This window comes from Nymphaea colorata, chromosome 3 (assembly GCF_008831285.2).
Source record: "Nymphaea colorata isolate Beijing-Zhang1983 chromosome 3, ASM883128v2, whole genome shotgun sequence".
Taxonomy (NCBI): domain Eukaryota; kingdom Viridiplantae; phylum Streptophyta; class Magnoliopsida; order Nymphaeales; family Nymphaeaceae; genus Nymphaea; species Nymphaea colorata.
This window is the reverse complement of record NC_045140.1, coordinates 23,999,723-24,261,774: the sequence shown is the minus strand read 5'-3', so window position 1 is coordinate 24,261,774 and position 262,052 is coordinate 23,999,723. Positions and strand designations below refer to the sequence as shown.

Sequence of the window (262,052 nt, the reverse complement as noted above, 5' to 3'; positions counted from 1 at the left end):
CACCATTCAGGCGTTTCGAAATTCATCTGCCCATCAGCTGTATTATTTGCAACTTGATTAAAATCAGAATGTGGCCGAGATCTTTGCTTTTTATCTCTTCCTTTTTTTCTTCCTTTTTGCTGGTTCTTTACATGAATTTGCTGAACAGAGAAATATTGGGATTATTTTCAGCGAATCGAATTTCTTATATCTTCGCTTTGAAGTTTTTTTTTTTTCAGTTCTTTCACTCAAAAGGAAAGTACTCAAATAGCCATGAACAATCTTTTAGTTAACCTTCAATGCCTTGAACCGTAGCCGATCATATGCACCCTAAAAAGCACATACAAGAGAGGTGGTTATGTATCTTCTTCTGATGCATGACATGTGCCCTTCCATGGTGTATAGGTACACCGGTCTATGCATATAACCAGTTTCTCACATACAAACTAGGGACAATAATTTACAACAACAGCAACAATAACAACAATAATAATAACCAGAATAGTTATGATTATTATTATTACTGTTGTTGTAATGAGAGGAGTACTAGTTCCCTTGGTTCTTCAAGTTTATCCTCTTTCCTAGACTCGCATGTGGGGAAAGTAGGGGTGAAATTTGCAACTTTTTTTTTTCCGATTATCAACTGTTTGGTTCATCTGTAATCTAGAAGAACAAAATTGCTTTATTTTTGACTTGACAACTCAACGCCTCTGTTTTTTTTCCCTAAAAAGCTTGGGCCTCGAATCGATTCTAAGCTCTATTTTCCTTCTGTTTTGGAGGTTTCCTGCATTCTGTAGAGAAGAACAATACTTTCCATTGAGGGTGATGTTTCATAAAAAAGACTTGCCATTAAAATTTTTATACCAAGTAAGACTGCAAATTACTCTGGTCTTTCACTTCTTTTCCTGAAAACAAGAGGAAAAGATTGGGAAAACCCATCGCTCTCCAAGACTTTATGAACTGAAAGGAAGATTTTTCTCACAGGGTTGAATTGAAAAAAATCCTCTGTATATGAATTTTGTAATCTAGTCTGTTTTTGTTTGCCTGTGTCACCTACATGATCTTAATGCCTTCGAATTACGGGTTCCTCTCCAACACTTTTCTGTGTTCTTTCCTCTCCAGCTAGAAAACATGTGGACGCGCCACCTTATATATAGAGTTTGCTATATTTGAAAACACATTACCCCACAAGGACACTTGGATTAATGAGGGTGAAATACCAAAAAAGAAAAAGGAGAGGCAACTTGAGATCAGTGACCATGAACCAGAAGCCAAAGCAAGATATGCTGCAATTAAGAGCCGACCTTCCCAGGACAAGAAGCCTTCTAGCAAATGAAAAGAGAGAGAGATTACTGTTTTTGTTTCAAGGCATGCATTGGCCTTTTCTTAACTTGCTTATTGACTTGTTCTGGTAAGGAAGAAAGTGGCTGCATCCCCGTCACCCAAAAAAATTGCTAAATCACCACCTTGGTAAAAGTAACTTTCCATCCAAACATGCTTATCTTATCTAATAATCATAAGTTCTAATACATCTAAACACCTTAGCTCTTGCTTAGTGCCGTCTCCCCTAAGGTCTAGGGTCATAATGTAACTTTGTATGGATTGCATTTCTTTTTTATTATTTAATTGAACAGCACCCACGAGAATCGAACCGAACGATGATATAAAATATTCGCACATATCAACTCAACCAGCTAACTATGTCCCTTAGACCACTGTCAGGCCTTATTGAAGCAGGAATCCAACTTTTTCAGCATTTTATCTATTGAGGAAAGAAACTGGAAAAATTGTCACATATTTTCTTTTATTTTTAATTTCTATTTTTCTCATAAAATCGGCGAAATCGATTGTCTGTGTTGATGGAGGAAGGAGCGTGAAATTCACGAACTTGTGGTGGTTCTTGTTGGGATTGAGGGAATCAAGATGGTATTTTTTGGGAAACCGAGGCTCCCGGGGCCACGGTGACTACGGAACTATCCGTTGCATAGGGAAATTTCTATCCTGGGCTTGTTATTTTGTCCCCAATTGCGAAATAGTACACATGACTTTTCAAAAATTTCTTAATAAGGGCTACGAGTATTTTTCACACAGCTGGTAGAGGTTATCGGGGTTAAAAATTCGTGGTCCTGCAAAAATTAGGAAAGTTGATCCAAGAAGGGGCCGGTATGGTTCTGCCAAAAACTTAGGCCCACCATAGAGCTGCTTCTTTTTGGAAAAAGTTTACACAATTTGATTGTCCGGAATTTAAGAGGACCAAAGTGGGTGGGCCTTATGCAAGACATTGATAGTTTAAATTTTCACAGCCTTTGTTCTTTGGGAGGCACTTAAAGAAGTTTTACTGCTGCCCACAAGAAGGGCTTATTCATATGTGTCATTTAATTTCTTTCTATATCTTCTATGGATGAATCAATGTGGAGAAGCATGGTTGGTAACTGTTTGGACTTGTTCTTGTGGAAGAAGCAAAGTATAATCAATTTGAATTAAGAACCTCATGCCTGCTTTTTTTTGGAAAAGGACTAACTGCAACAGTGAATGGTACACTCAAATTAACAATAAGGAGCTGTCATGACTATTGAATCGAATGATATTAAGCATGATTTTCATTTCTCTTAAGAAGCAAGTGAGATATGTATTTGCATTTAGCAATCCTACTGATTAAGAGAAAAGTCAACATAAATTAGGTTTTTCAGGAACATATAGAGCACCCGTTTGAACATCAGAAAAGAGTTGCCGTATTATATTAAAATATGAAAGATATTTGGTGAGTCTTATAGGAAGAAGAAGTATTCTCATCACTTATTTTAATGTAACTGGGATTTTCATAAGTTTAAGCATAATCAATTAATCATGGAGGCCGGTATTCACTTTGATTGATGACATCTAACTGAAAGCTCACTATCATTACTTAGGTTTCATAAAGATGCGACCAAAATCCTATCAATAGCATATAATTTGTTTCATCCTAGGGTTGTAAGAATGAGCTTTAATGGGTCAATTCTCAGTAGCAGATATGGGTGTTTCACAAACCACTTTTTATTTCTCTAAATATTTTCAAGTTTTTTTTCAATTAGTTATTCATATTACTTTTTGAAAAGTAAATACAACAATATTTTTTACGTGTTTAGATTTTTTATGTAGGCTCTGTCCGAAAAGTTAGAAACTCTGAAGCCCTGTTTCTGAAAAAATGAGCAATCCCGTGGTGCTTTCATGCAAGAGAAAGTCATTAATTGTGAGGCGATGAGTTGGGGGAGGAGACTGGAGGGGCGGTCGTCAGGCCAACCGGCAGCCGGCTTGAAGGAGACATTCAAAGATGCCGTACGGTGCTCCAATGCACACTCCCCTTTTCAACTGTACCCTCCCTCTTTTCTTTTCCACAAGCAGCACGTCTCTGATCTGCCTCACTGTGAGCCATGAAGCAATCAGAAGGCACAGCGACTCTTTCTTTCTCTCTCTCGATATATATATATCTACATATATGCTCTGCATTCTTTTGTCTCTTCTTCCCTCTCTTCCTTACTTCCAAAGATGCGCTTCTCACCGACACCTTTTCCAGAATTTGCTGCAGAGTTTTACCAAATCTTGCATCTATTCATTCAATACAGAGCAGTAGCCATTAATGGCGGGCGCGTCCGGTTAGGTCGCACGAGCGAGAGGTGTTGTGGAACAGTTTACAGTCTGGAGGACACGTGGTGGTGGGTTTTGGTAAACTGTGGATTGTCCTCGTTTGATGGGGCCTGTTACAATAAGACAGACTCAGGTTTCTTGTTTTGTCATACATAAGGGAGTGAATGCTTCGAGGTGCGTGGAATTCTGTCCGTGGCTGAAATTGGAAATGGCAGTGAACTTTTCCTTTTATTTTTCTTCTTTTTCTTTAGGTGGGGAGGATGAGGTCAGTATGGTAGAAGAGAATCGGATGTTTTTATCATTTGGTAGTGGAGAAATGGTGGCGAATTTGTTCTCAAGTTTTCTTTTCTTATTTTCTATGTCCACTGCTAACTCATTTGGACTTACCGACTTGAGAAAAGAAATGCAGAAAAAATGTAAATGGTGAGGAGATTTGCCTCTTCCTCTTGTTATTAGCATACGAGCTGATCGGCATATACTGTTATATTTTTATGATACAGCATGTAACAAGAAAGGCAAAATATGCTCTTGTTGTGGGTGGCTGTTCTTGGAGCCAAGAGGGGTTCTTGGCTTTCACGATTTTGGGGACATTGAGGCCATGCAGTAGAATTGGAATCATGGAATGGAGGGAAGCTGCCTGCTTTCTGACGATCATCTTCAACTTTTGTGTGGAATATGACTCCACTAAAAGCGCATAAAACAGATAAAAGTAATGGTCGCGCTTCATATAAGCGAAGTCAAAACCAGATCCTAATGGTTGAGAGGAAGAGGGGGATGCTATTTCCATGTCCCCAAGCTTATTCCTTCCTTTTTTCTTCCGTAGCTTGATAAAAAAGGGAAACAAAGAGAAACCTACAGAGCTCCTCATACCTGGTTAGGTTGGTCAACTTGTATCTTTAAAATTAAAGAAGGCCACCACCTAGAGGTATCATTCTCTTGCCCAATAAAAAAGTCTTTCATTATTTATTCGGCGCTCGACAATTTAAAGGCGGCCATCACATCTTGCGGCAAGGATGAACAAGCACTGAAGAGACTTCTCTAATAGACAAAAGAACGGCACTTGAAAGAGAAGAAAGCTTGGCAGCTTCTTCATTATAGGGGAAAGCATGGCTGACAGAAGCATGAGAAAGGCCTCACTAACCAGCTTCTTACACAAGCAATTAAACAAAATACATGCTCATCATCAAAATTATTAGTTTCTTCTACTTAAAGTTTTGCTCCTCTAATGGTCTGGAGTAGTAAACACAAGGGAAATGAAGGCAGTAGCACATTATAAGAAGACCGCAATTTAGCTACTTTTATAGTTGCAAAAGATGCCAACGGTCTGCCTTCACCCTAATCCCGTTTAAAAAATTTTCTTCATCTAGACTCCAGCACCTAATCACAATCCAAAATTTAGTCCCGGAATTTGAAACGCACTTAGTTTTAAGTGTTGGGTGCTTGGTCCCAACAAGTAAAATGCCGAACCAAAAGCCTTTTTGCTTACAGCTTTTCGTCTAAGCGATGAAGTAGAATTCATATCTGAGCCAAGGTATCACAATCACGAAACCGAACAAAAACCAGATGGTTCTGCTTCAAGCTCTCTCGCAAAACGTTAAAGAAATACAGTACAAAAAGAATAAGCACGCATATCTAGTATACATGCACGTGTCTCTCTCCCTCTCTGTGCGGCCTTGTTCATGGAGATCGTCTGCCGTGATCCAGGACGGCGCCACTTTCCTACATCGGGATCATAACCAAAGGTCAGAAAGCTCCAGGAACACGTCGGCTTCGAACTACCTCGAAGAACGGAAGCATCCTCGATTCACTCTGTACTGTACATTAAACAAAAATCGAGGGCAGTTTCGTCATTTAATCTAGCCTAACGATAACACGATGCAGTGCATATCCTTGTGAACAGACTGAAAACACCCCACATGGACATTATAAAGCATGATAACACCGGTTGGGATTCCATTCGGTGAATAACTTTCTGAAAGTGCCTGATGTGTTATAAGTTAAAAAACAAAAAACAAAAAAAAAAAAAAGGAAAGGGAAAAGGGTGGCAGGAATTGCGGCTTCATTATCACGAGTAAAAGAAAATCAGTAGCCTTTTTCTTTCTCCTCGGTTTGCTTTGTTCATACATTTGAGTTTGCTTTCCGTGATGTACACAGGCGCATAGTGAAGAGATAATATAAGTTATGGTTGGCCTCTGGATTTTTCTGCAAACTGCAGAAGAGACGGTCCAAAGTGGCCAAGAGCTGCAACAGCACCTACAACTAGAGCAGGAGAATAGACACCTCCAAGCAGCTGATACTATGACCCACCCAACAAGGACGCTATCAGCTGGTCGCAACAAGAAACCAGATCAGTTCAGCCCCCATTCACTAGACGACTGATGAGAATAAAAAATACAAATTTGCAATCCTTTTAGTAAACAATTCTGCAATATGATGCCCTTTTAGCTCAAGAATGGGGAAGGAACCAAAAAAGATGTACAACAAATACATGCACGCAACTGGCTTTCACTTCCTAAAAGCAATAATACGTGCCAGCGTTCTATCAAGTATTTAGATGATCTACGAAAGTTGTTTAGAAAAATTTCTGAATAAGAAATGTCTAAATCTCAGGCTAGCATTATTTAAGTAATTTGCCAAAACAAGCTAAGAGACAGGGCAGTACTCCACTTTAAACAGTCGATAACTGGAAACAATGTCCTAATTGGGCAAGACATAAGCATGCCAAATATGCCTCCTAACAACCACAATGAGTTTTTGCTTTATCGATCTTTAGTTTCCTCAACCAAAAACCATTAATGAGCCACATAAGAAAACAACAAAAATCAAATGACTTGGTCCTATATGGTGCTCAATTATGATTCCCGAAGAGCAACATATCTACAGAGGAACAGTGAAAAAGATTAGTACCTTACCTGAGGAATTACTGAGGTTAATTTCAATGACACCACAGGCTGGTCCTGTATACAAACAGATAGGAGCAATATCTTAGGTACACATATGGACCAGGGCAAGTGAATGGCAAAAAAATGTCAAAGGAGACACCATACCTTGGCGAATCAATAATGGTTCTCCACAAGTGGAGAATTATTGCATGACACAGTAAATTGCCTACCAAATATATCAACATGTCGACTAGGAAACAGACCATATATCTCAAATGTAGAGATGCAAATTAAATTACATGGTAAAAATGAAGAGTAACTCTAAAACCTGCAAGCAAGATAAACCCACAAAAAAAAAGTTGCCACAATTCCCTCGAAAAGTATTTCCAGTTTTGGATTATTGACTAAATCAAGGGTTTGTCAAATAGAAGGAAGACAGAAGGTTAAAGATTCCCGACCAACCACATCCCCATTTACAACACACCGTAAAGCCCAAGAATTAGTGTTAAGCAGACAACGACCCATTTATTCTCCAGCATAATGACAGCTGGGAATTTCATCCCCATCTGATGCAATATTTTTGTCAACTCCTCCTCCCATTCAGTGTCCTGAAGTAGGAGAAATAGATTGAACCACGTTAACAGTCACAAGCATATTTGACGACACTTACCATGATAGATGCTTAAAGAACAAAGCAAATTCAGCCTGCTGCTATGAGGGTGCAGCATCTACTAAAGGCTAGAAGCATAATTTCAAGAAAGCAGTTTTCATGTGGGTACGACTTTAGGCCATATGATGAAGTCAAAGTGAAGGACCCCTTTCAAACCATGCACTGAAAGAAGTAATGGCGAACCAAGAATGTTACCCACAGCCATGAACAAATGCATGAGCAACTGCCATTGATACCAAAAGCAAATGCAGGTTACTTTTACTATCAAAAGATGCAGGCTACTTCATCCAGTAGTGCAGTTGGTTCCATATTCCATTTTCACTACAGAAATCATGGACCTGACTACTGCTAGTCTCCATGTACTTTTAAGAAAAGCCTTGCACTCTACAGCTCCATTAGTTTATCCTACGCAGCACAACTTTTAGTCTTCTTAATTAGAGTTTACATGAAGCCCAATATCCTTTTTGAAGCAATATCACAGAAATGATCTTTTGACTGCACAGTGGAGAAACATAAACATGGAAAAAGAAGTGGCCTTAAAGGGATTGATCATCTGACGCAAGTTCAGCTCAGCTTTAGTCAAGAAAAAATTTAGTTTCCTGCCTTGGAATGAGTCAGCATCAACAATAAATGGTTCGGAAGTGACCCAATTATAGCAGCATGGAAGCACATTGAAAAACTTGGAAAACCCCTTCTTTTTCATCAGCTGTGGGCCATACAAGAAGCTGTTCACCAGCAGAAAGTCCTGATAAGGATGGACCATCCTGCCAAACTAAATATGGCTGACCTTTGGCCTGCTCTAGAAGTATGACTAGGCCTATCATTCTAAGCCACAACCAAGGAAGCATACAAAACTTTCTTTAGACAAAGGAAAGGTGAGGATGACGAGACTGATAGCAACTTCAACATCCCTTGGAAGGAAATAATTGCTTATTACTACTGCTATAGAATCTGCATCAATTTCTTCCATATGAGAACAGCCAACTACCTGACAAAGCATACAATCTGTCTGAGAGGGAAATCACAGCTTTCAAATTTCAAGCCACCAAATTGATCAAGTTGTTCAAGTAAAGCCAGGGTGTTCCTTGTGTGTTAGCAGCATTGGCTCCTGCGCTTTAAGAATGGATATAACAAAGTATGTAGGTTTCCCCTAGCAATAATTATGTTATAATGGAAAATAGATTTCAAGGAGCTGTTAGGAAGGCATGATGTTGACAGCCATGTGACACTTATAATCGCACAGCATGGTTTAGACGGAAGAAATTTCCAAATCCTTCTCATCCACAAACAAGTCTCTGCAAAGTTACATTGAAGAGTTGAAGGCCCTCTTTGATCAGGCTAGGTCAGGCAAATGACTCAAGGACCACATCCACCCCTAAGATATTTCACTTACATTCAAATCTTTAAAAAAATTATATAATTAAAGTAAAAGACCATGTCATGTTGCCCCATGAATCTACAGGAAAATTCAACAAAAAAGTGTCATTTCAGGAAAAAAAACTGTAGAGGAACTTTCATGAATTTTAACGTCTGAGCTTCAATAGTAATTATTAAGTTAACATGCCTGAACCTGTCAATAAGAAGCAAATGTCTCTGCAGTAAAAAAAGCACACACCACGAGGCCCACAATGAGCAATTTTAACAAGAAATGTGTAAAATGAGAATACATTAGTCTCATATCAGCAACAGGCATGACAAGCCAGCAATGATTGCAACACTCATGGGAAGCTTATTTGTTAAATCTCAGCAACTAAGTCTCCTTTAGAAAGTTACATTACGTTCTTGGTGAACTCATGTCGTATAAGAATTCCTGCAAGCATATGCAATTAGCTCCATGGAGAAAATACACGTGGATGCGTGTGTGTATGCCTGATAAGGCATAGGGATTTTGCCTTAAACCTCACACTATTATGATAGTCAGCTAATGAATGATTGATGAAGAAAATACACAGAACAGAAAAGGATAACCAAAGAAAAGAAGGGAAAAGCACTTCAATCAATGATTACCTGTTTCAAATGACAGACTAAACAAAATAAAAAGTCAAAAATACCTAAGGAACGAATAATAATGCATGAATGGATCTAAAATATAGATCTGAACTAAAAAGAATCTCAAGAGCCCATCTATGACAGGCTATATGCAAGCCTCTGTCCCTTGGTTGCTTGAGTGAGCCTAGAACCTGAGCCTGGCAGGGATCTGGATCTGCAACCGAGCTTCCACCTCCATCATATCACCTGCAAATTGGATCATGATGTAGGACCTGATTCTTTGGGCTCAAAACGGATATGGTACCAGTCTGGACCCACTCTAGACCCACTCTGCAGCAGTGCCTAAGTATTATATATACATTACACAGTTACTGTATAATGTATATGTATGCTGTACGTGTGAAAAAAAAATAGGAGCATTTTCAACATCTCATCACTTTCAGTTCATGCAGCTGGGCCATTGGTCTATTAAGCTTCTTCAAAGGGCAGATTCTTTCAGGTCCATTAACTTGTGCATTATCACATGGTAATTTCATGTTTAATACTTCACCAAGTGATTACTTAAGGACACCTAGCAGGCCGTTTTAACTGTTCTCATATATACATGTACCACAAGGCTCAGGCAGATATTGTTCCATTAAAGTCTTGCTACTCATTTTTGCTTCTGGACTGACTCAAACAATTGGCTCTCATTTGCATGGGCTTAATTAGAGAGAGAGAGAGAGAGAAGAAAGTGCACACAGACAGGAGAGCAGAGTTACAAGTTCAGAATTTCATAATAAATCTAAAATATAAATAAGTGTGCACATGGTATATTGCCATTAAGGATCAACCTCCGATTATGTCTTCCTAACACAGACATATCTTCGTTGATCAAGTTTTCGTGCATTGCTGTTGTTCAGTCTTAATGGCCTTGTATTCCTTTTTATTATTTTTTTCTTGTTCACCAATAATCAACGATCCTTCCGCAGAGCACAAACTGGTGACTTCACATCATTCACCTGCCAAGGAGCAGAAGTGTTCGAGTGTTTTTCAAAGCAGAAGATGGCTCACTCTCCTCCTCCAATACAATCCCTCCAGTGCAACCCACTGGCCTCTCCCCTCTTTGGGCCAACTCTTGTTCTTATTCTTATTCTACCAACAGCAAACACCAAAAAGCAGCATCTCTCTCTCTCTCTCTCTCTCTCTGCCTTTCAAGAGGAAAGCTTGAGACCTCTCTTTCACGAAGGTGGATTGATGTTAGTTTCATCAACGAAATTTGTAATATATTCTGTAACCAAATAGCCATTATAAATTAACTTAATACTTACAAAATATGGAAGATGGATCTCCATATTGAGGGAAATCTAAGCAAAACTGGAAATGATGATATGTAATATAAATTTTACTGTGCGTGTTAGAATGTGATATACATACATCTTTTCCATGTTGTCTGCATTGACTGAATTAAACATGAGATGCACGGATAAAACTGCACTTGTACTGCAAGTCAAACAACAGACGCATGAGTATCATGCCCAATCTTTAATAAACAATCCCAAGTCAGAAAGTCCATGAACAGAACTGCCTGTTACAGTTTATATCTCATAAATCAGACACCTCCTCAAGGAAAGACCCTTCAAGCTAGCCCATAGAAGAAAGAAAGAACACATGAAAAGAAAGCCAGTAGAGACCAAAGACAGAGCCAATAAGGATCACCAAAGAGAAGAAGGATAATACAACACATTAAGGAATGTATTATCTCAAGGACAGATGGTTAAATGATTAGACAGCAAAGAAGTTTCCATTACATGATACATCTGTTTTTCATTGCAAGAAAGAAGGAAGTAGCTTATGATAAGCACAATTAACATTTCCAACCACTCGCAAATAGCTATAGAGAACCAACTGTATAGCAAAGATGTTTTAGGACAGAAATATTTACCATAAGCAATGTCTAGATGAAAGATTTACGAGAATGACAGTGTGTTCAAGATTGACATTGACAATAACAGAGTCAACAATTCAACAATGAATTAGAAAATATCTTAACTTTTGAACAAACACAAAGTACGGCCTAGAGTCTAGACATTCTTTGATGAACCAAATGGTTGAAACAGAACGAGAACATAGCCAAAAAAACTGATCTAATGGGGGAAAAATTAGAATTGGTGTAGTTTCCGGAGAAATTCAAAGGCATGGTCCCTGTATCATAACACTGGCATTCAGTAGGCACTATGGTGCAACCAGTGGAGCTGATACCCATTTCATGTACAAATCAAGGGCATCCACTCATATCCACACAAAAAAAAAATCTCGAGTAGACAAAGCATACAACTAAAAACTAAAATAACTTTGCAGGTTGTTCTCCACAGTCTGCAGAACGTTGGAGGCAGATATTTTGGCAGCCCAAGAAGAACAATGCAGAATGAAGCAAAACCGACAACCTTAACACATCCCAATCCTTTTTCTATTCCTTTAAAACTTGAATTTTATATTTCAGTACGAACTAGTCTGATTAAAATTTTTGGACTACGACTGGGATTTAGTTCTACAGATGAATCTATTCACAACTAAGATTTTGTTTATTCTACAAGTACATATTGCAGAATGATGATTCGAAGAGACAGACTGATTACAGGAATTTTATCACAGGGGCTGGAAAACCAACCAAAGCACTTCAGAAGCGTATGTAAATTTGTCTTGCGTTGTGACACCGGGACTGCCACAAGTATTAAGATGTAGAACCATATTTCTCCAAAAAAGGTCGTGGTTCAACAAGATAGCATATCAACTTGAAGAATGACAGAATCCTTGTCTTTCCCATGTCAAAAATGTCAAGGATCAAGCTCTTGAGCTATGTCACACAAAGGGCACCACACCAATGTCGACCTGGTTGGACATGGTTGCAGGTATGGGACATGGAATGGACACAGCAGACTCATATTTTGTATTTCTTTTGCCATATTTTGGTATTTTTTATCGTAATCTACAGTTTATGAATATAAACAATAAACATGTGTTTGTTTGCTTAAAGTCTTATTCCACACCCACACGTGTCCAGATCCCTAGTGCACCCATGTGACATAGCTCTCGAGTCATTGGCCATAATCTGTTTGAAAGAAGGGTGAGAAAAGTTATTTCAAAATCAAAATAGCCACCTTACATGCATGATCATACCTTTTCATGCAAAAAACAGTTGTAAGCATATAAAACCATGTATAAACAATGTAGATGCAACAAATTTTGTTTGCAATCAATCAATAACCAATTCTAATTCTCTACAACTAACCATTAGAAAACAACAGAAACAAGTTTTCTAAATATAAAATGGATTAAAAAAATGGTATGAAGCGAATCTTGAAGTTTCATGAATTGGTTATAAAAACTTTAAATTAGTTTGGTAGCTTTTGAACCAACACAACATTGTATGAAATCAGTTCTTGTGTTGATGAACAAATTCAATACTGCCTAAACTAGCTTATAATTCCATATGGCCCAAAATGGTTCAAAACCGGCAAAGATATTAATAAACCAATAGAAAACTTTATGAACGAGCCTTAAATCCATGTAGTATCATCACAATTGACAACAAATCAGTTCAAATTTCAAAGCCTTATGAACTAACTTAAGTATGCCGTGTGTAAGTCATTTCTTTTGACTACTATAAGGGTTGATCGGTTTCAAGGTTGTATACCTGTATATATGCATTATTTCATATAATTATTGATTCATTATCATGGGATAGTGAATATTGCATTGTAAACATGGCATGATAATGCATGTATTTTGATTGTTTGATTATCAAGTATACATAAGGACAATATTAACATTAAGAGTGGTAAAAGAGTAGATAAATCTGCATTTGTGACCACGAAAGTGGCCAAGTGCATAGCTAATCTTGTGTTCTACATCGCTATATGTGTAGTTCAATATTGGATTGGCTTAAACTTATCGAAACAATGTGTGCTACCCAAAGATACTCTATCATATTCAAAGTTTAACTAGGGTAAAATAGGAGACATACACTCAGTATCTGGCATGTAGCACCCAAAGGTGCCATGTCCATTTGCCATGGTTTTGTATAGATCTCCTGGTTTTACCAGTTATAGATAAGGCAGAGAACCTTTGTGGGTTAGAGTTTATCACCAAAGTGGTGCCCTAATGACCCCTTGTACTTGCCTTGGAAATAGTAAATATAAAAGGCCTTGAAAATTTACCTTTTCAACAAAGTCTCATATGAAGGATGTTCTCTTGATTAATGGCTTAAATTTTATTGGAAAAGATTGTCTATGAGGTTTTGGAGTTTGCCTTGTCAAAAGATACATTAACTTCATTATAAATTAAAGCATAAATTCTGTTATAATACCCATGAAAAGTGGGAGTCATAATGTAACTTAGCAGTTAGCACATTGCATAGGCAACATAATGTAGTTAAGATACAAGACATTTTCTCCTTGGACAATCTGTAGGATTAAGTGTTATTTGAATAACTTGTTTCGGACATGAGCAGTTTGTCAAACTATAGTTGATAGCACATTGTGAGTGTATGTCTATAAAATTCTCCATAAGCATGAAAGGAAGAATGTGTCTCCCACTTCAATACTCATAAAAGCAAAAAAGAATATGCTTTCTTAGTGGTAGGGAGTATACTATACTAGACTTCTGCACAGGCCATGCAGTGTATACTTCATTTTGATCTGGTGAGGGTGAATTTTATAAGAAGTTCATGCAAGATCTTATTTGGATCATGAGAGATTGTTTTAGATCCTCTTATTAATCTTTTGGTGCCATATTTTTTTGGGGAACATTTGTGAGTTTCTATTAATTGGATACATTGAATTTTATGTGATCACAATTCAGTATCATGTATGATTCTCTAAATTGTTGTTGTGCATTTCACATCAAGTTTTTCAGTCATTTGAAACAGAGAATTTAGCAAAACAACAACTTAAAAGACCAATTTGTTCACAAAGTAATTTACATGGTATGTATGGCCAGCAAAATACATATTTTAGGCCAGGTGGAAAAACGTCGGAATTAGTGGTTTAAGTCAACCTTAAGGGGCCTCTAATGATATGATTGTGATGTTTGCATTCATGCTTATAATGGTCATTTACAGTCTCTCTTATGTACAAGTGTGTCCATTTTTTATGAGGGGATGGAGACGCTTAGGACTCAAGCGACACAACGCTTGAGAGATTTTTTTTTTTTTTTTTTGAGACTCAAAAAAGAGAGGAATTGGTCCGGCTCTCTCTTGCCCTGATGCCTGTTCTCATCGTCGGCAGCAATGGCAGAGGAGAAAGCGGCTGCACTCACACCAAACCCTGATTTTCAGCAATGCCTTAATGAAATGGGGAAGCTCCAACAATGAAAGAAAATCTTGTACACCCAATGCCATTTCTATTCACTTTTTTTTTTCTAAATGTCGTCTTCCATATTAGGAGAAAGGACTCCCTCAAGCATGTCAAAGTTGTTAAAAAATAGAATGTAGTAGAAGGAGAAAGAACTCTCTCAAGCATTTAGTTTTTGCTACCTTTCAACTTACAACCCCTCCAGTCTATCCATTCATCCATATTGTAATCAATTTTATGTACAAAAACTCACAAACTACCACAATCAAGCATCCAATCAAAAGCGATGTTTAACCATCCTGAAAAATAATTCCTTTATCAAGATGAGACAGCAGTACATGACAGATATGCTGCTAGTTCACTAAAAAGTAAAACCACGTAAGCCCATGCCTATAACTCCCATTAGGAAAAAAATGGAGCTGGACTTTTTCTTCTGTTCACTTGCACATATCTAGTACTAGTAAAATGGACAGATTAACCTGATTGGAAGGCAGGCTCAGATACCCACCCTTTGGACAAACAGCTCATATGAGCACTTGTGTCAAAGTTGCCCTCTAGAGCTACTCATTTACTCTTAACAATAGCTACAAGCATAAGCAGCTGTGAAAGTGACAGTTCATCATTTAAAGAAAAAAAAAAAAAAAAGAGGCGAAAGGTGTTAATTGATGAGCTAACTTATTGAAAAAGGTCGGCCTTCATCTTAAGCATCTGAAAATTGAGGCAGTTATATTTTCCATAGGGTAGACTCTAAAGGTAAGTTATTTGATGACACAGCATATAAATCCACCTTCTGAAGGAATTGGAGAAGGTCCTCTACATGTGATGTTGCATAAGATTCAGCCAAAGACTCAGCTTGCTAGTTCTTAAGATTAGATAAAACTACGTCAGTGACCTGGTTTTCACATCAAAACAAGTTCTTAAACTAGTTTGATGCTAGAACCAGGATCCTAACATGGTTTAAAGGCGTCAAGTGATCAAACGGCAACTGTTGATGCCATATGATAAAAAATGTACAGATGGAATACCATAATGAGAGAAAACCTATGCCTGCAGCATCACGTCCAAAGGATGAAGATAAAAATTTTCCTTTGCAATGTGCAGTCTTCATCCTCCAAATGGTCGGTCTTCTAGACAGCCACTACCAAAAGAAAGCTCATTATTGGAGTTAGTAAAAGATCTTCATAAAAACAGATGCTTAGAATTATGCAACTGATATTTGGAAGGAAACTACAATGACCCAGATCGGACTTGGAAAATTTAAATGGCAGTTCCTTTGAGAAAAAAAAAAAAATTGTGTCAAGGCCTGTGGCAAGTAATATAGATTCATTCGTTGGCGAGCGGCATATCCTAAACCTATCAACCAATGGTAGGCAACTCTAGACACACGTAAAGGGAAGTGTAAAGGAAAATGTTCGCAAACATGAACGGTATATTGAACAAGAAGTTGCCAAGCACGCTCTAGTACCAAAAATACTTATATCACAGGTGTACTCGTTCACCAATTCAACCAGGGTACAAATGCTCTATAATTTCGCAGCTGACAATGCACACCAAGGCATCATTGTGGAGCCACGCTTTATTTTACCAGTAAAGGACGTAAGCAACTGATGAGCAAACCGTCTTTGTCAACACTTGGCACAAAACAACTCCATTCAGCTCTGTTGGTCCTTTCTTCCCTTGATTGCACTGTTTCCTTTATAGAAAAACAGCGCATCGTCAAATTCAGGAATCACCTACCACAAGCGCCCAAACTCCACTCTCCGCAACCAAAGGATTTCGACCGCATAAACCCATAATCGCGAAAGCAATAATCTAAAAATCCGGGTTCCTTATATAAGCAAATACAATTTGCACACAATTTAAGACGAAACAGTAGAAAAGAGGAAAGGGAATAACTTCTCTGACTCGTGGAAAGAACTGCATTAGCCAGCCGGATCAACTTGGCCCTGTAATCTTCCACCGAAGACACAAACCCTAATGGACGTCCTCTCTCTCTCCCTCGCCGTGGAAACCGGTAACGGCAGCTTGATTTGCAGGTCAAAACTGAAAAGGACACGTAGCTTCTCATTTATATGACGGTCACAAGAAAGTGCCGCCAAACCCAAAAAGAAAAAGGGCGCGAGCGTCGGGCTACCGTGGCCTTTCAGCGCACGCCATGATCCGGACCCATGCTAAGGATGTCTATCGTCAGCTCCAGCTTGGCAGGCCCATCTCCTTGCTTCCGAATTGCCATCCCAGACTCCCCCACTCCTTATATTTTGAATTGTCGGTCACTTCAATTACATTGCTGGTTACTTATTGTGGCACAATAAGGCCATTTGTTAGGCATGTTTATGTGCATTTTTTAACCAAAATGCCAATGCGGTGGCTGTTTTTAATCGAGAGAAAAACAGAGAGACAAATATCCATTGTGGGTATTTTTGTAATTTTGTTTTAGTTCGCTTTTTTTTAAAATTTTATCTCAACTATTAATCTTTTTTAAATGAATGTCTACTCTGCGTGACTTTGGATAGTTAGAGTTACCGTTTACTCAATATATATGTATGTAGTGAACAAATGATGTTTCTAACTATCAAAAATCACTCAATCATTTAACTAACCAATGTTTTTAGATAAAATAGATGAATTGGATTTTTCTTATCATCTAGCCTCTCGTACATACACGAATGCGTGAGGTGTTGAATCATTCTCAATATTCCTATGAACTGTTCTATCAATATAACAAACCAAACATGAACTTGAAGCTCTATTAACAACTATGAAGCACGACGTAAATTTGATAAAGGAAAGTATATATGGTGTTTGACGATATCTCGCAACACACATAGATCATCGAAATTTTGAAAAGTCTTTAAAAAACAAGGTTTTAAAAAACTCATTAAGAAATATTGTTTTCACAAAACCAAGTTTTTCACCAACTTTGGGTTAGTCATTCAAACACCCCTTTGGAAATGATTGATAAAGCTAGAGGGCCCCTATCTTAAAGCAGCAGCCTTGGCTACTCTTCAAATTCTTTTGTTAAAGTGTACATATAAAATTTTTAAAAATGTCACTTAACCTATACAAAAAAACAAAAAAATAATATTCCAATTTTGAAACTTTAATTTGGCCCTCCTCACATAAAACTCCTATCTCTGTCCTTGATCTTGGATTGAAAGTGAAAGATGAAAAAAAAAAAAAAATTGGCCAGTTCAACTATATTACAAATTCTTGCGGCCATACTAGAAAATTGAGAATATGTGAGGAGGGTGTTGAATGGACTTGGAACTTATGAGAGAAGAGACACATACAGGGAGAGAGGACGAGGGTGAGAGGAACGGATCAAAGGGGGGTGGATCAAAAGGGGACAAACAGGACATCTCTGTGACCAATGCGGCAGTTTGAATATTTGAAAGAGGGATCCGGAACTGTGTGTTCTGGTAAAAAAGCACCGACTGCCCCCAATGTATCCCGACAACCCCTGACTCTCATAACTGTGAAATCCAAAATGAACGAACAACTTGATTTTTTCGGCAGATAAAGACTTATTTCGTTGCAACTTTGAAATCCAACCTTTCTGACATCTAGAAACTTATTATTCATTTACAAAATAGTTGTTATATTTTCTAAACTTTTCGAACATGAAATCGCTTTGCCAGGACTACATTATAATATATATATATATATATATATATATATATATAAAATGTATGTTATGGTGCTGTGAGTTTACGATTCTTTTGTCTATATAAAACGTTAATGTTGGTAGATTTTGTATTACGGGCGATTGTGAAACAACGATGGTGGAAAAGTTTTGAATGACATCCTAAAGTAAATGCCAAAAAGTTACTATCATCAACAATGCGAGTGGGGCCACTGACTAAAAATGGTTCAATGAAATGAGTATGGATCGCATTGGTACGGTGTTGTGTCTTTAAGGCTCAGAGTACTCGGGCCGAGCTTGGACAAGAAAAAAAAAAAAAAAAAAAAGTGTATCGAGCCAGCTCGGGTTGGCAGACGAGGTCTGATTCGGCTTGATATATATTATAAAATTTTAATTTTATTAATACATGTATATGTTATTTTACATTTAAAAATATATTTTTTATTTTAACCAAGTCATAATATTGGACCGCAATTATGAGATGTGGCCCGGCGATGCACTGGTTGAAGGTTATAATAAAAGGGACTCAGACTTAAAAAACAAGTAAAGAAAATGGACCACTCTCAACTCCCTTGCCTCATTGCTACTCTTTAGTTAGCCTCGGTGAGTTCTTATGCGTGTGCGTAAATTTTTCTTTTTTCTTTTTAAATCCAACCAAGAAACCCTTTTGAAAAATCTGTAACACTTGAGAGGGTGATTACGCTACGCAGCGCATGCAATTTTCCCTCTTAGAAAGAAGACCAACGTTTGCCTTAAAAAGGCAGCATGCATCTGAAACTGAAAGTAACGCTCAGTCTCTTCAATAATTAATTACAAGAAATGACGAGCAGTGGTACCGAAATATCTATAAGATAGTGCGATAATTGGGCATAAATGAAAAATAACCTTAAAATTACAATCCCGTACCTAACGTTTTATAATTAAAAGGGGGGGGGGTGTTTCGCACAGCAGCGGAATATAAAAAAAAAAAGAAAAAGAAGCCCCAACAAGCTTCACTCGAACACTATTATCTTAATGAGAGTTGGGTAGATGATTGATAAACGCAGACGGAACCGATGCCTAATAAATCCATTCATTTAAAATCATGCTTGACATTATTAGCATTGCTTCCATCTTCACGCGTTTTTGTTACTATAGCATTCGCAGCGTACTGTTGATAATTCGATACCACTTTGATTCCATCCAGTTCCTCTTCTCTTTTTTCAACTTGAAGCGGCAATTTCAAAATGTCTAAAGCACCGATCTGTCAATAGATACAGTAGGTCGGAAGTATTCGCGAGAAACTGTCAATTGAGAAATCGAAACGCCCAAAGCGTGCTTACTTACTCACTTCAACAACCAAACCCTTTTTTCTCTCTCGCCCTCCCACTCTCACTCCTAACTCTCTGCCTTCTTCCTCTCTCTGCTCTGCCTCATCCCTGAGTTTCACCAAGGAAACAAACGATTATGGTGAGGTCTTGCGTTTTTTCGATTTCTCTTTTGGTGGTTTTGACCTTTTTCTGCCCTTCGGTCGCCGTGGAATCGGTCGGTTTTTTGGAGGACCGCTGGCTTCTCTCCCTAAAGTCCGCCGTTTCCGACCCTGGAGGCTACCTTGCCTCTTGGAACTCTTCTTCTAGCTACTGCACATGGACTGCCGTCGGATGCGACTTCTTCGGCCGCGTCATCTCCCTCGACATCTCCAACATGAACCTCTCGGGAACTCTTCCGCCGGTGATCGGCCGTCTCCGCTTCCTCGCGAACCTCACGGTCGGTGCAAATAAGTTCTCCCAGAATATTCCCCAGGAGATATCGGAGATCGCCGGGCTTCGTGTCCTCAACCTCTCCAACAACGTCTTCAATGGCAGCTTTCCGGCGGAGCTCAGGCGCCTTCATCGCCTTGAGGTCCTGGACCTGTATAACAACAACCTCACGGGGCCGCTGCCGATGGAACTCGCAGCAATGCCGAATCTCCGGCACCTGCATCTTGGAGGGAACTTCTTCACCGGTAAGATACCGCCGGAGTACGGTGGGTGGGAGTTCCTCGAGTACCTGGCGATTTCCGGCAACGAGCTAAGCGGACCGATTCCGCCGGAGATAGGCAAACTGAGCAGGCTGCAGCAACTTTATCTTGGCTACTACAATGTCTACAATGGCGGCGTCCCGCCGGAAATGGGCAACCTGACGAGGCTCGTTCGGCTCGACTTGGCCAACTGTGGACTCTCGGGCCCCATTCCGCCGGAAATCGGCAACCTCCATCTCCTCGACAGTCTGTTTCTCCAGGTGAACGGTCTCACTGGGCCTATCCCGCCGGAGTTGGGAAAGCTCCAGACCTTGAAATCCATGGATTTATCGAATAACATGCTGTCAGGCGAGATACCGGCGGAGTTCGTCGACTTGCAGAATCTAACGCTGCTGAATCTGTTCAGGAACAGGCTGCACGGGTCCATTCCGAGCTTCATCGGCGATTTGCCGGAATTACAAGTGCTACAGTTATGGGAGAATAACTTCACTGGAAGTATCCCGCCGCAACTTGGTAAGACAGGGAACCTTATCGTTCTGGACCTCTCATCTAACAGACTCACCGGAAACATACCGCCGGAACTATGCTTCGGTGGAAAATTACAGACGCTCATCACGCTCAGCAATTTCCTCTTCGGCCCAATTCCGGCCTCGCTCGGGAAATGCGAGTCCCTAAGCCGAATTCGGATGGGGGACAACTACCTCAATGGGTCGCTTCCGGAGGGGCTGCTGGGTCTTCCGAATCTGGTCCAGGTCGAGCTCCAGGACAATTATCTCACCGGAGGTTTGCCGGAGATGTCGTCCATCTCTCCGAATCTCGGACAGCTCTCCCTCTCCAACAACCGCCTCTCTGGGCCTCTTCCCTCCTCCATTGGGAACTTCTCTGGTGTCCAGAAGCTCCTTTTCGACGGCAACTCCTTCACCGGCAGCATTCCTCCGACCATCGGCAGACTGCAGCAGCTATCCAAGTTGGATCTCAGCAGCAACAAGCTCTCCGGAGAGATAACGCCAGAAATCAGCCAGTGCAAACTCCTCACGTTTGTGGACCTCAGCCAGAACGAGTTAACCGGCCCAATTCCAGTCGAGATCACGGAAATGCGTATTCTCAACTACCTGAACCTGTCGAGGAACGATTTATCCGGCAGCATCCCCGACGCCATCGCATCGATGCAAAGCCTGACGTCTATTGATTTCTCCTACAACAACCTATCCGGCCTGGTTCCCGGCACCGGCCAGTTCAGCTACTTCAATTCGAGCTCCTTCGTGGGTAACGCGGGCCTCTGTGGCCCTTACTTGGCCCCCTGCAAATCCGGCGACTCGTCTGGATCTTCCCGCCACGTTAAAGGCCCCTTCTCCTCTTCAGTGAAGTTGCTTCTCGTCGTTGGCCTCCTCGCGTGTTCGGTGGCTTTCGCCCTCGCGGCTGTCATCAAGGCACGGTCCCTCCGGAAATCCTCCGCGGCCAAGTCATGGAAGCTGACCTCGTTCCAGCGGCTGGATTTCAGCTGCGACGACATCCTGAACGCCCTAAAAGAGGAGAACATAATCGGAAAGGGAGGGGCGGGGATTGTGTACAAGGGGGTGATGCCCAACGGAGACGAAGTCGCCGTGAAGCGACTGCCGGTGATGAGCCGGAACTCTTCCCACGACCACGGCTTCAATGCGGAGATTCAGACGCTTGGACGCATCCGCCATCGCCATATCGTTAGGCTGCTTGGGTTCTGCTCGAACCAGGAGACTAATCTTTTGGTGTACGAGTACATGCCCAACGGGAGCCTTGGGGAGATGCTGCACGGCAAGAAGGGCGGCCACCTCCGCTGGGAAACAAGGTTCAAGATCGCCATTGAAGCTGCCAAGGGGCTCTGCTACCTCCACCACGATTGCTCTCCCCTGATAATTCACCGTGACGTGAAGTCCAACAATATCCTCCTCGACTCCAATTTCGAAGCACACGTCGCCGACTTCGGCCTCGCGAAGTTCCTTCAAGGTTCCGGCACCTCAGAATGCATGTCCGCCATTGCCGGTTCCTATGGCTACATTGCCCCTGGTCAGTGGCTACCCTCCATTTCCGTCAACGTTCCTTTTCCATTTCCTTTTAAGATTTTGTGCTAATTCGCTTTTCCGGTTAATCAGAGTACGCGTACACATTGAAGGTAGACGAGAAGACCGACGTCTACAGCTTCGGGGTGGTGCTTCTGGAGTTGGTGAGCGGGAGGAAGCCGGTAGGCGAGTTCGGCGATGGGGTGGACATCGTTCAGTGGATGAGGAAGATGACGGACTCCAAGAAAGATGGGGTGCTGAAGATTTTAGATCCGCGGCTGCCTAGCGTGCCGCTGCATGAGGCCATGCACGTCTTCTACGTAGCAATGCTGTGCGTGGAGGAACAGAGCGTGGAGAGGCCGACGATGAGGGAAGTGGTTCAGATCCTGACGGACGTCCCTAGGGGAGCATCGGATCCGACGCAACACATTTGCAGCCAACCCACCTCGCCCGCCACCGAGTCGACGTCGGGGACCTCACCCGCAGACGCCCAGCCGTCTCGGTCCCTTCCACCCGATCTGCTGAGCATCTAGACTACTCTTGACACTTTCCCTCGTTTCCTCATCCACAGCAAATGGAGCTGGTTGGTTTTTTTTTTTTTGTTGTTGTTTTCCATGTCGTTATTTGTGTCCTTTTTTTCTTGTTAGGTTATAATTGTGCATAGAGTTCCCCTTCTCTATTGTAAGTTAATGCCGCCATTTTCCTGTTCGCAAGCTTTTTCTCTCAGAAAAAAGTGAGGCTCTATTAACGCTCGTCGTGGTTCTGGTTTGTTTCCTTTCTGAAATCTCCGGCGGAGTTCGTTCTTGTTCTCCCACATGGCCGACTGAGCCGTGCCTCCACACGGTTAGGCCTCTTTCTCTCTTCTCTATTTAACAGGGCGAACCATGAGCCTGCTGGGCACTGAAAGTCTGAAATCAGATGTCTTTCGCCGGCGAAATAGCTCGGGTACCAGGTCCCCCGAGGGAAGCAAAAGCGGGTAGACGTCGGTCGCGGTGGGCATCTTTGTCTTTCCACCACTGGCGAGAATGCCGGTCGTTAAAAGCAATAAAATATCAAAACTTGTCTCCATCTGCTCAGTTTCTCTTTTGACCTTCTTCCATTCGAGGCTTGGACACCAAACCTCCACCCACCACGCCCACCCACTCTCTCTCTGTCTCAACCATTTCCCGAAGACCAAGCAGGCAGCAGCAGAGAATCACAGAAAGAGAAAAAGAGGCACGGGTTGTGTCCTCAGACGGGAGGGATGGCCGGAGAAGACGGAAAGGGGCGGTTCAACATATATTTTCTCTTTCTGCGTGAGAAAAATGAGAAGGACGGAATGCGGAACATGATTGCCGGGCACTGCTTTTGATTACGTGACTCGGAAGGATCGGTCAGCAGCAGACAGGGTGCTTGCTCTCTAGGAGTTGCTGTTCCTTTTGGCAGAGCGGTCGCCGTGCCTTGCAGGGCGGAGGGCCCGGCCGGCTGACTCTCCTGCTACGGCCCTCCTCCGTTTTGTCAGATTCCCTCTCCCCTTTATTATTTCCCCTTTTTCTTCTGATTTCCAATGTGGAGGGCGTAGCAACGCAACCTTCACATGCGAATGCTACAGTGTTTAATTACCATCTGGGCCCCACCCTCTGGGGGCTGCTTGGAATCTTTGGATGATGTGGGGCCCACTTCGATGTTGACTTGAAATCAGAAAACGTACTCTGCCCATCTTTTGCTTGTCTTTTGTTTTTTTCACGCCTGGAGACGTGGAGGGTAAAAAAGTCTTACTTATTTTCGAGTGGCGCCTGGACTTTTCCAAAATTCCTGAAAAGAGAACTTCCGAAAAGGAGATATCAAAACGACTCCTCCTTTTTTTCATCTTAGCCGTGATTTTTAGTGTGGTCATTATGTTAATGATTTGTTTTATATGCACTCGATAACTTTCTTCTGATGACTCCATTTTTACCGTTGTTCCTTTACTGTAGTTCGGTAAGGAAAGAAGTTGGTATTGATATGAAAAGGCTGTTTTAGTTTAGGATGATATTAAAAAAATACGAGGAAAGCCTTCGGATGACGCTCTAAAGCAAGGTTTTTAAATTCCAAAATCAAGTTTTAGGTGCATCAACCGAATAAACAAACAAAGTTTTTAAAATTCATTAAAAAAACTTCATTTTCATAGACGCACTCCAAATCTTCGTGAATCCTTGAAGGGGAAAAACTCTTTTCAGGAGCTGTGTCAGAATGTCAGTGTCGCTATTTGATATTATAACCAAAACAGTGGTTCTTAAATGAAAAAGTTCCTTTTCCTTTTTCTCTTCGTTGAATGCGATTTTGTCGCCATTTTCTTCGAAAATCTGCGTTCCCTCTTTGGTTATGAGGTGGGATAACGAATCTTGCGAATTACCTTCCTCGCGATCTAAAATCTTCCTTGATATTTCTTTTCCCCAATTTTCCTAGATATTGATGACAAATGGAACAAACTTCAATGAAAGATAAAAGAACGAAAAGAAAAATTAGGGAACATTCAAACATCACCGTCAGACATTTTTAAATGCTGGACATCTTTCTTGGACTGTTAAACTCGGATTCTGGTCCGAGTTGCACAGTTTTTAGAATATAAAACTTTTTAGTTAACCAATTGTTTATGTTTTTTTTTTACAAAATTTGTACTCGAAGCTTGCCCTCAACGTAAGATGACAAAAAATTAACAACTTTAGACTTAAAAGTTGTAGTAGGGTCCAACTCCATATGGTGATTAATATACCAACAAGGACAAAATCAAACAGATGCTAGCAAACAATCCCGCAATGTCGTGGACCAATCATGCTGCGACACAAACGGCCTGATCGCTAGCTCCACATGGGATCGGAGCTTCGAAGCGAGATGATTGGTCATCTTAGGAATAAGATCCCGTCGAAGAAAGTCTAATGTTGGATCTTCTTCTCCGATTTTGTAGACTCAAATTGCTGCCAAGCGACAACATTGCTTCTAAAGGTCCAAATGAGCTGGCTTTTGTCATTTTCTGATTCACCAGATCCCCATCTCAGATCCAAAAGAAGTCCAGATCTATCGCTTTTCAATATATGAATTTGTCTTTTTTTTTTTAAGAAAAAGCAAGACTTAATAAGTATAAAAAGTTGTTTTTTTTTTTCTTTATTGCTTATTTCTACTTGGGCATAAAATCGCCAAGGCCATATATACTTGATGTTTTTAAGGTTCTGACTTGCTGCGTTCTTTAACTTGGTGTCGCGCTTGCTATTATTTGCAACCCACATAAATAAATAACGTACCGGAATGCGATAGTGACGATGAGATTCAAACCTCGAACCTCTTGAATGTGAGCAACCTTATTACTCGATTAAATGAACCTCATAGGTGCCAGATTGGTAAGGAGCCATCTCAACCTTCAATTTTTTCCAACTTAGCAGTTGAGAGAAAAAAGAAAGAAAAAAATTATTTAAATTTTCACAAGTTCTTTGGATTCCAAAAGTTCAAGTCTCAAATCTTCTGCTTGAAATCCATGCTGGTTTCTCGATTTGATTCATCCGGTTTTATCCATCTCGTTGAATTCAACACTAAAATCTCCAGACAAGGTTGGTCTTGAATCGCAGTCAGTGTGTCTTGAATTCGGAATTTGACTTGTGAATTATAACAAACGCAGAAGACCAACGAAAAAGCACGCAATGCTTGTGAAAGCAAAGATTAAGAATGAAACAATACCTTTCGAATTTTTGTTTATTATTCTCTTTTCTTTCGGTGCCGATCGATAAATCCGTTTTTACGCTAATTTAACGGCGTTAAATGAAAAAGTTCTAATGGTTGTTTGCGTTTTTTTCCCATTTACATCCAATTTCGCACGTCTTTTCGATTTCCCATCAAGAACACTTGGAGTTGAACTCTAGTCAAACACGTTAGGTTCACGGATAAGGACCTAGCTAGTGCCGCGGTCTAGGTCAGGGTCTTAGGTCTTATGAAGGTTAGGTTTAAAGTGGGCTTTAGGTTGCGAATCATTCAAGAAGGCTAATAAATAAACAAAGAAGCCTACCTTCATAGATCCTCTACATCAATCCACGGGTTTTGAAATACAAGCTAAGGGAGATAGGATCTTGGGCTCTTTAATATTGTTTTTTTTTTTTTTTTTCCTTTGGCTATCTGATATAACGCAATCTTTGGTTTTATTTGCTAGTACGATAAAGGAGGTTGGTAGATATAAATATATCCTCATTATTCATAGTTTGTACTTAAGAGTCGGAAGAAATAATGAGCGTTAATTCCGTGAAAATAATATAACAAGATGGGGGATCCTTCGGTAATAACAACAATTAAGGATACGAAAAAAACATTAGTTCTTCAATGATAAACCGTAATATCCCAATCATTTCCTCTCTCTCAATATATATATATATATATATATATATATGTAGCCAATAAACAGTTCAGTATTCAATATTTGTTGGGGAGACATATTGAAACAGTTGTTTGAATTATTTCTTCATACATGTCATGTATGATATATATATATATATAAATTCAATGTGAAAACAAATGCCATAAATCAGATTTAAAGTGCGATTTGTCTTATTTGGTGATTAGACGTATGTCCAGGAAAATTTGTTCTCATCTCTCACCGGCATTTATGTGGCGCAATTTTGTAGGGTTGGTAGAGCTGGCGGCAGCTTAGCAGGCTATTTAGACTTTCACCGGCCATTTCTTCCTTTGATCCATGATTGAGTCTATGTCGCATCTTTGGACACCAAATTCGTTTGTAAAATACAAAGTGAGGATCGTTTCTCAAGTACGAAGAAGTGGGCCAGAAGACTCCTTGACATTGCATACCGGAGATTTTGCTTCAGAAAGAATTAAAGCTTTGGCGATAATCGCGGTGAACTAGCAACCCTTTTGTGCCTTTAATGCAGTTTTTCTTCAAATTATTTCAAATTCATTGTTCATATCTTATACAAGCGGTAAAAAATTTCATTTGTGCGTGGTGAAATTAACTACCGCTGTAATATCGTCGGCCAAGATATAGTTATGATTTTTTTTTTTAAAAAAAAAAAAAACTTTCATCTACTTGAATCTTTGTTTTTCTCTCTTTTAAAGGTACTTATATCATCTCATTGAAAAAAATGGTTTTGTTGATTTACGTAACTTCAAAAACCAAGTGATTAAATGCTTGACAGGCATCAATTCGTTGGCAGGTAGAATATTTTAACGATGAATATCTACACAAGCAGGAACAAACATGAAACTATTTTTTTTTTTTCTTTTCCAACCTTTTGGACCTCAAAAGCCACATTTGAATTGATAATTTAAAGAAGAGCTGGTGATGCTTAAGGAGGTTGGTGCAAGGGATGTATTGGTAGATGGCCATTCTCCATTTAGAGCTCTTGAGACATTAATTCTTAAGAAAGGAGAAATTTATAAAACCCTGTTAGTATGTTTGATTTTCAGATTGTAAGTTGGGTTTACTTTTTAATGAGTTTTTAATGAGTGGCAATAGCGGAGCTACTTGTTGGCTTGGGTGGGCCACTGCCCACACCTGCTCATCAAAAAATGCTTTGTAATGTCTTAACACTATATTGCTATAATTTTAAAGTTGTATGGCTAGAAATTTTTGGTTCCGCCACTGATGAGTGGAAACATTTGCTTTTGGACAAGATGCGCAAGGAATCAAAGATATTCAAATTATTTAAATATTGGGTGGGCCAAGACGCCGAGACTAAGACAACAAAGCCCTTCTCAATCATTATCTCGCATTTATGTTTTTTTTGGTCGCCACATACATATTTAATCAAAGCGATGCAAACGTACTTCCTTCCCCCTTAAATGCGGTCTCGAAGGAGGAAAAAAGATGAAAAAGAATGGATGACGAATAAAAGAAATGAAAGGGAAAGGAACAAGGAGGGAAAAGGAACGAACCTTTATTCATTTCCTGCAGAATTAAAATTCCATTAAAGAGATCCTTTTTTCTTTCTCTCTCATTTTTTCTTTGCACTCAACACCCAAAAATAGTTTTTTAACTCTTAATCATCTAAATCCTTCAAGATTATATATATATATATATATACAGAGATTGAGAGTTACCGCATCAAATTTATGGAATTCAGCAGTACAAAGATCCTGAACATATCGGAGCAGGGAAATCTCATTTAGAAGGAAAATTCATCCTACTGTGAGTTGTTCAAGTGTGGAGATTTACTAGGGAATTGCTTTCTTTTGTTTGGGACCGAAGAGTATAAGCCGCTGCCAGACTTTGTTTTATTTTGATATAAGGTTAGGATTGCTTTGACTTGTAATGACCTGACCCACTCCCTAACTGGAGTCCCAAGTGGGGCGGATCATAATCCGCCCCCTAACAATTTCAGTTCGTCTCAAAAGATTAAGAACTGGGATGTCCAACAACTTACTAACTTTCTATGTAAGTTTTTGAAGATTCCTCATAATCTTCGATAGTAGACTAGACTTTTGGGGTGTTATAATTCACTTCTCCTTAAGACACACATATCCACACGTATGTGACTGTAGGTATGAGTGTTGAACCATGTTTTAATACCACTTTAATGACTCGACCCACTTTTAGGCTCTGGCCTCTGTTCCGATGGACCCCAACCCACCCCATAATAATTTCGGTTCTAGTCCCAAAAGGCTAGAAACCATAATGACCAACAACTTAATAACCTCAGTTACAAGTCTCTCAAGATCTCTCACAATTTTTAATATGAAACTAAACTTTTGGAGTGTTACAATTCACCCTCATTGCAACACACGTGTTTGTATGTGTGTGACCTCAAGTCCTAGTATTAAATGATATTCTGATACCACTGTAATAACCTGACCCACTTCAGGGCTCTAACTCCTGCTTTAGCAGATCCCAACCATCCCCTTAACAGTTTTTGTTTCGGTCTCAAAACACTATAAATTTAGAAGACCGACAACTTAACAACTTCCTTTATAAGTCCCTCAAAATCTCTTACAATCCTTGTTATGAGATTAAACTTTAAAGGTATTACATGGTAAGTGGTACTGAAACTTGACAGGGCTGTGGTGGCACTGACTGTTAGCACCGCTCTCTAGCCGCCAAAAGGTTGACTTAGGCCCTGCCAACCGAGCATGCGGCCTAGCCCTAAGTCTTGAAGGCCAGTTTTCCGCCAACCAAACAGTGTGAAGTGTACGAGACATTGAACTGAAATCGATAGTTGAATATTAGTGTACGATGGAGCAAAATTGCTATTCGTTGAATATTACAAGTGAAGATGTTCTCCCGATCAACTACCAAGCCCACAGTCGCATGCATGCGCATCAAGGCCTCGCTGGCTACATTGGCTCAGGCCTACCCTTCTTAAATGGACGATATCGACGTAACTCCAAACGCTCGCCCACCACTTTGAGCAACAACTTGACATGACATCAAAGCCGTTTATTTACTCGTTAGTTTGCTATCATCAGTTTGTTAACAAGAGCAACATGATCAAATGTGTTTTTGATAATACTACCTGAACAAATTAAACAAGGAGTGACTTGATCTCAGTTCATCTCACATAACCTTTTTCAGATCTTTGGTGATGATCGATGACGGCGATATTTGTAGCAATTAAGGGCTGTTTGGTAGCAGTAGCAATTTGTAGATCTTTGGTGACGATCGATGACGGTGATATTTGTAGCCATTAAGGGCCTGTTTGGTAGCAGTAACAATTTGTTTCCGTTCTATGAATGAAAGAACAACAACAAACTATTCTCATTGTCAAATGACTCTTAAAATTTCGAGTGCATTGGGGCCTTGCTAAAACCATGTGGCCTATAAGGCCTAATCAGACTTTGGTGCCTACTAATCACTAGTCTTTGGAACAAGATCTTGTCGGTTCTTAATTTTTACAACAAAATCCCGCCCATTTAGCATCCTAAAAGTTAACCAGGGGCAAATTAACTCTGTAAAACGCGTCTTTCTGTTGTTTATACTGTAAGATTATAGATCTTACTCAAATCTGGCCTTATTATTTTGGGGTTAAATCTAGGTCAGTGTGGACTCGATCCATATTGATTGAGCGAGGATGGCGTACATATAAGCAAACCAGGATGGTGCCAACTCTGGATCCGAATTTTATTTATAATCAGGTTCATGTTGCTAGTTGGACTGACATTTAATTATTCATCCTGACGTGGTTCGGGTAGATTCAACGTACAGACTCACGCCTAACTATTAAGCAAGGTCCTATTTAATTTCTTTCACCAAACTGGAACTGAATAAAAACCAAACAATTAGATTTTTCAAGCCTAAAACAATAATCAGGTCAAATCCAAACTGTCGACATCCTCAACGACTGCATCCCCAACTCTCTCTCTCTCTCTCTATATATATATATTATTGTTGACTCTAATTGAAAAAAAAATATTGAAAAAGGTGTGAACTAATATGAAACGATGATTACATGGCTGACTGAATAATACAAAATAGAGACACTATATATATATATATAAAAGTGTGCGATCGGTCTCGTAAGGATGGGGTTGGTGTTGGGAGGTCAGCCGATATGGGTGCATCAGTTATTGACCCACACAAGTTTTTTTTTTTTTTTTTTTTTTTTTTTTTTTTTTTTTTAATTCTGTCCTTGTTCCTGCCATCTCACCTACACATGCAATTGTTCTCATCACCAAAACCCTTCATCCCTCAGCTATGCCAACCTTTGACCAGACTTTTTTGCAGCTGGGTTGTAATTAAGCTATTTGGATTTAGTTTGGATCCATTTCTTATGGAATTCATCTTAATCAGATTATATATGTAACTGAATTTGGACTTGGAGCCATAATGAAATCTGTATTTATATTAACAGAAAGGGATTTTATCAGGATTCCCATCAGATGCCTAACTCGGGTTAAGACTTGGTTATGAAAGTACTGCATATCTAAGCCGGCTCGGTTCCCACCTTACATCATTCAATCTATGGCCTGTTTATTTAATGGTTTTGCAACTTGCAAGGAAGCGCAGAGAGATTGAGAGATGGAAGAAGCTTGCAATAGCTGGACTGAAAATTGGTTGGGATCAATCAAAACTTCAGTCTGTTTGAATGATGCTTGGCAATGTTATAAATATATATGTTTTGTATCATTTTCTCCAATTGATCTGGCATTTTGACCAATATGGGTATATGTGTTTCGATCGGCTACAGTCAATGTTGTGAGAGCAGAAGGAGTATTTCATTATATCGCCTAATAGAAAGCCGAAACCCCCACCTTTCCTCCCATCCTTCGAGGGTTCGTTTGGTGTCTCGAGGAAGATCGGCTCCGGTCAATGATTCCCTTTCTTTTTTTGAATGAAATGAAAAAAAAAATTGTAAGAAGATATTAGGAACTTTTCATTATATCCAGAACCTACGAAGATAAGCCTTCTCAATTTACGAGATAAGAAAGGAACAATTCATCCATGTATAGAATAGCAACAACACTCACGTACTCTTTTAACTTGGCCCAATAATATATATTTCTGAACCCAGCCCACTCGCAGATATAGCATTTATTAAGTGGTTGGTTGTTTTAATTCTAATGATTTTGGAACTGAAACCGAAACTGAGAAAAAGGGTTGATATCTGTTGGATCAAGAGTCTGAATCCAATATAAAAGTGGACCGAGTTGTTGCAACTTTTCTCACCCCACATTTATGATTCTGCATTCATATGCAAAAGGGTGGTGTATCTGTTTCACCGCTCTAATGTTATCAAGAATAATGCATATTGGCCACGAATTGAATTAATTTGACTCAAATTTGGACACGAAGAAGAGGATTCCGAGCAATTTTTACAACACCGAGTTGAAGTGAAGAGCGTTGATCATGAAGTAGCTGCGCTGCCACTATGCGCCCCAGATCCAGTTCTTGATGGTGCTGTGTCTGATGCTCAGAGAGGGCTTTTGTTCCCCTTTTCCGATCTATCTAACCAAAGCAGTAGTTGGGTTTATGGCATCTACTTTTCCTTTGCTTCGCCCTTTTCTTCATTTAGAGCACCTTGAAACTCAGGCGCTATGTCACGAGCAGAATGACCCATCCGATTTTCTCTTGAGAGTTCCAAGTTACTTAGAAAGAAAAGGTTATACCGTATTCTTCATGTCTTTGTTCGCCCAAAGATACTCAATATATGTAACGATCCAGCTCACTCCCGCACTCGGCTCCGACCCTTGGTTCGAAAGATTCTGACCCAACCCTTAATAGTTTCAGTTCTAGCTTAAAAAAAGTTAAAGAAAATACCAATCACTTAACAACCCCTCTCCTTTATGAGCCCTTGAAGCTCTAAACTAAACTTTTTAAATAGTTACAATATGTGTTTCTCATAATCACTCATGCGCTTACAGAGGTCTGCATCTAATGAAATCTGCATGGTTCGGGGACATTTTTATATCAGTTATATCATCTTAATTAATTCTACGAATGGTGTATCTGCGTACGTGTGGTTTTTTACTCAAGATCCGTGGACGTTTACAAGTGCTGACTTCTAAATGATATATCTACATAAAAACGGAAAAGAAAGCCTATTAAACATGTAGTTCATAATTTTTATAAGACTTGCTCGTACGATTGGAGGATGATGCAAATCCAAGACCGACCAATTCGAGAGAGAAGCGACCTCAACAACCACTATTCCCACTGTAGGGGCAGAGCAAAAAATGTTTCATTTGGAGGTCTGAATTAAAGTTTTTAAAATTTTACTAGGACCGAAACATTATTTTTCAAAATTTTTATATACAACAAGTGAATTTTTTTAAAATTTACATGTAATTTTTTTTTTTTTAATTTTTGAGGTGGGGCTAAGGACCATGTGAGCCTTACCCCAGCTCAGACCCTGACCAACTATCACTACCAATATCTACAAAATTTTTTCATGGTAAAAGTGGGAACATGATATGATTAAGCCTCCTCTATTTGCAGGTGAGATATGTGAACGAGAGAAAACATAAAAGAAGGGAACAAGGATAACATTTTAAATGTACGCACGATGACATTATGACATTTTTAATGTACGCGCGATAAGATTCCTTAGTTATGATATAAATCTTATGGTTCAACTCATTATCCATGTTGCCTTTTATGGTTGCTGATTAAGAGATATCCAAAAGAAAAATATTTGGATCCGAGCAGATCCAGTAGAGCTCCATGAAATCTGAGTTGCGCCGTGCATTAAACGGAGAGACCAGAAGAATCTAGCCAACTGGATAAATGTCTTTAGATACGAAAGAAAATTGCCTTTCCCTTTGGAAAGTTTTCATTTCTACTTTTATGTTTTCTTTTAAAAAAGCAAGCCTTTTCTCTTGCTGATTCCAAAATCAATCAATAAATAATTTCTTAAAAGTTTTTAGTAGGTAGACTGCTTATAACGTTATCATATTCGTATCAGCCAGAGTCACTTCGGTTCGTGCATGGCCAACCAACTCGGATCTGACACAAAGATCCGAGTCGACTATATATAAATGTAAAATCTTATGCTAGTCAAATACCATTTTTTTTTTAAATTAGTCTGAATCAGAATTCGTAACTTCGCTCTGGTTAATTATCCCATTTAGCTTCTATAGTAGTTGCAATAGAGATGGAAAACGGATAAATTACATCTCAGTTGCACGATTTATATGGACTTAAACCACCAGAAAATTTGCTAGATAGTAGTCAATTAATTTCATTACATAAACATTGTTCTCCGCAATTGCAAGCACATAAACATGTAATAGTCTAAAGATCTGAAATGCTACAAAATTTTATCTTGGCATCTGCCATTTTGACTATGTTTTGCATGTTTAGGACGTCAAAAATAACAAAAAAAAAAAATCTGATTTACAAAATGTGAAAGACAAAGAAGTGCAACTCTAATGTACCCGACACAACGCACTCCCTTTGAAGTGCAAAACCAGGGCAAGAGGAGAGGGCCATGAAGAAACCCTTGTAAGACTAGCACTCAATGTTTAATATGATCAACTTTCATATGCTCATATCTTCTTTTCTTTTTACTCTTCAGAAGATTTCATTGCACACAAAGATGATACTTTAACAGCTGTTCTTTCAGAAGATGAAAGATATATTGTAGGAGTGAGCCTGCACATGTATACCTGCAGAACTGCTAATCTCTCGATTTTCCAAAGCATGTTTGCTTGTTTGGCTCATGGATGTTGTTTTCCACTTCATGTTTCAGGAATATTTAATAGTTTTTGTTGCTTAAAAAACTTTCCTAAATGTGAGTTTTCCTTGCATGCTGCTTAACTATTGGTTGGTATCGTATGATCTTCCACCGCGATCTGTCTGCGATGCTTTGGGGAGAACGGATTCTGTCTGCTGGGGTTTTGGGGAGTCATTGTTTCTGTTGGGGAAGGAAAGAAGGCTATGAGAGTTCGTGGAGGTTACAATGATTTTGGAACCATTGAATTCTCTTGCTAATAGCTTCTTCTATTATTCTTGTATTTTTTTTTTTCATTTCTTATTGCATTTTAGATAACTTGAGCAATTACAATGGCCTTTGCTTTTGACTTGTATGTGGGAAGGCATGAAAGAGAAAGGAAGACAGAGATGGCGCTAGGCTTAGAAGATGAAGTCCTGCATTCTTTGTATATCGATTATTTTACATTGTAATGTTTTTTTTTTTAATTATGTGAACCAATTGCTAGTAATTTAAAAGATTTTGTGCATGATTTTGGTTTAACATGTGCGCGCATGTATATAGGCAGGTAGGTAGGTGTAGTAGATACTAAAACAAAATGGTAGCTAAAGGATAAAATCATAGCTAAAGGTTTTTAGCTGTAGAAGCGACCGGTATGAGTCTTGGTGGTCGCTAGGATGCTAATATCGTTGGCAGAGCTGGAGAAGTATTTTGTCCTACAGCCTATCAAAAGTACCAAAACCTCCACCCTCTTCTCTATCCTCCCACAGTATAGGTTTGCTCTCGGTGTTTCGGATAAAGCACCTCCGCTATGTTTGAACGTGTATATGGATCAATGGGTCTTTAAAGCAACATGGCTTTCAATAACGGAAGAAAGAAGCTGCAAATTTTGGGTTGCCCTACATATTTATCATGCCAAGATCATTGCTTGTCATTATTTGCAGCAAACAACAAGCTTAAGTACAAATAATTCAAAATATAAGAAATCCTTCTAACATCTTAGCAGCAGGCCTAGTATGGCCTAGTATGCTAAGGAAAACCCTCAAATATTGGATAGTTAGGTCCTCCCCACGGTGGGGACATTTTTCAAAGATTTCAAATCTCATGGGGTTGTCTCTATCTTATCTAATAAAACAAAAAACTTAGGTACATGTCCATTGCATCAACTATGAAATAAGAATCACAACTACCGTCCGGAGACTACTTAAAAAAAAAAAAAACTAAACTTTTCGGGGAAAAAAAATTAACGAGGGACAAGCACCAACGTTCATACAAAAATAAAAAATAAATTCATTTTTGAACTTGTGATAAGTATGTGTATTTGGGAAATTTTGGTCCTACAAAATCGGACTGAATCCAAATATCCATCTGGATCTAAATAGGGGTGATGAATAGCTTGACTCATTAAAGCTTGGCTCTCGAAATAGTTCGAGCTGAGTCATTCGCTTAACGAGTCGACTCGTTTAAATAATCGAGTCGATTTGAGTTCACTAAACTCGAAATGTTCAAGCTCGACTTGGCTCGAAAATGATGTGTAGCGATTTTTTAAATATTTGACTCGTTTTTTAAATTAAAAACCCGGTATGTTGACGTTAATTAATTATGTAAGTTTTTACAAAAGCACTTTCAAGTTTGTGGAGCCTTAATCGAGTCTAACTCGATTTATGACCAATAATAGTTCATACATTCAAATGAGTTTGTCTAGCCTTAATTGAGTTGAACTTGAGCTCAATATGTAACTACCGAGTCGATTTCGAGCTGTCGAGCTATTATTGAGCTCGAACTCGAGGCTTCATTAGTCGAGCTGATTTCGAGGTGACTGAACTCGAGCTCTACTTGGGTCGTCTTCACCCCTAGATCTAAACCATCAATTTAAACTATCATACTGGCCAGTGTTTGCTACGAAAAACCTCATATTATGGAGTCCATCTTGACCTGCACCTGTGGGGTGCCATTACAGGTTGTTGCTCAAGTGGGTGGAAAACCACCATAGAAAGCTACCACTTTAGAAAGAATATGCAGTCCACGGCCCCGTCCGTGACAGACAATGCTCTCTGACTGGTAAAAGATTGTGGACGATGAAAGCATCCTAAAAGCTCATATTCTCTCTTAAAGAATTGATACTCAGATCTACGAGACGAAACTCCATCGCGTTGAACATGCACATGATGTGTACTGTTTAGTTAGCAATTTGCTTTTTCCACAACACATTATTCGGATTCTATATATATAATCTTATTAAAAATGCGGGCATTATTAACTCCACGCCCACTTTGATGCTGGACCAGGTTGGAAGTCTTCTCATGTCCATTTCAAACTTAATCTAAGCCCAATTAGCCGTATACGTTTACGCTTTAGAATAAAATAGATGACTACAAAAAAAATGTACTTCACCAGAGATGCTTATTATTGACATATATTTTACTTCCTTAGATTTAAATAGTCGAGCTTTGGGGATTAATATATTGGGAGAGGGTGGAGCTTTAAGCTGCCGTTGGTCCTGAGTCAAATTTAGTGTGGAAGGCCATCCTTTGATCTTGTTTGTTTCTATAGTGGTAGGCCATCATATATATATATATATATATATATATATATATATATATAGTGGTGTGAGTTTTTATGAAACTATGTCGGACAGTGCCTACACCAATCTATCAAAAGTTTAATTTTAAAATTAGATTGTTATGAGCTAGAAAATTATATGGGGTGCTCACATTACACTTGAGCTGATGACTTGAGCGCCTGTCAGCCCAAAAAAATTCTGCCTCCATCACTTGGTGAAGCATGTTTTGTGGAGTTCGACTCGAGTTCAGGCCAGAGTTCGACTCGAGTTCAGGCCAAACTCAAGCTGAAGTTTTTATTAGTCGAGCTGGCTTTGGCTGGTGTTTAGGTCTAATGGGAGTAAGAGTAACACCTTGTTCCGATGGAAGAAAATGAAGAAAAGAAATGAAAGGTACAAATAATGAGAGACAGGGAAAGATGTGATTACAAAGCTTGCTTGAATAAAAAAAAAGAAAAGGAAATAAGCAACAATTTTTCTTTTCTACAAACACATGATTGACTATACCGTTCTTGGCGGCTAGAAAACTAGCGGCCACTTGAGTTTTGAAGAAAATACGGAGATGAGTGATTCCCTTTGTATAAATTACATTACATATACACACATGCGTGTGTCCGCTGTCCACATTGCCAACATAAAGTGGCGTGTCTCCAAGAAAACAAAACAAGGCATTTTCTCCCCGTGCCTTTCCTATACATCCATCCCCCTGCTTAGGAATCTGGCTACTTTCCCTAAAACGTAAAGGTAAACAGCCTCTGTCGTCTGCGTCTCGTGGTGATCACTAAGTAAACTGAAACTTTTTATTCAAATCCAAAAGCTCGAAACTACTTGCCAACATCACAAGATTATAACAAAGTGGTCAATTACATTCCCTAAAAACAGTACAGTAGTGGAGCTACGTGTGAGCTGCCTACACCAGTCCTTCAAAAAATTTCATTGAGTTGAACTGAGGTCCTACCATACGTCTGTGGACCACTAAGGGCACTCATTTAAAGAATTTTAGATTTTTAAGAGACACCAACAATATATGAATGAAAAAATTGTTTAGTTAGGACAATGACATATAGACTAAAAAACATTTAAAAAACTGATGTAGGCAACCTTAATCAGAAAAAAGAAAAAAAACCTGCTACTCTAATTCAAATAACTTCCCTGAAAATACTCGTCGCTAATTGCAACTATGTATTCCTGATCTAGGGAGTACGTGGAAAGGAGTATGAGAATTCGAAATTCTAGAAGCTATATCATGTGTTAGTTTATCATCATTTTTAGAGAGAGAGAGAGAGAGAGAGAGAGAAATAAAAAGAGGAGATGGGGCCGGAGCTGGCGTGAGAAGTCAAAAATACACACTCATTAGTGACCCACTTTGCCGCCCTCAATGAATTCATAGGATGACGGAGGAGAAGATCAAACTTATCTTTGTCAGTCATCATCGCCTTGCCCCCACGGAGATCGACCGTTGACTCGACCACCTTCCCTACCTCGACACCTGGGTCCCCCTTTCAGAAAGGCCATCTTCCTTATTCCCCTTACCCCCTTCTCCTTTCACCGTTATTACCCGAACAACCTCCGCCCTTAAGCCCTGTTTGGTTGGAGGGAAAGGGAGGGAAAGGGAAGGGAATGAAATGGAATGAAAAGAGGTGATTAAAAAAGCTTGTTTGGATAAAAGTGAATGAAATGAAAAGAAAACGATACAATTTATAATAATACCCTCAATAGTCAAAAGGTTGGAAGGAAAAACGTAGAGGGGTATTGTGGGCAGTCAACACTTTTTTACTTACTCTCTTTCCTTTTCCTCCCAATCCGTCCGATTTGGAAGGGATTGAATTTACACTATACAATCCTTTCCTTTTCTTTCCTTTTCCTCCCCTCCCATCCAAACAGACTTTCTCTCTTTTCTTTCCTTTTCCTCCTTTCTAATTAGCCAACCAAACACAGGAGTGATTGAGGATTCTCAATGAACGACGGAGGGCGAGTTGGTCAATTCATCGCTCTTCGAAGATGAAAACAAAACTAAAGGCGGGACCGACTGCCCTTTTGTTCTGCTCTTTCTCTCCTCTTCTTCTCTTCTCTTCTGCATCCGAGTAATTTCGTCCGTGATCTCCTTTTTTCTGCGAGAGGAGTCAATCTTGGCGGCCAAATGCTTCCAACTCTCTCTCTGTTGGGGCCGACGCGTCATCCACCACCACCACTGCTTCGTCTCCCTCTCAAATCAGAGAGATGAAAACGATTTCATTAAAAGGCGAAACATCCAGGAGAAAGAAGAGACGCTCAAGGATAAAGGTAAAGGCGGATTCAGGATCGTTCATTTTTCAGCCGCGATCGCTGGTGTTTCAATAATAATAATACTCAACAAAGATTTCTTCCTTTTCTTTCGGTCCAAACGCTCTCTCTACCGCATAACATGCACATATTTTCTCAAAGAAGCGATTATTTTTTGAAAGGCTTCGAGGAGATGGTTGGATTGCCGGTTTGAGTAAGCAGAAAGATGATCAAGTAAATTGAAGGAAGGAAAGAAAAAACTTTTAACGTTTCAGAGAGCGACCTGTCCCTGACACTGCGTAGGTTAAAATAAAAGAGGAAGGGAGACCTTGGGAGGCGCACCACGGCAGCAGCACCAGCAGCAGCGCGTCAGTGTAACCCTGACGAGCTCCCCTTCATCTTCTTTATTATTTCAGCCACCTAAAACACCCTATACCCGTTTCGCACTCGCCCACTAACACTTGTAATTCTTTTGGAACTCCCTTTTTACTTTTATCCAAATTCACTCCCATCTCATTTTTGTGTCTACATATGTGTATCTATATGAATTCAAAAATTATATACTATTTTGCTGCAGCAATTTCATCTTATTTTTCTAATTGCAATAATTTAAAATGGCTTTAATTAATTTAAAATAAAAAAGTATAAGCCCGTGTCTTCCCTCATGCATATCTGCAGGGCGGGTTGGAATATTAATAACACTAATTGGAACCCGATATATTTTTCTTAAAACTGCACATCTTCACGAGCCAAAAGGACATGAAATTTTAAGAAGATATTTGGCGTCAAACAATGGTCTTTTTAGCAACAAAAATTTCAACCATATTCTATTCTATACTGGCTTTTAATATATATATATATATATATATATATATATATATATAATTTCCCCTTTTAGGATAAGAGATGAATATGAAAAGAAAAATAAATGCCAAAAAATAGGAAAAAGTTTATATAGGGAGAGGGAGAGAGATAGGAGGGGATGTATACATTCCGGTTACTAGTTTAAAACAAAAAAAAAAATCGACATTTTTTGTGCAGTTTAATCGTATAGATATGATCTTAAAATAATTTAATGAAATAGGTCTATTAAGTCAACTTTCTTTTGTGTGAGTTGTTCTTTTATCATAAATTTTTTTTTTTGAGGGTCTTGTCTTCAAACACTGAATTTTGATCGTAAAAGATAATATTAACGTTAAAATCGAAACACGTTCTCTACTGAGTTAACAATAAATAAGTTCAAATAATTTTTTAATATAAATTTAGGTAGCTTATTTTTTGTTTATGTTTACGATGCAGATATATTGGGCGAGTGTCCGTGGTTGCCTACACCAACTCATAAAAAATTTCATTTGGAAGATTTAAAATTATGTTGAAATAACTTTAAAAAATACACTTTCTGTCTAGAGTAGACGTGTGTGACTCAAGTGTACACATACCTTTTAGTGACAGCATACCACTTAAATTCCGGTTACTGAAAATATCTTAAAGAGAATATAAACTTGCAACCACATTTCTAAATATCAATTTAGCATAAAATCTGCCTTAAATGAAACTACTGATGAAAAATTGATCTTTATTCTGTTGACATTGTAAGAATTATTAATTTTTAATTATTAAAAGACCAGCACACGTTTATACTAAAAAAATGAGTTGAATATATATTTCTGACCAAATCATTCTAAGAGAAAACAAAGGAGACTAAAAGAACAGTTTGAAAATTATATACACATATTTTTCATGCTTATCAAACCATTTAATTAGGACCATCTCATCCGTAATGATTAACGGTTTAAAAAAATTAAAAAGAAAAAAAAGACAGTGAATATTTTTGTCATTTAGAATTATTTACATTTTTTGTTTTATTATGAATCATCCATTTGTTTTACATGAAGACTTGGTTAGATGGTTTCATGACTTGACAAAGTTATAGTTGACTTGCTATATATATATATATATATAATACAAAATATGTCTTAATTCAAATGATTTTTCTTGAAAAATTTTAATTTTTCTTGCCAAAAATATTAATTCAAATAAATTTTAGTTTTAGAAGAGAGATTAATTTATCATAATTATAAACATACAAGTTCTAAAGCCCATTTTCTGTCGTTCCCTCTCCAATTTCTCGCTACTGCTGATTGCATCTGTCCTCTTTCTCTGCATGTCCCTCCCATCCGACGAAGGAGCACTGTAAAAGGACACAGAAAAGAAAGAAAGGCGGCCACAGGAAGGACCCCACCATGTCTGGTTGGTGTTAAAATGTTGACGACTCTTCTACTTCCCTCTTGGACTCCACAGACCCAAGCGAGACTCCCCCTCGACACGCAAAAGATGACGGCCGATGTCTTCCTTTGGCATCGTTTCTTCATACCTTTCCTCCTTCTTTCTTGCTTTTCCGGCGTCGGAAGTTCCCAAGAGACCAGGGCACTGCTGGACTTGAAGGCCGCTCTCCAGCCCTCCTCGCCCACCGACGTCTTCCATTCCTGGAAGGAGTCCGACGTCTCCCCCTGCAATTGGACTGGAATCACTTGCGACTCATCCCTTTCCGTCACCGCGATCTCCCTAAGCAGCCGGAACCTCACCGGTGTCTTTCCCTTGGACTCGCTGTGTAGGCTCCCCAAGCTCCAGAAGCTCGACCTCTCGAAGAACGCTCTGAAGGGAGGCCTCTCTCCTTGGATCAACAACTGCAGCGGCCTCCAATACCTCGACCTCTCCTTCAACTTCCTTACCGGTCAGGTGCCAGAACTATGGAACCTCGCCAACCTCAGGGCCCTTAATCTCTCGGACAACGTATTCACCGGGCCGTTCCCCGTGAGCTCCCTGCGAAACAAAACGTATCTCGCATGGCTGAGCCTTGGGGATAATCCCTTCGACCGGTGCCCGTTTCCCGAGGAGATCCTCCTACTCCGGCAGCTCAGGTGGATCTATCTCTCGGATACCAATCTCAATGGGAAGATTCCACCCGCGATCGGTGACCTGACGGAGCTCGTAAACTTGGAGCTTGCCGACAACTTCTTGTCAGGGGAGATTCCGGTGGAGATAACCAAGCTCACGAACCTCTGGCAGATCGAGTTGTATAACAATTCCTTTACCGGAAAAATTCCGGTGGGATTTGGCAAGCTTTCCAAATTGGAGTACTTTGATGCCTCCACGAACCATCTCGAGGGAGACCTCTCTGAGCTGAGGAACCTGACAAACCTCGTGTCTCTGCAGCTGTTCGACAACAACCTTTCCGGCACGATCCCTACGGAATTCGGTGATTTCAAGAGGCTTGTGAACCTCTCTCTGTACTCGAATTCGCTAGAAGGAACTCTGCCTTCGAAACTCGGCAGCTGGGCGGAATTCAACTTCATCGATGTCTCGGACAATTTCCTGACTGGGGAGATCCCGCCGGATATGTGTGCAAAGGGAACAATGACGAGATTGCTGCTCCTTAACAACAACTTCACCGGCTTGATTCCGGCAACCTATGCCAACTGTAAATCGATGGTACGCTTTAGAGTAACGAACAACTCGCTCTCCGGAGTCGTTCCCGCCGGAATTTGGGGCCTGCCGAACGTCGTCATCATCGATCTAACAAGCAATTCCTTCGAAGGACTCGTGACTTCAGACATCAAGAACGCGGGAACCTTGGCTCAGCTATTCATTTCCGACAACAAGTTTTCCGGCAGCCTTCCACTGGAAATCTGCCAGGCGTCCTCCTTAATGGAGATCGACGCAAGCAACAACCTACTCTCCGGTGAGATTCCGCCCACAATCGGCCAACTTCGAAAGCTCAACAGGCTGAAGCTGGATCAGAATGCATTCACCGGCAGCCTACCGGATTCATTGGGGTCATGCGCAGCCCTAAACGAACTAAATCTTGCCAGCAACAATCTCTCCGGAGAGATACCATCCTCCTTGGGTAACGTCCGGGTCCTCAACGCCCTCAACCTCTCGATGAACGAGCTCTCTGGTGAGATACCTGCGAGCTTCTCGTCATTGAAACTCAGTGTCCTGGACCTCTCCAACAACCGCCTCAGTGGTCCGATCCCTCCCACCCTCGCCAATGACGCGTACACCGGAAGCTTCGCCGGTAACCCTGGTCTCTGCAGTTTTAATGCCGGGAGATTCCGGCCATGTGCCACAGGCTCTGGTGCGTCATCCAATAGGGCCTTGATTATCTGTTCCGTCCTCGCCACAGCCCTGCTCCTTTTGTCGCTCGGCTTCTTCGTCCATCTCAAGCGGCAGAGGTCCAACGAAGGCCCGAGCCGGGACAACTCCTGGGACCTCAAATCATTCCGAGTCCTGACATTTACGGAGCACGAGATCACCAGCGCCATCAAGGAGGAGAACCGGATCGGAAAGGGCGGCTCGGGCGAGGTGTATCGTGTCGACCTGGACAACGGCAGCACGGTGGCCGTGAAGCACATCGCGAACCTAGAGCCGGAGGAGAATCACCGGAGGAGCAGCCGGGGCACGGCGGCAATGCTAGTGAAAGACAAAGCCGACGGGAAGTGGAAGGAGTTTGAGGCGGAGGTGGCGGTGCTGAGTTCTATCCGCCACCTGAACGTGGTGAAGCTCTTCTGCAGTATCACGAGCGACGACTCCAGCCTGCTGGTGTACGAGTACCTGCCCAACGGCAGCCTCTGGGAGCAACTGCACGGCGGCCGGAGCAAAAACGGCCTCGACTGGCCGACCCGTTACCGCGTGGCCGCCGGGGCGGCCAAGGGACTGGAGTACCTCCACCACGGCTGCGAGCGGCCCATCATCCACCGCGACGTCAAGTCCAGCAACATCCTCCTCGACGAGTTCTTCCAAGCGCGGATCGCCGACTTCGGCCTCGCGAAGGTGGCCAAGGCGTCCGGCGGCGGAGCCAAGGACCCCTCCTCCGCCCACACCGTCGCCGGAACACACGGCTACATCGCTCCAGGTACCAAATCCAGATCCATTAAACATGGGCCCACCCACCGATCAATCTTTAAGCACATGGCACTTAACAATGGTTTCCTTTTCCTTTTCAGAATACGCGTACACGTACAGGATAAACGAGAAGAGCGACGTGTACAGCTTCGGGGTGGTGCTCATGGAGCTGGTGACCGGAAAAAGGCCGATCGAGCCGGAGTTCGGCGACGGTAAAGATCTGGTTCATTGGGTCTCCAGTCGGATCACCACGAAGGAGAGCGTGATGGGGTTGGTGGACCCCAGGATACCGGAGGCGCTGAGGGAGGACGTGGTCAAGGTGCTGAGGGTGGCAGTGTTGTGCACGGCCCGGCTGCCCAACCTGAGGCCCACCATGAGGGTGGTCGTTCAGATGCTGGAGGAGATCGGCGACCCAGAACCACGGGTTTTTCTGTACCCCATAAAATCGAAGCGCAAGGACGATAACGAGGAGGAAGATGAGGAAAACCCCAAATCTCAGAAGCCAAAATCAAGCCCTTGAGGGCGACTCCGCAGTTGAGCCCCGGCGGGAGCCATGGCTCCTGATGCTGGGCCGCCTTGCCGTTCGGTCGACGTCAGGCTTGAACCGACCCGCTCTGCCTCCGGTTGAGTGGCAACCGGAAAAATGTAAATTAGATCCATAAGTGGTGTCATGTGCCTGAAAGCTGAATAAACATAGCAGCCAGCACTGTTACAGTCTCCGATTCGCAGCCTCCTAGGCATGGTGAAGCCTAGATGTCAACGACCTTTTGATAATTACGATCGTTTTGTATTAAGAGAACCTGATTTTTCAGGTATGAACACCGAACCCCGTATAGTTACTGCATTTTTAGTAAAAGATCATCTGACAGTTGGTATGATCTCATAAAGGAAGTCATGTGATCTCTCTAATAATTCTTAGCAAACGACGTTACGACGGCTTGTTTCGGAGAATTCATACCAACAGATTGGAAGTGACTGATCACGGAACTCAAGGCAATACGAGCATAAATTCAAGCAATGAGTCGTCTTGGAGTAATGTCTCTGCATGGACACATTCTCGTCTCTATTGGCTGTTCAGACGAATTTCTAGAAGAGAATTGATGAGGGCCATGTCTCCTAGTTGTTGATATATATAAAATATCAAACGTCATAAGGTTGTTAGTGGGCGTGGCCTGGTTGCTTCTGCTTTCAAGGACAGGTGGGTGGGGGAAGGTCGGAAGTGACGACGAAGCTTCGCTGGGCGATGGAAAGTGGGATAAATTTCTCGCTTGTGAACAAAATATGCAAAACTGCCAAACGTGGAGCGTCTTTTTGTCGTGCCGTGCAAATTGGTGAGACTAAGTTCATGGCCGCCCATGCATTCCGTATCAATAAAATATGCCTTGAATTAGGCTGGATTAATAAGGAGTGTCTTACAATTAGAATTTTTTTAATTAATATAAGGTAATTTGCATTTGTTTTGTTTAACTATACAAGGAGATCAATTTAATATTTAGTACCAACTTTATAACTAGATTAACTTGTTTTCCCGTTGCATTACCATTGCGAGAGGCGTTTATATTCGACTCTTTCGATAAGCTGTAGCTACGTTTGACCAATGTATAGAATATTTAAAAATTATTAAATTGTGCTACGTAAGTAAGCATGGCCATGTCATTTAGAAATTTGATATAAAAGAAAAGTGATGGACACTGTTGCCCCTGCTTCTAGGACAATGGGAAATGCTTCTTTGAATCAACTAGCCACTTTTTCATGTCCAATTCAACCTGGAAACGGTAATATATTCAAATTATTCATTCAACTGCGAGAAATGTATTTTTTATCGGAACCTGACACAAGATATATTTCTTACTTGACATGGATGACCCGTGGGCTAGCTGTACATGTATTTGTTAGTGTTAAAGTGTATACTAGTTTCATATACTTTTTCGTTTGAGATCCTGTTTTACTTATTTTAAAAATTCAACTAGTTGGTACTTGGGTAGGCACACGGGAAGTTGGGGAGTGAGGGCTGTTAATGAGTCTACTAACTCGAGCTCGATTCGTTTATTAAACGAAACGAGTCGAGTTTGAGTTAATAAATAAACGAGTCGAGTTCGAGTTAATAAATAAACTCAACAATCTAAACAAGTCGAGCTCGAGTTAGGTAGGTTTGGCTGGGTTAAACTCAGTTAAACTTGAGAAAGAAAATATATAAAATACATTTCATAAAATTATAAAAAAAATAGATTTTTAAATGGGTATGCTCATGACTGGTATGTGAGAGGTTCCCTGTTCAAATCTATTTAAGTGAGTCGTGTCGTTCGAGTTGGCTCAACTTGAACTCGCTCATGGACGGCCCGGCCCTAAAGGAAGTCCCTCATCTTATAACAACCCATTGTTATTCTTTACATTCGGCAGGTGGAAATTGCTATGTTATGCTCTTATAGATCTGAATCTTTATTTGCTAAGTAGGTTACATCTTCCAAGTTTTATGAAAACAATATTCGTGGAAACTGTGTATGGTCTTCACCTGATGAACAGCCTTTACGTGTCCTCTTTACTATTTCCTCTTCTGTTTTGTGGTTTCTAAAAATTTTCGGGCCTTCCATTACTTAAAATCGACCTTATATTCACAAAAATAGGCACCAATTATTTCTGCTTTGGCGATTAGAGGAAAGTGAAATGTCGTGCCTTTCACCTTCTTGGGGCTCATAAAGTAAAACCAGTGTTGCCGTCAAGTTATGTGGTTTACGTTGGGAGTAAAAAACATCATTCTAATGTAGGTCCTTTTCACACCCCCACAACCTCCTTTCCCTTGTTCTTAGGGTTTCTAGGGCTGCTTAGTGGTATGGATGAACTTATTCTAGGGCTGCTTAGTGGTATGGATGAACTTATTGTTAGATCTAGGCAGCGGAATGGTGGCCTGCAATCAGCTCCTTCTTCTTTGCACAGCATGTTCTCAGGCAGCGTCCAACAAGGGGCAGCACCTATATGAAAAGAAAGAAGAAGAAAAAGTAAACAGAAGCATGTTATCGGGTTTGCATTTAGGAGGCATAAGGTTGGCTAATCTCACCATTAATCCTAAGCAAAAGATAAGCTGACCTTTTATAGACCGCCTCCTACGTTTTTTCAATGCCCAACAACAAAAGGTTACAGCCAAAGAGATTAATTTTCTCAATTAATAGGCAGTTTTCTTATTTAATTATCTCTTGCAGTTACAAGATATAGAGATAAAGATCAGAGCCACTATCCAACACTTATGTCTACTATAGTTACAGTCTATAAAAATAGCACCCACGAAAATTAAACTAATAATCATGCTTTCATTGGTTCACCAACCCGAAAAACTAAGTTTCGCCCTTTGGGACTTAATTTTATGTATAAAACTGGTTCATCCCAGGCGGTTTTAAGTATAGTTTGGGTCTCAATGATAGGTAAGAGGTGTCATCAATGTTCATGCCGCAGAGGCCCTTAGTCATCCCACTGATCAATGGCGTTCACATGTCTTCAACTTTTTCCATCTCTTCTGAATGATAGGTGACCCACCAACCTGTCTTATGCACCCACTCCACACGAGAATCCGGCTGCACAAGAACCCCACCGGGTAATTTTGAAATGAGCAGGAAGAAAGCAGTGGTTTGGTAAAGAGGGCAGTCAAACGTGAAGACTGTCCCCTGTTCAACTCTGAACCTCAGTCAAAGAAGCCATTACTCACCTTAGGTGGCAGCCCATCAGAGCATGACCACTGCCGGTTTGAATAATGGAGATTCATATCCTGTCCAATCAATCGGTAATGCTTATGTCTTAGCTCCACCATCATTTGGATGAGCACATCACTCCTAGTGATCGAAGAGGAGATATGGCCCTGCATTTCTTTATCGAATCCACTTGCTTTCGTGTTGAAATTGAAATGATGCGCAGTTGTCTTTGTCAATGAAGGAAATTAAATATGGCGGAGTGCAGAACTTCTGTCTCTGCTTCTGTTTTGGTTCTAATTTCATAATCATTCGGATGCATAGCGCCACGGACTTACGTAGAAAAGAAACGACGGATTGCAGTTTTGACTGTTGAAGATTATTACTGTTGAAATTTGTATCTCAGATTGCGTCGTGGTTTCCTGAAATTGGCAAGGAAACTTCACACTTTTTTTCTTGTTACTCGATAGAATTGTTTTCTTCTTTCAAACAAGCAAAAGAAGTCGTGAATAAGAAAGGCGTCACTGTTGGCTGCGATTCCTGCTCACTGCGCCCCTGCCCATCTAGTGTAGACGACTCTTCAACTTTACCAACTTCACAGAAACCGGCATTGCATGTCAACATCCGTCGTCGCAGAGAGGGAGACGGATGTGGAAAAATATTTTCGTTGGTCTTCCTAAAACAAGAAGGTAAACCAAATGATCTGTCGGCTTCGCTCATGCTCATTGGCTTGATGCTTATCCGTGTGCATTTGATATGCGCCAATCAATATTTAGGTCACGTACAATACGCTCTGTATGAATTCGAAGCTTAATTTGAAAGTATAAATAGCCAATCTTTCTTATCAGATCTGACAGTTTGATATGAATCTTTCAATATAACGCATATAGGTAAGGAATTATAGGTTCCATATAATTGATTGAAAAAAGATAGATATATATGCGCATAGTTATGCAATGCCTAGGTCCAGTTAGAGTTTTAAGACTTACAACAAGCTGGAGGGAGGGAAAAGATGGGCATCCGCTCTGGGTCGACAGCTTAACACAGCCAAGATGAGGTGACCCGGACATGAAAAAGCAGCATATGGCTGTTCCTTATTGCATTTGACTGAGTGACAGCTTCGACTCTCTGCTGGACAGTAGATTTTTCCCGCTCAGTTAATCACAAATCTAATATTCCCTCGACGTGGCCGACCCGGCTTTACTAATTACTGCTAACCCAGTCTGGCCCTTAACCTAGCACAGTCCAAAGTCCACACAAATCTGAACGGCCCGCTCCAACATTAGCCCCAACTATATAATCGCCCCTTGATGTGAGAAGAAGCTCTGTGTCATTCTTGTCCCTACTGGAACTGATTCCAGCCCTAGTTATGACAAATGCAGCTGTATCAGTCCTTTAGCCGGACACGGCCAAACCACGCGTCGGCCACGATCATAAAAGTCGGATTGGTGGACCCTAACTTTGGTCGACCATGCCCATCAAGGTGCAGCCTAGCTGGGAGGCTGGGTCCTTGCAGAGAGAGACCCACATCTAAATGGATTATGGGCTTGAGGTTAGGAGCGGAACTAGAAATTGTTTTTGTCGTTCATAGTTAACACATTTTTAATTAGCCTTTGGGCAGTGACTCGGGTTTCATGAGGCTGTCCCATATAGTTGAACTCAGATCCGTAAATTCAAAATTTCAGGTTGAGTTTTGTGGAGCATGTCCCACGAAGACCCCACCTATCTCCGCCCTTAATTTAATTGAAGCCAGACTCAAAACCCAACTTCCACACTTCAGCATCGACCCAGCCATTTTACATTCGCATGGTGTTTGATCTAAGATTTAAGTGGGCAACTCTTACCTTATTAAGTCCTTGGATTTCAAAGGCCGATCAAGATGAGCTCTTAGAGTCGCAGTTTTGAGAGTCCAATAGCTGGACCCTAAAATCTGAGTTCGCATGGTCCCGCAGGTATCTTTTTTTTTTTTTTGTCGCAGATCACGACAAAGGCTTCAGATGCATAAGCCTATGAAACTATGGACATGACATTCTAGACCTCCAATTATCAACCACTATGTCTGTGTACGTGGTGTCTCCATGAATGGCCCTCCTACTCCCGGTTTCTAAGGAAACCATGTCCGGCCGTGTTCTTGTCATAGAGAAAATGAGATCTATTGTTAGTAGGCCACTGTAAGTGTAAAGGTGCGGTTTATTGATTGTCATGCTCCTCCATTCAGAAAGAGGAAATACGGATCATGACTGGGCCATGTGCTCACCTCTTCCAATCTCGAAAAAGCACTGTCTCGAATCTGATCAATCGTTATCCTTGTTTGTAGGTGGAAACCTCTTAGGAAGAACCTGATTTAGATTCTTCCAACAAGTGGTTAGACTGGATATCCCATGAATCTGATCCCTGTTATTTAAAAGAGCAGGTCACTATCTGGTTGGGGTTCTCAAAAAACATGAGTTTTATAGTTCAAGCTTCGAGATCAACGTACTTACAATGTCCTGCTTGCGAAATACCAATGAACTAAATCGATCTAGATTCGCTTATTAGCCTCTCGCCTTTAGTTACATGTGCTGAAACGAAGCAAACTAGAACAGTTTTTTGTCCGCTGGCTTTTCTCTGCTTTTTTTGAGATTAACAATCAATCATCGCCTGGAGAAGATCTGAAGTTCCATCCATTTCATCTACCTCTAAAGTCCTTGACGGTGTTGGAACTTGGTTAAGATATGGTACACCCGTCAGCTAAAACATGGAGATCTCGCTTGGAGAAGATCTGAAGTTCCATCCATTTCATCTACCTCTAAAGTCCTTGATCGTGTCGGAACTTAAGTAAGATTTAATACACCCGTCAGCTAAAGCATGGAGATCCCACCATTTACGATATAAAAAAACAACACCCATCAAAATCAAAACAAAATAACACCTGTCTGTCGACCAGCTATGTTACATTCCTTAGGTTTTTCTTCGCTTCTTCACCAGCTATTGCTATAATTATAACAAATTTGTGAAGGAGCACCATTATTTTGATTTTGACACGGCTTTACTCATCGATCTCTTCCGTTTGTCCTGTTGTCAGTTACTCTCGACGAACGACATGACAAGATTGGCACACGATGCACAGATAATAAAGAAACGGTGGATTCGGACTTGCGAGGCGAGTTGAAAGTTTGACTGGTAAGAATAATGAGAGAAGAAGATCTGATATTTCGATTGATTATGGCATCGCTCTCGACTGTGATCTTATTTCCATGGAGTCCAGCCGAACGTGAATCGATTTCATTATTGGAGGCGGTGTACTGGCCGGTGACTGTTTTCTTCTCGCTCTAATATGTTCAATTCTTTGACCTCCATTTGCGCAGCAGTCTCAGATAATTTTATGGCCATTGCCAACTTAAGTGACTGCTGCAAAGCTTTACAACTTAGCAAAATCTTAACAACGGCAAATTTACAAGTTTGATTTATCATGTGAACAAGTAATGAGTTCTGAAATTTCTGAATCTCCATATATTAATATCTTATGAAGTTTTATATGATTTAAGGATACAAGCACCTCCAACCGAAACTTTTTAGTTCCAGGGGTTCATGATCTTGTGCACGTATCCAAGCAAAAAGATCTGATTATTCTGCTTTTCAGATCATGATCAGATCCAAGACTCCCTAGCCTGCTTTCACAATGTTCGCGAGTGCAGAGTCGAAACCCCAGTTCGCCGATTCCCCAACTGCAGATTCTTCACCTGAACAAAGCATCAGATCAGAGGATTGTTATTCCATGAATTTGGTTGCTGATGTGATCTGCTTTTTTTATTGAATCCAATGAATTGGACTTTAATATTCGAATCAAATGTTAGATTTTGTCCGAACCATTGGCAGGCCACAGTAGTTAAACAAATTCAAGATCAATATCTCAGATCATGCGAGGGGAGGAGTTAGAAAATTCTGGCTGAAGGTCTCTAATAATAAAATTTTTGAACTTTTAAGGGTCACCAATACAAAACAAATTACCATGAAATGTCAGTATAAAAATAAACATTTGGTTAGAAATGACCCAAATATTTAATAGAAGACCCTGGAAAAAGTAGAACCGGGGAAAAAAATATTCCTTGCAAAGTTATCAAAATGCCCTTATGGTAAAATGTGATAATATGTTTCCCGTGTAAGCAACTGTAACGTAGAAAACCTCTTCATCTTTGTCGCCGTCTCCCTGGACAAAAGAAGAGTGGGCGATGGCTGTCGGTCCTCACTGTCGTTGAGCCTATGATAAAAAAAAAATTACGAATCTTTCATCAAGTCTACAGTTGTTCACCAAACCGACGAGATCTCCGTCTTTTATTAGCCTGCGATCCATACCCACTAGGATGGCTTTCTAGAATGTGCTTAATTTTTGCCACTTACATGTCCACTTTTTCGATATTATAGATTAATCTGAATTCATTCTAAGGAAGAATTTCATAAAATGATATTTCTACATATATCTGTAAATAGAATCCACATTGAGAGGTACTTTTCCCTTCAAGTTTCGTAAGATGAACCACATCGGCCGATATGTATGTCTATCTACATGAATCTTAGTTATCAAATGCTGAATTTCTGATCTGGCCAAAAAAATTAAAAAAAAAAAACTCCAATGATCCTTACTCTCGGATGAAAATCTATTGGCAGAGATGGTACCTTGATTCAGTGTAATAAAACCCGTGAAAAAGGTGTGTAACATAATTGGTTGGTTTGAGGGCTGTAACATAATTTACTTTTTTGAATGTTACTTTTTTAAACTATAAGTAGTGACATGCACAACACTCGAGTTGAACAATATACCACCTAAATCCCAAAATAATCCTAAACCCTTGAGACAGGAAGAATGAGGTCGGTTCACCTCTTGCATGCCACCAAATAGAACCCGTGATAGTTCTGGTGAACTAAGCTTGACCAATTGTTTCAACTGAGTATAAGCCCATGCCGTTAGGTCTTTGGTCTTATCAAACTCGCCCGTTGGTAGGGCTGCACACGAGCCGAGTCGAGCTCGACTCGATTAACTCGATTAGCTCGTCTAAATAAAATATGATCCTTCTTTTTAAAATATCTAGTAAATTTCATTAAGTGGAATGAAATTTGTGAATCACTCAACGGAGTCAACCCTGCCAACAGTTTAGAGCTGCAAATAGACACCATTTGGTATTAGACTGTTCTCATTATTAACTATTATAGAATCATAAGCTGATGACTGAACAACTGAACAAAATGGAAATAGGACAATGTATATAAACGAGTCGAGTCGAGTATAAACGAGTCGAGTTCTTAAAACTCGAACTCGACTCGTTTACTCATTCGAGTTTCATTGTAAGCTCGAACTCGACTCGTTTATAAACGAGTCGAGCTCGAGCCGAATTTAACCGGGCGAGTTCGAGTCGAGCCCGAGCTGGCTCGACTCGTTGTGCAGCCCTACCCATTGGTACAGTTTGTCATCCGCGTCCGTCTAGTTGCTCAATACTAGCGGCAATTAAAACTTACATATAAATATCAAATTTTAATTAGTTTAAACTATAAAAAATACTTGATATTAGCTATACAAGTTCAAATATACAAGTTCAAAAGTATGCAGATAGAAGATCATGGGAAAATTTTTCTCCACCAAATGTGCTCCAGCAGTAACGTGAACGTGAGTAGTTAGCAAGTGAATGCGCATTTCGTCTCCTTTTGCACCAGGAGATTCACTTTCCAGGATGACGTTGATGGGACTTTGTGTCCAGTGACGAGATTAAACTATAAAGATACATGTGTTGTTTGATAATTAATAAAGAGTGTAGTTTGAAGTTGTTTGATTGTCATAGATTCATAAAACACCATAAAAATTATTTTTACAATAGATTCATCACACATCTTGAAAATTGTTGCATGAATATTTTTGAAAAGACTTTTAAAAACATGAATCAATTACAAAATATTCCATTTGCCAAACAGCGCTCTAAAAGGCAACCACACAGTTTTATGTCCTACTACATACAGTTTATATGACTATATCATATCTGAATCCCCACGTAAACCTCCTTTGAGTCCGACCTTCAAATTCACCCAAAAATCCAAATCCATTTTTTTAATTCACATATGAAACCGATATTCAAAATGTATTGATTTTTTATAGGACGTGTATTTAAAACGGAACATGTATCCAAATCTGAATCCGATTAAAATTTATTTAAAACCAAATAAGACGAGATACCATTTCTTAAATCTATATCCATCAACCAAATGCTAATTTTTTTTTTTCTATATCTCATTTTTTTTTGAAGTAGTTCATTCACAATCCAATCTATTGACATCTCTCCATAGTTTCACGTGTCGTTAATGAACATACTTTTCAGGATCCTTATTGATGAACTGCGAAATCACTAATTAATCATAGTGAGCGTTTTAAGTTTGTCATTATCCATATTCCCTTTACTTATTTGCCTTTCATCGTGCAAGCCATCAATAATGCACTTGTAGGTAGCTTTTTATAGCTCTTTTAATTTGGAACCCACTTAACTTCTCATCAAGGTGGATTACCAAAAACATGGTTTAAATATAATTTTTTGATAAAAAGAAATTGCTTGTAACTGTTAAACTTGTGATATAGAACTAATTTTATATATAAAAAAAAACCATTTTGTTAAACTTTTTTTTTTTCATTTGCATTCATGGAGCATATACTTATAGGGATGTCAATATACCCAACTTGAATTGGATATCCGACAAAACAGATCCGAAAAAATCAGATATTGAAAAAAAATTAATATCGGATTAAGAAATCGGATTGGATCTGGATTTAATAAATGGCATTCTATCAGACTCAGATTCGGATATACATAAATATCCGATCAGATTCAGATACGGATTCGAATCGGATTCATTTTTGGACAAATATCTTGTATCTAATTCTATTACATATTGAAAATTGGCAAGGTCCAGTTCAAAATTCAAATTTTCGGATTGTAAAATCAGATTTTGGATTCGAATATGATTTTTTTTATTCAAATTCAAATCCGAATATATGAATATCCGAAGAAACGGATATGATTAAGGGTACATCGGATCCAAACTTGATCAGTTGACATCCCTATAGACTTAGCTATGATGGTGTAACTTTTTGTTATTTGGCTGCCTCTTTAATAAAAACGCAAGACCCTGAAGCAAAGGTGTGAACTGATTATTTGCATCCTCTCCTGTATTAAAAAAATCAAAAGGGGTATGTAATGACTAAAACACCTAGGCATAATAAATAAAGTTAAAAAAAAAACTTTTTGTAAGAACAAAAAGTGGTTACGAAAAAATTTAAAAAGTATATCTTTATAAAAAAATTCGAAAAAATACCTCAACCCCCCTTCTTTTTAATCCTTGATATAAACTTTGTGTGCATGCAACTCGATCTCGTGAAGGTGCCTTGAACACCATAAACCCCAGAAGCTTTTCTGAGATTTGAACTCATAACCTGCCGTTTGCCCAGTTAACTATTAAATTATAAGTAAGCTGATAATTATGGTTAAAAATTAAAATAACAAAATCCGTGAATCAGCATCATAAATGTGAATATCACCAATATGGTGTGCATCTTACTTCATGATTGGCATATGACTAGATCTGCTCTCTTTAGCGCAAGTACAAAGGCTTCATCTTTTTCTAGAAAGAACTTTAATGCATGGCTTCATCTTCAACTCGTAGCCTGCAATATTTAGCACTATACATCAGTAAGATTTCGAATCTCAGAACCCAATTCCCTTTATTTTTCTTTCTCTTATCTCTCCCAATCGTTCTGAATTTTGATGGGAGACGAATAATATTGAGGCTGAAGAATCCATGATGAAAGCAATTCCTTCTTTTGAGTGAAGATGCTTAGCGTGATTACCAAGCTGTGTTTCCATTATTCATCTCACTATTTACAAAAAGGAAGCCAGCATCATCCTTTTTGATCTCTCTCTTTTGCCAAGCTTTTACCCAAAAAAGAGAAGGTACAGAAAAGAGTATAAAGATGAAAGCAAAGCCACTAGAGAAAGGCAACCCACTCTGCTAATGCCTTGCCAGTAATCTGATTCTCTCCCGGAAGATCTTGTCTCTTCATGACAGATTCTTCACCTTGTTTAGTGACTTGCATGGAACTTGAGGGTCTGCTTCAATAAGCATGGTGACTACCTCATTCATGGCCGGCCGGAGCGCCGGCAGGCTGCAAGTGCACCGCATGGCGATCCGCAGTGCCTGGATCATGTCGTCCTTGTACGCAGCCGACAATCGTTTGTCGAGGACCTCCGCTGCGCCTTCCTTTGTTGATGCCTTGCATGAGATCCAGAACACTATGTTCTGGCTCTCACCAAATTCTGGATCTAGTGGTTTCCTCCCAGTGATCAATTCCATGAGCACTACTCCAAAGCTGTATACATCACACTTTCCAGTTGGCTTGGATGAATATGCATACTCTGCATTGATATGTTTTCCATCAATTGGAGGCATATTCACATATATCAACAATCTTTCAAGCAAAGAAGAACAATTAGGGAAACATTTGGCACATGCAAAACAGATGAGCACATCTTCAAATAATTGCAACGAATACCAGCTACTAAATTTGTCCGTGCCACTCCAGCATCAGTGAAAGCGTGTGATGTTTCCAAAACAGAAAACACTGAGATGTCATATTTTTTTTGACAATGTATAAGCCTTCAAAATATGGATTTCATTAAAAAAAAAATCCTAGTTTCCTTTCCAAATTATATCTAAACTTTTTTGTGAAAAAGATCTTTTTCATGAGGACGGGGTGATCCCTTGCAGTTAATCTTACAATAATAACACCATAGGAAAGCTTTGGCAACAGAATGGATGGAACAGTACAAGAAAAAATCCATTGACGTTCGGAACCGCTTGCACCATCTACCTAATCCAAATTCAACTTTTAATGTATTGACTCGTTCAGCGTCTAATCATTTTACAAATCTACTCTTAACCAGTTAGACAAGAGAGAGCCATGTACATAAAATGATCGTTCAGAACAAATTTGTATATTCATAGTGAATAAAATCCCACTTTTGAATCCACCATGGATTATATTCCTCATATGCATTTCCTGATTATCAGGCACCTGTCAAATATCATGCATGCATCTAAAGGGAAACTGATCATAAAACTGTCAACCAAGCGATTTGAATAAGAACTCAGCATATAAAGAAGAAAGATTTGGGGACTCTCAATTTCTTGTGCAAACTATGGTCTGAATGCAGAAACATCATTATCACTAATCAGAAATGACAGGAAGGAAGGGAAAGATTACCTGGTGCCAAGTACCCATAGGTCCCAGCTATGACACTTGTAGAGTCCCCCCCTCCTTGAGCTTGAAGAACCTTGGCTACCCCAAAGTCTGCAACTTTGGGTTGAAAATCTGCATCCAGCAGGATGTTTGTAGTCTTGATATCTCTGTGAATTATGGGTGGTGAAGAATCATGGTGAAGGTAGGATAAGCCATGAGCTACTCCGACTGCAATTCGGTGTCGTGCCGGCCAATCCAGCAAGCTCCTCCCTGCTTGATGAAGAGCATCCCAAAGATTGCCATTGGGCATGTACTCATACACAAGCAGATTGTAATCTGCATTTGAGAAGCAGCAGTAGAGTTTCACTATGTTTTTATGTCTAATGCTCCCCAACGTTTCCACCTCTGCTTTGAGCTCCATGTCCAGGTAGTACTGATCAGAAGCTGAGTTCTTTGTCTTTCTAGTCCAGAACTTCTTGACGGCAACTGACTCGCCGCAGCCCAGCTGAATCTTGTAGACCGTCCCAGACCCTCCATGGCCAATTATGTTCTTCTGGTCCAATTGTTCGAGGATTTCATATACATCAAACTTGAGCTTGTGGAAACACTTGATATCCCAAGATGTGGCAGAAAGTGCATAACCACTGTCTTCCATCCCTATATTTGCTTTAGCTAACAAACGTTTGAAAAATGAGAGGAGGCCTAAGAAGGCAGCCATCACTGAGACTCCAATTACCCAGACACTATTGAGCGTTCGTTTCTTCACAGGCCTTTCACAGAAAGGGAAAACAGGGTACCCGGTGTGCATATGCTCTCTTAGGCATAAATTTGGATTGCCTACCAAGTTTTGAGCTAACCCTCCTTTGATCAAGTTGACTGGCACCGGACCAGATAACTGATTATTCGAGAAATCGAGAGAATTGGGTAGCAGTTTGGAGAAACATTCAGGGATAGTTCCTGTAAGCTGATTGTTTGAAAGATTGAGGAGGTTAATGGACTTGAGCAAACAGAAAGATTCGGGGATCTGTCCAACGAAATTGTTTTGCTGAAGCAACAACAGATTAAGCAACTTTAGCTTTCCCAGTTCTGCAGGAAGCTCACCTGAGAACAGGTTTCTGCTGAGATCAAGTTTGATCAAAAGTGAAGCAGCTCCAATCTCTGGTGGTATTCGTCCAGAGAATCTGTTTCCCGCAACATATAATTCAGATAAATTCCTTGTGTTTCCTATATAAGGAGATATTGATCCCTCGAAATCGTTATAACCCAAATCAATTATAGAAGCGACAGGTAGTCCCCAGAGTTGTTCTGGAACCGTACCAGATAAGCTGTTCTTGCTTACTCGGAACCTTAGCAAAGTAAGGCACCTAGCATAGGACTCGGGCAACTCACCGGAGAATTGGTTTTCAAGCACTAGGAAGTACAACAACTTCCCGGATTTACATACTGATGGTGGCAGCGGACCTGTAAGTCTGTTTTCCGACACATCGAGGACTTCAAGGTTCGAGAATTCTCCAAGATCCTGAGGTAGCATACCTGTAAGGTAGTTCTCATAGATAGACAATATGATCAGTCGTGTAGAGTTTCCAATTTCTTGAGGAACTTTTCCGGTGAGGCTGTTATTATATAGTTGCAGTGTTGCGAGAGCCGGCAGCCGGCACAGAGTCTCCGGGATGCTTCCTGTGAGACCATTGACAGAGAGATCAATATCTACGAGCTGTGACAAGTTACCAAGCTCAGCAGGAATCTCCCCAGTAAGCTGGTTGTAGTACAACTCCAAGAGTTTCAGGCTCTCCATTCTTCCAATCTCTGGCGGAATGTGCCCGGTGATGCAGTTCCCGCCGAGTTCGAGGTCCACCAACCAGGTCATGTTCCCCAAGAATGCCGGAATCTGGCCGATTAGTGAGCACGTCATCAGAATCAGAGTCCTCAATTTCCGTAGCTGGACTATCGCTTCTGGTAACTCCCATGGATCAAAAGCCGGATTTTCGTTGAAATTCAGTAGCTCAATTGCACTCAGGTTCGTTACCGACATGGGAAACTTGCCGGAGAATCGATTGAAGGAGACATCTAAAACGCGTAGAGATCCCAACCGCGAGAGATCCGGTATGCCACCGGAGAATTGGTTCTTGGTCATGTTGAGAATCTCTAAGTAAGAGCAGTTTATAATGGCAACTGGAAAATTTCCTTGTAAAAAATTGTTACCAATGTTGAGAGCACGCAGATCCGGCAAGTACGTGCATATATGAGACGGGAACTGACCTGTTAGAGACCAACCACTCACATCAATGCTTATGACGGAGCCAGCGGTATCGCATTTGACGCCAAGAAATTGACAATGAAACGGAAAAGCCGCAGCAGTAGCAGAAGAAGAATTCTGTAAGCTAGCTTGGCCAGCATCATCAACACTCCACTTGTACATGAAGGGACCAGAAAGAGAATTCTGCGCACGAGAAAAGAACTCTGACTGGTTATAGGTCCTTTGGGAGGACAAACTGAGAAAAGAGATGAGAAGAAGGAAGAGAAGAATGCGGCGGGCGTCCATGAGAGAAGAGGCGAGGCGACTGAGAACAGAAGATCAGAGAATCACTTCATGTAATGGTCGTTGCTGAGTGGGCAGGAAAGGGTGGCGGAAATATAAATGGCGACCATCGATGGTGTGGAATCTTGAAAAGCATGCATTGAGATGAGGGGGCATCGTCGGTGGACTGCTTTTCGTTTTACATGTCGATGCCCACCACCACTAAAGACAGTAACAGGGTCGCGCAACGCCTGCAGCATCTCTTGTGCTCATCTTTTGCATGCGCAGCGCTGGTCGATATATATATATATATATATATATCTTGGAACTGTAGTTGAAGCGAGCTTTACCAATTTCAAGTCAACTGAGTATGACAGCCCTCTCCTTATCTCTGTGCCAAAAGAGTGATGAAGAGACTGTTGCTGGGAGTTTGATATGGGTAGTGGTAGTGGGAATGAACATATGTTGTGGTTCTCTTTTAGAAAAGCAAAATGCCTGATCCCTAAGAACATCAATAATAATAATATAATACAATGTGGGGGCATTCAGATAAGTTATTGATTTCCTTGGTTGAACTGAACACTATCGGAACAACACATCGACCGCAGCTTTTTGCGGGAAAATGACAACCACGTCTGCCACCATCAACCCATCGTTTGATTGCATTTCTGGCTTAACTTCTCCATCCCTTGAAAAAAGGAGTGGTGATCAAGAAGACGGATTAAAAGAAAAGGCATTAGTGGTTTCCCATTTTTAATTTTGTTCATCGAAGAAAGCGTTACAATGATTTTCACAGGCCACCTTTAACTACTGTTGCCCTTTAGCTTAGCTTGCTCGCAACCATCCCATAAATATATAACCAATTACTTTGAAGAAGAACATTTTGATTTTTTATGTTAAATCTTGATTTTGTATCTATATATATACATATAGTGACAGATCGATTGATGGTTAAAAAAAAATAAAAATTTTATATGTATATATATAGTGACTGATAGATTGATGGTTAAGAAAAAATAAAAATCATCATTTAGTATTAGTTTTTTTTTTTTTTTTTGTGTGTGTGTTTTTCTCTTAATCATTCTTCTAAACCGTCTTAACTAGATGGTTATGTAACTCTAAATAATCAGTCCTATACATATATAAGTTGAATGGAAACACTAATTTAGAGTCACCCAATTGTCTAGTTGTCTAATCTACACAATCAACATTATAGGCAATTAAGAGAAAAATAATAAAAAAAATTGATAAGCATTTTCATCTTTTAATATTAGTTTACATCGTTTTCTCTTTGTTTTTTTTTCGACCATCCATTTGTTTTAAATGAACGGTCTTTGTTAATCAGGATATATATATATATATATATATATATATATATATATATAGAGAGAGAGAGAGAGAGAGAGAGAGAGAGAAGAAGAAGAAAAAAAGAGATATAATATTTTGCTCATTAACATTAATTAACAACTTTTCTTCTTTGCTTAACTAACCATGGTTAGGAGCCCCGATCCTTTCTTTATTATACATTATTTATGAAAATCAACTTTTTATATGTAATGTAGGTGATTGCTGAAGCACCCTATCCTTGTTATCTCTTTCTTTCTCTCTTACATACAAACATTGTCCTCGTTATTTATTTTCAACCTTTCACCTTGAAACATTACCAAGATGAATTTTTATGGACCTAGCTCATAATTTCTACACACACACACATTAGACCAAACAAACATAATCAGTTCTTGACACACATTAGGCCAATCAAACACAATCAGTTCTTTTTCTAACGGCTGTATTTTCCTATGCTTGTTTACATCATGCGTTCAAGCTTGAGCTTCCAAATTGAAGTTTTCATTCAATATGAGCCGTTGATTTTTCATAACCGGTTTAATGCATGTTTTCTTCTGTAAAGAATATGTTAAGCACATTTAACAGATTTAATAAATAAAAATAAATATAAAGCGTGGAAAATTTTTGTTAGAATTTAACAAGAATGAGTCCGTACCAACATATCTATGTTCCATCTTTATGCATCTGATACGAAAACCGCACTCAAACTTGGGCTTTTATGGATCCAAAGGTTAATTTTTTTGCTGGAGCCTTTTAGGAGATGATCACGTTTAGTTGATGAACAGGCTTCTGGATTAGTTTACGAACAATGATCAGAGAGAGACGGACATAGTATATATGCACATTCTGTATGACAAGTTAGCAAAAAAAAAAATTTATAAGAATAAGAGCCGCGTGTAAAGCTAGATTAGATATATAACAAGGATGAAATGCTTCCATATCTCGTATAATATGTTCCTTTGTGCCAAATCGCCGTCTTATCATCTAAAGCCTCTTCACTTTCGCGAGTGGTCGTAGAATATCACGTCAGATCTTCCATGCTTAGACAAATGCCGTCAGAATTGGCTTAAATTAATTCGAATCGGCGGAAAACCGATTCAATCTTGGCGGATGATTGACAGCCATCACGTGCCAGCTTTTATTTATTGTTTAAAATAGTGTAAGATTTTATTTTTTTATACATTTTATCGCTTATGTTTTTAAAGAGACATTATTCATTTTGCTTTGGTTATTATTATAAATACTTTAACAACCTTGGTTGTATATAATGCGATCGTGTCATGATTATCAAATGAATTCACATTGCACGATTCTTTCGTTTTAACCATTGAATGCTTCATATGGTTTTTGTATGATCAACTTCTATTGAAATTCAATTGTTGTTCAGATCGTTTTTTCTTTTTTTTTTCTTTTTTGAATGCGGTACACATCTGTAACTTCTATTGAAATTCAAGTAGCGTAGGCAAATAAATTATTCATGGATTAAAACCCACAGGTTTATCATCTTTGTTGAGTGCCCAATGGAAATACTATTTGGCACGTTGTTTCTTCAATGAGAAATCTTGTTTCATAGAGCTTACAAAAATTTATTTGATGGATGAATTAGTGCATATCTAGATGCAGCGTATAGTGGGTTTTTTTTCAACTCATTTTCATTTCTTTTCTTTTTAAACAACAATAACAGCAACACTATTAATTTTCCTGTAGATAATGTTAATGAATGTCTCTTCTCATTTTCAAAAACATCATGTAAAACTCATTTTCTTGTCATCCAAACAAAAACCAGGTCTCAACACTCATTAAATACAAAAATTGGTTTTCGTAAAAGTAGGCTATCAGGGAAACCATTTTTTTGAATTATCATCCAAAACGCAACCGTTATTGTTATTTTTTTTTTTTTTTGCCTTAGCTAATGGATTGAAACTTAGTTAGGTAATGGAAAAAAAAAATGTATATGGGCAAATAATTATGGAGTAAGTTATATGTTAGGCCTGGTTGGGCATTGGGTCGGATACCGGTATCCGACCCAACCCGGTCTCGGGCTCAGCATCGAAAAAAAAGAATCTGACTGGCTCGGGGAGGAGGGGGTTGACTAAGCCAGGTGCGTTTTGATAAATTTAAATACATATTTTATTATTTTTTATATAATATTTTATTATGATTAATTATATTTGTATATTATTTTATATTAAAAATACATGTTTTTAAATTTAATCAATCCAAACCCGCCCAAGTTTGGCCTCGGGTTTTATGTGTGGTGTTAGGTGCAGGCCTAAGTTTCAAGGGCTCTTACTCCTTATCGGGTTGGGTCGGGCGGGCCGGATGCCAGACTTATTTTTAACAAGGAATCATGTTTCATGAATTTAAAATGACTAAAACACCTCTACTAATTAAAAAAGAAAACCCTGAAAAATTTAATCCTCATAAATTAGGAAAACAGCCCTTTTGATATGGAGTGGGAACAATTCTTCCCATGCTATAACACTTTGGCTGGAAAGTCGGGTTAATGGAAACCGGCAGCAAAGTATCGTGTGCGCACCGATAGACAGACTCATGGGACCAGCACGCACACATATGATGAGAAATTTAAAAATACTGCCACTTCTATTGTATTTAAAAGGAAGTGCCTGGGTTTCGAGAACTTTGAAAAGGCCACAAAAGTTCATAAAATACACAGTTCATAAGCACACTTTCACAAGGGAGGAAAACATTCAACTGAATCTCAAAGAGACCCGGAGACGCTTCACGAAAATGAACATGCCTTGTTCAAGTCGAGCCAATCAAGCGAGTTGATTCGCCGATTCAGCTGAGTTGTGTCATAAACTTTCCATTGAATTAATGAAAACATTTTGAAGCAAAGAAGAATTTATCTTATTTTTTTATTTAATCTATGCAAAAAAAAAAAAAAAGAAATTGAGGTAGATCATTTCATATGTTATTTCATTCTCAGTTTCATTTTCATGGACACTACTCCTATGCCTTATAGAGGTAGACCATGAGATTAAGTTGAATGTGGGTATCAACGCAGCCCTAGACCCATAAAACATGAACAAAATGAGGGGTCGCCTTTGGCCCTCATAATTACATCTTCATGCCTCAATCTCTCTTATAAAATTTTAATTTTACAATGGTAGCAAAAAACAACAAAGGTTTTGACTCATAAATCTCAAATTGGAATTAGTAATTTTCTTTTCAAACTTATTGTTGTGGACAACCTAACCACAGTTAGGTGGATGAATTTGTGAAAGAAATTAAAGTGAAATCCTTTTGAGAAGACCATATATATTGGATTGCTAGAATTCTTTATCTCTTGGTTTCCTGTTTCTGTTTATGTAAATTTCAATATATATTTCTCTTTCTCTCTCCCCTTCTCGTGATTAGGATAAGGATTTGCCTGAAGTGCCTTATTTTTTAAATGTAAATTGAATAATAATGAAAAGATTCTCTCTCTCTCTCTCTCTAAATTATTGAAGCCCGGCCATGTGCATGGGCCCTTCAAGATCTACTCTTTATTAAAATTAGATCTGGACGTCAATTCAATAGTTGAAACGATTAATTTGTAATATAAATTGCATATCAACATTTCCCAGGGCAATAATAGATCGTTTCGGTGAATCCCAACCACTTGCCACGTTTTTTTCAATTCTATAATTGTTAACATTTCAAGCATATAGATTTGCACAAGTAAATTAATCTCAGTCATCTAGGGATGATTGAGAAAAAAAAAAAGTGAAATAATACTAGTGAATTAAAATACCTATCGCAATTTTTTTCCTTGTTTTTTTCTTTTGTTGTTTGTCATTGGAGTTACCGGCTCACTAATCAGGGCCATCTAATCTATCATGATTAATATTTGAGAAATATATATATATAAATTAATATTAAGTGACGAAAATGTCTATCACTTTTTTTTTTTCTTGTTTTATCTTAACCCTCAGTCACGATGAATCAAATAACCTCTCATGAAAAAGGTGAGTGGCTTTGAATGGCCAAAGACACCATTCAATCCTCTTATATATACATTGTTAGATCCCAAAATAACGTATCATGGGTACAAACCAGATCCTACTGTTTAAGCTCTTATCTAAACAATCCAACCATACTGATATGATATGAATAATGCATTAATGAGAAACATTTGTTAAGTTAATCTTTTTTTTTTATCGAATAGCATTTTTATAATAACATAAATAAATAAATAACTCTCATAACATTGCAATTTTACTAGTAGAAAAAATCTCTTTTTTTTTTGGTAAAAATAACTTAAATTAGGACTTTTTTTTTATGTTAAATTAATGTTTACAGAATGACGTCCTGAAAATATGTTTTAGTAAAAATTTGGTCTAAGAACTGATCTTCAGATCATCCAAAGCTGCAGTCACATCACATATAGGACGAACCGACACAAACATTATGAAGCAAGGCATGCTGCTGGTGGATCTACTCATCGAGTTTTACCCGTACAAAAAAATAAGAAATGCTTAAATATGAACGATTAAATCATACTGCATGTTAAAAACAATAGATTTAACGTCAGATTGAGGTAAGAAAAGGGATCCACTCTTAAATTCATGAAGATCTCAGATCACCGAGGATCTGGTTTTGATGATCATAAAATAAGAAATTTAAATTTTTAACAAGTTTGACGATAAACCACGATCGACCTTGCTCGTCCCCTGATTCAAGTCACAGATATAGTAACAAAGGTTCTATATCACATTCATATAAGTTTGTGGCAATGTTGCCTTTCATTTACGATCATACTAAGTTCATTTATATTTATTCAGCAACCGAATCCAAATTTTAAAATGGGGAAACATTGGTATGACAAATAGGTTTATAATAACTCGAATGCTTACTTCAGTAAGAACAGATGCATGTGATGTGGAGTTGAAGCGGATCCACACCTACAGCTGTTCCCATTCCCATTTGCTGGGGTGGGTCCGATCCAAAGGTAAAGACAATAAAACCGCATCAACTCCGAGTTCAGATCAGGCCCGAGTTATCCGCTCCAAAATTTTCTAACAGACGCGGACCAGAACCATCTATCAGTCGGATCAGAGCCGATGCGTGTCCAAATCCTTAACAGGGTAAGGGTAATTTAGGTATTGTCTGAATAAAATTTTTCCTCTCCAACGTTCAAAATTTTCGAAATTCGAAAAGCTGAAAAGGCGGAGGAGGAACTGCGGTTACGATATTTAACCATGGTTTGTTAGGTTCGTCCACCAGGGAACAGCTGGCTAACCAAACGGCTCCCTTGGTTTACCTAAGGCCCTCGCCCTTCTCCTATAAAAGAGAACCAGAATCGGCGGATTCAGGCACCTACAGAGCGGGGGATCGGGAGGCGTCTTCGTAAACGCCTTCGTCGTCCCATCTTCTTGTTGCCTTTTCTTTTTCTCCGGTTTACTTTGCTTTTTCCGTTCATTTTCTCCGTCGAAGATGAGGGAGTGCATCTCGATCCACATCGGTCAGGCCGGGATCCAGGTCGGAAATGCGTGCTGGGAGCTTTATTGTCTCGAGCATGGCATCCAAGTGAGCCTCTCCCTCCTCAAATTTCTCTTCTTTGAATATCTTCTTATTCATGCTTTTTGATCTCTCGTCGATTCTAGTGAATGAGGGCTTCGTCGTGGCCATTTGTTTCGAATGTGTAGTACTTTCGTCTGCTCTTTGGACAATCTCGTTCTTCCTCCTTTAATTTTTCATTGGATATAGTGAAAGAGGGCTTTTGCGTGCTCATTTTGCGTCGGATACGGGATAGAATGATGCATTGTTATATTCTAAGATATAGATCTGGATTTAACTACGGTGATCCTGATCCTATTGTCAGATCTAGTAACTGTTGGCTTTGTCGTGGCCATTTTGTTTCAGATCTGTAGTTCTTTCGTCTGCTCTTTTGAAAATCTTGTTCTTTTCTAAGTTTTCATTGGATATAGTGCAAGAGGGCTCTTGCGTGTTCATTTCGCGTCGGATCCGGGGGAGAACGCTGCATTGTTATATTCTACGATCTAGATCTGGATTTAACTTCGGCGAACTTGATCTTCTTGTCCTTGCAAGTGGCGAGAAAATCGTTGTACATGATATATGTGAAAAAGGTCTCCGCAGTGGAATCACGATTACATGTTTTTCTGTCGTTTGTGGAGTAATGTAACTTTATTTAGGGCCTGATCTATATGACGGTTCGTATTATTTTTCTGCGGAACTATTCATATTTAAAAATGTCCTACGTTATTCTACAAATCGTGCTCTTTGATTTTTTTTTAAAACAAGATCTGTTTAAATATAAAGTTCCTTCGTTGTTCCACTTTCAAATTTTATGCAAGGACTGTGATTTTTGTTGCTTATTGCAATTATTTGTTACACTAAGTTATATTGTTTGAGCATTATGCAGGATTTTATATCGCATCGTGCTTGCTTGCCTTCCACATTTAATTTGTACATATTTCTTTACACTTTTTATCATTAGTTGCTGGTGTCTAGGATATCTATGTGCTATGCTGGACCTTAAAATTTGACGTGCGTACATGAAAACTTTCCGATCTATAAAAGAGCCTTACTTTCTCTGTTTTTCATCTTCTCTTTCTGTATCTGGGAAATCCTCCTCCTGCAGGCAAATTTCCTTTGGTGTTTCATGCTTGATACTGTTTCTAATTGTCCGGTTGTCCCTTTGCGCAGCCTGATGGTCAAATGCCTAGTGACAAGACTGTGGGCGGTGGCGATGATGCTTTCAACACCTTCTTTAGCGAGACCGGTGCTGGGAAGCACGTCCCCCGTGCTGTTTTTGTAGACTTGGAGCCCACTGTTATTGATGAAGTAAGAACCGGAACATACCGCCAGCTCTTTCACCCGGAGCAACTCATCAGTGGCAAAGAAGATGCTGCTAACAATTTCGCCCGTGGCCACTATACCAGTAAGCATTGTTCCGGTTGCCGAGTCGCCGACTGCTTTCTGCGTCAAACATTTCGCATGTTCTAATCTCTGCTTCATCTGTTTGTCTCATCAGTTGGCAAGGAGATTGTAGATCTCTGCTTGGATCGCATCCGTAAGCTCGCTGATAACTGCACTGGACTCCAAGGCTTCCTTGTGTTCAATGCTGTTGGCGGTGGCACTGGCTCGGGCCTCGGATCACTTCTTCTGGAGCGCCTGTCTGTGGATTACGGAAAGAAATCCAAGCTTGGCTTTACTGTTTATCCTTCCCCACAAGTCTCCACATCTGTTGTCGAGCCTTACAACAGTGTTCTCTCCACCCACTCCCTCCTGGAGCACACCGATGTGGCTGTCCTGCTTGACAATGAGGCCATCTACGACATCTGTAGGCGCTCGCTGGACATCGAGCGCCCTACCTACACCAACTTGAACCGTCTGGTATCTCAGGTCATCTCTTCGTTGACTGCATCCCTGCGCTTCGATGGTGCCCTCAATGTGGACGTCACAGAGTTCCAGACCAACTTAGTTCCTTACCCAAGGATCCATTTCATGCTCTCCTCCTATGCTCCCGTGATATCTGCAGAGAAGGCATACCACGAGCAGCTTTCGGTCGCAGAGATCACCAACAGCGCCTTCGAGCCTTCCTCCATGATGGCGAAGTGCGATCCTCGCCATGGGAAGTACATGGCCTGTTGCTTGATGTACAGAGGAGATGTTGTTCCCAAGGACGTGAATGCGGCTGTGGCAACGATCAAGACCAAGAGGACCATTCAGTTTGTTGATTGGTGCCCCACTGGTTTCAAATGTGGTATCAACTACCAGCCGCCCACCGTCGTCCCCGGCGGCGACCTTGCCAAGGTTCAGAGAGCCGTCTGCATGATCTCCAACTCGACTAGCGTTGCGGAGGTGTTCTCTCGCATCGACATTAAGTTCGATCTGATGTACGCTAAGCGTGCTTTCGTCCACTGGTATGTGGGTGAGGGGATGGAAGAGGGTGAGTTCTCGGAGGCTCGTGAAGATCTGGCTGCCTTGGAGAAGGACTATGAGGAAGTTGGAGCTGAGTCGGCCGAGGGTGAGGATTGCGAGGACGAGTACTAACTCGTCCTAAATCGGTCGTGCTTGGTCGGATGTTTCTGTCGCTCTTTGTTTGGTCTGTTTCCGTGGTGTTCTGTTCGGATTTGCGACTGTGTTGATGGTTGTTTTCTGAACCGTGTTATAATATGATAAGACTGGTGACTTTGTTTCGTCGCTTTTTACAAGGATTTTGCGTTTGCTTGAGAACAACACCACACCCTCACCGTGAATTTGTTTGATCAACATTGATGATTAAGTGGGAACAAACCACCTATTGCAAAAAATCAAACCGGGAAAGAACAGGTTGTGTACCAAGATGCGAAATTGAAAGTCGCGCGCTGTACATGAAATTTCAGGATGGTGACGGACAAGACTCCGTTTTGAAGTCAAAGTACTTGACAAGATATATGAACAGGATCTTGAGTGTTACAACGCTCACTACAACGGGTAGCATGATCGTTGAGGTCCACGCCTGCATACAACTTCTTATTGGTGGATTCTGATAGGAATGGTCACCTTCCTGGTAGATGATACCGTTGGCATGTCAACTGAATATCCGATATCATCAAATATTGTGGTTGAAATGTTTTGAAAACATAGAAAAATGAATTCATTCTTCATTAACAACACTTCTCTGGAAATACATGCCTTCATTTTCATTTTTCCTGTGTTACTTGGAAGTGGTTAGTATGGCTCTTATTCTTGTCGAGGGAACTCCTTAGTTCATCTTCCAATCTTACTGTATGGTCATCTTCACGCGCCCACAACTGCTCCTGATCTTTTCTTGATGTCACCTGCCAATTTACTGAGATATTGATCATGCCAAGTTAGATAGGACCATTTAAATTCAAATTCGGCACTCACAAAGAGTGTTCATGGATGTGAAAGAAAGTTATGGATTCGAATAACAACCAAGGAATGTGTTTTGACTTTTTATCTATAGGATTCATCAGCCTGACTTAATTCATATCTGAATGAGAAAGTTAGAAAATAACAAAGATGTTTTTACTGATCTCAGTGCACAATTTCATCCAGTTGAAGAACCTAAACACCACTGCACGTGCAACCTACACAAGAACAAATAAGATCGATAAATATTTATCCAAAAAGTTCATCATAATGCCAAGATTATAGAAAAATTTCATATGCTTACCGTGGCATTTGCATGACATCAAGGTGAAGAACCAAATGAAGATCAAAATGTTCTGCTTGCTTTTATTCTTAGAGGCCAGTCTATTATTAATCGAACAACCCAAACAAAGACAAAATATCACACACACACACTTGAAATGTACTTTTATAAATTACTCTCTCTCTTTCTCTCTTTACCAACCTTAGTCGGGCGTGTGAGTCCTCTTTATGTTCTTGGTAGTGGCGTCTGACAACTGAATTTTCTCTCATCTCCCTTTTCATTTGTTCCAAATATGACATGTCTTCCCCTAGTGATTGAAATATTTTCATCTCTCACACCTCTCCTTCACACTTTTGGAGCGATCTGCTTTCTGCCCTTCTTCTTTTCATTCGCCTTGCTGACCTCCCACCGCTCGCCCCCCCTTCCTGGCCTCCTTTGGTTCTTCGTTGCGTCGCTTCCACCCCGGCCTCTTTGATCCCCTGGTCCCTCTCTTCATGTCGTTGCTTTTGCCTGGCTTCTCCTTGCTGGTCACATCAATACTTTTGACCACCTACAGCGTCTTGGTATTAGTTTAGCTAACCCCTCTGTCTCGCCGCGGCTAAGTCTCGGGTTCACCTTTTTACCTCTTGTCATTTCTTTTATAGTGTCCTTACCTCTGCATGGCCTTCTTTCGTTAACAACCTCCCAGACCCACCATCCATTCGCCTTTTTTTTCTCTTTTGTCCTTCTTCTCACCTGTCTTTTACCTGGGGTCGTGTTTGGATGTTGTGGTTCATTTCTTCTTAGTGGCGCATTTGGGAAGAGCGCAACAACAGGATATTCAGAGACACCTTCTCATCGTCGGAGTCTGTGGCACGTCTTGTGCAAGGAGATGTTCACTTTGCTATTCGGCTACGGCGCCGTCCTTCGTCTACTGCTGGGTGACTCTGCTGTTCCGTCTGTCCACTCTCTTTCCACCTCTCTTATTACGTTTTATTGTGATACTAACTTGTATATTCTCTTCTTATATTTCGTTTTTGCGGTTTGTTATGACAAAATGACAAGTCTTACACCCTCATTTTGAATATGTAATTTTGTCATCATTAGTCGGAGAAACTTCAAACCCCTATGTATAAGTACAAATAAGCTTCCAAAGATAAGGAGGGAAAATTGAAAAAGATTTAATGAGGACTACCAGATTTTCTTAAAACAAACTCATATCGCTAAACAATCTTTAAACAAACGAGCAGCCCCACCAATTAAAGCCTTTCTCTCCAACTGTTCAGGGGTCTATGAAACAAAAGGAAAATTGTAGCGTAGCAGCTAAGGATTGGAAAGAACAAACCAGATCAAGAAGCGATAGGAGAGATGTTAAGCCTAGCGAGCCAATGGACAATGTACAGATGGTTAGGGGTTTACACCCTCTGGTTTGACGAACAGATATATGTATCTGCACACAATAAAAAAAATGGATGATGATGATAGGGCAAGTTTGAAAGGTAGCATGAAAAATGGACAGAAGATATGATGGTTGCTCCATGGCGTGCAGCCAACGTACAGAGGAGAAGGGAGAGACGCTGACATACATAGGGTCGATAAAATGAAAATATATAGCAAAATTTAAGGACAAAAAGTCCCATAAGTATATAAGCAAACCGCAGAAACGACGGCATAGAAAGAGAGGGAGAAAAAAAGAATAGAAATGACGTGAGAGAGGGATGGCGATCGCAGCAAATGGGGCCTAAAGAGGGGTTGTCTTTTCAATCCAAGAGTTTTCAGCATCGTCTAAACTTTCCTGACGACATCTTTTATTTAAGTAGCAATTAATGGAATCGGAAATACAATCCCTCATTCCAAAATTGATTCATATTTTTGAATAAATGGATTTTGGTTTGGTAGAAGCTTGTGTCTGATGGACGATGGATTAAAACTGGATTTAAAATATTGTTTCAAAATTTTGTCAAATATTCGCATAAAATCCGTACCCCTAAAATTTTTAAAAAGTAGATGGGCGTCGATATAATTTAAAAAAAATGCAGATACCATTTTCAAAATTTGCTATAAAATGGGGCGAACTTGAAATTCTTCATAAACCAGTGTTTTTTGTTTCCAGTTTCATGTTCTCTCAAACCCTCCTCTCTTTTCTCACCATCAGAGTTCCAGCAACCGGCAATGCATCTGAGCTAACGGATCGGTCGGCGATGTCACCAAAGGGTCAAAGCAGACCATCGCTAGAGAATGTGGTTCTCGTTTTCTTCTCTTTGTATTGTATGTCTTTCATATTTTTTTACGCGGAAAAAACACAGCCGGCCGTTATTGGCGTTTGTCGGCCGTCATATTTTTTCACAGTCAAAATTCGACCTGCCTTCCCCTAGCGTCTGGCATAGTTCTATCTCTCACACCTTCCCCTCTCACTTTTGGTCCGACATGCTTTCTGTCCTTCCTCTTTTCCTCCGCCTTGCTGACCTCTTATCGTCCACGTCCCCATCCTGGCCCCTTTCACCTACCCGTGAGTTCACTTTTTCTTCTTGCTACCTGGCCTCCTTTGGTCCTTCTGTCACGTCACTTCCCCCCGGTCTCTTTGGTCTCCTGGCTCATCTTCTCGTGCCATTGCTTTTGTCTGGTTTCTTCTGACTGGCCATATCAACACTTTTGATCACCTACAGTGCCTTGGCATCAGTTTGGCTAACCAGTGTCCCCTATGTATTGTTGCGACTGAGTCTCGGGTCTACCTTTTTACTTCTTGCCCTTTTTTCTCTAATGTCTTGCTTTTACTTGGCCTTCTCTTGTTAGTAATCTTCCAAGCTCACCATCCATTCGTCTTCTCTTCCTCTTTTGTCCTTCCCCCCACCTGACTGCTTCCTGAGGTCATGTCTGGAAGCCGTGGCTCATTTCAACTTGGTGGCGCATTTGGGTGGAGCGCAACAACAGGGTCTTCAGGGGCACCTTCTCTCCACCAGATTCTGTGACTCATCTTGTGCAAGGGGATATCCAGTTCGCCATTCGGTTAAAGCGTCGCCGCCTGACTGCGGTTGGGTGACTGTGCCGCTTCGTCTTTCCTCTTATCTCCTATTTTTCTGTGCATTGTATTGTATATTTGTTCTTCCTGCTTGTGTTTTTTACGATATGTTTTTTTTTTGCGGATTGTTTTTGTATTTAAGGGACCTCTTGTCTCCAAATTTTGTTATATATTCTCATTTTATCCTCTCTCTCTCTCTCTCTCTCTCTCTCTCTCTCTCTCTCTCTCTCTCTCTCTCTCTCTCTCTCTCTCTCTCTCTCTCTCTCTCTCTCTCTCTCTCTCTCTCTCTCTCTCTCTCAGTTTATTGTGCCTATCTAAGACTCTATGGGAACCATATGCGGTGGAGGTTTTCAGTGGACCAACTGAAACCTTCAACACACATTGGGTATTAGCTGTTCAAAACCATCTGCATGTCTAGGGTTTAAGAGTTCTCCCTCTGGCCTTTCTCTACCCGATCGTCGTCCCACCCAGAGGTGAGACGATATTTCTCTCTCTCTCTCTCAGTTTATTGTGCTCTCTCTCTCTCTCTCTCTCTCTCTCTCTCTCTCTCTCTCTCTCTCAGTTTATTGTGCCTATCTAAGACTCTATGGGAACCATATGCGGTGGAGGTTTTCAGTGGACCAACTGAAACCTTCAACACACATTGGGTATTAGCTGTTCAAAACCATCTGCATGTCGAGGGTTTAAGAGTTCTCCCTCTGGCCTTTCTCTACCCGATCGTCGTCCCACCCAGAGGTGAGACGATATTTCTCTCTCTCTCTCTCTCTCTCTCTCTCTCTCTCTCTCTCTCAGTTTATTGTGCCTATCTAAGACTCTATGGGAACCCTATGCGGTGGAGGTTTTCAGTGGACCAACTGAAACCTTCAACACACATTGGGTATTAGCTGTTCAAAACCATCTGCATGTCGAGGGTTTAAGAGTTCTCCCTCTGGCCTTTCTCTACCCGATCGTCGTCCCACCCAGAGGTGAGACGATATTTCCAGAATGAAAATCCCATATCGACACTGCAATGGTCAAGTTTTCTATCCTTAGTTTGCTAGAAATGCCATCGAACCTGAGATTTGACTTTTCATTCCAGGTGAACAGTGGATTTCCAGCCCTTCAAACACCCTACCCCTAAATAACAAAGCGGTTCCACAGTGGTTCGTGGAGAACAGAAACATACAAAGATCAGATCGTAAAGTTCCAAATGCCTTGCAACTCCGGGTTCTGCAAAGGGAAGCTTAAGACTTGAAAGCAGTTCTATAGCAACATAACTTTTAGAGCATAAATTGCAGGTTGCTTTCTATACAAATAATTTCTGACTTCTCGGTTGTTACCCGTCTTATGAACAAGGAGACCTGTAAAATAATAGAAATAAATTGAAGACAGTCCAAATTTTATTTTCAAGAATTGCATCTCCCGTGGCTAATACTTGTTTGCCTCTCTACCATCTCCCGAACTTCTGCACAAGTTTATCCTCAATTTCCACTCTCTTCTTCATCAACAAGCCATATTTGGCAATATGCTTTTTGTCATGGGCAGAAGCAGAAAGCTTGCAACTGAGAGATGTTTTGTCCAACTTGTCGTTGTACAAGAATGAGATGGGCACAAAGGACCGTCTCTTCTCACATATCCATCCATGAGCTGCCCTCAGGGCAGCCCCTAATGAAGCAGAATCTGTAGGCATTCAGAATAAAATGTGAGCACTGGTCAGAAATAAAGAAAAACAGCCGCAATTTACATGTTCCTCTATAAAAGATGCATGGTTTGATGTGCATTTCAATGTGTACACGTCCTTGTACTATCACCCTGTAATGTAACGATAAAATGATTCCATGAGCATGGGCAGAGCATTTGTTGCTCTCTCTCTCTCTCTCTCTCTCTCTCTCTCTATGACTTGGGCATAGATGCTTGAGGTCCATAGGTTTGTGAATGTTGGGAAAGATTAAAGGCACGGAAAATGACAAACTGTCCTTTTGATTCTGTCAATTGTCATGCTTTTAAGTATTTTTCATACTTGAACGGTATTATTTTGTTATTGATGAAAAGAAGAAAAGAAACTAATGGACCTGTGTTAATTCTCAGTGTTAATTCTCATAAGACTACGAATCTTAAGCCAAGCGTGAGAAAAATCCAGGACTACCAAAAACAATGAGATTCTCACTTCAACAAAACAAATTAAGCCCCAATAATTTTCAGGACTTGAAAGATGAAACAAAAAGACAGTGTGTAAAACAACATTTGATCCTGAAATATTTTACCTGGCCTTTGAACTGTATAGACATCACTACCGAAAATTGATGCTATGGAATTAAGAATGCATTGATTTGCCGATGCACCTCCAGTTGCTATTATTCTTTTAGGTGGTGTTGGCATTCCGAAACGCTCAGCATGGGCCCTCATCGAAAGAAACTGCCCTTCGATTATGGCACGGACCTTCAAAGGAAAACACAAATAAAACTTTGTTACAAACCAATTCATAAAAAAGAATTAACAAGGTAATTCAGAAAATGACCATAAATGAGCTTACAAACCTCAGAAGCAGCATCAAAATTCTCAACCTCATGTACCTTACATTCTTCTAAGGAGTTGCTTTCAAAGTTGTCAATAGCATAGCGGTGGGTACCAACTTCACAAACATAGGTCACATTAGTTATGCAGAGTACTATTTCAAACTACATTCCATTTAATGAAAAAGAATGGCCAGCAGAGATAAAGAACAAATGAAGATTAGAATCACTTAATCAGACACTGCCCAAGAGATACTTACTTGGGAGAGGGGGTAAGATTTCATGCTCCTTAAAGTAGAAGCCAAATTTTCCATCTAGTATCACAACAGGAAAACGAATGAAAGATGAAATTTGTATTTTAAAAAGACATGGCAAAAGAAGCAAAGGATTGTGATTCACAAAACAAAAAAGAAAATCCTCAACCATTCCTTTAATAGGAAATCAAGCTGCTGATCTACACTACTACCAAATCTAGAACCAATAGACATGAACATTGAAAAGGAATCTAGTAAGAGATGAACACATGGACATCCATAGGCATGCAATGGCACAAAGACAAGGAGGTGTCAATGAACATACTCATACTACTGCATGAATGGACAAATTAATATAAATAAAAACAGACCGGAAGAAGTTCCAAAATACAGATTACTGCATATATATATATATATATATATATATATATATATCCAATTTGGGACAGGTTTCTTTAATCCTCCTTTCTCTTCCCCCTTCTCTTTTCATCCTTTTTCCTCCTGACCCTGGGATTGGAGGATCTTACGGAAGGGAGAAGACTGGAAAAATAGAGTCCCAAAATGAGACTTGTCTAACTCATTTCCCATGTACATTACATATATAGGAAGATAAAGGAATGTTTCCTGAAGCAAAATTTAATACCATTTAGAGGTGAAGTTTGTCCCAAAAGCTTATTGAATAACTCCCACGAATGATTTGCACAACGATCACGCACATCTGCAGTTGCAATCACCGCCATTATAACACTAGGAGGTTTTACCATTTGTAAACAATTTTACAATTTCCACCGATCAAAGTATTACCTTCCCTTGTGAGAGATCCATTTTTGTAGCATAACATTATCATGTAGCAATTTGGATCAACTGGGTTGGCCAAGACATGCCCTTCCAGACGAGGAAGTGGGTCATTTGTTATTCCAAACACCTAAAAGAATAACTCAGTAAAAAAACTAAATAATATGCACACTACAAGGCCTAGCCAAATCGGCCAGTAGACAAGAGAGAACAAACAAAGTAATGGATTCTTGACTCACAGTATCGCTTGTGCCAAGACTGATGGCAAGTTCTCCAGGACAGCTGAGCGTCAAACCTGAATTTAGTCATAATATCATTTAGTTTACGAATAATGGAACACAAAAAAGAAAAACATTTTTTTAAGTACCGATACTAAAAGTTGTATTTACACTAATAAGAAGCCAAATAAACAGATCAATTGATAATTCTTCCTGTAAGCAGAACTGGTTTCTACTAAAAATATCTCAAAACAACAGAGGAACACATAAATTGTCAACAACGCAGAAATTCCAAAAGCTTAAAAGTGCCAGAGGAAGATCAGGTCATATACTTTTAACAAACAAAGTGCTTTGAAATAAATTCAAAAGGGAAGTTAATCTGCAGAGTCGCAGACAACACTTGCAAAGACAGGTTGATAGAAAATATCAAACATTTGAGGGCAGAGAACCTCTGGCTGTCACGAAAACCTGAAGAGGTTTGACTAGAAAATCTTCTTTGCAGATAAGTTTTGGTTGAAGCTGACAATGCAATAAATTTGCAACTTAACAATTTCCACAGAAGAACTATATCTAGATCTTTTTATACCTTTGCAACTGCATCTAAATTTTTTCACAGCTCCGCTGATACATGGTCCATAGAGAGTGAGAGAGAGAAAGAGGCTTATGGTTGCCAGTAAGACAAGTCACATATTCACATAAATTAACAACACAGCGAGTTGCATAAGACAGGCATCTCAGCAGAGTACTGCCATAAAACAAGCATAAAAGCTAAGTTCTCAAGGAACAAACCTGCCAAGCTATTGGGGTTGTCTCCTGACCAATGAATAACCAAGCAGCTCTTGCTGAATTTAAACCTGAATAGAAGTCGATGGAATGTTATATTATCTAACTCCAACTCAGTTCATAGCATTTAAAATAGCCACTAAATACATAAGAAGATGAAATAATCAAAAGGGCCAGATTTCTTAGATAGAAAGGACTGCACTGATGATCACCTAATCACCTAAGTCATGATATTTTGTCTTGGAGCTGTCTTTTCCCTCTTGAAAATGGAAAAGATGAAACAATTTTCCTTTATAAGATAAACTGCATAATTTATTATTTTTGTAAGGCTGCACCCAGAACATGAGAGTTGGTCACATTTCCAGTATTGTAGAAGCTTGGGGATAGCACCCACCCTTAGGGGCTAGGGCCTATGCCTGCTCAAGCTTATGCAGAGTGTTCAAGGGGTTTTGAGCTCTGAATGCTTTCCTAACAGCCATCGCCCTAACTCCCTTGAGGCTTGAACTGCACAATATAGAAGACTAGATCTAGAAATAAGTACTTCAAAAAGAAACACAATAATGAGTGCATAATAGTATACCTCTTGACAAAGTAAGAGCTTATAAGACCAGCAACAGAATGTGCAGGTGCCAGCTTTCCAAGCTTCTCTTCCAAACCTGGTGCAGTAGCCTAAACGGAACATCATTAATTAGCACTTAATTGAGCGTTATCCATAAAATTTATCACAACATTGCGTGAAGATTGAACTGTTACAGGATAAAAATTTTCACGTTACCAACCTCTAGAGCAACATTCAGCCATGCGCGCTCTTTGATGTCCATAAGATTCATTCCTGACCCATCAGCTTCATCAATGCTAGCATAGGCGCCAATTAGAAGAGATGCCATGAAAGAACTGACTAGAGATATTCTTTCTGTATTATGATAGACATCAGGTTGTGTCTGATATATCTTCCTTATTTGAGGCCCCGTGAACCTCTCATAAGCCCTAGACCCCGTTAACTGGGCCAGCGTCAAAGCACCACCTACTGCATTCTCAATCTCCCGACATTGTGCAGTGGTGCTACTGTCCATCCAGATGGGTGACTCTTTCGTTGAAAAAGCATCACTCAACTGGGTTGTTAGAGGCTTTTCCGGATCCAAAGATGCCAGCAGCTGTAAACTACCTTTCTTCCAGTAGACGCTCCCATGTTGCTGTCCACTACCAGAGACAGCTATAATTCTTCCCAAATCCAATCCAGATGCAGTCAGCTTCCCAAGCAATAGGTCTAGGGCTTCCACCCACATCAAAGTCGGAGAAACAATCCTACCGCTGTCGGATGGATCCCTATAGACCCCATCCTTGGTTTTGTAATGTGGCAACTCAGAATCAAAATGAACAGTCTCAGACGCAACAATAACCAGATCCGCATTCAGTACAGACGCCTTCAGAGACCTAAGATCACATTAGCGATTCCTGTAAGATACTCATGGGACCCAATATGTGCTGTTTCTGTTCCATCAGTAAGCAACTTCTCATAAATATCCACAATAATAGAAAAGAAGAAGAAAAACCTCCACCATATACTGATGCCTCAATGATGCATTAGCGTTCAAATTGTTCAAGTTCGAAGTGTAAATTTATAGCAATTGAAGAGTAACCCAATATCCCCAAAGGCTTCATGCTATCAACCACCATGACTATTGTACTCAAAACTTCGTTTGTGCCCAAAGAACAGCATGATGAAACTCGAACAACATTAAACCGTGGTGTGTGGGCATTGCACAACGAAGATACCAAAAGAGAAACTAATTTCTACTTTGCATTGAAAAGTAATATGGATGGGAGCAGAAGGAGAATGCTTACTGAGTGGAGCTATCGAACCCCAGAAAGAGAGCATCTTCCGGCAAAGAATAACCAGACTCCATGTGTCACTGGCTATCTCCAGATCGTCAATCTTCTTCTTGCTCCTCCTTTTGGATCTCCCACCTCGTTGTATTAAGGGAAGCACAAGATGGGGAAGATCAACGTCCGCAAAGAACGGAATGAATTAACATCACTGCGCTATTAATTACCCACCAAATCGAGAGGGAAAGGAATCCGACTCGTAGGTTCGTCTTGATGGTCATCACAGGCGTCGTCCCGCTGTTAGCCAAAATTTGGCAGGAGCTCTGAAAGTGGATCAGGTTGGATGAATTCGGGTCGGACTTAGATCAAATCCAAACTTGGGCCAATCCGAATATGGGATTATTCGGGAGAAACCACATGACATGAGTGGATGATCTTTACAATCTTAGATGCCCAACGATAATACTCCGTTTTTAATCTGTAAACACATAATTCAAAAAACACTACGTTTTTATTTCAATAAATATGGCGTGATTATAGACATTGTTCTTAGTTCCAAGTCCTAACAATGGAATGCTAAATATAATTATATCATGTTTCTTGGAAAAACTGATAGATACCAGACCTTAATATGCCAGACATAATGAGAATGGTACGAGCTATTGATTTTAGGAAGATCGTATGATGTAAATTAAATTAAAAAAAATGAAAAACTAGTTATATTTTCAAAAGACTGAAATACTTCAGGAAATTTCAATTAAGGAGACCATTGAAGGGTATTTTTTATTTTTTCAAAATGCAACTGTATTTTCATTTTTCTACTTATTCTCAATCATTAGATTTCCTCAAAATCAATAGCCTAGATCATTCTCATCAAATTTAGGATATGTGAGTCCGGTAGTTTTTTTAAATAAAAAATGTAATATTCATAAAATCAATGTTTAAAGAAGAGACGTTTCTAAAACAGAACGCTTTCCTGATTTATCCACTGGCCTTCTTGAATACAGTCGTAACTCCGAGCTCAACTCAAACTTCTTACCCAAGTTCTTAATTTGGCCCATGAAAAGTTGTAGGCTTCTTCTTTTCTATTTCGTTGACGGAAATTGGACTCAAACCCCAACGCATATTAATAAGCTGGGGCGCTCGATGCCACTGAATCACAATATTAAGATTTGAACTCACTATTTTCATTATGACAACAACTCGTCGTATTTTATAATGATGTTGTTTATATGCATTGATTTTTATTTTTTTTTATGGCATGTCTACTTTTTTGTTTGAAGGGAACATGAAGGGCCTCAAATGGAAGACTTCTCATACTAAGTATCTTTTAAAAGTCTTTTGCTTCCATTTTCTCAGGTTATCGTTCTTGCCAAACTGTTCAAGAGTCGAGCTAATCACCCTTATTATTTGGAAAAAAAATAATAATAGTAACAAAGTAGCTTTAGGAAAACCCTATATTATATACCTTGAGGTACTAGACTTTGAGATATATGAACAATGTCAATTTGTCAATGGCAAATAAAGTAAGATTTCTTTCTTTTGGTTTGTGGTTGGAGTAAACTGCTCTAGAGCTTATGGAGAAAGTTTTCACTAAAAGTAAACCACCAAAGTAACTAGCCTTTCACCAGCAGTTTGACCAACTATGCCGCACCCCTGAGGATCAAGTAAAGTTCCCTTTGTAAAGAACTCTCTCCTACATTTGTATATAAGTTGGCATGAGCCTACATTGGCCGATTCCGGCCGGTTTGTCCCATACAGGTTTGTATCGTCCGATATTTTGAGACACACCTCTCATCTTCAGGATCTTGAGCCACACATATGGCACTCAGTGCTACATTACTGAGCAGGATTCCTGCCAAACACACACAAACACACACACACATGCACGCAAGCACACCATATTCATTTGTTTTTGAGGCTGTAGTGGATAGGATAAAGTGTGGCAGAAAAGAGAAAGGGATGTAGAGGGTGGTTACAGCAAATTGAGGAGATCCTTGGTGGGGAAAGCAGTCCCTCTGAATCCCTTCCTTTCCGGATCCAAAATGAGGAGCTTTATCCACTTCCTACCATGAATTTCTCAGCTCATCTCATCTTCTCCTCTTTTAACTGACCACCACAACTTAATTAGATCTCATCGCCCTCTAGTTAATATTTTGAAAAAAACAAAAACAAAAAACAAAAATCTTCCGGTGCTGCCAACTTCTTCGCTCTAATCTTTGGAAGGAGGCAGACCAGATTCAGGTCCGGATCCTAACGATCGATTCAAATGAGTTTTCGACCTTTTAAAATTACGAAAAACATATTCCAAATGATTATAGGATTATTTTTCGCAAAATAAGTTATAAATCTTTAGAAAGTATTAATTTTGCCGCTATCTTAGGTTTTTCTTGATTACCAATGAGAAAGGAAATAATCCACGTTACTATTTCGCTTGTTGTCTACTGAAGTAAACAAATGAACATGAAATTGCCCTTATTGAAGGTATTTTAAACCTTTTTTACATTAATTGCAGCTTAAGTTATTTAAGAAGGAAAAAAAAAAGCTAGAGGAGGTGAATGGGAGAACGATCCAATGTCTGACCCACTTTATCTCGATCCAGCATAAACGGATCTCTGTTTTACACTGAGTTCCGGCAGCGTGTGCTCCGGATCTGTAAATGAACCTTCAGTCTGCAGTAGAAATTGTTCTTCTGGAGGTGGTGATCCGACAAATTCCGCGACGTTGCAGGAACTTTAGAAAATAGAGGCTTGTTTTTCGAAGAATTAACGGCAGACTTGCTCGGTCACTTGCTATATAAGTCTCTCATCGTTCTGAGTCCTCCCATCTCACGATTTGTCCTGACTTGACGATCTCTGCTGCCTCTCTGATCGACGACAATGTCTGACCAACAGGAAGTTGTGGTTGTCGCCGTTCCGGCAGTCGAGTTGCAGCCGGTGGCCGAGGGCGCCGGATTGGCCACGATCGAGGAAGGCAACACGGACGTCGACGACGACGGGTTGCCTAGGAGAACCGGTATATTCCATTGACCTTGGTTCATTTCGTCGTTGGTGTTAGATTGTTGTGGCGATGCTGATTATCAATGGTGGGTGGTGGGGACGATGGCTTTCGATGTTTCTGGCAGGAACTGTGTGGACGGCTTCGGCGCACATCATAACGGCGGTGATCGGTTCTGGGGTGCTGTCACTTGCATGGGCCATAGCTCAGCTGGGATGGGTGGCCGGAATTCTGGCGCTCACGTCGTTCTCGGTCATCACTCTCTACACTTCCACCCTCCTTGCTGACTGTTACCGATGTCCGGAAACTGGCAAGAGAAGCTACACTTACATGGACGCCGTGAGAAACAACTTGGGTAAATTTTGGACGACACGAATTTTCTGTCATTTTAGAAAGCGTTCACCCTCAAGGCCAAAGACATGCATCCTTGTTCAACCTTTATCTTTACATATGCATGCAAAAGAGTGTTAATAACATGTTAACGATTCTACCGGAGCAGGTTGTTTATCATGGCATTCTACCTTTGAATGGGTGAAATGTTATGAGGTGGAACGTTATGGCATTTTACCATCGCAAGTAGCAACGATAATACCCAATTCACACTCCTACGTTCTCTTTTTAGAAATAATAAGTATCTAATAGAAGTACATGTGAAAAAAATAAATCAGTTCCCTTTCGTGAATAGCAATCTCAAAAATCAAAAGCGAATTTCTTGTTTTTGAAGAGAATACCTCATCCATTGATTTGTTCCTGTAAATGAGGTAGAAAAATACAAGTTTTAGTAAGTAGATCAAAGATAGATCTACCATTGGCATTTTAGTTTGTGGTTATTCAAGATTGGATTCTCAGTTATTTTATGTCTTTTTTATTTTGTTTATCTTGGTTGCAGGAGGGATAAAAGTCATAATATGTGGGTGCACCCAATATGCCAACTTAATTGGGACGTCAATTGGTTACACCATTGCAACGGCGATAAGCATGAAGTGGGTTTCAGCCAGTTCACCTCATATGAATGTTTTTACGTTTTTATGTTCAGTAAATTATCCAACATATCAAGTCAGTAGCTTTCGTGGCATATTTCAAAAATTAGCATGATCTCGTCTCATAAAATTGGTGTATTTAGTATTTCAATTTTCACAAGGTCTTGTTGCAACTTTTTATATAGGATCCTTGTTTACCTATTTTCACAAAGTTTGCTTTGAAAGAATCCTGACTTTTACCCTTGTCCACCTTTTAGTTTTGAAAAGCAAGGTTTTAAGACGTAATTCTTATCATTTCTTTTTCTCTAAATGTCGAAGGTAACTATATTTTTTTTTGTGATTTAAACAATAAGATAATGAAACAGATAAATATCCCTAGCTAGGTTGTATATATATATATATATATATATATATATATATATATATATATATATATATATATATATATATATATATATATATATATAATACTAAGGTATAAAATTACATTTCCATTGTTCATGAAGTACTCAAAAGACCTTTGAACATATGTCAAACTTAAATTAGTTTCTGATATAAGGATACCAAATTAATGACGATAACTGTAACAGAACGAAGAAGACATCCAAAACGACATTTCCATTTTGCTTCTGCACTCACTTCCTTTTCTCTTATTGTGGACAACCAGAGCTGTGAAGAGGTCCCATTGCTTCCACAAAAATGGCCATGATGTTGATTGCCAGTCTTCTAGCAACCTCTTCATGATATATTTTGGTGTTATGGAAATCTTCATATCACAGATTCCCAACTTCCATAAGATATGGTGGCTCTCTTATGTAGCTGCGGGCATGTCCTTCTCATACTCTTTCATAGGCTTGGGTCTTTCTATTGCTAAAACTGTAGGTGAGCTGCAAAATATTTCTCAGCAAAGCTTGTGTTGTTTCTCACATCTTTCATCTCCCATATTTCACATATACATGTATTTGAGGAGGGGCATGACAAATTGCAGGAGGTGAACCTAGCAGGACAAGCCTGACTGGAGTGGAGGTTGGCATTGATGTCACAGCAGATGAAAAGATATGGGGATGTTTCCGAGCGCTTGGAAACATGGCATTTGCCTATTCTTACGCCATGGTCCTCATCGAGATTCAAGTGAGAGACCTGACTTGCTCTTTTCTATTTGAGAATCGATTAGCTTAAAGAGATCTGAATTTACTTGTTCAAAATTCTTCTGAAAACTAAGTTTACAGGCTCAAACACTAGTTTTGAATCTGAGTTTTTCATGGATATTTGCAAGTTAAAATGACCCATTAATGGATGCGGTTTGAGCTGGATAAATGATCATGACTACATTGATGAGTTTGCCATATGTTGCAGGATACATTGAGGTCGGATCCTCCAGAAAATAAAGTGATGAAGAAAGCTACCAAATTTGGTGTTGCGTCTACCTCAATTTTTTACCTGTCATGTGGTTGTGTTGGCTACAGAGCATTTGGAAATAGTGCACCGGGCAATTTTCTCACTGGTTTTGGCTTCTATGAGCCATTTTGGTTGATTGACATTGCAAATATATGCATTATTATCCATTTGGTTGGTGCTTACCAGGTAAGTTTCTCATTAAGTTTTTTCGGCCCTTTTTTCATTTTTCTTTTCAAATTAAAAATGCCAAATGAGTATAGGCTCGTATATGTTGATCCTCTTGGTATTGCAGATTCAATTTCAACAATAACAAAAAACAACGTGCTTGTTCTTATATGAAGTCTGCCATCAACCTCGATCCTATGTTTAACATCTCAGCTCACATTTCGATCAACAGCTCATAGAATGAAGATGGCACCATGTTTTTCAATGTTTTGAGATATTAATTTTGATTTTGTTAAGCTCATATAATTAAGTAGGACAGAAAAGTTCTGAACAAGCTAGCCACATCTATTTACTGCAGGTAGATATGGAAGATAACGCATGTTCAGTAATAATAGTATGTATGTCTTCATATGAAAATACATTCTATCTGCCTTTCAAGCTCAATGAAATTTGTTCTCCAGCGTTCCCAACTAGAAATGTGACCAAGAGTCTTTAAGTACATAAGCATGTTTTGATTCAATTATGAGGTCCCTCAAATAAACTGAAATCAGACATACATATGCTCCTTAAAACATAGAAAAATGAAGTATACATTGACTCCTCCTTAATTAATTTCAAAGCTAATTCTGTCCTTTTTTTGTCTTAAACAGGTATTTACGCAACCCGTGTTCTCCTTCGTCGAAAAATCAGCAGCTAAAAGGTGGCCATTGCACAGCTTCATCAATAAGGAAATCAGTGCTTATATTCCGGGATGTGGGCAATACTGCACCAACCGTTTTCGTCTTCTATTCAGGACCATTTACGTGATAATCACAACAGTGGTAGCCATGATCGTCCCTTTCTTCAACGACGTTTTGGCTCTTCTCGGTGCCATTGCCTTCTGGCCGCTGACGGTTTACTTCCCGACCGAGATGTACATGGCACGCAACAAAGTGCCGGCCTTCTCCCGCCGGTGGCTTTCGTTTCAAGTGCTCAGTGCCGGTTGTCTTGTTGTATCCGTAGCTGCTGCTGCTGGTTCCATTCAAGGAATTATCACCGACCTAAAGATATATAAACCATTCCATTCTTCTGGTTACGAATGAAGCACAAAGTGCGATATTTTTGTCATTTTAGCCATGTACAAGCTTGCAGAGTAATTGAATTTTTTGTTTCTTCTACGTCGATTTTAATCACGTTAGTATTCCAAAATGGCCTCTCGCTCTAATTAATGGATTTTGCGCACTCGCTCGATTAGTGGCTGGTAGATCACCATTTGTTAGTTCTATTAGTATTCCAAAATGGCCTCTCGTTCTAATTAATGGATTTTGCGCACTCGCTCGATTTGTGGCTGGTAGATCACCATTTGTTAGTTCTAGCAACATTTGCACTAATTTCAAACAGCTCTTAAAAGCACAACTCGCCTTGGTGGACCTTCTTGTTAAGATTAGAACTATATTAGATTATTTTATTGATTAATAAAGGTAGAGTCGCCCTCTCTCGTCAACTTTCCATTTGTAAGCCGCTTGTATTTAAGGTGAAAAACTCGAGCTCAATTCGTTAAACCTGATTTTCGAAAGAGTTTGAACCGAGTCATTTGCTTAAGTAGTCGAGCTCAAGTTCATGAGTTGACTCATTCAAATAATCGAGTTGAGTTCGAGCTCAATACGTAATTGTTGAGTTGAGCTCGAGCTTTAATCGAGTTTTTTGAATTTTAAACAAGTCAATATATTCAAACTATTTTACAACTTTGTCGAGTCTTAATTGAGTCGAGCTCGAGCTCAACACGTAATGATGAATATCAATTCTATTCAAATGAGATTGTTGAGTCTTAATCGAGTCAAGCTCGACCTCAACGAATTTGTCGAGCTTTAATTGAGTTGAGCTCAAGCTCAACACGTAACTGCCGAGTCGAGTTCTTTTATCGAATTATTTTGGAGCTCAAGCCAAGTTGAGCTCGAACTGACTGAACTCGGTTCGACTCGTGTTCACCCTATGTTCACCCTATTTGTATTCCATCTCTCGCATATGATATATATGAACATTGTCATTAGGATCGACATCAAGGTTCATTTTATCTCAACGTGCTATTCCGTTTTCTTATCAAATTACTTGAACCATATATTGGAATAAAATATTTTACCATGAAAATACGGTACCAGATACTAATGTAAATTCTTCAATTAAATCAGCTCGAGGATAGCGCGAAAATTGCCGTGCAAGATATCTTCATCCTTTTACGGAGACATCTTCTTAATTCACGAGATGGCAGTTTTCGTCTTCTCGAAGAAATCAAAAGATGCCTATAAATGTGGAAAACTTTGAGAAACAGGTAATCTTCCTGGCCAAGTCTATCAATAACTTCGTCGGTGTGTGATTGGTGGGCTTGAGGCGAGGGTTATCTTCTTGTGCAAGTATCTTTTTGCGAGTAACTAACCGCCTCACCTCACGTAAGAGTCGTGGGGCCACGCCAAGGGAGCGGAGAGAGTCGGTTTCGTGTTACAACTACGCCCCAACGGCTATTTAAATTCGAACGTTGCAAGTTCCGTAACTTTCTTGTCCTTCTCGTTCTCGAAGTTGGCCCGATCAAGAAGAGGCGGTGCGATGCGAATGCGCTCTCTCTCTGGGCAGTAGCGCCATCTCGGTGAGCCTTCTGTAGGCAGAAATAGAACCCGCCGATCTCTCTCTCTCTCTCTCTCTCTCTCTCTCTCACTCGCTCTCTCTCTGACTCTCTGTAATTGTGATTCTGGACATTGTGTTGCTGAACTTCTTGTTTTCTTGAAACTGGACTTCAGTTTCTTTCAGTTAGGGAAAGATGGCTTCCACAAGGAGAAACAGAGCAATGGCAATCGAGAAACGTATTCGTGCAGCGACCTCAAGTAGGAACCTGAATTTGGGAAGTTCGGGTCATGGAATCAGTCGATGTGAGGGTGAAGTTGGCGAATTTGGATGTTGTTATCGCCGAGCATTGATGAGGAATCATGAGAATTTTAGAAAGAGTAGGGCACCTTCTAGGTTTATGTTTTATAAAGATTGTCAATGGAATGACTACCCAGATGAGACTCTAAGTGTCTTGAAAGATGGATTTGTGAATGGGAGAGCTGCAGTGTACCTAGAGACGGACGGTGGCTGCTTCATTGTTGATTTCCTGCGGATGTTTGAGGTCGACCTGGGACAGGGGTCTCATAGATCGGTTGCTTGGATTGATGTAGAAGGACACTGTTTCTTCCCTGAACTATTTTCAGAAGAAGGTTCTGGGGAGAGTTGCGATTCGGATCCTAACATGGAAATCCAGTTGAGAGTTCGTCGTGAAGCTGATGCTCTTGATGCGGCTGAATCTGACGCTGTAATGCCTACTCCAAGAGAAGAATTGCAATCAGCACCATATGAGTCTCGCGTACAAGGTGGTGTCTCTCCTGATTTGGTTCCACAAAACGTTCCCTCCCTGAAAGGATTGCTGTTGAGATTGAAAGAAACTGACAGGGCGCATAACATAGTTAAGAATGTATTCCTTAGAGGAATGAGAAACTCGTCGTCGAAGGCCTATGTCACTGCTGTATATAGATGTTGTACGGGGGCTCGTCTTCAAGATTTTAAGAGGATGGCGGAAAGAACAGAGGCTGCTCGTGGGCATGCTAATGTAAGATACGCTTGGTATGTAACTACAGTGAAGGATGCAGGCAAAATTGTAATGCATGGTTTTGGGAAGTCCAATCTATGTTGGGGGCCTGGATCTTTTGGCATTGGCATCAATCTGTTTCCTGCAAGTTGTTCATATTTGAGGTAATTTATGTTCATATCTTGTATTTATATGTTTCAAATGGTTCCATTATGTTGTTGAAAATACTGTAGACGAGTGGTTTCTAGGGCCTTTATTATGAGGAAACTAGGGTTATTTAACAGTTGTCATAGAGCTTCTAGTTTGATCTTCTGTCCAAGACTTCGTCTAGCATTCCAAACTATTACCATCATCGGAATTGGAAGATAGTTAAGAGAAAATTAGATGGGAAAAACAACTAATCGCTTTCTAGAATTCCTTTTCAGTGCATCCGCAGCAGAAACTGATATTAATGGTGACCATCACATCATACTATGTCGCGTGATAATGGGTAATGTTGAGGAAGTTCAGTTTGGATCTGAACAAGCCTGTCCGAGCTGTGACGAGTTTGATAATGGTGTGGATGATGCCTTGAATACAAAGAGGTATATTTTGTGGAGTACTAATATGAATTCGCATATTCTTCCCGAGTGTGTTTTGACTTTCAGGGATTATCTTCACCCGAAAGGTACCTATTCCCCGAACTTCGTCTGATATTTAGTGCTGACATTTTAATTATTGCTTGCTTCTTACGATGCTTGCATGTTTTCAGGAGCTGGAAGCACCAGAAAATCAATGGAAGAGACATTTCACAATTGTGCAGCACCGTATGGTGATCCTAATGGAACAAATGCAGCTTTGGAACATGTATCTCTCTCTCTCTATCTTTCTCTTAGTTGAAAGTGTCAAATTGCAGAGACGAGCTTTTTACAGTTAGTTGATTGATCTTGGACATGAGGTTAAAGTTGAACCTTTTGGCGTTGCGCAGAATAATATACGATATTCAGCTCGGAGATCGAAGATGTCATTTCCGTTTCTGTTTGCCGAATTAGAGAAGTCAATTCCCTTCCCTAAGACCAAAGCTTTGGACTTCTTATATAATGGTTACAAGGTAATATGTAACAACTTTTATTCTTTTATTAACATAGAATAAGATAGATGCATGAAAAGGATCAGATGTGTCACTGATTTCTACTTTCTTTAGGCTGGGAAAATCCGCAAGAATATTTTCATTGCAAAAGTGAGGTCAATTGTTGGTGATCGGCTGCTGGTTTCAACAATCAAGAGCATCACGAGACAAAGCTGAATGGAAGTTTGTGGAATAGGTTGCTCTTCTTTCTTTCTGTGGCAGCTAGGGAATCACGGAGATGGAGACACTGAGCTGTAAGTTTGACCTTCTAAGTTTTTCCATTTTTATGGAATTGCTGTATTCGAATATCTTTTTTTCTATTTTTTAAATGCGACTGCGTCATTTATGGATGTTCAGATCTCACTCTAAGAATAAAATTTCAGATGTTCTTCTAAATCCATATGAAACTTTGATATTCTTCTAAATCCATATGTTTAAACCTTCTAGTGGCTGGACTCCATGTTTGCCCACATTCATTTGAAGCTTTAGAACGGGAGCTTGTTTAAATTGTTGATCCTTACCCACATTCGTTTCAAGGTGAACGCAATCTACACCCATCTAATTGAGATGGGAATGGAGATCAAGTGGCCTAGCTGTCTGTGTTCGCCCACACATTGGTCTCTAGTAGACCATCTGTTCTATAGGCATATGTTTGTGTTAGTGAATACACGTGTGTGTGTGTGCCTATGATTTCCATCTGACTACATGCATGTAAATCTAGCATATTTACTTTGCACATGATGCATGTTTTGTGTAGGTACTTGTCAATCCCTGGGTCCAATTTAAGAATTTGATTTTGATTTGCATTACAGTTAATTCCTGTTCATTTTGATGCAAAACTCATCAGGTATCTTAAACCAGTCCCTGAAGAAAGAATAGAATATATTACTAAGCTACGTTTCTCCAAGCATAATTCATTTTCAATTCTAATAATTCTTCTTTTCTACGGTGGATCTCATTGAATTTGATAACTTAGTTCGAGTCCATGGGTTATTAACACACCTGTTTTGTGTGTTTTGACAGTGGCTTCTTCGCCTTCAATCAAGTACATTCTTTTTGTTTTAGTCCATTGAGTTGATTCTAACGAGAATTAGTGGTCTCATTTTTGCAGGCTGGTCCTAAAGGAGAAATTTGAGATAAGAGGGTCTTTTGCCTTCTTTTTGTTTTCTTTCTTGTTTTCTTCCGTCTGGAACTTTGAGATCTCCAAATGCGTGAAGAATGAAGAAAAGCAGCTAATCGTCTTAGTGCATTTCTCATTGGATGTAATAGGGGAAGTACCATATCATCGCTGGTCCTTTTGAGGTGTGTGTAAACCAGTGTGTGTGTGAGCAACAAAATATAAAAATGAAGATTGAAGAAGAATAATTTTGATTACTGTAACACTTTTGCTTTAGTCCCAAAACAGTTATTTCTTCCTTCCCTTCATTGTCAACTTAGTGATCATCGGCCGGGCCAATGATGAGCTAAAGTTTTGGTACTTTGGATGCTTTGGTTAGCATTTTCTCAACATAGATCGGCAATTGAATTGCCAATCGTTCCCACCAGCTCTTTCATATCTAAGGAGAAGCTGCATGCTATGTTAGATAATTTGTTGCCCAAGAGAAATGTAGTTTTCTTTCTTCTTTTTTTTAATGTCTACTACGAGGAAACAAGGAAAAGAAATTTAGAATATTTAGCTAGCAAATTAAATCGACTTTACCTCAGAACAATAATATTGGACATAGGATGGATGTCTCCTGCTAAACCTGCAGCTTTTTCATAGTGTCGTCAATGGGTGTTGGTCTTTCTTTGGATGGGGGGCTGGACTTGAAGATGTTTGTATCATGGAACCTGGATGACCTTCTGAAAGATGTCCCACGTTACGACGGGACGTCTCCAGCATGATAAGATCTAGATGCAGATTTGCCTTAAGACACTCTACTATTTGCATTCGTTGCCCGCAGGCTCTCTCGTGCTGCGAACTATTTTTTATCGATCAAAAGTTCAACTATTCGTTTCAGAAAAGCACATTCGAAAGTTTGGTTTTGCTGTGACCAATTTTCTATCGGTGTCATGACCTGCTCCGTGCCCATTGTGGGGTCGAGCCGGGATTTTGGTTAAAGGAGATAAACAGATGGGTCTCGTCATCTGCGTTAGTAGAGGGATGGCAATTGTTGGGATTTGAAATGGTTCAAGGAGGATCCCTATTCACCATTGTACGAGCATAACTGCCTGCTGTTTCAAGGGAGAGAACTTATGCTTCTTAGGAAATTTCCAAACTAACAATTTCAGTTACACCTTTCAATTTCTTACTTAAGCATGTTCCATTGTGTGTACATATTCCTCTATCCGTAGAGCACATTCAATGAACAGAAACGACTCTAACAGAGTTATTCTTATAGTGGCAACTCTAATAAGAGAATGTTTCATGTGGTGCTAACGCTAACTATTTTTGTAGCAACAAAATGTTTCCTTATACTCTTATTGCTTACGTGGATATACCAAGAGAGCCATGAACTAGTACATATTTACCTCATGCGTGGAGTGGAAGCTCTTATTTTCCAGTTCCCGGTTCCTCTTAGCTTCATGGTTCATCAAAAAGAAGAGAGATCAAGTTTATGTGGGCATTTGGATGACACCCCAGAACTAGTTTTGAAGGCAAAATCCAAAAGTGTCGTCAAAACAAAACCTACTTTTATAAAAAGGAGTGAAAAACCTGACCCTCCATTAAGTTATTAAAAAACCAGGTTTTGAATGCACCACCCAGAAAAAAAAAGGAAAGGAGGGTGGGGGTGGGGGTGGTGTAAACTCATTAAAAATTTTGGTTTACAAAAAATCCTGGGTTAGATGAGGGTGCATGCATAAATAGTGAATGGTCTTATCAATATTTCCCAGGAATTTATCCACCACTCTAAAACTTTAGAGGAGAGAGAAATATATTAGGAGACTCTGATCAAGGTAAGAGCCAAGGGGGCCCTGCCCCCTCAAAAAAGAAAAATTACATATAAATTTAAAAAAAATCATGCGCCCTATATAAAAATTTTAAAAAATGATATTACGAGCTCTTGAAACAATAATTGGGCCTCTTCAAGAAAATTCTCACCCTACCCCCCAGACTGTGACTGTTATGGCACAAGAGGGACTCGCCTTCGCCTATCTTTTAACTTCTGAAGAAGTCAAATAACCTGGTGAAAATCGACAAGGTTCGCTTATTAAAAACTTAAATTATGGCGGATCAGAGACGTATGCAAAGACCGATTAACATGGTTTCCGAATGGTCTTGGTATCTTAACCAAAAACAAGCTCCATGTTTCAAGGCGTTATAAAAGTTTTCCACGCATTGCTCAAGCGGGTGGATCCTCCAGCAGTGCATATAGCATGCAGTCAGGAATGGCGGAAAGCCTTCTTTTCCTTGCACGACTTGTACGTGTAACATAATTTATTCATGCTATTGCAATTTGCATGTCAATTCTCGTATAAAACTAAGAATTATCTTACAACACAAGTTATTCTCAAGCAGTAATTCATTAGGTAACATAAAGGATCACGAGAAACAAAAATTTACAAAAAACGGAAAGATATAGAACCAAACAGCAACCGGATACGGCACTTCCACCAATTTTGAAATCAAGAACCGTGAAGTTAGCTGACTAGAAACGTGAATGAGAAGATTATAAATCTTGCATGAGTAGCAATCATTGAACGAACTAAGTTATCATGCGCACCTGTATTGATTGCTGGGAAGGGTTAGTTGCTCTACCGCACTCAATATCTGAGACAACCAGAACCATGTCACCTTCCTTCACCACACCCCTTGCCTTTGTAAGGTTAAAGGCTTTTTTTATATTCTCTTCCATGTAATCAGATAGTTCAACTCTAAGAGGAACAACTCCCCATAGTAAATTCAACCAATTTCTTGTACTGCTTTTGTTAGTGAAAGCAAATATCATGGAGTTGGGCCGGTTTCTTGACAGAAGTGAGGCCATAAGGCCACTAGTTGTATACACAAAAATGGCATCAACTTGCAGATTGTTGGCTGTAATCAGATGAAAACTGAATCAGCTACATAAGTGGAGATCATGAGAACTGCTGCATATACAGATACTCAGATAACATTGAATAAGATGAAAATAAATCAACTAAAGAAGCAGAAATCATGGGAGCCAGTAGATATGTTCAGAAGATGATGAACCCACATCTAATGAAGGGAACCAAATGCTTACACTAAGAAGATGATTAATCCCTCATCTAGTGAAGGATGACATGAAATCCATTGATAAAACTAAGATATATTTACAATCTAAAAAACAAGAAATCATTAACATGGACGTGCACATGACATTTTAACATTTTCTTGTGGAATGATGGTCAATGTGTCTCATTAACTAAATTGGTATAAGATCATTCTCCTTCTGCCACCAGAAACTAACCCCAGCTAGGACTTCATCATAAAGGACATGATCTGTGGGATTTGAATCCCATCAAGACTACCAAACTAATGAAGTTTTATCAGGAAACTGCAGAATGAACTACTAGAATCTTTCGATATCTATTATAATGTGACATATGATAGTCAAACTCTGCATTGATATAACTCAAGCAAATGTGCAGTAGACAAAGCTAATGATGTAAAGCACTCACCCATTTCTGCAGCAGAGTTGCATATTTGTTCAGCAATCCGATCAGACAATGACTGACCAAGTAGGCTTGGAGAGAGAGTTTTTTGAAGACGTTCACCTCTACACAACCGCTCCATGTGTTCGCTAACAACATGGAGAACTGATAGAGCCTTGTCTGCAAATAGACCAATTGCTGATTCCTCAGATAACATCATGGCATCAGCATACTGCCGAACAACCTCGGACACATCTGCAACCTAGTGGCATAAATGTAATCATGTAAGTGAGTCTAGTATGGCATGAGAATGAAACAGAAAAATTCCTGGAACAATTAATTCAAGAAGTACAATTTGTGAGTCATGCCAGATCTGTGAGAATAACCCTTGGTTTTATTTCTACTATTCTAATATACTCCATGGTTTCAAGATCCAATAAGTAATTAACTATGCATGATATTTGCACCATATTGCTAATTCTCAGATAGCTGGTTTGTAGTCAGATTAGATCTTGGGCAGATCACAACAATATTTCCCCTTTCAAAATGTACTTCCATTTATACCTCTGCACGAGTTGGTATTGGATATTCCACCATTGATTCAACAAGCTGAGATGCTACAATCACCGGCTTGTTCAGCTGCCTGCATAAGCATGTTATTTCTTCTTGAATAGAAGGGATATGCTCTACAGAAACTTCCATACCAAGGTCTCCACGACCCACCATGACCCCATCAGAAACCTGTACAATTTCTTCCAATTTCCACATGGACTCCAAATTCTCTATTTTTGCCAAAACTCTTGTAAACCTGGAACCTCAGATATATCAGCACAGGTCTACTAGTTTTGAATTCAAAAAATAGGAAACAACACTAAGTAGAACTACAATTTCCATTTTCTCTTTAGAGGGAGGAGGAAGAAATGAACTAATACAAACGAGTCAATCACACAGCCAAATAAAACTTTTTATGTCAACAAAAAACACATAAATATGAAGAAAGGAACTCTACTATTTGAGATCGAAGAGCATACAGTATGTTAATGAAGACAACTGATTAAGTTCAGAAATGTGCACAGTTCACTACATATTAAGGATAGCTGGTGCCAATCAGCTGGGGGCTATTGGAGATAACTGATGGAAGTCACAAAAATCTAAAAGCTTGTTGTTCCTAGTAATGGTCTAAATGCTCAGATTTAACTTTTTGTGCCACATGCAGAATTGTGTTGCCACATATCAAGTTCTAACAGGTGACAAAGATCTAGAAGCTGAAGTCATTACCAAAATTCTGTTGAGTAATTCATGATCCTGGAAACTCTCAAAGCCAGTGACCCATTTTTCTCACACAGCACTCTCTATTTCCAGACAGACACGTAAAAGGGTAGTGTTTTTTCACATCCTCTCAAGTATTTTTCTTTTTCCCTCCTCCTCCACCTCCTCCCTCTTCTTCCTTTTTGATTTATTTTATTTCACTTTTTTTATTTCTCCTCAAATCTTCTCCTTCTTTTCTGCCTTTTTTTTGTTTTCTTCCTCTTTTTCTTCTCGTCCATATAATATATACATATATATAGAGTCTAAGTGTGTGCACGCATCTATCCATGTTTTGCATGTTTTGACCTCCATACAAGTTTAATTTTGTCTAGATGTTGTGTACTTCAACTTTTTACCTCATCTTTTTTTTTTCTAACCTACCTAGTGATCTCTGAAGGTCCGCTGTTAGGCCTACCTAGCACTTTTTACTACATAAGAAACGCCCAGAGAATTGCAAAACATTAACCATCACTATGACTATAGTACTAATTAAGTTGCAATATTTTAGATGCTAAACATCATTTTTTCTCAGAAAAACTTACCAAACAGCCCACGAAGGTGATTTCCACTATCTAACAAATGGACTGTGTAACTTGAATAGTTGAATTTGGTTGCCAGCTCACAACAGACAGAGTAATGGTAACTCGCCTATGTCTACAAATGGCTGGGACATCAACAGCTCAAGTAAACGCACATGCAGGCATACCATACCAAATGGAAAACAATCAAAACAGCAAGTAAATCGTGATTATTCTTGTGGCCAATTGGCAATGTATGGCTCTGAAGACATCAACCAATGGTTATTTTTGGAAAGCAAATTAGGGGAAACATACTGCCCATAATGGAATTCATCATATCATAGTACAGCAGCTTGACTGAGACAGATTACTCCAATGCTGAAGTTAAATTACCTGAATTTGAATATTTTTAGTTCTACCAAATTCCAGGAAGGATCAACTTGCATGAAACTTCTTACAAGTTTAATGATATGCCTCAGTCAGCTCAATACACTCTTTTCTACATAAAATGCTGCACCACTTTGTATTAGATTGTTAATCCCTGACACCAAACCAGCTTCTTTTGTATGACATAAATAAGAGTTGACATTGCACTCCGGGAAAATGTGATTAGAATGTTAGAACTCAAATCATACTCATTAACGCACACCTTCAAAGGACTTGTTAGAAAAATGAAAAAGGAAAATGATGTATTTCAGAAAATTCATATAGCATAAATATTTGTTTAGATTTCAAACATAAAATATTGAATCAAGCAAACTACCAAGATAAAGGAGCAGCATAGTTCTGTAAGTACGAAAGTAATTTGTTGAAAGAACAAAATCCATGAGGCATATACATGAACTATGAAAGGGAACTAGAAAACCAAGTTATTCAAAAATATTAACAAACAAGATCCAAGGATGCAGCTCTCTGGAATACAAATGGGAGACGAGAGCACCCAGCATTGGAAAACTAAACTACTTGCAATGTAGTCTTTAGGCTTTACTTACTCAGATGATCTTCTAGATAGATATGATTTTAAACTCCTGATATCTTCAGCGTTCTTCACAAATGAAACAGCAATAAAATCAATGTGCTCCGATATTCCGAAATCAATATCACCCCAATCCTGATCATCATACACGCACCACATGAGTTGAAAATCATGGACAATGGTCTTCAGGTTTTGAAATGTACGAGCAAGGGTTCATTCGGAAAGCCGGAAGGCCCAGAACTAGGTAGCAACTAGCAAACCTTCGGTGATAAGGTTGGAAGTTGAGAATTGTTTGCAACAGGCTGTCCGTTCCTCCAAAAAGTCATTTTTTCCCGGGGAAGAATCAGACCAGGATCGATGCACTTACAACTCAGGTCATCCCCGACTTTTTCGATAACTTCAAAGCTTGCCATTCCAGCATCTAGGACAAGTACATCACCCACTAAAACACCTGTAGAGTAAAGGACGTGAAGCCATAAGAACCATATATAAAATGAACAGTGTTTCTGAAACTTTTACCGCAACAAGATTGCACACCTTCAGCAAAGCCCTCATAATTGACTTGAACGGTAGAAGGAAGAGTACCATTCAATCTTTCAGTCGTGAATAACCAAACGGATCCGTCCTGTCCCAAATGCCAACCATAAAGCGTGAAGCAGATGACAAATTATTTCAAAATAAAAGAAGACAATCATCAAAACAGATAAAATGAGCCACGGTAAAAAAGAAACCAACTTTCATCAGAACAATAGTTGTTCATCGGCGAAGTAAATTTTCGAAAAAAGGAAAGAAGACAAAATTTTGGACGAAATTTGTAACTGTGGTTCTGCAAATAATTATATAAATCACAGAAGGATAATTAGGCGAGCTTAAGTACATGCAATAAAACAAAATAAAAAAAGTAACTCTTTCGTCTCTTTTTAGGATTCAAACAAGCAACGACTACTAATTCACCTCAGCTTTGATAGACGATGCTCCTCCAAGATCCGCCGTGTGCATATGCCTCCCCTCCGTATCAATCATCAAGGAGATACAGTACCCTCTCTCCTCGTTCAACCTCTTCACCTTCCGAATCACATCGCGGTGCCAATCCCGCGTGTTATGGCTCATGTTCAACCTCGCAACGTTCATCCCCCTCAAGGCCAACTTCTCTAGCGCGTCAAATGAGCAAGAAGCCGGGCCGATCGTGCAGACAAGCTTCGTCCTCCTCACCCCGAGCACACCCTTCTCCTTCATCTCCCTCTCCACCACCACGTCCAATTCCAGGCCCGGACCCGCATCGGCAGACTTCACCTGCCTCTCCACCGCCACGCCCAATCCCCACCCCAGACCCGCATCGGCAGACTTCACCTCCCTCTCCACCACCACGTCCAATTCCAGGCCCAAACCCGCACCGGCGGACTTCACTACAGACTCTGCCCGAATCCTAATCCCTGTTCCAGCTTTCGCAACCAAATCCGATCGAGAAAAAGCACGAAAAACCCCGGAACTCCCGAGAAATCTCTTGGGGAAGAAGATGAATTCGCGGTATTCAGGCAGGTTTCTGGAGGAAGATTGTCGTTTGGGGATGATCTGAGGACATCGACGCAATGCAGCCATCTCTGCTACTGGTTTTCAGATCAGAGTTCCCTTGGTGGACGGACGTCGATAATGCAGCTACGTTGATCGGACAACGGGTGCCTCTGGTGGGAGATTCCGCCGCCAGAGGGCCTCGCTTGTTCTAGAAGGAGGAGAGTTCCCAAGCAAGGGAACACGAAGGAATGGAAAAGAAGGAGCGGAAAGCGAAGACTGGCAGATGGGCAGGGAGGAACCACGGGCGCCAGAATGCCAACGTACGGCGAAAGAGAGACGCTGACTTGCACAGATTTCAAATTCAGGCGGGGCCGCGCCGCGCCCAACGTCGCGCTTTGGCGCCAACCGGCTGTCTGGATTTGAATCTGGATCTGACCTGACCAAAGAAAAACCGGGAATGACTACACGCGTTGTTACCTTTAAATTTCTTTCTCAAATAATGAAAATTTAAAAAAAAAAACATTTTAACCTTCAATTATGCTAATTAAAAACTGACACTTTTTTTAATCATAACGTCTAATTATCATGAGTCAACTGTAATTTTACACGTGACATTTCCAAACTCTTAATTATATTGATTAAACAATTACCGATTCATAACTAGTTGTTATACATTGTACCAAAAAATAGTGAACGGATCGGCGGCAAGCTAAAGATCCAAATCTTGAAAGGAAGAGCGCAACCTTACGGAGGGAGGGAGGTCTGGACTCGGGGGTTGAAAGCCGGTCGTTGTGGTTATTTTGGCTCTAGATCCCCTGAATTGAAAGGAAATCTGTGGGTCCGATGGGATTTGGGCACACAGGCTGCTCAAAGCGCTCCGCGATTCTTACAGATCATGTGCAGCGCGCGGTTTCAACTCTCCTTTTCATTCCTTCCACGAAAGGCCGGGAATCCACGAAGTTGATTTATTTACGAATCACAGATCCATAGTGGGCCATGGCCGCTCCCGGCACCCTGCCTTTGCTCCGGGTGTTCAACGCACACCATTTTTTGCAGTCCAGAATGCCCCATTTCCGCCGCGCCCCATGGGCCCAACCCGCATAAAGTTTGAACGGATTAAATTCAACTGCTTGGGTTGATTACTTATTTTTCTAATCAGTGAGAATGTCATCTGCGTATACGGTACACCACTTCGCTTCTCGTTTCTGGTACGTTGCCCTGACCAATGGATAGCCGCTGCTTGTTCTTTCTGAATTGCCTTTGTCCTCTAACCAGATCCCTTCCGGTGGAGGCTCCACTAACATCGAGTGCTAGGGCGTTCCCTGTGATCAGCAATAATTCTTGCACGAATTTACAGCACAAAAACAGTTGGATCGTTCGCTTTTTGAAGGCATACATTGAAATCCCGATTCCTCCAGACTATTTTCGGTCTGCACACTGTCGAGCAGAATAGGCCATCCGAGCAACGCGAGGTAGAGCATGAATTCCAGATCAGATCGGGGAAACAAGTCGACCCTAACAAGTTAGGAAAACGTTAATCTTGGACGCCGATAGACGGTACTGAAGCCAGAAATGAAGATCTGTAGAGATCAAGTCCAGTAGAGAGATCTCTGATGTGTCCATCTCTCGGATGCGTTTATCTGCGTTTCACCAGATCGAAGGCAGAAAACCTCCCTCTCTCTTTCTCGATCTTCTTTTGTTGCAGAAGGATTTGGAATGAGCATCGCTAGGCTCTCTCATAACCACTGCACTTCCGTACAAACCCCGTTGATAGAAAAAGTTTCCTGCGCGCAATGGCGCAGGGTGACGGTACTCAGTAAAGGAGCATGGGATATTTTTGTAATTTTAAAAATAAATGTCTTTTATAATTTTTTATTGTTTTATTTTCATTTTTACCAATTACAAAGTTCTTTTTTTCAATATAAGCTGAAGGTATTTTAATCATTAATCATATTCAAGCGACGGTTGCTCATACTAAATCCACAAACTTTCTTTATATTTCATGTGGATGCTCCAACTAGTTGCTCATTTGAGAATACCCCGTGCTTTTAAAGGTGTGAAAAATTTTAAATGCGTGGGAGGTGGTATTCGTCAGGTGGCAGGGTTGCTCCGTTTACGAGCGACAAGTAATTGCGCCAGATTTTCCAAGCAGTGCCACCTCTCTACCAAAGAGAAAGACAAAAAAAAAACTATGCTATTAAATGAAGTGAAAATATAAATTGATCGAAAAGATATAAAAGTTTACTTTTCCTTATAAATCTATAATTGCTATACTTTTGCTGAATCCGATGCTTGAACAAATTGCATTCCAAACTTTAAAATTTTTGTGTTTCCTTTTCAACTTTTGGTAAAACTTAAATTTGTTAAGCTTTCTAAACATATGGTTCAGGTTTTATAAATTCTTGAAGTTTAAAAGACCTTCATTTGAAGGTTCTATATTAGTAGAAGGATGACTGTTGATGCAACCAAAATGTCCGCACTAATTGGTATGTCAAAAGAAATTAAAAAACACATACATTTTCTTAAAAACATGGATATGATTGAACGTCAGATAATTTTTGAATAGCTAAAATGCTAAAGAATGATCAATCGTTATTAAAACACGAACAGGCATTAATATTAATGTAATGATTATCTTTTTTTAGTAATTTAATATTTAGTCTTCCAACAACATTTGGGACAGGGCATGGATTAGTTTTCTTTCTACAATTTATGTGTATTTTCTTTGAATATTAATTTTTTAGGGAGCATTTGATACATCTAAAATCATGGAATTTAGAATCAAAATGCATATTTTTTTAAAAATTAGAATTATTAAACAAACAGGGTATTTTGTTTTTAGAGTTAATAAACTAAAACTTAAGATTTTAACTATTTTCCACTTTGAAGAGAAATTATGATTTTGAATTTTTATTTTTGAATCAAAATTTCAAACCATCAAACACCCCGTTATTTGTGAGAAATAATTTTTGTTAAAAAATCATCAGCCAAACATAAAGTCGACAATAGGGCATGAGGTAAGATGGAATATGAAAAAGGCCGGAAAATGGTGCCGAATCACTGGATGAGAATCGGATTCCATTTGTTTATATATTTTCATTTAAATTGTCTAAAAGATAATTTTTTTTGTTTATACATTTTACGTCAAATTGTCTACAAATAATTTAAACTTCGTTTTGATAAAAATAAAAAGTATGAATTTGGAATATCTGTAAAGGCAGGGCCTGCTGTATTTAATGACATCGTTTAATCGCATTGGCCGATACATACTGGCATGAAGATACGTATCGGTTATCAACGATACGCTACGACGCTAGTGAGATTGGTGCATGGACCCGCGCTGTATCTCCTCTCCCTCTGTTAGAAATGCGCGCCATCCGCCTAGCACTCTCTCTCTCTCTTTAAATTTGGGACTCTCGTCACGATCATTCCAACGCTCATCTGTTGGACGTGGTGGCTGAGATTCCAGTGATCGTTGTTTTTCACACGGAACAGCTTCTTCCTTCTAGGATTTGGGAGGTGGTGGTTCTTGTCTCTGCAATTGGAGGGGAGAGGGGAAGAGAAATAAGGCTGAACGGAGCCGCCAGTGGTGTCCCCCGAGGATCGCCGTTGCGCCTTAGTGCAGCGCCATGAAGAACGACAGCATCGCCGAGTCACCCAAGGTCGCCTGCCGGGACAATGCAGAGTCGAGGGAGACGGAGGAAAAGGGGGGCGGCTTGTGCTTCTTGTGCGGCAGCGCTGGTTCTTCTTTGCCTCCTAAGCAGAAGCTAGTCGTTGGATACGCGCTCAAACCAAATAAGATCAAGTCCTTCTTGCAACCAAGACTGGAGGCGTTAGCGAGGTTTTCTATGATCGAACTTGGCCAACTTTTTTGCTTATGGCTCCATTTATTTCATGTTCGATACCGAATTATGCCGTTTTATTTGACGGGACGGGGTATATTTTTTGTTGCATGAATGTATCTTCATTGATCTTTCACCTTTCCTTATTGTGATAATGAGAGAGAGAGGGGCGGGGGTGTTGACCAATGGTTTTCTCCCCGAATCCGAGAGAATTGTCAGTTAGGAACTTATTCGAGCTACAATTGATGTGTGCATGCTGCTGCGCTATCTGTTGTTTGTGCAATGATACTTACACAGTTACACTGTTTTCCTTATCGTGTTGAAATACGGTCAAGATCTTAGACCTTGCGAGCTTTTCCTTACAATATATCCAGACTCTGTATTGCCTTCTATTTATGGATTCGGTTGTTTATGTCCTATTAATTTGTCACGATTCTCGCGATGATGAAGGATAATGCTTTGGTCAAGATGCATGTTCCAATGCCGTTGAGAAAGGCTTGATGGATCATTATTCTGAATCTATTTTGTAGTAGTTGGCATAACTCAGAAGTTTATTTATGGTCTGCCCATGTAGATGCTGCAAACTTACAGTTCAGTTAGGACATGCTGTTTAATAAAAAGAAAGTTTGGGAAAATTTTTCTTGACTAGCTGTTATTTATGCTTAATGTTTTCATGCTTAACTTGCACATGTTGCATCCGGGTCTATATGGGTTGCTTACATGTGCAGTATAATTGTTGTGGGAAAAGTATCATCCCTTTTCTTCTTCATGCCCAAATTCATGCAAGAGCCTCACCGGATTGCAAAACTATCGACCATTAAAAGCTCTTCCTATTGTACTTCCAGACTCTGCTACTTATTGGCCGTGTCTTCATCAGAAAATGCTGCGTGGTGCAAATCTAGCCATGCCTGATGCTACTTGGCTTATCATGTAGAATTTTTAATTACCGAGTTTTTTTCCTTCGTTGCTTTATTTGATTAGGAGATCAAGTGGGACTAGTTATATATATGCCAGACAGATATTTACTTTTAATTGCATCATCTCATTGATTGGTTTAAAAGATTGCTTGGCTGTAAATCATGGCATGAATTTTCTGTTTACAGAATCACTGTGAGAGGTCACATCCTTTAACTGGTGCAGGGAAAAAGGAATAATGTTTGTTGCCATAGACCAAAACAAATCTCTTTTGGATCAAGGACCATTTGACATAGTCTTGCATAAGGTCTGCGCTGTAAACTGTTCCAAGTTCTTTATCTTTCCTTTCGAGACCCTCTGAGGTCTTAGCTTTCTCCCATTTGGTCCCTTTTTTCAAAGAGAATGTACTTTGATTACCTTTCTGTCCTTTCATCAGTATCATTCCTTCTCTCATAAGAATCTTGTATGTTGTGCAGTTTAAAGGAAAAGAGTGGTTTCAGACTCTTCAGGTTAGTAACACCTACTGCTGTTGTGGCGTCTGTTATTGTATACATCCCAAGTGTTTACATTCTTCAAGTAGCATATTGCATGTGTTCTATGCATTCCTCATGCATGGTGTTGCTCTCAAGCTGATCTGATATTGACATATTGGTAAATTCTAAAGACCTACAGCCCTTCTCTTTTCCATCTTATTGCACTTATCTCAATATGCAGATTAGGTGCTTTTTGGTCTTTGCTGCATCATGACTAGATGGCTGATGTCTTGTATAGGAAAGATGCTAACCAGTTTATACAAGTTCCTATAGGACATTGTTGGTGGCATTTCCAATATATTACCTTTCTAATATTTTATGGTGCCATACTAAGCTTCTCCATTCTTTGTCGCATGAAGGGCATCGTCAAGTTCAGTATAGTTAGACCACCTAGTGAAATAAAATGATTAATATCCTCTATATTTAAGAATAATATCATAGAACCTGCCTGTCTTTGCACATGAAGGAGTTTAACTCCTGTTCCCTGAATATGACTAGAAATAATCTCAATTTCAACATTTAGTTTGTGATTAAACAGTCCTGATCAGTATTGCAGTTAGAAATTGTGAATGTGAATTATTTAGTCTTTTTGAGTTAAAATGTTCTTAAATTATGTTTCACTCATCAAGAAATTTCTTGTGATTTGGTTTTTAAAGCTTAATTTATTTGATCTGCTTGCAGGAATACGTGCAGAAGCATCCTGAGATCACTGTTATTGATCCGCCTGGTGCCATTGAGTACTTGGACAATCGCCAATCAATGCTTAATGTTGTTGATGATTTGAATTTATCCTATTCAAATGGTAATTTTCTGCATATTTTCTACGTATCATTTGCATAGTTCGTCTTTGGAATTTTTGTCGTAGAAATTTTGAAGCTTGTACCAGCTATCTCTTATGGCACTTGAGAGAAAGAATGTTGCTGGCTCTATCCACCCAGAATGTGAATCTGAAATTCTTTCTTTGCTATATTAATTTTGTGGTATCTGGCAGGTAAAATTGCTATTCCTAAGCAATTAGTTGTACGTGGAGATCCCAATTCGGTTCCTGATGCAGTAAAGAGAGCTGGGTTGAAGCTTCCTCTTGGTTAGTTTGTTTGTCTGTTTTGGATTTGTAATGTTGTTGGCATGTTTGGGAGCTGTGTTGATGAGTTGTTGCATGTGGGGAATAGCTGATGCATATTTTTCCATGGTTAATTTCTTCATGAAATTTCTGGATATCCGGTATCCTGTTGAGGAAAATAGCAGTACCATGTTTGCTTGTAATTGCTTCTAGATATTTTGGACTTTCTCTCCTCACTGCATGTTATTACTGTATGACTGGAGCTGCATTTTCAGTATCTTGTCCTGAACTAGATGATGACAACTTGGTTCAAAGACCTCCTTTGCTGGGTATGCTGCAGTTAAAGACAATGTTGTAAGGCACACACTTCATGCAAAAAAATTGTGACTAGAGGCATTTTTTTCAAAAAGCCTTGAGGCACATGCCTCAGGGACGGAGCACTGATATAATTTTTTTATTTTAAAAAATGCAAAACTGGTCAGGCAGGGGAAGGCCCCACCCGATGGTGTCCATTATTCACCATTCATGTTGAATAGTGAATACACAAAGCCACCCTAATCCTTTTCAATCAATCCCTAATCCCCTTCTCTTGATCCTTAATCCCCATTGCATCCTTCATCGGCGAATTTGGAGTGGAGGCTGAAGCTGCTGCTAGCGGAGCCACCACCGGATTCATACCTCCCAGCCGCCCTCCTCTCTCTGTGTGGCCATGGCCGGTGCTGGCCATGGCAACCCTCTCTCGCTCTCACAGTGGCCATGGCCCATAAAGAATTTGACCCATAAACTATCTTTCCTCATGCTTCTCAGTATTTCAATTTGTCCTTTAAGCTGTAAGTTTTTCAGATATGTTGCCACCGACAAGCTTGGATGCATCTGCATAACAACATAAGGTTAATCTTTAATAATGACCTTAATCTGCCCTTCGTCAGCAATACAAATTGTAGGGTGGGTGGCTGTGACCCTTGTGTTCACACTAGAGAGGAACACAGATGACTACATCAAGTAAAAAGATAATAATAAGCCCATATTTACAGAAGAACAGTAATTATGAAACTAGGGAAACATATCCTAAGAATCTAACATGAATTGCATAGTTCACTCTTGTATGAAGATAAAACAATTTGTAGTAGCTTCCAAAATATTATTTGCATAGTGTGGAGAGAGAGAGAGAGAGAGAGTTAGATGTATACAAGCATTTAATGCCAAAGGAGTGCATTTTATATGGTTAAGTTTGCCCTTTGAGAAGATGAGAATAGTAATTCCTATCAGGATGAAACAAAACAGAAGTGAAACTGCTCCTTTCCTGAACTTCAGTTTTTTATCATCGTTTATTTTAACTCATGATAAAATTATGAGATGTCTGATTACAATCATATTTTCATGATACTATGCTGGATAAAATCAAGTTATGATGGAATAACAAAAAAATGCTCAAGTTCTTATTTCTTTCTTTCATTTAACTGCCTAAATTACATAGGAAATAGGCGGTTAAATGAAAGAAATTCAAACTTAAGCATTTGTTATGTTACCAATACTTGAGCATGCTTTTTGTAAAAAAAAAAAAAAAAAAAAAAGTTGGTGGAATTCTAAAATTAAAAATGTCAAATTTTGTGAGGACAAGAGAAATGAATCTGCAAGCTTTCTTTAAGAATTTGTTATTCAACTCAAGGAAGACAAACTTTTGCTCACAGGTGAAATTTAGAAAATTAGAACATGCACCTTCAGTCTCAATTATCCTACACTTTGAGCAGCATAGTATGAAATCTACAGAATGGTGAATCTGCCCATACCTGAATGTGTTCAGATCTTCAATTGCTTGCAACTTCGCTGAGCTTTTTGTACATATGCGTGTTTCAATATGCTTATATTATTGTTCACCAATACTTGTTCTCTTGGTTGATATTATTATCGTTAGAAGTTAGAACATTTTAATTTTTAAGTGTTTAGGACAGATGTTTGGATTTACAAACTGTTGTGGTTTGCACACGTTTTGTATTGTTCTTTATTGGTATGCTTAGTATTGTAGTTATTTTTTTCAATTTTATCATTATTTTTATAAATATTATATAATTCACAAATTTGTCCATGAAGCTTACGCTTCAATTAATGCCTCGCCTCACTGGAGGCTCAACACCTCAGCTCGTGTTATCGCCTTTTACGCCATTGGTTAAAGACTCTGATTCCCCAGTCTATCTTCTGCTTCTGCTGGCATATATATGAATCTTTCTAAATCTAGATAACAAATATATTGATTTCTTTTCTTTTGAGAAATTTGAATCTTGAAGATGTAAACAAAAGGGCCAGAAGTATCAGATAACAAACTTGAGTTTTTTGTTGTCATGTCGAGCTGGGTTTGCTCCTGATTTTGTCAAACGTGTGAACTTAGCTCTAAAGTGAAGTACTGGAACATGGGCTCCAACTCAAACACCTTCTGTAATTAGAGGATGTAACTATTTATATGATGCATGGTCAGCACTGGTGACTGTCAAATCGGTTTCGGTGCTTATGCATGGGATAATGTAGTAATATTGGTGATGTGGTTCTTTCTGAAACAAAAGCTGCTACGGGTCAATTGTTTGTGTTTGCACCATGATCACATAGGCAAGCATGATAAATTGATTAATACATAATGATTTTTATGCTGCAAATGCTATATTTTTTCAAGAAGTTTGATATACCTATTTTACATGTGTTGGATATCTTGAGATACTTACAATACATGGTTCCCCAGAGAGTTTGATGCTGGTGTAATCTCACTTCTACATGGTTTAGAGCCTATGGGATTCATTATGTGAATTAGATGGAAATTTTAGATCCCTTTTCATCATGTTGCTTGACCACTGATGGAGAGGAATTATAACAGTTCTGTGTAATTGTTGCAGTTGTGAAGCCATTAGTTTTGGATGGAACTGCCAAATCCCATGAACTGTTTCTTGCTTATGATCATATTTCACTGTCAAAGCTTGAACCACCATTGGTTCTGCAGGAGTTTGTGAACCATGGTGAGACCAACTTTGCATCTTACTTTTTCTGAAGGTAGCAATTATTGTTGACATTTACTGTTGGAATCACATTTGGATTTGCTGTTGAATGTGGATGAAGGTGGTGTACTTTTTAAAGTCTACGTTGTTGGGGAGACCTTAAAGGTTGTGAGACGCTTTTCCTTGCCAGATGTCGAGAACTATGAACAGTCACATAATGTTGGACTTGTTCCGCTTCCAAGGGTTTCTTTTACTGCAGCTTCAGCTGTTGGTGCTGATTTGGATCCACACGTTGCAGGTTAGAGCATTGCATCTGTTCTTAGAATCAATTATTTCCTTTTTGTCCTGCCCTTCTTGAGAAACATGTGCATAATTTAGATCCCATTTCTCAACTGTAGATCTTCCTCCATTTCCACTTATTGAGAAACTTGCAGGAGAACTCCGCCAGAGGTTGGTAAGTGTTATATGTGCTGTTATTAGTTGAAACCTGTACTCAAGTAAACTACTCCTGGTATGGTGACAACTTACCTTTGAAACAGGGTCTCCTACTGTTCAATATTGACATAATCCGAGAGCATGGTTCTGGAGACAACTTTTACGTCATTGACATTAACTACTTCCCTGGTATATCTCACTACCAAGGTTAATGTGATGTGCAAAATCTGCCTTTGACATGACTCAATAATCTAGTCAATATGCTTATTTTCCTTTCCATAAGGTCATCACCTGAATGTTCCATAGGCCTGTGTTGGGATTCCCAAGTTGCCTTTTTCTCCTATACCTGTATCCCCTTTTCTGTTTATATAAGTATCCCCTTTTCTGTTTATATAAGCAAGTACATCTGAACATTGAAGGTAATATGTACTATGTAGTATTAGTTACTCAACAGTACATTGAGCCACATGAAGTCATTAGTTCCAGAGATGGCCATAATGATGGCTTTGGCCAACTTTCATTACAGCTGTCCATGTCACAACCCAAGTTTTGACACCAATTTTTTTTTGTTTTTCCTAGATATGATAGAGATGAACAGTGAGTCTTAAAAAGTAAATCAAATCCTGAGTAATGACCAAACAAAAAAGACACAAAACAAAGAAGGACAACATCCCAAAGAACCAAGTAGAGCCCAAACAAAAGACTACATCAACTCAATTGACAATAACCACAAAAATGCCAGACTCGACTCAATGCTTAGATCGCTAATGCCCGTCCATCGCAAAACTGAAGGAGTCAAAAAGCCATCAGTCAATCAAGAGCTACTTGTAGAGGTAGAAGGGAAAGGGTCAGAAGGCTTTGGGTATGGAAATATCCAATCATAAGTGGAGAGTAGTTCGGCAAAATAGATATATAATTACATCAAAACAGAATTAGTATACAGCTCAGGACTACTACCCATAAGTTGTAGGTTTCATGCCATACCATGGGCTATAGCTTGCCAAACATAGTAACACCATCCATTATGGGTTACAAAGTTACACCGACAATCTATGTCACCTGAGTGCGGGGTGCGGGTGCCGGTGCCGGTGCGGGTGCCGGTGCGGCACATCTCAAAAAAATTAGGTGCGGCAGTGCGGTGAAGATATTTTATTAATATTAATATTAATATTATTATTATTATTAATTTTTCGTAGAAATTGAATAACACAATTAAAATTATACATTTTATGATAGTGGGAAAAAATCAAAAAAGAAATGTTTGAAAAAAAAGGTAAACAGATCGTTTTATGAAAGCCACCATTCTTTAGTCCTGTATCGTTTTTTTTGAAAGAGAAAAGAGAACATATAATATATCTATAGATGTCTTAAATTAGATTTAACGACGACGGGTGAGAATGGTGGATTTGATTTTGTGGATTTTGGATTTGGTTTCATTTTGAAATCAGATCCAGATCCAAACCATACACGCAGATGAACTTGGTTTGGATTTGGTTTCGACTCGGAACTAGATCCAACCCCCGGGTGCGGTTTGGGTGCGAGCTCATCATCGGGTGTTGATTGGGTGCGCACCTGGAGCGCACCCGCACCCGCAACGCGTCGGGTGCGGGTGCGAGCTCAAAGGAAACGCACCCAGGTGACATAGCCGACAATCCAACAAGCATCAGCAGAAAATCCCTGTGGGCACAATCACGGGCAAAACAGAACCAAACCAAGCGATTCACACAGACTGATGGTAACATGCAGTGAAGCCTCTTGAGATATCCTAGATTGCCGTTGTAGCAGTAGGGCCTAACCACTCAGCCTTAACCCAAGTGGTAAACCAGCCCCTCTAGGCACCCAGGTTGAAGGACCAGGAGATGCCTTCCTCTCCAAAAGTAACATATACAGAAGTTCAGGTCCTCGTGCTGCCCAATACCCTGTGGGTAGTCCACTGTAGACAGAGGAGTGGCCAGCCACAGTCAGCTCAAGCCACACCAACACCTCCTGGGACAAAACCATCCACTGGACCCTAGCTCATACTCCCATGTATAATTGTCATAATCGGTGTTCCTTTATGCATATAAGGTTTACACCACTGAGCTTATTCTGGTAATCTCATGGAGTCCAACCTTGTGTACGATTTCCAAAGGCTAAAACAATTGCCATGCCAACAATCCCGAGTAGGACTAGGATGCACCAACATAAAACACACATAAGAAGTCACTCGTGCACAATTCCTGTCAACCTTTCAATGTGCAAACCTTTATACATACCATGTGCACACTCAACCCATAAGGGTGTAGGCAAATATATGTACATATTTCCTTCAATCATAATGTAATGTATTTATCATTTTTCTACTTTCAAATTTTCAATATAAGCTTAGACTTATATAATGAATGTATAACAGCTACATACCATGACATGGTACCATGCTGGTCATGAAGCTCACCTGGATGACCAGATCTTATTTCTGCACTTGTTGTATAAGCGCTTGCATCAAAATATACATAAATATACCAATAGGGATGTAGTTATGTTGTGGGGGAAGAAATCTACATGCTTCCTCACTTTACTTAGAAGATGGCTAAGTTGTCCAATATTACACTTTCTTTATCACATTTATAGTTCTAGACTATATACACATATTTCTCTTAATCATGTAAGTTTTGTCATCATAAAGTACAATATGGTAGAGGTATTAATACAGATTTATTGCACTTTAGTGATACTCTTACTTGTAACAAAACTAAGGGTAGGATTGACATGAGCAAGTATTATCCTTTTCTTTCTAAACTCGTTTAGTCTGTCTCATGATCACCTTCCATCAGAGTTTACTGTTGATCATGAAAAATTATTTACACACTCAGTGTAAGCAATCCTCATGTCACACAACATGCAGCCTTCTAATTCATCTCTCATAATGTTGTTAAGCCACTCATACTTCACACGTGCTCTCCAATCGCATCACCATGCTCATGCAATAAAACTAAGAAACTTTATAATTTCATCTGTACCAGAATTTTAGTCCAGCCGCAACCTCTGTCACCAGGGTGCGGCAACCCTGGTGACGCACCCGCGTCGACGCGACGCGGGTGCTGGTGCGGGTGCGACCCAGATTCGCACCCAACCCGCACCCTATTGATTTCATTTTTTTTTAGTTTTTTTTATCAAATTTGATATTATTAATATATTATATTAATAAATTATTAATAATAATAAATATCTTTGCCGCACCGCCGCACCGTAATTTTTTTAGATGTATCGCACCGGCACCCGCATCCGCACCCGCACCCAGCATTCTGGTGACATAGGCCGCAACCATGCCTAACTTTATCAACTCATGATTTAATGCACTAGGCTACTTTCAGCATGGTAATTTCACAGACAACTATAAAATATACCTATAATCCCCCAGGTCATACCCATGGTCTCTACATGCCATGTTTTGTATCAATAAGATGGCTTTGTTGAGTAAGGTTATGGATTATGCAAGCTCTAGCATAAATGAATCCTAGAATTGATTTGTCTTGATCTGATATAGGTTTCTGAAATGTCATGATGATCATAACACAAAGATGTAATAAAATAAGCAGTACTTTTAGTTGGGTGCTGATCCTGTTTCATATGCACAGCTTTCCATAGAGTTTAGTGCTCAAAAAAAACAAATCACAAGGAGACAACATGCATTCCTAGTTCAATAGATTTGGTCCCTCAAGCACAGTCCTACCATCACAAAATCTTTTCACGTAAAGACACGTGAACATATGCTTCATGAAATATAAGAGTTCTTGTCTTTTTATAAAATCTGATCCCACTTTACATTTCGGTTGCATTGTAATCTCAGTTGGTTCCTTCCAACAACATTTTGATGCATCATGTCTCAATGACCACATATTGTATTCATTATCAGCATCAATCCTTATAGTAGCAATGCACATATGCTTATATCCATGTATATTAATAGACATGCACACCCATACGCATATATATATATATACCTACATACTGTACCTTGAAAATACATGAACCCTAGGCTTCACTAGTGGCTGAGCATGTTTAGAACAACAGTTCACAGACCCATTACTTTCATACAAGTTAATATGTCAATGTCATAGATTCAGTTTGTTGAACCTTAGTTATGCTTTTACAGTTTTACTCGTATAGATCCCTTGTTACTGTTGATTGTTGAATGCTTGAATACTTAGTGGTATATGTTCGAGCATAAGGAGATATGAGTTGCTGTAAATTTCGTTGCAGTTTTCTGCAACATGAGATTCTTTATATCTAAAATAAGTATTCAGGTAGAATTATATCAACGAAACAGTAGCCTATAATTCTGTTACATGATCATGTACTGCTGTCATGCGTACATACCATCAATTGTAACATACTTAAACCTTCGTGGAACTTGAAACGTATGTCACGAACAATGTCAACACAAGGGTGCCACAACATGCTTCATATAACTATATCTTGAACATACCATATTCCATCTGTTATCTCACAAACACAAACAGCTCATGCATTACCCTAAATATACGCATTTATATTTCTGAACACATGTAATTACACCTTAGACATTCCTATATATTTATTTCTAGGCAACCGGATAAAATATACAAAAACTACATACTGCACTTATTTCTGGATATCCCCATACCTGTAAGCTTGAAATGAATATGCTTCTGATTGCCTGTAGATCTGCTGACTCCAATTTAGTCTTCCAAGATCAATCAAACTGCTTCCTATCCTTGCAAGACAAATATGACAGGTCCTTCTCAAAAGTGCTCTAATACTTTATAGTTGTATCCATTCAACTAGGTAAAACTACTTACTAGAATTGGTTCTGAATAGGCAGTCCCTGCTCTATCAGCACTATCTTTTACTTCAGCAGCCTACAAATGTCATTCATGTTACAACCTTACTATCATGGCAGAATATATGTACCTATATATATATATATATATGTGCATGTGCACCAGGCCTCAACCAGCAACTCCTCCAACTCCTTGTTTTCTGACTGAGATAACAGAGGAGCAACCCAGTGGCTGCCAACCTTGCTCTCCACCAAGAATGTTGCAGAAAATGGGATATCTCTCTCTCTCTCTTCTTTCCAAAATTTTGATGCAGGAACTTTCATCACCACTACTGCAGCAACTGGGTGATTGAAAGGCTGCCAAAGCAAGTCAAATAAGCCCTCCACAAGGACATTAAAATTTCTATCCGAATTTGATTCTCCCCTTTCTCTATTAGAGGAGGTGACTCTTTGGTTTCCTCCATTCTCTTTAATGAGGCATTTGTCTTTCCTATGTCTCTTAACTATGTTCTTTTTCTCCAACCACCTTATTTATTTTTATAACTACTTCATTTTAATTTAATGCCTTCATTTATTCCTACGCTGCCCCATTAAGACATAATAACCAGTTTTGATTGGTTCTAAGGTTATAAGCAAGTAGATACACAAATAAGTATCTCTTAAACCATATATATTATATGTGTTTGAATGCATGTCTCTAATTGCACTTGCTTGAAATTATAGGGCCTTACAGTCCATGGCTGGATTTGACATTGCAGAGACTGATCCCATTTGTTTTCATTGGATGATGCCAGCCATATCTATGAAATATGAGTAAACTATGACTTCTCTAACTACCTTGAGTTTTGTTTTCCAATTTTGATACTTTATAGTAGATTTTGTTTCGCTTTAAGTGTCCAAAACCTGATGAAGCCATGCCACCTTTCTGAGCTTGGAGAAATTTTTTTACGTCTTTGTGCACTTTGAGATTTCTTGATAACTTTAGTCCCAACCAACTGCTTGCACTGTGAGATTTCTAGATAACTTTAGTCAGACGCCCAACCAACTGCTTGACCTGTTTTTCTACAAATAGCACGGGCTGGAAAAGGTCATCACAGGAGTTCAGAAGGATTTTATTCACGACTGCCATATAAGCTTCCGATCGTTTAGGAAAAAAGTTGAAACATGCGCAATTGTCTCTCAACTGTCACCTGCTTCCTTAACCATTCTCATCGTGGCACATCCCAATAATCAGTGTTCTGTTTTCACCTCTCCTATAGTGGCTGCATCCTCATTATCTCCCTTTGAACTCTTTCTACAGGATATGAAAAGATACCTGATTATGAGCACATATTCACCGACTTTCTCCTGAGCCTAGTGGAAGGCAAATCCAAGGAGCACCATGTTGGCAAGAACTGATGGTGGGTTAATGTGGGTATCCTACTCGCAGACTTTAGACCGGAGATTTGGCAGCAGCCGACATCCTTGAAATTGAAGTCCCGGAATTTTCAGCGCTGGTGCTTTAATCCAATGCTTTGCTTGCAAAAGTAGTTAGACATATGAGCAATCTTGTAGATTTCAATGTGTTTCCGTATAATTTCGGGCGAAAGCTCCATATGAGGGGTCAAGTTTTGCTCCTGATTGTCGCAAAGTGCACTCGAATTTCTTGTTACGGGTCAAAATGGGCAAACCAAAATGTAATTTTTGTGAACGTGGACGGGAGCACATGCAAAACAGCTGGATGTTATAAAAATAACACGGGAAGAAACTCGGTGAAAGAACGAAAATTGCCGGAAACATCTTTGTAAGTAGTCAAAGTGGATAAAAAGTTTGTTTCCTATTTAATTATACATACATTGGAAAGTTAAACTGCCAGCGAAATAGCAAAATCAGTGGCGGAGCCAGTATTTTTCATCACACAAATGTGTTGGGAGTCATAGCAATGTGATGTTAATACATTAGAATGAGATTTTTGATGGGGCGGGCGTGGGCTGTGGCTTACTCCAGCCAACAAGTAGCTCCGCTATTGATGAGCGACGTGATCGATTCAGTCAGCCGATTCATTGACTTGGTCGAATAGGTCACCAATGAATTATGATTTTCTTCTTATAAAAATGAAAAAAAAAATTGAGAGTAATTCAAGATATTTATAATCAGCTTTTCACAGTTATTCAGACTGACCGATTTTAGTAACACTTGGGAATAGAGATCACTGATTTTAGTAACATCTTGATATTTAAAACAAATTGCAAGTATTTGATAGACGGTGATATCAACAGCAGATACGATCATCTGCTAAAATCCATTTGCAAAGGGCACTTAGATCCTCTTCCTCAGTCTCACTCAACCATTTTCCATGAAATAGACTTGCCGAAAAGTATATAACTACTGTTCATGACGGTGACAATCATAAAACCATGGATGGTAGTGATTGTGTTCCGCTTTGAAAATGTGAAGTTGATAGGTTATAAGGTCTAGGTCAAAGCTGGAACGGTGGATGTATCCAATATGTATACCCTTTTTGCATGCAGGAAGGCTCATTTAATTTTCAGAAATTACTGACTGCCAAACTTTGATTTTGTTCTTTAAAGATATTTAGAACATTAGTCTTTTGAATCTTAGCATAGTTAAGCTCTAGCGAGTGATAATAAAACATAATTTTCCCTTTACATTCTTCCAACTCAAAAGAATTTCCAGTTTTTTTTTTTATTGCCGTCACTATCCATATTTCAGCCGCCAATTTTACTTTTCTACTTTTTTAATAATGAAGAACCTTCCAGGAAGGTTCAAGCTCCTGCCACATCTTAGAACAGTTTCTAAGAAATTGCATCAATGTCACAGTGCTACGTAGTCCAGTGTTTTAAAACTTGATGAGAGTCAACTTGTTGACTCTGCCAGGTCAACTTATCAGGGAGATTAGTTTTTGCCTAAAACTCGGCCATGACTATGCCTGACCCAGTTTGAATCAGCGAATCTTGGCTTGATTTCGCAAAACTCACTTGAATCTGATGATCTGAGTTTATATTTTACAATCAACAAGGTGATGGCTGCTAAGCGCTTAATTACTTGATTTTTTATGTGAATCTTCTATTGGTAATTTGTCATGTATTAAATTTGAATTTTGCAACTGAATATTAGCTAGACGTACTAGAAAAGGTCATTGGTCCCGTTGCCAGCAAATATTCAAATCAATATGTCGCAAATGAAAGCAAATCAGGTGATTGACTAAGAAGCTGCCTCTAAATTATGCTGGAAAAAGACATCAGCGTGCCGCCGGTATTAGACATACAAGCAGAAGCTGATGTTAGAAAAATAAAATACGTGTAGCAAGCAGAAAAGTCAGAAACAAAGAAAGAAAATTAAGGCAGCGTTTGGATGTAACCCATGAAAAAATGGTTTTCATCAAAAGCTGGTTTTGTGAAAACTATTCCTTTAGTCGTTTTGGCGTTTGAATAACATGACAAAAAAACTAGTTTTTGAATTTTAAACCTGTTTTTTTGTTTTGGATGACAAAAAATGTGTTTTAGAAACTTTAATTCAGCCCCCTCATAAAAAATTTCTGGCTCCGTCCCTGCCCCTGGTTACCACGGTTTTCATAAGGTTACATAGATTTGAGATCCCCAATTGAGAAATCTATTGTTTGCTTAAGTTGTTGATTTAACCTAACACGAATTTAAAGTCAGCTTCAAATCTCATATCCAAAGCTATCAAACTTAGCCTTTTCCGCTCGCCTGGCCAGCATAAAACTACAAGGTTAGTACCCTGTTTTAAGTTATTATGGACCCAATCTTAATAAACAACTAGACAAGATAAAAACTTTTTGGTCTTGATCTTGCTTTTGTTTGAATATGCGACTTTATTAGTTTTTAAACATATCTTTGTTGATCATCAACTTGTTCGTGTGTGACCAATTGCATTGTTATTTAAGTATAAGTGCGTTAGTACATGATAGCGATTATGGAAAACGGTTAGTACGTCCCTATTAGTTCTAAAGGCGTACTACTTATCCAAGAAAACAGCACAAACTAGTTATGGATACTTTATCATCAAGTAAAATGAAACGTCCATGCTTATCCAGTTTTATAATAAATTGATGCATCTCAACTCTGTGCTGTATATATTTTTTCTCGTTCGTCTAATTGGTGGTATTGGATTCGACTTGTTGATTGGCTGTTTATATTCTTTTGTTAATAAAGAAAGAAATTATTGGGAGCAATCTTATCTTTCAAAGATATGTGGAGCAACTAACAATTCTTTAACAACTTAGGTTCCATATGAACACAAATGCCTCAATATATAGTTTAAAATGTGTTGCACATGCTACGTTGTAGTACAATCTTATTGTAAAATTGTGACAGGTGTGGAGAATATTATTGAACTCAAATCACTCTTTAAGGTTTTCACATACTAACTATAAGATTGATAATAAGAGATTGATCATCATTTAAAAAGGTAAAAGAGTCATGCCTGCAATAAGCGTATAATTTCTAGCGTCACCGTATCTTGGGTGAGAAGAATATGCGGCAACTTTTTATTTTTTAAATATATAAAATAACAAACCATGAGCTCTCCCACTTTGGGGTTCAGATTTAAAACTAGTTCCGTCTGGGCCGTCGGTGCCACATGGTATTCGCTATTAATTTTTTAAAAATTTTATATTTTATAATCGTTTGCATTTTAAGTTTTCTCCCATGATTTTAGATCCGGATCCAATTAAGTAAGGTCACGGAAACCGGTAGGCGAGGAACCGAAACGAAGCCTTTTTCAAGTTGACTAGTTTACCCTTGGTCGCGGGCGATGTATTCGCGCCGCTGGCAGAGCCGGATACACTTTTCTTACGGTTCATGCGAAAAGGCAATCCTTGTAATTTTCCGATAGATGTTAAGACTTTTTGGACAAACCTGGATGGACTTGGCGCTTTCCCGTCACGAGGCCGAAAAGAGCGTAAAGAAAAGTACAAGAGAGATTGTTCAGGTTATTTTCCTGAAACGACGGTTTCCTGGACGAGGCAGCTGTGGGGCCCGCCCCCCTCATCCCCCACTCTCCCTTCCCTCCTCCTACTACAAATACGCGTCCCCTGCCTCGGCCTTGTCTTCCCTCTCTCGAGTCTCAACTCTCTCCCTTCTCCCCGTCCGCCGATCCTTCCGAGGACCCTCTGCCGAATGTGGCGAGTGGTTAGGGTTTTCTGCGATCGTCGTTTTGGCGGGAGGACCGCTTCTCGTTTCTTTAGGGTTCGGAGAGAGGGTGGTTCTCTCTGGGTTTGGCGGGAGGGGTCGGGGAAGGAATGAGGGTGAACGGCGAGTCGGTGATGGTGTCCCCGAGGGTCTCCGTTGGACGGGATTGGAGCGCCATGAAGATCGACAACGTCGCCGATTCCCTCAAGGTCGGTTGCCGGAACGACACGGAGTGGGGGGAGAAGGAGGAGAACAGCGGTGGGGCGTTGTACTCCTTGACCGTCAACTCTGTCCCTTCTTTGCCGCCTCAGCAGAAGCTGGTCGTCGGCTACGCGCTCACGTCCAAGAAGATCAAGAGCTTCTTGCGCCCCACGCTCGAAGGATTAGCCAGGTTTCTTTACGAACTGAATTGTCTTGTTTTTGTTCCTTTGCTTTCTTGTTTCGTTTCCTCCCTGTTCGATATGGATTACGGCGTTTTCTTTAATCCCGTTGCACGGATGTAGCTTCATTGTTCTTGATCTTTATTGTTATTGGGGTGTCAGGATGTCGTTACGATATTCGTGGGAGGAGGGGGGAGAGGACGTTGGTCAATGATTTTCGACCAGAACCCGGGAAGTTGACATTAAGGAACCTATGGGAGCTTTGATTTAATCAGTAATATGCTGCCGTTCGGTTCTTGGCGCCGACACTGACACTACAGCCCATAGATTTGCGTTGAGTTATGAAATAGGGAGATGAACGGGTCAGAATTTTTTCCGTAATAATATATTGGGATCTCGCTGTTACGTCTCTGATTTTCTTTTTCTACTTTTTATTTTCTGTCATCGTGACCTATGCGATGGACGAGGGACAAATCTTGGTCAACATGTATAGGTCGTTCTGACGCCGTTGGAGAGGCTTGGGGGAATATTCTTCTGAATCTTTTTTCTTGAACTTGGAATAAGAGATAAGGTTCTTGTGGTCTTTGCACATGGATGTTGCAAAATTTTTTGTGGAACATAGCGTGCCATTTTAATACACATATCTTCCGTGCAACTCACATATCTTGCAAAGTCGTGGATAACTATCTTTCCCTGCCTTTAGTTTTAAGTGGTTGTCTTATGCGCCACTGGACAATAATGAATCTACAGTTCGTACTCCATACTCCCGAGGGCCGTGAAAGATTTTTGCTGCATTATGATTTGATCGTGACTTCAAACCAGAACTTCTTACAACCTTTTGGAACTTCATAACTGCTGTGCCTTGTATGGTGTAGGTTCGGTCTTGGCTGGCTTGTGATGTGGATATTGACAATCCAGCGAGTCATGGTATGGGCTGGCTTTTTTTTGTCACTTTCTCGGAACTTATTACTTCTCATTAAGAAGGCCCCTATGTTTTTTTTTTTTCTTTTTGGGGAGGGGGGCCGGGGTGGGCATGGTCGGGGCTATAATATGATCCCGTTTACATATGATTCAATGGTTCATCGTTATTCAATTCTCAGCTTACATATATCGCCTTTATGTACACGAGTTGTATGTATTGATAAAATAAATAAGATAATAAAATAAGAAAGAAAAGAGAGGGAGGGGAGAATTATGGAGGTCGTGGACTGAATCCGGTTGCCTGTTATTATAGCTTTTGAATTGGGTAACCAGAATCCTGATGCAAAAGATGGAGGATAGATGGTGCTTGTTAGGTAGTTTTATCGGTTCAATATAGAGGCGGTTGATGTAATGATACATTGATATCACACTATTAACATCTCAGTTCGAATTTTGAGGTTCTCATGATTGCAAAATGTATTATTGTTGAAATTTGTGAGAAGGTATCTTCACCTTTCTTCATCTTCAGACTATACCAACTGTACAACTTAACATAGTAGAGTATCAGTTGTTAAAACTTAAAATCCTCTCTATTGCTGCAGCTTGTTGACCATGTGTTCATCGTGTATTGCAGAAGTCTATTTAGTAACGATACGCTATGCTATTTGACTTCTTTAACAAGGATGTAATTGCTGTAGGCTTCCTATTGCTATTTTGTGATCCGTGTGATATTTGAGTAGAGCTAGCCATATGCCAAACAGTTTTTAAACATTTTGACTTTGTTGGAGGCTTTTATTCTTTGACTATTTCATCCCATTGATTGCTTAAGAAGTTTGATTAAGGTTGCCATGTGATGTATGCATTTTGTATCGGAAACCGTCATTATAAAACGTGATATCCTTTAAGTGGTGCAGGAAGAAAGGAATAGTGTTTGTCGCCATCGATCAAAGTAGATCTCTTTTGGACCAAGGCCCATTTGACATTGTCCTGCATAAGGTCTGTGCATTCTACATTTCCTCACCTTTCCTTTTGACCCTTTGAAATGTTTTTTTTTTTTCTTTTCCCTTTTTGTTTTTTAATATGTGATGCAGAATTTTTTCCAATTTACGACGTTTGTATTAGTGGAGATGAATTTCGTTGCCCCATTTCAATCTATCTCAGTAGATTTTTTTTTTGTTAATTTCATTTTGTGCAGATTTCAGGGAAAGAGTGGTGTCAGGTTCTAGAGGTTAGTAATGCCTACATTATAGTACGACGTCTCTATGTTGTTATGAAGTCCCAAGTCTTATTACATTCTTTATGCAGCTTATTACTTGTGCTTGTATGTTTCTTCTTGCATGATGTTGCTCTTGGGCTAATTCAATGTGGGCAAGTGAAATCATGTATTGATGCTAAAGGCCTAAAATCTTTTCTTTTTCCTCTTTTCTCAGTCTACATTAATATGCAGAGCGGTTGCTGTCTGGTCTTTGCTGCATCTTGACTAATGGCTAAGCTTGTGCCCTACCGCTAATGTAGCTTCTAGTGTGGGCTGGCTTTGGTCAGGTCTAAATTGATTCTGCTTCATTTTCCTCTATTTTTGTTCAACAAATTTCTGTTCTCTTATGTTTTTTGCTTGTATCCTATGTGTTTTGAGCCCGTCCTTTTGTTCAAAACCCCCTGTTCCCCAGGTTTGTATTACATGACATGAGCCATATTGTACAACACAACTACCTATGGTACACCCTTCAAATTAGATTCATGGGTCTATCATGATTTATGCGGTAGTTGCCGAACATGACTTATCATATAATAGGACATGTTACAGCACTAGCTGTAGATGTCATCGAGTGCTTGTATTATGTTACAGACAGCACTGGCGGCAACTCCTATCAAATGCTTGTAATAGGGGAGCTTGTTCAGGTCTCATTCTTATGGTGCTATAAGATATCATTACATGTCCTTTTATGCCCCACTGTTTGATGAGACAAACTATATATCAAAAGTTTGTCCAGGTGCGCTGAGGTGCCTGGCTGGCCAGTCCAGGCATTGGGCAACGGCCTGAATGTGTAGGCTGACGTTCCTTGTCACCTCAAACAAGAAATGTATTTTTTTCATTTTTAACACTGAAGATCTAATTGCTTTTGTTTGTTCTTCTTTTAGTGTATTGCTTCAGGTGGAGGAATTTCAAAACCCATACTTCCCTTTTTTTTTCTTCCTTTCATCTATTTTTCCCCATATATTATGTCAAATAGGACGGGTTAATCCCTGTCTAGGCTTTTTCAGGGTTGGCCACCTAACACCAACTCACTTTGTAGCTAAATCTCACAACTTCAACAACTTAACAGTTCTCTGATATGATTCTCTGACTTGTGGGTGTGAGCATATCCTATGAAATATGATTTTGTGACTTATGGATGGTAGCTATTGATGTTTGGTTGTTAACCAGTGCATATTGAGATCTGAATGCATCATGCATGTTATTCTTACCAGCATCAATTGTCTGTTCTTTTGGTGGTTTTTTTGACGACCTTGAACCTTAATGTTATTGTTCTTGTTCTACTTATGACTGTTAGTTAGTAAGTACAAACTGGTAAAGCTGAAATTACTTTGACCTTCTTGCAGGAATACCAGCTGAAGCACCCAGAGGTCACTGTCCTTGATCCGCCTGATGCCATTAAGCAGTTGCACAACCGCCAATCAATGCTTAAGGACGTTGCTGATTTGAATTTATGTAGTTCAAGTGGTACTTTTCTGTGTACGAAGAATATGATATGATTTTAGGAAGTTCATCCTTTTTGTTAAGTTTTTGTTGTAAAGAATTGAAGCTTGTTGTGATTATGTTGTCAAATGGCAGAAAGTTGTGTACCTGAGACTGTCCTAAACAATATATTAATCTAAAGTCTGTTTCACAAATGCCGGCTTTGTTTGTATATGGCAGGTAAGATTGGTGTTCCTAAGCAACTAGTTGTAGAGGGAGATCCGAATTCCATTCCTGATGCAGTAAATAGAGCTGGGTTGAAGCTCCCTCTTGGTTAGTTTGCTGGTTTATTCTTGTAATTTTTCCATATTTTTTTATGCCACCTGTGGCTGAATTGTTCTCTCTGGAAATAGTCAAAACAAAAATTTTCTGGAATTGTGAATGTTTCTAGGTGATTGGATCCCCACTCTTCAATGCCTGAGGTTTCTATTCCTCCACAACTGTGGGTGCACAGTTGCAGTATCTTCTTCTCCCAAACTGTAACTTCTGGTTTTCTGTGGGTCCAGTCCTAAGAGCACCTTTCTTTTACCATCCTGAGTTGGTGACTTGGTTGTCCACATATCCATAAAATTGTTATGATTTGGTGGCTTGAAGCTGGTTATATATTTTGCACAAGCATGAATATTAGGACGATAATACTTCTGTGCGGCTGCAAATATTGTTATAATTGGTTATTTTACAACCAATTTTTGTGTGATGGATATTTTGATGTACCTGTGCTAAATAGCTGGCAACACAGTTCTGCTGATGAATGCCACTCTGGCACATGGATTAGAGCCTGTTGAGCCGTTTATTTCATGAAAGAATTTTCCATCTGTTTTGACATTTTGATGCCTTTTGAGATATCCTTTGGTAGGAATTTTAACCGTTTGATATTATTGTTTCAGTTGCAAAGCCATTACTTGTGGATGGAACTGCCAGATCCCATGAACTGTCTCTTGCTTATGACCAGTTTTCGCTGTCAAAGCTTCAACCGCCTTTGGTTTTGCAGGAGTTTGTGAACCATGGTGAGACTATGTTCAGCATCTTATTCTCATGAATCACATAGTGACGTTTGACACTGACCATGAAGATGACGCATGATCTTTCATTGGATGTGATTGAAGGTGGTGTACTTTTTAAAGTCTTCATTATTGGAGAAACCATTAAAGTTGTGAGGCGATTTTCCTTACCAGACGTCAAGAAGTCTGAGCGATTACATAATGTTGGAGTTATCCAGTTTCCAAGGGTCTCTTGTGCAGCTGCTTCTGCTCATGATGCTGATTTAGATCCTTATGTTGCTGGTTAGACCTTATTGTACCTGTTCTTGAAAGAAATGAATTTCCATCCCTGGAGCTCTTTAAACTTTTAGGGTGGATCTTCTTCAGAAAAAAAATGCAGATTTCATGTCTTTGTTTAACTATCTTCTTTTCATTGTAGAGTTTCCTCCATTGCCACTGCTTGAAAAGCTTGCACAAGAACTCCGTCTACGGTTGGTAAGTATTTCATGTAGTGTCATTACTGTAAACAGTTATTTTACTGGAATGCATAGCTTACCTTCCTTTTTACAGGGCCTTCAGCTATTCAATATTGACATAATCCGAGAGCATGGTTCCAGAAACAGCTTCTATGTTATTGATATTAACTACTTCCCCGGTATGCCTCAAAGTTTATTTTGACATGAAAACCTCAGATTTACATGAATAATGAGTATATAATGATGGTTCTTTTCCACCCATTCCCTTTATTAAAGGAATGAGTTACAAGATAATTAATCTTTTAATTGTCATCCCATATCCCAATCAAGTTGCAGAGTCATTAGTTTTTGAGATTGTTACCATGTTCGGGCAACAAAGAATAGTTTGGTGTAGGAAATCTTATATATTTACAGCATGGTACTTTGACTGAGCAACTTACTTGACATGCATGTTGGTGCAATTTTTAGTTTGTGCACTTTTTGTTCTTATGAAATGATGTTAAAAACTAATTTTTTTTGTCCTTTTGAGTTGTATTATGTACATATTTTCAAATTATAAATTTATTGTTTCCAAATTGAAGACGTTATAAAGATGGTTTAAAATTGTTCCTTATTTTTAAGCGCAAAAAGAGTGTGTGAGGTTCTATTTGACCATAGGAAATCATATCCGAAAATGGGCTTGTAAAGTATCAACCGGATAGCGTCTTACAACGATTCAACTGTTTGCTTTTATGTGGAAAGCAAAGAAGTGTTTCAAGTTTTGTGTGTGTATGTGTGTGTGTGTGTGTGTTATTTCAAGCAGCGAATCAACTGTATCCTATGACGGTTTTGGCCATCGGCCCCTGTGATGGTTCCATGTTTGTCCAGCTCTTGTTAGATTATTTGCCAATTTGAGGACCAATTTCCTGTATTTTGGGAGTATAGTGATGTAAGCATTGAATTGGTGGTTAGAAACCCCGATTGTTTTGATTTTGCTTTTTCTGTTAGGAGTGGGGAAGATCTTATGAAGTAGAGTGGGGAGTGAGGAACGGAAGATATGGGTAGTAGCATTAGGAAAGAAATCGGAGGTATTTAAATTGGTGAGACTCTTTATCACGCACTGGCTTATTTTTTAATTTTTCTGTGTTATGGTTAAAATAAACTCCATTTAGTATTTCACCCTGGATTGCTGACTGTTTTCCTTTTGGCTTGTAGTTTTGTGATCAGTGGTCTATTCTGATTTCATTTCTTCATTTGGGGTAAATGATTTGTCAACATTCATTGAGGGAATGGAGTGGGAAGAGAGCAGATGGAAAAATAATTTCTGGATCCTTATCCACTTTGTTAGTTCTTTTCAGGATTTGGCAAGATGCCCGACTATGAGCAGATATTCACCGAGTTCTTCTTGAGTCTACGACAGGGCAAGTCCAAAAAGAGCCTCCTTGGCTACGGATGATTGGTTAAAGGTCAATCATGTTACCTGCTTGCTCTAATCAGGGCATGGGGCTTTTCGCCGACTTTGAAGGTATGTTCATGATTGAAGTTCGAGGAAGGCTGCTTTCATTTTCGGAGGCAACAGTTTGATGCTAAGTATGCATGCGAAGGTCTGGTCGCCTAAGCTAACATCAATACATAAAGCTTACGTGGACATGTACATAGTAGGTGCTCGTAGTTCACATAAGGCCTTCTGTTTCACAAGTTGCAAATTGGTGATGTGCTGGCTTTTGATGTTTTGATCCATTTCGTCGATGGTTGCCCGATTGGCCGCTGTTCTGCTCTCGGGAATGCCCTTTTTTTGGCCGCTGTTCTGCTTTTGGGAATGCCCTTTTTTCCGGCCTTCATCTGCACAAACATCGGGCCGTAAACGTTCAAGTTTTCAATAAATACTTGTAAAGATAGTGTGATGATGAAAAAATGATGGTTTATGGCCGTAGTCTTGGCTCTCGAGCATGTTCAATCGGCAGTATTAGCGTGTGCATGTGAATGCTTGCCCTTTCGAATTTGGGAGCATGGTTGGCAACGTGACATTTTTTACTGTCATGGAGACGTTCTTCACTCTAATCAAGTCGTTTGTGTCCTGATCTCTTCATCCTTTAGATGCGAGGGATTTTTGGCTAACCTCCATCCTTGGCATCTTTTGTAAGATTATTGTCAAGCTTCTTGTCTCGTGCCATAGTCTCTTTATATCTTAACTAAACCATAAAAAGCTAGCCTCGCTCTTGGTCGTTGTCTGCATGGTGCAGTCTTCCCTTTTTTTTTCTTTCTTTTCATTTCCCCTTTTTCATCCTCAGGATGGATATTATTAAGGCTTTTGATTCTATCAATTGAGATTTTTTTTTTCCACATTCTTTGCAGTATGGGGTTTGACCTTTAACTTTCGTGGTTGGATTCAGGCTCTTGTTATCAAAGCTGCTTTGCTTACCATTTTTGTCAACGATTGACTTGGCGAATTCTTTTCATTTAGATGGTTTGTGTCAGGGTTGTCCTCTCTCTCCCTTTCCCTTTAACCTTGTTGCATCCTCTTTCTCCTTTTCTCTTTAACCTTGTAGCAGGGGCTTGCTTCTCATTTTGCTTGGTTATTCAGTTAGTCTTTCTCTAGGGTCTTCTTCTGCCTAATCATCTGCATTTTCCGTTTTCCAATTTGTTGACGACTTCGTTGTCTTTGGTATTGCTTTTCAACAACAGATTGTTAGGACCTGGCTTTTGTTTAAGGTTTTTGAGTTTGCTTTTGGTTTTTCCATCAACCCTATCAAGTGTCAGCCTTTTGTCCTTCATGTCAACCTGGTTACTGGCCTTTTTGCTGAGACTTGCTTTGGCTGCTAAGTCTTCTAGTTTTTCTTTTGATTATCATGGTATTCTCATCTCCCCTTTCCTCACATTGTTTTCTTTTGGGGACTCCATTGAGCAGCGCATGTTGGTCCGTCTTTAAGGTAGACAGAACAAGCTACTTTTTATTCAGGCATGATCACTTTGGCCAAATTCTACGTGGCTTCCATCTCCATGCATGCTCTTGCCCTATATAAGCCTACCGCTCCCATTCTTTGCACGGTAGATCTCATTCTTCGTCGGTTCTTTTGGAGCGGAGGCCACCCTTGGCGGTTCTTTGCCCTCCAAAAATGAAAGCACTCTTCCTCGAACTTCAATCATACCTTCAAAGTCAGCGAAAAGCCCCATGTCCTATTAGAGCAAAAGCAGGTAACATGGTTGACCTTTCAACAAATTATCCATAGCCAAGGCGGTTATTGGAGTTGTCCTGTTCTATAGTCAAGAAGAACTTGGTGAACATCTGTTCAAAGTTGGGCATCTTGCTGTATCCTGTAAAGAGTTTTAAGAAGTGGATAAGGATCCGAAACTTGAGGATTCCCTGAACTTTCTGTAGCATCCACTGTATATGAAAATTGAAGAAGCCAAAAATTTTGAGCCCATCAAGTTCAGCTTGCTCGGCCTGCTTTACCAATTGCTTGGTTTGCCTTGAAAACTACGGAATGAATGCTTCTTTTCGTATTTTAGTTCATGCTCGTCAGCGTCTCTACCATTATGCAAAGAGCAAAGTGGCCATGGGAGATAAACCAGTCGTTGAAGCATTGCAACTTGGGAGGGCGAAAGGAACAATGCGTGAAGGGATGAGAAAAACAGTGGTTGGACGTTAAACATAGCATGGCGAGAAACGACCGTGAGGAACTTAGACAACTGAAAACACATTCAAAATAATCCACAATGGAAATGTGATACTTACAATGGAAACACGACCTGTGAGAACACGATACAATTTCTTGGCGAGAAATTAGGATGTTAAGTCCATTCTTTATGTTACAAGGAGAGGTATTTTAATTACTGAAAGCAAACCTCTTTGGACCTAACTACGCACCCCTGTGAAGTTAAAAAACTCCTCGGAGAATCTGCCACGGGTATTTTCTAAAGAGTCAAATACCACTCTTGACTATTTTTACATCTTCCAGCTGTGGGTGTCTCGGGCGGCAATGCATTTCTACTGACACGATTGCCACCTTTTGAGTATTCACATCTTGAAAGAGGTTTCCAGAAGCCATCATGGGGTAAATACAAAGAAAAAGGGAGGAAGATGGACGCAGATATTGTGGTCAAGCGACCATGAAAGCTTGTTGACAAGGTAAATAAATGCTTTAAGCCAGCCACTGCTTATTATATTGCACCAAAGGAAGCCGCTACGGTGTCAGTATTAACTGCTAAGTTGCATTCGATTCTTTAATTGGATTCCGATGGTTCTCAAGTCATGAAGGCGACTTGCAGTAGCGCAATTTGTAGAGAAGGTTTCGAAAGATTCTATTGCACGAGCTCAATTTGCTTACCCGCAAAACTCGGAAGAAATAGCTCACATAGTTTAGTTTAGGGATATAACCTGTTTGGATCTGAGACATCTAAGAATACTGGAGGTCGGACGATCGAGTAAACACGGAATGCATCCGACTCTACTTTTTGTGCGGACAGAGAAACTTCAAAGGTTTTTACCAGAAGAATATTTGAGATCTTTGAATGTGGTAACTGAGACATTACAAGGCACTATCAGAAAACGTCATAACGAAGCTTCTTTCTTTCTCTCCTGCAAACATCTACCAACAACTGTGAAGATGCCTGCAGTGTTTAGATACCGACCTGTTTCAACTCGAGGCAAGCCAACAAGAGCTCCTGATGAAAGGCAACATATTGAAACAAAAACATTATAAAAAAGTGAGGGTTCAACAACCTGCTGCATCCCCGTTACAGGAGTCACCTGAATCACAGCTTACTCGTATAAAAGAAAATGCCCTACATTCCATCAGCGAATGCAGTTAATTTCGCACCATTTCTTATGAATGCATAGTTGAGAAACATAGCAGACTCTCTGTTCAATTGAACCAAATTTCTAGCGTTTGCCCACTGAGTAAACGGAAACATGCAACCAGTTGGAGGCTACCCACCACAATAGCAGACGATTCAGTCGAAGAGAAAAAGGACAACCATGTTTCTTAGAATAATATAACAGAAGAAAGAGGGGTAATAAGAAGGAAACACAAGCATATTCTCGGAGGCAAGCAAAGGTTGCAGATTACGGAATTGGAGCAGCAAAAGAAGCTGCTGCTTCCACCGGCGAAGCTCCGCCCTGGGCTTCAAGCGAGGAAGTGGATGGATCGAGGGACCAGTCCGGGAGGAGGGGAGGCAGCGGCGCGTAGACGGTGGGACCTCGTTTGATATCCCAAGGCTGAGTCTTCCTCGGCCTCGTCTTCATGTGATGCTTAGTTGCTTTCTTCTGCGGCCTGGAGGAACATTCCACCACCATCACCTTCTCTCCCACAGTTTGCCCTCCCTTCGAAGTAGAGATGCTAACGAGGTTCTTTGGGATGAAACTTGACGCCAACAATGAGGACGCCATGACTCTGTCTCTCTATCTCTCTCTCTCTCTGAGATGACGTTCGGGCAACTTGGGTCCTTTCATTGGTTCTTCTTTATGCGGATAGCGGGAGTGCGGGACACGGGATGCGGATTATGACGACGAGGGCAGACCCGGTGCAACGGTGTTTCAGGATGAAAGGAAATTCCCACTCAATTTTGGGCCTCTTCATTTTGAGTTAGAGCGGACGCGGTTTCGCAGAATTGCACTCGGGATCGATGGTGCCGAACCGAGGATCGTTCCGTCTCCGTCTTTTTTACTTTTAACAAAAATAAAATAAAACGTTTAAACTAATGGAATATTAAATCAAATTTAAGATTTATATCGGTAGAAAGTTGGAGCAATAAATTGTTTTCTGTCTTGGTTCGTTTAGTCGTTTCATTTTTTCTTTCACTTCAAAAATTCTCTTGGTTAACTAGATCCAAACTAGTAGCTCTCATGAGATTATAGTCGACCATGTTTTATCAGTTTTTGCTATGTTTAATCAGCTAATGATGCGCATTAGGTAGTGGATATGAAATTTCAGCTTACATCAAGTAAATTATACCAAAACGAGCTATAAAGAATATGCTTCAGAAGCAAATCACGAATGATTTCCCTCGCCAGGCATCAGTTGAAGCGAAACATGAGGGGGGTTCGATTACCTGAAATTTAAACTAATCTCGACATGAATCCCTTGAGATCTTAAATCAGACTTTTGACAATGTACAACAGCAAAAGGCGGTGGATCTCAGGCAATCGTCTTGCGATGAGTATTGTGGGGAGGTGTTTATCATATCAGCAAGGCGATGCCGCATTAATTTCATGGATTTAACATCCTTTGCTCCCAGCCACACCTTCAGTAGTATTTCAACAAAAAAAAAATCAACGAGAATTAGCCAAGCAAATGCACATAATTTTAAAATATGATAGGTCAAAATTCCAACCATGTAGAAATTTAGAAATGCTTTCCATTAAATAGTTCAACTATTTTTACGTTAGTATTATTTAATAAAAAGATATTATAGATTAAATCATACAAGAAAGAAAAAAGGTCTAGAGATTTTAGTTTAATTAACTATGACAGATGAACGATTGTAAGGACAGGTCTTCACGCACCAGTATCCAGAAAATGAAGCCTTATGAAGCATTCGGCAACGAGAGGCTAACCATCTACCCGGGCCAAAGAAAAGTTACTTTTCCATGAAAATAGTGATAACGGGAAGCTGGAGCCACGAATTCAAATATGCGTGACAATTGAACACTTTCTGTGTTTGATTGCATGGACTTCGTCTTCGTTCTTTCTTTGTTCCATCTTATTCTTAACTAAGAATTTGTTCCTCAGGTTCGTAATTAAAAATATATATGAGCCAAGAACCCCCACCGCCCCCTCCACCCTCTAAAATTATTAAAAGGTCTTGTATGCCTTGTTCTTTTCTTTTCTTGGAGTAATATAGCAACTATAGAAAACCATTAAAATTTTTATCCCTTTCTCATCCAGATATATTGCATTTTCGCTGCATAAAGGGTATACGCAAGCAACTTTTTGGGCATACACATCTCATCTCAAAATTTTCACAAGATTGAGGTAATCATGTTGGACCTCAGCATCAATAATTTCCCACGCAGACACTAAATGCCACGTTAAACTTAATGCCTCTTCATATAAGTAATCAGACGAAAAGATCAAAACTACAGGAATTTAATGATCAGATGATACAGAACTTCAACATTCTTCGATGATGCATTTATGCAAGATGGCCTTTGAAATGAACCTACATGTAGTAAATCAGATATGTAAAGCAAGCAAATATTATTTATTTACCATACTTCAGAGGAATAGTAATGACTTTACAGACCTCGGTCCAGAAGCTCTAGGCTCAAAGGTGGGCCTGACCCAATTCATATCTCTGCAGAGCTGGAAAAGGCTAGTTCTTGGTCCCCCCTTCTTCATATCTATGGACACCTTTACTTAATGCCTATTCATATAAGTAATCAGACGAAAAGATCTAAACTACAGGAATTTAATGATCAGATGATACAGAACTTCAACATTCTTCGATGATGCATTTAGCCAGTTCTTCTAGTTTGTATAATAGAATAAGTGCAGCAGAATCCATTGAGCTCTTCTTATCCGCTTTCTCTTCCCCCTCCACTTCAATATTATCAGAATCAGGCACATGCAAGATGGCCTTTGAAATGAACCTACATGTGGTAAATCAGATATGTAAAGCAAGCAAATATTATTTATTTACCATACTTCAGAGGAACAGTGATGACTTTACAGACCTCGGTCCAGAAGCTCTAGGCTCAAAGGTGGGCCTGACCCAATTCATATCTCTGCAGAGCTGGAAAAGGCTAGTTCTTGGTCCCCCCTTCTTCATATCTATAGACACTTTTGCTGAAATTGGCAAACAAAAACTTATCAGACAAATACATTCAGGCTTTCAGCAGCTATGCTATTTAACGATGTCTCGTTTCTAGGATTTTTTTTGGGCCCCAGCAAATGTATAGAAATCATCGTTAGCCAATAATATTATAAAGTAAAGCATATAAGAGCTGTTCCGTAGCGACAATGATAACAATGTTGCCCATACAAAACTAAGTTCAAACAATGAAGAATAAGAGAGAATTCAGAGTTTCAAGGTGGGGTGTCAAAGTTCAAAACTTCAAATAATCAAGAATAAAGGACAAGGGGTTAGTAGTACCGGGAGAGGTTTGAACAAATAATAAAGAACAAGGTGTTGGTGGCAATTGGAGAATGGTTATGGACAGTAATGGTACGAGAAGAGGAAAATCAGGTAGTTACAGAAGAACAAAAAAAATGAATACCGGCCACTGAACAAGGACATTGGTAGTAACAAGAGGAGGACAACAGGGTTATAGGACAGTAAGATATTCCACACCCTTTCTTTTGACCACTGCCCCTTGGCTCATCTTAATAGTCAATACACACCCCGGTTAGTTCTAAGATGGTTAAGGAAGCTTCCAAAATCATACTATCATGCCAACTGCATGAACCAAATGCAAGTTGAGAAAAATAAGAGGAAAATGTCCTCTAGACATTCTAAGGAAACATGACAATGACTATAAAGCTTTCAAGTATCAATAAGTGATCATTCAACCCTGGCAGAGAAACGAAAAGAGAATTCTGTGGCATTTCGTGTAAACACTAGCCACCACTGAGGATGGAGAAAGAATTGGGGAAGATGGAGCTTGCAGCAAAACAAACTGGGGAAGATGAATTCAGATCGCACCAATCATAAATAACTACGTTCAATGTTGTAAGAATAAAATGACAGAACATCTTACGTGCATGACATTACAATGAATAAAACACATAAAAGTACAGAATAAACAAAGTTACATGGTCAAGAAGTGGTTGGAAAGTGATGAAGCAGGTTCTGGTAGCAGCAAGAATTTGCTAAAATAACCATCATACCCCAGCTCTTTCAAAAAATGAGGAATGGATGACCTCCTAGGACCGCAAACATCAAGGGTGTACTTAACATACTCAATGAATCTTAACTTTTGCACCTGCTCATCCAAGACATAAGATACGGTATCACAAGGAGAGTCGTTCCCAAGTTTTTGTCAGTGGGATCTTTCTCAGGTATTAAAAGCTCGCTTCTTTGGGATAAAACTAGGAAATTCAAACATTTAAAAATAGAAAAATTGTGAAAAGTAAGTTTTCTACGAATGCTTTTGTTGACGGATCTTGATGTATGGGTCCGGGTCGACCCGATCCAGTGAGTCCTGGTTTGGGCATACTTATACCATTGTAAACCATAATCTTGCATGTTAATGAAGTTCTCTAAGAGAGAGAGAGTCTGGCGGCTAGTGGGCACCAGATCTCTTCACCCGTGGTTTTTTTCTCTCTAGTTGAGGGTTTTCCACGTTACATCTGCGTTCGATCTTCGTTTCTTGTGCGTCTCTATTATTTCTACAGCTTTTAAGAAAAAAAATTATAAAAATTCAAAATAGTTATTCAAATGCTAAAACAAACATTATATATATATTGGAAAACCTTTTCTAAATGCAGGAAAACAAGATAAAATGCAATAATTTCAGTTTGGTGTTCTTTTTCCAAAATGATATGATTTTTTTTTTCATTTCCCCTATTTTCCTGCCTTTAACTCGAAGTAAAAGAAAAAAAAAACACGATATTTGTGCTTATGGTTCAAATGGACCTAAAGAGGAAGAGACTAAAGGAAAGATTAGTGTCAGAAAATTGTGCTTATCATGGTTCACCTAATGATCTATCAAAAACGTGGGGCATACATTTTCCCCAATCACATGACAGCGCATCACTGCGAGCTTGGGAAATATATGAGGGTTGGAAATTCAAAAAAACTAATCACTTCATGGAACCACATATAATCTCTTCTTTCTATGTTGACACTTGAAAGCATAATAAAAAACTCCCTGCATGTCCAAAACGTTGTGAACGTTGGATGCTTCTTTAAGTACCTAAGCATAAAATAGATAGACATACCCATATGACATGGGTTTAAGGACATATCACCGGCAAAAGTCATGTGCATGGTTTCATCTCCAAAAATATTAACAACTGAACCAGACAGCTGCATAGAAAAGTACTCAATCGCTTACATATCAGAAGGAAGCCCTAAGCTATCCCAAAAAGAAGAATTTCCTAACTTTTAGTAGAAAGCTTGCCTCAAAACAACAGCAAAAGATTGTTTCCAGAATGCTTTGCAGTGGGATTCTTTCCCAAAAGAAAAAAGGTGCTTACAGACAGTTGGATCCAGTGATCTGGTAGAGCTGTGTTCACCGTGATGCCTTTCAACAGGAGATAGACCTGTTGTCTGTTCATGTGAACATGGTAAAATATTTTGAACCCTTTCTGATTTCCCTCTCCAAATGCTTCTTTTATGTGAAATGCCTTTTTTCTGACATCAAATTTCCATTATAAAGAATGTCAATGAAATGAAACATTGATAAGCTGTGAACCTATATAAAGAGAAAAAGACAAAAAGTTGCAACCTCCATTGCGTCTAACAAAAGGAGAGCAGCCTGTTCCAATGCAGTGTTTTTAGTTTTATCGCACCCCTCTGCAGTCAATTGACCATCCTTCAGTTGTACAGTAAGCTTTGCAATGGTCTGGTCTCCCTCCTTCCTACATTCCGTGCACAGAGGAGATCCTGCCTCACCACATATTTCTCCTAACTCCCGTAGAGGATGCAATTGCAGGTCCTCCGGTGTTGGAAAAGGGGAAAGAATAGGTTTGAAAACCCTCCAGACTTCCCCAAGATTAAGTTTGCTGTCAATTAAGATTGCACCAGCAATGCTTTCAACCAAATCTCCCAGCACCTAGATTAATGACAAGATTAATCCACAGCATGAGTTCTACAAGAAAACATTAGAAAATCAAAAGAAATGGAGAAATATAAATTACCAGACAAGAGCACGCAAATTTTGAAAAAGACCAATGAAACAAGACTAAAATAAAACGAAGAAAGAAAAACGAGAGCAGAAGAAGAAAATACTAAAAAAACAGGAAGAAATAGAAATTACCAGAAAATACCATGCAAATTTTGGAAAAGACTAATGAAGCAAGAACTACAATAAAACAAAGAAACAAAACAAGAGCAGAAAGACATGCTTACTTTTGGTCCTTTCGATTTACTGTAGGCAGGAAGGGGCTCATTCTCTGGGAAGCTCTTCATAAATTTCACATAGTCTTTTATCTGCATCAGGAGCAACTCAGAACCATGCAGTAAATGATGCTGAAGATTATGCTTGACTGAAGCTTGAGCAAATTTTTCATTGTTCACCGATGCTGAGCGTAAATCAGTCAATTCCCCTTGATCAATGTCTTTATGACTTTCAAAGAGATGCCATGTGATCAAAAGATCCAACACAGAATCACCGAGAAACTCAAGTCGCTGAAATTTTACAAGAAGTTTAAGTTGTTAAATTGAAGTCCTAAAGTAATATGCAGTGAGTAGGATATTAAATTTCATTTTCACAAAGGAAAGAAAGATAAGATGTGATGAGAACTCTGCCCTCGGACCCTCATGCTGGATGACAGCAAAGCTGCTTCATGTGCATAACAACCCTAATTATAGGATAGCAACATAATACAATGAGACAAAATTATACAGAAATCCCCTTCCAGTAACTCATAAGCAGCAATTTACAGAGAGAGAGAGAGAGAGAGAGAGAGATACATCACAAAAAAAACAAAAAATGACATGCACTGCTGCCCTGGGTGTCAACAGGTTGGATTTGGATAAGCTAAACCCTCAGGAGATTAAATTCACGATCATGTCAAATGCAGCCAGAAAAGCAAAAAGTCAGGACCATTCCCAGCCCATTAACACCCAGAGACATTATAAGTACTACATTTCCACGAAGGTTTACCTACCATACAACCGATATGGTGATAATCATCTTTAATACCTGATAGCAACAGCCCAAGCCTGCTTCCTGCTGAGATGCATGAGTGATGGCTTCCAATAAAAGACCTCTATTCAAAAATTTGTAACCAAGCTTCGACTCCAAGGAATCAATATCTTTATCTTCTATGGCATAAGTAAGTCTTGATGTCTTCCTAATGGCTTCATCAACCAAAGCTTGATCATGTTCACAATCAATACCAACCCATCTCATGAACAAGCATGCAGCTTCCAGACCACCGCTAATATAATATGCTCCTATCAGTGCCTCCAGACAGTCAGATATTGTTTTTGAGCACAACCACCTATGCCCAAGTTCACAAGTAACACCAATTTTAATGGCACCACTCTCAACATCAGCAGGATGTGTAAGTGGAACTTCACGAGAATTGACACCACATTTACAAGGAACAGGGCGTGAGATACGTTGACCAGGGGCAAGCCAACGAAGAGGATCAAATGGAGCATCTCGGATATAATTCTGCACACAAGCACACAAAAATAGGTAAACATGCAAAAATAACGGCTTAGAGGGAAGAGGAGAGGAGGTAATCTCCAGTCAGAAAATATGAAGACAGTCAAGTACTGAAAGTCTGAAACCACTATCCAGGAAATACTAAGATTCATCAGAATCTATCCAGGGTGCCATGGAAGCTACCTGCAAATTGCGACCAGTGGCCAGTCTATGAAGAGTTGCATTACATACAACCAATGATCTAAGAGCAGATAATTGCCCTTCATGTTTTTCTGGATATTTCAGAAAAAGGTTGCAGCTCACAACATATTTTAAGACAGAATCCCCGAGCAATTCCAAGCGCTCCAGGCAGAATGCTTCAGCACACCTTCTAGTTGTTACAGCCTCTAAAATCTGAACCCAATTAATATGAACTGACTGTTAAATCATCAAAAACCAGGATTCATGTTCTTAACATGTTAGGAATAGCTATAAAGAAACAAAATTAACCATGTTATAGAAAAGTACCAAATCTGTAGGAATATGATGACCATTGGGATGAAAACCAACTGCCCTTCGAAGCTGAGATGCCAATATCATTGACTCCATTCTGTGGACTAATGAAGGCAATAAGTAAAATGACCTTAATATGTCCCTTAACACATCGAGTCTAATTAAAAGTTCTGGAGGCATATAAACATAGCCCTGCTGCTGTTTAGCTGGCTGGATCGGATCTGATTTTCCATTACTATTGAGAGAACCACCTGCATATAAGCAATAAACAAACAAAACAACTTATTGAATAGAGCCAATAAACCAACATAATTCAAGCCATGGCAACTAAGGGGTGGAGGCAGTGCGACCAGATCCTCACCCCTAACTAGACTCCCCTCAGCTAGAAAGCCCAATTACATTGGAAGCATCATAATTCCTTCCTTCCCACATTTTGTGTGTATTTAACACATAATGTGCACATACTATGCTACACTACGTCAATGAGTGTGTGACTGGTTATGTATATGTGAGCTAACCCCTGCATAGAAAGTTTTTCTTGCTTCAACTATGAGCAAATGAGGGAGCTTTTCCAGTGCTTTATGTTTTTCACTATGGTACTTTTTATGCTCTGCAAAAGTCATAATAGCAGAAATAATAAACACATATCCTTCAATCAATTTATAAATGTACCTTCGTGGCCTTCCTTTGAAAAAAGAAGATTATGTGGATTATGGGATTGTTTTAGCCGCAACAGAGGCTGGGTATTGTAATGAAGGTTAATCCCATACCTAGAGCAAAAGTACTTAAAGTAAGTAAAAATAGTAAATTTGCACAAGCACCAAGATAAAGTGAAACATATCACTTACTTTTTCTTGAAATAATCTGTATAGGAACTATAACTTGGTCTCGCTGACTCACAGGATCCATCAAATGGACTATCAGCTGTTGCATCATTCACCAAATCAGCGACATAATAAAATCGTCCAGTATGGTTGGCTAAAACAACCATATCCTTAAGGTCATGAAAACCACAAGAAGTATTAGCCAAATGTATTTTTTCTGGTTTTTTGTCATCCTGTCTTTGCATGGCTTCCACGTGGAAATTGTTCATAGCCATTGGTAAATTGTTAGCCTTCAGAAATTCAGCTACTGCGAAACAACTATCAATAATTGTCCAATCAATACTTGGGCTGCCTTGGGATTGTGCAGATTGCTGAGACATGGGTAAGAGCATGTACATATTTGTAAAAGGCCATAATGCTGTGTCATCCATTGCCAGTATCTTTTGCCGAACTCCAGAAGATTTTGATATATGAAACAACTTCCCAAAGAGACCATTAAAGAACAGTTCATGAAAAACTTTTGACCTCATCAACTGACAAGACAAAGGAAATTCAGAAATTCAGTCAAATAATCAAATATACAATTTAACAGGAGGAAGAAGAAGAAGAAGAAGAGGAATGTGAACTAAACAGTAGACCACTAAAAACAACATTTTTTTCAGAAGACTTGACAAGCACCTGATCCGTGTCCAAGTTGACCTGCCCGCATGGAGAAGCACGTGCCTTGACCACTTTGTTATTATGTAAAAACAGATCTATCTCTGCATGTGCAACGTCCTCATCTAATTCCTCTTTGATTAAGAAAATGAATCCTGGATAGTTCTCCTCAATGGTGTTACAAGAGAAGAATAAGCTATAAGCCTGTAAAGTAATGGAACTAAGCACATTTGCCCAAGTTCCAGATAAAGCATCTGCAGTGGCTGACCCATGTAGTTCCTTCCTCCTTGTAGTGCCTTCAGTGACAACAGAAATAGAAAGGACAGCCTTATCATGCACAGGGTTAAACGCCTTGATATGCAACAAATGAAACCATGTTCACCAGACTATATTCAATCAGCATGTACATCGTGAACATTTGCAAATGTATTCATTGAACTACATCAGCATTTGGATGTGTAACAAAAAAAACTACTCAGCCAACTTATGCTAGCAGCTTCTCATTGAAAAAGAAAAATAATAACCTAAAAATTGACAATGTGAATATAGAAGTGCAAAAAAAAACCAAAGAAGCATTTGAATGAAGTTACCATTTGCATATTGTGCAACGTTACAAGGAGAAACACGCAGAAAGGGTCATATATGGGGACCCCATGCATTATTTAACAATCAAGGCCAACTCAAAATCCATTTTCATAAATTAATTTAAACAGAAGCTTAATCAAAGATGCTCAATAGGAATTTCATGAGATGCATAGAGCACATTAGTCAAATAAATGATTTGCCTATAAAAGCACATTATATACTTGCAAATGGGAAAGCAAATCTTAGGTCAATAAGTAAGCTTATTGCAAGTTCAGGCTTTATTTTCAAAACTGATAACCAGCCAAGCAGCATTCAGGTTTAAAAGTCACCTAATAGACAGACTGCAGAACAACTATGAGCATACCTACTAGAACCATAATGAATGTGCTAAATTGCTTTATAATACATGTCATGCCTTCAACTCCCTTCCCTGTAACTTGTTCTTTTCCTTCTTGGTGTTTTGTCAGAAGTAGCCATCTTAAGCCCCAGTTGGTAGCTCAATCAAGAATCCTCACAGAAAGATATAAGCTTGATACAATGTCTTTGTATAAGAAGACCACGCCAAGAAGTGATATTGACATTCCATTCAATAGAAACATATTTCTGCTAATAAGCAACCACGTGTTTCTAGTGCGTTGCAACTTCACACACCACCTAGAAATTATTTTCTCCATTGCTATATGTAGAAGAATGCATTTTATTGTCAATTTCACTTGTTCTAATGTCTAATAGACTGAAGGTTTCGACTTTGGACAGCAAATCATTTACATTAAAGTTTTAACCATATATGCATTTTATTTGATTAAACTGTTGTCTGATATCCCAGTACATTTTCATCCTATTTCACATTCTATTTTGTCATAAAATGAACACACGACAGGCAATCTCCCACAGCAGCAATCCTGGCTCAAAAGATCCTTCTGCTATCCTATTCATTGTAACATCTTCATGTTGAGTGCAGTTGTCAAAGTTGAAAGCATGATACATGTTGGTCAAAGCCCTAAAAGGCTAAAAGAACTAGTTGGGACTAGTCTGTTGAGTCAGTCAACTAAAATAAAATCAATAAAGAAGTATAAAGCATGTAATATTTGTGTGTCCCCAAAAATCATACCTATACTGTATATGATTAGTAAATTCTGTGTGTTTGCATATATACTAAGTGTATATATAAATATGTATATGTATATACAACATATAAATGTATATATACAGTTAAACATGATAAAAGAGAAAAACACAAAATATACACACAGTTCAAAAAGGACAAACATCTGACAAGAACTATATTTTTATAGTAAGTGCCAAAAACACTTAATCAGTAGTTAGTTCTCCTTAGTCAAAAAACTAATCACTGGTGAGTTGAATGCCAGAAACTGGCCTGACTGGTCCTGTATTCGAACCAACCTGTCACTGGTTTGACACCATAGAAGTTGAGATATTGGTGCTTCTAATAAGGCCAAGATTGGGATCATCATGGTGGCCATGGTGATGGCCTTCAACATAGTGCTGTGCACTAGTAAAGTGATCGTTACATGGCACCATCAGTGGTGAAAACAGTGATGAGGACATTCTAGTGCAGTGATTGAAAAGGCAATTGCTACCATTTGTCACAATCTCCCACCTGCCCCAGGTGCTGAATTTACTTCCTTTGCCAATGTATGATCTGGCAACTGTTCACTGAGAGGAAGCAAATGATCATCTAATGCTTTCATTTCATGCAACTTCTTGCATGCATCTAGGCACACAAGTTTCTTCGCATGATGGTTACTCTTGGCAGGAGGACCCTTCAGATGTCGAAATGCAGCATTGGGAGGCAAGGTCAATGTACATTCAGAAAAACCACCAGATAAATCATAATGAAACTTGGGCTTCGGATGGAAGTACCTGAAGTCAGCAGTAGTACGCACCACAGTCCCAGTTAACAAGCATTAAAAAATTAAGAGTAAATAAAAGATAAATTTTCATAAATAAAAGATAAATTTTCAGCTAAAAGGAACGTACTTGTCTCCAGGAAGCTTTTGGCAATAACTAAAAATGAGACTGACACTTGAATCAGCAGTTACTGTTGCACCTGTGGAAGAAACTGTATAAACAGGTTCATCATCTTTGGAGCATATTTTGGAGATAGGCGCTTTGTCTCTACTTGAGGTTGCATCCTGCATTGTCCTTTCGCTTCTAAAAATTTCATATAGCAAATCTTTGTGCTCTTCATTTCCCCTGAAAGCTTGTACGTGTCAATATTATGGCTTCTATCACCAAAAACAAATACTTGATGCATGAAGCATATCCACAAATCAATCACAGAAACTGGCAATCTAGGCTTACATAGGCCTCTAATATCTGTAATTACATAGGAATGCAGGGCCAGGGAATAGGGTGCTAGACACTCTGTCCCAGGACCTCAGAGAGAAGAAACTTATTACAATTAGAGAGAACCCCACTGGACATAATCCCCAGCGCAGGCCCTTTAATTGTACAAGAATCCCAATCCCTTAGGTATCCATACAAGAATCAAGATCCCCTTAACGAATTACATTAGGTGTGTGATACACCACTCTCCAATAAAAGATTCATTCAAGAGACCATTTGATCACACAAGGACACATCATACCATCACCTGGTGACGATTCTAGACAAACGAGCAGGCACATTGGGTTTCAGCCAACATGTTGAAAACTTGTAGTTACCAATTGATTGACCAATCACTCTCCTAAGGTTCTTTCACTGTCGAAAACCTAAGTACCTCAGACTCAGAGAACTGACCCTTTGAAGAAGCCAGCCCATCACCTTCTACCATATAGTCATCAAATGTAAAAGTTTACTTGCTTATTTTTTTCCTTTAATAGCTTTCATTAAACCTCACTTCAATCTAATTTTTAGTTAGCTTTCTTTTAATCTACATTCAGCCTCTATTTTATATTTTTCTCTCTCTCTATCTATCTCTAACTTGAAGCTCTCAGTATGTTTATAGTATATTTCTGTGTAAATTCTGTGTCTATGTATATACATATATATGTACTGCATCAAGCATGTATATTTTGTATTATTCTCTCTCTCACACAAACATGAAGCTCTCAGTATGGTATAATATATTTCTGTGTGTATTAAGCCCGGCCATCGGCCGGACCGGCCCGATAAGGAGCCGGGCTCGGGCCGGCCCGACACCCGAAACCCGGGCCCAGGCCAACCATTCAAGCCCGAGCCCAGCCCAGGCCCACACAATTAAATTAAAAAATATATTTTAAATATAAAATAAAATATAAATGTAATTAATCGTAATAAAATATTTTATATATATATATATTAATAAAATAAATATATTTTAAAAATATCGGGCCCACCCGGGCTTATCGGGCCCAACCGGGTACCCACCGACGGCCGGCCCATTGCCCAGCCTTAGTGTCTATATTATCTAGATGTGTGTGTGTTTCTTTGTTGTCTGTTCTGTGTTTATGTAGTCTGCGTCTGTATTTCTATATTCTGATTTCTCTCTCTGTGTGTCTCGTATATAACTATATATACACAAAAAATACATGTATATATGGCATAAACATATTATGCGTACTGGATATTTCGTGTATAGAACAAATATGTGTACTGGATATTCCGTGTATAGAACAAAAACATCTATATGTACATGTACTTTTATATTCTCTATGTGTGAGTGTATAGGTGTTCACTTTAAATAGTGTCTGTGTGGTTTTATTAATATTCTCAGTAAACTGACTTAGACCGACTCAAGGCAACTAGCCCTGACTAATCTTTTTAGGGTTTGACAGGCCTTAGTCCAACTTCTGATGTTGGCAACCAAGCATCTGTTCCAAGAGGAACAGATGGACCTGATGGACCTGGTTCCAAGAACACTAGAACAGGATGTTTCTGTTCCTGCTGCACCTGGAACAGGAACCAGATGCACCCTTAAGAACAATTAATTTGTTTCCTGAAGAAATATTTCTTATTCTGGCACAATTATAGTCAAGGGTATCACCAAATTTGATACCCTTATGGTCAGTATGAATTAAACTGTCAGAACTAAAGTCTTACTAAACTTATATGCATACCATATATGACATCCCAGAACACAAAAAACAGATTCCTTTAGGTCCAAAGCCTTCTCTCATGCTATAAGCACAAGTGGAAGGTTTATGCTTTAGCAAGCAGCATAAGCCAAAGAGTTAGCTACTTTACCAATCCTTATTTACTCAACTAACAGGAAACATAAAAAGAAAATGAAAAGTGAAACCTTTCAAGCATGAGGACATATAAAGAATCAGCATATCGTGCCCGACCACGTGACTGTATGTAGCTTCGAATAGTTTTTGGCAGGTCAAACCGTATCACACAGGAGCAATTATGCACATCAATGCCTTCTTCAGCCACATCAGTAGTTAGCAACAGGTTCACCTGTATAAAGGTCAGCACTTTATCTTGTTGAAAGTAAAAAAGGTAAATAGTTGTAAAATGATGAAAAGTGATATCTTACTTTTCCTTCACGAAAAGAATCCATAATCATTCTCTGTCTCTTAACTGTCAGTCCATTAACAGCAGAGTTATTTCCAGTCAAGTAGTCACAAGATAGATGGGACAAGAACTTGAGCTTTTTTATCAACCAACATATCACTTTTGCCGTAATAATTCTCTCAACAAATATCATGCAGAGGACCTGCTTTTGATTCCTATATCACATAAGAGTATAAGGGGAGCAAATTATAAAATCATAAAATAGGCAATGAGTGTATCCTCCAACGAACTGCTCCTCACCTAAGTGCATTGATTGTGTTCACAAGTTCACATAACTTAGGAGAAATGAAATTCATATATACAGGGTCCAAAGTGGCTTCAGTTTCCAGTAGATCACAGGCTTCTGAGACAGATCAAATAAATTTTCATCAATAACCAACTCTCCATATAGCAACAGCACTAAAACCATTTTATAAGACAGTACCAATTACAGGCTTATCATATAATTCACTTCAAATATTTTTCACACAGTTCTGAACAGAATCAGATATGAGGTGAAAATTCTACAAGTGAAATCGATCGTGCAATCTTTCATAGGGAAGCTACAAAAGGAACCACTTTTGCCACTTTTCTATTAAATTTCTAAATTTGAGGAAGAAAAAACATGCCCAGACCATGGCCATTTTCTTCGAAACCTGCACATATGCAACCCAGTTCCTAGTCTGAGGAGTTAAAACTTGAGTTTTCTCACATATTCATGTGAATTTTCATATCATACCTGAGTATCATAGCCACAAATATCGTTCTCAGGTTTCTATCGGCAAGGTTTTTCTCGGGTATTTATCGGCAAAGTTGTTTTTTTGGAAAAATTTCAGTCTTTTAAAAAAATAAAAAATCAAAATGTTAGGTTAAAATACAAGAAATGAAAAACTAATAAGCACTGTATTGCATTTAGGAGGTTATGTTAAATACCTAAAACAAGAGGAAATAAAACAATGAAACAAAAGTTGAAAAAAATAAAAACAGAAAATGAAAAAATCGCAATAAAATCGTATTAAAATAATTTTTAACGATTTTTCAATATATAGTGATATTTTCCTGTTTTTATCATTTTCCTTCTTTATTTCGTTAATATCACGATATTTTCGAAAATATTGCAATGTTTGTGGCTATGCTGAGTATTTGCAAAGTTTAGCACATGCCTTTACTAAGTAGTAAGTAATCAATGATAAACACAGTCGATGGATTAGATCAGTGATATTTTTTGACTTCCTAACCAGGGATTTAACTATGGTGCAACCTAAGGAACTTATTGCTCTATACATACATGCATGTACATCTTTCATAGGGAAGTTGGTTGGCGGGCACTAAGAGTTTAACACAAGGATCAAATGCTAGGTGAATCCACATGCAGCCTGAGGAAGTCAGCATTTTAGATACTGAGTTTCTGGTTTGATCTAAATTTTATGTGTATAATCTATAATATTTAGCATAAATCATGGTATCAACTGTGACATTTACAACCTTAAAAATATAGACGCTCAAACTAAATCATAACCTTAATATACATATACACACACACACACACACACAGAACTGAAATCAGCCAGCTGCCAGATGTTGCCGGGTGCCAAAATATTTAAAAAAGGTCACTGATAATACCATGTAATGGAGCAATGAACAGTTTATGGTATGTTTAACAACAATTTATGATGCATTTAGACACAGCTTTTAAATATTTTGTCATCTGACAGTGTATATATATATATATATATATATATATATATATATAATTGAAATCGGCCAGTTACCACTGTGTCCAGATTTTGTATTGCTAAAAACTATTGCAAAGGGTGCATTCTATCGCTAAAAACCATGGCCAAGCAACTGACAATCATAAATGCACCTTTTACAATGGTTCTTAGTGACACAAAATAAAAAATAATCATCCATCAACAGAAGTAGCCGGCTGTTTTCAATTCCCATATATATATATATATATAGATATATAGATAGAGAGAGATATTGAAATCAGCCAGCCACTGAATGTGGCAGGATGGTTTTTTTATTTTTTGTCCCTAACAGCCATCACGAAAGGTAATATTTCATTGCTATAAGTCGTGGCCAAGCAATTGTCATCGCCAATGTACCTTTTGCAACAGTTTTTAGCAATACAAAACTAAACAAATAAAAACCATCTGGCCACATTTGGTGGCTGGCTGAATTCAATTCTTCGACGTGTGTGTGTGCAAACACACACACATATATATATAAATATGCACATACATACCCACATATATGTAAAAAAGTTATATATGCACCAAAAAACATACCAGCTGATAAATACCCTTTAAAAATGTGTAATGCCTCCTTCAAATAATTTCGCAAAAGAATGTGTGGACAAGCATTTTCTTCGATGTTCGGTGCAACTCCATCCCTTTGCATACACACCATAACAGCCTTCATACATTTCCGCACGGCATGAGCATATGGAAAAAATTAAATACAAACAATTATGCAATAAAAAGCAATTGACAGATTAGCTTCCACCAAATCACAAACAATATAGACTATTAGAGATGATGACATAACTAAGAATCAGAGACAAAATAAGTCAGAAAGTGCACAAATTCATCAGAGAAAAGCCTAAGGTGTACCAGCTTATGAAATCCTCCACAGAAACGCCATCAAAATAAACGTGCATAAAGCTGGATTTTTGGCATACGGCATCCCATTGTATGTTATGATTAATTGCTTCTCCAAGCAAGACCAACATGATACACCTTTCAACCTATGGTATGCATCACACAGGACAAACTCGTATGGAATGCATCAGTGATCAGGCAATACAAATGCACCCATAGCACAACTTTTCTCAATTGTATGTCTTGTGGATACTAAGAGTCCAGCAAGCAATGAATAGATCTTCTCACTAATTTGTATCCCAAGACAACCATGCTTAATCTTGTAATGCAAATAAACCACTCACCAGTTGCTAGCGAGATGGGCCACTCCACTAATTTGTGTGACCTCTATTCCAGAATATCAGATATAATGATTTTAGATATCACAGAAGATTGAAGATGATCAGATTTGACCCCCCAATTCTGACAGAAACATGTAAATGAAGAAGGCAGTTCCATGGTCCTAGGATCAGTATCTGTCATTTATAATTCATGAATCAACTTTCAGATCCACCAATAAAAAGCATGCAAGTTGATAAATATTGGTCATTGGCTGGCTAAGTCCACTTTTTTGAACTCCGGAGCAATCATGTTTTTCCCATGATGGAAGACAGTGATCACCTTGGACAGATAGTCTAAGGCCTCGATCACCTCGATCTTGAACTTGTCCAAGAGGCCATGGAATCGCCTAAAGCCCACTCATCAAGTGCACCCAACATCCACTTTGGCGGTCACCAAGTCCTACTTGGTGTGAAAGGGAGGACACATTCTCTAGTTGTCATGTGGCTCCTGAGTTTCTGCAGCGGCCATTGAAATGTTAATGATTCCAACTGTCGCCAGCCAAATTTTTCTGTCGGTTGCATGCAGCCTAAGCATGTGTCTTTCTTCAACACTTGTCAGCTTGCTTCCAAAGGGACTGAATGCTTAAGGCATCTCAAAGAAATCACAGAGACATCCACTCAGCCATCCAGGCAAGGGATGACTCAAAACTGGTTTATTGAATTTGACTAACAGACTAAGAGTTAGTCTTTTTCCATAAACCATTAAAATACTAGAAGGGAAATCAAAACAAAATCAAATAAGATACAACTCAAAAAGCAGATAAAAGTCAGCTGTTTGCAAGATTCTTATACACTTTAGAAACAATTAGCAATACCAGCTTTAGCTGTCTTTGACTAGTTGGTTCCCTGCAAAGGTGTGGTCACCTTACTTAGGCTGTTGGCCGCAGCTGCCAACACCCAGCAAGTGGTGCCCTTTGCAGGTGATCACTCAGATCAACCACGCAAAGTACATGCTTCTGCATGGGACAGAGTGTCTTCATTTCTTTAGAGGCATGGCACCACTGGTTCAACAGATCGATCCCCTGCATTTTCGGCCACAGTGCTTGCTCAACCTTCCACTTGAGTCCTTTTTTGTAACCACCCTACCCTTGGTAGCATTCCATGCAAGGAAGTCAAGGAGTTAAAAATGCTGACTACTGGCTTCTATGGTTGGAAGCAAATTAGGTAGGTTAGAATCATTTGTCTTCTTGCTGTTCAAACAAAGGTTCAAACAGGCTTCCTTACAACTGTGGCGCTCAAAAAGTGTACTTTAATTCTTCATTTACTGTGCGTCTTTTCAGCTACATTAGTAATTTACTTTTCAAAGAAAAAAGTCTTAAAGAAGTTGTAACCTCGTGATGGAGTAGGAAGATAAAAATCACCATGCACTATGCAATTCCGACACAATAACATGTCTCCCATAGAAGCAACACAAAAGTATTACATAAACTGCTAATTAAACAAGAGTATCAAACCATGGCTCGTGGAGCATGTGAAGCTTTTCACCAACGTCCTTAATTTTTCATTAATCATGGAAATTAAGTGGCAAACAAAGAGACACTGAATCATATAAAAATGACGCTATTATAGCCAATGCGGAAGGTTTGGACAAGTCTAAGAACGCTGAAATAGACTGTAAATCCATAAATAGAAGATAGCATTTTCTGCTACCGTGCTACGTGCTTCATCCTCCATCTTGACCCACAAAGCACATTCTAGACACAACCCTGGATGGAAAATCTTGCAGTTGCACAATCTCTAAAGCAACATATACGCACAAGTGCACATGCAGAACTCAAAAATTGAATACTTTTACATTTTTAACCAAAATTTACTATATTTCATACCTCGTAAGCACATAATATCCCAAGATGTTCCAGGCAGTACAAAATTTTCCAGTGAAAACTAGTGAGTTTAGCTCTTAAAGATTTCTCCATAAACTGCATTTGTGTTGGACTCTCCATTACTGCTGCAGTTGTGTCGAACTGTTTGAGAAAAAAATCAATAAAGAAGGAAACAAATCAAGAATGTGGAGCCTTCTGAAAACTAGGTTCACCTTTGTCCACAAACAATCCAGCTCTCCTTTGAGGTCCTCATTGACAAACCATGAACCATAATACCTTTTAATTTCTTTAGCCATAGGGACATGCACTTCTAGCTCAGTTCGATCTTCCAAAATAAAAACCTAGTCAATGAAATGATACAAGTAAAGGGAAAGTTCTAGACAACTTAAAAAAATCGAGATATTAAAACAAACAATAAAACAAAGAAAAATATAAACGCTTCAACTAACCTTAGAATCCAGAATTTCTTCCAACTGAGTAATTTGATATTCACAATCCTCTGCTGATGAGACACCTAAATAACAACAGGGTATGGAGTATAACTTCAGTTAAGATCATCATAACATAAAAGACGTTGACAGAACAAAGCAAAACACTTTGCTACTAAAAAACCAAGTCAATCCAACCTATTGTCCTGAAACTTCTCCAGTCTGGAAAATGAAAGGAACGTAGTCCATATAAATGAAAGGTAGATAGAGAAGAGCAAACATACAAAGTGCCAAGAAAGACACAAATTCTTGATATTCTAGAAAACAATTCAGATTCTAGTGACTAACAGCCTAGAAAGGAATCCCTTTTATTCTCCATAACAAGCACCACAGTTTAATATGTCCAAGACTTGAACCAGGTAGTAAGCTTCTGACAGATCTAGCTAAGTTTCTTTATGTTTTCAAAAGATTATAGACTGCCAAGTGCCACTATTTTATAACAAAGAAACCTGATATGAAAACTATATGGGTATTTTGCTGTCACATGATTACTCCTCTTAAGGAGGAGTACCCGCACGGTACGGGTATGGCCCTGGGTACAGCAAAGGTGCGGTCAACGCAGCACCGGGTACGGTTAACGTACCTGGGATCATTTTTATCCATTTTCAGACTCGGTCAACTTTGACCGAGTCCAAAGTTGTCCAGTTTTTGAGTTGAAAATTAAAAATCCCCCTCTTTTCCTGTTTCCTTTTTCACTCTAAACCTTTCTTGTACATAGTTCCTCACAACTTTTCATTTAAAATCTTCCATACAATGTTTCGAAAATCCATCCCTTCTCTATAACTTGACTCTTCGATAATAGTGTGAGCCATAACCATAGTGATGTCAATATATCTTAAAAGCGTGACCTGTTGCTCCTTCCAATCTTGATGATGAGACGGATAATCAAGAAAGCTGATGTATTTGTATGTTAATTACTTCCATATTGTGTTTTGGATAATGATTTATGAATATGTTATTCATTTTGAAATTTTTTGACATATATATATATATATATATATATATATATATATATATATATATATATATATGTCCGCGTGTGTGTATGGCCGTACCCCCGCACCCAAATTTTTTGAAAATGGTCCACACTGGTACCCGTACCCGTACCTATGTGACATAGGTATTTTGTGAACAACAGAGAAATTTGCTCAAGTATATAAACAATACAGTGGCCTATGGCCCTATGCAAAAAATTGTCTGTATAAGTGAAAAATCTCCATATATTTGACACTGTGTAGTATGTGGTCAATATGATTTTATAAGATAAAGCTATTGCCAATCATATAGTAAGAGAACTACTGAATTTAAAAATATTTTAAACTTCATAAATATTTAATATTATCATCATCTGTGTCTGAAACAATAGCAAAACGAAGAAGCGGTTTCAATAGATAAATCAATCCTAGTTCATAATTCCAGCAGCACAGGGAAAGCTACGAACTTCACTCGGTGTGATCAAATGAGATCAGTTAATTGTTCATCACGGGGGTAGGCCACATCAGTCAAGGATGACCTATCCACGAGAAGAAAAGAAAAACTGATATCATCTGCTGAGTATGAACATGGAGAATCATGATAAACCACCGATATAGTAAATCACAGAAATTGCCAGCAGCTTTACATGTAACACGATGATGCAATGAACTACAATAGTATTGCAACATCCAACCATTTTGACAGATCAACATGAGAAAAATTGATGCCTATTTTTCTCGAACAGTATAGTTTGACAGCTGCAAAAGGTATTAATTACAAAACTGTGGATGCCTTCAAAATAACTTCTGTCTACCAGAACAGCACATGATGAAGAATCAAGATTATTCAGTCAATCAAGCATGTTAATTTTCACATCCAGCAGGTCAAGTAAGGTAACCTTGGAGAATGGAGATACTATTGGAGTTTAATACTTACATGAGAAGTCAATAAAACAAAAGATGAGAACATACCAACATTGGTCCATGGAAAACCTTTAACAAAAAAAATCAGAAATACAGCAAAAGCAAGTAAACAAATCGATCATTACTTTTGAAACATATATAAATTTGATGGAAAGCAATGATCTTATTGCTATTGACACACAAGATTAAACCACTACCACGAAATCGGTAATCTCTTGAGAAATGCACGAAACAACAGAAAGTATAGAGGAAAAAAAAGGAAAATGGGAAAAAGAGATACTTTAAAGAAACAAAAACAAAAATGTGGCTTTTTGTGTTTTCCTCCTTTTCAGATTAAAAAAAAGTTTTAACATATTTTAATTTTTCTGAAGCTACATAACATATTCGTAAATATTTTGAATTTTGATCAATGTTTTTGCAAGAAAATATGATGAGTAGAAAACTGAAATGCTTAATTTTTCTTTTTTCTTTTTCTCGAATTCTTGAGACTTCGAGAGAAAAAGCAAATTTTGCCAATTCATACCTGACATAAACCTTGACACTAAAAGTATGAGAAGAATGGTTGTATGGATTAAACATGAAAACCTCATTTTGAATTCAACAAGGCCCCCATACCAATTCATTATATAGGAAACATTAGGATTGCTTTCTTATTGCTACATGGCCGAGATGCTCGTGCAAGGTTGGGCAAGGAGGCATATAAGAAAAATGGGGGCACCTATCAACAAGTCCATACCTTCAGAACCAATTTTAAATACATGGAAGGAAGGAAACTATAACAACAAAAGAAGGGAAGAAACACCTACAACAGAAAAAAGAAGAGAAAGAACCAGGCACTTTTAGATTGCATTTAACCTCATTTACAATTTCAAATGCAAGTTTTATAACATAAAATAAGCTCAGGATCAGTTTTTCTGATCAAAGGTATTAGATGAACTGACCTATGTCAATTCTCCTTCAATAAAACAAGAAAAAACAATATTTTTTTCTGTGTATGCACATGCATGTTAGCATTCCTCTATGTTGCTTGCTCGGTTGCTCCAAGTCCAAAAAATATTATATATGGAAAGCTGTTTGGTATGAAAATTTCATCTATATATACTGATCTCAAAAGGTAACAACAACAAAGAGAAAGCACCTTTCCTAATGACAGGGGAGGCAGTCATTCCAAATACTTTTGGCTTGTGATCTGTCTTGTGATAATATTCCTATTGAAATAAGCAGTTTAAAGTAAATGTTAGCCAACTATATTATATGCATACATAATAAAGAAAGAGAGTGACTGATCACAACAACCAAAATTTGTGGGACTTCTGAAACCTTTTAAGTTTTAACAAGTCTAACACTGTTGGATGTGTTCGTCATTGCCAATTTGCTAAGAAAAGGGACTGGAACCATGTATTATGATAAGGAAAATATGATTTTTCGAGGCTGATTTTCAAACCTTTATCAAACACATATCAGTAATGAAATCAATCACATAGTCGCATCCATATGGTTGCTGTTGCAAAATATAAGAATATGACATCTGTCTATATATATATATATATATATATATATATATATATATATATATATATATATATATATATATATATATATATATATATATATATATTTTATATTTATATGTTTATATATATATATATATACATATAAATATATATATATATATATATATATATATATATATAGAGAGAGAGAGAGAGAGGAGCCGAAATCCTCCAGCCACCTGGATGGTCTGGCCTCTCATGCACACAGCCCCATGCAATGCATCGGGCTCCATGTGTGAGAGGCCAGATCATCCGGATGGCCAGAGAAATCCATGTCCTGTAAAACATATGTATGTACGTATGTATGTATATATATATATATATATATATATATATAGGGAGAGGAAGAGAGACAGACAGATAGACATCGATCAACTTACCAACATTATTTTTGCATACGGATGGTTTCCAGTAGCTCGGTGGCACTCATCAAATATTAACAATCTCACCATGTCAACTGTGATAAAAGCATTTCTCAAGGCATCCAACAAGATCTGTGGAGTCATGACCATTACCTGATCCATTGGTTCCAGAAGATATAGGCCATGGAGTAATAACCATTAGACAATCAAATTGTTTCATAATGAAAACAATAGAACCCAAGAGCATTTTTTTGGAGTCATAAATGTTACAAGAAATTTAATTTGCAAGATATCAAACCATGTAATCATAACCATTAGCTGATACATACAACTTACAGTCGACTCATAAATCATGAAAAAGAACAATTAACATGGCAATATAGATGAACGGCAATTTCTAGATAAACAAGACCAAGCTATTATACATCTTGCAAACAAGAACAAATCACTATACATCACACAGAAGTTGGAAAATTTTCCAGTCTGCGCAACTGTTAAATAGTGGATCAAATTAAGGATAAGTGTTTCGCAAACAGTTTAGTGAGCTTAATCGGGATAGATTCTCTGGAAATTTTTCCTGTAATTTGGTCTTCCCTTCTTTATTTGCAATTTGCTTTTCAGAGTTATGCACGATTGTTGCTTACCTTTTCTTCAACAGCATCTAATGACGGTTTCATTTAGTTCAGAAAATTAGTTGTGGAACTGAACATGTACTGCATGCCTAATTGTCGTCCCTCCATTTTATTCTCGTGGCAGACCAAGAACCAGACAGAATATCTTCCATGCAATATCAATTTAACTCCTGCTCTCTTTGACCTTGGTGCTTTCAGTATTTGTTGAAAGAGGCCTTGCTACAGAAATGAGACATCTCTGAAAGAACATGCAATCATTTATGTTGATCTCAGCAAGATGGTGAAAGCATGTGATTTTGCTTTGGTTCGTTTGGAAGGATCCAAGGAAAGGCAGAGATTGCACAGTTGGCAACAATACCTTGGCCAGCATGTTCTCATTTCGTGGCTTGTTTTGCTTTTACTACCTTTATACATAAAATATAGAGGGTTAATGGCGTGCTTTTTTTTTTGTTTTTTGAATTTTTGTGAACAAAAATATCTAATTATTTACAGGTGCCTGTTGATGACATTTGAGTTTTATGCATTATAGGCAGTGAGAAATCATAAAAATAACAATTTCATTCATGAGTTTTCGTCCATGGGACACTAAAGACAGATGCAACGTATAGAATATACCTATGAATGCCATTACCACGGTTATGCTTGCATACGCATGTCTATACTCCAACACCAGTTCCCAGCATCAATGTTTTGAGATTGAATCGATTGACATTATTGCAACAGAGTGAATTAAGAAACAGTACGCCACTATACATAAAGCAACAGCCTCCAGACAAGGATGATATGAATGCCATGGATAACATGCAATGGTGAGAACACCGTCGGAATCAAGCATAAGACGAGCATCAATTGAATAGACTTTCAAGACAAAAAACATCTTAAAACGTTTACCTCCTTCTCGCATGTTTCCTTCTGCCAGCAACGAAGATCCCAATCATCTATGCCTTTGGCACCATAATACTCGGCGACGTGCAAATCCGTGTGGGTTTTAATCACCGAGTATTGCTGCATTCCAATGCAAAAGCAGTGTCAAACTTGTTTCCAAATGACCCCTCGGGCCCCAAAGCGATCGCCAAAAGCGCATAACTCAACACCTTCACCTGGTTAACAAGATGTACAGTCGGCGCCAGGAAAATTATGAGACGTTTGTCGCCTCCATCTCTAAGCTGCCGAGCTATTTCCTTCATGAGCATGATAGCTATCATCGTCTTACCAGACCCGGTCTCCAGCCAACCAATAGTATTCCTCTGTAATGCGGCTTCGTACGCCTCCAACTGGTAACTGAACCAAACAATGATAGCAGAAGAATAACAAAATAATCCCGAAAGCACTACCAATGAGATGCGAACAACAGAACAGATTTCGTGTTAGGCGATGAAAATAAAACCAATAAATAAAAAACATAAAAGCACAGAAACTTGCCAGAAATATTTCAAAATACAAGCACGCATGAAACAATATATCAGAGAGGAACTATACCTTCGCATATCAGAATCCTTCAGCCTACTCCCCAAGCCGAAGCCCTCCTTTTTAGCCATTTTTGGCTCCGGCTCCTCTTTCTCGTCCAAACACCTTTTGAGATGGTTCATTTCCTCCATGGCTTCAAATACCTGAAAGAATTTGTTCTTCACGCGAACCAAGATTCAAGGGCGAGAAAAGGATTCAACCCATATAACTGCTTCCCCTCGGGGCTTTCGGAGTAATCGGATGCGACGTAAACGACAGCTGAGATACTTACATCCTTCAGGACCTCCCTTCCAGCAACGTCCGTTTCCTTCTCTTCTATCTCGTCCAAGTTCTCCTCACGATAGTTCATCTCCTCCGTGCTTCAAGTCCCACGAGCCCCGGAACCCCAAAAGCATCCGTTGCTTCGTTGAACACGAACCGAAGTCCTGTAGTTGAAACAGACGGATCTCGAGGGGATTGCTTCCACTTAGCGCCTCGGATATACAGAGAAAACGATAACGAAGATCCTTGGTGATAATGGAGGATTGGCCGAATAAGACGAGCAGTCTCCGACTAGGCCGAGGGGAGCGAAGAGAAACGCGGGAAAGCGTTTGCCTCTCGATAAAAGCGCGCCATGCTGTTGTCTCGGGACTGTCTTTTTGTTCAGGCTTTCAGTGCAGCACGAAGACGGCGCCGGGTGAGGCCGCCCCAACTTTTTATAGACGTGGTCAGTGGAACGTTACGGGCGGTTATTTATTCATTGATCCTTTTCTATTAAAGGGCAAATTGGTCGGCGGGAGTTGCCAGGATAAGATAATGTTAGGTCTAGTAATAACGAAAAGGTATCGTGTAACGATAACGGTATGTTTTGAAATGCATTATTTAAATTTATATTATCATTCAACAAAGTATTATGTGATTATAAATTTTGTTCATATATCTAACTAGCAAATGTTATGCATAACTAGTAATACCTTTAGAATATGTGTTTTATGATAATGTGTTTCAAAATCATATGTGTATACTCGTGCTCACATGGTCGCTTTTTTTTTCATTCGATTTTAATCCAAAAGCAAACGTTGAACCTTTTCCTCTTCACAACTAGCTGTTAACAACATTTTGATGTCATTTTTTTTCTTGGGTTGCTTGATAAGAGGAGAAGTTTGTTATCGTGTGGTGCAAAAACTAAATAGGAAACTGGCAAGGCCTTTGCCCTACCCTTCAAAAATTTTAAAATAAATACATGTAATGTTTTAAAAAAATCGCTTAGTATATACAAATTTTGAAAAATTATATTTCTGCTTCTATTAAAATTTAAAAATTATAGATTTGTTCATCTAATGAAAAAATCCTACACCACCCCTAGTCTCTTAAATCTGCATCAAATACTCACACAAATTCCTGCAACATTATTAATGTTAATTATCATGTTCTATAAATCTGCCAAATATTACGAGTAAATTAAGATAACAGTGAAACTGTTACTGTAAGTTTTCATCCAAACGACAGCTATGGGTGGCAGTGGATGAGAAATTTAGCAGTGTTCAAGCACCCGCAGCCTGTTTACGTCAGTTTATTTTTCCTAAGGTTTACGATATCTAGCGTTGTTTTGTTTGAGTGTTTTGTTTGAGTTTCTTCCCTCTCCCTCGGACACCCATCCAAATGTATGTTTTTAATACAAAATTACATATAAACAAAATTAAGCGTAATAAATATTATATATATTGATCAAATAAATATTAAAAAAATTATCGAGTCCACTCAAGCTTATCAAATGATAAATTATCGAGCCAGCCCAGTGTCTTCTTTTTTTTTTTTGGCCCGGGAGTACTCGGTACCCGTCGGCAGCTCGGCCCAATGCCTAACCTTACCTATCAGTTCACTGCTTTCCTTTTACTGATAGTGGTCTATACCATGTGCAGCATAGCCCCTAGAACCTCCTACTATTTCTCACGATCTACAACAAGTAGAACCAACTTGGGCTGGACTCATATTAGCCTGTGTAAGCTTGATTCGAGCTCCGGTTGTTTAATAAACGAGTAAGCTTGAGTTTGAGTTATAAACAAGTCAAGTTAGAGTTGCATAAACTCCAATAAACTTATAGCTTCATTGTTTCTTATATTTGAAGGCACGGCGGTAATTTTTTACGCATTTCAACACGGTTATTGTTGTTTACATTATAATTTAAACAAAATAAATACGAATCGAGTAACATAATATTAAGCAAGACAAGCTTGGGCTGGCCTTCTAAAGCTCAAGTCGAGCTCAAGCCAAGCAATATGTGACTCAATCCAGCTCGAACTCGGTTTGCTCGTTGTATGTTCTTATTCCCTACTATAAATTAAACCAGTTTTTGGCTAGGTCCCTAGTATTTTCTTGCAACATTACTGCTTGGAAGCAAGCAATACCCTCCCTCAATGGCATGCAGTTCCACGCCCTAATAAGGCTTGTTTTTCTATGAGTCTACCTTAGACGCGCGATCTTCCAAACAACTTTATGAATGCACGGTTCTCCACATTTTTGAAGTCGTTTCACCTACATTGTGACCCTACCCCCAAGCGATCTTCCAAACAACTTTATGAACGTACGGTTCTCCACATTTTTTAAGTCATTTCATCTACATTGTAACCCTGCCCCCAAGCAATCAACTCTTCCTTAACCCCCAAACAAGGAATCCCCTGTCTGCCGAACTTTTTTACGACGCCACCCCAAACTCCTGCCGCTACTTTGAACTTGAACGACACGGCTGTTGTTTTCTCTCAATTCACACACAATATGCGTGTCCTCGCAAGGCTGAAGCCAAGTCATCAGCCTGGATATTGTGTAGACATTCCATATAATTTTTAAGTCATCATACTGTAATTTTAAATTATTATAATTTAACTCTTGATTGGCTGGTAAGGGCACTCATGTATCTCCACCATCGCTCTAAATGGTTACGTCGCTAGACGATATTCCACTACAAAATGGATGGTTTGAAAAACATTTGTTTATAAGCATTTAACATCATGAGATATTCTAAAATAAGCGCTTTAATTAATTTGTCAGCACGTAAACAATGGTTAAACACATGTAACTTGATGGTTAATTAAGAAAAGGAACCCGTCCACTATAAGCTATCTTCATAAATAAGCTTTTTTATCCAACTATACGAAACATTAGAGTCTTTGCATGTTGGCGGCAAAGTTGTTTGCTGCACAAGGCTCGTGCGAGCATTGAGGGGCGTTTGGTAACCTTCAAACGAGGCACACTCTGGGTGTGACAAATCAGTGAAGTTGATCTATAGCTCCTATATATTGAAATCAAATTGAAATAGTCCTCGAAGAGAGCCCAACCCGCCTTCCTTTTTATACATGCATAACTCAAAGCCCAACCTTTGGGCATTCAACAAAGCACCGCCCAACTTATCGCTTACCACTAACCACCGGTCAACATTTTACAATAACTCTCGAAGGGCCCCTTCACCTACAGAAATCAACGTAAAATGTTAATGTGAACAAGTGGCTGTTTGAGAGTTTTAGTGATAAATTGGGTGGTGATTTGTGAAAAGGAAATGTTAGGAGGTGATTTGTCGTTTGCCCGAAACGTTGAGTGGTTATTTGTAATTTATTAAAAAAAAATCTTATTGCATGCAGTATTCTTTTGTTGTTTGCGTTTGGCTGTATTAAAAATACGTGCTTCATAAGTTCAAACCAAGGACTTCTGTAATGTGGATCGTAAATCCACCTCATATATTCAAAACCATAGATTTAATCGGATGGCAGGAGGGGTCTACCTTAAATCCATAAATCACCGTGGATCTCAAATCCACAGTGAAACAAACACATCAGTTTATTATCATCAATGTCGCTGTTCATATAGACAAGGTATACGTGCAGACAGTTTGTACACATATATACATAATTGCACTACCAAGTGCAAAGAGGCTGGCCATGAGATACAAAAGGGGTCATCAAACCGGGTGTCTATTCTGGTGATTCTAGTGATCTTGGGAAGAAGTTAGGAACTCTCCTATAACGCTTGTATTGTACATCCAACACCTGAGTGTCTGGGAGCTTCAGTGTACATCAAACACAAGCCGTTGGTTCATTCATATGTTGAGGTCCCACTCCATTTTGATGAAGAATAAATGTCGGCCCATTTACATTGAATGCATTTACGTGACACACCAAACCCAAGTTTTGGAGAGAAACCCAAAATAAAGTGAAAACCCGACCCCCTCATCCTATTGATTAAAAAGACAGGTTTTTTAGGTATGTTACCCAAATAAATACACCAATTTTTTAAAAATCATTAAAATACTTGTTCTTCATTAAACCAATGGCGTGTTTGGGTCACATCCTCATAAAAGCATTTTTTGAAAACATTGGTTTCATAAAAAAATGATCCTCTAATAATTTGTTAAGTGCTTGGATAACAGACTTAAAACAAGGGGCTAGGCCGTGGCCTCACCAAGTTAACTAAAAAAAAGCCTACATTAAAAAATTTGAAAATCTTTAGTTGTCTAATGTATTTTTTGTATTTTAATTTAGTTTGGCCCAGTCGAACGACCGTTTGGTCCACCCTTGAAAAAAATATTGGCTTTGCCCGTGCCTAACTAAGTTTTTTGAAGTAACTGGAGAGGAGGGAGCTAGTTATTCATCCCCCTCGAGCATATTCATTTTTTAAAGTATTTCATGTTGAAATACATCCAAACGCTCCCAAAAAATGGGTTTTGTTTTGCCTAAAAATGTTGATTTGAAGTGTATGTGGCGTTTGAATGACACCCCAAAACAATTTTAGATATAAAAGTTTGTTTTCTTTCCAAATATCTATAGGTTGTTTTATTTCCAAAAATCTATTTCAAACGCATTTGGATGACACAAAAAAATAGTTGTCACAAATTGCTTCTAAAAAAGGGGTACGAATAACCTTGCACCCCTAGGCTATTCACAACAAAATACGTTTTGGTCCTATTAACCAAATACACAAACTAATTTTTCAAAACTGATTAAAAACCTTGTTTCTAAAACTAGTTTTCAGAAAACCAAATTTTCGAGTGCGTCGTCCAAACTACTAAACTAGGTGAGACAAGGGTCTCACCCAAACACCTCCAAACTTAACTGGTATTAGGGCCCGTTTGATGCCTTGGAAATCTGGAATTGGAAATATATTTCTGGAAATATATTTCTGGAAATATATTTCCTGGAACAAAGGAATGAGAAAAATCTTTCCGATTCTCATTTTGATGTGTGTGTGATAACTGAGAAATATATTTTCAGAAATATATTTCTGTGTTTGATGATAAAGAAAAATATTTATAGATATCTAAAAAATTATAACAGCAAAAACATTCTGGATGCCAAAATGCACCCATGCAATCCAAAACAGGTCCACAGCAGAAACAGAGAATACATATATATCTACAGGAAGCTAACTACGAACATAGATACCACACTGATAATGTATAAAGGCCCAAGGTACAAGATTCCATTCCACGCCAAATAGCTCGTGCTAGCAGCATCAGCAGCAGCAGTGCAATTCACCGACTCCCATCTCTTTTCATCTTCAACATGCTGATATTGGGGGGGAAATTCAAATGCAAGCACAGACAAAGTAATTTCTAGACGAAAATGCTTCCAAGAATGAAGAGACTAATGAATTAATGAGGAAAAATGGCTTAGAACATTAGAAATAACCCAAACTAATCTATGCCTTAAGTTGTATGTTTATGCATTACTCCATCGCCTCAATTAACAACACCTAACAAGTACAGGTAAATTTTACTATACATCACCTGTCTGCAGCTGCTGTTATTTTGCAGTGATCGTAGAAACGTTTGAAATGGTGGGCAAGCTGGGAGGATATGCAGATGAATACAAAATAATACAAAGGTTAAGGTTGTGCTTATAAGTAAATGAACATATAAAGATGTTATCCACCACCACCCAATAAAACAAGCAGCACCAAAAAGGAAAAGGAAAAGCCCCACTTGTTTTGGTAAGCCAAACGAGAGACTGACTTCACAAAACCTTGTGATCAACGATGGCAAGGGTAAGTTTTAACCCTTGATTCCAACAAAAAACAGAATAACAGTTCAGTCCACGAACAACAAAGAGAATCAACCAAGATCGTAATTGTAACTCAAGAAACACAAAACAAACAAACACCAGCTAATTCAACTGCCATTGAACAAGAGAATATGTCAAAAAGAACATCTAACACAAATGAAAGAAGTCAACTAAAAATTCCCAAAATCTCATTAACACATTCAAAAGCAAATAGTGTCACCACAAACCCTAAACCCACTCCAAGAAAACCAGTGAATTCCATCAAATTTCCACATTTAACACCACGATTCAAAGCCATAAAAAAAGACCCACCAAATCAGCGAAGCAGGAATTCCGAATCGTCAAACAGTCTGGAGGCAGATTCACCAAAGACAATGGGAACAACAGACTCCAAGAGAATATACAACTCTGTAGAGGATTTCTGTCCCTTGAACAGAAAAATTGGGTTTTATGCCAAGAAACGTGTGGGTTCAGATTTTTAAGGAGACCAATCAGCTGTTACCTTACTGGACAGAAGGAACAAAGGATAGGATTACCGCGTGTAGAGGGGATGAAATCTTCTCACAAAGATGACATAGTGGAAAATGAAAGAAGTCGGCAAAGAAGTTTCTCTGGGGAATCAATGATGAGGACTCAGAGAGAGACGGAGCGAGAGAAGTTGGGAATTTAATAAAAATACGAAATAAACTTATCGTCGTCTCTGGAAGATCGACGGGCTGATTTGTGCCTCCTCTTCTTGCTGTCCTTCTCGTTCCGCTTGGTCAGACTGCATAAGAGAACTAGAAAATAAGAGATGGAGGATTTTCAGAGAGGAACGAAGACCTTCGTCAGACGGAAGAGAACGCCGCTTCAATTTCTTCCTCCTGTGAGGCAGCAGCGGAGGATGAAGCGTCGGAGAGGAAGACAAGCGGAGCCCTACGCGCGATGAGTTTCTGTCCTAACGGGCAAAAAATTTTTTCCGGAAACATTTCTCCACCCCTCACGGTGGAAAGATGTTTCCGAAAATTTTTTTTCGGAAATGCTTTCAACGGTCAAAAATATATTTTTGTGTTTGGTAAAATGGAAATATTTCAAAAATTTGAAATATATTTCCTGAACTACAGGAAATTTCCGGCCCGTCAAACGGGCCCTTAAAGAAAAGTAAACACAAATGAAGAAAGTATATATTAATGACAAGACACGAAGATATAAAATGTGTTAACAGGGAGGGGCGTCGTGCCACCAAACTGTGTACGATACATGTTGTTATACATGGACAAAATATTAATGTGAATGATATTTAGGTGACGTTTGATGTTTTCGTTCAAAAGGATTGGGTCGACTGCTATATTTATTTTCTCAATTTTAAGCATCGGCATCTTCATCTTCATCAAACCCAGTACTCGTTTTATACACTCTAACAGCTGCTTCAAGTGGAGTGCAATCAATGCTGTCGCGCACTAAGAGGGCTCGTCCAGATAACACTGCAAACGAGTCCTGTTCGCCATATCGGAGGAACAGGAAGAACACACGTTGCTTTGAAATTTTGAATAGACGTGTTTGCATCAAACAAGAAATTGGACGCCCTTGCTATTGGAACGACAGAAGGGGCACTTAAACGTCCCATCATACTGAGAATGGGGAATCGGACACGGAACATGGTCCTCTAAAACTTGTCTGGTTAATGTTTTTATGATAATGGGAGGTGTCCGAATAAAACCAATAGTGAGAGCTGGACGGAGTCGCAAGAAAACGGTAGAACGAGAACGTGGTGGACAAGCAGTCCGGGCAATGGTGGAGCCACACGCCGGCTTGTGCGGGCAGTTGCCCACAGAGCACAGCGAAAGGTATTTATCTATATATCGGTTGCTTTCGACTATTTGCATATCCAGAGAGAAAGTTCCAGTTCATCTTTCAATTCGGACTCGGGAGTAGTATCGAATCACTTTTTCCAATCCGACGACTCGTGTTCCAGTTTCTTTCGTCTCACCTCTACCGCTCGTTCCTCGCCATCTTCACTGTGCTTTTCCTGTTTTCCTTTCCATAAACCTAAACCCTACTCCTTCTCCCCGTCGATGGTTGGCCTTCCTGTTATCGGAAGCTGTTGCATGTGAATGAGGGGGCCTACGCGAGATCCGTAGGAGGAGGGGAAGGGGGACATGGCCACTACCGGAGCTTCCGGTCGTGGCGGCGCCGGCGCTGGAAGCAGTGTTGGCGTTGATGCCCTTCAGCGTCTTCTTGCTGATCTATGCCACAAAGGAACCAACAAGGTTTTTGACTTCCCACTTAACTCGTGTGAGCATCGAATTTAGGTTTGTTGGAGGCGTCTGCGCTGATAATCTATGTGTTTATTGTCTGCAGGATGCTGCTAGAGCAGCTCTCAAGAAGCATGCCGAGGAAGAGTATCGCGATCTTAGTGGAGAGGCATTCTCGCGTTTCATGGATCAACTTTACGATCGAATATCGGGGCTGATAGACAGCAACGAAGTATCGGACAATTTGGGCGCGTTGCACGCGATTATGGTGCTAATTGAGGTCAAGCTGGGGGAGAGCGCCTCCAAGGTCTCTAAGATATCCGCTTACATAAGGAATGTGTTTGAGTCGAAGAGGGATCCCGAGATCTTGATGCTTGCTAGCAGAGCGCTTGGATGTCTCGCGCAGACAGGAGGCGCCATGACTGCCGATGAGGTGGAGCGGCAGGTTTGCTCCTTCGACTGTTGCTCTTTTGGTTCGCGAGTTCTCAAAGGATCGATGATCGTAACTCCTCAATGGCTTTGCCCGATGTTCAGGTCAAGACTGCATTGGAGTGGCTGGGTGGGGAAAGGGTGGAATATCGACGTTTTGCGGCTGTACTGATATTGAAGGTCAGAATTATTTACGTTTAGACCCGCTAAAGGTTCATTTATCACAATGTGAATTCACCAAATTCACTGGGATGACAAGTTGAAAACCTAGAGTGGAGTTCTCCTGCTGCAATCTGTTTCAATGGAAAAGGTGTCTCAAGGATTTTACCGTCCGGATGCATTCAATGACAGTCAGTTGTTGGGCTCCTCCTTTGGCCGTGGCCACCTCCTCCAACATTCCCTCACCCATCCAGAGAAGGGCAAAAAGCTCTTGTCATCCTTCATCCGTTGATTAATTAATAGTTCTTTATATTTTGTAGATGGTGTTTTAACCTATGTCTCTCAAGTCTCAACCAGCAAACACTTCCCCTAGAAACAGTTAGACGCATGGCCTGCTTTTATTTGGGGGCATCTGAATCACAATTCTGAGCTGTTGAGCACGTGGCACTGTCACCCAAAAGCATTCGAACATTCATTCATTTTGCGGTTCTAACGGGTTGCACAGGTTTATGATAACTCTATTTGAATGTTCAAAAAGGGAGTTTCTTAGAACAACTGCTTTATGGTATAAAATGATAGTGTTTTTCTAAATAGTTGTAACTGTTGATTTATTTCGATTTTCTTAAATTCTTCATAGTTCTCATGTAGGTTGCATTCAATGCATTGATTACAGGTATGTGATCCCCTTTTTGGTAAAAATAACAAAGAGAATTTGAACAACACAGTGTCTGTTCTCTAGTGTCTGAGTTTGTATAGTCCTCCTGTATATAGTGTCCATTTGTGTAAGCCTGTTCACTTGTAAAGGAATACCCTCCCAACAGTCTAAGTGTCATGTTTTGGGATCCCTTGCTTTGGGTGTTCAGCCAGTGGAATCTTGTATGCGTCCTTGGGCACCCTATGTAAATAAAGTTGAGTTTGTCTCCTTGCTTACTTCCCTTGTAATGTACTATATTTTTTAAGTGAATGAAATAACTCATTGCAAAGTTCCTGCCCCTTTCTTTGTGATTTTTTCTTCCTTTATGCACTTTGAGCTCTTCAAGTGATTTGTGCACACACACACACTCGCCCTTTACACTTGCGGCAAAAGGAAGGATTGTCGTGCCGCACGGAGAAAAGAAAGGTCGGCCCCATGACAGTGTTTATGTTATAAAATGTATTTCTGTATGAGATTTTAATATAAATGCCTGTATATTTACCATCTGTCTTGGATATTATGGGAGACACATTATATTATGTACTATTTATATTTATGCATGTAAAAATTTTCATACAAGATAACGTTTATTTGCATATTATGCACATATATAAAAACTTAATCCATATATTTGTGTGCATGTATACCACACGTGTATGCATGCACATGTACTCTAACCAGCTATAACAATGCCTTAACATTCGAAAAAGTTAATTTCAATGGCTAACCCCAACAAATACAGTGAACAATGGCAAATTTCACTTGCTCAAGTTTCACAAGAATGGGTAAGGCATCATCAAACTTCGCGACTGTTGCAAGAAACAGATCTTGAGCTGAACCAGGTACTTATTCATAGGGAAGAAAAAAATCCATCTCACAGACGGATGCTTAATATTTGCTCTTTCTACAATGGTTTTTGCCATGTCTTCAGGTTCAGAACATGGAATGTACCTGACTGCACTTTAGGCTTTAGAGTCATGCTAACTTTTGGTCAGTGTATGTTTATCTTGTAGTATCTGGAGAATGTTTTGCTGTTCTTCGCTTTTTCTTAATAGCTTAGATCCCTTGAGTGTTATGCAGATTCTTAATTTTTTGTGAATGCTGTATCATCATGGTCATCCAGAAAACTTTGGTTGCTTGGTGAGCATTCTACTATGCAATCTATTTTACTGCTCAGTATGCCCTTGATGTGCATGCATCTTAAATTACTATGGATCCATGTTTTACCCTGGAGAGCTGTATGAGTTGCATCATTTTGGTGCCCTCCGTGCAGGAGATGGCGGAAAATGCATCTACTGTTTTCAATGTCCATGTACCTGAGTTTGTGGATGCAATTTGGGTTGCATTGAGAGATCCAACATTAGCAGTTCGTGAGAAGGCCGTGGAAGCTTTGCGTGCTTGTCTCTGTGTAATTGAAAAACGTGAGACTCGCTGGCGCGTGCAATGGTATGATACAAATTATTTTATTCTATGATACAGTTATTTTCTTTGTTTTTTATTTAAATTTAAATTTTTGAATGTATTAGCAAGTTAAGAAAAATGGCCTTCTCACATTTCCGTTTTCATCACTGTTGGTGTAACTACTAAGATAGTGTCATGTATGTTAGTTTGCTACTGCTCCTTCTCAATTACTAGCAGACTGTTGAGTAGTAAGTTATTAATACAAATCTTTCGATGATCTCATGATGTATAGAAGGTGCACAAATGCCTCAGTCTTTTGTAATATTTCATTGGATAATTCTATCAATTTCATTTTTTTAAATGTTTTAGAATTTATGAAAATTTGTCTGCATTGTTTACGAGAATATAAAGTGAGGACATTGACTTTATTTGGTTTATGATTTAATTACTTGAGGTATCTTATTTGTAAAGTTATAAAACAAAATGAGCCTGTAGGTTAATATACCGTTGTTATATTGGTGAATAAGGGGACCAGTAAGAGATTGGGTAAAATCAGTCGACATCCAAACAACTATAGGCATGTAACGATGTTATGTTCCATCAGAACCCATAATGTGTTGATCTGTGCTGACTGTTGCCATCAGAAGGTGCAGCTGCATCATGGAAGTCCTGTTGGAATATACAAGGAAATGTTTTTGCATATTAAGTACTTTTGCATGAAAAGAGCATCCTCCTTTCTAGGTTTAAACCAACATGAATATTAAGTATTAACCATTAAAAACTGTCCTTCACAACTGACATACACTTGAAACTTGAAGTTAGTTTCTGTGGGGCCTGTGGGCTTTATCTTGGACAGGCATTTCAGATGGATTCTTTTCATTGCCAAGACAAAAAGTTGCTGCTTCAAGCACTATAAGAATGGGAAATTTACCAACATGGGCATAGTAGTATGAAAGGGTCAAATGTAAAAAGCTTTGTTATTGCAGTTTATAAAACTCTGGACTCTGATTGGTGATTTTAGCTAAATTTATGAATCGTAGTAAGTAAACATTGTCAGATGTATTCCACTCTTGCAACTGAACAAGTAAATGAACCGACAAACCCGTGTGGTATATTGTTAAAAGAAGTCTTCTATGTGGTGTTGGATAACTGGTGTCACAAAAATTGATGAAAATTTTTACAAAGAACCAGGCAGGTTGTTCTGGAACTATGGTTTTCTCTAGTCCATTTGACATTAGTGGGCCTAAAATGATGCTGATTCAGGTAATTTTCTAAAATCAGGTATTACCGCATGTTTGAGGCTACACAAGATGGACTTGGGAGAAATGCTTCTGTCCACAGCATCCATGGTTCGTTACTTGCAGTTGGAGAGCTTCTCAGGTGCATCATGGTGCTTTTACATGGATTACTTTTACATGCAATATGTTGGAATGCATAATTATGCTTATCATATCCATATTCTTTTCTTGGGTAGTCCTGTGATTTTAGGGGCATTGTATATTTGGTTCTTTTGAAGGACCGTGAGTTCACATAACTAAATATGTCTATGAGACCTATGTTGTCAATTACTCACCTGGGCTTGCGTGTAGGCTTGCCTAGGCCCCTAGATTTGGCTGGTTGTCTAGGCTAGCTGCTTCTAGCCCTAGGTGACCTGTCACTTGAAAATGCCTGGAAGATTGCTTAGCATGCCTATGCTGAGTAAGCATTTAATAGTCTACATTTTTTTTTGATAACTGAATTTTTTGTTCTTTTCCTTCTTATTCCTCTTTTCTGGCTGCCTGTGCTAGCTGTTTGTAATATATTTGTACTTGAAAGTTGAAAATGCCTAGTTGCTATGGATGCTTGGTAAGTGTTCAATAGCATAAGCTCTTTTTTCCTTCTGACAACTTAAATTTTTGTTGTTTCCCCCTTTCTTATTCTTCTTTTAGAAATTTTTTTATCTTTTTCTTCTGTTTTGTGCATTTCTTTTCCACTTGTTTTTTATTGTTTGTGTTTTCTATTAAAAGTTTGCATCTGTATCTGCATGCATGTGTGTATATGCAAACTTGTAGTTACAATCACAATTCATATACTATTGTACTTTGAATATTTGTATGTTATTTTAGGTTTTTAACTTGCTTTTTGCCTACATATGTATTATGATATTGTCTTCTTATTTTTCTTATTAGAATCATTCTAAAAGATAGTTTTACGACAACCAATGCGATAGGATTCGTGATTATAGAGGATTTATGTCCCCCTATTTTATTAGGGTAGTAACATTATGTTTTGTTTTACGAGTTTTAGTTTTAGAAATTGGGATTAGAAAATTTAGCAGTTGGCATCTAGGAGATGTTAAGATTTTGCATGCTATATAGCATTGGAAAGCATTGATATTTACTTGCAAGCTTTTTCTTTGTGCGATCCAACTTGTAAATTTGAGCTGTTCAACTTCATTAAATTTTTATCTTTCAAACTTCTAATTATGTGTATTATCATGTTACAAAATGTTATCATGCATTTTAATTGTTTTATGATTTTAAGTTGATAGTCATTGGTTTTCCATTGAGAATTCAGTTTTGTTGTTAAGTACGACAATTGTCATTGCATTTGCATTTTACTGGGTTCGTTCTAAGGAGGGCCCTTTTAATGTGTCTAGTCATACCGAAGCTCTAGACTAAATATGTATTGATATATGTCACTATATAAGAATATCTACTGTTGCATTTTTATTAGTTTTTATATTTTTCCTTTTTCGCATGCTTAAAGTGCTTAGTCCAGTGACCCAGTCTAGCGGCACCTAGGCTCTAGGCTCCACTATCACTTGGCTTTGACTAATGCTTTTAATATCATAGTCCGAGAGATTTATATCTTCCATTTCTTGGTCTTGCTTTCATGAGAGTATATTTTCGTGCCATGTTGGAAATTGTATTATTGTTCATTGGAAGCACATCAATTACACTTTGCTGAGATGACAATATCTATAGATATTAACCTTGTTTAGTTCCATAACCAGAAATACTGGGGAGTTCATGATGTCAAGATACAAGGAAGTAACAGATATTGTGTTCAAATATCGGGAACATCGAGATCGACATGTTCGTCTGAGTATAACTTCATTGCTACCCCGCATAGCACACTTCCTGCGTGATCGTTTTGTGACATCTTATCTGAAGGTTTTTTTTTTCCTTGACATGATTATGGTGCATCTTGCAAATTATTGTCCAGAGTTGTAGAATGCTTCACTTTATGTTGCCATTGTTTACGTGATGGAAGCAGTTTTACTTCGTTCATTGTTACGTAGAGCTATGCATGTTCATTTATTGTTATGTAGCAGATATGCATGGATCATATACTGTCAGTGCTACGCATACCAACAGAAAGAGCAAGTGGTTTTATTGCTCTTGGAGAAATGGCTGGTGCTTTGGATGGGGAACTGATTGAATATTTGCCAACCATCACTTCACATCTTCGTGAAGCGGTATGTATTTCTTATACGTTATATATATATATATGATGATTGTTGTACCGTAATCTAAAGATTTTTCTGCTTTGTAGATTGCTCCACGCAGAGGAAAACCTTCTCCTGAGGCATTGGCTTGTGTAGGTAGTTTTGCTAGTGCAATGGGACCTGAAATGGAACCTTATGTGCGCAGTTTACTGGATTCCATGTTCTCTTCTGGTCTGTCTCCTACTCTTGTGGAAGCACTTGAGCGGATAACTTCTAGGTATTTCCAGAATGTTCTTTTGTCCTTCTTGCTGTGACTTTCCCTTGAGACTTTTCCAGGGTTTGTAAATTACTTGAACATTTTATTTTGATTCAAAATTCAGTATTCCGCCTTTGTTGCCAATAATACAAGTACGCTTGCTCGAGTGCATCTCTACAGTTCTCTCAAAGCCCCTTCAGCAGCCAAGACCAGGTGGCGCTGCTGTTCGGACTAATGTGGTCAACAATGTGCCACATGTTTTGGATATCAGTGGCTCGGTTCTTGTTCAACTTGCCTTAAGGACGCTGGCACAATTTGATTTCAAGGTTATGTAGATTATGTTGCTCTTTCTTCAGTTGTCTCCTAGGACCTAGGTTACTATTTATTTATTTATTTATTTATTTATTTCAGGGTCATGACCTTCTTGAGTTCGCAAAACAATCAGTGCTTGCATATTTGGAAGATGAGGATGGCGCCACACGCAAGGATGCAGCTATTTGCTGCTGCCGATTGGTGGAGAACTCTTTGTATAATATGATGGTTGGATCACAATTTTCTTCAGGTCGTGCCACTCGGGCAGGCAGTGTGAAGCGACGTCGTCTTATTGAAGAGGTTTGTCCTATCTATGCTGTATCTTTTTGGTTGTAGTATTTATGGGTGGGCTCTTTATGGTCCATTTTATTAAGGTGACAGTGTGTCGTATGTCTAGCTTTTTAGAAAAAAATTCTTGATGTTGCTGTAAGTGTAGACTGTTTTCTTCCACTGAAGTTCAAGATTGATAATTTCTGAGCTTTATGTGCTCAAATTTCAAAAATTTCAACATTTTTATGTATGCTCGACATGGCATGTCAGATGTTGTGTTGGCTATGTGAACACTTCAAACGAAAGAAGCTTCATAAAAAAAGATTTTTTTTTTCACGGATGCACCAGATGAAGCCTTCCTTGGGATTTTTTCTTCAATATCAGCTTTTTCTTGTGAAGTCCTTGACCAATATTAGAAAATGTAAAAATGGAAAACTAAAAAAATATGAAAATGATGAGAGCTAATAGGGTTTTATAAATAGGAAACGGTAAGGTCCGAAGAGCCAATTGTTATTGTTTCTCATCAAATGTGGAGTAAAAGCAGCTTCCTGTTTTTTAGAGTGCTTATGGAGCTATAATTTAAATAATTAGGTTCTTTTGATTTTCTAACTCATGCTTGTTAACTTCTGGTAGATATGTGGTGTGTTGTTAAAAGTGTTAGGTGGAGCCTAGGCGCTGAATAGTGCCTAGAGACCAGGAGTCTAGGCGGGACTAGGTGTCTTAGGTGGTACCAAACAGACAAAAAAAAAACAAAAAAGAGAAGAAGCTAATAAGTTGCAACACTAAATGTTAGATTCAACAAATAAAGTTGAACCTTTTTACTATAAAAATAAGCGACCAGTCAATTTGTAATGAAATAACAAAATCATATTCAATACGAATAATATCAATTGTTAAAAAATGACGGAATGTATTATGCACAAATTATTGTGCATGCATTTGTAATATATATGCTCCTATATATAATATATAACAGAACAGCAGTAGATGACTCACAATATATGATATATGGGGTGTATGTGTGTGTATATATATATATATATATATATATATATATATATATATATACACACAGTCGCAACACTCTCTGCGTAAATGACCCATACATGTATACACCATAAGAAGAAGAAAAACAAAAAAGGCAAAAAACCAGGAAGTTGGTAGCTATGTTGTCAATGCGCCAAGGCACTCCAAGGCAAAAAAGGCAACCAGATTTTTTTTTTAATTTTTTTTAGTTACGTTAATATGTCAAGTTATTTTGATTAACTATTACTAATATTTGAAATGTGTTGTAGTAATATAACAAGCATAATCAATTGAACAACAAAACATTAATTGAAAATAATTGTTGACTTCATTGAATATGCAAAATAAATATAGCAGTATTTATATTACTAAAGCAGTATATAACAATATGATACAACTTACATACTACACTATGTAACCGAATCATAAGCAGAATACATATAACAGTCTAAACTACATATTACAGTATACATATTACTAGAAAACTAGAAATCGGAAACAGTCATATATACTACTGGTATATAACAGGAATCACTTCAGAGACAGTCATATAACAGAGAGAAACATAACAAATTAACAATTCAAACTGAAATCAGAAATCGGAAATAGAAACATATATAAAACAGATAGACTATTTACATGATATATTTATACATATGTTATATAATATCACAGGTATAGCAATCTGTACTTAAAGAAGATGTAATATAACAAAAAAAGACTAACAGTACATAATAGTATACATATAAGTACATAGCAGTAACAATACATATAAGTACATAACCATACTAACGTATACATATAACTGGTATAATAATGCTACATATTATATAAAAGGCTAATAGTATATGCATATAACAGTATACCTATGTCGCATAGGTACGGATACGGGTGATGGTGCAGTACCTCAAAAAACTTGGGTGCAGGGGTACGTATCAAAATAAAAAATATATATCAACATAAACAGCATAGAAAATATATATCAATGGCTTCTGCCATTGTGTTTAAGAAACCTATGAAAAACTTTAAAGGCCCCATAGCCACAAAAACGCGTTTTTTTTTTAAAAAAAAACAACACGAAACAAAACATGATAAATTAAATTGCCATTCAAAACTAAAAAAAAGTTTTTTTGAAAAAAATGTTAAAAACGAAAAAATGTATTTTAACACGTTTTTAACGCGTTTTTTTTACTTTTTTCATTTTTTTAATGCGAAGCAGTTTTTTTTTTCATTTTCTATTTTTTATTTGTTTCATGTCTACTAGCTTTTGATGTTTTTGTCATTAGTTTCTCCCTTATTTTATTGTCCCCCCATTTTTAGTTTTTTAAAATTTTTAAAATTTTTCCGTACTTTTCTCATTTTTTCAAGCTCTTCGTATTATACCCAAGAAAAACCTCACCGTTTAAAACTCCAAAACATTATTTGTGACTATGAGTTTAAACATAAGGACAACTGGACAATCCACTAGACAGTCAAATATGAACATCAATCGAATTTTCACATCAAAAACATCTCTCAACCTATGTTACATGGGTGCAGGTACGGAGGTAAGGGTTCAGACACGGCAATTTTGAAAATTGTGGGTACGCGGTACGTGGGCACGACAAATTTTATATTTTCAAAAATAATAAAATAAAAAAACAAATTAATAGTTCATTTCGCTTCATTCTCAAAAAACTTTTTGTGGGTACGCGGGTACGAATCACCTACCATTTCCATCCCCTAAACATGGTGGTGGAAAAAGGAGGGAAATTCTTCCCTCACTGCCGGACAAAAGTGCCTTTGCCTTTAGCTGGTGACCATCTAGCAGTGCTGACAAAAGGCTCGTTGCCATTGTCCAGCAGCAGAGGAGAATCTCCGTTCTCCTTCCACCACCATTTCAAAAAAAAAAAAAGTACATGACAGTCGCTGCTCAGGCTCCCTGCCCACACAGTGACGCATTCGAGGTAAGGGCTTAAACTTATTTCAGATTTCTTAACTTGTCTTTGTTTCATCCTTTGTAGCAGCGCCTTCCTACACAGCGCCTTCGTGATGCTGGTGAGGAGAAACCCCCAAATATAGAAAACAAACGCCATTGTCATGAAGTCGAACATGTAATCCCCAATAAAACATCTCCAAATCATCTCCAAATCAAGAAAATCCGACGGTTTTACCATTCAATCTTCAAACAAAATATAATAATATAATATTGAAACCCTAAGTTGTAATATCGAAAAGAAAAAAAAAAAACACCTGGCTGTCGCCGGACAACATTGGACTTCGTCGTGGGTCGTCGGATCTCATTGTTGCCGCCAGTCATGGTTGCACATAGGAGTAGCGGCAAAAAGCACAGGTTAGTCGAGCTCTGCTGCAGAGCTCGACGCTGGATTATTGTATAAAATCTAAGATAAATTTGGGTTCGGATCGGGTCTAACCCAGACCAAATCCAACCCGTACCTGAACCTTCCGCCGTACCCGCTTACGTGTACCCGATTGCCGGAGCGGGTACGTGAGGCAAACTCACATACCCGTGTCACATTGGGCTCAACATTGTGGAACTAGAATCTTATTGCTAAATGCTGAATTGGAATAGCTCAATTACAGTAAATGTGGGATTTACGTACCAAATACCAATGTTATCTGTACCGTATAGGTTTAGAAAACCTATACGATACGCTTACGATACATGATACACTCGTGTATCGTAAGCGTATCGCCCGTATTGTACGATACAAGCACCGTGTCATACGATACAGGCGATACACCCCCGTATCGTACAATACGGGGAAAAACACAAAAAAGGGGTCCGATGGCGCTTTTTTTGTTACGTTTTAAAGTTTAAACGCTCCTCCCTCTCTCTCTTCTTGTGTCTATAGAGACTCCAAGAGACACGGGAGGGAGAGATTTTGCCCATTTTCATAAAGAATCACTGATGATTCATCGATTTTGAGAGATATTATCATTGAATCATGAAAGATGATAACTATATGTTTTGAACTAATGAAATTGTGATGTAATCTAAGTCTAAGTCCTAAGACTCCAAGTCCTAATACTCTAAGTCCTAAGATTTTGTAAATTTTCAAGTTTAAAATTGTGATGGATGCTTATTATGTTATTAGAATCTCTTATTTCTTATTTTTGAATGTGTTGTTGATACACATAAATGTTCCTTATGTATGATGATCTTTTTTATATTGAATACATTTTTCTTGATTTCTGATTTTTTGTTTATTTTTGTGGATTTTTATGATTTTTTTTGTTTTTTTAATATTTTTTAAATTTAAAAATTAATTTTACGATACGCTACACTACGTTACGATTGCGATACGTTACGATACGGTGTATAGGTCAGCCCGAAGTGTTACGCTATACCTTTTACAACATTGCCAAATACAAAAAATACTAGAACGACTCAGCATTGTGAGTATGGTTGCATATAAATGTAAAAGAGAAAGGGCATGCAATATGATTTTTGAAGAAGAAAAAGAAGATTAAAAATGATAGACTTGTAGAAGAACAAAATGAAAATACTACCATGGACCAATGTTGTAAAACGCGTATCGTAAGCCGTATCGGTCGGGCTTTAAAATACGCCGTACCGTAAAATATCGTAACGTATCGTAATTTTTTTTAAAAAAATTATTAATAAATCAGAAAAAATTAAAAAAATCGGAAAATTCATAAAAAAATCAGAAAAAATTAAAATAATAAATTCTTCATAGAAAACATGTTTGAGATAATGATAGAGTTATTATTGCTATAAACTTACGCGTTCATCATTCATAGACATCAAAATTCATAACAATATCATTCAACAAAGCATAGGCCATAAAGTGATAAAACATTCAAGTGTTCAACAGCCATAGATTCATAACTCTTAAGTCGTTCGATACAGATAAAATGAAAGCACTCTTGACTTGACTCTCATTCATGATTCATGATTCATAATCTTCATCGTCAAGAATTGGAAGATCCTCGCCAACATATTCAACACCAGCAGTAGCAGACTCTCCTTCATCAACAAAGCCTTTTGTTGCTTCAGCTTCAAGGTTGAAGCATTCAAGATCTTCATCATCAAATATTGTAGCTGGTTCTTCCTCAATCCATGACTCTAGATCGTCAAAATTTTCCAAGCTGATAGGATCGAACTGAGATGTGTGCTTCCTTGCTAATTGTTTTTCTAATTCTCTACGTTAAATAAGGGAAAACTTGTTAATATATAATTTCATATAAATATATTGTACAAAAAATGTAAACATTAAGCTATATGCCTATATTACCTTTGTTTCAACCTCATATTATATCGAACAAAGACAAGGTCATTCAACCTTTTAGTTCGAGCCTATTCCTTTTTTTGCTATGGATATGTTGGAACACACTCCAGTTCCTTTCGTATCCACTAGCACTGCATGTCTGGTTGAGGACTTTGATTGCAAAACGTGCTAGGTTTGGACAATCAAGCCCATACCTATTCCACCACAAATCTAAACAAAAATATAACAAATCAATGTGAAAGTTTTAAAAGAATCAAATGTAACAAATGCAAAGTAAATTAAAAATTTCTATGTATTTACCTGGACTCATGGTTGTCCTGGCTCGAACGGCGGCAAGTTGTCCCATGTTTCGAAAACAACTATCATATAGATCCAACTTATTGTGCACAACATCTTGTTCTCTAGAATCTGCCACTAACACGTTAATACAATCTAACAAAACCATGCATGACTTCTCTGTCCTTCTTAAATGTAGGAGAAAATCTAATTGCAGAATTTAGATAGTAAGCTGCTGCATGAAGAGGTTGATGAAGCTGTCCAGTCCACCTTTTATCTATAATCTTCCATATGGGCATATATAACTTTTTCTTTCCTTTCAAGTTGTCTCGAATTGCCTCTTTTGCTTTATCCATAGCCTCATATAAGTACCCTATGGAAGGTCTATCCTCGCTGTCAGCTAACCTGAGAACTTTAACTAATGGAACACAACCTTCAATAGCTTCACATATGATTCACAAAATTCGTTATTGAATACAATATCCACAACTAAAGAAACATTTCTTTTATGAGCATGTGGATATGCAGCCCATTCTTCACTAGCGAACATCTGTCTCAAAGGAGTTATTTGTTTCACCACACTCTGCACAGTCAATACATTTGTGACAAATCTAGTTTGTGTAGGTCGTATTAATTCAACTCCTTTTGTAAACTTTTTCATCAAACTTAATACATATGCATGATTATAGATAAATTTTGTTACCTCATGACATTGGTCAATGACTGATTTCATATCATGCATCTCATTAAGATCTTGAAGCATTAAATTAACACAATGAGTGACACATAGACTCCAATAAAATGTTCTATACTTTTGAAATAACAAATCTCCTGCAGCTCTATAATTTGCAGCATTATCTAGTAATAAACTGTACAATGTTTGCAGGTCCAACATCTTGTACGACATTATCAAAAACATTGAACAAAATCTCAGCAGTCTTAAGAACATCAAACAAGTCAAGAGATTTCAAGAACATTGTACCTTTAGGGCAATAAACAAGAAAATTTACAAGTGTTCTTGACCTTGTATCAGTCCATCCATCTGAGATAATGGAGCAACCTGTTTCCTTCCAACATAATTTCAACTCATCGCAATGTTTAGACATTTCTTTGACCGTATCCTGAAGAATTTTGCCCCTCAACTGATGATATGATGACATTTTGAATCCGGGGCCTATAGAAGCAATTGCATCTGCCATGACTTGGAATTGAAAATAATTAGCTGCATTAAATGAAATACATGCATCATAAAACCGTTTCCCTACCATCTTTTGTGCATGATATAGCATATCTTTAGATGTCATAGCAGCACGAATCTGCGGCTGACCACCTGGCCTAGTATATGTAGGGAAAAAACTCTTAATAGAACCAACACTAGACCTACCAGTAGGAACTCTACCACTAGGTGGTCGCATACCACGCTTGCCCCTAATATTTGCTGTGCCTCTTCTCTTCCTTCATGTTATGCCAGATCGACCTCCTTCATACATGATCCCTTTTCCTCTACGATCTCTACCTCTTGAGGTCTCCAAATCTGTTCTTAGACTGCTATCATCTTCATCATCACATTCATAAGCTTCTTCCTCTTCTACTTCATCTTCCAAAGGCTCATTATAGCTTACATCTGCCTCTTCAATTTCTTTTTGTATCCTCTTTTGACGTAAAGCATGAAGCATATCTAAACATTGTTGACGCACAAATGGAGACGAAGGTTTGTTTGGTCCTCCAACACAAGGAGACGCATCTTTGGAGGTCCCTGCCAAATGGTGTTTCATTTTACTAATCCCTCTTGAAAATGTATTCCCACAAAAGCTACATTTGAGTTTCAAGCGGTTATTCTCCTTCACTTTTTCGCACCATTGCCATGTAGGATCCATATCTTAAAAAAAAAAAACGAAATCCTATGGTAAACTTAATGAAGAACATTCAAAATCTTTCAATCTATGATTGTACGGTAAAAAATTATGAATATATGGTAAAAACATGAGATCTCATACCTTACGAAGAAGAAATGAAGAAAACCCCTTTCCTCCCAACGAAAATTAACCACCCACGCACAAATCGACCCTTTAATCTTCGATGTCACTGTGAAAATCAACTTTTTGATGGTGAAAATGGACGATCGCCTTCCTTGACGGCAGTATCCGTGCGTGAGAAATGAAGAACGAAGGGTATTTTTCAAAAAGAAGTCGAATAAGTAGGTCTCAGGCGGGTTTCTGCGAAATCAGCCCATATCGTACGATACGGGGTGTATCGCCCCTTATCGTACGATATGGGCCCTGTATCGCACGATACGTGCGATATAGGAATGATACACCCTCTATTTACGATACGGGGGATGTATTGTACCGTATTTTCAAAACGGTACGGTATGTATCGTACGATACGGGCTCGTATCGTACGATACGTACAACATTGCCATCGACAACACTAAAAAGAAAAGATAGCTGACGTAGGAAGGTTGCCGGAGGTCACCAGAAGAAATATTGCCCAGATCAGCCAAAGTTTGCGCAAATGGGAGGTCGCTAGAGTTCTTCCTTAGCAAACAACAGAGAAGTAGAACTAACAGAGCCCTCGACTCTGTTGAGAGTCGTGGGCTCTGTGTTTTCGAAAGGAAATACGAAAACCCAAAAACCCTAAATTTTGGATGAAAATGGACTCAATCAATGTTGATTGAGTCCATTTTTGGATGAACACGAACCCGTGTACGTTGACCATACCCTGCATGTGCTGACCTGTACCCTTATCCATACCCGTGTCGGTGTTGCACCCGAATGGTATGGGTACTCCAAAATTGACGTATCTGTGTTACATAGCAATATACATATAACAACATAATCAACATACCAATTGGCACTATTACAGTAGAATTGACATGCAATACATAATGCATGAAAAGACATAATCAATATAAATAAAATACATAACAATGTATACTCAATGGACAATACAATATATAAAGAAATAACTCTTTAACAGTTTTCAAAATATCAAGAAATAAATCTTTAACAGTTTTCAAAATTCGAGTTCATAACCAATTAAGAAACTTGAATTGAAAGGGAAGAAGACTTTTCACTTTCCCATGGACTAGGCATGCTGGCGCATATCCCATCGCCTAAGTGGTGGACTTAGGCGATGGGTGTGAACTCACGCTTAGTCCACGCCTACATGTCGCTTAGGCTTCACCTTGACAACATAGTTTGGTAGAAGAAAATAAGAAGAAAAAGCTTATAAACAGGTTGCTAACGTGGAAAAAGTTTAAGCATGAAGTTGTCCAGGCGTACAAAGGTGATAGCTTAGTCGTTGAATCGCTGATCACCTAGGCCATTTCTGCCTAGGCGATGATGATCATCAGCAGCCTAGGCATGCCTGTAACAACATAGGATAGGTGAAATATTTACTCCTGATTGTGATATAGTGGTATTACTGTATCCAAGGCTCCAAACCTACCAAGTACCATTGTTATAGTTTCGTTTCTATTATAACATTCACCTTCATGAACAAAAGGTTTCTGAAATACTATTTCATGATGATTGTCATCAAAATTTATAAGTTTTTTTTTTAATTTTTTTTAATAAAAAAATTGTGCAAGGTCTCCTTGTTGCTTGAAGATTGCAGTCTGCCCCACCCCTTGGTACTGTATCGTGGCTGACAGGCTGCTGTATGTAATTGGTCTAAGTTCAATCTACCAGTCAAAGACACAACAGCTATTGTCTTTTCTGATATGTTCAATGGGCTGTCATCTAAATCCGTGGGCTTCCATAATTTGTATAATTTGTCTTTACTCGTCCAAACACATCACTTAGTTTAGGCATTCTTTATTCGTGTTATTGCCATTGATTGTACTATATTTGCCATAAAACATGTGTAATCCTTCCTTGTAACTTGTAAGTTGAAGCTGCTCTTGGCCTCCTATCTTATGCTTCAGGCACACAGTTCTTTGGAGATTACATGGCTTTTTGCTGTACCAATTCCAAATTGACAATCAGTTCCTTGCTCGGTTACTCAGTGTTTTCTGTTTATTTATGTGATGTTTTTTCTGCTGTGAAATAGACACTGGAAGAGAACCTGACCGGTTTCTTTTGCTGCAGATAGTAGACAAACTTCTGATTGCTGCAGTAGCAGATACTGATGTCGTTGTTCGGCAGTCTGTTTTCACTTCATTGAAAGAGAATGGAATTACTGATGATTATTTAGCACAAGCTGACTGCTTAAGTGCAATTTCTGTTGCATTGAATGATGAGGTTAGAGTCTCTGGCTGCAGCATTTATTCTAGTAGGTTAGAGTAGCACGACATTGTTTTTTCTTTACTTGACAGTTTAGATGTGAAAGCCATAAGAAGGGCATGGTCAGAGTCACTTTTAGATGGTTTAAAACTTTAAATACTGCTGTATTGAATTGATGTTTGCAACTATCAGTTCCAGGCCTTGAAAATAATACTTGGGCTAGTATCCTTGTTCTATTATGTAGTTCATGTATTTGAGTTGCTGCTTTTCTAAAAGCTAAATGAAATACTATTATCCACTAATGTAACTGGTGGTGTACAGCTATATTCAGTCCTACAAGGGATGTCTTTGCATTTCATCCTTGTAGTCCAGAATTAACTTTGTTGCTTCATCGAATTAACTTTGTTCCTTTTTTGCACCTTATGTTGTGTAAATGGAACTTGTTGAATTGGTGCGTGCCAATTGAGTTGAGTCAAGATGGATGTGGTGGCTCGATCAAGCGCATGGCTTCAATTAGTTTCGTTCCAATCAATGAAAAAAAGTACCAAGTTCTCCATGAAAGTTAATGTCATGCTTTTATAAGGAAAAGATGGTGTATAATTGCCTTGTTGGAGAAGGAACCTTCACATTAGCAAGCTTATCATTATCATGTTGATGAACAACTGCACAATGAAGCACGCTCGTAACAAAGGGAAAGGGATGGTGCATCAGTGCCTTGTTGGAGGAGAACCTTTACATAGCAAGCCTATTATTGTCATTGTGATGAAAATCTGCACAATGTAGCATTATTTTCAAGAATCTGAGAAAGTAAACTAAGTCAAAGAATTTGAGAAAAAAGGCTGAGCAAGCACTTGTACTTTGAATGCAACCAAGTGATGTTTTAAGGACATAAGTTTATTCTTCATATAGAATCCATGTAGCTTATTTTTTTTATCCATTTCATGCCCAACTAGTAGGAGTTTAAAGTTCTCTATTGTCATCTAATTTTAATATATTGATTAAAATGGTCATCACACACGTCTTGTTTTCTTTCTTTCTCAAAACATACATCTATTGGGGCCATGCTTCTTCTGTTGATTGGTGTTTGTATTGCACCTTATTTTTCTTGTCAATAGGTTATTTATTTTTTCAGGTTTATGGTCTTTTTCCCTTTTCAGGATTTTAAAGTTCGGGATTTGGCCATAGCAATTGCTGGGAGGTTATCTGAGAAAAATCCAGCTTATGTTTTGCCTGCTCTTCGTCGATATCTTATACAGCTTTTGACATATCTAGAGCAAAGGTGGGCTAGTTTATTAATTTTCTTCTTTAGGTTAAACCGTTAAAGTAAAATTGTATAACAATTTTCTAATCTGAACATTATGGTGCAATCAGTGCTGACAGCAAGTGCAGAGAAGAGAGTGCCATACTCTTGGGACATTTGATTCATTCATGTGAGCGGCTGATACATCCATATATCGATCCAATACATAAGGTTTATTCATCTTCTTTTTTCTTCTATATATATTGCCCGCGGCTTTTAAAGTGCATTGAGTTGATTATGTTGAGTTCCAGGCACTTGTGGCAAAGCTTCGTGATGGCACTGGACTTAATGCTAACAATGGGGTTGTCACAGGTGTTCTTGCTACAGTTGGAGAACTTTCTAGAGTGGTAGGTTTCACATAACTTGCTTAATGTATCTATTAGTTGCTGTTTTCATGGTCATGCAACTAAGTTCACGTGCTTGATTGCTCACCATGGGTATGCAAACCTGTAAAAATTGATTTCATGCTAACTTTCCTTCTTTGGGGTGATGGTGGTTGTTCTTGTAACCTTTACGTGTTTCATGTATTCACATGTGTACCTGTGTGCTTTGTAATGGATTTATTTGGGGCTTGCTTACACAATGGAATGACTTCTCTTTTGTTGCTGTTCTCTCTCTTTCTGAATTAACTGCATTCAGCTGCCTGAATGCTGTTATTGTCATCAGTCAGTTATTTATGTACATTGATGTAAATGGAAATGCAGTGCTTATGAGAGTTTGTGTGTGATGAGAAATGAATCTCTGTCTAGCGGTTCATGAGTTCTTGGTTGCAAGTAACAACTGATTCTTGGTTCAGATTGATAAGGGATAAAGCAGCATGGCTTTCTAATTCGAACTTTTCTGCAAATTCTGAAAAGATTAGACTAGAACCGTCACGGGCACAACACAAGCAGTTCAACCTAGTCAAAAGTCTCATTTGGAAAATAAAATATGTATCTCATGCAATTCTGTGACATTTATGTTCAAGGATCAGAATCTGACCTGGGTAATGACACTAGCTGGTGTTTAACTGACCTGTGCACTTCAATGCTCTCTGTTGCTGTATAGGGTGGTTTTGCAATGAGGCGTTACCTTGGTGAACTGATGCAATTAATTGTTGATGCTCTTCTGGATGGAGCTGCTGTAGTTAAACGGCGAGTTGCTGTTGCCACCCTTGGTCAAGTTGTCCAAAGTACAGGGTGAGCTGCTAACGATTATGTTATTAAGTTTGTTATTGCTTTCCATGGTACACCAATCTTGGTTTTGTGTTTTATTCTAATGCAATATTATTGCAACCTAATTCTATAAGCTTTGGCTGTCATAAGGCTTGTTCAATTGTAATACATCTGAGGTCTCTTCCTTTGTGGTTTCCAGTCTATAATTGTCTTGGATGTATGTAATAAATATGGATGCAGATCAGCCAGGCCAATCTCAAAGCTTGTCTGTTCAACCTGGTGTTATGTAGCTAGGCTTGAGCTCACCTGGAGCTTGAGGCAAACTGTAACCATATTCTTCAAGCACAGGCATGTGAATCAGACTATTCTTAACTCGAGACAAGTTCCAAATTCATCCAAAAATTCTATAAATATTTAATTGGGAGTAAAAGTGAAAACTATATATTAACATGAATGCAAGAACAAGGGTTCCATACCCTTAATTAAATTGATGCTTTGGGTTAAAGTTGGTGACTATCTCTTGATCACACACATGTCTTTAACAGCCTCTAATTCTCTGGAATTTGTTTATCTACCTGTGTTATGAGCACTGCTAAGTCTTGAGTGCTACTAAGCTATGTCACATGGGCGCGGGTACGGACCATTTTCAAAAAACTTGTGTGTGGGGGTACGGCCGTACACACACACACACACACACACACATATATATATATAAATTTCAAACAGAATAACACAATGTTGTAAAAAGCATATCGTAAGCCGTATCGGTCTGGCTTTAAGATACGTCGTATCGTAAAATATCGTAATGTATCATAACCGTATCGTATTTTTTTAAATTAAACAAAAAAAATAGAAAAAAAATTCAAAAAAAAATTAATAAAAATCAAGAATAATATGTTCTTCATAAAAAACATGTTTTACAGACTGATAGACTTATTATTGCTATAAAGTTTCATGATTTGATTCTCATATAAAATTTCTAGTTACCCATATGCTTTATATTTCTAAATAATATATCTTTGACGTTATTAGCTTGTAAAAAATGAGTAGTATTTTAAAAAAGAAAAAAATCTTTTACCGCGATATTAGCATGTGTCTCATTGCCAGTCTATTCATTTGGCACTACGTGCCTACAATATCGTGGACAGAGGACTCGAGGCGGTCGGAACGGATGAAGGCCTCAGTGAAGGGGAAGTACGAGTCCCACGGGCGGCCGGCATCCGCCACGCTCGCCGTCACGGACGCCACATTAATCAGCAGTCTCAGCTTCAATGACTTCTCTCTCTCCGTTGAGAAGCCCAACGTCTTCATTATCGACTACGATATCTCCAGGAAGGTTAACCCGTTCCCTCCGATCTCTTGCCTCTACTGTTTCCTCCTCCGTCCCTTGTTATTTTGATTGTTGAATCGAGTTTTCTCCTAATTTCGGGGGGTTCCTTTCGTCTTTCTTGTTTCCGGCGATTGAGGGGAGTCAAACGCAGTGGAAGGCAGAGTCGAATGCAGCGGAAGGGGGCTTTTTAAGCGTTAAAAACTTAAAACATCTCGTATCGTACGATACGGTACTTGTATTGCACGATACGTGCGATACAGGCACGATACACCCCCTTTTTACGATACAGGAGGTGTATCGTATGGTATTTTACAAACGATACGATACGTATCGTACGCAACACTGGAATAACATATTCTCACACACACACACACACACACACACACACACACACACACACACACACACATATATATATATATATATATATATAAATTACAAACAGAATAACATATTCATAAATCATGATCCAAAATTTTTAGATATTATCATACTACTAAACAAAGTATGGAAGTAATTAACATACAAACTTTATCAGCTTTCTTGATTCTCCTTAGTCGCATCATGAAGATTAGAAGGAACAACAGGTTCTGTAAGGTCCATATTAAGAGCATGCAAATCATGATCTCCTTCAAGTTCCACGTCAATGTCTTTTGGATTAACATCTCAATACTTGGATGATCCTGAACTGCAAGTTGCAACAAAATCAAAATATGATTTAAGTTAATATGAACTTTAAACAACCAACATAATATACATATGTATACATATCAAAGATAAAAAAAGAAAGAAATACCTGTAATCATCTGAAGTACGTGAAAGTAAGCGTAGGTTGGAGTGGGCATAAACTAAATCTTCTGCTTGCTTACTAGTTAGCTTATTTCTCTTGATGTTGTGAATTTGAGAATAAGTGCTCCAATTTCTTTCACAACATGAAGAGGTTGCAGGTTGAGATAAGATAATAACTTCAATGCAAGTTGTTGGAATTTTGGTGTCGATGCTCCAAAACATTACCATCAATTAACAGGATGTTCTTCATCTCTTGCCATTGCAGCTTCTATTGAATCACTTCTTCCACCAGAGAAGCTCGCAAACTCATTATTTATTATCTTCAATTGATGAGAATCAGAAAATAGTCTTCCCAAACATATCTCCCTATTGTTTGATATTTTTGGTTATCGATTAGGAGGAACACAACCAATACCTCCTGCCAACCATGTTTGTTCATAATATTTGGGATTTAAGGACTGTTCTATCCAATGCAAAAGGTTATTGCTTGTATTCCATCTTCTTACTAAAATTTTATGCACATGATCGAAAAACTCAAAATCATCAAGTGCAACATTCTTCATCTTGTCTCATCTTCATCTTGTTCTTTTTTGAATACCTTCATGGATTCTTTGCTAACTTTTTCACATGATCTAATTCCATTGCCTTTGATATGCAATAAATGTGCCTTGCAACGTGTATAAGAGTCAGTGAACGTATTATGACAGAAATTGCGAGAAAAAACTATATTCCCACTGCCACCTGGTGCTTTTCCTAGTTTTTTCACATAGCGCCAAAGAGGCTGAGATGGATTATCCATTTCTAGTGCAGCGGTATTAACACTAATACTTCTGCTTGCCATATTTCCATTTCCACTTGTAGGCATCATTTATTGTCCTTTATCAACCATTACAACTTATATCTGAAAGGCAAAAACTATAACCGATAAGGCGATAACTGAAAAGCCTGACAGTTAAAGATACAAATGAATCCAAAACATCATAAGAACCACAAAAACAAGAATACAAAAGAACATCATAGTAGAAGAAAAGTATAGAGATGCAGACAAAATTGTAGGGTGACAATTGCATATCATAAGAATCACAAATTTATTAAAAATAAAATCATTGGGGCGATTTGGACTGAACAAAACAACCAAAATCACTCTTTTCTCTAGCTTATTTTGTTCCAACTTATTCAGAACAAATAACAATTAGAACACCGAACTCGAAAAAGAAAATAAAATGAGGAAAGGAAAAGGAAAAGGAAAAGATAAAACTGAAAACCAGCTGGATCAAAACACTAAAAGGAATCCAAGGTATCGTCTGAACCACAAATTAAACCCAAAATATATCCTAAAAGGGAACAACGAGAGAGAGAGAGAGAGTAGTTACTTGCAGACTCATCAATATCAAAGAAAACCCAAAGACAAAAAATGAAGAATCAAGGAGAAAAACCATAAGGGTAACAAAGACAGATTACCAACGCATGCAACAATATCTCATGAGAAAGCCAGGATGAGGAAAGAAAGGACAGTGGCATGCAAAAAAAGCTAATACTCCGTTTCTAGTTTTTCATGTCACCAAAATGAGAAAACGAGAACAAAATGAAGCTCCACATCACTCATCAATCGAAAAAGCGACAATAACAAGAACGCCAGCAGAGAAATGCCTCCGATCGACCCCACAAAATCCAAAACTCAGTACAACCCAAAACTTCTTACCCAAAACTTCTTCTTCTTCCTTCTCTAACACTCTACAAGAACGGAGCTCGATCAAAAATGAAGAAAACAACATTCGCTGCTTGTCGTCTCCACCTGTCGTCGCAGCTTGCCGTCGCCGCCGTTTGCCGCCTGCCGTCGTCTCGTTGCTCGCCGTTCGCTTGTTTTAGTGAGTGTCTGTCGGTGAAGGGTGAAGACGAAGAACCATCGTCATTTAAGGTTTCGATAATTTTAATGTGAAAATTGTTAAAGAAAACGTTAAAATTCAAAACCGGACAATTTTGGACTCGGTCAAAGTTGACCGAGTATGAAAATGGTCAAAAATGACCCTGGGTACGTTGACCGTATCCGATGCGGCCAACGCCGCACCCGCACCGATACCGGTGTCGTACCGGTACCGTGCAGGTACTCCTCCTTAAGTGGAGTACCCGTGTTGCATAGCTATTCAGCAATTTTTTATGAATAATAAGAAAAGAAAACATCATAATTTTGGATTCATTAGAACTCAAACTCTCAAAGTTTCAGATAAATTGGCGGCGTTAACCAGCACATTAGAAAATCCTTTCTCCTAAAAGGTTCAAATGCGGACATATAACAAAGTGTGTCAATCGGTCGACCATCAAACTGCAAAGGATAAGGTATGTATATTAATTTAAGATGGATTAAGATAATTAGTCTTAACCCATCCACACTCACAACTAAGCTAAAACTAACTAAAACTCAAGCAAATGACTAAATGAACAAGAAGAACAAAAGAAAGCTAACAAAACTTGAATTTCATTTCCTTTCAACTTTCAACTGTTTTACCAAATGCATCCACGTCCCTTTGTATTAGGGATGGATTACAGATCTGGATCCAATTACACAAATATGTATCTATCAGGACTAAGGTCCAAATAAAACTAAATAACCAAACAAAATCCAAAACATGACTTAGAATTTTAAACGAAGTATTAAACCTCATTATAATCCAAAATAAGTTGGATTTGGATCTATCTACTTTTGGCTCTACAGCAGTCTCCTTGGGTTGGAGAAGAGTCGTCCTCGATGAATTTTAAATCCTTCATATTACCAAAATAATTCTCCATCTCAAAAGATTTAGATCTGTTGAAGAAAAGGGGCCCACCATGCTTTCATTGCATACGCTAGGATGGTGGACTGCCTTCCATCTTCCTGCTGGCGGTCAAGGTGGCGGCTTCGAAGGAGGTTTTGGATGAGGAATGTGCGCTTAGATCAGGTCTAGGGGATCCCCAAACGATGTCCAACCTTAATGAAGGGAAAAATCTGGTTTGGACCTGGATTCAAATTCTTAAACCTAAAAATCAGGCTGTACGGGCCCCAATCGGGTCCAAAACCCTACCTGGTTTGAGCCAATCCTGTAAGGGACTGTCTCGATCCGTCGGGCCTGACAAAAACCGGTAGGAGAGGAGGGGGCACCCACGGTCGCTACCCACGATTTCGGTGGAGGAGTCGTCCCTCTCCCGGTGCTCGCCAGTGGGCAATAAACCCACAAGCGGGAGCTGGTCGAGCGGTGAAACCCGCAGCCTGAGTTTTCTTCCCATGGGTGGAACACCGATTGATTTGTTTTTGTAGGTGGCGTTTCCAACTCTTTCTTCGGGCGGTGACAGGGCTTTTGTCGTCTGCGGTATCTCTAGTTGCTACACACAGCAACGGGAAAGCCCAATGCCGACGATGCCTCCCATCGCTGTCAACCCCCAATGGGCGCAACACAGAGCGAGGGGCAGGCTCCACTGGTTCCAGTTGCTAGTCTGGCTCCTCCTTCGGTCGGAGACGGGGTTGGCAATGTCCCCTATTCCTCCCAGCGACTACCTACAGCGACGACGGGTCTCAGTGCAGGCGACACATGGGATGAAGACAACAACAAGATGGCATGTCTCTATTCAGCGGCTTCCCTGGTTCCATCTTCCCCAACGGTGGTCGGCCTCCATTGATCCTCCGATCGAACACCTTTGACACCACTCCCTTGCTATTCACGGGCAGAAGCAACGGTCTATTCATGTTCCCATCCAGACGACAACAAAAGAACTCCGACAACAATTTCTTTCGACGCGACATCAACTTCACGGCTCCACGATCCCCCAGCCATCTGTGCTTCTCGCGAGGGAACTCGATTGATGCTCGCCCCTCCAACTTCAGTGTTTGATGCGCCGATGGTTGGATGACCACAGGCCACAACAACAAGCGCCCAAAAAATCTGAGCATTCTACAGAATTGAGCAGATGAAGTCATCCATCCTCTATGCGATAGAAGTTTCTATTTCATTCAACCTTTTTGCTGTAGTAGCAAATCCTTGTGTGATATGAGATAAATCAGATTCATGTCTTGCTAAGGTCTGCAAGGTTTGCTGCACTTGGTTTTTGATTAATGGTGGAACTTCGATGTCCGAAAACCCCGCTCTTTGCCAATTAATGCAAGAGAGATTAAGATTAACGAGTCTTATCCTGTCCGCACTTACAACTAAGCTAGAACTAAGCTTAAAACTAACTAAAACTCAAGCAACTGACTAAACGAACAAGAAGAACAAAATAAAACTAACAAAGCTTGAATTTCGTTTCAACTTTCAACTGTTTTACATAATGAACCAACGTCCCTTTATATAGAGTATGTGATGGATTATGGATCTGGATCCAATTACACAGATAGGGATCTACCAAGATTAAGGTCCAAATAAAATGAAATAACCATACAAATCCGAAACATAACTTAGAATTCTAAATGAACTATTAAATCTCATTATAATCCAAAATAAGTTGGATTTGGATCTATCTGCTTCTGGCTCTACATCATATATATCATGACAAGAATCACTAAGATGTGATACTAAATTGATAAAGGAATCTATATTCAGAGAAAAATAACATATAGTGGAGTACAAGAGAATAAGCTATCAAGTGCATCTATTTAGTTTCAGAATTTTTTATTTAATAATTAGATAATGTTATGACACACCCTTGGGATGATGTCATCAAGAGTTCTTGATACTTTAGTAAAGATAGTCATATTTCTCTTTGTTGCTTGCACAAAATAAATCCATTTGATTACCTTCTGGGGTTTATCCTTGTATCTTCTTGTTAGGTGAGAGGCACTTGGTCAATTTTACTTATGACTTTTTTATGATGGACTTTCTATTTCCCATTTTTTTTATGTTTGAAATCATTTTGGACCAAATCTATTTCAACTTTCAATTGTTTGTTGGGAACTAATGTTCTATACAATTGTGCCCATAGGTGTGTCATCACTCCATATAATGAATACCCTCTACTATTAGGGTTGCTTTTGAAGCTGTTAAATGGTGAGTTGGATTGGCCAACTAGAAAAGAAGTGTTGAAGGTGTGTATGCTTTATACATGTGAAGGTATTGCACTTGCATGGATAGATAACTGTTGTTTGCATATGCTAGGTATTGGGTATTATGGGTGCATTGGATCCTCATGCACATAAGCGCAATCAACTGTCACTGCCTGGGTCACATGGAGAAGTTACACACACATCTATTGATAGTGGTCAACACATGCAATCTATGGAGAACCTGCCCATGGATCTGTGGCCATCATTTGCTACTTCTGAGGATTATTACTCAACGGTATAATTGGAAAATCTTCTTTGTATTAGCTTCTTTTCTGGGACTCATGAAAAGAGTTGTGAACTCGTACTGGACAGGTTGCTATTGTTTCCCTGATGAAGATACTTCGAGATCCTTCACTGTCAAGTTATCACCAGAAGGTGGTGGGCTCTCTTATGTTCATATTTAAGGTACCATTCTTATAGTGTGATCATCCAGTTTTGCAAGTTGAGTTTTTCTCTATCAATTTTTTTTTATCACTTATCTTGCCCCTTGTTGCTTTTTTTTTTTTTTTTTTTCATCTTGATAGTCAATGGGACTTGGATGTGTTCCATACTTACCTAAGGTATGTAATTTGTTCCTCGTCTCTCCCCTTCCTCTCCTTTTTTTCTCTTTAATTCGCTGCAGATTCAAAAGGGATGGATTTCAAAATGAGCTATTGTTTTTTCATTTCTCTTTACGCAGATTGTTTCCTTTGTATCCATGACCTGTTTTCTAGATTTATATAGATCATAATCCTGGATAGTCATATAATTCTTGTATGTTTTCTTTAAACTCGGTGATTTACTTCCTAGTTTAACAAAGAGATATTCCGCAGCTCACTTTGGATAGGCACATGTCCCTTAAGGGTCATGACAATTCTGCCGCGTGCTCGTAAGTCATTTATTCACTTGTGTGTTACACTTGAAGGGCATGATGTCATGAAATAACACTTAAAGGCAACATTAGACATCAGTGCATCTATGAAGTTTATGAAAATAAGTTCTAATATGACTTTAATAGTTTTAAGATTTCAATTGACAGGTCCATGTGGAAAATATGCAAATTTTAATTACATTGTAGTATTATTTCATGCATGTTTATATGCACATTAGTGAGTACAACAAGATTTCAATAGAATTTTTATATAAAGATCTCTCACATGCATATCAAATTTACAAATATTTAATTACGAAACTGGTTGATCCTGATTGGTCAACTTGAAAGTCAGGCCTTGTCTTCTAAATAGGCAAAATGATAGAATTGCACTTGGAAATCTAATATATTATAGTGGCTGTGACAACATTCTGTTGGTGTTTGCTTGTTCTTTCCTTGTGATAAACAATAAAAATATACACCATTTCATAACGTTTATTTGTTGCTGGGCTCTTTTCTTTGGGAGGGAGATTAAGGGAGGGGATGTTAGATAATTCAAGTATCATGTTGCTAGAGTAATTGAAAGTACAAACTGTAAGTTGTTGGTGTTGTTAAAATGAATTATCATTTGCCATATTAGTGCATCCTTCAAGGGCAGGGAAATTGTAATTTTGTAGCTATCTGCATTCAACAACCACTTGGTCAGTCAGTATAGTTGGTTTAAGTTGGTAGACTTGAAGCATGATTCAATAATAGATAAACACCTTTGGTACAAAGATGGATAATTTGCATATAGGACCACAATCAACAATTTCCTTTCGCATTTCCATGTGTTTCTGAACAATTATGTTATCTTTTCTCTTTGTAATTCATATCTTTTATGTTTCACCTGGTCAATGCATCCATAAGCAATGGGTGAGCTTTTCTTACTTTCTTTCTATGTTTCTCGTCAATTGCTTCCTTGGTACGGTGCTATTAGAGCTCTTGGTTTCACTTGTATCTCAACTTCTGTAGCCATATTGATATCTTCCTTGTTTCATTGTCATCAACGACAACTAGAATGAATGTCCTAGATCTGGCATGTAATTTCAATGGACATGATAGATCTACAGGTTCATTACCATGTTTTCCTTATAAACACAGTGCTTGAGTACATACTAGAATGATAATGTGTTCTACATACTTTGCTTGGCTGTTTGTGAACATAATTTTAGAAATTTTTCTCTTTCTTGAGATCCTCTATAAACACCTGAAAATTTTTCTTTTTCTTGTTTTTGCTGCATACGGAAGAGTAAAAATGTGTGGGGAGTAAATTAGTATCTCTCTGACATCCAATTTATATTTTGTTTGTATCCTTGAAACTTGAAAGTGATGACTTGTGTGACAAGCATACATCACTATTCTGAAAAGAGGCTTGTCTACCTCACTTGCGTGACAAAAGTTTTTGATTGTTAAAGTTATCATCTATTTACTATACAATTCAGGTTGATCTCAAAGTGGCTGAAGATCAACTCTATGTTATCCTATATTAGTCTCAATTTATGGAAAGCACCATTGTAAGATAAGAAGGAAAACCACCTATTCAATTTCTGCATAAAAATGTCTATTCAGTTCACATGAACCACTTTTGTCCACTTATCAGTTTTTTGCTGATGAGAAATATCATGTTCTTTCATCATAAATATCTTGGTTTTGTTTGTTGGATTGAAGTCATGAAGTATGTTCAACATATCTTTTAATTCCTGACTTTTTGCTTTTGTCTTTCTCTTTGACCATATTATTGGGCTTCTAATGTTGTGCAGGTATTACCTGAACTTTTTAACACAGTCCGTAATTGTGAAGATGGGCTTAAAGAGTACATTACATGGAAGCTTGGAACTTTGGTGTCCATTGTTCGACAGGTGAGAGCTGCACCTGTTTTTCTTTCCTGGACTTAGTTTTCTGTACTCTCAGCTGTTAATTAAGAATTTAAGATATTAATGATTTTATTACTTGTTTTTTTGCAGCACATCCGTAAATATTTACCTAGGTTGCTTGTACTTATTTCTGAATTATGGTCTTCTTTCACATTGCCGGCCACTAACCGTCCTGTGCATGGCTCTGCTGTAAGGCCTCTATTTTCATCCATTGTGCTTCTGTTTTTTTTGTTATTTCAATTTAATATTTTTTTTGCCTCTTTATTTCTCCTCTATGCTTCCTGACTGGATGCTGCACAATGTTATTTGGCCAGATACTACATTTGGTAGAGCAGCTTTGCCTTGCCCTGAATGATGAGTTTAGAACTTATCTGCCTGATATTCTTCCTTCTTGTATTCAAGTACTTGGTGATGCTGAACGGTGCAATGATTTCAGTTATGTTCCTAACATTCTTCATACATTGGAAGTTTTTGGAGGTTGGTACTGCCTTATGTATTTTTGGATATATATTTCAAATTTATTGTTTCTTTCCATGCCATCCTTCTCCATGCTGCTTCTCAAAGGTGTGTTTTTTAGGAACTTTGGATGGGCACATGCACCTCCTTCTTCCTGCTATTCTTCGGCTTCTCAAAGTTGATGCTTCAGTTGAAATTAGGCGTGCTGCCATTAAGACAATAACTAAGCTTATCCCTTGTGTTCAGGTGAGTACTACGGTGATTGTCTGACCTGGCATCCCTGTTTTTGTGCATAATGTCTCTAGTCATTGTCTGACCTGGTGTCCCTATTTTTGTGCATAATGTCCTACTGTATACCGTTTTTATTCATTTTTGTTTTCTCTATTTAGGTCACTGGCCATGTTTCGGCTTTGGTACATCACTTCACACTTGTCTTGGATGGGTATGCATGACCATTCCTTTCTCTAGTTTTGTTTGTTACATCTGTTAAAATATTGAAGATGCAGGATATTATTTTATTCATTATTCTTCTTTCTCTTGTATCAATTTTTGAGTTACAATGATTCTGTTTTAAGAAAATACCGTCATTGTGTCTTTTCATGTAGCCAAATTGGCAATATTCTACTGGTTGCTGTTGTTATTGTATGGTACCTTTTGATTGTTTTTCTGACCTATATTGTAATAGTAAACTGCCAAACATGGGAGATATCATCTGAAAATGTCAATATATTTCACTTGTGAGAAGATGGTTTGGTGCTTTTGAGATGCTATATGTTGCTGATAAGAAATAATTTGATTCACTGCATGACTTTTTGTTTACACTACCAGAAGATAAGGTTCATCTGATTGAGACACCTGATATGGGAACTTTTGACTTGTACCACGAGCTTGTATTCAATATATTTTGGTCCGTTAATTAGTGGTGTGCATTCTGAGTCAATCCTATAATTGTTTGCATGGTGTTAAGAATTTATGGTGTGTAATTTTGCTTAAATTTGTGGGACAAATTTATAAGTTGCTTGAGAGACAGTTCATATTTCTTCTTTTTAGTCGTGCTATGGTCTCCAATTTCTTGCATCTCGGCAAGCAATATGGGTTAGGAATTTCTTGCGTGTCCTCTGCTTGGAGTTTCTATACAACTACTAAAGTGGTTTACATGTATGTCATGGTGTAATTTCCAGGAACAATGATGAGCTACGTAAGGATGCGATGGATGCTCTTTGCTGTTTGGCATATGCCATTGGAAAAGATTTTGCAATTTTTATCCCATCAATCCACAAACTTATGCTTAAGCACCGAGTTCAGGTTTGTGGTTCTTATTGCAATAGTTGTTCCTGCCTAAGTAGTGACAGCACTAGTTAGTTGCATTGCATTCAAGTGCTCTAGTTAGGATTAATGGCTGAATCACAAAAAAACTTAGAAAACGAGCTAATTATTAAATTTGAAGTGAAACATTAAAAAAACATTATTATGAGCAACTGAAGCCTACATGATTGAATGCATACCCACCTTCCTTGTGTGGGCTAGAGTTGCCAATAAGTACAGCTTTTGTTAGTGATATTGTTTCCATTAGTATATTGTTGTTACTATCTTCTTTCTATCAAATGCCTGCTCTGCACAGTGCTTCTTTTGTTTTTAATTTTGAGAAGGTTCCCTGGATTCCAGCACGTGGATTTTAAACAAATTGAAGGGCAGTTACAAAAGTGTCAACCTTTGGGTATTGAGAGTACGTCTGGTCAAAAGTTATCTCGTCGGCTTCCTGTTGAGGTCATTAGTGATCCACTTAATGACATGGAAAATGATCCTTATGATGAAGGGAACGACACATACAGGAATATTCGAACTTATAAGGTAATTCAACCTTTTTTGCTTTGTGGTCTTTGTTCAATGTTGGATTTTTTCCATTTGGTAGTGATCATGTTTCTGTAACAGTACTGTTTGCTGCCCAACGAAGAGTGGCATTGTTGTAGTTTCATGTTTCTTTTGGGATAAGCAAGCACATGCTTTTGTTAGACACCTATGTGATTAGGCCAGCACTGACATATCATGCTATTGAACTCTGGCTTTCTTCAACATGGTGGATTTAGTTCCGTCATCCTAGGCACCTGGATGGAACCTTTGTTAGCATAGACGTTTCATGCTTGTAACTACATTGACTTGGGTTTGGATGCATATGCTTTATTTTAGGCAATAATTGGTAAGGTGTCACCATCTTCCATGTGCAGCACACCTATAGAACTTAGGTTTGGCCTTCTTTGTTGACAAATTTTCTCTGTTTTTGTGGAGATGCAATAAAATTATCCTTCTTTTTTGGGTAAAGCTATAATTTGAGCAGATCTTCTTCTGCTGCTAGCAGATTTTGTTTATGATGACCATAATATTAGGAGAAAAAATGTTCTAGTTATCTGGCACTGATAGCACTGGCACAACCCAATTAGAAATTTAGAATAAAAGCAAAAAAGATTGCAGGTGCAAGCTATTGAACCTGCTAATAGAAGTACTAAAGGTGCTGGATGTAATATAAGACACTTAGTAGATCTAATTACACTATTTATACAAGTATATGATTTCTATTTGCTCTAATTTTTTGGAGGAATGAGTGCTGGTCATAAAGGTGGATGGACCATCCAAAAGATAGAGAAGCATGCGTGTTATTGTTGAGCTGCACAAGATGCTTTATTGGAAAAAATAAGGTATGCAGTAGTTTCTAGTGAGAACGTTCTGACTTGTGATGGTTGATGCCAATGTGAGGTCCATTGAACATATGCTCATGTAGTGGGGCATATATGCGTTGCTTCAAGACCTGGTTCAGAGGTGAGGCAAGCAGCTTTTGAGCTACTTTGAATTATATTTATATGTTAAATGAGCCACTCAAACTAAAAGCATAAAAGTAAGAAATGAAAAGGATTGCATAGGAAGTGCTTGCAAGCCTTTGATAAAGGAACCTCGGTGTTTTGCAAACTGTTTGAGGAATCAAATAGAGGATGTGGGTCTCGGTGCGTTCCTAGATCCCATGGAGTGTGATTCAGTGTTCTGAGGGGGATGTTGGAATTCCACGTATCCATTCTGTGTAAACCAGTGGTAAACAAGTGCAGCTCATTTTGTGGCCAGGTTTGTTTCGTGTTCCCTGGATGTGAGGTGCTGGTCTGGTTCCTCGCATTCCATAGAACTGTTTGATAGGGAACCAATGAACCGCAACCCCTTTTTTTCTCTTTGTGTATTTATATAATTATATGTACACCTAGGATGTCAATGAGAGAGAGGCAGAGAGAGAGAGTCGAATCCAATGCGGAATGAGGGTGTCAGATTGACTACAATTATTGGGGCAGTCTGATCTGTTTTGATCAGACAGGCATGAATCTTCTGATAAAAATACTTGTTTTTAAAAAGAAACTCTCCATGAGAGGCAGGGAGGGGCCCTCTCCCTAGTGGCGGAGCCAAGAATTTTTGGCTGAGGGGCACTAATTATAAAACGTTCACACCTTAAGTATATATGAATGAGCATATTTTTTAAAATATCAATATGGAAATAATGGCAACTGCCCACACCCGCTTATATGTATCTCCGCCACTGCCTCTATGCCTTTTGTTGGTTGTCTCATCATTTGTGACCGACGACATGGCTGATGAGCATAAAGCATCTGTCATTGGCAGCTCATCTCTACCTCTTGTCCACCATGACCGACAAGTGATGGCTGAAGTGCAAAACCCCTCTCTCTTGTGGGTTAGAGTGGGACAACAGACAACCAAGGAGAACACTAAATCTCTTTCCCTATTTTGACAGAGCTTTCTCTTGCCTGAAGTTGCCTCTAGGTCCTGCAGTAAGGGCACCACTCAGACAGATTGGGAAGGTATCAAGCCCTAGAGCAATGAGACCTAGCGGTGAGGATGGGACCTTGTGCTTCAGCTGGGAGAGAAGGCACTTCATGGGAAGGAGAGAGGAGTCAACGACAGCGGCAATGATGGGGCATTCCTCAACATTCTGGCTGCCAGCCAACATAAAGAGGGAGATAAATCTATGACTGGCAAGAGCAAAGGCAAGAGAGAGTGAATGCTGGAGGGAAAGGGGCTCTCATGTGTTAAAATCAGGAGGGAGGAAAAGGTCTCTCTTTCACATGTCAAAATCGAGACTGTCCATTCCTGTTTGTTTCGATTGGACCCCGATCATTGGAAGTCGATCAGGCGTGACAAAATCATGGCTCGATAAACTCCCTGTGTGTGTGTGTGTGTGTACATACATACATACGTATGTACGTATTTTCATACATACATACATATATATATATATATGTATGTATGTATGTATGTATGTATGTATATATGTATGTATTCAATCTTGCTAGATGCCAGATGTTGCTGGACGGCTAAAACTTAGAGTAGTTCTTTCAGTCTTCCTCTATCTGCATGTTTCCTCTCATTTCTCTTTCCCCCTCTCCACCCACTTACTCCCTCTTTTTCTTTTAGAGAGAGAAAATCTGGTCCCAGAATGAGACCATGTTTTCCCATTTCTTCCATATATTTATCTATTTATCAAAGGACACAGTATTCCTTCTTTCAAGTGGTGAATAGTGAGTGACTCACCACTGTTGAAATCTCATGCATGTTCTCTCTCTCCACTTGTTGGCTGATCACTTGCAATCAACGCTCAGCATGTACTTCTCCAAATTTTCACATGTGGTCAAGCACTATAGTGGAACTGGTGAGCGGCAATAAGAGCATGGCGGTGCCAGTTTTTAGGCTCCATGATATGCCTATAAGGAAGCTGAAAATCAACGTTTTATCCTATTAGAGTGGAGTAATAAGTTTGGTGCCTGAAGCCTCCCTCTGTTGGAAAACCTTTTCCCTACCAGGGTATATTTCCTGAGACCATTCGCTAGAGCTGTGGAGATGCTTGAGAATTTGTTTGTTGTTTGGTTATCTGTTCTTTCTATTTTTTTTGGTCAAACTGATGTTTTTTTTATTGTATATAGCACACAAATGATAATGTGCGACTTTGAAAATATGACAAACAAAAAAATGAGTCAACTTCTTTCGTTAGGAAAAAAGTAAAAAGATTGGTCATCATGGATTTATGGTGAACACAATTAGTTCATTGTGAACCATTGCCGTTACTAATCTAATGCAAGCTATTTTGTTTCTGAAGAATTTCTGTTTTGTTTTTTACTTGATAATGTTGATAGATTGTGGGTTTCGGGTCCGGATCCATACCCGACCCGCCTTGTAGCCCGTTTTGGGCTCTACTTAAGTCATGTAACCCTAATCCTTAAGAGTTAATGATAATCTTAAGAGAGAGAGAGTCTGGCTGCTAGTGGGCACCAACTCCTCCTCATTCGTGGTTTTTTCTCCCTCGTGTCGAGGGTTTTCCACGTTACATCGTGATCATTGCTTCTCTTCCTCTTCTTCTTGTTCGTATCTCTACATGGTATCAGAGCCGTGAAGTTCCGGCGTTTCTGGTTGTCTTTTGCCCGTGTTAGAGGAGAATCGCCCAGCACTGTTCATCGTCTCGCCCGTGCCCGACGCTCGTGCCCGAGCGTCGTCTGTCGTCCCGCCGCCGTCTCCGCCCAGCGCCGCCCTGATCAGCGCCGCTCAGGATTCCGCCGTCTCCGCCTAGCGACAATCGGCCCAGCGACGCCCTGATTAGCGCCGCTCAGGAATCCCAGCGGCGTTCCCGTTCAGCCGCTTCCGCCCAGCGTCGGCCTGCCCAACGGCGTTCCCGTTCAGCCGCTTCCGCCCAGCGTCGGCCTGCCCAAACGACGACCTGTCCAGCGGCGGTCTTTTTCCGCCCAACGCCGTGTCCTTTTCCGGCGCCGTGCCGCTCTGCCTGGTCTGTTTCCGCCCAGCGCCGCGCCGACTGCCTGGTCTGTTCCCGCCCAGCGCCGCGCCGCTTTGCCTGGTTCCGTTTCCTGCTCTCTGTCCGTTTTTTGGTGTTGTATCGTGTGATTGCTTCCTGCTGCCCTTGCTGCCTACTGGTCTGTGATTATGGCAGCCTCTTCCTCGTCAACCGTCAACACCAATCCCACTGAAATAGGGGCTTTTAGAACTGAGAATGTTCCCATGCAGGTCATCACTCTTCGCCTCACCAAGGATAATTATTTCTCGTGGTCGCCTGCTATGACCATGGGGATTGCTGGCCGTGGTCGCATGGCCTATATTGATGGGAGCAACCCCGAACCAGCAAGAACAAGTGATGTGTGGCATACTTGGTTTCTTGAGGATAATCAAGTGAAAACTTGGATTGTCAATTCCGTTTCCGCCGATATTCAGCCCCTTATCCTTCGGAAGAAGACTGCTAGAGACATGTGGGTGGTCCTCGAGCAAATGTATGGCCAAAAGAAGACCGCAATTCGTACTTACCAAGTAATGAAGACAGTCTATGGCATTCGACAAGGGACCTCGTCTGTTGCAGAGTACTATGGGGCTTTGAAAGCCAAGTGGGAAGAGCTTGACTATCATTCTGATATTCCTTGGCATTGTCCCCATGATCAGGCGCTCTATGTTGCTCATGAATGGGAAAACAGGGTGTTCCTATTTTTAGCAGGTTTAAATGATGAGTTTGAAGGTGTTCGAAGTCAAATTTTGAATTCAGGGGAGGTGTCCAGTATTGAAGATGTGTACTCCTGTGTTGAAGCGGAAGAACAGAGAAGGCTTGTTACAAAAGAAGGGAAGAGGGAACTTGTGCCCTATAACGAGAGATCTGCTCTCGTGAGTCGTGGTCCTGGCGGCCCATCTAGGTCTCTTCGCCGGTGCACTCACTGCAAGAAGACAGGTCACACTGTGGATTATTGCTGGGATCTTCATCCAGAAAAGAAGGGGAACAGAGGGAGATCTTTGACTGGGAGAACGCCCGTGTCTGAGGTGCAAGCCTCTAGTGGAGAAAAAGTCTCCATTTCTGCTGACCAGCTTCGTGAACTAAGGGCTTATTTGGGCAGGCTCGATGTCAACAAGACTGAGACCTCAGAGGGAACTACAGCTAATCATGCTCTTGCAGCTATTGGCAATCAAGGTAACAATTCTGTGGGGGAATGGATTGTAGATAGTGGTGCTACTCATCACATGACAGGTAATCCAAAATTGTTTCATGAGTATAAGTTGTCCTCGGGAAGGGAACGTGTTTCTCTTGCAGATGGTTCCTCTACCTGTGTGGCAGGCGAAGGCACTCTGTCCTTGTTGGACAAATTTCATGTGCAGGGCGCTTTACATGTTCCCCAGTTTCCTTTAAATCTCTTATCAGTCAGTAGACTTACTAAAGAATTGAATTGTGAACTTATATTCTCTGCCGATCGTTGTGTTTTGCAGGACTTGGTGACAGGGAAGAGGATTGGGATTGGTTTAGCTTCTGATGGATTATATCGTCTTCCCATACGTGTGGCTACTGCTCTGTTGACAGCGATCCGCAAGACAGATAAGAGAAGAGAAGATTGTCTTCAGTCTTTTATGTACTGGCATGAACGTTTTGGACATTTACCTTTTGGGATTTTGAAACATTTGTTTCCAGACTTGTGTTCCTCCTTTGATGTGTCTTCCATTTCTTGTGATGTTTGTCAGTTTGCCAAACATGTGAGGGCTTCGTACCCTCTTTCTTCTAGTTGTGCTAATGAAGCTTTTTCTCTGATTCACTCTGATGTATGGGGACCTTCGGGCATTCATACCCGTCAAGGTTTCCAGTATTTTATCACTTTCATTGATGATTTCTCTCGTGCTACATTTATATACTTGTTAAAAGACCGCAGCGAGGTTCCTCGAATCATCGAGACATTTATTCTTCTTGTGCATACCCAGTATGGTGCGAATGTTAAAACTTTCAGGTCCGATAATGCCCGTGAGTACATGTGTCGGCCTGTTGAGGAGTTTCTTAGACAACGGGGGATTGTTCACGAGACATCCTGTAGTTACACCCCCCTCAAAATGGGGTAGCTGAAAGGAAAAATCGTCAACTTCTTAATGTCACCAGGACTCTTTTGTTTCAGAGAAATCTTCCTAAACACTATTGGGGTGATGCAGTTTTTACTAGTGCCTATCTTATTAACCGCATGCCCAGTCGTGTTTTGAATGGTAGGACTCCCCACTCGTTGCTTCCTGGCAGTCGTCCACCATTTCCTCTTCCTCCTTGTGTTTTTGGTTGTGTATGTTTTATCCATGATCACAGTCCAAATGTCAAGAAACTTGATCCTAGGTCTATCAAAGGTGTCTTTGTTGGATACTCCCCTACGCAAAAAGGATACAAATGTATTGATCCTATTACTGGTCGAGCTTATGTTACGAGGGATGTTACCTTCTTGGAACATGCCTCTTACTTTGGTGCGAATCCTCTTCAGGGGGAGCAGTCTGTGGGCAGGGAAGAATATTCTCAGAGACAGGAACTTCAGTTTATAGATTTTTTGGACTACAAGAAAACAGAATCACTTAATACTGTTGATGTGCCTGAGAAGGAGGAAAGGGGTGACAATAGCATTGAGAAGGAAGGCCCTCAGTTGTTTGGACAGTTCTACTCTAGACGAGGTACTCGGACAGAGGTGATGACTTGTGATGCTAGATCTACTTCCAATCCCAATGCCACTCCTTCCCTGGATGAACCAAGTCCTACCGAGGAGACCGTGGAGACCCATGATGAGGTTGAAAAGAAGAATGACGATCTTCCCATTGCCCTGAGAAAGGGTGTCAGGTCATGTACTCAACACCCCATTGGTAATTTTGTTTCTTATTCCAGACTTGGGAAAGATTACAAGTGCTTTGTTTCTACTCTTTCTTTGGCTGTGATTCCCAGGACTGTCGCTGAAGCTCAAAGTGACTCCAAGTGGGCCGATGCAATGAAAGAAGAAATAGATGCCCTAAGAAGAAACTTGACATGGGAAGTGGTGAAGATTCCTGAAGCCGCTCACCTAGTTGGATCCAAATGGGTGTATACCATCAAGTACAAACCAGATGGGAGTGTTGAAAGATATAAAGCTCGACTTGTGGCCAAGGGGTTTAGCCAGAAATATGGAATTGATTACTTGGAAACCTTTGCTCCTGTTGCGAAAATGAAGACTGTGAGGGTGGTTATATCCCTAGCTGTGATGAAAGAGTGGAAGATGTATCAACTGGATGTTAAGAATGCATTCCTCAATGGTGACCTCGAAGAAGAAGTATATATGCATATGCCTCCAGGATATGAAAAACCAGAAATGTGTTGTAAGCTGAAAAAGGCATTGTATGGCCTTAAGCAATCGCCCAGAGCGTGGTTTGAACGACTGAGAAGAGTGATGATACGTCATGGATACAAACAAGGAAATGGAGATCACACTCTGTTTGTGAAGAAGAAGGAGAGCAAGGTTACTCTCCTGCTCGTCTACGTAGATGACATGATTGTTACTGGAGATGATGAGGAGGAGATTATCAAGCTAAAAGGGTTACTGGCTACAGAATTCGACCTCAAAGATCTTGGAAAACTAAGGTATTTTCTTGGTATGGAGGTTGCTAGGTCTAGTACTGGTCTTGTACTAAACCAAAGGAAATATACATTAGACCTGCTGGAAGAAACTGGTAAATTGGGATGTAGACCTACTCCTACCCCTTTTGACACTGGGCACAAGTTGAGTCTTAGAGATGGAGAGCCTCTCTGTGAAGAAGACAAGGGAAGATATCAACGTTTGGTTGGGAAGCTAATTTATCTTACCCTCACGAGACCTGATATCACCTTTGCGGTGAATGTTTTGAGCCAATTCATGCATGCGCCAACCGATGCACATCTGAAGGCTGTGGACAGAGTGCTATGCTACCTGAAGAAAAATCCTGGTAAGGGACTCCTGTATGTGAAACAAGAGACTGTGGAAATCGAGGGCTATTCTGATGCGGATTGGGCAGGTTGTGGTGATACCAGACGATCCACTACAGGGTACTGTGTCTACTTGGGAGGAAACCTTGTTGTATGGAGGAGCAAGAGACAGGATGTTTGCTCTAGATCCAGTGCAGAGGCAGAATATAGGGCAGTTGCTATGGGAGTGTCAGAGTTATTATGGTTGAAGATATTGTTGACTGACATTGGAATAGAGATTGAAGGACCTATGAAGATGTATTGTGATAACAAGTCTGCAATCAACTTAGCCAACAATCCTGTACTTCACGACAGAACAAAACATGTTGAAATTGATCGTCACTTCATTCGGGAAAGGATTGATGCGAAAGAGTTGATCTTACCTTACATGAAGTCTGAAGACCAAACTGCTGATGTTCTGACGAAAGCTCTTCCTTCAGCTTCATTTGAGAGGAATGTATCCAAGTTGGGCATGTTTGATATGTACGCCCAACTTGAGGGGGAGTGTTGATAGATTGTGGGTTTCGGGTCCGGATCCATACCCGACCCGCCTTGTAGCCCGTTTTGGGCTCTACTTAAGTCATGTAACCCTAATCCTTAAGAGTTAATGATAATCTTAAGAGAGAGAGAGTCTGGCTGCTAGTGGGCACCAACTCCTCCTCATTCGTGGTTTTTTCTCCCTCGTGTCGAGGGTTTTCCACGTTACATCGTGATCATTGCTTCTCTTCCTCTTCTTCTTGTTCGTATCTCTACAGATAACATAGCCTGCATATAAAAGTGTATGATGCCCATATTGTGCATATACAGATCTAGAGCACATACTGTTTTACCTTTATGGTTTTCGGTACCTTTCACATAATTATTTAATGCGTTGAAAATAGGACGTTATCATTATTTAAAAGATCATGTGATTTACTTTGAGGAATGCTGCTAGAGTGGGTTGTTGGTTGCTGCTGTGTATGTACTGCTTGATTTTCTATTCAAATAGATCGACTTTTGTTGGATATAGCAATAGGATTTTAAGGTGTTTGTGGTCGTTTGGCAACCATGATGCAAGGCAGGTAGTTTTGTCCCCTCTATCTTGTAGAGAAGGGAATGGTGGACCATGCTATGGAAGCATTTGTTTGTGTTTGTATTTGAGGGTAATCTTCAATTGCCTTGGATATTTGACCATGGGTTATTTGTTATTTTTTTTTCCTGTATTGCAGTCACTTGAAGATGATGTTTAGGCTTCAATATATTGAATACTACTTCTTGCCTCATGTATTTTCAAGACCTCACCTTGCCTCTATTTCCTTGAGAACGTTGGGATTTGCTTTGGTGTTGTAATCAGGTCCTGAATTTTGTAACGTCCTTCTGGCAGGTAAATGATGGCCGACTACGTACTGCTTGGGAGGCATCTCAGCGTAGCACAAAAGAAGATTGGGCAGAGTGGATGCGACACTTCAGCATTGAACTCTTAAAGGAATCCCCTTCTCCAGCTTTGCGTACTTGTGCAAGGCTTGCTCAATTGCAGGTTGGATCTAGTTCACTTATTTATTCCATATCATTGTTTGACTTTGATCCATATTATTATTTGTGAAATATTATGCCATCTGAAAATTCTTTTCAGCCTTTTGTTGGGAGGGAGTTATTTGCTGCTGGTTTCGTTAGCTGTTGGTCACAGCTAAATGAAGTTAATCAGCAACAGTTGGTGCGCAGTCTTGAAATGGCTTTCTCATCTCCAAATATTCCTCCTGAAATTCTGGCTACCCTCCTTAATTTGGTAAAATGAACTATTAACAAGCTTTGAATTGTAACCGTGGGAAAAAAAAAGCTTGTCTTGGTTTCAAATAACATGATCCATCCTCTAAATTACAGGCTGAGTTTATGGAGCATGATGAGAAGCATCTCCCGATAGACATCAGACTCCTTGGCGCTCTTGCTGAGAAGGTTTTTCTGTTTTACTTTGCCTGTTTAAAAAAGCATTTTGTTTTCCTGCTAAAATGGCATTGCGGCCCTTGTGACTGACTTCGTTCAAACCCAATTTGATTTCCTTATATAGTGTCGAGCTTTTGCCAAGGCTCTGCATTATAAAGAAATGGAGTTTGATGGTGCACTTACTAAGAAAATGGATGCAAATCCTGTTGCTGTCGTCGAAGCGCTGATCCACATAAACAACCAGTTACACCAGCATGAAGTATGTAATTTATGTTGTGTTAAATCCATAATTGGGTTCTCATGTCATTCTTTTTGTGTCACATCATTAGGTGTATTTATGGTGAGTAATTATGTTTTTCAGGCTGCTGTTGGGATATTAACCTATGCGCAGCTAAACCTTGATGTTCAACTGAAGGAATCTTGGTACAAGTTTAAATCACTTGTTCTCTTTTCTTTTTGTTCATGTCTGGGTCTCTTTTCTTTTTTCACTGAGCATATCTTGGAGAGTGGAAATATTGTGTGGTATGTGATCCTGCATAAAAAAATGCTAGTCCTAACATGAGGCTCATTGTCTTTGTTCCTTTCAATTTGGGGCTTTTGATTAATTGTTTTTGTTTTTTATGTGCATTGTCTTCATCATTTAGTATGTTCGTAAAATGTATCCTCCTTGGAAAATATGCAGGTATGAAAAATTGCAACGCTGGGATGATGCTTTGAAGGCATATACTTTAAAGGCATCTCAAGCGACTAACACGACTGCTGTCTTGGATGCTACATTAGGTTAGAATACATGGATTAATTTTTGTTTACCTCGTCTTTTGTGGTTCTTAATTGGCATTTTAACTTTTGTGCCCAAAATATGGTTCTATGACTTCTATCTGTATTGAAACTCTTCATGAGATTCAATGTCGGGATTTTCTTCTGCCGTTACCTCTAGTTTTGAATATTTATTTTTCCTCCGTTGATCATGCAATCTTTAGCCTTTTTTTTTGGAGCTTTCAGTTCAATATCTTTCCATGTTTTTATGTACTTTCCGGATAAGAGCATGTGCCATGATAAGTGATTGTCTTGTGTACCTTTGCTAGGACGAATGAGATGCCTTGCTGCATTGGCTCGGTGGGAAGAACTGAACAATCTATGCAAGGAGTACTGGACTCCAGCTGAACCGGCAGCCAGGCTTGAAATGGCTCCCATGGTACGTGGTATCTGTATACAGGATTTGTTCACCAGTACTATTAAATCATTGTGTAATCCATATCTCTTTTCCTGTTGAACTTTCCATTTAGGCTGCTAGTGCTGCGTGGAACATGGGAGAATGGGATCTAATGCATGAGTATGTTTCTCGATTGGATGATGGTGACGAAAGTAAGCTCCGCTTATTGGGAAACACTGCGGCTAGTGGTGATGGAAGCAGTAATGGCGCATTCTTCAGAGCTGTGCTGTTTGTGCGACGTGGAAAAGTAACTTTAAAGTTGAAAGTTTTGTTCCTTTTATTACATTTTTTGCCATTTCCATGGCTTCTGATTTCCTTGGGACACAATCTCTCATGTTTTTTTTCCCTGGGTTAGTATGCTGAGGCACGGGAATTTGTAGAGAAGGCAAGGAAGTGCTTAGCAACTGAACTAGCTGCACTGGTTAGTATAGTGAATCCTGATATTGTTGACGACCTATATATGTCTGTATGACTATCTCATATATTGTTTCTTATGCCATAAGAGCTGGGTTACACTCTCATTCCTGTACTCACGCTGTCAACACAAATTATCTGCATATTTGCCCAAAAATCTACTAAGCATTTCTCAAAAAATTTTTATCTTTCGGTGTTGTTTACTGCAAATAACTATTGTTTTTATTTTTGTCTTTCGTTATCAGGTCCTCGAAAGTTATGATCGTGCTTATAATAATATGGTCCGGGTTCAGCAGTTGTCTGAGTTGGAAGAGGTATTATCTCCTTGAAGTGCTACCTATACGTGGTATAACTACTAATGAAGTAATAAACTTCTTCTCAATTATCAAATGTGTGCATCTGTTTGTTGTCCCTGTCATTTGCACTTGATGGTATTATTTAATTCTGAACCCGATGATTACGTGAAGATGCAAATGGACTGTTTTATCCTATGTTACATGCATACTGTGACGCTGTGGGAATGCATCCACTCTTATTGTATTTTGTACATGACCTAGTTATAAATGGTCAGAATACAGGAATCTGCGTTACTGAGTTCATGTGTTACAACTGCTAATTTTGGGAGACCTATGCGCTACATTCTCACGCTTTGGAAGATTGCACTTGTTTGAATTCTTTTCCTCATTTGTTCTACATTGAACCTTATTTCCAGTATTTTATTTCAAAAGAAAAATGTTTAGACTCAACATCTGATGTGGAGATCTGTTGCTTCTTCGACTTTGGCATGTCTGTTAATATGTTATTTTTAATCTATTAGGTTATTGATTACATTACCCTACCGGGGGGAACCGCTGTTGCTGAAGGGCGTAAAGAACTAATCCGTAATATGTGGAGAGAGCGTATACAAGGAGCAAAGCGGAATGTTGAGGTGGGATATTGCCATTATTTTTGTCATGTATTACTAGAGATCGTTCGACCAAAATTTACGGGCTTAGAATGTTCTTTCTATTTGTTTATCAGTTGCCTTTGCTTATGATTCTTTTATGTGAAGCAGATGGATCCTCTTAATCTTCCTTATGGAGTAAAAATTGGTATTCAGGCAAATTTTAAAATTTGAATATTAGAAATATGCCTCCTGGACTATGTCACACGGACGCGGCTAAAGAGGCCGCGTACCCGTGTTGACTCGCCGACACGGCGATTCCGACACGGGACTCGGCTAGGACACGGCAAAATATAAAAATTAAACATTTAATGTTTTTTTTTCATTTTATCAATTTTTTGTGATGCATCCAATTATTTCCATGAACAATCCTTTCAGATATTCAGTACTTTTGTGATAAAACACATTTTCTTTCAAGATTGTAAGAGTGAACTATTAATTTAATGTTTCTTTTTAATCTTATCATTTTTTAGAATATTTAATGTAGCCGTGTCCGCGTATCTGAAAATTTTGAAAATTGCCGTATCTGCACCCGTATCCCCGTATCCACACCCGTATCGCATCCACACCCGTGTGACATAGCTCCTGGAAGGATGTCTTGCTCTTGTCCATTGTTCATTTCAGATAGTCACTCAAGCAGACTCGTTAATTTTATGTCATCTGCAATGTTGATGATATTTACATAATTTTGTGACAATCTCATCATTTTAAAGTCTTTCAACAATACTGGCCAAATACTGCATTTTTAATGTAAACTGAGAAAAAATATGTTACCGAGTTTATCAATTTTTGATGCTTTAGTCTTGTATTTTCTTTATATTATTTGCAGGAAAAAGTACTGCAAAAATTATGGTCTCATAACTTTAATACTATTCTTTATGGTTTTCAAATTTCCAAACTCGGAGATCTTGATATTTTCTGAGGAAAAGTCACTTCTTCTGGGAAGAGAAAGGTCTTTGGTAATAAGGTGGATAACAGCATCAATGGCTTTTCTAAAATAAAATGTACATTATCATCAAATCAAATGACGCTGATCTTAAATTGCCATTTTTATTCAAAATGTTTGAAATGTTAGGTATGGCAAGCAATACTTGCAGTACGAGCTCTCGTGCTTCCTCCTACAGAAGATATAGAAACTTGGCTGAAATTTGCTTCTCTTTGCCGTAAAAGTGGCCGCATAAGTCAAGCGAGATCGACCTTAGTGAAACTCCTACAGGTTGTATGTTTTTTTGATGGCTTTGAGTGTATTGCTGCTAATACTTGTCATCACTAGGTGAAGCACCTAATACGTTTTTCAAAATGATGTAGTATGACCCAGAATCTCCTTCTGAAGTTGTTCCTCACTCTTTCTCTCCTCAAGTGATGTTTGCATATTTGAAGTATCAGTGGTCTCTAGGAGAAGAACACAAGAGAAGGGAAGCATTGGCCAAGCTGCAGGCATGCTAAATTACTCCTTCTCTTTTTGCTTAATGTATATGTTTTTGATTCTATAACTATATGCTGCTATCCTATGCTAGGATTTGTCCATGGATGTTACAGAGGCATCATGTTTCTCAACATCAATTGGCCCACCTAATTCTGTTCCTCTCCTATCACGTGTCTATTTGAAACTGGGGACATGGCAATGGGCACTCTTGCCTGGATGGGATGATGATTGCATTCAAGGTCCTCTAGTTTCTTGTCTTTTGCTTTTCTTTTGACACTACTGTACATGATTTGAGATTTTCGGACGCACTGATTACTAATAACTTTGTTATGATCTAGATATCCTAACGGCATTCAGAAGTGCCACACAGTGTGCTCCATGTTGGGCGAAAGCATGGCATACATGGGCTTTGTTCAATACGGCTGTCATGTCTCATTACACCTTGAGAGGTTCTCCTGCAAAAGCTGGCCATTATGTTGTAGCTGCTGTTACAGGTTATTTCCATTCGATAGCATGTGCAGCTGCTTCAAAGGGAGTCGATGATAGTCTGCAGGTCTATATCATTCCAAGATTGTATACCTATTTCAATTTTTCAGTCATTTTTTTTCTAGTTTTCAGTTTTCTTTATTTTTTGGCTTAACCTTCTCAGGATTTATTTACACATTATATAAAAAATAATGTATGAATCTAAGCCATCGTTTCAGCTCCTAGTTGTTCTGTCTAGATTAGTGTGTTCTGCCCTATAGATGCTTGTGGTTGTCTATTTTTCTGATTTGACACTCAAATGACTTGGATCATTGATGATTGGGCAGCTGGATGTCTTGATGATACACCCTGCTTTCATATTGTACACTAATAAAAGTGCATTTAAATTTTTAATATCACAGTCTGCTCAATTTACAGGATATCCTTCGCCTTCTTACATTATGGTTCAATCATGGGGCTACTTCTGAGGTTCAAATGGCACTTCAAAAGGGTTTTGGACTTGTCAGTATAGACACATGGCTTGTTGTTTTGCCTCAAATAATTGCGCGTATTCATTCCAATAATCATGCTGTGAGGGAATTGATACAATCACTCTTGGTTCGCATAGGGCAACAACATCCACAGGTTAGATGCGTTGAATCACTTTGTTTTTAAATTGATAAATACATATCATAAATTGTTTTCTGTTCATTTAAAATGGTGACTTTCATGTTTTGCATGTTTTGAGCTGGTTGTAACTGCTAATAATTGTTGCACTTGAATCCTTTATGGTTTTGCTTATTTATTTTTTATTGTTGTTTCGCTGTCTGGGAATTTTTGTTGTACTTTTGGGTTTTATATGTTTTTTGCAAATGAATTCTGGAATCATACTTTATGCAGCTTCAATTTGGTTTTCTCTAGATGGATGGATGTTTTAATTCTTCTGCTTGCCTTTTAACATAATATGATAATCTCCATCTTAATGACAGAACTTGGTGATGCTTTCTTTGTCTTTTTGGCTTTCCTTCAATGTTTGCTCGGATACTTTTTTTTGCCTGTGATCCTTCCTTTTTTCTCATTTTAATACTCCACACATATCCAAAGCATCTTAAGAGAGAGAAATATAGTCTGTCCGATACTACATAGACACTGTCGAGAGTCTTTGTCCACTTAGACATCATCTTTCTTCCAACATAGGACTTGCTAAAAAAACTTGGGGAAGTTCCTTTGTGCCCCACAATTTTCCTTGGTCATGTCATGTGGTTAGATGGCTCTTCTTGAGCTTCTTAAAGATAATGATAATGGGCTTTATTGTTCTGTTCTTCTGTTATAGTAGCCCCTATTATTAAGAAGTAAGGGTGTATTTTGATGCGTGCACCTTTCATAATCTTTAGTAGTTGCATCAGTGAGAATGCATGTTACCTCATTAGATGAAATAATGCTTTTCTAGGATTGTCATGATGGTTTTCCATAAAAAACCATGAATTCAGTCGTGAATTGTTATCAGCTGGATTGCAAATAGCATTTTCAAAAAGCTACTTGCAGGTCGTGTTTATTGACACTCTTAATGCACCGTTCGTCTTTGGAGGTTGGTTGACAGTCTAAACTGGGTTAGTGCAAACCCAATTTGGAGAAAATGCCAAGTTTATTTATAGAAAACTTCAATTTTGTCTTGTCACCTGAACACGCAAACCAGACTTAAGAACTGGTTATTAAACCAGGTTGTCACAAAACCTGGTTTTCACAAAATGACATTTTTCGAATGTGTGATCTTAATGCAACCTCTGATTTTTGCAGTTTTGAGACTGATATTGCTGTTGGATAAATGTTGAGTACTGGTTATGGACGTGATTTTTTTTTGGGTAGATAATAAATTTCACATACATTTGGATGTGCATAATCCGAAATCGTGCAATGGTTGTCTTCCTTCGTGACATTCTTTGTCATGATCGATTGCTGCTGGACAAAGTATTGGAGTGGAGTGTGAACCTGCTTTTTCTTATTAGAGTGAATCTATTTTTTTTTTCTTTCTGTTTTTTTTGCAAGTGCATGCACATTAAAACTTGTGCACTTCTGTAATTTCTTTGGTTACATATAAATGTTAAACTCTTGTAATAAAATTTCCGACAATACTTGGTTGGTCTGATTTCCATGCAAATCTGTAAGTTTATTCTAGGCCATTCTGATACATTACATCAGACAATATATCAGCATGGAAAACTCACTTTTCTTGCATAATCATTTCTGCTTTCTAGTTGGTCAGAGCACCGCCCTGTCAAGGCGGAAGCTGCGGGTTTGAGCCCTGAGTCTGATGCTGAGCTTCTTCATACAAATTGCGTATTGGATTCCTATAGATGTTATATTGCACAAACATGTTCCAAATATAATCTTGCTGTAATTCATCAATTCTTATGGCACGGCAGTCTCCGTTCATTCCTGGAGAAAAATAAAAATATGCCCTTGATGTTGAATAGAGGTTTGTTATTTGACTGCTCTGAGTAATAAGAGCTTGGATTCTCTTTGAAGTTGGTATGCTCTGAAAAACTTGATTCATCATTTAGTTGGGTGGTAGACAATTTGTAGAAGCTGTAGAATAACTATCTATATATCATATATGTATTCATGCATTTGGATGTTGTTTTTGCTCAAGTAGTTGCATAAGTAATAATTTCATACCTCCTGGGCAGGCTCTTATGTATCCTCTGTTAGTCGCTTGCAAATCCATAAGCACATTGCGTAGAGCAGCAGCCCAAGAAGTTGTTGATAGGGTTCGTCAGCATAGTGGTGTGCTTGTGGAGGAGGTTTGTTGTGATGTTCTCTAAACTCTCTCTCTGTCTCTCGTAAAGTGTAACTGTGTAATATGCTTTCATCTTTTGATTTATAATATTTTGTTTGTTCCCCATGTCTCTTTCAGGCACAACTTGTGTCGAAGGAACTCATCAGGGTTGCGATCCTATGGCATGAGATGTGGCATGAGGCATTGGAAGAAGCTAGCCGTTTATACTTTGGCGAGCATAATATTGAGGGGATGCTAGCTGTTTTGGAGCCTTTACATGCAATGCTAGATGAGGGCCCTAGTACAATTAAGGAGAAATCATTCCTTCAGGTGCTTATTTGTTTTATGTGTCAATTAAGATATCAGTTATTTTGGGATATGCCATCTTGATTGCTTGAATCACAGATATTTTTGGTTCTGAGTTTTTGTTTTACCGCACAGAAAGAGAGAGTATTAGTTATATGATTCAGCTAATTATCCTAATAGTGTGATGGTTTCTCTTTCCAATTTCTGGTGATTTCTTCCTCTAAATGCTGGAACTGTTCTCTAAATCCCTGAAATGTAGTTTGACATGCACTTAATGTGTGAAAGAGAAAATGGTGGAGGAAATACTTTTTTAATCTTTCTATAGCAGTTTGCTGTCAAAGAGTGTTGGTTAACATTTCTGCTTTCCCTGCAATGCATTAGTAGACATGGAACATTTAAGTGGGATTTAATGGCATTTGAGTAAAAGGTTCTTTTTGAAATTGTTTGCTGGTACCTATCATGTCTCCTGGTGTATTTCTCCTACTTGCATGCTGGGTTGTAGTCTATTACTTGCATTCAACCAATCCTTATCCTCATTTTTCTCAAGCATCGACCTCCCACATGCATTATTGTGATTCATTGTTTTGCATTGTGTGTGGTGTATGCAGGCAGTTTGATCAACAAGGACTCTCTCTCTCTCTCTCTCTCTCTCTCTCACACACACACACACACACACACACACACTCACACATTTACATATTTATGTGTATATATGCCAGAACTCTTTCTCCTATGATTTTGTTGGGGTGTCATGATGCGTGCCATTTGATATAAATGTTTACTGTATTTCTTATATGATTCTTGAGTTGCTACTCTTTACAAGATATTTACTATATTTCTTGTACGGTTCTTGAGTTGCTTACTTGATTGCTGCTCTATTACTAGAATTATGGAGGTGAACTCCAAGAAGCACATGAATGCTGTTTGAAATATAGGAGCACTGGAAGGACAGGAGAACTGACCCGGGTATGTAAATTGTGTGCTGTTTCGATGTGGATGCGTAATTGCCTATTTGTTTTGTTGCATCTTGCTTTTGATAGTAAGGATATACTTTCTCCAACTGTATGATGAAAAGCTTCATTCTTTCCCAGGCGTGGGATCTATATTATCATGTTTTCAGGCGCATTGATAAGCAGCTTCCTAGTCTGACGACACTAGACCTGCAGGTAACTGCCATACTCTGATTATTTCTTGTGAGCCATTTTGCTCACAATGAGGTAGACTTACAATACTGTGAAATGCAGTCTGTTTCACCAGCCTTGGTGGAAAGGCGCAACCTGGAACTTGCTGTACCAGGGACATATCGTGCAGGTAATGGAAATTGTATTTCCTGTTATCTCTTTGACCGAGTTTTGTAGAGCCTCTTGGCTGAGGGTTTCTTTTCTTTCAGATTCTCCAGTTGTGACTATAAAGGAATTTGCACCTCAGCTGGTAGTCATCACATCAAAGCAGCGTCCACGGAAATTAACGATTCATGGAAGTGATGGGGAGGACTATGCATTTTTGCTCAAGGGCCATGAAGACTTGAGGCAAGATGAGCGTGTTATGCAGGTATTTCTTCATGTCTGAATACATCTTCTTATTCTTATTCAGTTTATTTATTAGGTTAAGTTAGAATTAGCAACTCTCTCATAATTTTTCTCTGTTGTACTAATTTGCTTGTTCTTCTCCCATTTTATTGGTCAGCTCTTTGGGTTGGTTAACACATTGCTTGAAAACTCAAGAAAAACTTCAGAGAAGGATCTCTCTATTCAGCGCTATGCTGTTATTCCTTTGTCACCAAATAGTGGATTGATAGGATGGGTTCCTAATTGTGACACTTTGCATCATTTGATTCGTGAATACCGAGATGCAAGAAAGGTACCATAATTATACCTAATGTTTGTATCTTGCTTAATTTCCGAACCTTATTGCTGCTGTATTGATATATTCTTCCCGTTTTAGATATTCCTGAATCAGGAGCACAGGTTGATGTTAGCATTTGCTCCAGATTATGATCATTTACCTCTTATAGCTAAAGTTGAAGTGTTTGAGCATGCCTTACATAACACTGAAGGAAATGATTTAGCAAAGGTAGAGGATTCATACTGTTTCTGGTTTTATGGATTGATTTGAGTGATGTGATGCTTGAATGATGGATTGTAGCTCTAATTGTTCCATTAGTTTATTTTTCTTCCATGTTCTCACAAATTAGACAAATTATAGGTACTTTGGTTGAAAAGCCGATCTTCTGAGGTTTGGCTTGATAGACGTACGAACTATACTAGAAGTTTAGCTGTCATGAGCATGGTAACTCTGCCATCTTCCTTGAAATCATTTCATTAATTTTGCTTTTATGTTTCAGTTGAGCTTTATACTTACATAATTTACATGATCAGGTTGGATATCTGCTGGGGTTGGGTGATCGACATCCTAGCAATCTTATGTTGCATCGTTACAGGTTATTCTTTCCAACTCCTTTTGCGTGGTGATGGAAGTTCTGATGGTTATCTGAATGTTGCAACTGCATGTATGAGAATCATGTTTCTAGATGGTTTGGCACATGGAGATGAATAGTTTTGCACAACACATGGTTCAAGATGACTGTTTTTAAAAAATGGTTTGTGAAAATTTGATATGCATTTGCATATCAAATCCCAATGTCATTGATGAACATCCATGAAATAAATTCTCGTGCAATATATGATTATTATGTTCTATAATCTGTGATTAAGTAGAAATATGTCCACTTAATTTTCGGTGCTTGTTGTTTGGTAAGAACCTTGAAAAAGGGGTTTTAGCTGCTTGTGGGTGATCTCTTTTACATTGCCCATGATGAATCTTTTTGTGATGTCATGCAATGATTGTATATTACTTAACATGACTTTGAAATTCAAATCTTTGTAAGTCAACTTTTGGTTACATGATGAAGACATGTATGACTAGAAGTACACCTCAACATTGAGCATTGCTAACATTTCCTTTAAGTGCATACTCACTTGTAATCAGGTTCCATCAAACTACAGACGTGATAGTTGAAGTTAATGGGATGAGAATTCCAACAGCAAGTACAAAATGTTACTTGATTTTCAATCATATGTGGTGTTGATGTTTTGGCATAGAAGAGATCAAAATATGAATTTCGCAATCTTGCTCTAACTGACTAGTATAGATATCAATCGATGAGGATCAGCTCCATGTGGCTTATCCTCTTACCACAATTTTCAGAAGAGAACTTTTATATGGCTGAAACAACTTTGTGCGGCCGTGTTCCGACATGATTCCAATTATAGGAGATCTCCCTAACTGCTACATGCAATAGCTCCCAAACTTGCCTTATGCACTTGTGGTGGATCATGAATATGATTCATGTCTGATAACACTCACGAAAAAGATTCAAGTGTCTTATAGATGCTTGATCATTGTATTTCATTGTAAAGATCTGCGCTTTGGTTTTGCAGAGGAATTCATTTTGGTAAATTCAAACCCTTTCTGTTAGCTTTTGGATTTATCTGCAGGAACAAATGCTCATATCTTTTTCATATGGTCATAATTTTATATGAAAAAGTATTCATACATGCATGTGCATGAATGCAATGACACATACTCTACTCTCCCACTTTTCCTTGTAAGGGAACGACTAAAGAGTTGGGGTTTTGTGGGGTTAGAGGAGATGCTATGAGGTCATTTTTGGTATGCAAAACATAAAAAAAAGGAAAAAAAGATTGACCACATCAAGCCCCTCGTTCCAATATCCATGTTTCATTATGCACTTCCATTAGTGGAATCCGTTAGAAAATAGAGGCTTCTGATTCTTAATTTCTTATCAAGTGGCAATAGAGGACTACTGATTTGCAATCGTGCTTCCCTTGGCGTTTTAGTTTAGATTGGCCTTGAGAACATTTCCCAAGTGTGTTCTTTGCTTTTCAGAATCTTTATCTTTACTAATAATTCATGAGTATTTCATGTCATTTTGCACCTCTTCCCCAAATGTATATCTACGTTACTTCCTACTTACATCTATGCTTCAGTAAAATACTGCTTTCTGCTTTCATTTTTGACTCCGACTGCTATCGCTTGTCTCCTGTATATATGTCCTCATCTTTCCTCTGACCCGAATAAGGTTGACTTTTCCTTGTCTTTGAGTTTTTTTGTCTTGTATTTGTCGCGCTTTTTACTCTGTCTTAGCTTTTCTTGTACATCCTGATTTTTATCATGGTTATGGGTATCGCCTATATTTTTAGAAGTACTGGACATCGAACCTGTAAATGAACTATGACATAAGGAAAAAGCATCAGAGGTTTTTGTTTAGCCCACCCATGAGGGAAATGTCAGGACTTATTAGATTATATATATATATATATATATATATTTATTTATTTATATATATGTATGTTCTTATACACACACTCTTTTGAATCTAAATCTGTTTGACAAGTTAGCTTAGAACCATAGCTACAGAAAATCCATTTTTTTTCAAAAAAAGACCCAATAAAAGGGTTAAAGACAATGAAAGCAAAAAACCCCACCTTTTTCCAGTTTTTCTAAAAGAACTCCCTAAATGAACTTTTTTGCGTTTTTATCGTGTTTTTTCTCATTTATCTCATTTCTATCATTACTAAACCATCAATTTCATCATTTTATGTAGTTAGTTTTTTATGTTTTCTTATTAGTTTTTTTCATTTATTTTACTATTTCCTCATTTTTAAGGTTTTTTTCTTATCTAAAAAAATTGTCGATTTTTTTCGAGATTTTCAGCTTTGGTAAAAAATTATCTGAGAAGAACCTCTCCATTTAAAAGCCGTTAATGATATTTGTGGCTAACTGGCTATACTTAGAACTATACCTATTGCTCACGTACATAATTTTTCCCATCTCAAATTTTGGCTTTCAAAATCTGCATATTTACTGGTGTGTGAATTGTTAATGGAAGTCGTTGAATTTTGATTTGAAAAGCCTCTCTTGAAAGGAGTTCTCTTCTAAGTCAATTCGTTTAATTTCAGTGGAAAAATCTTGCATATTGATTTTGGGGATTGCTTCGAGGCTTCAATGAATCGAGAGAAGTTTCCTGAAAAGGTATGTAGGAGTGGGTCCCTGCAGGGAGCACGTTTCATGTCACCTTTTAATAGTCAAAAATTGCATATCTACGGGGCTTCACTATCAGCAATCTTGACTTGCGAACATTTTTTTCCAGGTTCCATTTCGCCTGACAAGAATGCTTCGGAAAGCAATGGAAGTTAGTGGGATTGAAGGGAACTTCAGATCAACCTGTGAAAATGTTATGCAAGTTCTGCGGACAAATAAGGATAGTGTAATGGCGATGATGGAGGTAGCTATTGCTCGTATTTGGTTTCAACTACTTGGTCTAATTTATTTTGTAGATGATTGGATCAATCTGATGCTGCTGCTTGTTTTTCAGGCCTTTGTTCATGACCCACTCATAAACTGGCGTTTATTCAATTTCAATACAGTTCCTCATGTGTCAAATCTTGCAACTTCACATGTTCAGCCTGTTGTAAATAGTGATGATTCTGCACCTACTAGTGAACTTCCTCCTCAACCTCAGCGAGGTGCTCGAGAAAGGGAGATTCTTCAGGTAACAGCCTTATAGAAATTCAGTAACTGGTCTGGAGGTTTTACCCATAACCCTCATTCTTTTGATTTGGCGGTGATGTATCTGTAAAGGCTGTCAATCAACTTGGTGATGCAAATGAGGTGCTGAATGAACGTGCTGTGCATGTAATGAGTCGAATGAGCAATAAATTAACTGGCAAGGATTTCTCCTCTGGTTCTTCTTTGGCCAGCACATCGAGCTCATATTCATATGCGGTTGACCATAGTGCCCTGATTGCTGGAGATGCACGTGAGGTTGACCATGGTTTAAGTGTAAAACTCCAAGTCAATAAATTAATCATTCAAGCAACATCTCACGAAAACTTGTGTCAAAACTATGTTGGGTATGTCGTTCACACTTCCTTGCTGTATTCTTAGTCTATTGTCAAAGTTGGCTTTCTTCCTTCTACATGAACATTCAGCAAAAGGTTTAGTGCAGTGGATGTATTATGTGTGTCTGATCATTTTCCTTTAATATGTTTCGAACAGGTGGTGTCCGTTTTGGTGATCTGCTGCTACCTTTCAGATATTGTACATAGCTGTATGTATCATGTACATAATACTCATAGGTACCTTCTACTACTACCTCTGTCTTTTCATTGCTGGTGGATTATTGATGAGAGGAGGCCTGTGCCCTTAATAAGGTTGGTTTTACATGACAGATCATTCAACAACTTAGCATTTGGAGACAGTTGTCATGAAATTGCAAGTTATGTAGATTTGCTCGGGTAATGTGGGCTCTATAGTCACAAAGGTCGTGGTTTTGTAGCTATATGGAGAACGTCAATGGAACGTCTTCCCTTTGTTGTAATTGCCACTGTGATTCTTATGTAACCTGTTAATGTATGTAATGTGTACAGTTTTGCAACAGCGCTGTGGTTCCTTTTCATTATATTTTCTCCGATCAATATGTTTAATGGACGCCATGTACATTCTTTGACAGCAGCATCGGTAGTTAACATGACGTCGTTGTATAAGATTGGGCTGATTGCTAACATGAGCTCTGTCCGCTTGTCTGAGGGTTGAAGTTTGCAAGGTTGGGGGATGGATACCTGGTTGTGCCAAATATATTTATTGCGCAACTTTGTAATCTGAGAAAAGGAGACAAAAGATTGATCTTGAATCCATGATCCTGGCTCATTGCCTCTGCTTTATGGAGCGTCGCATGCCTTCCTACAGCAAGATCAACTCGTAGCTCAACTCGTACGCTGGTATTTTCATCTCCATAGCTGTTCATCTCTGGAGATTTCCTTGACTTTGAAAACTCAACATCACTTCATGTAGAAGTTATTCATACTCCCCAGGTGGACACACAGAGAGAGGGATTAGCCTATATTTATGGAAATATCATTTCACCATATACCCAAATCTCAGCATGGTGATTAAGGCTCATGCAGTTTCTTATTTCTCTGCTTGGTTGCTTTGCTAATTGCTACTGCCATGTTCCGCTCAAACTTGCAAAGTCCCACAATTTCACTAACAGTTGATTCTACGATTCCTGCGTTGATCTTCCTTGCCTGAATGACTTCCTGCATTGGAACTACGTTCGTGTCAACAGCTCCATTCACATGGCTTTCAGAGCTGTGCCAGCTGCCGCAGGAGGAAATTGAACTGATCTCGATTTAGAGACTTGGTGAATATGTCTGCAATTTGGTTTTTAGTTTATATGTAAGCTGTTTTGATGAAACCAGAAGTAACGCAGTCACGCACAACATGACAGTCTATTTCAATGTGTTTTGTGCGCTCATGAAACACCAGATTGCTTGAAATATGTAAGGTAGCCTGATTGTCGCAAAATAAGATAGCTGGCTCATGAACATTAACATGAAGATCAACAAGTAGTGATTTCAGCCATTTTAACTCACATACGGTATTTGCCATGGACCGATATTCGGCCTCTGCTGAAGATAACATGTTTTTTAGTTTTCCATGAGTTTAGACTGTCTCCAATGTAGATGCAATACCCAGATGTGGAACGCCTTGTGTCCTTGCAGGCTGCCTAGTCTGCATCACAAAAAGCTTTAAGTTGAAATTGATTTTCTCTCCTCAAAAGTATAAGTATACCATGACCTGGATTTTTCTTAAGATAATGCATCACACGGAGGGCTGCTTTCATGTGTCTTGTTGTGGGTTGCTGCATCTGCCTGCTCAAAACATGTACTGCAAATAGGATGTCCGGCCTTGTGGTTAAATAAATTAACCTTCTAATCAATCTACGGTACATAGATGGATTTTTTAATACCTCTCCATCTGAAGTGGTTAGGTTGTGATGCTGCTCCATTGGGTTACAAGTGGCTTGACATTTAAACAACAATCTCTTCCAAAATGTCCATAGTGTATTTTCTTTCAGAAAGGAAAATACCATGTTTTGATCTTGCAAGTTCAATGCCCAAGAAGTACTTCAAAGTTCCTAAATCTTTCATGTCAAATTTTTCATTGAGATAATTTTTGAACTCTATAATTTCTTTGTCGTTGTTCCCTGCAATTATAAGATCATCCAGGTATACTAAAACAGCCATGAATGTGGAATTTTTGAGGAGAACAAATAATGAATAATCTGACTTAGATTGTTCAAATCCATAATCTTTGAGTGCTGTTGAAAATTTTGAGAACCAACATCTAGGAGCTTGCTTTAGCCCATATAGAAATTTTCTAAGCCGACATACTCTAGTCTCTCCCTTTCCTCCATATCCGGGTGGGAGGCTCATGTAAATTTCTTCTTGCAAATCCCCATGGAGAAATGCGTTTTGAACATCCATTTGAAGCAACTGCCAATTAAATTTCATGGCCAATGTAAGGAGGCATCTAACAGTAACAAGTTTTATTACCGGAGCAAAAGTTTCATCATAGTCAAGTCCTTCAATTTGTGCATATCCCTTTGCGACTAGTTGAGCTTTGTGTCTCTCTATAGTTCCATCAGGTTTGTATTTTGTTCTAAACACCCACTTGCAACCTATTGGTTGCTGTCCGTGAGAAAGCGATACCAACTCCCATGTTCCATTGTTTTCAAGAGCCCTTAATTATGCTGCCATAGCATCACGCCAATGATTAAACTGTACCGTCTCACTATAGGTGAGAGGTTCGGTTTGTTTGGAAACAGCTAGAAGAAAGGATTGGTGAGAATGAGAAAAACGACTAAATGAAACATAATTGGTTAGAGGATACCGGCTGCCTCTTTTGTGATCATGCTGTGATGGAACATTGATTCCAGGCATGGCAACACCACAATAAAAATCCCTTAGCAGCATTGAGGGCTTGGGTTTACGAAGTGATCTTCTCAATTCCACAGTTTGATCATTGGTTCTTGGTGCACCAAATGGTGGAGGTAGAGATAAATTTTCAGCGAGAAGTGGTTTGTATATCAACAGTTGGTGAACTGTCACTTGTGAACTCATTTATGAATGTAAGGTGTTCTTCTTGAGAAGGTGGATCATTAGGTACTTGTCTAGAAACTTCGTTGCTATCTACTGCGTCATCTGTAATTGGCAAAGGCAGGACTATGCTGGATGGTACACTTTCTTTATTTTTAAAAGGAAATACATTTTCACAAAACTTGACATCACGACTGGTAAATAATCTTTGTGTCTCAAGATCATATACTTCATATGCCTTTTGGCCATATGGGTAACCTAGAAATATACATCTACATGCTCTTTGATCAAATTTATGTTTAACATTCAAATTTGTAACATAGCACAAGCACCCAAATATTTTGAGATGTGAAAAATTAGGTTTTTTATTATATAATTTTTCATATGGTGATTTACCAAGTAATGGAGAGGGTGTCCTATTTACTAAATAGGCAGTTGTTAAAACACATTCGCCCCAAAATTTTAGAGAAAGATCAGCTTGAAAACGCAATGTTCGTGCTACACACAAAAGGTGTCGATGCTTTCTTTCAACAACACCATTTTGTTGTGGTGTTTTGACACAACTATGCTCATGAACTACACCACGCATTTGAAAAAAATCAGTCATATCTTGCGAAAAAAATTCAGCACCATTATCAGTTCTTATTCTTTTGATTTTGACATTAAATTGATTTTCAATCAGTGAAAAAAAAATTTGCAACAATTTTTTTGTTTGATCCTTGTGCCTCACAAGAAAAATCCATGTTGTTCCAGTAAAGTCATCTACAATGCTCAAAAAATAATATGCACCCGTTAGAGATACTTGAGAGTAAGGACCCCATATGTCGCAATGTATCAACTCAAAAGACTTTGATGAACTATTTTCAGATATTTCAAATGGCAAGCGTGATTGTTTTGAGAGAAAACAAACATCACAACTACAATCCTTTAACTTAATCACAGAGTCATAAGTTTCAAGCAACTTATTCCTAGAAATGAAAGGATGACCTAATCTCCAATGCTAAACATCTATCTGTGGGTTAGAAGAAAACATTACTGAAGATTGTATGAGTGTTATGCTGCTAGAGATTCTTAAGTAGTATAACCCGTTTCTGAGATCAGCTGCTCCAATCACAGTCTTGTAGTTCTGGTCCTGTATGAGGCAACCGATATGAGAAAAGACAACAACAACGTTAGAAAATTTCAGTAGCTTGCTGATTGAGAGCAAGTTAAACTTAAATGCAAGGACAAAGAAAACATGATGCAAGATTAAGGAAGGCGAGATTTTAACGGTTCCAACATGAGTGGCAAAGACTAATCTATTGTTGGGTAAATGAATAGGAAACTGATTTTCAAGTCTAGAAAAATCAGAAAACAGAGAAAGAGAGGATGCCATATGGTCACTAGCACCACTATCTAATAGCCAGTCATTGGTTTGAGATGAGGACATACCGGCAAAGTGAACATGTGAAGAAGATGATTTTTCATTCAACATTTGAATCAACTTACGATACTCCTCCATAGTAAGTGCAGGGACAGTTTCTTTCTCGGCTTTAATGCTATGTTCAGCAGCTTTGAAGGCATCTAAAAAATTTTCAGCAAACTTGTACGTTGCAGCAACTGTGGACTCTTCTTTCTGCCTAACATTTTTGTGATTGGAAGGATATCCATGTAATTTGAAGCATTTTTCTCTCGTGTGTTCAATTCCTTGACAGTAGGTACAAAAAATTTGTGCACGCCTGTTGTTTCTGGTTTTATTGAATAGAGTGTTTATAGTGGCTAGACAAGTGTTTTCAGTTGATGGTAGAAGGCGTGCCTCCCTTTGTTTTTCTTCCTGAATGACCAGCGAGTATACCTTCCCTAAGGGTGGTAGGGGATCTATCAGCAAAATCTGCCCTCGAATGATACTATAGGTGTCGTTTAGCCCCATTAGAAATTGTATAACTTTTTCTTCCTGTTGTTTTTCAACAAGAACCTTCATCGCTCCACAGTTGCAGCTCGGTAAAGTATCATAAGAAGAGAACTCGTCCCAATAAGACTTTAACTTTGTGAAATATGTTGCAACCGATTGAGATTCATGTGTGTGCCTGATCATAGCATATTTTATCTGAAACCTTCGCGGTGCAGTGCTTTGTGTGAATCTGTCCTTCAAATCCATCCAAACTTCACAAGCATTGGTTGCATAAATGAGACTCGCGGCTAACTCTTTGGACAATGAGTTGATTAACCAAGATAACACCATGTTGTTGCAACGCAACCAGTAAATATATTCAGGAGAACTCATTTCAGGTTGAGAAATTGATCCATCAACGAATCCTAACTTATTTTTCGCTGCTAAGGCCATTGACATCGACCGACTCCAGGTTGAATAGTTGTCTCCATTAAGATGTTGGGCAGAGCCCCTGGGTTGTCCGAATGATGCAAGAAATAGGGATTTGCAAAATCAGCAACAAAGTCAGAGACATTAGGAGGAGCATTGGTATCTGTTGATGTTGTATTTGATGAACCATTATTGTGATGTGCAGGTGAAGCCATTTATGCTCTCTATTTGCTCTGATACCATGAAGATTTCAAACAGCAGTAACAGAGAGGATGGGCAGAGAAAAACAGAGAAAGGAAGATCAGACGCATACCAGAAAATGCGTTCCTCATTGGGCTAAAAACAGTACGCCCTTTTATAAGGCTCTCTTTACAAAATAATTACAAAAAGAAAAAAAAAATAATGATTTTCTTCTGTACAATGTAACCGTTTTGATTCTCCATCTCTTGAGATATTTTGTGATGAAGCTTCTAGAAGGTATCCACTCATTTTCACAGCCGCAGGCCCACTAGAGTTGCAGAGGGTGGATACAGCAACGAGGCAACTGCACTTGCTACTGCATTTGCTGCGAAGGATGGGCATGATCAGCTAAAACCGTCCGAGCTTTTTAGGACGTGCCGGAAACATCACTAGCTTTTGGCCCACCAGGAAACACCTCCCCGTCGCTTTCGCATTCGCAGAGCTCAACCATCTGCTCTGGCATTGAAACTGCCAGAAAATGGAGAACCTGTTAGTATGATATATGAAAATTTGTATTAGTTTCTTTCTTTTTCATAATTGGGCGTGGGTTTGGAAGTGGGTTTTCTTTACTGCGGAATTGGTTTGCTTAGTAATAAAATTCACAAGTGGGGAAGGTGGTGCTACCTTTTTTAGTTTTTTTTTTCTTTTGGCATTTGTGCATCATTGGAAGCTCCCGATTCATATCAATAAAAAGATTCAAGGTGTGCATTGTTAGATCCCTTCGTGAAGTATCTTGCTATGCAGATGGATGATCGAACATACTCTTCATTGTCTTCAGCTCTATTTGCATGAACAATTTACTTTTTTGAGTTTGGGAACGCTGTTCAATAGATTGTCTGGCCTAAGCTTGGCCTGATCTGCTTGGATGAGCTTTTTTAAGCTCTTATGAGCCGGACAAACCTTTATGGATGGACAAAATGATGAGCCGGCCTAACCCAGTCCAATGCCCAGAATTTGTAAGATAATATTTATTTATTTCATAATATCCAAATTTTGTTTTGCTCTAATGGATCCAAATTTTGTTTCATTAATCAAATAATTTCATTCATCATCATAACATTACAATCTTAGCATTTAGAATCGTACCTTGAGCAATCTCTAAGGGATGATCATTATTCTCTAGTGCACTATAGAATACTTTTCCAGCGGTTGTGTTTCCCTCCAAACCCATTAACATGTAGTGGAACAACATATCTAAACCCACAACAGTGGAGACATTTTTCCACAAGCACCCCTTTCGATTTTGCAAATGATTTTCGTCCATCCTAACACCTTTGGGTCTTGGCAGGACCCATTCTTCGTTCTCAATAATTCACGCTTTTAGTGAAAACTTCCTAGAATAACTGGACAAGTTTCTCCACAATTAGTGGATGACGAGTTCCAGAATTTGCATCCTTTTAGGCGTTCATGGACGCAAGATTGCCACTCAAACTAAACGAACAAAGAGACCCCAAATGTAACATAAATGCAAAAGAGAAAAAGGACCACGAATATTACATTTAAAAAGGATACAGATGCGATCCCTACGATTTGATAGACTAGAAATCTACATTTATACATCGGTCTACTTAGTTGTGTTCTTCATTCTTGTATTGATTTTTAAGGTTGCAACTTATCTAACCCGGAAAAGCCCCTCATAAATTTATATATGTTAATATGCATTTTTTGTGTTATTCTCACACTTAGTTTCTATCTAAATTAAGGACCCAAATAAGTGCTTTCCTTTGTTGCTCTTCATTTCATGTATGTTTGATTTTTTTTCATACTCAACGGTGTAAAAAATATATTCTCTTGTAGCCAATAAACTAATAATGCTTTTCAAAGGTAACCACAAAAGAACCCTGATCCATGAATATGAAATCCCGGTGCTAGATCTTTGACCCATGGATTTGAGTAACAAACACACCCTTAATTTTTGCTTAAAAATAAATGAAATATTTTGCATCTAAGAAGCTGCTAACTCTGACTTTGTTCACAATTCATCCAACTACATTTCTGAATTAGCCAACCCTTTTTATTTTCTCAATTTTATAACAGTACTGTAATTCTTTATCTGCGCCATGGGAAAAAATGGTATTGATATTAAGATAATACCTCAAATTAAGGGTGTTGAACTGACCCATCATGCAGATTTCGAAGCATCAGATTTGGACTGAACCAAAATTGTTTCATTTTCTTGAGATTTTATTGGGATTTGATTTCGTCTATATGGGAGGTCCAACCAAGGAACTGCAGTTGATTATGAACTTTTTGTTTCAGAACTAGATCTGACTCGAATTGTTATTAGGATAAACAAACCTTTGATGCAAAAGAGAGAAAATACAACTCCAGATATGAAGCATGTTTATAACACGATCTGAATCCAAATTCTGGATTTTCTACCATTACCTCAAGTTGGACATGGATACAATTAGATCTGGGAAAGAATTTTGGATTTGGTATCAACATGTCTGGGCCTAAATCAGCTGGCAAAATTACAAGATTTTATCATCTTTTTTAGATAAATGATTTTTTTCACCACATTCAAGTAGGACTGGGAATAGGCCCAACCCTATCTGGACCGGCCCGGCCCGATAAAAAGTCAGGAAGCCCAACCCAAGAATTGGCCCGACCAATTAAAATAAAAATATATTTTGTAGTATGGTTTAATATATAAATATAATTAATTACAATAATATATATAATTACATTTATATTTAATTAAAAAATTAAAAAATTAATTATTAGACTGAGTCTCGCCGACCTGGTCCAGCCCAGCCCGACTAATAACTTATTTAGCTCTCTCGGTGCCCAATTTTAAGCCCGCTCTTGGGTTGGGCCAAGTACTCAATGCTTATGGAATACCCAACCCAATGCTCATCATGAATTACGATGACTATATGAAGTGAATGGCTAAGAAACCACAAAAAATTTGATCTACTATCTTTGTTCTTTCACAATTTTCACAAAAAAAAAAATCCCTCCAAGACAAAATCAAAAACTCAAAAAATTATATTTTGGAAAAAAAAAACAAACCTTTGCACAAAACACAAAGGGTCCTCCTTTGTTATATTGCACTATCTGCCTTGGGGTGCGCAATAACCAGAATGTCCTTAATTTGTCAAATAGAAAAGCCAGGCGGACGAAAAATGAAAAATATCAATTTTCAAAAGTATCCATTTCTTTTCCAAAAATGCTTTAGATGACCTAAGATTCTACCCTTCACTGTTCTAAAATCCGGAGGATTATGTTTAATTCAACTTATCAAATTACCAGTGAATTGGGGGTTAAAACTTGAAATTGACTAGTCTATCTTTTAAACCACTGTTTTTTAACCATAACTCCTAAATACGAGGATTAATTTGCTTATTATTTTCTTTTTATGCTTTTTTTTTGTTTTTTTGGGAGAATGTTTCTCCAAAAATCGGGAAGATCTTACCGGTTGCTTTCAGCATCAAGTTATACCAATATGATAGTGATATCGCATTTAAAAAAAAAAAAAAAAAAGCAATCTTTTTAACTTAGGAAGACAGTTAAAATTTTATGAGTATCTAAACATTGATTAAGGCCTTTGGGTTTTTAGTGATCGGCAGCAGAGTGATATGAGCAGGCTGACGGAAAAGTTCATCTATAAAGATCCTGTATCGAGGCACTTGTTGCCAAAATTTAAAAGTTGGTTAAAAGTTGGCAGGTGATGTCATTTTGCTTATATGTTATGGCGCCAAGAATTATTGATTAAAATTATCAAAATCTCTCTATTAAATAAATGGAAGACACTTCCTCTTATAAGGGTTTTAAAAAAAAGGTGGAATTTATAAAATTTTTAATATATAAAATACTAAAATGCCCCTCTGATTAGATGTGTGGGGTGCATGGGCTCGCATAATCACTTTTCATAAAAATCAGATGTTTATCATTGCCAACATTATAGTATTAAAGATAAGGTTGAAAGACAACCGTTTTAGAGAAATTCAATAAAGAAAAAAAAAATCTTTCCACGAAAATCAGATTTAATTTCTCATGTTTATTGTTGTCAATATTATAAAAACTTCAACTATTTAAACTAGTTCTATGCATTGTGTAACCAAGGCTCATGGTGGCTTTTCATGGTAAAAAACCATGCACGTTTAATGAAAAAAAAATTCATTGCTGGTTTTTATTTGTTTTGCTTCTTCTTTATTTTTTAACTTAGTATTAGAGCAGAATGCTTAACGAGAAAAAATGAAGCCCATAGGTGGCCTGCAGACGACCAAATACGTCACTGTTTTTTTCGCCAATGCGAAGACTCAATGAAGAAAATCTTGAGAAATCAAACAAGGTTTTTTGAATCGCTGTCAAAATATGATCTACCTTCACAAAAAACTTCATGAAGCAAACTTGGACTCACCAAATCATTGTCAAAGATATGGCATGATTACCTTGTACAAAGTTCTGCAGCAAACTTGGACTTTTAGATTCATCGTCTAGTTTGAGAGAGGATGTTAATGATAAGGTTGAAAGGCAACCATTCTAGAGAAATTCAAGGAAAAAATCCCAGCAAGATCAATCAAAATTAATGATAAAGAAAAAAAAAATCTTTCTTTCCACAAAAATAAGATTTAGTTTCTCACGTTTATCGTTGCTAAGATTATAGAAACTTCAACCATTTAAGCATGTTTTATGCATTGTGTAACCAAGGCTCATGGTGGCTTTTCATGGTGAAAAACCATGCACGTTTAATGAAAAGACATTAAACCCACATATACAACCCACCATTTGAAACCGCTGTTCGGAAATTGCATGCATTGAATGTCACAGACTTGCTATTCACAAGCTCTCATATATGACCATGTGTCCTACTGATCCATAATCCTGGACGATGAGTAGATCAATGATTATGGAAGAGTTAAGAAAGAAAAACTATAGTTTGGAAACCAAATGTCTCTTTATACAAAAACTTAACAAGTACACTGCTGATCTCCTACAAACCTCAACTATCCAAAGTCATGGAAGACTGTTTTCTAGGAAATAAGAAAGAGAAATAAATAGCTACCTTGTAAAAGATTAATCCTAAAAGATTAATCCACTGGATCTATGAGTTTAACCTGAAAACAAATGGAAAGTCTATCAACTTATCAAGTCAACAATGTAAGAATTTTCATGCATGCCAAGAATAAAAAAAGGTAGAAGCAAGTCTAGCTACGGCTGCACACGAGCTGAGTCGAGCTCCAGCTTGCCCAGCTCGAGCTCAACTCGTCTCACAGAGCTCGAGCTCGAACTCGAGTCGAGCTCCCTAACACAAGCTCGAGCTCGACTCGATTATATAGAGTCGAGCTCGAGCTCAATTATATAGAGTCGAGCTCGAGCTCGACTCCCTTAAGTCGATCAACTCGTTTATGTCTTGTTTCTTTAAACTTTAAACGTAGAAGGCAACAGGAAACCTGGAAATGAATGGAATGCGCCATTGAAGCAAATGATTCCTCCACTTCTTCCTCAAGCAGTGTCCTATCTCTTAGCTCCAGCAAGCTCCACGAGGCATCCTGCCAAACATCTTCATCATCTTCACATACATATCTACATACAGATGCACACACATAGACACACAGTCCCACACACAGAGGTGCCTCACCTGGAACAGGGGAAAAAGAGAAGCGAAGAAGCCGGCGGCAAAGAAGAGGGAGCAGAGGATGAAAACAAGCGGTAGACCCACATGCCTCCGGCAGTTTTGAGAGGTTGTCCTTCACTTTCATCTCTCTTTGACCTTCTTCTTCTCAAGCAGCACAGCAATTTGGTCTATCTTCCAGTATAGTAACACAAGCTAATCAGAGACAGAGATAACTAAGGAATATCCCTGCACAAAGCTAAAGAAAATTGGCAGTTCCCTCTGTCACTGCTCTTCCTTGCCCGTGAAAGCCGCCTCTTTGATTCGTTTGGCTTACCTTCCAAAGGAGGCTTACCTTCCAAGCCCCGAACGACCAAAATCAGAGAAACAAAGTGGAGATGGGGTGAAAGAGGGGAAGTGAAACGATCTTACCTGTGAAGAAATATGATCGACCAGCCGGCTCTGTGATCGACCAGTTATATGGGAGTATTCCACAAGATCTGGGTCACTGGTCATGGTTAATTGAAAATTTGTCCACTATATATTTAGTGTCCAATCCATCGGTTGACCTTGTTAAATACTCACATCATAAAATGACAAAGGCATCGAACATTTAATTATATGTTTGAGTTGAAACAGCAGGTAAACTTCTGCCACTATTTCAAAGCATGGATTTTCGATGTTTTATTGCCAGAAGAATAACCATGTTTTCCTCTCCAACATATTTGCATTCTGATTCAAACCTATGATAAGCAGTGTCCTAGAGGATGCCATGTTTGACACGTTCACAAATAACAAGAATCCATTGATGACTTTGTGCTAGCCAAATTTGTGATAAAATCCAGAGAAGAAGTAAAACAGATCTCAGTTGCATCATTCAGAACAATGAAATAAGAAAAGAGAACAAGAAAAATAAGACAACTAATCCTCTTGGTCATTGAAGAGATTCAGCTTAAATAACAAAGGTACATTGCTGCAACACAGTGAATGTACCATAGTCAACCAACTTTAGGTTGTCCAAGTGCATTCATAAATAGCAAACTAAAACAGGGATGAATTATTTTACCTCATTGATTGGAGAGTGTGGAACATGTAAAGAGATATGTTCCAACTCTTCCCACAAACTATCAAGGTCAGAGTCGGTGTTCTCGACTTCAGTGGGTGGAGACCACTGGAAAACATTTATGGAAACACTTCTTTGCTTTGATCTTTTCATCATTTCCACTAACAGGCAGTGGCAGCATTCTTTGCTCACAGTGAATGACCTGCCGAAGCACTTCTAATTGTTTATTGCACTGCAAGTGAAAAAGCTTTTTGGAAATTCCTTTATTGAAATAATTATTTCTAAGTATAGAACTATATGCTTGTCTTCCATGTGACTTGTATGGCTTTCCTTGGTTCTTCATAGAGGAACTGTTGGCTGCACCGACATATTTAATTTTTCCTTGAACAGTGTGTGATTTTTCCATATGAATGCTTTGGGCTGGAACTTTTTCCACCTTGGATTTGTGACCTATGTGAAAGCTTCACATTTACTTTTCCTTCTTTGGTTGATTTTGTTTTTTTTCTGATGCTTTGGGATATTGTAGAAGTTGTGGTCCTCGGATGCAGCTTCTATGACCTCCTGGTTATGAGCATCTTTAGAACCTGAAATTCAAAAGCAAGGACAAGATATTACAGCTCATCTTGTGACTTTCGCAAAATGCTGCATTTCTGTGACTCTTTTACAAAGTGCCTCACTTCTGTCTCTGTCTTATACCTAAATAGATTTCAAACAGACGAACACTCTGATTTTGTTCCAGCTCCGACTTTCCCTTGGATTACATCAGGGCTCATGCAGGAAAATAACTTATGGCATGCCATTTTTCTAGAATTAGATGGCCTGAAAGTAAAGGTAATAGAGTACTCTGCTGTGTGGATCATCAAAATATCTTTTCCAAAGTACATTTTATTCTTTGAGTTGCTGCTTGGCAGCTGCAGCAGGAATTTACAGTGTTTTTTTCTACATCTACTTACAGAAGCCCAAAGATGAAACCGACGTATTGTACGACAACATGCAAGAAAAATTATAAATGAATTAGAAGTATGCATACGACGTCTCGCATTGTGACTAGTGCAATTGTATATATCCAAGGATTGAATTTTTACATTTTTTTGGACTTGCTTTTCGTGCCCGCTTGACGAGAGCGTGAGTTTCTTCTCCCCATTCCTTTCGTCTTCCGGGAGATCGAGCGGTTGGCCATCAGAAAAAGGGAGGTCCCTTTTTCGGTTCGTCGGGGACGAGCTCAGCCTCGACTCCAAGGTCAAAATCTGCGTGGAGATCCAAACACGAACGCGCGTCGTTCTGCAGACTTCTGTCGCTTTCTCCATCCTAATTTAACGACTATCCCTTCATCATCTTCTTCATTGATTTTCTCTGCTTTAAGTGACCTATTTGCAATACAGACCCAAAAGACCACTGGATGTGTAAGTGGTTAGGACCAGAAAGAATATGCACCTATTTGCAATACAGACCCAAAAGAAGGTTTAAGACATGCATAAAGGAAAAGTGATGTTCTATTTTGCATTTAATGTTCCTGTGAAGCATTAAAATATGTTCTTTTGAGCTTCATTTTGATGTACAAGGTTCCCTGATTTCAACACTTCTCTTCTTTGAAACATAGATGAGCTGAAAAGGAGTAATTCTCTTTGCCACATAGTTGGTCCAGGGGGCAGAGGTAAGGGAGGTCTCATTGGGATGTACCCACTCTTCCAAACCATAATTCACTATTGAAACTTTAGGACCAGTTATAGTGGGTAGAAGTAGAATGTAACAAAAGCGAATTATTTAGGGTTTTGAATCTTTTGATCACATATATTATATCTGCCGCCTTTCTAACAGCTTAAACTAAGCTGGTGTGAACTTCTTGTTGAACTGAGACAAACTTGGTAGGAATAAAATTGATTCAAACCGCAAATTGTCTGGCTCAATAAGTAATAAGTCAATAGTAGTATTTGTTTTGTAATTTTTAGTTCCCATAGTTAAGAGTAGCAATAGTACAGCACTCCATCTGTATACTCATAAAAAGTTTCTTAATTGAAGCAGTATTGCCCATTCATTATCTGCAACAGAGAATCTTAAACACTGAACTCAAATTACCATGTTAAAAACAATATTACAGCTTTAAGGAGAAATAAGATCTGTGCAAAGAGAAACGTTGGAGAAGCAAATGCAAAGCAACGAGATCCAGAGAAGAAAGAGACAGAAACAAAGAGAACTGTATGTTGACGCAAGTTTGTTCATGTTCATGAATAATCATAAGCATTTTGTGTCTGACATTGCGCCAAGTGTCCCCATCGCACCGACAGGGAAAGCGAAAGCATTAATGTGATGCAACAACCATTTTTTTGGTGAAAAAGTTCTGTAGAATACCTGAGATTGGTTTCTTGACTTTTATACATCTCAAATGAGCCCCCACTGTAACATCTTTTTATCTTTTTCTTGGAAAATCAGCATCGGAGATCTCTTTTAATTGGATTTTCATTTGGCAGAACCTGCGGATTCATCACGCTATGTGACAAACAATCTTGCTGTATGCTAATGTGACCTACAACAGTTAACCAGAAGATCCTCAGAGTTGACATGTCCCCAAAAAGTTTCACCTGCTCACAAAGAATCCCAAAATGTGGTAGATGGATATTTATGTTAAACTGTCATAATCAAGCTTATCTGTGACTCGAATCCCAAGGTTTCCATTCACAGATTGCCTCAAGAGGAACCAACCCATGAGTTTTTTTTTTTCTTTTTCCAATTGAATTGGGAACACCAAATGCAACAGGTCATTGAAGCCGCCCAGAGTCAAGTTGATTTCAATTGAGACTCATTAAACTCAAGCCAAAGTCCTGCAACAGTCCAGAGGGACCAGGCTATCATGGCAAAATGTAGACCCTGCAGGTATACCAAGAAAGACACAGTGTTGCAGCTGATTGTGAGTGGCAGTGACTGTGTTAGGGGTAAGCCCAACATTTTTCAGGCTTTTGGGTCTACCACAATAAATGTGAGAAGTTGCTGGGCCAACCACTCACTGTTTCTGTCCTTCAGAACCTAAAATCTTATATTCAACCGTTTTTTTTGGACCAACTCACTCCAAATTTAAGGCTGCATGTTTCTCACACTGCAGAGATTTCCTTTGGCATATTTCAGTCCACAGATTCAGGAAAACAACTAATACGGCCGCTGCCTGGCCCCGCATGTTGTTGTAAACTACAGTCACCAGAGTAGGTAAGAAGTAACATGTGAAGAATGAAGTAAACTGCAAAAAAATGTGTTCATGAATGAGCACAAGTTATTAAGAGAGCAGAAGATGGCACCAGCAAGAAAACAATAACAACAACTTTATAATTGGTTTCTTGTATGAAAGAAATTGCAGGGCCTTTTATGAAGATAACTCATCACAGACAATTTATCTGAGAGCTGAAAGTATCAGTTTTATCTCCTTAATTTGCCTGAGTACCTTATTGGCTTCATAACAGGAGAAGCGTATAGGCCTTCTGTTTTTTCTCTCAAGGCAGCTTAATTTCCTTACAGGTGCAGAAACACAAAAATCTCAGCCTTGTTCATCCTGCTTCCGCAGCAAGCTCGCACAAACGAACTTGAACACAGTTGCCAACTTAATTTCACATGTAAGAATCTTCCATTAACTGAAATTTACGCAACAACCTGTCACAAGTTACCAGACAGATCTTTCAAACTTGTATGCTTGCTACAGAACACAGTGATCATGGGCAGATCTATGACCAGCAATGTTTGGTTGCTCACCAAAAAGGGAAAAAAGTGCAGCAAAAGTGAAAAAAAAAAGAGGACACATGTGAATCCAAATCTGATGGGTCCCAAAGGGGTGATTCACCATTGTGCAGTCACATGGAGGAGGCATACCAACAAACACAAGCAAAGGGGAAAAGGCCCCCAAAAGAGAGACTGAGACCCATCCCCAAATCATCTTTTACTGTAGGAGTCAGTGTTTGAGTGTGATTGACCAGAAGAAACTTGACACAGAGCAAATGGTTGTGGACAAACACATGCAACTCCTGTAAGGACATCTTGCTTTTGGTTTGGCAAAGGGCCAAAAAGCTGCAGGCTAAGACAAGCAAGGTACAAGGGGACATGTAAGGCATTGGTGGGGACTGGATGAAGCCAGTCCAAATGAGTGACCTAGATGCCTTGTCAAACTGGGCCTACCTCTACCACCCCTTCACATGGAGTTGTTTTTGTGAACACCAACCAGCTTGGCTGATAGTATAAGATGGAGTAAAAAGCAAAGGAACCAACTGTTCTACACTTTTAACTTAAGAGTGACATCTTGTTTTTACTTTAGCTTGGTGGTGTATGAAATTTAGGGTTCAATTTGAGTGTTGTGATTTAATGCAGAAGGCCGGGAAACGCATCTCTCCCCACTTCAATTGCTTTTTTTAATAAAAATTTACATGTAAATTTTAGAAAATTTCACTTGTTCTATATAAAAATTTCGAAAAATGATATTTCGACCCCACTTAAAATTTAAAAACTTTAATTCTGCCTTATGACTCTGTTCCTGTCCCTATGATACCTAGCACAATAGGTGGATGCCCTTCAAACTAAATTTAAGGCAGGGGGATGCAATAAATGGTTAAATTTATGATATTTTTATGCTTTTATGTCAAGTATTTTGGTTGGTAGGAGCTAGTGAACTCCTGCAGCTCATATGTGGCCGTGGCTGTTTAGCTCTTTCTTTTATTTGTTTATTTATTTATTTTCCACTTGAACAGTTGGAAGAAAAAACCTGGTCATAACCTAAGCGCCCATGAGAAGGGGATGCCTGTCCCACTGTACCAACCCTTTTGGATTTAAAAGTCGCTCAACAAACACATACTTAAGAAATGATATTATTTTATTATTTTTGTTATTTACATATTCTCAAACCAAGCTTCCTTCATCAGACATGAAGACTTCTCAGTTGAAGAAGGTTGAAAGTTGAATGGTGAGATGGAGTGTCGTCAGAATCGGCCTGGAAGAACCGGTTCCGTTTCCGTGGCCGAGTCGGCGTGCCTGTTACAACAGTTTTGACATTTATTTTAATTTATTATATATAAAAACATGTTATATAAAAAAATGGTAAGAAAATTCTAACATTTCGAGACTTGGTTCTTTAAATAAAAGAAAAAATGAAAAATCTTGTGCGGCCCTCTTTATCTCTTTCAATCTGAACGTAAGAAGACATTATTGATCTTTTTTATTTTATTAAATTAGTTTAATCGTTTTGACTCCCTCCCCTCTCCCAATAAAGCAAGCATTGGATCCTCTCTTCCTCTTGCAAGTTGAGTCGTCACATAAGAAATTGTACTTTTTAGTTTCAGTTTTTTTATTGTTTAATTATGGTTGACAGTTGTCAAACTTTTTTTTTAATTAATTAAACGTCAAATTGTAGGCTAACTGGATAAGGAGAATGGTGGTGAGTTCTAACTCACGCCAATTTTGTTGATTTATTTTTTTCTTTTTTGCCCCAGAAATTTTTGTTCCAAAACAGGCCCCTTAAAACTGATTATGCTTTTCCAGCCGGCTTATATTTGGAAAAAAAGCAAAATGCTACACTTCTTTATGCCATATCTCAATCTGGAACTTGGTTTGGTTGTTGACATGGTAAAGATTTTTAAATTTTATTTTTACCCTTATATGAGGCGGCGGAGTTTTTTTTTTCCCTTTAATTAACAGGGACATTTCAGTCGTTTTAAACTTATTATAACACATAATTAAGGCCTTGCTTTGTGATTAATGTTAAAAAGCATGCCACCTGAATAGGTAAGTTCTGTTTCTCTGGTTCATAAAATGTAGCAATAAAAAACTGTTATTTTCCTTCTACCAACTCTTGGGATGTAGCAACTTTCTTGGAATATGTACTTTTTTTATCCCGTGATTTTGAAATTATTATAATAGTCAATTTCTTTTTGTTATAGTATACTTCCTCCGTCAAATTTTACGTCAGGCTTAGGAATGCTAAAAGTAAGGGAAATTATCGTCAGTTGCATCTCTACTCTCGATGCGTGTCACAAGTTGCGTACATAATAGTTGGTTAAATTTTAGCAAAAATGACGCAAAGAAAGTTTGTGACAAATAATAGTTTTACATAAGTATCTAGATACGGTTTCAATGTATATGTATATATAATTTGAAAAACTTCATGACCAACTATCATCAAATGAACAAAATGTCTCGTCGTGGGTAAAATATAAATATGGTAGGTGTTAAGTTCTGCTTTAACTTATGTGTGCTATGTCTTGCTAAACTCAATAATCAACCAATTAAGTGTGGTTCCACTTCTAGCAATTGATCCAATTTTATCTACAACTTAGGCAGCGTTTGATGGTGTGTTTGATAGCATTGAATCTCAGACCGGAGGCTGATCTAAAACATCCCGAGCCCATGGTGTAAGCAAACAATGTACAAGAAAAAAAAAACGCTCGACTTTTAATGAAATGACAAAAAATCTGCTTTTAAGTTTCGAAGGTTTCCGTCTAACGCCTTATTCATTGCAATGTACAAGAATTAGATGAATGATTTAAACTCCAAGAGGGTACGGCGAATAAAAAAGGGGCAAATAAATAAATAAATGCTGCCCGTAAAATAATGGAATCAACTTGTTTCTTATTTATTTACTTTTGACCAAGAAAGCAATTCACCGTTTTCCGTTACTATATCGTTTTTAACCATTAAGATCCAACGGCCCACAACGCGGCCACGTTCGCAGGCGGTTCTTTAATCTCGACCGTCGGAGCGGGCGAAGATTCGATGGGGTCGTTTCTGACACACCCGCTCGTGCTGGAAAAGACTGCACGTTTCCACTCCCCTCCGAAATTATAGAAAGCGGGAAAAGTTTTCTAAATTTGTGGAAGCGGACCAACTAGAAAAGCTTTTTATAGTTAACCCCTTCTCGGAGGCTTTGGTGGTTATAAGAGGAATTAATGGCCGGGTAATTTAAATTAAAAAATTGGGCAGTTATCAGCATAACAGTATATTTTTGCTGCGTATTTGAAAAATGTTATAAAATAAGTAGTATTTTAAAATATATTAAGCAAGCAGGATTAACTAAGAAAAATCTCTCCACGTCAAAGGTCGCCGAAACGGCGAATAGCCTGTCAGGTGGTCGCCCCACCATCGACGTCAGCCACAGCTGGCCTCCTCTGCCAGCCTGTCTACAGCCATGCATGGTAGCTAGAGAGAGAGAAAAAGAAGAAGACGAAGCAACGGAGAGGGAGAGAGAGGATGAGAGTCTCCTCAAATTAATGGCGGCCTGTTTAATCCATTAGCTCCTCTACGTCTCCCTCTCTGTAATTTGAGTTCTCTCTCTCTCTCTCTCTCTCGTTACTTGTCTCTTTTTAATTCTCTCCACTCCATTTCGGTGTGGTTATGTTGTGGAAGGAAGGAGACGAGCTTTTCTTCCTTTTCGCTTTATCTTGCTTCTGTGGCTGCAAAGGTGAACGTGATCAAGGTACATTGGGGGAAGAAGAGAAGAAACATAGATTGGATTGGACTGGTCGTACGTCAGAACAGATAATCGCTGGCCGCTTGTCGATGGGATTCTTAGCGGTGATCCCAATCCTGCCTGTAACGTGGAAAACAATGGCCTTTACCTAAGTAAAGAAGCTTGGGGTTTTCTCGCCTCCTCCTTTATATCGTCCCCAACCACCGGTGACTCTGAGTTTCGGATTTCACTACCATCGTCGTAAAAGAGAGGCGCGAGATTGAAGGAAGAATGACGGCGGAAGGAGCAGCCTCTGACGGAGAAACCATAGCCTTGGCTTCCACCTGACCCGGGGAGGGTTGGGGCTTCTCGTGTCCGCGTTGGTTGGAGAAGCTCGGTTGGCGGACGGAGGAGGGGAGAAAGGAAGGAAAGAAGGGGGAGAGGAGGGTAGGGAGATGGACCCATGCCCTTTTGTGAGGGTTTTGGTGGGGAACCTGGCGCTGCGGATACCGGTGGCGTCGAAGCCGGCGCGAACCGGCGTCCACCCGTCCAGCTCGCCTTGTTTCTGCGAGATTCGTCTCAAGAATTTTCCCGTGCAGACGGCGATGGTGCCGCTGGTCCCGCCGGACTCGCCTCTTCCGGAGGCCCACACCCTGGCAGCGACCTTCCACCTCGGGCGGGAGGACCTGCATAGGCTTGCCGGAAAGTCGATATTCTCCGGGAAGACACGGTTGACGGTGGCAATTTACACCGGGAGGAGGGGGACGACGTGCGGGGTGAGCTCCGGGAAGCTGCTGGGGAGAGTGTCTGTGCCGCTGGAGCTCGAGGGGTCGGAAGTGCGGGCGTGCGTCGTCCAGAACGGGTGGGTCGCCGTCGGGGGGAAGGGCTCGACATCGGAGTCGAAGCCGTCGGCGCAACTGCACCTCAGCGTGAGGGCGGAGCCTGACCCGAGATTCGTCTTCCAGTTCGACGGAGAGCCGGAGTGCAGCCCGCAGGTGTTTCAGATTCAAGGCAACATCAGGCAGCCCGTTTTCTCCTGCAAATTCAACTGCAAATCCATTGCCGAACGGAACGCTAGATCGAGGTTACCCTTCTCTCTTCTTCTTCTTCTTCTTCATGTTTTGCAAATTACTGGATTCCGTTTGGATCCTGAAATTGTTTCGATTTTGTTCGAGGCAACTTATTTTGAGCATTTTGAAATTTCGAATTTCTTCATGGTTGCCTTTTCTGAAAAAGAAGAATTAAATAGAAGCTCGATGTTCTTCAAAATCTCGAAGTACTTTTCTCCATCTCTTCGCTTGTTTTTTTCCGGAGGGAAGCTAACTTTGTTCTAATTTTTTGGCTATTTTTGCGGATTTATTTCGTTCAGATCACTGCAGCCGGAATCATGTGCTTCTTCTAGAAGCTGGCTCAGCTCGTTGGGGAGCGAGCGGGAGCGCCCAGCGAAGGAGAGGAAAGGGTGGGCAATCACGATCCACGACCTCTCTGGCTCGCCGGTGGCTGCAGCGTCGATGGTGACGCCGTTCGTCGCGTCGCCAGGGTCGGACAGGGTGAGCCGGACTAATCCTGGTGCATGGCTAATCCTCCGGCCGGCGGACGGGACCTGGAAGCCGTGGGGCCGACTGGAGGCGTGGCGGGAGCGCGGTAGCGGCGACTCCCTCGGCTATCGCTTCGAGCTCATCAGCGACTCGGTGGGCGGCGGAATGGGGAGCGGCATCCAACTGGTGGAGTCGACGCTGAGCATGTCCAAAGGCGGGAAGTTCACCATCGACATGGGCAGCAACGGGAGATCGACCCCCTACTGCTCGAGCTCGCCGTGTGGCAGCCCGTGCAGCAGCGGCGACTTCGGCAACTCGCTCTGGCCCTTCGGCGCCTACAGAGGGTTCGTCATGGGCTCGACGGTCGAAGGCGAGGGCAAGTGCAGCAAACCCGTCGTTCAGATCGGCATTCAACACGTCGGCTGCATGGAGGACGCAGCCGTCTTCGTCGCACTCTCCGCCGCCGTCGACCTCAGCATGGACGCCTGCAGGCTTTTCTCTCAGAAGCTTCGCAAGGAACTCGTTCAACAAGAGCAGTCTTCTTCTTCATAGAACCGAGCAGGAGCTCCAGGAGGTTTCTTCCTTTTTGGTATCCTGAAGATTTTTAATCTTTTGTGTGCATTACTAGTTTCTTAGGAGTGCTTTTTTGTTTCCCACTAACAAATTAGAGGCCTTTTCCAATTTGGGATTGGGGTTGGGGGTGGTGTAAGCCTGTACAAAGATGACTGAGAACCAGGAAGAGCTTGTAGCGGCTTCATTTGTTCTTCTCTTCCTTTTTGCTTTGACCTGTACATAAGTCGCCTGTTCTTCTTCCTGTTTTATTTTTCATGTTGTGTGATAAAGAGTCAATCTTCAAGTGCTTTGCTGGATTCTTGTGATATAAGAAGAATTGGTCTGATTACTGTGTTCATGAGTTTGGTTTGAAAGTCGTTGGCATTTGTTTAGGTGCAGAGCCGCAGAGGCAGAGCATTTCTTCTGCACTCCATTAATGCACACAGTGAGATGAGGGGAGGTTGCGTGGTGGGGGTAACCGCAATCGAGTAGAGGGGATTGCGGGTACGTGAAAAGGTGTGCCTGTAATGAATACGAATGCTGCATGTGGGGGTTAGAAAAGTGGGCTGACTGCTTCGTGTCAGTCGCAGTGGTACTTCACGTGCATCGCAGTAGTAGCAGTCGTGTAAGAAGAAGACAGCAGCAGCGGGAGAGAGAGTGGCAGTAAGGGAGCACTACCCACATCTCTACTTGTCCAGACCCTGCTGTGGAGAAAGGAAGAAAGGCATAACATACTCACGATCACGAAGAAACTGTAACCTCTCGCGCCAGCTACTTTTTGTGAAAGGTTGGTTCAGATCGATTTTCCTAAAATCGAACCTTGCTTCAGGGAGGAGCTGCCTAACTGAAAAATAGAATTCGGAGATCTGAGATCGGAACAAGGAAAGTTTCGAACTTGTAACATATTCATAAAGAGGAAAAGAGAGGCCATTACAATAAAAAAAAGATTTTGTCTAAAACCACCAAGACATAAATTTGTATTAATTTATATTCAAAAAGTGATTATAAATTGTTGAAAAATCAAATACAAGTCTTAACGTGAAATAGTGGTTGGGATAAAACCCACCTAGAATCTCATGCTAAACAACCGTCGTTAAAGGCGCCACCAAGTAATTTGTTGCAATGAAGAATTCAACAATGGTTTTCTGACACCAATATTTTCCCTATCTTCAATTCAATTATATATTAGAAATCGCAGATGAAAACAGTTGTTTTCTCAACTGCAAAGGCAGCGAGAATAATGGCAGTAGAGCGACTTTGACATGAGTTCATTAGTTCTTAGAGAGGGAATAAAAATGGCATCAACTTCTTTGGAGTTAAGCCTCCTAAACCTAAAAATAACAAGCCCGACTTTTATATTGCAAGGATAGAAGATATTTATATTTAAATTTGAAATAATTTAAATCTGATTGTGGAACAGAATTTGAATATTAGCATGTGCATGTTTTAAACGAAGAAAAAAAGCTAAGTTCACCTAGCTCGTTCTCGACCAAGCCCACCTGACTCGGTCGAGCGTTAGTACATGAGTGCTTTAACTCTTCAGTTCACTCGAGCCCGCCCGAATCCACTCGCACCGAATTGATTCGAATCATCGGGCAAATGAAAATGCGAACTACTCTTTCGGGGGGCGGCCGGGAAATCTTTCTTCGTGTCCAATCGCCTCGTGGGATTGGGGAAGGAGATGGCTCAGCCGGCGGTAAGATCGGGCCTCAAGAAACTTCTTCCTCTTCGAGGGACGATTCTTCTCCATCGATCTTCTGCGAGCAATCCTCATCGCAAATTCTCCTCTGCGGCCCATCACGATGATCTCCGTAGTCTCCTGTCCCTCTCCCGTCTTCTTGCTATTTTGGATTCGTTCGTTGATTCATTTGGTGATAATTTGGGGTTCTAGGGCTTCTCCTTGTTTCCGTTATGCTGTTTCTTGATGTTTCATGCATCTAAATTTTGTTCGTTTTGGGTTTTTTTTTTTTCTGTGTTTGTTGATGACAACGATGGTGGCGTTAAGATGAGACGAGCAAGTGGGAGAAGATAACTTACGCCGGCATCGCAACGTGCGCCGTGCTTGCTTTCTACAACCTGTCCCAGGGCCATCACCACCAGGAATCTCCGCCGGTGAGTTTCTATTGCTCGACGACTTCGTGGCCGAGGCTAGTTTCTTACTTCGTTCTTCTTTTGCGCATTGTGAGCGTCATATCTCTGTGGTCGTGGTTCTTTTTAGATGTTCGGTTTTAGGAGAGAGATGTCTCGGTTGGTCGTTGATGGAATTGCCACGCATTGATCGGTCTTCCTGAGCCTTGTGAGAAAATATCCGAGGGAAAATGTTTGTGTTATATCAACGTATAGCTTTGTTTGCTAGGTCCCTGTGTTTCAGGGTGATATCTGTGATGGGTCGCAGAGCTTGATCGACGGTTTCTTAGTCGGTCTCTTTTTCTGCTTGATAGCTCCTCCCATATCTCCAATCTTGGACTTCTAGAGGAGCTTGGGAATCTTAATTTTCATTGATGAGGCTGATAGAACGGTTTGCAGTGCTGATCATTGTCTTCAGGCAATTATGGACGAAAAAATTTGTATTTTTGTGAATGTTGTATCAATTTCAAAATGTAGGAAAGGTTACTTCGAAGGATCATAACTTGAGCTGGCATATGAACGCCATCCTCTGGAGTTAAGATAATAATTGCTGTGATTTTATCTTTGGCGTTTGGTGGATTTTTGTGGTACTTTTCTTGTTGTTCTTCTTATTTGCATTTTAGGAGATTGAAACAATTTATGTCCTTACTTCCCCCAGTAATTATGATCTAGGGACAATTACATGATGTGAATTATTTTTATGGTTTAGTAGTTGTTGGCATGATTTGGAGGGATTCAGATATGGCAGAATGATAGAGAGAGTTTCTTGTTGGAGGCAAACATTTATTTCGGTGTTCAAAGTGAGGATCAAGGTTCACCCTCTGTGCACCAAGTTCAGAAAGGATTTCAGGAACATGTTGTGCCCACAGTCCTCAAGATCGTTTTCAGCAACATCCAGAAAGCGTTTTTCTGGATCTCTTTTGATGATGTGGTTTTCGTCAGGAAAATTTGAAAGCTTTAAAGTATGAAAAATATGAAGAGCATAATGAAAGTTATAACATATGTCTTTTAAAAATCTAATGAAGCAACAGCAAAATTTTATGAAGTCACATAAAGGGGCAAAAAATAAAAACATGACCTCAAAAATATGAACAAGGATTTTTTTTTTTTTTTTGTGGAAATTCTCTAGAAAATATTGTATGATATCTTGTGATAATATTGTGTTTTTTTCTTTTTTCAGTGATGTGACTATCATTTGTTGATACTATAGGCTGGTTCCCACATGGCAGTAATATCTGTTTTTTCTTTCAAAATACTGGAAATGTTTATGGAATATCTCGGGATAATATTATGATAATACTGCGATATTTTCTTTCTTCACTGATATGTAAAAATATCATGATATTTTGTTGATATTGTTGGCTGTTTCCAGAATGGCAGTTATATATTGGAGACATTTTTTAGTTTGGTTGCACCTCATACATGTAAAAATCTAAATGGGAGATAAACTGATCATCAGTGATTCAGTGGTAGTTCATAACAAATGTTGTGTCATACATGTGGCCTGTCATGTTACCAGTCCATTTGCAGGATGAAGCTTGAGCTGAGCTCATCATTGTTACTTGGTGTAAATTAGGCATTAGATTACAGTGCCTGAAGCCTCGTTCTAGTTATAAATTCTCTGTTAGATTGTGAAATTGCTGTAGATTGCTATGTTTGTTGGTCTAAGAGATGCAACTAAGATGAGATTAGTGTGGAGAAAATATATGTACAAAAAATGGTAGTGGGGTTAAATAAAGTTGTATTCTGTAGATTTTTGCTACAATTTTTTGAAATATCTCAATGCAGAATTGTATCATTCTTTTTCCTGATTGCTGTGACATCTATATTATGAAAGCTTTTCTAGTTTCTAATACTTTTTCTACTTACCAAATCTATATGCAGCCATACCCATACTTGCACATTCGCAATAAGGAGTTTCCATGGGGTAAGTATTATATAACCTTTTCTACTTACTAAATCTGTATGCAGCCATATCCATACTTTTTCTTCTTGATATGTTAATGTTCCAGTAAGAGATCGGGTGTGAAGTCCTTTATGCTTATCTTAGTTTTCAGTTACCATGCACCTATTTGCTTGATTTGTGTAGATTTTCACGTTTCTTACAGCCTGATAGGCATATGAAGTTGTGTCTCCTGGTTTTTGCATGATTGTCTCTAGACATTCATTAGTCGGCATATATGCATATGGACAAATTTTTAACTGGTATATATGTATGAAAGGTAGTTTTTCCTTGTGGAATCTAATTGAAAATGTGGATGGTCTAAATTTGTTCCCAAAATAACTTTGGATTTAACTTTAGTAGAAAGTAGAAACAAATGGCAAATAGATCATGTTAAACAAGATCACTAAGCTTTTTTTTTGGTGAAGAGGTGTATGTAAATAAATCAGATTCTTTCTAGTTATAAGTTATTTCTCAAGACCGTGTACATAGCAAAACTTTCCTAAAATCTTAAAGAACCAAAAGGTGCCCTCTTTCTCTCTCTCTCTTCCTTGCACACTAGGGTAATCTCTTTTGGGATATAAAACTCTTTGAAAATAATAGACAGAGCTGAAAAATGTAATGAACTGGTTGGATTGTGATTAAGTTTTATCTTAATCTAGACATTTAATGAAAAAACTGGTTTGCTTAATGTGTTTGCTAATTCTTTTTCTTGAAGTTTCCATATACCTGAAATGAAATGTAGGTCCAAATTTAATATGTTTTGCTTCGCTGTCTATACTTCACTACATGGAATATGATCTTAGAATTTGATGAATAAGATGATAACTTGGTTTATGTGGTTCGTGTGAAAAAAGGAATTGTGCTGATTTATCCACCTAACAGCCAACCTAAAATTTTTTAATTTTTTTATTCACTCATACTTCTGCTGACTAATTCTCTGGGTTCTCAAGTTAAAATCTGTTTTGTGACTACTGTTCTTAAACCAGGTTGAGGGTGATGTTAGAGGTAGACTCCTAGTTGGCACTTGGCAGTTGTCAGAAGATTGTTGAGAAACCTTTGTCCTCATTTCCAGAGTTAGGGCCAAAAAGTTGGCTCTAGATGAGAATCTTCTAAAGCAAAACTTAGGCTTCGCAGGTGAGCCCATGCAGATAAGAGTGCCCATTATTGATCCATCGCTGGTCCAGCATGAACCACACGCCAAATGCAATGGTTTTAGGATGATTTTCAGTGGCATATTTTGGATGCTCTAGATGCCATTTACTGAATGGTTCTGAAAGGAGCCCACTAGAAAGCAAGGATGTTGTCACACAGTCATCTATTCCTAATCCCCTAAGGTCAGCAGTTCCTCTGGAAGAAGGGAAGAGAAGTGGTTAATTTGGCCTCTTAAAATGCTTTGACCGAGTTTTGAGAGGAGTGATTGTGGGCCTACTTTAATTTGAGCCAATTAATGTGCTAATGGTTGCCTGTTTGACATGGTTCTGTCTTGGCATAAAAATCTCTTGCAGGTCCTGATGGCCTTTTTGAGGAGAAGCATGCAGAGCATTGACATTTTTTTCCCTCGGAAGTTTAGCTTGAGAATTTTATGCATTTTTTTTTCATTTTTCCTTCATGGCAAGAATGAGATTCTCGATTCTCAGTTTGCGTGGAGCCCGAAGGCATGAACCTTGGTTGGATTCAATCAAGGACATGTTGGTTGGGTGAAACGACTTGAGCAGGATCGTCATGGTAGTCGTTTTCTTGTATTAGATTCCCTTTATTATGATTAAACAACTTTTTTCCCAATCTTAGATTATGTTTTCTACTGTTTTCCATCTCTCGGCTTTACTTCTTTAGGTTTGTAATATTCAGGGTCTAGATATGGTGTGAAAGTGATATTCTGGATATCGATTACCGAGTCCATTACGTATAATCTTGTTATTTGGCTAAATGGGCATAAGCGACAAATAATTAAGCTATTTGACGCCATTCATGCAAGGTCAAGCTATTTGTCTCTTCGATGATGCCACTTTTTTGTGACCTAACAGATGTTGGTCCTCTATGACTGCTCGGATCCAGTATCTGATTTTTGTGTATTATTGGCTTGGCTCGATCATGGAAATTGTTTGACATCGAAGTTCTGCAACTTGTACCGTGGCCAGATCTACCAACTAGTTAAGAACGGGAAACAAGAAAAATAATTTAAGTCGGCAAGTAGGACTGTGCAAGAAAGGCAGGGTCCCAAAAGACAATTTCCTTCTCGCATGCAGCTCAAGACTAGATGAAGCAAACAGATAGATGGGTATCTCAATCTTCGAAATGGCAGTTAAACTTGCCCCATGGCATTTCCTGCTTCGGTGACGGGGGTGGCGACATCTTCGCAGATGCCGTTCTTTTGGAAATTCTGAGAAGGAAAAGCTGCATTATTTTAGTTTTTAGTTTTTAGTTTTTTTTTTGGAAAACACTGAACATACCCACGCGTGAGATATATAGAAGCGGGGTGTTTTGGTTGTCATGGGTCTCTGGTTCTCAAATCATTTTATGCGTCACTTATGGTCTGGATTTTTCTTCGCCTACATAAGTCGAGGTGGCTTGGTTGTCATGATCTGAGCATGACTGGGTTGGGCGCTTGTCCTAAAAGGCATGTAGACCGAGATGTGATTGCCTAAGCCTAAGCTCATAAGAGTTAAAAATGGTGCGCTCTTTCGAGTAATAATAAAGTGACCAAAATTTTAAACATCAAGACTTTTAGGCAGAAGAAAAGTCGTTTTTGAGACAGAGTCTGTGAAAGAGAAAAACATGGCACAAATGTAGAAGGAAAAAAGCTATATGCTAGAATCATGATAGGACACACCTCAACCATGTTATATCAGAAAAATTGCAACATGTAATCTGGCGTGATAAACTTAAACCATTGGCAAAGCATTGAGAAAAACTTTTTTTTTTTTTAAGGCAAATGTTTGTGGGTCAGGTTTTATTCATTGTATTAGAATCTCAAGACAGAATTGGAGAACCTCCCGCAAGAGATTTCCAGCGTTCGCCACGGGATCGACTGTCCTTAAGAAGTTGATGACATTCCTCAACAACGAACTTTTGCTTTACATTTTGCTCAACTGTTTCACAATCATTGGCAAATGAATCCCCTAACATCCACGAGAATAGCCAGATCACGTAGACCATGATAGGCAACCAAAATCTCATTCTGGGAAGAGGACCTCGATTTCTCTCCAAAAAAAAAAAGAAAAAAAAAAAGTTAACCCCAGAATTATTTCCATGGGAAAATCTCATCCACTTTTCGCCTGGCAGCAGAATGCCGAAAATAGTTGCTTTCACGGGCAAGAAATTGGGAAATTTGAAGTATAAGAACGTTAATAGCATAAAAGAGAACTACAATATAATTCCTTTTGAACATTGTGATGCTGAAGCAAGCAACAGGCGTCTTCCTCTTAATACAGCAACCTTGTTGTCATCAAGTCAAATATTTCTGATTGCAACTTTTCTTGGTGGATTAAAATTTAAGTGGATCGACTACATCCAGCAAGTCATCTGAAGCTTAAAACTTTCATGGCATTCTAACCAGTTCAGACGATTGAAGTTGCAGAACATCCATATTATTCTGTGGAAAACAAAACAAACATAGGTGACGGAAATTTAGATCTCCATCATCATCTTTTAGTGATGAAGAGATTCAAAACTACTTGAATACAAGCCAACTCTGGTTGCTTGAGTTGGAAAGGCACAAAAGCCTACCACCAATATATCCCCCAATATATTCCCGAAGATCATCATTCGGCTGCTACAGCTTTAGCTTCAGCGTCCTCACCATCATGTTGTGGCAAGGTTGTCAAATCTGTTAGGGCATCTCTTTCTTCCTCCGTGGCTAACAGCTCCGAGTTTTCATGGCTTTCGGCATGACCAGGAATGGTTTCAGTCTGCTCTGGTTGCTCAGACTGGGTGGTATTCTGATCTTGAAACTCAGAGAGAGCTATCTTTTGATCTTCCAGCTCAGATGAAGTTGTTTTCTGATCTTGTGACTCTGGAGTTGTAATCTGATCTTGAAACTCTGATAGGGTCGTGTTTTGATTTTGTGAAGCAGACGATGTTATGTTTTGATCTTGTGACTCGGACAACGTTGTGTTTTGGTCAAGCAATTCCGAAGTTGTGCCTTCATCTCCTGGATCAGACAAAGTTGAGTTCTGATCTCGAGACTCAGACAAAGTTGTTTCTTGTTCGTGCAACTCGGTTGAAGTTGTATTCTGATCTTGTGACTCGAACAAAGTTGTGTTCTGAACTTGAGTCTCCGACAGAGACAAGGTGGAATTTTGATCATGTGACTCGGAGAGGGTCACATCTTCACCTTGAGAACCATCTGATGCGACATTTCCACCTTCTTGTTTAACCAAACTACGGTTTTCGTCATTCTCTGTGGTGGAATTATCATGTGACTCTGTCTGGCTGTTTAGGTCTGAAACAGTGACATTCAGATGGGACTCGTCCTCTGTCTCTGATAGTTTAACACCACCACCTTCTTCAGTAGTTGCCACATTCTGAGAAGGATCATCAACTGTTCCATCCTCTGCTAAAACTACAGGTATGTCACTGCTATTTCCTTTTGATTCCGTTTCCTCGATAGCAGTCTCATCTGTTTTGTTCTGAGATGAAACAACATCAATGGTTTCCTTTTCTCTATCAGGATCAGGCTCATTGGAATCTTCGACTTGTTCGTTGTTCTCCTTCTCTTCTTCCGATTTTGCAATATCAGAGCTTATGAGTTGCGTATCATGGATCAAACCATCTGAGGTGCCCTCTCCATCATGAGCACCTGCACCAACATTATCATGTTCCTGAGATTCTGATGAATCTGAATTATCGGACTGACTCTCCTTGTCACCTTCATTTTCCTTTTCCTCTTCACCATCCATAAACTCCTCTTCCTGCTCCATATCTTCATCACCTTTTTCCTGATCCTGTTCATCTATCTCTTCTCCACCACCACCGTCCCCTCCAACGGCTTCATCTTCATGTTCCTCATGGTTTTCATGCCTGCCTTCGTCTTCCTCCTCTTCTTCCTTATCTTCTTTTGTTTTATCAGTCACCATCTGAATCCCATTACTGAGATCCTTTCTCCCAAGACTAAAGATTTCATGCCTAATTCCTTCTACCTTCTCTGAGATCCCTCCGTCAGCCTCAGTCAAAGCCTGCCTTTTATCATGAGAGTGTTTAACTTGATACAACAACCACATGCAAACACCAATTAGCAAACCAATCTGCAATACATGTTTAACCTTAAGTCCTTTGTTCTTCTGATTCCTAGAGGACTGCCTAAACATGGTTCAATAAATCCAATTCTCCCGCCGGACCCGGCACCACCAAAACCGTAGCACTCCCAAAACTCTGATGAACAGCCAAAAACACACATTTCAACACACGAAAATTGGAAAATAAAGAGAATTCGTATTCAGATGCAAAAAACGAACGACACCCAAAACAATGAGTTTTGCAAACCGTGGAAAAACAATCAGATCTGTGCTGATTAGGCAAATATACGGTGAAAAACTGCAAAAATGATAGAAGAGACACTAACTCTAGATCTAAGCAAAAGCACAAAACCTCTAAACTGAATACCCACAAAAACAAAAAACACAAAAAGCGATTTAACATACCTTTTGCAGAGAAAGGGAGAGAGAAAGAAGCCAATCAGCTGCCTGAACAAAGGAAAGATAAGGCCACCCTATATGGCTCTTCCAAAACCTACAAACCAGAGAGCGGCGAGCGAAAAAGCGCAAACAGAAGCTACCAACAAGCAGGCGACGGTGAAAGGGGAAAAGGCGAGTGAGCAGCTTCTCAGTGAGCTAAAGCAAGGCAAAAGTCTGTTTGGGAAACTGGAGATCCAAGGGGAAGACCAAAGGCCACATATAAAGACGCAGGTATGTAAGGGCCCAGCCACCAATTAATTCGGATAAAACCAGAGGATTAAACGAGTTGGATCTTGCTTGCTAGGGCATGATGGGAGAAGGGAAGTACCGACGGTAAGTGCGCCCTGCCGACCCAAACGCGTTGGGTAGTCTGTGAGGCGCTGTGTGACCAATCGGCCACCATGTGGGACAACCTCCTTGACCTATATGGAAGAAGACGGCGACAAATTTTTGTTGGGAATTTATATGGACATATGGGTCATATTTTAAGGGGAAATTCCTTATCATTCTGGGGTCTGCTATAATTTAAAGAAAACTATTTTTTGAAGCCTTTCATGAGAATCACATTTTATATATATATATACATATATACACTCAAAAAAGGGTTAGAACTATACTTCCGTTCAAAAATTTGTTATCTACAACTATAAAAATGTAATTTGGTCAGAAAAGGTAATTTTGAAAAAAAAAAAAGGTAACTACCGTTTTGTGTTTCTCAAGTGACCAGAATTTTATTTAGAGCTTTTATTTCAGAGTCTTCACGAAAAGTTAGATTTTCAAATTACAACGGTGTATTCATTCTTTCAAATCAACTAGTTTGTCTCTCGGCACATAACAGAACTTAAGAACCAAATTAACGAAATTTCTTTTTTTCAGATCTTGTAGAAGCTTTAAAAAAGTCAATAAACAGGACTTCCGTACTCTACAGAAACATTTGAATAAAAGGAAAAAAAAAAAACTAACTTTGTTTTCACTCATACTGGCTCTTGTGCAAGAAGACTTTCCGAACTTAAACATCAATATAAATGTCAACATATGTTTATGAAAAGTTTACGAGGAAAATATGAACAGTTAGAGAATTTAGGACGTCCGAAAGGAAATATATATATATATATATATATATATTTGGAAGAGTGTGCTTGATTACCTCATATTTTAGATTCAGGGGATTAGATCCTAGGCCTTTAGATATTTGACTTTTAAGAAGGATATAAAATCCGATGGTTGAAAAAATAAGGCTTGATGGGTTGGTAGACTTTGAATCTTCAAATTAATAGATCTCAAGTCAAACCCGCCCTCTCTTATCTCACTTGAGATCTATCAATTCAAGGCATATTGGTTGCCTTAATTAATTTGCAGTTCTAAAATACACAATCTGTTAGAACTATGACCTTACAAAGGCCATTTATTAACTCAGAACCTTGGATCTAACATCCCGGTAATCAAACAGTGCACCAAATCACTGGCTGACATATATTTTGTTTTATTAAAAAATCTGCTTTTTTATTATATTTTTCCACAGTGAGGGCAACACGCATACGCTAAGAGAGCATGTGACCCTTTATAACGAATCACCATACAATATTGTGATCTAAAACAACTTTTAATTAATTAACTTATCATAATTTTCGCAACCATGTTAATCCAACAACTTTCCTTAAATCAAACATGCACTCAATAAACAATAAAATAAAACTAATATACAATTCTGCCTCTCATTTTTGTTTTTTGATTGATGCCAATGTTTCTTCATGTCTGACTCTAAGTTCGGGAGAAATTGGCGTATCACTAAAGCTTGAGAACTCTTGATTGAGATCTGAAAGTGCGGTTGGGGGATTTGGGCAGCAGCCTTCATATACTAATTTTGACCCAAAAAGTTTAATATAATGGATTCAAAGCGAACAAGTGTGGGGAGTTTTGGCATAATGGGTTAAGAGCAAACTATTTGACCAATGGTTGGTTTGGGTGAGTGGGACGAGTATACAGCCGTTTGAGTCAGAGTTGAAGTATCTTATATTCCCAATGAATGTCAGCTAATATACCAGTTTTACTTAAGGGATTGATGCCCATGTTGTTCAAACTAATGACCGGCTGCCGCCTCTCAAGCCGATACATCAAACTAATGATATCTCAGTCTGATGTGCTACTCTCCTGAACTACGGCAGTAGCAAGCGCTACTTCTGAGTTGAAGGGCATAACCATAAGTTCGTCCAATACACAACCTAGTTTTGATGTTACTAGAAGAATGAAAGCTAGGGTTGTATTTTCAAGTTGAAATGACTGAAATGTCCCTAAGGGTGAAAATGAAAAAGTGTAATTTTTTTAATAAAATGGTGAAAATATCATTTTAATATGACCAAAATACCCCTCGGTTCGAGCATGCACTCTACTTGTCCCCTTTTTTTTTCAGTCAAAACTTAGTTCTAACTAACGATTATTGCACATTTACGCCGCACATCTTGGTAATCTCACATGAATCTCGAAAATCCCTAGCTTGGGCCAGGGCGACCCTCATTAAGATCTATAGTTGCAAGATGAAGATTCAAGTTGTGAGTTGATTCTCACATGTACAAACTATAGCAGCCAAATACCGACCACCTGCCATCCATCCCTTCTTTAAAAACCTGTCCTTTTGAAATATGAGTGGCTATAACGCTCCATATATTAATTATGAGGGCATGGGAGACCAAACCGAAGACTTTTAAGGCAGGCCTGACCCGCAGCTTCAGCCGTTAGATCATATAATATAATCTTTATATGATCCATGTGAGTGCCTCACAAAACAAAGTTAAAAAATGAAAAGGCCGCTGCAACTGATGGGTTGGTGATAACAAGTGAATTTCACTACAAGATGGAGATCTCATATCAAGTCCCAGTCTTGTCATTTTGTTTACCTCCGGGCCATGCACTATGGGCGTTTGATGGTTTGGAATTTTGATTCAACAATGAAAATTCCATAATCATAATTCCTCTTGAAATTGAAATGGAATCAGAATTCCAGGTTTTAGTTTCTTAATTCCGAAGATACAACACCTTGTTTGTTGAAAAAAATGAGCATTTTGATTCCAAAATTCCATAATTATAGGTATATCAAACGCCCCCTTAAAGATAAATTTTAAAGGGAAAACTTTGATGTGCTTGCTGATTTTAGAGTGGCTATTTGTGAATTTCTTAGAAAAGTTAAAGACTTCCATTTGATGTGTTTCAAAAGTCAGGGGACTAATATTTGCTCAATTATTGAGCGGCTGTCTGATATTTTCGAGATTGAAAACTACGTACATAAGGATCGAATCGAAGAGATCACTATTTTTTGCATGACTTCCCTTTACTCCCAAGCATAAACAGTCCGATTTGATTGCTCCTATACGGTCACTACCACATGTGAACTAAATGGGGATTTTGTCTAATCCTGTTTGGGTCAAGATCACTATGAATGTGGAAAATGGTGTCACCAATTCCTCGTTTTTGCATGTACCCAGGTACAAAAATTCTGAATAATCGACTTTGATCAGTCTTATTTGAGTGAAAAGCTCGCTGGTAAACTGAATTTAATGACTAATTGGCCTTCCAGGACTTGGAGTTACTGAATTGGACTAAACTGGCATGAGATCTGAACTAAATGTTAGATGCCATCCAAAAATTCCCATCTTCAATGAACTTTTCACGAGGCCTCTGCTCAGAAAGCAGGAGCGACGCTTGGATCTGGCAAGTTAAGAAGATCTGACGAATTTAAAACCAATAATGATGGCTGACGCTTCTTCATGAATGGGAAACTTTACCATTTTCTTTCTTTTCAGTTGAAGGGAGAATTCTAGCCTCTGATCTCCTGCAGAAAACGCATTTTAGTTACTCCAGAGGACCTCATCGACCTCAGAGTGAAAGGAAAAAAGTTAAAATGGAATCAGATCTCCGCTGCTTGGCTAACAGCCATTACCGTTTCCACTGTACCATTCCCTTCTCATGCTTTCGAAGATTTAAAACGCGAATCTGCCATTGAATGATGGCTTACTAAGAAAAGCTCTCAGTTGATGGCGCATCAATGAAACCAAAACAATCGTACCAACTATTTTTTTGCCGACCACGGCAACTATTGAGGACATTGAAGTATTCTGGAGAGATAGAGATACCGGCAGCTAAGGCCAAGTTGCAAAATTTACACACGTATAGTAACAGACCAACAAAATGTGAACCTCCTAATGTGTTTCTAAGCATTAATTTAATATAAATCATGTTTTAGTTCAAGTTGTTTTTGTGTAAAAAAATGATCTTTCTACTATCAAAATTTTGATGTTGTATGAGTTGTTTATATTTTATTGTTAAAAGATATTACTGAAGTAAAAAAAAAAAAAAACTAGCTTATTATATATTTCCCACCAAATCACTCTTATTAAGAACATATTTATAAAGTTGGATTGCAAAAAAAATATTTTAATCATTAATTTTTATGAGTCTGTTTTTTGCCATTATCCAAGTGGTATCTGTGAGTGTTATACTATATATATATATATATATATATATATATATAGTATACCAAACTTGATGAGAAGTGGGCCATTGAATTTAAGAATATCATATCATGGATATTAAGTTGAAAACCAAAACAAAACTTAATTATATTTTGAAACACCGAAATACCCATCAAAGGAAGTAAAAATCTCGATTAAAGAAACTCATATCCTCCACCACTGGATCTCCTTAAAACCAATGATCCAGACAAAACCTATGAAATCTGGCATATAAGGGTCTGGTAGGTACTGCTAGATCTCTTTAAAATCAATCATTCATGTAATTCCCGTCAAATCTAACGTATTAGAGCCATGTAGCCGTATATATATGTGTGTGTGGATTGGTCTGCATATGAAAGAGGCCACATCATCCATACGGCTGATGAAATCCAACTCATATATATAATGCAAAATAGAATGATGGTTCTAAGTTTTATGGTTCTACATCAGACGGCTCATATCTCTCCTTTCTCCATCCCTTCTCTCTCCCTATGAACTTCTCTCTCTCTGTCTCTCTCTCTTATATTCTTAAGAAGGAGCCCTGGTGGCTCCTCCCTTGCCATCACCGGCAGCCCCGCCGGAGCCACCCGTGCTACCTTTGTAAAAAAGAGGTGAGATGGGGAGAGGGAGGAAAGAGAGGGATTCACGGGAAGAGAGAGGGAGGGAGAAAGAGACCTCTGCCCAGATTTGATATTATCGCAATAACAGCTTGCTGGGGGAGAAAAAAAAAATTATCAGATGTCTAAAAAAACTAGACTCATGATTCAGGGACTCATATAAAATATGGTCAGGATTATATATTTAAATATTATAAGCATTAATCGAACCACATAGCTAGATAGTTAATTTTTAGACATTATTTCTGCTGTCCATATGGGGAAATACGACCACGTAATGATCAATTGTTCGCGATAACTCTATCAGTGACATCACTTTGTACGGTTCGAACACAAAGGAGATATGGGAAGGGACAAAGATGAAAGATTGTTTAAAGATGCAGCTGTCGGTAGATTTTTCTTTTTTCTCCTCATTGTAAGGTCGATATCGATCCAAAATTCACGGAACTGGGATCCAATGCAATCTGGCCGCCGCACTAGTTATGTAATTGTCATGTTTGAATATCTCGAAATATATTACTGTAGCTGGTTTGTTTGAATGTGAACATAAGTTGCTGCAGGCGTTTAATATTTCAAAAATTTCAGGTACGGAAATTTCCAGTCCTCATCCGATCCTGTTCGTCGGTCCAGATCTACCAATCTGAGAGCGCATTTCTAAATTCTGAACCGAGGAATTGCATTAATCACTTTGAGTTCTGAAAAATATTCGAGAACTTTATTTTCAAAATGTAACAGAACAAGAATTTCAGGGCTGTAATTGCATTAGTCTCCTGTAACGGTGCTAAACTTCTGGGAGTTGGTAAATCTCAAAACTCCGCGGTTTGCTCGCAGGAATAAATTCATGAAATCTGGAGAGCACTCATGGTATTCTTTTCTAATTGCAATTCAAGACATGGAAACCATGATCTTCATGAATCTCTTTCCACACCCTTTGGCTGCTGAACTATTTTCTCGTGAATCCACATTTCAATGAAGAAGATGACCTGTTGCCGAATGTGTGAGACCCATGACAACATGAAAAGAGAAATTTACTTTACGTGGATTTTGTCCGATAGACCGTGCCAAGTCGCATTTATTGAGAAACATGTCAAGAAATCGCTTCTGGAGACTGCGTCACTCGAAATTTTCACGAAAGGATAGCACATATGCCATAAAATCAACTGGCGACTTGGCATAATCGTTATCAGTTTAGGAAATGTTTTAGATTTTGATGGGCATGATAATCTTGAGTTTGGTAGGCCAGGATATCGAACCAGGCGTTGAACATGGGAGAGAAGCACCATTCCCAATTGAACATGTCAATCTCTTGGTCGATGACTAGATTCGTGGCCTTTATCTGTAGGAATTACTCTGATATGGAGAAGAAGAAAAAAAAAGGTGGTTTTCTTGTGCATATGTGTGTGTGTGTGTGTGAGAGAGAGAGAGAGAGAGGCGAACTCTTGGACAACAGGAGATCGATCCTTCTCAAAGCAATTCATTGGTAAGTAACTTGTCCGAAGTCTATCAAACATCAAGTGCCTGCTACTGGGCCCATTTGTTTTAATACTTGACCAGCCATGGATTTGGTCTTTTTTTTTCCAGCGAACTGCTTCTGTAGAAGTCCACGTGAAGCAAGAATGAACGTTACCAAAGAGAAAAGCTTCATATGTATACATATATGTAGAACTTGCCAAAGTACATGAACAGCCGCGGTCAAGGAATGCCGGAATTTGAGATTGAGCACTCAGAACTACTAGCGCAAACATCCCCACGACAAAGAGGACAAACCCTGGCAACAGAAGCAGAGAAAACTACATAATTTTAACTTAAAGAAGAGATTAGATGGAGAGGTGACTGAACATAGAAATGACCCTTACCTGTGTATCTCTTTTAGCCATTTGTCAATGCACATCATATGATATTCATGGCAGCAGGGAAGGACTCTGACCTTATCTCCTTCTTCATACTCTGATAGGCAGATATAACATCTACACAAAATTGATACAGGAAGAACATGCATGCTTAAGTTAGTAAGTCGTTTAATCATGTGAGTCAAAAACCTGCATTCAGAATTTCAGGACAAGCATATGAACCAGGACGTGCCTAGGCATCAGATGGGCACAATCAAGTGCACTGGGCAATTTTTATCTAGCTATGACTTTTGGCCAATGGATGCGTCGTGGATTCCTGTGCTTCTGGACATCCGTAACTAACACCATACTGAAATCCCGTTCAGGCTTACCCCACCAAGAGCAAAAGTTTGGGAAGGATACATGGATAATTTTTATACACAATTAATATATTCCAGAAAAAATGTGAAAATTGTACATGTAGTATTCAAAAGCTACAAACTTATCACAGTCATCACTGATACTATAAAATTCGAAATTTTCATAGTAAAATCACAATAAATTAAAAATATTAGCAATGTTTGCAATGCAAATTGAAAATGTGCAGTACCTCTTTCGAGTGGGTTTAGAACCACACGATGAAACATGGAAGCTTGTTAAGCTCCAGAATGAGACCCACAGGGTTTTGGCATAATGAGGACAGGTGCAGCTGCCAGGTGGGCAGCCAACAATTTGAGTTCCATATGGGTACATCCTCGGGCAAGTCAAAGCATGTTGTATCTCCTAACGTGAAGGAGGTACAGCTAGGGGATCCACAACTGCTCACAGGACAGTTTAGGACTGGGATCCAGTTCGTATAAATGCCTAACAAAGGGATGTCTTCTCAAACAGACAACTTGAATAGCAGCATGTGAATCAAGAAAAACACTAAAATGGTGGACGCAAAAACAAAATTCATGGAGACCTGCACAAAAGCTAACATCTATGTTCAAATCCTAGCACCATGCTAGGATCTTTCACATGTCTAAGTAGCATCACGGCAGAAATCATATAGAGAAACTCACTGTTCCATGTCCTCATCCTGCCTATTTTGATATGTCTTATGGTGAATCTTAACAGGTAAAGAATCCACGAGAGTCTCAGGGGCTGGGAGTGAGACTACTGAAAGAGAAAGTGGACCAGGTTGGCGATGTATTTCATCTAAAACCTGCACTTTGAGGAACAGAAATTTGTTAGTCTTATTATGATTCAGTTCACGAAATCAACTATTTCAGTATTCTAAATATGATATCTCGGACACTGAAGCTGCACTGAAGCAACTCGGGAGAGTATCAAAATGCGGCATCAGATAAACTTTGACAGGCTATCCAGAAAGTAAAATCCTTAATTCTATCCTGAATATTTTCGATACTAAATCTGATCTCAAGTACAATGCGGCCCAGCTGAAGTGGCCTCCAGCCATGGTGGAATGCAGAGGCTGCCTCTCTGTTCACACCAAACAAGCTGAGGGGACTATCACATGATCAGCATCCCAAAAAGAAGCTCTGCCATGGAGGTAGCTTTCCTGTTTAATCAAATGTAGTTTCTGTTTTGGGGGGCTAGGTTGTGTTGATTACTTTTTGTAGCTGTGAGTTTGCATCCTACCAGCTGATTTTGACTGTTCCTATTCTGTGGATATTCACCTGCCATCTTCTGTCCAGTAGTTGTTTATTGTTGTTCCTATTCTATGGTTTGTTCACCTGCCAATTTCTGTTTGTGGTTTGGTAAGTGATCACCTTTATCTCCACCAGGGAACAGTTTTGATTGCACATATATTTTTTCTTTGGATTTCAATGAATAAAAGGGCCAGAGGCCTCCCTCCAGCAGGTTTGATACAGAAACTGAACAGTAGCGGTCCTAATGTTGAAAAGTCCATAAAAATAAATCCACACAGTACAGCATCTAATAGCATGAGGAGAAACAAATATCAACAAAAACTATGATTCCTGAAGTGTTCAATTCATCATAATCAGTTCAGATATATTTTTAGATAAACAGTGAATCTTTTATTGTAAAACCATGCCATGTAGAGATATTTCTGTATTCATATGTACATGTGCACTGCCAGCATAAATTTTAAAAGGCATAACTCAAGCAAAGCTTGGCATGTTAATGAAAATCAGCTGTTATATAAGCTTAAGATATACATCAGCAGCAGGCTTACATCATACAAGGGAACAAGATATGTGCTTCAAAGATTCTTCAGAAAGTAAATTTAATAGAAGAGATACCATAAGATTACCTCAAATAATGCCTCGGCAAGCATTACTATGCGAGAGATGCTTGCACGGGTACCAGTATCTTCCATCAAGAAACTCTCACATGAGCAAGTGCCATTCTCATGGAGGCCAGATGCACAATACATGGACGAACTGTTTGGCTCATTATTCTCATTCTTCTCTAAGGGCCACACCTGCAGTCACACATATCTTACACGTGAAAGGCAAAATGAAAATCACGTCCAAGACAAGTCACCAGGAATTAGGAAATCTGTTTTTACAATAGGAATCTTCTACCAACTTTTAGAGTCCAAATCCAAGCCCTAATTTCAGATAAGGAAAGCATCAAATAGTCAAAATGTCAAGATTTTAAGTTCAGAAATTCCAGTCAAGATTTTTTCCAGCCTCAAGCAGGAAGTTAACAACAGAAAAGCACCTCCGGTCTAGGCCGCCACCATCTTTCAGATGCTCTATCACCTCTGTTACTTGGATATCTAAAATCACTCCCACTGTCAAGAAGGTCGCCACCAAAACCGAGAGTCCATCTGTCCTGAGTTACAAGTTCATCATTTTCCTCAGCTGGAGGCAATATAGTCGTAGAGGTACTAGGCCTTCTGGAGCTGTGTCTTGAAAAAGCATCCCAAATTAGTCTCCTACTGGTTCTTCTTGCTTCCCTGTTATATACTTCTTGTGCAGCACTAGACACAGTGCCAGACGAGATGCTAAGAATATCAACATGAAGTGCAGTCCTATTCCTCTGTTCTCTTTGCTCAAGAGGGATGGAAGAGTCAGGATTCTGTCTTTCTTGAATAGAGTCTTCACATTCAAACTCCCAACTAAGGGAACTACAACCCACTGGTTCAGAAGTTGAACCAGAAGTCTGTGCACCCACAGAACCATCTATTGAATTTCTAAGTGGTGACACGCAATTTACAAATGAGAAAGAACGATTATGATCTGGAAGAGGAAAATTTCTCTCACACAAAGCATCAGCACGAAGATCTGAAACAGTTAACACCTTCGCACAATCATCCTGCAATGATGCACAAGTGTTGGACTTCTCTTTCACAGATTTTGAGTCCTGTGGCTGCAGCTCAGTGGAAGTACTAGCAATATCACAGGACCTCTTGAAATCATACTTTGCCAATCCATCAGTAGCAAGGTCCTGATAAGGAATCAAAGTTTCCTTTGTTTCAGAAACCCAAGCTTCTTTATCCTTTGATTCAAAATTTCTTGAACCGTAACCCACAGCAAGAGTTTCAGTGGTACCATTACCGGCTTGAAGAGGTGTGCCTTTTTCCTTCCTGGATGTGGCACTATCAGCAGAAGTAAGAATGACTGAGGACTCCACAAGGTTCAAGCAGCAATGGCCGCTGGTTGTACGATGAGGTCCAACACTGGTTTCTAACACGTTAGCTGAATGATGTTCCATCTGTAGATTGGAGATTCATTTAAAATAAATCCTGTTCCTAAACTCAAGGTCAAATCAAATCGAATCTTGAATCCCAGACATGTACAATCGCATGATAATTACCCTTTGGAGATCTTCAAAGAGATTTAGGGGAAAAAGATCAGATCTACATCTTTTGCACTCATAAACAAAGAAGTTCATTAAATAAGTTTGTGTACTTAAGAAACAAGAACCAAGGGAAAAAGTACTGCGGAAACTCAAGAAGTTACTGACAGCTTTTATTTCCCAATCTTCTTACGAGGAGAGAAAAGTATATAATGGAAACAGAGGATCAGAAGAACCACCCTTGATATTACTATAAGAGCAAACGAACTTGGATAAGCACATAAATCACATTTATCTTGTTATGCATCAGTTGCTAGACCAGGCTCCTATATGGATATTCAAACAGGAAGAAAAAAAGTTGTCCACCACCGTCCGTTTAAGTTGAGACAGAGGAATCGCTGAATCACGACAACTGAATAAATCGAAGAAAGAACATCATGGTTCCCATCTAATCCATTCATATATCAGAGAGAACGAATTGTTGGTTTAAGAACTCCAATGAAGGAAAAATCTGCTGTAGAAAATGAAATTCACTAGCATTGCTTTTGCAAGACTCATTGGCAACCTTTTCCATAACAAGCAGAAGAAATTCATGGCCTTATTTCTTTTAAAAAGTGGAAATACGGTAAAGATAATCCTTCCCGTGGAAGGAGAAACCATGGAAAAGTAGAAGCAATATGATAAAAGATCAAATATCTTCTAATGAACTAAACAGAACAAATAGCTCAAAATCATTAAATTAGCAAAAGGTCCGCTGCCGCAAAAAACCCTTCTTTATGTAGCCCACAAAGGTCGGTAGAGCTCGTCTCCACAGTAATCCGTATCAATTGTTAATAGCAAGACTTTACTAAGCAGAGTGACGAGTTACGATTTTAGATCTCCTAAATTGAAAAAGGACAAAGGGAAAAAATTCTTTTCAGAATTCAGGGACGTGTGCACCGGACTCACCTAAAACAAGCACAATCAACCACTATCAGAGCACATGAACTCATAATTCAACAAAGACCAACAATAACAAATTGACCACAGCAAACCAATCAAGGATATGACAAGCAAGCAAGGATAGAAATTGGTCTCAGAAAGAGAGAGAGAGAGAGAGAGAAGGTTGGCATTACGCTTACCTCCGGAAGAGGAAAAGTGGGAGAGGAAGAAGCAGAAGCGAGGGAGGAGTGCGTGGGAGGAGCGATGGCACGGCTTCTTCGATGGGCCCGGAAGCGGGAGGGGCGACGACGAGAACAACCACCGAGCCGACTGCTGCTCGATCCCATCGCGCTGCCCCTTCACCTTTTCCCTTCCACGGGACGGAGTCAAATCGGTGAATCAAAGACGTAGGCTCAAAAATTATATGCTTAATTGCTCAACCAACAACCACCCACTGAATCTCCAAGCGTAATCTTCTTCCTCCTCTTCCTGTCTCTGAGCTGTGGCCGTAACACTCGATACCCACCGTCGATCACCGCGGGAAAATACCTGGAGGAGAAGGCAACGACCCTTTGTCTGGACACCCTTACTGATCCGACAGAAAGGTCCTTTCCAAAGAGCGGATCAGGCGATTGATTTGACTACAGTGACAAAAATTTGGACTCCGTTAATACAAGCCGTTCATTGTGCTCAATCAACAGTCACAGGCTCACAGCCATAACGGCCCGACCCCCTTTCTGAAATACCAGAGAAAAAGATGGTCCTTAATGATAAATTTGAAACTTTTTCTTATGGATACGTCACTGAGATAGGAGACGCTTTTTTTTCAAGATAAAATAATATATATATATATATATATATATATATAACTTAGTTTGTTACATTAGGAATCCCAAAATGTTGAATTACTGTGTCACTAGCTTGGCGGTATAAAATTTTGTTGATTGCTTCGCTTCATAGGGCTAATCAGAGGTGAATCTAAAATTTTTATAGAGGCTAAACTAAGAGCTTGTACACTCGCTGACCCGAAGACCCGAAGTCTTTGGTTGTGGTTCAACCCTAGCCCACTTAGTTATTGGATCGGATTCAATAGTCAACTTTAATAAAATAAAAAATGTGAAGAGATGAGTTTCATATATATATATATATATATATATATATATATATATATATATATATACCTTTAATACCCGACTCAGGCCAATTGGGCCTGGCAAATTTTTTAATCGGACTTGCTCGGGTGTCAAATAACCAGCCCAAGTTCGGCTCATCACGAGTTGAGTACCCAACTACCCAGGTACCTTTTTCCGACCCCTAGCCTAAACTATCTTTTTCAAAAATTTTATCGAAGCTCAAATGATAATTTTCAAAATTTTGAAGTAATGTGTCACTAGCTTGGGGGTATAAAATTCTATAATTATTATCTGATTGTGTTGGTTTATAGAGCTAACCATGAGTGAATCTAAAATTTTTATAGGAGGCTAAACTAAGGTTTGGGCATTGGGTTGTGCCAGCCCAACTCAAGGCTTCACAAAGTTGGGTTCGTGCTTAGGCTGATCCGAAGTCTTTGATGGCAGTTCAACTTAGTTATCAAACCGTCAACTTTATACACGTCGGTTTGATGTTCGCATATATTTGAAACCAATAATATTTTATAAAACTTCAAAACTTCTAGTGACGTGCCAATAGCTTTTAAGGGTACTATTAGTGACACATAAAGAGTTTATGACATCAGTGACACAAAACAGTTTTTAAGAGAATCA

At 39.0% G+C, this 262,052-nt stretch overlaps 17 protein-coding genes and 2 long non-coding RNA genes across 44 annotated transcripts; 10 read left to right on the top strand and 9 right to left on the bottom strand.

Moving 5' to 3' along the window:
• Positions 1–5,153: 5,153 nt before the first annotated feature.
• On the bottom strand, positions 5,154–16,685 carry LOC116250154 (uncharacterized). 5 transcript variants are annotated; one of them, XR_004171335.2, is made up of 6 exons: positions 16,612–16,685; positions 16,374–16,520; positions 15,503–15,615; positions 10,561–10,626; positions 6,516–10,414; positions 5,154–5,417 (listed from the first exon to the last, which is right to left on the bottom strand). It is a non-coding gene; the product is annotated as an uncharacterized LOC116250154 (long non-coding RNA). The 5 variants fall into 5 exon arrangements; XR_004171331.2 differs by having other exon boundaries at positions 6,516–10,626; XR_004171334.2 differs by lacking the exon at positions 15,503–15,615.
• Positions 16,686–19,161: 2,476 nt separating this feature from the next.
• On the top strand, positions 19,162–22,903 carry LOC116250777 (leucine-rich repeat receptor-like serine/threonine-protein kinase BAM1). The gene is made up of 2 exons (XM_031624710.2): positions 19,162–22,162; positions 22,249–22,903. The coding sequence occupies exons 1-2, from the start codon at positions 19,567–19,569 to the stop codon at positions 22,686–22,688; spliced, it is 3,036 nt and encodes a 1,011-aa protein (XP_031480570.1). The 5' UTR covers positions 19,162–19,566; the 3' UTR covers positions 22,689–22,903.
• An 18,326-nt stretch (positions 22,904–41,229) lies between these two features.
• LOC116250255 (receptor-like protein kinase 7) lies at positions 41,230–44,930 on the top strand. The gene is made up of 2 exons (XM_031623852.2): positions 41,230–43,987; positions 44,079–44,930. Exons 1-2 carry the CDS (start codon positions 41,335–41,337, stop codon positions 44,495–44,497), a joined length of 3,072 nt encoding a protein of 1,023 aa, XP_031479712.1. The 5' UTR covers positions 41,230–41,334; the 3' UTR covers positions 44,498–44,930.
• Positions 44,931–55,193: 10,263 nt separating this feature from the next.
• On the bottom strand, positions 55,194–59,719 carry LOC116251678 (receptor protein-tyrosine kinase CEPR1). 2 transcript variants are annotated; one of them, XR_004171738.2, is made up of 4 exons: positions 59,495–59,719; positions 56,932–59,347; positions 55,676–56,083; positions 55,194–55,335 (listed from the first exon to the last, which is right to left on the bottom strand). XR_004171738.2 is itself a non-coding variant. In XM_031626071.2 (3 exons), the coding sequence occupies exons 1-3, from the start codon at positions 59,600–59,602 to the stop codon at positions 55,728–55,730; spliced, it is 2,880 nt and encodes a 959-aa protein (XP_031481931.1). In that variant the 5' UTR covers positions 59,603–59,719; the 3' UTR covers positions 55,352–55,727. The 2 variants fall into 2 exon arrangements, 1 of the variants encoding a protein (XP_031481931.1); XM_031626071.2 differs by lacking the exon at positions 55,194–55,335 and having other exon boundaries at positions 55,352–56,083.
• A 6,360-nt stretch (positions 59,720–66,079) lies between these two features.
• LOC116250590 (tubulin alpha chain-like) lies at positions 66,080–68,955 on the top strand. The gene is made up of 3 exons (XM_031624332.2): positions 66,080–66,304; positions 67,445–67,679; positions 67,773–68,955. The coding sequence occupies exons 1-3, from the start codon at positions 66,212–66,214 to the stop codon at positions 68,792–68,794; spliced, it is 1,350 nt and encodes a 449-aa protein (XP_031480192.1). The 5' UTR covers positions 66,080–66,211; the 3' UTR covers positions 68,795–68,955.
• A 5,185-nt stretch (positions 68,956–74,140) lies between these two features.
• LOC116251653 (xylulose kinase 2) lies at positions 74,141–79,571 on the bottom strand. Its single transcript, XM_031626037.2, has 11 exons — positions 79,288–79,571; positions 78,222–78,876; positions 78,023–78,111; positions 77,449–77,513; positions 76,681–76,736; positions 76,451–76,571; positions 76,290–76,364; positions 75,653–75,706; positions 75,417–75,511; positions 75,144–75,318; positions 74,141–74,559 (listed from the first exon to the last, which is right to left on the bottom strand). Exons 1-11 carry the CDS (start codon positions 79,347–79,349, stop codon positions 74,327–74,329), a joined length of 1,680 nt encoding a protein of 559 aa, XP_031481897.1. The 5' UTR covers positions 79,350–79,571; the 3' UTR covers positions 74,141–74,326.
• Positions 79,572–82,084: 2,513 nt separating this feature from the next.
• LOC116250977 (amino acid permease 8-like) lies at positions 82,085–85,966 on the top strand. The gene is made up of 7 exons (XM_031625002.2): positions 82,085–82,284; positions 82,394–82,621; positions 83,156–83,249; positions 83,914–84,128; positions 84,235–84,377; positions 84,603–84,830; positions 85,460–85,966. Exons 1-7 carry the CDS (start codon positions 82,149–82,151, stop codon positions 85,889–85,891), a joined length of 1,476 nt encoding a protein of 491 aa, XP_031480862.1. The 5' UTR covers positions 82,085–82,148; the 3' UTR covers positions 85,892–85,966.
• A 1,383-nt stretch (positions 85,967–87,349) lies between these two features.
• On the top strand, positions 87,350–90,892 carry LOC116249902 (probable inactive poly [ADP-ribose] polymerase SRO3). The gene is made up of 7 exons (XM_031623211.2): positions 87,350–87,429; positions 87,581–88,568; positions 88,830–89,071; positions 89,156–89,250; positions 89,372–89,494; positions 89,588–89,766; positions 90,624–90,892. Exons 2-6 carry the CDS (start codon positions 87,601–87,603, stop codon positions 89,687–89,689), a joined length of 1,530 nt encoding a protein of 509 aa, XP_031479071.1. The 5' UTR covers positions 87,350–87,429; positions 87,581–87,600; the 3' UTR covers positions 89,690–89,766; positions 90,624–90,892.
• A 1,978-nt stretch (positions 90,893–92,870) lies between these two features.
• LOC116250916 (pyruvate kinase isozyme A, chloroplastic-like) lies at positions 92,871–99,368 on the bottom strand. Its single transcript, XM_050076576.1, has 8 exons — positions 99,163–99,368; positions 97,862–98,855; positions 97,445–97,532; positions 97,168–97,358; positions 96,924–97,042; positions 94,670–94,913; positions 94,133–94,367; positions 92,871–93,527 (listed from the first exon to the last, which is right to left on the bottom strand). The coding sequence occupies exons 2-8, from the start codon at positions 98,504–98,506 to the stop codon at positions 93,199–93,201; spliced, it is 1,851 nt and encodes a 616-aa protein (XP_049932533.1). The 5' UTR covers positions 98,507–98,855; positions 99,163–99,368; the 3' UTR covers positions 92,871–93,198.
• Positions 99,369–101,793: 2,425 nt separating this feature from the next.
• On the top strand, positions 101,794–114,676 carry LOC116249646 (inositol-tetrakisphosphate 1-kinase 3-like). Of its 4 annotated transcripts, none has more exons than XR_004171236.2 (10): positions 101,794–102,260; positions 103,402–103,483; positions 103,653–103,685; positions 104,391–104,511; positions 104,701–104,793; positions 107,652–107,771; positions 107,872–108,048; positions 108,149–108,200; positions 108,290–108,374; positions 114,287–114,676. XR_004171236.2 is itself a non-coding variant. In XM_031622827.2 (10 exons), the coding sequence occupies exons 1-10, from the start codon at positions 102,049–102,051 to the stop codon at positions 114,382–114,384; spliced, it is 1,008 nt and encodes a 335-aa protein (XP_031478687.1). In that variant the 5' UTR covers positions 101,794–102,048; the 3' UTR covers positions 114,385–114,676. The 4 variants fall into 4 exon arrangements, 3 of the variants coding, with proteins under 3 accessions (XP_031478687.1, XP_031478686.1, XP_031478688.1); XM_031622827.2 differs by having other exon boundaries at positions 107,941–108,048; positions 108,149–108,204; XM_031622826.2 differs by having other exon boundaries at positions 108,149–108,204.
• Positions 114,677–117,964: 3,288 nt separating this feature from the next.
• Positions 117,965–125,545, top strand: LOC116250722 (inositol-tetrakisphosphate 1-kinase 3-like). 12 transcript variants are annotated; one of them, XR_004171474.2, is made up of 13 exons: positions 117,965–118,530; positions 119,395–119,446; positions 120,347–120,436; positions 120,636–120,668; positions 122,042–122,162; positions 122,358–122,450; positions 123,065–123,184; positions 123,284–123,460; positions 123,597–123,652; positions 123,728–123,812; positions 124,621–124,712; positions 124,828–124,871; positions 124,971–125,545. XR_004171474.2 is itself a non-coding variant. In XM_031624577.2 (12 exons), exons 1-11 carry the CDS (start codon positions 118,250–118,252, stop codon positions 124,833–124,835), a joined length of 1,116 nt encoding a protein of 371 aa, XP_031480437.1. In that variant the 5' UTR covers positions 117,965–118,249; the 3' UTR covers positions 124,836–124,871; positions 124,971–125,545. The 12 variants fall into 12 exon arrangements, 8 of the variants coding, with proteins under 8 accessions (XP_031480437.1, XP_031480432.1, XP_031480436.1 ...); XR_007572802.1 differs by lacking the exon at positions 124,828–124,871; XR_007572800.1 differs by having other exon boundaries at positions 124,828–125,545.
• A 3,132-nt stretch (positions 125,546–128,677) lies between these two features.
• LOC116250409 (50S ribosomal protein 6, chloroplastic) lies at positions 128,678–129,001 on the bottom strand. Its single transcript, XM_031624034.1, has one exon. The coding sequence runs from the start codon at positions 128,999–129,001 to the stop codon at positions 128,678–128,680; it is 324 nt and encodes a 107-aa protein (XP_031479894.1).
• A 754-nt stretch (positions 129,002–129,755) lies between these two features.
• Positions 129,756–154,835, bottom strand: LOC116250740 (endoribonuclease Dicer homolog 3a-like). 5 transcript variants are annotated; one of them, XR_007572811.1, is made up of 27 exons: positions 154,431–154,835; positions 154,172–154,317; positions 153,793–153,973; positions 153,584–153,697; positions 152,079–152,213; positions 151,284–151,353; positions 148,209–148,273; positions 147,972–148,100; positions 147,763–147,900; positions 145,245–145,371; positions 143,212–143,314; positions 142,934–143,126; positions 142,694–142,854; positions 140,452–140,667; positions 140,072–140,334; positions 137,887–138,161; positions 137,233–137,741; positions 137,057–137,154; positions 136,400–136,635; positions 136,076–136,285; positions 135,422–135,898; positions 134,626–134,904; positions 134,003–134,329; positions 133,752–133,908; positions 131,288–131,399; positions 130,858–131,203; positions 129,756–129,855 (listed from the first exon to the last, which is right to left on the bottom strand). XR_007572811.1 is itself a non-coding variant. In XM_031624642.1 (26 exons), exons 1-26 carry the CDS (start codon positions 154,506–154,508, stop codon positions 131,047–131,049), a joined length of 4,956 nt encoding a protein of 1,651 aa, XP_031480502.1. In that variant the 5' UTR covers positions 154,509–154,835; the 3' UTR covers positions 130,797–131,046. The 5 variants fall into 5 exon arrangements, 3 of the variants coding, with proteins under 3 accessions (XP_031480502.1, XP_031480504.1, XP_049932734.1); XR_007572812.1 differs by lacking the exon at positions 129,756–129,855 and adding an exon at positions 130,758–130,773; XM_031624642.1 differs by lacking the exon at positions 129,756–129,855 and having other exon boundaries at positions 130,797–131,203.
• Positions 154,836–159,515: 4,680 nt separating this feature from the next.
• On the bottom strand, positions 159,516–161,293 carry LOC116249776 (uncharacterized). The gene is made up of 2 exons (XR_004171248.2): positions 159,915–161,293; positions 159,516–159,693 (listed from the first exon to the last, which is right to left on the bottom strand). It is a non-coding gene; the product is annotated as an uncharacterized LOC116249776 (long non-coding RNA).
• Positions 161,294–162,006: 713 nt separating this feature from the next.
• On the top strand, positions 162,007–217,916 carry LOC116251225 (serine/threonine-protein kinase TOR). 2 transcript variants are annotated; one of them, XM_031625369.2, is made up of 58 exons: positions 162,007–162,437; positions 162,529–162,867; positions 162,957–163,031; positions 164,978–165,150; positions 166,387–166,485; positions 168,101–168,260; positions 168,419–168,565; positions 168,643–168,812; positions 168,916–169,117; positions 169,203–169,403; positions 179,020–179,172; positions 180,312–180,433; positions 180,526–180,625; positions 180,706–180,801; positions 181,502–181,632; positions 188,675–188,777; positions 188,848–189,030; positions 189,108–189,200; positions 189,320–189,355; positions 191,448–191,546; positions 191,652–191,750; positions 191,876–192,038; positions 192,139–192,263; positions 192,407–192,459; positions 193,199–193,322; positions 193,683–193,868; positions 203,174–203,326; positions 203,423–203,575; positions 203,671–203,742; positions 203,855–203,989; positions 204,092–204,153; positions 204,413–204,510; positions 204,816–204,925; positions 205,017–205,190; positions 205,299–205,364; positions 205,603–205,671; positions 206,175–206,285; positions 207,376–207,516; positions 207,609–207,737; positions 207,818–207,965; positions 208,065–208,279; positions 208,630–208,836; positions 210,879–210,992; positions 211,106–211,297; positions 212,159–212,239; positions 212,365–212,439; positions 212,518–212,584; positions 212,664–212,824; positions 212,960–213,133; positions 213,218–213,346; positions 213,479–213,562; positions 213,652–213,713; positions 216,256–216,328; positions 216,447–216,581; positions 216,672–216,848; positions 216,938–217,209; positions 217,355–217,434; positions 217,528–217,916. In XM_031625369.2, exons 1-57 carry the CDS (start codon positions 162,327–162,329, stop codon positions 217,371–217,373), a joined length of 7,401 nt encoding a protein of 2,466 aa, XP_031481229.1. In that variant the 5' UTR covers positions 162,007–162,326; the 3' UTR covers positions 217,374–217,434; positions 217,528–217,916. The 2 variants fall into 2 exon arrangements, with proteins under 2 accessions (XP_031481229.1, XP_031481230.1); XM_031625370.2 differs by having other exon boundaries at positions 162,008–162,437; positions 168,422–168,565.
• An 18,656-nt stretch (positions 217,917–236,572) lies between these two features.
• Positions 236,573–239,257, top strand: LOC116251398 (uncharacterized). The gene is made up of 2 exons (XM_031625649.2): positions 236,573–237,893; positions 238,179–239,257. The coding sequence occupies exons 1-2, from the start codon at positions 237,265–237,267 to the stop codon at positions 238,897–238,899; spliced, it is 1,350 nt and encodes a 449-aa protein (XP_031481509.1). The 5' UTR covers positions 236,573–237,264; the 3' UTR covers positions 238,900–239,257.
• Positions 239,258–240,464: 1,207 nt separating this feature from the next.
• On the top strand, positions 240,465–244,758 carry LOC116249656 (cytochrome c oxidase subunit 6a, mitochondrial-like). 2 transcript variants are annotated; one of them, XM_031622839.2, is made up of 4 exons: positions 240,465–240,710; positions 240,905–241,011; positions 242,911–242,953; positions 244,477–244,758. In XM_031622839.2, the coding sequence occupies exons 1-4, from the start codon at positions 240,581–240,583 to the stop codon at positions 244,515–244,517; spliced, it is 321 nt and encodes a 106-aa protein (XP_031478699.1). In that variant the 5' UTR covers positions 240,465–240,580; the 3' UTR covers positions 244,518–244,758. The 2 variants fall into 2 exon arrangements, with proteins under 2 accessions (XP_031478699.1, XP_031478700.1); XM_031622840.2 differs by lacking the exon at positions 244,477–244,758 and adding an exon at positions 243,958–244,470.
• A 1,778-nt stretch (positions 244,759–246,536) lies between these two features.
• On the bottom strand, positions 246,537–248,992 carry LOC116251368 (uncharacterized). Its single transcript, XM_031625586.2, has 2 exons — positions 248,611–248,992; positions 246,537–248,341 (listed from the first exon to the last, which is right to left on the bottom strand). Exon 2 carries the CDS (start codon positions 248,275–248,277, stop codon positions 246,733–246,735), a length of 1,545 nt encoding a protein of 514 aa, XP_031481446.1. The 5' UTR covers positions 248,278–248,341; positions 248,611–248,992; the 3' UTR covers positions 246,537–246,732.
• A 6,225-nt stretch (positions 248,993–255,217) lies between these two features.
• On the bottom strand, positions 255,218–260,899 carry LOC116250826 (uncharacterized). The gene is made up of 6 exons (XM_031624775.2): positions 260,490–260,899; positions 258,289–259,284; positions 257,876–258,046; positions 256,659–256,801; positions 255,622–255,732; positions 255,218–255,533 (listed from the first exon to the last, which is right to left on the bottom strand). The coding sequence occupies exons 1-6, from the start codon at positions 260,634–260,636 to the stop codon at positions 255,458–255,460; spliced, it is 1,644 nt and encodes a 547-aa protein (XP_031480635.1). The 5' UTR covers positions 260,637–260,899; the 3' UTR covers positions 255,218–255,457.
• Between the last annotated feature and the right edge of the window lie 1,153 nt (positions 260,900–262,052).

Excerpts from the sequence above, each read along its gene's own strand:
- LOC116251678 (XM_031626071.2), bottom strand. The coding sequence starts at position 59,602 with ATGCCCCCTCATCTCAATGCATGCTTTTCAAGATTCCACACCATCGAT. Across the intron at positions 59,348-59,494 it reads AGCAACGACCATTACATGAA|AATTCTCTTTCTGGTCCCTT; the intron begins GTGATTCTCTGA and ends TCTCGTGCGCAG. Across the intron at positions 56,084-56,931 it reads CTATGGGTACTTGGCACCAG|AGTATGCATATTCATCCAAG; the intron begins GTAATCTTTCCC and ends ATATCAATGCAG.
- LOC116250826 (XM_031624775.2), bottom strand. The coding sequence starts at position 260,636 with ATGGGATCGAGCAGCAGTCGGCTCGGTGGTTGTTCTCGTCGTCGCCCC. Across the intron at positions 259,285-260,489 it reads CCACTTTTCCTCTTCCGGAG|ATGGAACATCATTCAGCTAA; the intron begins GTAAGCGTAATG and ends TCCAATCTACAG. Across the intron at positions 255,534-255,621 it reads TGGCTAAAAGAGATACACAG|GGTTTGTCCTCTTTGTCGTG; the intron begins GTAAGGGTCATT and ends TTCTGTTGCCAG.
- LOC116250590 (XM_031624332.2), top strand. The coding sequence starts at position 66,212 with ATGAGGGAGTGCATCTCGATCCACATCGGTCAGGCCGGGATCCAGGTC. Across the intron at positions 66,305-67,444 it reads GTCTCGAGCATGGCATCCAA|CCTGATGGTCAAATGCCTAG; the intron begins GTGAGCCTCTCC and ends CCCTTTGCGCAG. Across the intron at positions 67,680-67,772 it reads CGCCCGTGGCCACTATACCA|TTGGCAAGGAGATTGTAGAT; the intron begins GTAAGCATTGTT and ends TTGTCTCATCAG.
- LOC116250977 (XM_031625002.2), top strand. The coding sequence starts at position 82,149 with ATGTCTGACCAACAGGAAGTTGTGGTTGTCGCCGTTCCGGCAGTCGAG. Across the intron at positions 82,622-83,155 it reads CGCCGTGAGAAACAACTTGG|GAGGGATAAAAGTCATAATA; the intron begins GTAAATTTTGGA and ends TCTTGGTTGCAG. Across the intron at positions 84,378-84,602 it reads TGGTCCTCATCGAGATTCAA|GATACATTGAGGTCGGATCC; the intron begins GTGAGAGACCTG and ends CATATGTTGCAG.
- LOC116251225 (XM_031625369.2), top strand. The coding sequence starts at position 162,327 with ATGGCCACTACCGGAGCTTCCGGTCGTGGCGGCGCCGGCGCTGGAAGC. Across the intron at positions 207,738-207,817 it reads AAGCATTGGCCAAGCTGCAG|GATTTGTCCATGGATGTTAC; the intron begins GCATGCTAAATT and ends ATCCTATGCTAG. Across the intron at positions 212,440-212,517 it reads TGACGACACTAGACCTGCAG|TCTGTTTCACCAGCCTTGGT; the intron begins GTAACTGCCATA and ends TGTGAAATGCAG.
- LOC116249656 (XM_031622839.2), top strand. The coding sequence starts at position 240,581 with ATGGCTCAGCCGGCGGTAAGATCGGGCCTCAAGAAACTTCTTCCTCTT. Across the intron at positions 241,012-242,910 it reads ACCACCAGGAATCTCCGCCG|CCATACCCATACTTGCACAT; the intron begins GTGAGTTTCTAT and ends ATCTATATGCAG. Across the intron at positions 242,954-244,476 it reads CAATAAGGAGTTTCCATGGG|GTCCTGATGGCCTTTTTGAG; the intron begins GTAAGTATTATA and ends AATCTCTTGCAG.
- LOC116250409 (XM_031624034.1), bottom strand. The coding sequence starts at position 129,001 with ATGGCGTCCTCATTGTTGGCGTCAAGTTTCATCCCAAAGAACCTCGTT.
- LOC116250722 (XM_031624572.2), top strand. The coding sequence starts at position 118,250 with ATGAGGGTGAACGGCGAGTCGGTGATGGTGTCCCCGAGGGTCTCCGTT. Across the intron at positions 123,461-123,596 it reads TTTAGATCCTTATGTTGCTG|AGTTTCCTCCATTGCCACTG; the intron begins GTTAGACCTTAT and ends TTTTCATTGTAG. Across the intron at positions 123,653-123,727 it reads AAGAACTCCGTCTACGGTTG|GGCCTTCAGCTATTCAATAT; the intron begins GTAAGTATTTCA and ends TCCTTTTTACAG.
- LOC116251368 (XM_031625586.2), bottom strand. The coding sequence starts at position 248,277 with ATGTTTAGGCAGTCCTCTAGGAATCAGAAGAACAAAGGACTTAAGGTT.
- LOC116250255 (XM_031623852.2), top strand. The coding sequence starts at position 41,335 with ATGTTGACGACTCTTCTACTTCCCTCTTGGACTCCACAGACCCAAGCG. Across the intron at positions 43,988-44,078 it reads ACACGGCTACATCGCTCCAG|AATACGCGTACACGTACAGG; the intron begins GTACCAAATCCA and ends TTTCCTTTTCAG.
- LOC116249902 (XM_031623211.2), top strand. The coding sequence starts at position 87,601 with ATGGCTTCCACAAGGAGAAACAGAGCAATGGCAATCGAGAAACGTATT. Across the intron at positions 89,072-89,155 it reads GGATTATCTTCACCCGAAAG|GAGCTGGAAGCACCAGAAAA; the intron begins GTACCTATTCCC and ends GCATGTTTTCAG. Across the intron at positions 89,495-89,587 it reads TCTTATATAATGGTTACAAG|GCTGGGAAAATCCGCAAGAA; the intron begins GTAATATGTAAC and ends TACTTTCTTTAG.
- LOC116250777 (XM_031624710.2), top strand. The coding sequence starts at position 19,567 with ATGGTGAGGTCTTGCGTTTTTTCGATTTCTCTTTTGGTGGTTTTGACC. Across the intron at positions 22,163-22,248 it reads CTATGGCTACATTGCCCCTG|AGTACGCGTACACATTGAAG; the intron begins GTCAGTGGCTAC and ends CCGGTTAATCAG.
- LOC116249646 (XM_031622826.2), top strand. The coding sequence starts at position 102,049 with ATGAAGAACGACAGCATCGCCGAGTCACCCAAGGTCGCCTGCCGGGAC. Across the intron at positions 103,484-103,652 it reads TTGACATAGTCTTGCATAAG|TTTAAAGGAAAAGAGTGGTT; the intron begins GTCTGCGCTGTA and ends TATGTTGTGCAG. Across the intron at positions 103,686-104,390 it reads AGTGGTTTCAGACTCTTCAG|GAATACGTGCAGAAGCATCC; the intron begins GTTAGTAACACC and ends ATCTGCTTGCAG.
- LOC116250916 (XM_050076576.1), bottom strand. The coding sequence starts at position 98,506 with ATGGCTGCATTGCGTCGATGTCCTCAGATCATCCCCAAACGACAATCT. Across the intron at positions 97,359-97,444 it reads TTATGAGGGCTTTGCTGAAG|GTGTTTTAGTGGGTGATGTA; the intron begins GTGTGCAATCTT and ends TTTACTCTACAG. Across the intron at positions 94,368-94,669 it reads CAATACCAACTCGTGCAGAG|GTTGCAGATGTGTCCGAGGT; the intron begins GTATAAATGGAA and ends TTATGCCACTAG.
- LOC116251653 (XM_031626037.2), bottom strand. The coding sequence starts at position 79,349 with ATGGAGTCTGGTTATTCTTTGCCGGAAGATGCTCTCTTTCTGGGGTTC. Across the intron at positions 76,572-76,680 it reads GTCTTGGCACAAGCGATACT|GTGTTTGGAATAACAAATGA; the intron begins GTGAGTCAAGAA and ends TTATTCTTTTAG. Across the intron at positions 75,319-75,416 it reads ATTTTGATGCTGCTTCTGAG|GTCCGTGCCATAATCGAAGG; the intron begins GTTTGTAAGCTC and ends TTTCCTTTGAAG.
- LOC116251398 (XM_031625649.2), top strand. The coding sequence starts at position 237,265 with ATGGACCCATGCCCTTTTGTGAGGGTTTTGGTGGGGAACCTGGCGCTG. Across the intron at positions 237,894-238,178 it reads GAACGGAACGCTAGATCGAG|ATCACTGCAGCCGGAATCAT; the intron begins GTTACCCTTCTC and ends TATTTCGTTCAG.
- LOC116250740 (XM_031624642.1), bottom strand. The coding sequence starts at position 154,508 with ATGAACTATCGTGAGGAGAACTTGGACGAGATAGAAGAGAAGGAAACG. Across the intron at positions 134,330-134,625 it reads GTAAATCGAAAGGACCAAAA|GTGCTGGGAGATTTGGTTGA; the intron begins GTAAGCATGTCT and ends TCATTAATCTAG. Across the intron at positions 131,204-131,287 it reads CCTAGAGCTTCTGGACCGAG|GTTCATTTCAAAGGCCATCT; the intron begins GTCTGTAAAGTC and ends TACCACATGTAG.